Source organism: Stegodyphus dumicola, chromosome X1 (genome assembly GCF_044657685.1).
Source record: "Stegodyphus dumicola isolate Sdum_Otavi_A_Nest chromosome X1, ASM4465768v1".
Lineage (NCBI taxonomy): Eukaryota > Metazoa > Arthropoda > Arachnida > Araneae > Eresidae > Stegodyphus > Stegodyphus dumicola.
In genome coordinates, this window is record NC_140780.1 from 180,381,811 (window position 1) to 180,666,012 (window position 284,202).

Here is a 284,202-nt window from a genome sequence, read left to right on the forward strand (position 1 = left end):
TACTACATTTTCAAATTTAACAAAAATTTACCAATAATATAAAGGTCGTCTTTCCTGGTATGAAATTGACAGACTAGTAATACCTTAAACAATTGCTGTGGAAAAATGAAACAGATCATGTATGAATATTTATGGAGAAAAGTTGTAACCATAGATATGTATGGAAAAAAGCTTTAAAAGGTTTATAGTTTTGATAATTAGTTTAAATCTTATCAATTCTTATTAAAGCAATTTTTTGAAAAATATTGCATTAACAAATAACACATGTCAAATGCATATATAAATAACGCAGAATCTTCACATTCAAACCTTTAATTTTGTGTAAAAAAGTTTAAAAATGATTAATCAAGTTATATTATGTAAAATTATGTATTATATGTATTGAGTTTTAAGATGTAATCAAGCAAAAACGTGCATTTACATACTTTTAAAGCAGTTTGTACAATTAATAAACTAAAATAAAAATAAAATACGCATGTTTTGAAATGTGTACAAAAAGAATTTTTATATATTTGCAAAAATGCTGCTACGAAATTATCATTTTCCTACAGTTCATAATAACATACTACTGCATCTTGGATTCTAATCTTTATAAAGGGTGTCCCAAAATTAACGCAAGATTTGAATTCAATATAAAAGAGAGTTTTTAATCTTTAGATATTTATTTTTAAGTGAATCATAAAGTACATAGGATGGGGTTATTTATGGAATAACACATCGGGCAAATGACCTCCACAGCTTTGCTGGCACATACGCACCCTTTCGTCGAAATTTTTCGTGACCTTTCTGCATAATTGTGGCTGAATTTTGTTGGTGCAGCGTTTAATTTCCTTTTGTAATGCACGTGTGGTTGTGGGATTGTTGACATAGACCCTTGACTTCAAATAACTCCATAGGAAGAAATCTAATGGTGTTAAATCACATGATCTAGGGGGCCAATTCTGATCCCTGAAACGAGAGATTACACGATCAGGAAATGTCTCATGCAGTAATTGAAATGTTGCATTGGCTGTATGGCATGTGATATCGTCTTGTTGAAACCACATATTGGCCACATCAATATCATCCAATTTCGGCAGAAAGAACTGTGTTATCATGTCGCGATATCGAGCACCATTAACAGTTGCTGCTTGACCAGCCTCATTCTCAAAAATGTATGGTCCGATGATGCCTCCTGCCCAAAATCCGCACCAAACAGTGACACGTTGTGGGTGCATTTGTTTTTCGCTAATCACACGTGGGTTCTCCGAAACCCCAAACACGGCAATTTTGGCGATTAACAAAGCCATCGAGTTTAAAATGTGCTTCATCGCTTAGGATTATTTTGCTCAAAAAACCAGCATCCACTTTTTAATGATTAATAATCCATTCCACGAACTCTCTTCGCTGTTCATGGTCATTAGGCTTTAGTTGCTGTGTTAATTGAATTTTGTAATTTGTAAGCATGAAGACACAGATCTTTTGTGAGTATACGCTATAGAGAGCTTCTTGAAATATTTGCAATTCTTGTCCACGACCCGAATTGATGTTTCTGGGTTTTCACCAATACTCTCACGCACTGTTTCAATATTGACATTTGAACGGCTTGTTTTTGGACGACCGTTGTGTTTAGCGTCTCCAATTGATCCAGTCTCCATGAATTTTTCAGTTAATCTTCTCATAGTTGACGAAGTTAAAAAAATATTTTGTATGAAATTTTCAAACTGCGGCCGCCAAACTTTCATTATTTTTAAAATATTGTTCAATAATGAAGACACGTTCTTGTATCGTATAACGCTCTATTTTCACTAACCCTAAACTCTCGGCTTTCAAACTGTTCTTTTTTCAGGGTTGCCAACAACTTAATGAAAAAAATGGCACCAAATTCAAATCTAGCGTTAATTTTGGGACACCCTTTATAATAACCTTAACATTGAATTGTAAACATAAATTGAAATCCTGTTGACAAATACGTTATGAAACTATTTAAGCAAGAATTGTTCGTACTGGAAAGCAATCTGTTAAAAGGCATTGTAAAAGCAATTTCTATGAGATGCGTACTTAAGAAAGTAATAAAGAAGAGTTTTGGAATATGTATTGTTGAAATTAAGGGTAAAAAAATCCAATAAGTATAATTAAAAGAATTATTTCCCATACATTTTATAATAACTCAGTAACAAGTTTTTAATAATAATTAAAAGATAATTCTTGTTCTATTCCCTTTCAGAAATATTCAGAGAAAGTTAAATACTATTTAAAGTATTTCCCTATTAAAATAAAAGATGCTCTAATTTGAAATGGACCGAATAGAGCATAAATTATAAATTGACTTATATTTTTCGATTTAAAAGATGCGTCAGAAGCTAAAAAATCATGTCATATTTGAGAAAGTATTTTAGGAAGAAGCTCTATAAATAGAAAAGAAATAATGCATAATTTTTTAAATATTACTAATACAATAAACTTTGACCTTAATTTTTGTAATCCTTAACGGAATAAAATCGAAGTACCTTAATTTTTTTTCTAATGTAATTAATGAAAACTTGTAAAAATATTTCATTCAAATTAAACCATTCTGAGCAAACTGTTCTGTGAAAAGTATAGCATTTAATTCCGTTCAGAATGAAATGCTGTTTAAAAATGTATTCTTTTCATATATTGGTTCAGTCCATAAATTCGTGCGCATTTTTTCGTAAATTTTTAAATAATATAAAAAAACACAATTTAACATTTTAATCAATTATATATTTTCCTCCATTATCTACAATGTCTCGCCATCTTACAGGCAGCTTTTTTATGCCATTGCTGTAAAAAGACTCTGGTTTTGATGCAAAAAAACTTGAAAGTTCATTGTGTACATCCTATTTAGAATTTTATTTTTTTCCTATTAAAAATTTTTTGTAAGGCACGAAATAAGTGAAAATCACTTGGGGCAATATCTGGGGAGTGAGCAGGATGTAGCAATTAAATTCACTAATTTTTTGCAGCGTTGTTCGAGCCGTATGCGGTCTAGCGTTATCATGATGAAACAACACTTTCTTGATATTCACCAATCGTTAACGTTTTTTGATCAATTCTGAGTTTAGACGGCAAAGTTAAGCTTCTGAATTAATCGTTTAATTTGGTTCTAATAGTTCAAAACGTCCTGAACGGGGTTCATCATCAATGCTGCTTTTTTCAACTTTAAACTTTTTAAACCATTTCTGGGCAGTCCTTACATTAATAGTGTGTTCAACATGTACACTGTTAATTTTTATCACTGCAAACCTGGCAAATTCACCACACGAAAATAAAAAATGTAGCACAGCACGTTTGTATTGATTATCTATATTCATCTTCTATGGATACTAAAATGCGTTCGATATTTACGAAAGTTGGTGATGAACTGAATAATATGTTAGTCAAACGATGACAAGTTTCAACAGGTTCAAAATTGTATTGTTTTAATAAATGCGTCATAGTGAATTCCACGCATACTCTTAATGCGCACGAACTTATGGACTGACTCGTAATTAGGACTCTGAAGTATTGTAGAAAAAGAAAATATATACATTTATATGCATATTTACGACGTAATTACAAAATATTTACATCCAATCGTGTCAAAACCCATTGAACTTAACGGTAAATTACCCAATGTTTTCGTCACCACGAACCTACACCTAAACCTCTTATTCGCTGCTGGTGTCAATTACTTTGAATTTTAACCAATGCACTCAGTATTTGCCTTGCAAGGCCATTCGCGGTAGTGAGTTAATTAAGGTGTAAGAACACCTCGCCCGAAGGCGTAAAACAATAGTTCATAAAAGTGCAATCTGTCTAAAATGTTAACGGTCGATGGCAAAGTCAGAAAGCGTCGCAGCAGAAATACAGCATAGTGTCCTAACATTATATAAGTTCAAAAGTATGTCTAAGTTCGTTCACAATAATAAGATACAGTGCAATCTATACGGTAACGAGTCACTGAAAGAATTGAGAACACGTGAAGCGGTGAGGGAATAGGATTTGTACCACTGAGGTGGGCGTGGTGAATTCATTTGCACATAATAATGCCACAAATATGAGAGTCCTGCTAAGTCCATTTCTTAGTAAAGGCACGTAAGAAAATAATAAACACTGAACACACAGCACTAAACACATCATAAAACTTGACTAATCTTGGTTAAATAAGAAAGTAAGGAAATATGTACACTATTTACAGTATATACGGTCACCACTTAACGTTGTGATGAATAGACCGAGGTCTTTACACAACACTGTCCACCGTAGGGTCATAGTTGGCAATATCACGTAAGGTACTTATCGGGGAGTTTTCTATCTTTTCAAAGAAATTATGTACAATCATAAGAATTAGCTCCGAGTTAGGATTAATTTTTAGGTCAACGTGAATGATCGAGTTCCTAACGAGCCAACGCGCATTGGTCATGCATCTCAGGATTTTGTTCTGCAAAAAGTCTAGTTTTTTTCCTTTCTGTTTTGTTCGCAATCGCCCGCGACGGAGCAGCATAAAGCATAATAGGTCTGATTAGCATAAGGTACAGCGTGCGTTTGATTTCTATGCTTAGTTTTGACTTCCTTCCAGTTAGTCCATAAAAACTCCATTTGCTTTATTGACTTGTTCATTTATATACCCTTTGAAAGTCAATCTGTCGTCCAAGATGATCCCTAAATATTTTGCAGAAGAACATACTGGGATAATCTCGTCTCCTATCTTGATGTCGGTATTTGCGACTACATTCCTGCGGTAACGGCGAAACTGTACAATTTTTTGCGGAGTTGATTTTGATTTTCCATAGCTGGCACCAGGCGGCGAGAACGTTGACATGGTTAAGTTATTTAATGCAATTTGCGGGTGCCGAGATCTTGCAAAAATGACTGTTTCATCAGCGTATTTTAACAGCTTCGAATTGTGAGGATTTGGCTCGTCATTTATAAAAATATTGAATAATTTCAGTGCAATGACAGATCCTTGCGAGACCCCACTAGTAATAATTTTCCTGCTTGAGAGAGCGTCTCCTACTCGAACTTGAAAAGTCCTCCTTCTTAGGTACATCATGAGCTTGACAAAGCTGACTGACACACCAGACCACAGATCTCTGACCCAGGTCCATATTCTAAAGGACCCATACGGAGTTGAGATATCCATAGTCCGTGGAACCCCATCCTCGCGGGAGCAACCCCTGCAGTCCCTGCCCGGCTTTTACAAAGCACTGCGCAGAACTAAAACGTTGCTATGTTAAGAACTCTGTCACCTTGGCTCCGGGCACCACTCCATCGGCAAAATTTTCCTTGTTTGTAGGTGCTCTGTCCACTCTGTCAGTCCCCGCTACGAGAACTGAATGGTGGCAAACCCCCGGGGACATGGTCGACGATCTCCGATATAGCTCCACCACAGCAGAAGGAACAGACACGACAGTACCAGTACGGTCCCCGCCAAGCCTGAACCAACCTGAATACAATACTCGGGTTCTATTCCTGTGAAGTCAAATTATATACCCCCGTGGTTGAGACTGCCTATGACAAAGCTGACTGGAAATAAGAAATTATTAAGCTTGTAAATTAGGCCCTCGTGCCAAACTTTGTCAAAGGCCTTCTCTAAATCGACAAAACATGCCGCAACTCCTGTTTTATAAAAGAAAGCCTCCGCAATTTATTCGACAAGGTTAAGCACCTGATGGGTGGTACTATGATGCTTTCTGAATTCAAATTGGGCAGAGTCAATTAAATCCAATCTTTCAAGATGATGGGTGATTCTTGTGTTCAGCGCTCTTTCGAAGATTTTCCCAGTGGCCGGTAGAAGACTAATTGGTCGATAGCTGTCAGCATCAGATGGATTTTTCGCAGGTTTAAGGAGGGCGATAATGACTGAGAGTTTCCATTGGGATGGATAATAGCAGGTTGTTATGCAGGCGTTGAAGATGTTGGTAAGCAGGGCAATGCATCTGGGCGGGAGGGCTTACAGAACTCGATTATTCACGCCGTCATATACACTGGCTTTCTTGACGTTAAGATGTTTAATTATATCTTGCACTTCTCTAGGAAAGATGAAATTGACAAAGCCTTGATTTTCTCTATTTTTGAGCATATTTATTGTATTCTTTACTTCCTCTTCATGTTCAGAGTCGATAGTGGGGATTGGCCTAAACTTATCTTCAAGCTTATTGGCGAAAACGTTAGCAATCTCCTCCTCCGAGTAGTGGGTTACTCCCATATGATTGTGTGTGTATTTAATTATGGCAAAGCACACTAGGGCTATCTGCCTAAGGGGAGGGATGCCTTCGTGGAGGACTTTCTAAGGGAAACTGGCTCGTATACACGTTACACATGGGGAAAACGCCCATGCAGTCAGCCCGTTCGCGGGATTCGAACCTCGGACCGAACTACTAGTGTTCAGCGACTTTACCGCTCGGCCGCTGGTGGGCTCCATATGATTGATAAGAGCAATTTCATAGGTCCTTCCTTTTCTCATAGCGTTCGCGACTTTCCAAACGGAACTTGTGTCATCATTAATATTCTCGAGCAGATTATCCCTTGTATTTGAGCGATTTTCGTTGAGGTCTTCTTTAATTCTTCTATTTAAGTAGTTGACCAGTCTTTTAAGAGAGGGGTCTTGGGCAGCATAAAATCTTTTCCTAACTCTATTTCTCTCTTTGATTGTGCTGAGAATTTCATCGGGCACTCTGTTCTTATTAGAATGACGATAGGCGTAGGAAGAATTTTTAATCCCTTGCTGAATCTTAGTGGTGAAAGAATAGATAGTACTTTCGATATCACCGCAGTCTCTCAGAGGTGGATTTCAGGGGGTATTCCTTAAGCTCTCCATAAAACTGGTCCAATTAATCTTGGTATTTTCTTTAGGTGGGTTGGTGTAGATCCCACACAGATCAAACATGATTGGATAGTGATCCGAGGAGAGTTCTTTCCTGACTGCCAAGTATGGCGTCTGTGTGACGTTTTTGAACAGAGCAATGCCTAGGATGTCATCGTTGGTCTTGTAGTACGTGTAAGTGCTCGGAGCAACAGTCTTAATATTATTGCTGTAGGCATAATTCCTGAGAAGCCTATCATTCCTATTATTTCTTCTAGCTCCCCAGGAGCTATCCTTAGCATTGAAATCCCCGGTCACTATAGTGGGGAAATTAGTAGACATGACGATATCAATGTCTTGGATGTTGATATCATGGGGCGGGTTATAAGCAGAGATAATTAGATAATTTTCCTTTGTCAAACTTCTAGCGAGGATAGAAGTATACTCTAGACGAGTGGTTCTAGGCAGCTTAATGGTGCTGAACTTGATATAGTGCTTTATGGCGATAGCGGTGCCTCCGCCGCTGTATCTTGTTGTATCTGTACGGATAACGTTATAACCCGGAATCTTAAATTTGTCGCTCGGCCGCAAGTGTGTCTCGTTCAGTAGCATAATATCTATATTATGAGTTGACAAAAAGTTCATTAACTCAAGTTTGTCTGTTTGCATTGAAAAAGGAGATTCTGCGGTAGGAATGCGTCAGTGCTTCAAAACATGGTATGAGGGAAACCAGTTAGGGCCATTCCATCTAGCAAGGATCAAGGATCAAGGAAGTTAATTTACGGAGTGCGCTTGGCTAGGCCTTTAACTCCACATCATCAGAGATAGAATAATTACATCAAAAGAGGGGTTCATCTAATAAGGGAAGATTTTGAAGCCTAATTATAAAAATAAAAGCTTTTCAGATAATGCCTTCCGCATGAGAAAAAAAGGAAAACTCTTAGAAAGTCTTTAAATTAAATTTTGTGTTTAAAAAGGGCCAGGAATAAATTTTGAGAGAGGAGTCAACATTCAAAAAGTTTTGAAAAGAATAAAAAGGTGCAATACATTTCCTTGATTCTTGATATCAACAGCAAAATAAAATCCTTAGGACAAACAATCCGGAGAGTTGGGCAAAAAGGGCTGGGGGCGAAACCCGTTGGGCGGGTTCTAGTAGCAGTTCAGTGTGATACACTGAAGGAGGAGAAGAAAATTATTGGTCGCTATTTAGTGCGACGTTAAAAGGTCCCCTTAGGGGGTCGAAAGCAACCCGTTTAGCGGGTGGAAAAGAAGCTTTTAAGAAGCTATTGAGAAATTAAGTGCAGTCGCGTGCGGCTGCGGAGATAGGTTGTCCCTTGTTAAAGAAACGTTAGAAGGCTCTTTACCAGCAATTCGGATTTTGACAGGTGTTTACTAAATTTGGAGTCCATTCTCAAAGAAGCGAGAGCTGCGGCTTCAAAACCAATTTTCTATCCGGGTGTCAGACTCCCACCTGAGACTAAATCCAAAATTAAGCAGCGGAACTTTTTGCGAAAACTTTGGCAAAGGTCGCGTGATCCCAATATCCGCGCCCAATTTCGCAAAATACAGAACGAGATAAGGACTGAAACCCGTCTCTTCAAACAGACGGAGTGGAAACACTACATTGAGTCCCTAACGACTGAAGACAATTCGATTTGGCGGGCTGCCGCTCGAATACGCAAACAATCCAGACACATTCCGCCGCTCCAAACGGCCGATGACGCACGGATGGCTTACACAGACACTGAAAAGGCAGAAGTCTTAGCCGACAGCCTTGCTACTCAATTCGCTCCTAATAACGACGCCTACTGTAACCGCCCGGTTACTCAAGGGCGCATACATTCACGTGTTGAAGAGTTTTTAACACAACCTTTCACGCCTGAACTTAGGCCCACTGATCCTAAAGAGGTGATGGAATACATAATAGACTGAAACCCAACAAGGCTCCAGGCATGGATTCTATCTCTAATCGCATGATTAAAAATTTCCCTGTAATGTTTATTGTTTGGATTACGGTCCTTATTAATTTTATGCTAAGGAGAAGCTACTTCCCCGACCGCTGGAAAATTGCAACGGTCGTCCCCATTCCAAAACCGGGGCAAAATCTAAACTTACCCGTCAAATACAGACCAATTAGTCTGCTTTCCTCACTCTCAAAAGTATATGAACATGTCTTACTTAATCGCCTGAATGAATTCTGTCGAGATCAAAACTTAATCATCCCGGAACAATTCGGCTTCCGACCTAAACACTCCACGGTACACCAGTTACTACGTGTAGTGGAATTCATTCATGAAGGCTTTCGTAAGCGAGAGAATACTGGAATTGTCTATCTTGACATAGCTAAAGTCTTTGACAGGGTTTGGCATGACGGACTTATTTACAAGCTCATGCGACTTGGATTTCCGGCTCACATCATTAAAATTATTAGCTCGTACTTAGCCGGACGAAGCTTCCGCGTACGAGTTAACCACGAACTCTCCTCTCCCCGCCCGATCCATGCTGGATGTCCTCAGGGCAGTCTTGTCTCACCTCTGCTCTTCAATATCTATATCAACGACGTGCCTAAGGCACCTAGTATCGATTTAGCTTTATATGCAGACGATACGGCCATCCTAACTCAACATACCAACATCACCACAGTAATCTCTACATTACAGAGTTACCTTTCAGCCTTAGAACTCTGGCTCGGACTGTATAAAATCAAAATTAATGTCGCTAAATGTGCTGCCACTTTATTCATCCGAAGAAACATCCCTCGTTTAGATAATCTAATTTTCTTCGGTGAACATATTCCCTGGGTTACTACTTACAAATAATACCTTGGTGTTCTACTAGACTCAAAATTAACTTGTCAACTTCACATTCAAAAAATTATTGCGAATGCGGAAGCTGTCAAATCCAACCTGCGCCCCTTTTTCGCTAAAAATAGCGACCTGTCACTTGATAACAAGATCTTGCTTTATAAATCTATCATAAGGCCTATTCTCACTTACGCGAGTCCCATCTGGGGCTCAGCTGCTCTGACTAACCGTAAACACGTCCAAATTTTTCAATCAAAATTTTTACGGCAGATATTAAACGCTCCATGGTTCATAAGGAACGATGACATTCATAACGACCTCAAAATTATGCCCATTAATCGCTTTATACAGCGACTTTCGGAAAGATTTTTCAAAAACATCCATCTTGTTGGAAATCCAGTATTACTTACCCTGCCGGTATATTCCATCTAGCTTCCTACCTCCATGGTGTTGACCAATGGAAAGCTAACCACACCCCCAAGGACAACCTTCGATATCTGGCCCTGTAACATCCCCAGAACCAAGGGGCAGACAAGTACGGCAGTACCATATGGTGCCTGCCACAAGCGTCTAGCCCCTCAGATGCTAGTTTCCTCCCTGAACATCTGCGCATGTCGTCATTTCCCAGAAGGCGCTCCGTTTTACTGTCTTTACACTGCGTGTGATTGCTGATACAGTTCTCTTTCTTATTAATGAAATAAAAAATATTGCATCAAAAATAGCAGCAAAAATTTCTCTGGATAATATTTCAGATGAAATTAGAAATTCTCTATCAGATGCTGGGCTTGAGAGGGTTCATTTACTTACAAAAAAAGATTTACATAACATCGAAAAATCTTTCAATTTGTCTTCTAATTCTGTTAAACATGAAAATGATTGGGTTTGTGTAGATACGTAGGTATTTGAAATGCAAACTTCTGAATATCCTTGCATTTCATTTTATAAAACCCAGGGATCAACATAGCATGTACAATATTCATTTCCACAAGGAAATGATTTTGTTTTGATAATGATGACAGAAGCACAAGAAGAGATACTGAAAAAATTTAGTTCTAACTTTATATGTATTGATAGTACACATGGAGTGAATGCATACGGATTTGAACTCATAACTTTACTTACAATAGATGATTTGCGCCGAAGATTCCCGTGTGCATTTTTAATTTCTAATCGATGTGATCAGCCAGTGCTATGATTTTTTTTCATGTATTAAAGAAAACGTTGGGCAAATACAACCACAAATATTTATGTCTGATATGGCTGAATCTTTTTTTAATGCTTAGAAGTCTGAAATGGGTTTACTACAGAAACGACTTTTTTGTGCATGGCATATTGATTGAGCCTGGAGAAACAATTAAAAAAAAAAAAAAAAAAAATCAATGGTGTTGAGAAACAGGTAAAAACATATAAAATTATTAGATTTCTTTTAGAAGAACAAGACATTCATACACTGACAGAAGCAGCAAAATTACTTAAAGAAGATCCTGACACTACTGAATTTGCAAATTACTTTGAAACATATTATTTACAAAATACATCTAGCTGGGCATACTGTTATAGACTTCACAGTTGTGTTAACACAAACATGCACATCCAACGAATGCATCGAACATTAAAATATATTTATCTTCATGGAAAAACTGTTAAGAGATTGGATAAGGCTATAGATAGTATTATGAGATTTGTAAAAGATAAAATGATTAATCGCTTAATTACAGCAAATAAAGATAAATTAACAAGTAAGACTTGGTATTTAAGAATAACACATAAAACAAATGAAACACTATCTTTATAAGTAATACAGAATGAGAATGGGTGGTCTGTTTCATCAACACATAATACAGAAATATACACTACACATGAAAGTAACAAAACTTGTATATGTAACATACAGTGCACAGAGTGTAATATACGCATTCATTGATATATATGCAGCTGTATTGATTTATCAGTTTGTAGAGACATTAGGTATTTTTTTGGAAGCAGGCAAGATGAAAAATATGCAACGCCTTCGCCGGGAATCGAGCAGCGGACGTCTGGATACGCATCACACCACGAAGGCATGCCAAGAAGGTGGGAGAAATACTTTATATACTCCCCCTTTTAAAGGGCGACTGGGGTTTATAGAGGACCCAATCGCCAAATCCTGGGTGTGGAGAACAATCATCTAACACCCTTTTAGTTCGGGCGCTACTGTAGAGACATTAGAATTTTACATTGGAAGCAATAGAGATTGAAAATTAGCAATGCCTTCGCCGGGAATCGAACCGCGAACCTCTGGAATATGCGCCCAGCGTGCAGACCACCACGCTAAGAAGGCGGGAGGAGTATGTGCAAACATACACATTACTTACATCAGCACACTAGAAATACTGCTACTTATAGTAAAACTACAATACATAATGAATCTCCACTTATTATAGATGATAAAAATGAATTAAGTAGCCAAAAAAAAAAAAAAAATTACAGACCCTCTCACTGGAACACAGAAAGAATGAATCAAAACAAACATGTTTAGAATTAGTAGATTCATTAAAATCTGACAAACAATGTGATGTGTTAAACAGGACTCTAAAATCAGCACCACTACAACTAGAAGCTGTTGATATGTTAAATGCACAAGAAATATATTTCCCAACTGCTAATAAAGATATTCCATCTAATAAAATTATAATACCCAAAAGATTCTCAAATACAAAACGAAAAGGAAACTGACAAAAACTTCTACAGTAAATTCACAGAATGAAGACAATAATACAATTCTAAAAATTATTCTGGATCACAAAAATTTTACATATAATTCCACTGAAGAAGAACTTAAACACATCTAGAGCTTAACACATCTAGTGAAAAATGTATATTTTAACAGTCATTAGTACCTATTCACAATTCCTTTTGTCCATTTTTATCATCTAAAACATCTTCTTTCAACTGCCTGTTCGTGTTTTATTATGCGTCAGATGATATTTTTTTCTTATTTATATAATACTCTCACTCTCATTCTTCAGAACTTATTTTTAATAATAAGATAATTCAAACTCTGATCCTTAAAATGATCAGGAACAGATGCAGGCCAGAACAGGGTCTTGATCCTTTATCACAGGTGCTCGTGATAGGCCGATGTATTCTGTGATTAATGAGTGTCTATTTTTGTTCATCCTCCTGGCATTACTGTCTTCCTTCCCCCCTCAAGTCCAACAATATCAGATATTGTCCATACAATCAATTATTCATTGACTTTTATACTGTTCAGTCAATAAATAGATTATTACCAATAGTTTTAATGTAGATAAATATATTTTGTTAATCCCAAATTTGAACAGCAAGCAATATTTTCTACTATTTAATATTTGTCAAGTTTTTTATTTTCTAATTATTCAACCCATGTACATTCATCACATGTTGTGCACTGGCCATTATGAGTAGAATTGTTTAAAACTAACTGGATATTGTAACAATCTCATCACAGTTTTGTGAATTGCCACATGCTGCTATATTTTTATTTTGTGGTTTTAATTGTTAGTAACATTAAATAATAGAAACCTTGTTTTTTTATATACTAACTAGCTTTGCATACCTGGTGTGTACCTTTAATAAGGCTTACTTGTACATTATGTAAACTTGTATTTTATGCCAATCAATCCCCCCTCCACACACACGTTGATGTCAGCATTTATTTGTGTTCCTTACATTTTACAGCAATAATTCATAAATTTGTCTTATGGATATCAGGTATGAAGGAATATGTGAAAAGCTTCCCCTCCTTCGGGGCCAAATTTTGAAAACGTTTGAAATTGGTTTTTAGGTATTCACATTCCATACCTTTTAAAGCAAGAATCTTGTACATCTGTTTCTTCCTTATATGAAAAAAATAAATAAATAAATAAATAAAAACACGTTTTGCCCGCCAAATCTTAAAAAATCCGCTTCTTAAATGACACCTTCAGTACAAAAGGAATAAGCTAAGTTTTGATATCTGCATCTCTAATAGCTTTGGGCAATGATCTGTAGATGAATAAATCAGGAATTCTTCCTTTATGTATAGATTTATAATAAAACATCTGAACAAATAAATATGTATCCCAATTAAAAAGAAAACTATTGCAGAAAAACTAATAAAAGAAATGAATTTACACTCAGTAATGCACACCAAGTTCGTAATGTAATAGCGTGGCGTTCTAAAAAAAATCGGCTTTGAGCACGCCAAGCTCCCTGGAGTAAACACGCTGTGTGTGAATCTGCGCAAATGATCAGGGAGGAATCACGAGGAAACTAGCATCTGAGGGGCTATGACGCTTGTGTGCCTGCCAAGCCTGAACCCACTACCGAAATAAACAATGGTTTAAGTCACTGTGAAGACTTTTCTCCCAGAAGTCGAAGAGAAGTCTGCATTATATTGACACAGCCAGAACAACGGGATAGTTCCCAAGTTGTTACTTTTACTGAAAGGACATAAAAAATTGTCTCCCACTTTCCCTATATTCCGTTGTACAATGCGCACCTATAATTTCATGATTTAGGGGTATATTTGGTGTATAACACGCACCCTTTTCTTTACGAAGTTAACCTTAAACATACAAGTGTGATGCTCTTATCTTTTTAAGATTTTCCCCAAGCTTACATTGAATTGACAAGTATTAAGGGGAACAATATGTGTGTGTGTGTGTGTGTGTGTGTGTGTGTGTGTGTGTGTGGAGAGGGAGACTGGGAGTAAATGCGCACATGTTATTCTAGGGATTCGAGAGAAAGGGACAAAATTTGAGGTAAGGATGCATTTCCAATCCGAATGAATTCGCGGCATCAGAAGTCAGATGTTTTCTTTTCTGCAATCATTCAAAGCCGTGATTTTGAAGTGAACATCGAATGCTTTAGTAAATCACATTTGCCATTAGTTGAATACAGTTGATGTAGTACTTGTTCCTTTAACAGAAAAATTGGCTCCTACCAAACGAAATGAGCCCAGTGCTGGTTTCAAATGCACAGGCATTCAGTTTGGGGAAAAAAATGGAAATCACGGTCCAATAAGGATGTCAAGTGTTGGTGAAAGCTCCATATGCGAGTGGAAGAAAATGAAGTCACAATAACATGTCAGAGAATAAATAGGCTTTGGATAAAGGAGTAAAGAAATGCCCTATCCTAGAAGAAAATGTAATCTAGGTCCTAGAAAATCGCCAAAATGGATTAATTCCAACAAGAAACACAGTGCATTTTATTTGCCGCAAGTGGGCAAAAAAAGAATGCAAACTTCGAGTTGATGTAGTCGATTTATGGCACAGAATAATTTAGTTCTATGGGGGGGGGAGTTTCCCAGAGGCTTTCAAATTTGGGACATCAAACTGAAGTTTCCAGAAGTATGTTATTGACATACGAAGGGGGAGGGGGATTACTGTCACATACTGGAAATACGGATGAAACTCTAGTAAGGTTTGATCTGATAGCAATTGATGTGAAAGTGACAAAAACAACAGGTCACGAAAATACTCATCTCACAGTAGAGCTTTCCTACTTAGCAGGCAGTACAAAATAAAAAACCCATGGTTATTTTTAAAACAAACACGATACCAAAATGTTATTTCCAACATGTTCACAAGAAAAGATGGATGGACGAAAACGGTATGAAACTGGATAAGAAATGTTTGGCTAAAGTGTCCTGTTGCCTGAAAGAATCTACAGACTTTTAATTTATGACATGTTCAGATCCACTAACAAATAATACAGAGATATTCTTGAAAGTGTGTAATAAAGGCATAGCAGTTACTCCTGGAGTGTATTATGAAAAGAAATGAAAAATCTTATTTTTCTTATATATATATATATATTTTATTAACAAAATACTGCCTGTTCAATTACACAATTGAAAATAACAACATTTTTGCCAATGCAGGAAGAGTTCAATTCTTAAAATTGCATCTGATGATTTTATTTACAATTAAGCGCTGATAAAAATTTCCAAGATTTATAATGTACACATTTTGTTTTATAATCCACACAAAACAGCAAATTCAAAACTTATTTGCTGCCTAACTTTTCTTAAATCTGGTAATATACCAGATTTGCCAATTCTAATATTATTTACAAATTTAACAGCTAAAGATTTTCTAACAAGACAATTTCCGGCAATGAATTAAAAATGTAACAATACAATTAGTGCATATAACAAAAAAGATATTAACAATTTCAGATAGGTATGAAGCAACACAAACTTTATGAAATTCAATGTATTATATGTATGAAATGTTTATTGCAAGAACGATCACCTGTTATGCTAAGACATTAGTAGGCAGCAAAATGTATAGCATACAGGTATCATTTGTTTCAGTGTTTTTAATGGAAGAAGTAAATAGAACAAAAGAAAAAATAAATTCATTTACATATGAAATATGGTGAAAATCATAACAATGTTAAAACACAAAATTTGAACTAAATATATGAAATATGCACATCATCTATTTTTAAATACACAAAATATTAAAACTTCCACTTAAAAAAAAAAAAAAGACTAGAATTCTTGCACTATGGAAAATAGATGACAAAGTACATTAAAACCAAGCAAATAAACAAATACTTAACGAAGATATAAATTTATTACAAGCAAACAGAATCCCACTTAGAAAATTTTTTTAATTTCAATTATTCCAATATTTTGCACTTCATACCACATGAATATATTATTCTCGTTTGCAAAATTCAAAATTATTACAAATCAATTGCATAACTGATGGCATAATTTAAAATTTTAACCCTTACCCACAAACAATATAACATGGAAATCCACACACACAAAACTTATCAGCAAAAGTATCAGAATTATACTGAACCTACATGCTGACAGTTACTGCCATAAAGGTATTAGGCACAATGTGTGTGTAAAGCTGAAATAAAAATTCAGCATTTCCCTCTCTTATATATGCACACCTATATTACATCAAATCTCGGATGTGTAATGATACACACTTTTGAAAGTACGTATCATATTTTCCAAATGTAATGTTTACATTACACTTGTAATATAAACATTACATTCCAAATGCGAAATTCTATTTCCAAATGAGATTCTGAAAAATTAATCATTTATTTACGATTAGTCCATAATTGCTAACCAAATATAATTATACAAATGGAAATATTTTTAGTTGCATCAATACTAATTTGAAAGCAAAAATAACAAAGTGTGGAAACCTTAACATATCTAAACATAATAATATCCATAAAAAATTAATACAAACCTATTACAAATATATATAAAACATAAAAATTAGTTGTGTTTTTTTTTTTTTTTTTTCAGTTATTAAGGGCTTCTTAAAAATTCTTAACTAAGAATACTCAGATTGATAATTTAAACATATTGCTAAAAAACTTATTTCAATGATATCATAAACTCGCACATACACAAAGGGGGAAAAAATACGTTGAGCAACATAAAATATAGATCTTTCCCAGGAACTCAATTATCTACTATGCACACAATACAAATTAAGAGCAAGCAAAAAGTGTTATTTTAAAAAGAATAAACCTTGAACAATATTACTACGTTTTACGATAATTTCCACAATGACACAGTATATTTTTGGTTTAGCAACTATAAATGATATTGCTTTGGAGCTACAGTTAGAGCAATATATTTATGACTTACAATAAAGTTTTTAAAAAATTGCAAACTTTTTACACTTATTCATTTTATAATCAAGAACCAAAAATTGAGAATATTTGCTTTGAATAAACATGAAAATCAGTTCATGTCTTTCCATTCTTTAAAACTAATCTACATGCTAATGAAATGATAGAAAATAGAATATAAATTCATTTAAACAAATCAGCTTTACTGAAATTACAGCTACTTTCAACTACTGCATTATTAATATTCATTTTTATTTTTACAAAAATATTCATACCTTGTTAGGATTAAATTTAACTGTTTCATTAACAAAGGTGATAAGTGTAACAAAGGTTAATTAGTGATTTCACCATCACTAATGATTAACAGACATTTACCAAGTAAAGCTTTAATAATGTTTTTAAACAACAAGCTACTAAAATGATGTAATGTCTGAATTACTTTATGTTCCAAAACATAAAATGATAGTTTCAGGAATGATTTATCCACAGCAGTTAAAATAAAATGAGTTTGAGTATTCAATTAAGTTATAGATCTGTTATGATTAGCAAATACTATTAATCCCATTTTTAACCCTTAATTATAATTTCTTTCCATAAAAATACATTTTCTTTGCAAGTTCCTTCATGAACATGCGCTTCAACACAAGGCAAGTATCACCAGAAAATTAAATATTATTACTAGCAATTATTGTACAGACATTTAGATAAATAAATGAAATCTATAATGACTATATAGTTATGTCTTTAAAACATGCATGAAAATATTTACAAGGGTAGAAATAAAATTAAAATATTTGTCCTCTTAAAATAATTTAAGGCAATGATCACTACTACATCGATTAATGTTACCATAAACTATACAATAAGCATTGGTTGAGCTCGATCAAATAAAACCTATTTAAAACCATACAACTGTCATCAAAATATACAAAAATATTTACAGAAATGATGGCAGGAAAGAGTTTATTTCTAAATATAACTTGGATGCACAAAACCTGTACATAATTTATTAAGTGAATAAATTATTTTTAAATTCTATAAACCCAAAACGCACAAATATTCCGACACATATATAATATCTGAAATTTAAAAAGTACTGCAATTGCTTTGATGCCAATTATATTTGCCTATATATGCCTTTGAAAACTTCCTCATACAGTCTTTACTTAAGCATTCAAACCTACAGTTACACAAAAAAGCTTTTTCTAACAAATGGAAAGCTACAGTCTATTCATCAATGATTAATACAAGCTACTGAAAAAATACAAAAAATAATCATTCCTCATATTTTACCCAATGTTACAATAAATATTTAGCTGTAATACATCTTAAAAACACAGAAAATGAAAGAATGAGACATTTCTTATTTTATCACATTCAACTGCACCAAACATTCTTGCATTTTAAGAGGGTCACTTTGAAATTTTCGGGATACACAGAGATTTTTAAAGTTATACTTTTGAAATTTTAGTAGTGTTCAAAGTAGTCTCCTCCACCATCAATGCACTTCTGTAGAGAATTTTCCAAAGATTAAATGCCTCAAGGCATTCATTTTCTGGAATTAATGAAAAAAGTCCATTAACAGCCTCATCAATCTCATCTTCAGAATGAAAATGACGTCCATGCAAGTTTCCTTTTACATTAAAAAATATCCAAAAGTCACACATAGCTAGATCGGTGAACAGGGTGGCTATTCTGTCATTTTGATGTGTTTTTGCTAAAAAAACTCAACTGTCAATCTTGCTGAAGTAGAAGATGTATCTTCATGGTGGAGCATGGGTCCTCTAGCATTCACTTCTTGGAAGAATTTCTGGAAGACACTTTGGTGTACCAGTTAAATGTGACTGTCTTTTGTCCTTCCAGCTTGATGAGGCCTGTACTTTGGAAGAAAATGGCATACATTACTTTTTTCACAGCACATTGCCTTTTCACCATTATGGGCGTGGGATCATCTTCAAAGACCCATACTTTACTTTAACATGTTGGAACTTCAAAAAATCGTATGTATATTTTATCACTAGTTAAAATTTTAGAAATAATGTGATGGCAACCACCTTTAAGTAATTAATGCTTTTTTTTTTTTTTTTAATTGGTTGTGCCATGCTCCTCTTTTTGGTGCTTATGGGAAACCAATGGTAAACTAGCTTTTTCACCTTCAGGTCTTCATGAATAATTTTATAAATGGTGGCAGATCTAATGTTAAGTTCCTTCTGGTTGGTGCAGCAATGATCATGAATAAACAGTTTCCGTGTGGCAGACACATTATTTGGGATTACTGCTGACAATGGCCTTCCTGTAAGTTCTTTATCCTGAAGAGAGTTGTGACCTCTGTGAAATTCTCTAAACATCTTAATACAGTAGAACAAGATGGACATTCATTTCCAAATGCTGCAGTTGAACACATTTTCCCCGATTTAATCCCAATTTAAAAACATAGAAAATCATAGCACGATAATGTTCCTGCAGCAACTCTTTTTTTTTTTTTTTTTTTTTATTTCCACCTAAAATTTATTCTATGCTTAGCTACTTGCAGGTGGCCAATAAAAGAATCCATCTGCTAGATTAAAATAGTTCATATTTTCAAATCTAATGGTTAATTTTTTTTCTCTCACTTATTGTCTATGCATATCTAAAAAATTTCAGAGTGACCTACATAGTAAAAATTATTAACCCTTTGGCTTCCATTAATAAGTTGTTACTTTACCAACTTGACAAATGAACAGCTATGCACTGCAAGAGTATTTTAATCCTTGACAGATAGGAATAAAAGGTATGCAGTGTTATATAACTATTGGAAAGCTGAAAATGCAAAAATGGTAACTGCTAAAACGCAGCAATGGTAAATTTGTGATATTTAGGCTTAGATTATTAAACCAAAATGATTAATGTAATATTTATTAATTCAAATACAAACATTTTGCAATAGACGAGTTCTCAACGTTTTATCATTAGTGCCATTACAGGAAGCGTAGTTAAAATTATCATCAGGCTAAAACAAATACAAATAAACTGACAAAGGCTGAAATTTAATTTAAAAAAAAATGGAGAATACGAAGGTTAGAAGGAAAGATTAAGTGCCCAATTTGCATCACTTTATACACTGACTAGCAATGAGTTAATTATTGCTCCATAATCTGTGTAACTGCGACTGCAGTGTTTGAGCACAGCAGCTATCAATAATAACTGAATTTATCCGACGACAACTTTTATTACTTAATATCTGATATAGGGAAAAAACTTATTTCATTTCTACTTGCAGAACTGCATGTTATTTAAAAAAATTCATACTACTATATCAACTTTTGAAGACCTGCACAATTCTTTTTTTCTCCATATGAACTCAAATGAAAATTTTTAGAACAGTTATGACCTGAATGAATTCTATTAACTTTATAGATGTACAACTAAACACTTACATATATATGAAGTTTTTATAATGTACTACTTTTTGTTTGATATGCAACTGACCACTTGAGTATCTTTTAACGATTTCAAATGCACTTTTGATGCATATAAAATTTGGACATATCTTCAACTATTATTTTTCCATTTTTATCATATTTTCATACCTAAGAAAAAGAATTTCTAAAGCATTGTTATGAACAGCTTCCCTGACAGAAAGAATACTTTTCAGATTATATGTTCTCATGGTTATTTCAGACTAGTATGTAACACATTTTGTATTTGATTTATTCCAGCCAAATGTGATGTATCACAAGTATATATGAAATCAATTTGGAAAGACATGTTATTTTGGTTTTATAATTTTTTCACAGAACTGGTTAACAAACGCAAAAATTCCGTTCGCGTGAATGTATTTATAAATGGTTAAAACTTTAAAAATTGCAAGAAACCTTTGCACTTTCGTAAGGAAAATCACAAAATAGTGGAATTCTTTTTTAACTGTGTTTTACCACAGCCAAATAATTAAACATAGAAATTTTTTTTTTTTTAATATTTACACATTCAGTATTAATACAAAGTTTTGAATCTTTTCCGATCAAATTACTTCAACTTCTCTTTATGTTTTTAGTTCCACCCCCCCCACTTTGTTATGAAATTTTATAAAGACTCATGCAGAGATTTGGGCAACCTAGCTTTAACCTTAGTGATGAGAATTGGGCTTAAGTCAAAATCAAGTGAAATAATTCAAAATATTCTTATACAAAACCAAAATTACACACTTAACAAATCATTCAGAGCTTAATGTGCAATACAGATATAAAACAGAATATGGGCCCTTTAATGGCTACACATACAAATGGGGGAGAGCAGGGATTCAGAAAATCTTGCTACACACCATTTGTTTTTATCTGAATTTACAAAAAAAAAAAAAAAAAAAAAAAAAAAAAAAAAAAAAAAGCATAAATTTAATGAGTTTTTCTCCTTTTTACATTGACAAAACAAAAGAAGCTTTTTAATAACATAAAAATATATAATAATCAGAAACCCAAGTTTCTATGTTGAGCTATTTCTTACAGACAGGTAACTTGATAGCATCTTCATGTAATTGTACAAATCTTCAGGGCATTTACCCGTAACACATTCAGATCAACTGCTAATTATCAAACTGCGAGTTGGTGGCAAAGCTTAACGTATGTTATTAAAAAGGCATAACAATACCCATTTTATATAAAATGACAATTCAGACATCACACAAAAACACAGTATAATAAAAATACTTTCAGATTTTACACATACTAGTTCAGTTCTTGAATTATATGTAAACTTGAACACATGCACAACAAATAATTTCATGAAAACAAAATTAGATGAAAAATGTTTTCAACTGTTTTGCATTTTTAGTTGGTAAAAATTGCTACAGCTGATATTATTTATTGCAATCTAAATTTGTACTGCATCTTCACACCTCAATATATGATTGCCCCCCAATTTTTCAGTACTTGTAACTATGTCATAAAATGCATTAAAAAATCAGATTACTTTACACATGATTATTTACACCTTTAGCAATTTCTTCATGAAATAACTAAAAAAGCAAACAGTTAATACCTAGATTAATGGTATTCAAGTTCAATGTACATATAACAGTACAATTAAGCAAAGACACAATAGCCAAATTTTACACATGCATAATTACATAATGAACCTTCATTATATTCCCCGAGATTTATTTTCTGAATAAAAGAACTGCAGAAATACATTTTGCAATTACATGCATCTACATCACTATTTGCTTAACTGGATCTTAAATGAGAAATGTATCATTTTGTAATATTTTTCTAAAACATTGCTTCAGCATTCAGCTGCAATTTAGTGATTTGAATGATAACAAGGTAAAAAAGGATTGGTTTAATAACTCTTAACTTAAATATTTACTGTTAAATAATGAAGACACTGCAAGTACATACACACTGTGCTAAAACAGTGGCACACACAACTATACACATTATCTGAACATAGGTACCTTGAAGCCCAAATTTCATAGAAGTTTGATTAACAAGCTTAAAGATTCAAAAGCGTGCTGGTACTGAAGTAAAGCGCAAGATAGAGTTGACTTTTTCATCAACAAATCTAGTGGTTTAAGGTAGTAAATTATCTTCCATGTGTCAGTGGGTGCCATTCAGCAAAGTATAATTAACTTTCCTCTAAAATTTAATCCAAACTTATGTGATTCAAATGCGATAAACACTATTAGTCTATATTATTACAAATTATGACACATTCCTGTTAACAGGGTATCACTTCGTGGGAAATATATAACCTAACACAAAAACCCTCACTACACAATTATAACCATAATGATATATAAAGCTTCATGAAAAAAAATTTACTCATAATTAAATAAACATATCACACAGTACAAAATCTGAGATCAGGTCCCATCACAGCTTTGGCGATTCTGAATTTTAGATCATCAGTTTAAATCCAGTTAGGTGGCATATAGAATTTATTGAATTAAATATATGAACTAGTTGTTTACGGAATAACAATAAAGTATTTACGACTCCAAATTTACCAAAAGCTTAGCTTAGAATGCTATGACAAACGTCCCACAGGTAACTGGTCCAATCTATTACTGTTTTGTCAGCAATCTGCTACTGACACACACCTTTTTTTGATCGTTAAGATCCATAACTTTGAAAATAAACCACTGCTTTCTGTTCTGGAGAAGGCAGATTCCAAATTTTAATCTTTTGTTCTCCAAAATTGACGAAAAATACTGCAATAACAGCTAATTTATATTCTTATTAATATAAACAAAATGTGGCTTATCAAGAATCAGTCAGCTTTACAGCAAACCATAAGTGTGCTGTTACCTTGCACTTATCCATTAACTGTCACTAATTATGCTGCTTGGTGAAAGTATCACAGTCAATGGGATAAAATAAAAGTACCAGAAATAAAAAAGCTTAATACTTATAAGTTTGCTTAATTAAAAATTTCTTTCAATGCAAGTTATTTCGTTTTTGCGCTAATACTTTCTTTTTAATTTTATAAACATAATTTTTTACTCCAGTTACAAAGATCCATCGTTCAAGGCTTGCAACTTCTGTGTTGAGAATTTCCACTTAATTTAAAATAATCATTTTTTCCTTCTCAACAACCCCTGCCACTTTCTTCACTATACATTTTGATAAATTTCTGGATTTAGAACCATACTACAGATTTCACCATCTGTTAAATGATTGATTATTGGAGCACTGCATCACAATGGAATACTTATGTTATATTATATTATATTATATTCACTGATTATGATTTTTCCACATTTTATCACAAGATTATGTAAATCGGAAGATTCCACTTTTCATTTGCAACAGCTGCAAACCTTCCAAATTTGCAGATAACATCATAAAGCTTAGATAGCATCATCTATACACTAATGGTCATGAGATAAACGAGTAAATACATATCACTCCATTGTCTTGCTTCTATCATGCACTGAGGAAGTTAAGCCTGATTTATACAGTACAGTCTGTAATTTGGACGTCCATTATCCAGAATGATCTATAATCCGGACCTCAAAGCCACAAACTTTTTTTTTTTTTTGTATGCGTTTAATGCACACTTCCGATAGTGAAAAAAGTGACAGAGAGGTTATTGAAAATGAAAAAATTTCGATTGACAAGTTAGTCAGTATTCTTGACACAGCAATTACAGGACTTGAACAGTGGAACTTTGTAACCAAACAAGAAATTATGTCTGTTTATAGAATTAAAGTATTTGCACACACACACACAAAAAAAAAAAAAAAAAAAAAAAAAAAAAAACTTGCATTAAAAGAAATGTTTAATAAAGTAAACAAATAAATATTAAGCTTTTTTTTTTGTAAATTTTGATACCACTTAGATCATAATTGCTCATTATTTCATATTTTTAATTGCATAATTTCTGCATGCCATCTTACCAAATTTAAATTGATGATCTAAAATCTGGAAAAAACCCTAATTCGGAATCGCCGAAATCCCGACAAGTCCGGATTACGGACTTTGTACTGTATTAGTTTAGGTATTTATGTCCATTTTTTGCGTATTACTAATATTTAAAAAATAAAAGTTTTAGACATCGTGTAAGGAGTTGATAGTAAAGTGGTGAGGAAAGCAAAAATAACGATTTGCCAGGTTGGCATCAGGACCGTAAGTTATTAAGGTGATGAACTTCAGCATAAAGTTTTGGTCTGAGATGTAGGCCAGGCAAATTTATTGATCATACAGATTTATGCTAATATGCGACAGTATTTTTTACCAAGGAGGTATTTTATTTAGTGCTGATGTGAAATCAAGGACCCTCCACAATTTTTCGTTATGAAAAAATTTCTACTGTGCATGCATGAAACAAAGCAAGATGCCATTCTCAGAGTCCAATTCTTTCTTTTTTGGGGGAAAAAACTGCTGGTGATCCAGAGGTCTGAATATTCAATCATTCCATATATATTAGACTTTCTACTGTTTATATCATATATACTCGCATATTCTCTCCTCACCATTTATTTACCCCTTTCTCAAGGTGTTAAAAAGGTGAGCTTCCCAAATTTTCAAATGGATTTGTCTACATAATGGTTGCCTTCGTGTCACTAATTGATTTGCTTTTGCATTTTGGGTGAGCTACAGTGAGGAGAGCTTAGAGAATAAAGGGTTATTATCTCTAATGCTTTTGATGGTTCTGAAAGCCATAGCATAAGGGCAAGACACACTGAATGCTGACGAAGATGACACAGACAACAGTTTGTGCATCAATATACGATCTGAGGCCCAGAGAGTAGCAGGTGAGATTCAGGATACAGAGAGGAAAATTTAAGATATTTTAATACATATTATAATCCTAATATTACAATTTATTCTTAATGGAATGTAGCTTTCTTTTAAATAAATAAAATTGCGATCATTACTGGTAGTTTATCTTTAAATACATTTCATTTGTTAAGTTCTTACTGGATTCACATCATTCAGAAATTAAATCATTCACATAATTTTCCTTTCTTGATTTTCATGTTATAAATTAGTATTGGGTGTGGGGGGGAAACAAGTAAGCATAGTATATACGATGATAAATAAGCATAATGCCAAAGTTCTCCCAATGTACACATCTGTTTTTACTTTCAAAACATCAGACTTTCACAAATTTGGCATCACGCACATTAAAATTGTAGTTATTCATTATGCAATATAAACAGGCTACCACATTTCATGATATGCATATGGTTAACAGAAAAATACTTTAATTACTTTCTGGACCCATCAAATGACACTACCTGGGCTCATTAAAATTATTGTACATTTTTCTTTTTCATAATAACTGCTTAGGTAGGTGACTACAAGAGTGGCTTGTTTAATAATAGAAATATATTTTACACTGTGTAAAACAGTTTCACTTTATGTGCAAGACACAGTTTTCTAAAAGTTGGTAGATATGTTTAATATCAGGGATACTACACAATCATTTTTTCTTTCTTAATCACATACCTTAAATTTAATCCAAATGAACTTTAATCAATCAAAAGGTACTTATATTTTTTAATATACACCTAAATATTAATATAGTGCTGGACCTTATTTCTGATGTGGAAAATGAAAGGAATCTAAAATTTTTATTCAATTATACAGTAAAATATTTAGCATGAATCAGAAAAATATATGCTTGTAACTGCAAAATACAGATACTGAATTATGCATGTAAATGCACTTTATTGCATTTCCAAATACTTGACATTCACAGTTAACTAAAAACCAGCTTCACAGCAAATACACCAACATAAAAATTACGGGATCTTAAGCATTGAATAAATACCATAAAATAATTACTCAAAGTTAATATAGATACTCATGATGGTGGCATATCATCCAAAATAAGAATCAGAATGGCAATACAAAAATATTTCCAATTAAAAACATATGTACATAAATGAAGCTACATGCATTTGAATTTGAGCTCAATCTCTCAGACTGCATATCCATAATAAGTTACAGATAACATGGCTGCACACTGAAAATGTCAATTACGTAAACTCTCCCTAATGCAATGCAATTTTCTTATTTCCAAAATATTTAGTAAGAAATTAATTTGTAAGCTTATAAAAATGAAAACAATGTTGAATTTGTATAACTATATATTCAAAAATAGAAAATCAACTATTATTATCTATTATTGATAAAAATACAAATACCATGACAAAGTTGAGGTGCAGCAACTTGCTAAAGGAACAGAGATTATTTCCAATTCACACAAGAATCTTACTGTGGAATGAGTTGGAATCACTTATATTATACAGACAAACCACAATGAGAACGTCCATGTTTACGTGCTCTAAACAAGTCATTATACAAACAACAGTCCTTTTATCCTACTCATTTTAACTATCCTGTGACAAAAGCATTTCATTTAAAATATACAAGTGAATACTAAAGTAGCATATCCGAGCACGTCCATGATTATGTGCTTTAAACAAGTTATTATGCAAACAAAAGTATTTTTATCCTACTCGTTTTAACTATCTCATGACAAAAGCACTTCATTTGAAATATGCAAGTGAATACTAAAGTAGCATATCAGAAAGCAATAATACTTGCGGAGGAACACTTGTAATTTATAAGTTCGTCCAAATTAACAGCAGTTACTACATTAGCTGTCCTGAGAATGTAAGAGAGGAAATAATGGATTGTAATTTAATTGTTAGTTGCAGTAAAAATTAAGATGTTATTGTGTTTTTTAATGATTACACTTTGATATTTAAAAAGAAAATGTAACACCAGTGAAATGGTACTATTTTATCTTCACTAAACTAATGCTAATCGCTTTGAATTGTCTGGTTCAAGTCCAGATGAAATGAACTGGCTGTATGATTAGTTTCCATGAACTTCTCCAAACGTACCATGAAATACAATCCAGTTTTCCTTAGAAAGTAATGTATTAAAAACATTACTATTCATTAGGCAGACAGCCCTCATATACTTTGCAATACTCAAATAATCCAATAGCCTCTGTTTATTTTTTGTTTTTAATAAAAATGCTTTACACTTTTTCGACATTAACTGCAAATATAATACAAAGAAATCCTAAAAACAATGAAGTTATTTTTTGGCATCTTCCCTACCTGCAACTATGGGAATTTAGCATTAAATAACATCATTAAATTAATTTTAAAAGTCTCCCAACACAAAGTACCACACTAGTTTTCTCTTGGAAGCCCCCCACCCAAAAAAAAATGTGTAAAAGGACACATACCCCAATATTTAAATAATTATTATCTCAAAGCTGTGAAATCAGCTTAAAAACATTCATTTCAAATTTTTAAATTAGCGTTCAGCATGCTTTGAAACAAGATAAAAATACAGACATCTGTCAATTTTTGATTCATTGTTGCAAATGTAGAGTATGTGAATGCTTTGCATAGAAATTAATTTGCTATACAACTAGAGCTAAGGGAGAAACAAAGAATCATCACACGGTGGGTCAAATTATTAACAAAATAATACCTCAATTAAAAAAATTCAAAAGCAAAAATGCTTCAAACACATGCACTATTATATTGCTAACTGGAAGTATTGCATTATTTGGCCAAGCTCAAAATATAATGCATATTATGCTGCTTTAATTGCATAGACAAATTAGTAATAAAACATGAATATGATAAGACAGGTGGATCTTCCTCCAAAAATGAATGCCAATAAATATTATGATGATAGAAACAAGTACTTTTTCCAATGTATCCAACCTAGCCATCAGGAAAATTTAGTTATTGCTCAAAAGCACATTCCTTTTACATTCTGGTTGGTAAATAACAAAATACTTCTAATAAACTTAACTTTTTTCTTTAAACAGATTTAATTTTAAATTGAGGAATTCAGTTGTGCTTGAGTGCATGATAATGAATACATGAAAGTACAGAAAACTAAAATAACTATCATATAATGCATAGAAAATTCTAACATATACTAAAACAGCAACGCCTTCCTGCTTCCACATACTGATCTAAAAATTTATCTTCGACAACAACGAATATGACAAATGTATTAATGATATGATAATCAATTTAATTTCATACAAAATGAGATTATATACTTCAGTTATACAGAGATGTGCAAAAGAAATTGCATGACACTGCATAAATGCACATTTAACTTCACTATAACTGGATGATTAAGTATCAGAAGAACTAAAACTTTATTTCAATACTAATGTATTGCATTTTGTTACCTGCAATATTACTAATGACTGCATTATCCTTCAGCAGGCAGGAACACCAACAATGAAATGGTAAAAATCACTGAACTGATAATTCAATCTGGATTTAAATCTTGGAGAAATGGTTTGTTGTATAGAAGTTTCCATAGCCTTCTTTATGTGTAACACAGATGCACTCACATGCTTTTCCTTAATCCAAATAAAGTAATTCTTCATGGTTAGGACTCTACGAAAAATGCATGAGAGGAATTTGGAAAACGTTGCTGAATCATTGGCATTGGTCACTGAAAACAATCTGCACCACCTAAGGATCAAAAGCAGCATTTATTCATGGGATGTAAGCAAAAATAATATATGAAGCTTTATTTTAAAATCGGAGCTCACGGTCTGAGGAAGCCACTGCCCAAGCAAAAAGCCATTGCTCACTGCACAAGTGAGATTCTAGCACCTAGACTGCTAAAGAAAATATGAAAATCACCCGGCTGATGCAAAATAGAAACTTTCTTGAGAGCGCCAAAATTTTAACCTGAGCCCAGATGGTAACGACATAGGTGTTAAAGAAAAATTTAGCCATGGTTGCTTCAGGTCTACAGCAAGCCTACAGATATTCTGCAAGAGCTTTTTATGCACAGAACTAGCTGATTCCAATTTATCAGTTAACACCCTAACCTACAGACATTCTACGATGTTAAATCAATGCTTTCGATACAAGGGCGATTTAAATGTTTCGCACATAGAAAATGCAGCGCGAAACAAATCAGTATGTAAAAGACACACCATCTCTTTACACTCATAAAAATGGATAAGTGCTCTTTGATTCTTATGCCTTCTTACCATCACCAAGGTAAAAATAATGGCTAGAGGACAATAGCTTCCGCATGTTGATATGACCTGGGTCCAGTCTGATTAAGTCCTATAAAATGTCTTTGTGTTAAGATGGTTCATTAAGGTCTTTAAGAAACACTTGGCAGCTAGGACTTATTCAACTTAGTTCCATAAACTACTCCTTAAACATATCAAAATTTTCATTTTATCCAAGAGATGACTCTGTGTAGTTGTCATCAAAACTCGATCAAATATTAATGCCATCAGATGCTACTGCAGTTCACATTTCCTTTTTCACCTGCATCAATGATTCCACCACTCCAGTTGTTGAGAATGCTGAATGATGGGAGTTTAAATTAGGTTCAACCCTATTCAAACGGACTGGCTGTATGATTGGTTTTACGGTTTTTTCCCCATGTGTAACATGAATATGAGCCAGTTTCCCTAAGAAAGGTCTGCCACGAAAAAAAAAAAAAAAAAAAAAAAAAACACACTTCCCTTAGGTAAATAGCATTCGTGTGCTTTACCATATTCAAATAACCACCCTTGTTGAAGACATTTTTCAAGAAATACAACTGCTATCATGTTCCTCTCTCTCCTTTTTTTACCTGGTAACAGTAGTTTTTAATAATTACTGCAATTAAAAAGTATAATTGAAAGATCAAGTGTTACACCCTTATTTTTCTCAACTGTTTAGAGAATGGCACAGTAATTTTACAAAACTTAATTTTATTTTTTGCAACATCGATTGGATGCAGTGTGTGCAGGTTTTTTTTTTAACCACATCACTGTACTGTAGTGTTGTTGAGTGAAATTATAAACACAGTACAAAGTCCGAGATCCAGACTCGCCGACTGCAGATTTGGGATTTTTTTCCAGATATTGGATCATCAGTTTAAAACTTGTAAGATGGCATGTAGAAATTATAAAATTAAGAATATGAAATTGTGATTTATGAAATATTGAAGTATTTACGATCGAAAAGGTATCAAAAGTTTAAAAAAAAAGCTCCACATTATTTGTTTTATTACACATTTCTTTCAATGCAAGTTGTTTACGTTGCTTTATTGCGATAATATTTTAGCTTTTATTCTCTAGACAGACATAATTTCTTATTCAGTTACAAAGTTCCATTGTTCAAGTCCTGTGTCAAGAATTTGACTAAATTGTCAGTCAAAAATTTTTTCCATTTCCAATAATCTCTCAGTCCTTTTCTTCACTATCGGTAGCATTTTTTATGGATCTAGAACCATACTACAGATTTTGTCGTCTGTTAATTGATTGATAATTGGGCCATCGTCATCACAATGAAAAACTTTTTATATCTTCATTTATTCCCACTTCTCCAAATTTCTCTAAAAAATCCATTAATTGGAAAACTTAACCTTTGGTTTGCGATATCCAAAAACCTTCAGATTTGTGGCTATCGTATTCATCATCCACACCATAAACTATGCTAGCTGGGCATAAATTATGCCAAGCGTTTTTTAAAGTATCTATCTGGAGACGTATCCTCCCACAATCTTGCAATGCTCCCCACAGCAGAATTTTTACTAACCTATTTAAAAAACATTAGTGAATAATCTTGACATTATTCCATAAATTTAACATGAATTTTAAAAATTCTACTTTATATTTGCATTTTAGCAGGGCACTATCCCAATATCCATAGGCTGAATGCTGAACGTACATTTTGGAAGAAAGAATAATATGGGTACACTATCTTTCACTAAAACTTTATGTGAGATACGAGCTGAACAGTTGTCTAAAATCAGGACTATTTTTTCATCACCAGGTAAACCAACCGAATTTTTCCGAGCCTCGGGTATGAAATGATTTTCAAACTAAGCATTCATTGTGTCATCTGTGTTCTTTTATTTGCACGGTATATAACGGGAAACTCTTTACTTCTTTGAATGCTCGAGGTCGATTATTTTTTCCGATAACAAAAAGGTTACACTTGCGCATGTTAATCTGGCTTTGAAATCTTTGACACGAGTTGGAGCCTTTTCTATAGAGGTTGCCATGGTATTTTGCGGTACATATTGCCATAACAGACCAGCACTGTAATGTTGTTCAGGAGATAACTTTAAACTATTAATGAGTTCAATGAATACATTTGCACATACTTCAGCAGCTTCAGTATCAGCTGAAGCTTTTTCACCTAATTCCTAATTGCCTTATACCACGGCGATTTTTTAATTTGGTTAACCAACATGTCGAGTATGTGCACTCAGTTTTTAAGTTAATTTCTTAATGAAATATTTTAGCTTAAGCAATTACCATTGGACCCGTCAATGGCACACCCTCTCTGTGACACTGTCAGACTCATTCAATCATCACTTTGTCATGATGTTCACTTTGAGTTTAAAGAATAATTTTTCTGCTATTCATTGCAAGACAGATGTTGGAATCCACGAAAACAAAACAAAACAAAACAAAACAAAAAAAAAAAGTTCCCTTTTCTGTTTTGTTCTGTCATATACAGTTGATTTTCCAATGCCATACTCCTCACGTAATTTTGAGATGGATATACCTTTATCCATTTCTTGCAGCAATTCCACTTTTGTTTAATGGACAAGATCTTGATGTAGCTCCAGAATTAGAAACGCCTTTCAACATAATCGAAAGCTGAAATTTTAATTTTCGTAAATTGCTGTAAAAAAGACAGCAAGGAATAGCGCAATTTGCTATATTGACTGAAATTCCTTGATATGAGTAGAGTATAATTTTAGCTTAGCCTAATGGCATCCACTACACATTATTGGCTATGTAGGTGACGAAAGACAAGTTGTTCTGCTAAATTTTGTCTTGCTTCTATCGCCCACTGAGACAATTAAGCCCGACTGTATTAGTTTAGTTATTTATTATACTTACGTTTATTTCTTGCACATGCTTAAGGCTTATCGAGGGCCTACGCTAGGTATCTTACCGCCTGATAACAGTCTCTGCGGATCCTAAGTTATGCTACCAAGCACCTAAGTTTTAAATTTTTGTCACCCCTAAATTTTGGATCCCAGTGCTTTCCCTAAATTCTAAAAATATTTCCATTCCTTAATTTTGTTGCTCGGTGTTTTCTAAATTCTAAAAACCTTCTCTTCCATAAATTCTGCAGCCCCGTGCGGCCATATGATCTCTGGCATCGGTTCTGGGTTTATGTGAAAAAAAATCAGTTATTCTTAAGTCAAATAGTACTAAACGTAGTCTTTTGGCCTATGAGTATCATTAACAAAGCTATTTCTAGCATATGAGAAACACTTTTTGGTTAATTTCTCATCAATATTTCTTAGCGCATTTAACTTAAATCCATAATCATCACCAAGCATAATGCCACTATAAAAGGCACCATTTGTTATTAAATTACTAATATAAAAAAATTGTATGGGCATTGCTGTATGAGTCATTACTCAAGTTGTCATGTGTTGATAAACATGCGGTGATAAAAGCAAAATATAACAAATGATTCGCCAAGTTTCATCAGGGATACAAAATATTAGCAGATGTAAAATCAATGATGTTTCTATCTAGAGTGTTTCAGTTTGAGATGTATGCCAAGCAGATATGCAACTACGAAGCCAAATTACGGATCACACAAATTTATGCTAAATTATTGATTCTTCAATAAGGTATTTAGTGCCGAAGGGAAATTAAGAATCGGGACTCTCCACATGTTTTATCTATAAGGGGAATATCAAATATGCATGTGTAAAGCATTGGGGGGAGGGTGAAAAAAAAGCTGTTGACGGTTTTGAGGTCCAGATTTTAGATCATTCCGGTTATTGGACGTATGGATTTCGGACTTTGTGCTGCATTTCCATAACAAAGACACAAAAGAGATAGAGAGATTAATAGATTAAAGATTTAGATTAAGATATTAACATATATTTAATTAGATAAAGATTGATAAAGGAATCAAATTATAAAATGACTGAATATCTAAAGAAATTAGCATTTAAACCAGTGTTGCCAGAAATTTTTACATTTACGAAGCAGAAGATTTGAAAAGTCACAAAATGTAACACATGACATCAGAGATCACAAGATTTTAGTGCCATCACAGTTAGGTATATTCAGATGACATATCACAAATTTAGTCTCCATTGATTCTGTAAGTTTTGGATTGTAATTTGATTCTTAGTCATCATCATAACGTATCTTAGTTTTGATGAAAATTTTAAAACTATATTGTTAATTATTCAATGTTTAAACATCAGTTTTCCCTTTAATTAATTCTCAGTTAATTTAGGTTTTTATTTTTTAAATTAATTAATTCACATCCATTAAACACCATTATTAAAATTTGAATAATTAGTGCTTTCATACTAATTTTTTTGAGTTGGTAGTTCCTACTTCTCTTTCATTATTTTTAGCCTAAAAGGCTTAGCTATTAGTCTCGAAACATGACTTAACATTGTTTCAACTGTTTTACTTCAGTTTTTTACTTTTCATACTAGTCTGTAACCATTCAGAAAAACAAAGATATTATTCTTTCATATTTAAACTGTCTGTTATTAATTAGCAAAATAAACTATTTAAAAACAATAGATGCAGTTCTTAATAATTTCTTTTTTACTTTATAATCATACTGACTCAAATAAAAATGAGTTTATCATGATATATATAATTAAAAACAAATACAGTCAAAAGTCGTTAATTCGGACTCCCATAATCCGGAATGATCTATAATCCGGACCTCAAAGCTAAAAACTTTCTGTGCATGCGCCACATTGACACATGCGCATAGGCGTTTACGTGTGTGCGTAAGACCTTTTACAACTGCGCATATGCGTGTGCGCAAGCGCAGAATACGTTTTCGTGTGCGCGTTTTACGTATAACGGATGGTATAAGCTAAAATTATCTATTTCAGTTAATGTTGATGATTGCGTTGTTCCTTAATCTTCGAATTGGATGTGGCTCATTATTTTTTGCAGACTGTAAGAGCAATATTATAAACTTGAACTTTCGATTATGTCAAATAGAATTTCCGATTCAGGAGCTCCCAAACGATCGTACAAAACGAAAGTATGTTTCGATGTCCATCAAACAAAAAGTGGAATTGCTGCAAAAAATGGATAAGGACATGAAGAATGTGACAGAGAGGTTAGTGAAAACGAAAAAATTTTGATTGACAAGTTAGTCGGTATTCTCGGCACAGCAATTACGGGACTTTAACAGCGGAACTTCGTAACTGAACAAGAAATTATGTCTGTTTATAAAATTAAAGAGAAAGTATTATCACATAAAATGAAGTAACTTAAACAACTTACATTGAAAGAAATGTTTAATAAAGCAAACAAATAAATATTAAGCTTTTTTTTTTTTTTGTAAATTTTGATACCCTTTAGATCATAATTGTTCTTTATTTCATAAATTATGGTTTCATATTTTTAATTTTAGAATTTCTGCATGCCATCTTACGAGATTTAAACTGATGATCTATAATCCGGAAAAATCGATAATCCGGAATCACCGAAGTCCTGACGAGTCCGGATTAATGACTTTTGACTGTATTTTAATAGAATTACATATTTTTTCACTTTTCAAATACACAGTATATAACATTCCCATGTTAAGTCTAAACAAATATTCATCCAATATTTTATTAAATGTTTCACTATTCCACCTGGACCAGATCTCTGTGGATAACCCCTACTGATAAATCCTATCAAACTTCAAAAGACTTTTGTGCAATCGTTAAAAACTTTCGGATTGTTTTCATTTGCTTTATTTATTATTGCTTTTCCGTAAATTTTCCATTCTACATTTTTGACTTTATCAGTTTCCGATTATGGTCCTGCCAGCGGCCAAGACGCTGCACAACAGGAAGTAGTTTGGTCTGGGCTCAAATCCTGGCAAACAGGCTGACTATATGTGCAATTTTCATGGTTTCACCGCGTGTAATGTGTATATGAGCCAGTTTCCCTTAGGAAGTTCTCCATGACGGCATCCCTAACCTTACACAAATAGCCCTCGTCTGCTTTGCAGCAATAAAATAAATCAAACCAAATCAAAGCAGACCAGACCAAATCCTGGTTACTAATAAAACTGCCGTTCTTTCATTGCTAAATCTGTTGTAATCTAGAAAATTGATTTTGTCGTGATTTTTGGGTCATCCCGATTGTTTAGTCATTAGCAATATTACAATCAGGGGAATAAATTTAATTTCTTCATCCGAGTGGCATTCAGGCTACAAACTACTTCAGTATCATCAATGAATTGGGGAAAACAACTGACTAAAAACAAATTTGTAAAGCAATAAAATCATCAATATTAGAATTGAGGTGCATAATTGTTTTACATTCTTTTGCAGTATCTTCTCATTTATTGCTACAGTTTTTATAATTTGACTATAAATCAGACAATATAAACTTTGCTTCAAGAATTCCAAGAGATTTTTAAACTCCCCTTCACATAAAAGGGAAAAAACCCGAGTAAAGATTTTTTTTTAACTGTATTTTTAGTACTAATTTTACCTAAACAGAATTTTTAACATGGAGAAGAGAAAAAAACTAATACTAATGCTTAAATTAATAAAATAAAAGTTGTTACTTGCACTTAATACTGAATTTTTTACAAAATTTTAATAAGGGAAAAAGTAATGAAATAATTGTTACAATTATGAACAGACATTCATGTCAACTCTGTTTTGATTTGGCAGTATGCATCAATTCTAAAAATATTTTATTTTAAAATTAATCTTTGAAACAAAATACAGAACAAAGACTGAATACTCTCCAAGACTCATGATTCCAGATAATTTTGTTTATCTGTTGAGGTAACCACTTTATAGAAGTAGAGTTAATTTATATTCTTATAAATATAGAATACTTTCAGAAGTGGTTGCCATGAAGGAATCTAGGCAAATTCCACTGTACTGTGAAGACTTGTTTCATATTGAATTATTCCATTTGTTTGATTTTTAAAATTAATTCTAACAAAATTTTCCTTCATTTTAAAATATACTGACTAGTCCGTAACTTAAATATATATTACAGACCATATTATTATAACTTACTTTAATAATACGTTTTAAAAGGGAAAAAAATCATACAAATTTCCATTTTCAATTTTACAGTTATTTAAAAGAAATTTGAATTTAATAGTTCATTTTCTTGGTCTCATTTCTTTCTTTTTATAAATATCTCAGCTATATGTATGCATTGGGTGGTGAAGGTAAAATACAGCGCATTTCTTTTCCTTCCAATGACACCTTCAATCTAAGTATGGAAGGTAGGCGTTCCAAACACATTTTCTCTCAACATTTGGTTTTGGTAGAAGCGACTCTTGAAAATACGCTTTCTACAGTTGCATTGCTTATTGGCAAACTTTACAGATTAAACATGGTGGTTAATCAAACATGCCAGAACACCAGCGACTAGTACTGAAAACTGTACCTATTTTATGATATCTCAGGATTGCCAGATGCCAGCCTTTATTTAAGCCTAAATAAATAGCTTTTTTAAAATTACAAATTTTAGTAAATACATTTGAACATATAAGCATTTTGAAACATAAAAAAAATTTAAAGGCATATAAAGTAGCATAAGACAATGACCAAGCAGCAAGATTTTGCAAAATTGCATATACATAAATTTTAGTGACAGGTTTCTCAAAATAAGCAAACCTGCAAAACATTACACGATCTGGTAACACTGCTTTAAGACACGCAACAAAAATAGATATACCTTCTTTGAGGACTTTTCATGGAAATTACACATCACAAATATTTAACTGCAGACCTTCTGTAACTGGGGGGGGGCCTAGTTTTCTAAGTGGTGTTCCAAGAAAATAATTAGATAAACAAACATCTAGGCACAAAGCAATGATAATTCAATGGATAAATTATCTTGAAACTGTAATTCTGTTTCATAATTCCCCTTACAGATGTGTTCAGTACTATCCATTCATTCTTTCAATAAAGAATTGCAGAAAGCACCATCAAAGTCAATACATTAAAGGAAAACACATAAAACTCAATTATAAACATTCATTTTAAAACGCCTACAAATATTTCTCATTGCAAAAGAATATACAGAAAAAATTAAAGAAACATAATTTGGAGAAAAAAGAATGATTTCTTAGCTTGATAAACAATATTATTTTGCTTGTTATTCATTTTGTAAGTGAATTCTTTTGAAATAATAATTTACCTCTCTTGGAATATTTAGAATCCAACAGCTGGCACCTCCATAACACTCGCATAAATGGAAAGCTAAATCGAGCACATGCATTTTGTTCATTTTAGCAACAAGCCTTGCCAATCTGACAAATCTTTTATCTTCATATCTTAAACAGCACTCACAAAACCTCACTATTAAGGCCATTAAATTTCCTTATTGAAACTGAATCAGCTACTTTCTTGGCAAAAATATAAAAAAAATTACAAATGACAAAACCACATCATTCATTATGATACAGAATTCCAGTTTCTTCACTGGAGCTAAAAACTAACAACAGTTCACTCACAAACTCTTGATTTTCATTAATAAAATTTATTCAAAAATTCTGAAAATAATTTAAAATTTGCAGCACTTTTTATTTTATTTCACTGCAACCATTCATAATGTGCTGCAATTTATAAATAAAAATGACAAAAAGAACCAAAGTTGAAAGGTATGTTTTACACATGATGGAAATACTTTCCAAAATAAATCATATACTATACAAATAAAATGGTATTTTAAATGGTCATTACCTGAAACTAGTTACACAATTATAATCTGCAATATTATTAACTTGTTTTAATACAGTAGTACTCTAATCTATACAATAAATTAAAAATTCACCTGTACAATTACATCACATGTATGGATGGAAAACAAGATTTAAAAATTTTTACATGGCCTTTTTACATGCAAATTAACAAGACCTTCAAAATAAAGCAGGCAGATCAGTCATAACATTTCAAACCAAAGCTAAAAAACCTCTCACTGAAAGCCATTTCAAGTATAAATAGCCAAGCTTGCTTGCTTAATATAAATTCCAGCAGTCAAAATCTGTCAAAATTTTAAACAGCTTCATATATACATCTTCATTATAAAAATATATTTAATTTATTAAACTTCTATACACAAAAATTGCAGTGACAAAAAAAGCCATCTGTACAAGATGTTATATCTTAGGCAATGAAACCAGCTTACCATATTCTGATACAAAATAGCTATGCACTTTCATATAAGTTGAAAATTCTTAAGAAATTCAATAATTTAGAATTTCACAAAAAAAAAAAAAAAAAAAAAAAAAACTGTACTAAACTCACTAAATTTAACACAAATGGAAATGAAAAACTATCCTTTCAATGAATTTTTCAGATGACAACAATTTCAATATTAAAATTACATGGCACCTTTCATAAAAGAGTGAAAAATGCTCCAAATACATGAAATTTAACATAGCATTTTGTATCACATTTGGTCCCTAAAATTTTGAGTAGCTAGCATCATTGCATTCCCTTTTTTCACTTATTTCATGCTTTTTTTAAACCTCATCATGGGAATTCCCTTCCCGGCTCTCTCCCCACAGTATTCAGTTTATCAGTTACCATTATATACAGCACTGAATTTAGGACCCCTGGTAATAATCAAGTCCCCATAAGATGATTCTTGCTCTAGCTCTACAGCCTGCTGTTTCTTCAAAACCAAAAAAGTGTAGAACTTTTGAGCCACCTGTAACACATACACAAATAGATATATATATATCATTTGATGTAATAATTATATACATATCTCTATTAAAAATTTCACAGAAAATATGTTAGAACTTACTTGTTTTCTTTTATTATTCCGTATGAGATCAGCAAAGCTTACACTTCGATCATTATCTAACCTTGTATGTATGATGTGCAACATGTGCGTAGTCCTTTTTGTCAATATCCTTTCTTCAAACTGTTCGTATGTTTCATCTGCCATCTGCTCTTCAGGAAGAGCCTAGAAATGCAAGTTGCAAAACTATAGCGAGTTTATTTTTTAGCTTCAAGTAAAATATTTAATCCTCATTCACATATTACTTCAAAACTAAAAATGCATCACTTTAAGTCATGCTGCAGGCTTATACATAAATTATGCTAATTTATTTGTTTGAAGGAAAAATGTAACAATTTTTTAAGGGACATGAAACTGATATTTATTACATTTCCAAGCTTCATAATTTAAAAAAAATCTTCTGTTAACAGTTATTTATTCTCAAGGAAATATGAAAATAAAAAGCAACATTTTACACTGTATTAAAGATAAAACTACACAGTGGGAAAAAAAAAAAAAATGCTGCTTAACCCGTTAGCCGCTCGTTTTGCGTTGACACAACGGTCAAAATAAATGCGTATATAAATATAATTATTTAAGATATTTTACACCAGCAGATGATTTTGTGTAGGGGATATTATGAAGATTATTTCTGTAAAAACATATTTGCCTTCAACAATCATTTTGTTTATAATAATTAATCTCGTACTTTTAAGTAAAATTTAAGCAAAATTTTCGACAGGATATTTTTGCTGAAAATATTTAATGAAAGAATCACTGTCTTTATGAGTGATCTATTTTAGTCAAGGTCACCATTTATCAGAACATTACATCAGTCAGATGTTTATATTTGTGTTGGGAAGGAAGAGAAAACAGGTGCGCTGATGTAACGTCAGCAGGAAACGGGTAGTCAATCTCCTTTTTCACTCATTCCTTTCGATATTTTGGTTGTATAAAAATGCCTAGAATGAGGTTTCTTACATTAGAAGAAACCCTTCAAAGATTTTTTGACAAAGAAACAGATGATGATAATGTTAATAATGACCAGAATGAAACTGATATTGTTATTTCCCCAGAAATTGCAGAAGCTAGTGACGAAGAAGAAAAGAATGGCAATGTTTTAAATAATGATATTTTACCAAATGATACTTACTGCTGGGGAAGTTGAAATTCAAGTAAGACGTAAGTTTTAGCCTTCTAAAAGCAGTTATAGTCATACTAAAAAGTTTAAAAGGCAGAAGACTGAAATCTTGAAGTGGATTAAAAAAAAAACTTTTAGTTATGTCTCAGGAAAAACATGAAGAAAGAGATAGAAGAGAAATTATAAAAGACAAAATACAAGGTATAACTAGTGCACAGATTTTCGATTTTCTTTTTGGTTTAGACATTTACTCTCTTCTCGTTGAACAGACAAATATATACGCTCAGCACACACACACAAAAAAAAGGCACAGAATTTATTGCATCTGAAGCCTATATGAGAAGATTTATTGGAATATTATTGCTTACAGGATATTCTTTACCTCAAGAAAAAATGTATTGGTTTTTTGATAAGGACATTTTTGTTCCTGTTGTATGAGAATCGATATCACGTTTGCAGTACAGGAATATGAAGCAGAATTTGCATTTGACAATACTGATAAATTATGAGATGAGACCGTATCTAAACTTACTAAATATCGCCGCTTTTTTACTACTTTTTTACTTATGTATGTACAGCACAAAACAAAAATATTACATATTTTAATTTTACGCAACTTTAGTTTAATAAATTTCTTTATTGTCATTGCTCAGTACAATCAATAGAGAACAATTTTTTGGTAAAATAAGATCGCTTTCACTTTCAGAATTTCTTTCTTAATTTAAAGTTCTGGCATTTTCTTCCATCTTTAAAAAAATCTGTAACTTTACTTTGCTTACTAGTTCTTAATGGGTCATTTTGAATTTCTCAATACAGAGCTAGGCAGTTTTGCAGCTCTCTTTCAAATTTTTGGCTTATTTCAGTGGAAGGATCTGCACTCAAGAAAAATAACTTGAGATTTTCAGCTAAGCATAGGCCTTCTTTAAATTTTTTTAATGTTAAATTGTAGAGACATTAGGCTATTTTGAGGCCGCGGAGATAAAACATTAGTAACGCCTTCACCGGGAATCGAACCACAGACCTCTGAAATACCGGCTCAGTGTGCTGACCACTACACCATGCTAGGAAGGCGGGAGAAATACCTTACATACTCCCCCTTTTAAAGGGCGACTGGGGATTTTAGGATACCCAATCGCCAAATCCTGGGTGTGGAGAGTCACCATACACAACCCTTTTAGTTCGGGCGCCACTGTAGACACCAGGTATTTTTTGGAAGCAGGCACAATGAAAAATTAGCAAACGTCTTTGCCGGGAATCGAACCACGGAACTCTGGAATACCAGCCCAGCGTGCGTATGAAAAGATTGTAGATATATAGCATGAATTTAAATTAAATTATTAAAAGTATAGCGTAGTTAGTGCTCGTTTTCTGGGTTATTCAGAAAATATTTCAACCCCTAAATGGCTACTAAAAACGTAAAGTTGATTCAAAGTGCCATGCTTTTAATGATGAATGGACCTGGAAATATTTTTTTATGGTTGTAAAAGATAAACCAGTGTGTCTCATCTGCAATGAAGCTGTAGCAGTCTTCAAAAAATATAACATTTCCTGTCATTTCACAACTAAGCATAAGAATTCCAGTTACGAAGCAATAGCAATGTCCAAATATGAAAGAAAACAAAATGCAGAAAGTCTGTAAAAAATTATCTGGCCGATTTCTTAAAGGTTTAAAGGACAAAAATTTTTTAAAGAAGGTAAACAGTATTCAAGACGCAGCTACACATGCAAGTTATATTGCAACATACAATCTTGCCAAAAATAATAAATCTCTCACTGATGGGTTCGTTAAACAATGCATGCTTCAAGTTTGTGATATTTTATGTCCGGGAATTTTTTTTTTTTTTTTTTGAGACTGTAAGCTTATCTTGAAAAATGGTAACTTCTAGAATCGAAGACATCAATAAATACTTGACATTACAATTAGAGTCAAAGGTTGGATAGATTAAATTTTGCTCCATAGCTTTAGATGAAAGCATTGATATAAATGATACTGCTTAATTAGTATTATTTATAAGAGGTATTAATGAGAACTCTGAAATTACCGAGGAACTGGCGTGCATGGGTTCTTTAAAGGGAACTTCAATGGGATGTGATATTTTTCGAGAATTTCAGGAAGGGCTTTTAACTTTGAAAGTGCCTATAACAGATATATGTAATATTACAACCGATGGAGCACCAAATACGACAGGAAAAAAATCTGGATTTCTTGGACTCTTTAATCAAAACTATCCTAGGAAATAAATGCTCTTTATTTTTATTGTGTTATACATCATGATGCTCAGTGTAAATCCACATTGAATATGAAACCCGTGCTTGATGCAGTCGTGAAGCTTGTACACACTATTTGATGTCGTGGTAATTTCATAGGTAATTTCGAGATTTTCTTCAGTCCGAATCTGAATACTCTGATGTACTGTATTACACAAAAGCAAGGTAGCTTAATGTAGGATGTGTTTTCAAGCGAGTTTGGCAGCTGAAAGATGACATTGTGTCATTCTTCCATGAGAAACACTCTTCTGCACAGTGTGAAATGTTAGAAGATACAGAATGGCTTTCAGACTTTTTTTCACAGATCTTCTTTGTAATATGAGCATCTTGAATATCAAGATGCAAGGGAAAAATCAATTTATCAACGATATCTGGGCTCATCTAAAAAGCTTTTAAACTAAAACTCGGTCTGTTTGCTGAGCAGCTGGCTAAGAACGACTTGTCTATTTTCCGAAGTTAAATTCAATACCCTCAGTAAATGAAGAGGAGCTTAAGAATTACGAAGTTGGCTTGAAAAAACTGTATTTTGAGTATGATTCAGTTTGAGTATTCTTCAAGATTTCAGTGCCATTCAAACAGAATTGGAGATATTCATCATGCCTTTCAATGTAAATTTTGAAGCAGTGATGTCAGATTTGCAGTTTGAATTAATTGAGTTGCAATCTAACAATCATCTCAAGCAATTGTTTCTAAATATGCCAAAGTTAAGAGTTTTACAAATCATTATCGAAAGTAAGTTTCCCAAATTTAACATCTCACGCCCAGAAAATCAGTGCTACGTTTGCTTTATCTTAAATATGTGAACAAGTGTTTTCAACTACGAACCTTAGAAAGAATTTCAGAAGTAAATTGACAGATGAGCATTTAGCCTTGTTCCTTAGAAACAGTACATCTCACTTCGAACATCAATATAAGGAACTTTTAAAAATGAAAACGAAATTTCATTTATTTCATTAACATACTTAAATTGTAATACTTGCATACAGTTTTTAAAAATTTTGGAAAATTTATTATGGCCAAACTTTTTTTTTTCCAATTTTTGGCCCGCAACCGAAAAGGTGTGCTCATCCCTGCTTTAGATCATAAATGCTTCATTATTTCATAAACCATGATTTCATATTCTTAATTTTTTAACTTCTACATGCCATCTTACTAGATTTAAACTGGTAGTCTAATATCCAGAAAAATTTCTAATCCAGAATCGTAGAAGTTCCAATGAGTCCGGATCTCTGAGTTAATCAGATGGATGGGCCAGCCACATTACCTGACTTTAATCCTATAAAAATATCTATCTAGAAAGATCTTGAATTCACTTCCAGTTCAAGATCTGAAAAAGTTTTTCTGCAGGAATAACATCAGCTGCCACGGGGGGTTCTTTAACTACCTCATTTTCATCACGAAATCATGCAAGTATGTGGGTATCATACATCCTACTGACCGTTTTTGTTCGATCTTGCAACGTCTGTTTTAGATCTTGCCTTGCACAGATCATACACGTATACTATGACTGGAGTACGGTGTGCTTTAAACCTCATTTCATTCTAACCAATTACTTTTACTTTAAGAAACTTTCCCTTCTGACTTCAATTCCTGCCAGAATGCAAATTTAAATAACATATGTGCAAATCTAATTGAGTTAGGAAATAGTATTTAAGTAGAAGATTTTAAGAGTTCGTGGTAGAAGAGTTAGTTCTGAATTTATGCTGAGTGTTTCGAAGTAGCTCCATAACTGAATATTTGGTGCTAGCCACTTTAAATTATATTGATGTTCTAGGCTTGGCTTTGCTAAGTGCAGCCGATTAAGTGGTTTAGATTGAATAGGAGATAGAAGTGTAGCTAAAATTTAATCCATTTTGAATGTACATAGTATTTTGTGTTCAAGTTACTTAGCTACAAATGGAGGTTCATTTGTGAGCACCAAGTGAGTGCACATTCTGTTCAGTTTAGTAAAATAAAAAGGTTGTTATAACCTTCGTCTGCAGTCCTGTGTTTTCTTTCAAGGTATAGCAAAAATTTGCTTATTCATCTTTGAACAAGACTCTACAGTGAGTGAGTGTGTGTGTGTGTATAGCATATCACAACATATGTCCATACCAACTTTTATTAAAATTTGCCCCTTAGTTCTGGAAATAATCTATCAAATATGAAACTTCTCTTAACACACTGCATGTGGGAAATGTGCTTTCACATTTTTTGAAGTCTGTCACTTAAGCGTGGGTCTTGTAAAAATATGAATTTAGTACATTTGCAATCCAGCAGTTATAAGGCAATTGGCATTCTAAATGTATCTGGTGTTTGTGTGTATAGATTTACTGAATGACTAAACTCCCAAAAGTCACTAAGAAACACACGGTACATGCTTAAGTCTATGGTGAAATATGTTGGATATGCAAATAGTGATGGACTGTCACCATCAGCGCAATAAACAGTGTAAACTGAAAATCCTGCAAAGGAGTTAATTGTGCGACTCACATTTTCTTTCTCCTTCAGGAAAGGACAGCGATACGACACTCTATTATATAACTCTTTTTCGATATGTATTTGGAATGTTAACGAATCTTAATCTATTTTCACGCATAAATAAAATGTATTTGTGACCTTTCAATTTCCATCTACAAACTCTTTTTTTGGATTAATTTAACTGAATATGATCTTGCTGATGCTGCACTGGATACAAGGCAAAAGGAATTATTTTGCTCTCTACTTTTGTTAATTTTGTTGTGAAATAGCAAGGCTACAAAAATGTTTTACAACAAAATATACCTGCAAGCAACGTGTAAATTTTGAACACCAACATAAACACTCTTAGACATGCAAGATTTGAGGTACATTATCAACCCACCTTAATGCCAATTCACGTCATTTTTAAGATAATATACATAGTAGCAGTATGCTAAAGAAGGTAACACACAGGGAATGAAATCTGAACTCCCACTGCTTACTTCATAAAATTAATTAGAATAAAAACAAATCCATGTGAAGATGAAAACCGATAAGCACTACAGGAAAAATACTTTGATAAGGATCTAAAATATGTATTTTCTCGAGGCATTCGAATTTCCCTGCAAGTACTTTGCAATACATTTCCCCAGCATTGTGAAAAATTAAGCGTTATAATTCAAATTACTTGCAAACATGAGTCACATGTATGTATTAAAAATTTAATGCACAAGCCATCATAAGAGGATTCAATATGCAACAAAAGCATGCCATGAATTTAAGATTTTCTTTGGCAACCCTAAAAAGTTCATAACTTAGCTGACATGCACTGCACTGTCACCACATACTTTGGACGTTATTTAATAGAAGAACGCCTTCATAATTTGCAGTGCAATAGCTTCAAGCACTTCACACCGAAGTGGGTCCATACAAGAAATTTCATTCTGCAAGCATGTGATGATATCAAAAATACAACAGCAATATCTGGGTCTGTGGAGCAAAATTTGAAGCAGCAATTCTAAATGATATAAGTAAGGTCTGTTTCGCTAAATATCATCCAAACAGTAGAATGATAATACAGAACTATCTATTGGCTAAGTTATGAATTAACTTTTTTGAGACGGGATTTAAAAAGCTGCATTCCCAATGAATTTTGGCAAAACTATATACCCTTATGATAAATAATTTTTTACTAATTTCAAAACATTCTAGTGACTTAAACACCCTGATTCCTGCATACCTCCCTCCCAAATGGTAGAATACTTGCTCACAAAGGCATCTATCTCATCACTGAGAATTGCTACGGCATACCACATGCAGCAACTGATTCTACACATGCAGAAGGAGCAAAGCATGTAAAGCAAACAGACACTTTGTTTACAATCGAGATTATATCTCTGCTAACCACTCTATAATCTAAAGAAGCTTTTAAAATACTTACTGGACCAACACTTGATGGTGCACCGTAATCATCCTCATCATCAGATAGGGGGAACTCGTGATTTTTCTGTTGTAACACATTCTCATTAATTTGGTTTTCATCAATGTGAGGCTCGATCTCCCCATTATTTAAGGAATCAAACAAAAGATTTGATTCAGATTGTTGTTCAGACTGCTGGTTGACCTCTTCATTTGGTAAACAGTTCGGCACAGAAGGTTGGTTTATCTGCTCATTAACACAAGCTGTATTTGAATGATCATTGTGAGGCAGGACAGCAGGCATTGTGGAAGTTAATGAATTTGCATCTCCCTCAACATGTGGTTCTGTATAATGTTCACCTAAACATGGTTGTGTAACATCATCATCTACTGAAGTTTGCAACATTTGACTGTCAATATGAGGCTGCATTAACTGCTGCCCATCAGGACAAGGATGCAAATCATTTTCCACACATGGAAGGTGATCAACTGGAGTCTGTGACAACTGATCTTGAAGAGCCTGTTGATTTATTTGATCATCCAATGATGAATGGCTGGGCAGCTGTTTATCGATGGATGGCTGCATATGTTCTTGCAAAGAAGGTATACTATCTGGCAACAGATGCTGCGAGACTGGTTCAATAACTGAATGATGGACACCTTGATTATATGCTTCTGAGACAACAGGAGAAGGAACATTGTGTATACTTGGAGTTATAGAATGAAGTGGTGGCCCTTGATCAACCTATTAAACAAACACAAAATCAAAAATAGTATGTACAGGCAGAAAATACATATAAATCAACAGTTGTGTTTAGAACATAAAAATTTTATTAAAATGCTATGATTACAACACAAAAATGTTATTAGTTTACTATTATACTTTATGATCATAAAAAGAAAAATGGTATGATACAAAGGAAAACTCAGATCTTTAATCTCATGCATCAAGCACGTCAATCCAATCATTTATGTAAAGTATCATTTTTGCCACTAAAAGATTAAACTCATTAGACAATCAGGTTTTTATAACCAGAAAAAAGTCACACAATTTAGAATTCACCACTAAAGCATGATATATCAAATTGCTATGATTTTGATACTGTGGGTTTATTTTTCTTCCAAAGTTCTAAGAATACAATTTAACTTTACTAAACAAATTTCTTCAATGAGAGAAATATTCAATTGACATTTCACTGACGTGTGAGTAAGACTCTTTTTGCAACAAATAAAATAACTTTTTACTATAATACATTTATGTATGATTATGCTTTCCTTGATGACAACTTCATAAAAATCAGTTTTTATGGAAATCTATAACCAAATTATATCTCTCGACAGAAAACCCACTAACTTATAACTAATATTTTGAGGCTAGAATTACTCATAACTATAACCTGTCATTTCAATATTGAGACAGTAAAACTCCACTAATGTGCACTGCTTGATTACTTTTCTAAAGTTACTAAAATTAATCTTACCATACTGCCTAAACTTCTATAGAAATATTTTAATCATAGTTTTAAGCTCCTATAACTGAAAGGATTTAACAGCTACTTGCACAACTTTGCTTTTTATACGAATTTTACCACATGAAAACTATACCATAGACAAAGGCAAGGACATTTTTATCAAATCCATTAATTTTGTTGTTTTCCATGAAAAGTGTTATTATTTCTTTCTCTTTTCCCATTAATTTTCCCGTTCTGCTTCTCCTGACTGTCGGTGAATTTTCCGTCATATATATTGGACAGCCATTAAATATGCATGGATATGCATTGTCTTTTAACATTGGACGTTTTCTCGGAACTCTTAAAATCACCCCATTTTTATCTAAGAATACATGCACAATCATATTCTTAGCAAAAATTGTACTTTTTGCAGTGTATGTGGTAAAATGGTTCATATTGTCACCATATTAATTCAAATAAATTTGTCCTTACTTCAAAAATAATAAATAAATTCATATTTCAGTAGTGAAGTAATTGATAACATATGATTTGTACTGATTTCGGAAGCATGGTTTTTTAAAATATATAAAATAACTTAATAACTTACTTTATAGATTATTTAAATATTTTGCTATAATATTTATAAAAAATATCTTAAATATTAATTATTTTAACAAAATTTTAAACAATTTAGCACTTATTTTTAGTACTAATTAAATTTAATAATTTAAAAGTAAGTACCGTATTTGACGGCATATAAGACGCACTCACGTTCTTACGTTTCGTAAAAGCCAAATAAACAATTATTGAATGCAATTACCTTCACGTATAAGATTGTGTCCTTCACATATAAGACGCAGGTAACTTTTTTGAGGCCAAACTTAGGGAAAAAATTGCGTCTTATATGCCGTCAAATACAGTATACTAAATTTATATTTTATTAGATGAATCTACCTTAGATTAATATATTTAGATGAAATAAAGTAATGAAACATTGCAAAGTAAAACTTATGCAGACTTCAGATTCTTGAAAGGGCGGATTTAGTCTCTTTTCATCCTAAAAATAATGCTGATGAATTATGAAAAAATTGCTAAAACGACCACGTCATATCATGACAATTTCAGCGACGTCGTCAAATTCCCTAGATGCAACAGCAAATATTTTGCGTTGTTGCAGCGCTGTAAAGACATCAAAGTTACCACAACCACTTTGCAAACCCCTCGGCCCAATTTGGAACGACGTGTGCTACTTGGGTGTCCGCTCTGCTTCTACTCGCATGCCTATGGGAGGGTAATACGATTACGCTATCAAGGAAATAGTGATTTCTCAATTTATTTCAATCAAAAAGCAGTCACAAGTCAAAAAGTCAACACACAAGTGAAACAATAATAGATTTTGTTGTTGTCAACTTCTGAAGCCTATGGGAACAAATTAAAATAAAAGATGACAATATAAGTTTCAGTCAAATTTTGTTTTTGATAAAGTTTTAGGTAATTTACAATCTGCAATTCTGAATATAACAAATATTTTTGTTTAAAACAAAACTCCCGTGTTTTGCAATTCCAAACTAAGTTACACCTACATCCATAATCCCTTTAAAAGGCAGACAATTATTCAAATATCTAAAACTTACCATCGATGAGTGCATCATCTGCGGTAAATGTGACAACTGGTTTACATCTGACTGCAACATTTGCTGTATCATGTGGGCAGGTGGAGGATGTGGCATGACAGAAGACATAACATTAGACATCAGTTGTTGTTGTGACTGATCTGACATTTGCTGGGCAGATATGGGAGGAAACATATGATGCTGTGGCTGCAAGAAATTTGAAACTTCAAGGGAAGGATGAGATAATCCATGATCATTTTGATATGATGGCCTTGAACTATCCAAATGCAACGAATCGAGATGAGACAGATCTTGTGACAATACTGGTTCCATCTCCCGTCTCCGTTTACGAGCTATTAAAAACATTTTCATTTGTAAATATGTAAAATAAAAGACAAAACAATTGAAATACAGTATAATTTTATGCTTTGATAAATTACGAATTATGCAGGATGCTCATTAAAATTTAACTTTAATAATGATGTGCATAAAATTTCCACGATGGGTTAGAAATTAAGTATGAGTAAATGAAAAATTTTACACATTTACAATGAAATAAAACATTAATAGAGAATATAACAAAAATTTATTTTGCTTATCACTGTGAAACAAAAATATGAATTCTTTGATATGAATTTGTTTTTCAGTTTTACAAGGTTAGCTTTAAGAATGAAAATGCACTATACAGTCTCTGATAACACGAATATGCGTATAATTTGAATGCTGCATTTGTTTGCTTTCAACCACACTGGGACACTTTCCACCGCACTAATGTTCACTAAAATCATCTACAGTTTGTTAATTAAATTCTATTGAATTGTCTTGACTATTTGAAACCATAGAAGTGCAGCTATGAAATTCCCTGAACATGCAACTGTGATAACCATGTGACTGAAAATAAATAAATAAATAAAGGTTTTTATAAAATAAGCTTTTACTCAATGCTCATAAAGTCTTTAGCAAAGCAAAGGCCCCCAAAAAAATATTAGCATATAGTTTAATGGGAACTAAAGATTAATTAAACCTCTTTTCAAAATGCATTTACAATTTTATATCATGTACAACAAAAGCATAAACACTTGAAATCAAATATGAATGGCATGAAATCAAATAGTCGAATTGCACTGTCAACAGTAAATGACTTTAACATTTATCAAGGAGGTCTCACATTTTTATTACTCATGATACATCTCTAGATGAATTTTATAAAGAGAATTATTTAATGTCTTATTCCCATTATATTACTGTATGATAAATTACTTCTTGCGTTTCATCATGAAATAAAAGCTTCTTTTATAAAAACTTAATTTTCTTATTCTTTAAACTGTTCCAAAACAGAAATTTTAGTTCTCTTTCTCTGTACATTCACTTTCTAATTGGCAACTAATTTCTTGTTTTGTCAGAATCAGTGTAAGGCCCTTATCGTAAAACATCAAGAAGAATTTCTTCCCACACTTACTAACTGTCATTACACATTGTCCTCAGAGTTGCATGAACGCTTGCCCCTTATGCATTTTGGGATGAAAGCCAAAAATCCGATTTGGGCATTCATGGTCTTTTCATTCTAACAAAATAACAGGCAGGCCTATATTTGAGGGTATATTAAAAATAATTTTCCATAACCCATTAAGCAGCCCGCATAAAAGAGGAATTCAATTTGGGACAAACCACTTAAAAGTTAAAAATGTCATGTAGTTGAACATCTTCACCCTCTCATAACATTTTCAATTCAAACAACAGCTCTCAATATACACAAAGTCCTAAAAGCACTTACGGAAACTATTTTCAGAACCATAGATCATAGACATACGTATAAAGAAATTCTTTAAATAGGGAAAATAGTCATGTTATTGCATTTTTATACATAAAAAGTTGATTCTGTAAAACTAGAAAACTACTATCTTTTTATACAATCCAAGGCCCCTACAGTCATATTTAACAAAAGTTTATATGCAACCTCCCCCCCCCCAAAAAAAAACTCTTGTACTTGACAGAAACTTGCCAAGAATTTTAAAGTCCGAGATCATGTTTCTTGAAAATTCAGGTCATATCGAAAAAAGAAAACTTTGAATTTCTGTACAAAAAGGAAGCATCAGTTCAGAAAGTTTTAAGACTAACAAATTAAGTGACAAACACTACTAAGCAAGCTGTTTTGAACAGTAACGACCAATATAATTTTTGTCTCTAAATAAGACACCTTATTTACAGAATCTTGTACAGTGTAAAGTTCAAAATTCCAATAACTGGAATGATCCATTATTTGGACTACCCAAGAAAAAGCAAGAGTGCCATAAATCAATTCTCCCAACTGGTTAAGATTTCTTTTGCTGAGAAACAATATTATATACAAAAGTTTTGAATCACACCTGCATTTTCCACCTTTAACACCTGCATGCAATAAGTGAAAATATTAGGTTCAGCACAATTAGAAAAATATTAGCCTGATATTTGGTTGGAGTGGAATTTTACGGTTTTAAAATTTGGTTTACTAATCTGACGAATATGTGCACTTAATTTTAACCTCATGAAATGTTTTGGCTTGACCCATTAGCATTGGACCTGTCAACGGCACACTCTCGCTGCGTCTCTGTCTGACCATTTGGTCATCACTTTTAGCATGGGGGAAAATTTTCTGTTATTCATTACAAGTGGGGTGTCAGAATCCACAAAAAATTCATAAAGTTCCTTTTTCTGTTATGTCATATACAGTTAACTTTCCAATGCCATAACGCTTCACACAATTTTGAGAAGGATATACCTATATCCATTTTTTACAGCAATTCCACTTTTTAATGGACATCAAAACATGCTTTTGCTTTGTAGATCCTGTTGCAGCTCCAGAACTAGAGTTGAAAGGTCAAACTTTAGTTTTAATAAAACTGCTGTAATCATAATAGCAGGCAAAAAGTAAGCTAGATTAAATCAGAAAGTTAAAGAATAGTGCAATCTGATATTAACTAAACCTGTTTGGCATCAGTAAAGCATAATTTTACTCTTGCTTAAGAGTGTCTGCTATAATACATTTTTGGCTATGCAGCATGAGACTGGTAACAAAAACCAAAATGTCCTGTTAAATTTTGTCTTGCTTCTATCAAGCACTGAAACAGTTTAGCCTGAATTATATTAATTTAGTTATTTTTTATAATTAAATACCCACATAGGCTTACTGAGGGCCGGCGCTAGATATTTTATCGCCTGATGCAGTCTCTGTGGGTTAAATTTTGCTACCAAGCACCTTCCTAAGCTGTAAATTTCTGCTCCCCTTAATTTTGGGTCCCATTGCTTTCCAAAAATTCTAAAAATTTTACCATCTCTTAATTTTGTTCCTTGGTGCTTTTCTAAATGACAGAAATTTTGTTTTCTCAAAATTATGCCACTTAGTGGGACCATACGAGCTCTGGCACCATTTCTGGGTTTATGTGATTGATTTGATTTGATTTTATTGGATTACAGCAAAGCACTCGAGGGCTATCTGCCTTAAGGGAGGGATGTCTTCGTGGAGAACTTTCTAAGGAAAACTGGCTCGTATACATGTTACACAAGGGAAAACCACAAAAATGCCCATGCAGCCAGCCCGTTCGCGGGATTTGGACCGAACTCCCAGTGTCAGCGATGTTACCACTCGCCCGATTGTGAATTAAAAAATCGGTTATTATTAATTCAAATAACACAAAATGTAATCTTTTGGCTTATAAGTATAATTAACAAAATGTATTTTTAGCATATATCGAAAGAAATTTTTGTTAAATTTTTCCTTGTCAACATTTAATGCATTTAAGTTAAATCTGTAGTCATTGCCAAGCATAATGTCAACATAAAAGGTTTCCATAGTCTTTGCTATTCAATTACTAATATAAAAAAATTTCTTCAGGCATTGCTGCATAAGTCATTACTCAAGTTACCATGTGTTGATAAACACGCGGTGATGGAAGTAAAATATAATAAATAATGATTCGCCAGGTTGGCATCAGGGATATAAAATATTAGTTGGTGTAAAATCAACATGTTTCTATGCAGAATGTTTTGGTTTGAGATTTATGCCAAGCAGATATGCAGCCAAATTAGTGATCACACAAATTGATGCTAAAATGACTGTTTCTTCAATAATAAGGTATTTTATTTGATACTGAAGTTAAATTAAGAATATGGATTCTATACATGTTTTCTTACAGGTGGAAAAATCAAATGTGCATGCGTAAAGCATAAAAAAATCCTAAAAAGAATTCTCGTTCGTGGCTTTAAGGTCCGGATTTTAGATCATTCCGGATATTGGATCTCCGGATCTCTGACTTTGTACTGTATTCACATAATCTTTAGTTCATGGAATTTCCTTTTTTTCTAATTTGGGGAATGGCAATGGAACTTTTCTTTTTACAGACAAAATGGCATTATGCATTGAAAACGCAATACCATCATCAGGTTATGGGGAAAAAAAATCTCCAAAAACAGTTCAAATGTGATTCTGACATGAATTTAATGAACCACAATGAATGGAACAATCACTTAAAAGGATAGTTAAAACAGTTTTCACAGACCAGACATGCTTTACGTAAAGAAGGTGCAGGTAGACTAAGCATTAGTGATAAAAATGTTTCCACCATTTAGGATGTGTTTCTGCACACTCCCAATAAATCCATTTGTTATTCCCAGCTAGCAACAAACAGGAAATCCCAAGTTTATTGTACATAAAACGTTTCTTGAATGGTTAAAACTGACAGTGCATGAACTGCAGACCTGTCAACAAATCGAACGTAATGATAGTCATTCATAAGGAATTTCCTGTAAATTTTCCTGACCACATCAGCATTGCTTTCTAAAAATCATATTAAGTGATGAAGCAATATATGTTTTAGGAGAGGTTACTCGACATAACCGCACGATTTGGGGATCAGGAAACCTGCACTGTGTAAGAGAAATTGAGTGAGGTATCCCTAAAATCAATGTCTGTGCGCACTAACTCATTATATAAAGTGATTGGTCTCTTCTTTTTTTCAGTCATCAATTCAAATATTTACTTCAATATGCTCGGATTGTTTGTGGTATTGCAATTAGAAGAAATGCCGCCTAACTTATTTTTCGCAGTAGGATGAATCCCTGTCACTGGGCTACACGTGCACTATTTCCTTGATGAAATATTTCCAGATTGTTGGATTCATAGAGGTGGACTAATTTCATGGCCATCCTGTTCCTTGGAAATCACACAACTTGACCTTTTGCTGGGGATACCTGAAAAACATGTTCATGTTGCAGAGATATTTACAGCACAAAAGAATTCAAAAATCAAATCACCACAGAAACAGCTATTGAAACTCTGCACATGCTCAATAATGTATGGAAAGAAATTGAGAACAAAGCAACTTTTCTCCTTTCAACTAATTGTACCCATGTTGAAGTTATTTAACATAAAATTCTTTGAAGTGCGAAATAAAATTCAGTCAGTCTTTTTTCCCTATCCCTTATTCTGTATCATTTAAAATATATCTCTAACTAGTGAATAAATTCTGAACACCCTGCATATCTACTGATCAACAATCTAAATCTTGCTCTCAGTTGCAAATTTTTACTTAATTAGATACAACATACAATTTCAAAAAAACTTTACAGATGCAATTCCATTGTAAACAAACAATAGAAATTCAAATACCATTTATGCTGGCAAGATTTCTAGCACCTCCAGATAAGTTTTCATATATATGTGACTTGTGCTCATTGTATAGTTACAGTCACTTGCATAAAATATGGAACACTCGACCATTAAATAAACATGAAACAGTATGGCTAAAGCATGCACTTCAACAATGCAAAGTAAATAAATAAGAGTTTCTAACCAATGACATCACTTTCATCTCTTCCTTGTTCCAGAATGTCTGCATCTAAATCAATACGATCTTCTTCAACTCCAAAATCTTCATTATCAACTGAACGAGTAGTTAGATGTCTCTGGTAGGCCTGGAGAAGGGGAAAAACGTTTAACTATCTTCTGCATAACACATAAGAAAGTTACAGCAAAAAAGATTGAAACTATGATTACAGAAAGGAACTGTTACAGGAGAACCCAAATAATACATATATGAAAACAATTTAATTGCAGCTTTATCAATGGTAAAAAATATTCTTTCAATCTGTCAACTAAATATAATGCCTCTATTGTAGAATACAGTAACAAAGCTAACTGCCGGTACATATAGTAGAGGCGACAACTAAAATTTCACCAATGGTCGAAGTACAATCGTAATCATCTAACTATACAGCTCAGCAATAATTTTTGTGGACAGCATCCTGGGAATGGACCTAATGGTCACCCCTCTTCTATCACTAAATTACTCATGAGTACTTTACACTCACCAGTACAGTGCCTTTTTCTAAATACAATACATCCACTAAAAAGGTATTTAAAAGCATGAATAGCAGTTTCTTTTTCTGTGTCTAATATTTATAAAATGACATGAGGAACCTACAATGAATAATTCTTTCTCCGTGCTTTTCAGTAGTTATTATACTTTTTTTTTATTACAAGTCAAAGTAGGTCATATCTGATAGCATTTGTTCATAAAGTATAATTTTAAGTTTAAATATTTTGGCAACATTGATATATTGTAAAAAGAATGAGTTAAAAAATGTATCTGGCATCTAGAGAGTTTGTTATGGTTTTGCAGAATGCGGTAAGGTTTCTTATGACTAATTTTCTTTTATAAAGTTTTTTTTATATATTACTATAATGTGTTTTTATTAGAAGTAGATAATTCTTTGGATAATATCATTTATATGCTAATCACAAACCAACATTTGGTAGCAGAGCGTGGTTGTCCCCTCTGTTGATAAACTTTCATTTAGAACATTGATGTTCTTTTGGCTTAACAACGTTGCTAATTTCTCTAAGTGATAAATTAGACTTATAATATTATAACTAGTGAATATAAATTAGAAAATATGGCATATAATATGATAAATTTGAGTCACACAAAAAAATTAAGTGACGAAAACACACAAATTTTTAGGTATAGACATCCGGCAAGAATCTGGGGATTGGGATTATTCCATTATGGCAAAGCACACAAGGGCTACCTGCCTAAAGAAAGGGATGCCTTCGTGGAGGACTTTCTAAGGGAAACTGGCTCGTATACATGTTACACATTGGGAAAACCACGAAAACGCCCATGCAGCCAGCGCGTTCGCGGGATTCGAACCTCGGACCGAACTACCAGTGTTCAGCATCTTTACCGCTCGGGGGCGGGCAAGAATCTGGAAAAACTTAAAATCAGTCAAGAAAACTACATAACTAAAATCTTAAAAACTTTGAAATGGATGAATGTAAACTTGTCAAGATTCCAGGAATATTGGGTGAAAATCTTGATGACATAGCATCTTCACCACCTGTGTCGAAAACAAAATATCAAGAAGCATTAGATCATTGATGTACTTAGCAACAATCACAAGGCCAGACTTAGCTTTTGCAATAACAGGGTTCATACACATTTCTGCACATGGAAATGAAGTACTTTTATGGACTATTAATGAAAAAAATTAAGGACCCATCAAAAAATGAGAACTGAATAAATTCAATTAAAGATATTAGCTATGCCTGAACTTCACTTATGTGATACCACCCTAAGAATAAAATAGATCCACGAGTAGAATGCATTATTATTAAACGTAATTTAATAAATGTAAATAACACAAAATTGTGAATAAAATCATTATAAAAATTTATCAGGTAGCATTAAATATTTTACCCTTATAATAGTTGGACATATTTGAAATAAGATTAGTGACATTTTATTTACGTATTACTAATTTAGCTTTATGTTGATATTTTTCTTATTTGTCATGTACTTGCTCAGTTAAGATGTTTTTTTTATGTCAAACGACACAGGTTAAAATGAGAAGCAAAATTATAATCAGCATGAGTGGTTACAGAAGATTGACTGTTCTCACCACTACTGCTTGTCTAGACAGAGGCCTGCCACCAGAACAAACCTGAAATTATGTAAGCCCGCTTGGCAAGTTTTCAAGTTAGTTGTGCTCTGGCTTCTCTGATGCAATTTGTGTCATAACTTTGAGTTCCTGGGGTTGTAACCCAGTTAATCCTTTGGCCTATAACCACGAGTCCGACTTATGGTAAAAAATTTATGCCATAAACAAAAGCCACTAGTCTGACTCACGGTAAAGAATTTGTGTCATAAACAAAAGACATGAGTCTGACTCGTGGTAAAGAATTTGTGTCATAAACAAAAGCCACGAGTCTGCCTCATTGTGAAGAATTTGCACATAAAATGCTGCATATTATTATTCTTAGAACAAGCGGTTGGAATAGTTCTACATTGAATAATTTTCCTTTGATTTTAATGTCAATATTTTGCTTTTTTCAGTTGTTCCTGACAAAACTTTATGATCTTTTACTTTAGCTTCCCATAAAGCCTCGTTATGTTCACACATTTCAAATATAATTTCTTATAAAGAATTAAAAATATCTTAATCCATCATGCCAAACTCTTATACCCATCACAACCATCATGCAATTATTTTTGTCAACTGATCAATTGATTATGATTGCACCCTAAATGTCTTAAAATTACTTTTGTTCCTAAACATTGTTTATTTCTTCACAATTCCTTTCATTACACTGAAATATATATGTCATGAAAAAGTATACATTTTGCTCCAGTTTGTGTAAATGGCTGAACAGAATTGAATGGCACGGCGCGCGACCAACTTTGTTTACTATAGCTCGTGCAATTGGCAGATATCGTGTAGGCCAAGGGCTTGATATACTTTAAGGTTCCAATAAACCACCAGAGGTGATAAGCTGTTTTGTATTAATTTAAGTCTCACTAGATGTAAAGAAATAAGTTTCACTTAATTTTTACATTTTTGTGCTGTATCTTGTGACCACGGTAAAGATTAATGAAAGGCAATAATATGCACAGATAACTTTTAGGGGGGACCAGTTATGTTACAAATAATTGAATTAGCTAGTTAAGATAAGCTTACTTAATCATTTTAGATTTATATGGTTACTATTAAATTTGTTTTTTAAAATATTTGTTAAAAAGGCACTATTAAAATCACAATCGATTAACATGTCACAGTTTAAAATACATGTTATTTATGACATTGATTCTTAAAGAAACGTTTTGTAGCAAAAGTACTCAGAAAAATATTTGTGCATCTTTTTAATTTGAAGCTTTTCCAGGCATTCTGGATATTATATCAATTTCCTTCTCTTTAAGCATCTTTCCTAACTATAAGAAATTTGTTTCAATATGCAAACCAATATTCCCATTAGTTTCTGCGTGTTTTATCTCCTAACTTGGCAATCTCTCGATAAAGTACCTATGAGGTTTTACTTCATCTGGTAAACGCGTTAAATTGTTAATAAAAATGACACGGGAACAACTCTAACCATGAAAAATTACAATGAAGGCAGTTTTAATTCATTACATAGCTATTTTGCTTTTGCTAAGAATTGTTTCATAAATTGTGCTAAATCGGAAAGCAGTTATTACCTTGTTTATTTTTCATTTTCAAAATATTGTATAAGTTGTCAAAATCGAAAATAATGTTACTTTATATGATAGCGAAAAATAAAATTGTTTAATTTTAATGTTGTTTCTTAAATAAAATTTCAATATATTAACATTATTTTAATAAAATTGATCAATGTTATATTATTTTTAAAAAAAGATCGTCGAAAAATTACCAGATTTCCGAACTGAAAGTTTTTTATAGAAGCTGATCTTAAAATTGCCAAAATGTTGATAAATCCCCAAATTTGGAATTGTTTAAGAGCTCTTCATTAGAAAAAAATGAAATAATTTCGAAATGCTTATGCTTCACTTCTTGCTCAGAAACTCGAGTATCCCACCGTTTATATTAGATATGGGAACAAATAAGCCATGAAACTATTCACCCATTTAAAAAATAACTATATTTGTCAATGAATTGCAAAAAATATTTGTCCGAAATGCTAATTCACATTCAAAATGGCAGTCGTAAAAACAGACAGAAATTTCAGATGATTAAAATTAAGGACCTCCTGCTGAATTTTATCGAAATTAAGGACTTTTAAGGGCAAAAAATCGATCCAAAAAAATTCAGGACTTTTAAGGACCGTACGAACCCTGAATAAGTAATTTGCCAAGATATAATCAAGATCCTAGAGAGAATCGCTGGAAAGCCGAGAAGAGGATATTTAGATATATTAAAGAAACACAAAATGCTTGTTTAGTATATACTTCAGACAATGGGAAATTAAATGCTACATCAGCTGTAAGTTGGTGCACCACTGAAGATGGAAAATCATTTGGAAGTTATTTCATTAAATTAGGTAAAATTTCATAAATTGGAAGTGCAACAAACAAAGAATAGTTGCACTATCTACAATGGAAGCTAAACTTTTAGCATTCTGTGAATGTGCATGTGAAGTAAAATGGTAAATCTTTTTACTTGAAGAATTGGGACAAGATGATCTAATTGACAAACCAATAGAAATTAGAACAGACAGTCGAGCATTAATAGATGGGATAAAAATACCAAAACAAAGTAGTAGTTCACGGCACATTAATATAGAAAATATTTCTTTGTAAAAGATGAATATGAAATGAATCAAATCATTCCTCAGTTTGTGTGTTCACAAAATCAAGAATAATATTTTAACAAAATATCTACCTAGGGTGAAATTGAAAGATGAACTATTAATGTATGGATATGACTGATTAAAATTATATCTTTAAACACAAATAAGAGGGAAATTGATAGTATTTGTTTATAAAGCATAATTTTAAGTTTTAATACTTTGGCAACATTGATATATTCTAAAATTGCAAAAAGAATGAGTTTAAAAATGTATCTGGCATCTAGAGAGTTTGTTATGGTTTTGTAGAATGCGGTAAAGTTTCTTATGACTAATTTTCTTTAATAAAGTTTTCTTTTTATATATTACTATAACGTGTTTTTATTAGATAATTCTTTAGAGAATATCATTTATATGCTAATCACAAACCAACACTATCTATACAAAAAATATTTTTAAAAATCTGACCCAGGAATATTTAACTAATAGAATTCATTAATAATCATAATTGAAACATTGTGATGGTATTACAATAATAATAATAATAATAATAAAACCAGCATTTTTGATTTTATCTTTTATACTCCATTAAAGTAAGATGCAGCAACTGGATACAAATTGCAACCAAATTCATTACTTCCATCAACAGACCAGGTAGCAGGTCTCTGCAAGATATTAATGTTCTTTTGGTGAAGCTTCGCCATTTCTCTATGAATGGAACCTTTTGGTCTCATACGACTATTTCTTTGCAATGTCTGAATCAGGCTTCTTCTATAGAGAAGAGCCACATTGTCTGTCGTATTCCAGGCAAAATTGCATTCCATCAACAACTATGTAAACGAACATGCGGTTTGAAAAACATTTTCAAAATCAGTTTCTTAAAAAAACTGACAACCTTATGATTTTTATCCAAATTAATTTTTTTTTATATATTTTAATTATTTGAGATATTTCACAATAACACTTCCACATTCAAATATAAAATCATGTTCACACGTTGCAGTATGTTAAGTACAGAAGGTTTATAAATGGTGCAGTGGATCTCCACCGTGACAGTCTGCATTGCATGCTTTATCAAACCACAAAATTTTGTAAGGGACAAAGGCACAAGCAGTATATAAATTCGGCCTTTAACAAACCCTGAGAAAAATCTCGTGTTAAATCTGGCAGATGGGGCAGCCACGGAAGAATGTTTTTGTCTGCTGTTGCAGCATGCCCAATCCAGTGTTGGTGAAGAACGATGAAAAAGCCCAGTAAAACCGGAGTGAAGCTCAAGCCAGTGGTGAAATGTAATCATCATAACAATTATTCAGTTAGGGTAACAACCAGGTTTCCAGCTTGTCTAGAAATAAGTCACCGATAAGTTTCTTTGATGGAAAATGGGCCACACACTTTCTAGCAGGAACCTGCACAAAACTCATTCTGCACTAAAACTACAGATCTGGACACCTCAAAACTGAGCCCACAGAAAGCCTTTTCCTCTTGTGGCACCATCTTGGAAATTAATGATGCGGCTGCGAAGTAAGCATGACAAGCAATGAGTATGCAGAACATGAGCAACTTGGACAGTGCCAATGCTTACAGTATACATTTTATACAGGTAAGGTCATACATTATCATTTATTTTTAAAACCGCACCATTCATTTATACACAACATGTGTTTCCCTTGTGTGATTCTTTAATAAACTCATTGTAACCAGGTTAAAATAAGAGTAATATTGTTTCTTACCAGATATTAATGTGAATTCTGTCAAATTATGCCAGTAACATCTGACATTACTTAATAAATTTTGTAATTACCATTTCAGCTCAGGTTCACAGGTCGGCTTGACAAAATTTTGTCAAACAGTTTTAAAAAATTTTGACATGGATATTAGTTAATATAAAACAAAAAATTTTTAAAAATGCTTTATTTCAATGTAATTTTATATCATCACAACTTTCATGACATCACATTGGAGGGGGAAAATGAAGCAATTTGCAAATTATCAATTGAAATGTTACCAAGCTAAACTTTTTTTTAAAAGTTGGCAAAACTGTGATTAATCATTAAACCTAATGATGCACACAGTAAGAGTACAGGAATAATGGAATCTTCCAACATTTCTATCCTCTTCCTGAAAAAAAAAAAAAAAAAAAAAAAAAAAAAAAAAAAAAAAAAAAGGATTTGTCATAATGGCAAACGTAAGGTTGAAGACTGTGTTTTATCATTTTTTTTTCCTGCTTAATTTGATCATATAACTCCAAAGTCGACACTAAATATAGCTTTGGTGACATGTCAGGATAATGGAAAGACTTTTTAACATCTTAATAAAAATAAGTAAAAACTGTGAAAAAAGGGGGGAAGAGAGGGGCACACATAAAATCTTAAATATCAGTTTTCATAAAAATTACAAAAAATTCGTAAAAGTTGGTCCCCATGTGATGTAAAACAAAATCAAATATAAATAGTAGCAGATTAAATACTGGTTCAATGCAAAAAACTTCAACTGATGGACTCAAATCACAAGGTGACTACATATGATTTATTTATAAAGGATAGCTGAAATGATTTTATACCTGCTATTTATAAAGGATTGCTGAAATGATTTTATATCTGCTATTTATGCTTAAAATTTTTATTCAGCAAACTTAGGATCTCAAAACACGTTTCTGCCAAATTTATATGCTGCCCTAAGACCAAATGAAGGAAAATAGAATATTTAGCACTGACTAGAGCTGCATGCAAACAACTATTTCTACAGACTCATTACTGGAAGTTATATTCTAAGAAACATGATTGAAAGCATAGTATTTGAGACAACAAGAGCCAAAGTAAACATAAATACATGAAATACTAATTAGTTAATGAAATTATGTGAATTAAGCAAATCTATATTAAAGCATAAATAAGAAAATCCGAGTTTTGAAGATCTTTGAACATCTATGAAAAATACCTGAAAAACCATATTATAGTCAGCAACAACAGCCAATGAATACAGAACCAAAATTTTAATAAAAAAATGGCATTTATTATTAAATTTTACTATTATGTTTTTATCCAATGTATTTAGTATTAGGGTATTTATTCAATATTGTTTTAGCATTATTTCTTTATAACATTTAGTATCATTTGGAAGAATTTAAGGAAGAACTTAACCTTTAGGAATAAGCTTATTATGGTTAGCATTTCCTTCACCAGAGCTTTTATGTGAAGCTCCTATGAAAAAAATTAAAACGCCTATGTTAATTAACCTGCTTTCCAACTTTTAATTTACAAGAATAAATACTTACTCTTGAAAGAGTTTTTGACAAAATCGGATGACCGGGAAGAGCAAACAATTTTTCAACTCCACCAGTTTCCTTCCAATGCATTAGACGTTTTGTTGGCGGGGCTAAATCAAGCGTAGTTACTATATCAGTAGTATCAGATAGCTGGGATTTCATTTCTTCCCCAGATATATTTTTCACTTCATCAACAATCAATTTCCTTTTTCGTTTTGCTTTAACAGTTCTTTCTGATCCTAGGTTTTCAAAAACAAAAATTTAAATTAGTGAAGTTGCAACTCAAAATAATTATGAAATTTTCTCAATCAGGCATTCAAATTTTTTAAAAAATAATACATTATTAGACAATCATTTAAAATTCCAGAAGCCACTCAAGTTTGTATATAGTCCACTACATCTGATATTGTTTAAAAGACTGCATAGCATTAACAAAATATAAAAATTTTGTTAAAAATGCACACCTTTACAATTGTGCACCTAGGACCAAAAAAATCTTAAAAGTTATGTTTATATACTTTAGAAATAATCGGCCAATCAAATAAAACATAACACAGCAACACAGTGGATTCAGAAAGTAAGTTTAAACTGTTGCCAAAAGCATCATCAAATTGTGCTGTAAGTTTGGTATGCACAGAACAGAATTAATGGTCCTTTCTCACTATGCAGACAATTTTATTATAGTATGAAGACAAAATGCCACATTAACTGCAGACTCAACTTCAACTCAATGTTTAAGTTAGGAATTTTGCTGGCAAAATGTCACAGACGTACCTAGATTTGTTTCGGATTACAGTAGAGAAGGTACTAAACACAAAATGTAGTCCAGCTTTTATCAAACGATGCCAGCAGTTAAAATGCAGTTCCTTTTACTAATGATAATTGACACTGCCATCATTATCCATTACAGAACACTGTACTGCAGTTTGCTAAAATGATACATACTCAGCAACTGTAATGTGAACTGTCATGTGAAACCTGACCATCCAATCTAATACTTAAAAACACACTTAATTTACTGTATGAGTTACCACCCTTAACAACCAGCTAACTGTCAACACGAACACGACTTAAAAATCCCATGAACCACCAGATGAAGTGGTTATAGCCATTCCCCCCTTTCACTATGAAGAAATTGTTTATAAAAAATTTACACAAATGGGCATAGCCATTATAGACATTTAAGACATTTAACTTTAAACATTTAAGAACATTTAAAAATCTATAATCATCACAGGTTTCCATACTCTTGTTATTCAAATAATAATATATATAAAAAAATATTGACATCACTGCATGAGTTATTACTGAAGCTGTCATGTATTGATAAACATGCGGTGATGAAAGCAAAATATAATAATTAGTGGCTCGCCAGGTCAGCGTCAGGGATATAAATAAAATAGGTGAATGTTTCAGTTTGAGATGTATGCCAAGCAGATACTCAGCTATGAAGCCAAATTAATAATCTCACAAATTTATCCTCAATTGATTCAATAACGAGGTATTGGATCAATTGAGGATCAACTCAATTAAAAATCAATTAGTGCCTAAGTAAAATTAAAAATCGAAATTTTTAATGAAATACGCATGCATAAAGATATATATATATAAAGTTTCTGGCTTTGAGGTCTAGATTTTAGATCATTCCGGATAATGGACGTCCGGATTTTGGACTTTGTACTGTATACCTTTTCAATAATAATAATAATAAAAAAAAAGTGCTGCTCAATTTAACCATTTGCATTCAAAATTCTATTCTTAACACAATGAAAAAAAGACATTCAATGGATACGGCGAGTTGCCCCAAGAGTGGAAAAACTGACAAATTCAGAATAATCATACTTGTAACACACAATAAATACATGCAAAATATAATAACACTTTCAACCAAATCTGATAGGTAACAGCACATCCGCATATCAATAAACATATTCATGTATTACATTATTTCATATAGCACTATTCTAAGCAAAATTACCTTGAACAATAGTTGCATCTAAAGGTGCAAGAGCAAAGCTTTCTTCTTCATTATTTATTAAAGTCGTATGATCCAAAGATGAGAGAGAGGGTACTGGAGGTGGAGGCATGTCGTTAATTCCCAGATCTGGATCAGATCCAGAAGGAAGACCCCTAATGTTTAATCCATTAGCAGCAGTACCGTGTCCAAGACGATCCGATTCAGAAATACCACCTGTATTCAAACGTAAACCAGGAGAATCTGGAGATGATGGCGGAGATGGTGCACCCATAGAACCAGGTCCCATGTCTAAAGATACAATTTAAAAAACTATAGATAATTTTTACTTTAAAAAAAACTGTTCATTAGGTTTACTTTTCACATTAACTTTGGGAGTAAATATCACATAGCATCACATTGGTAGTCTTTAACCCTTTCTAGACAGGTGTCCCATTTACACATTCCCTAAGAATGCCTTTAATAGCTGGGTGTCCCACACATGCATCACTCAATGCATGCAAGGGATGGGTGATGCACATATGCATTTTAATCTGACACAATTTTCAAACACTACTAGATGACATTCTGCATCCATTACTTTTGAACTTAATAGTTTTAGGATCCTGACCTTCAATTTGATCACATTCTGCATAATGTTGGTGTGAGCTGTTGTGGGGAAGGGAGGGGAGGCATAATGTAAACAAACAGAGCTCGAGCTCTTAAACTTGCAAGTCATAAACTTTCACACTTTTTATATCCCTTCAAATCCATTTTTATTCTTTTTTTGCTACTATACTATACTTTTTGGAGGGCTCTATTACACTTTGCATTGCTTTCATCACTTGTATTTCACGTACTCTGCTTTTTATTTTGGAAAGAATCAAATTCAGTTTATTATGGAAGCCAAGCATTACCAAAGGAAAGATATATTTGCATGGTAAATGAGCCAATCAGTGACATGGATGGGAGTGATGATTCATTTTCTAGAGACTGACTCATTGAGTGTCTGTCTGAACTAACAGTGAGGCTTCCACTTCCCATGAAAGGTTTTGTTACTTCTTGTAAATTGTCTTTCTTGACTTTTTTATTAATTTTAAGGTTTACTTATATATTTTGTCAATTGAAATTTCGGAATAATTTGAATAGTGCTTCTGAAAATTATTCCTCAAGGACAGAAATTTATTTTATATTCTTTCATGTAAAAAAGATTATTTTAAATTTTAATTTAAACATATATGACAGCTTAAGTAAAAATCTAAAATAGTACCAAAAATTATGACGTCAGGAATTAAAACTTTTTGTGATTTTTTTAACCCTAAAGTCAGGCTTAGCGACACAAAAACCACATCTTGTGGGACAAACCCTTGATTCCCATCAGTCCTGAGGGAATGTCTTAAAGGCATTCCATCTCAAAAGGGTTAAGGCAGTAACAAAGTAGACAACAACAAAACTCGTATTACAGATTTTCAAACACAGTCAAAGAATGCTATAGTGAACCAAACATATAATGAGCCCTGGACATAATACATGTTTTGAGTTTTGTCCAATATCCAGCAGATTTGATGTTGCTTTACACGGTAATGGTGAACTTCCAAATGTATTAAAATTGGATATAAAAAAACTTTCTGGGTATCTTAGACTAAAATTATTTTGAATTTTTCAACTGTTTTTCCCAGAATTTCTTTTTAAGTGAAAAATTACTAATTATTAAACTCATCCTGTTTAGGGTATTAAAATAACAAAAACACCTTTAGGTTACTGTTCTTTAATCTTACTCAAAACTTTCTGTTCTAATAAAAAAAAAAGTTAATCAAGGGCAGGAAAACCAGGCCACATAATAAACATACCTTAGGAGATCCTACTGTGTCATGCATTGAGACGAAGAGCTTGAATCTATTCTGATTTAGCTCCTAAACTGAGCTGTCAGACAGCACTCTGTTCTAGACTGCTGTTTATACATAATGGTAAACATGCATTTCAGATAGAGTTGTGTAACTAGAATGACAGAGCTCAACGATAAAATTATTTATTTACGGTAACACTGAAAAGCAATGAAAAAGTGTAGAATTGCACATAATAATAATCATAAATTTTAACTTTTTTTTAATTACAGATATTATTAACTGCTTCAGAAAGATGTGACAATGCTATTCCATCAATTTTTACACTATTTTGCCAGTTCATTGCTTTTTTTCTTATTAGATCAGGTAATGAAATACTTTTGCAGTCCCTTGAAGTTCATTTCAGTAGTTTTTGACTGTATGTTTAAATTAACCTACTAAAACATACAGTGATGCTTAAAAAACTATTATCTGATTGCAGATAGCACAATCAGGAGCAAAGATATGCATGGATGACTTGGTCAGACTTAACAAACAAGATGGATAAATGCAATAAGTGCAGTAAGGGTACTTTTTTAAACTACATTTTCCTAAGGCATTCATAATACCAGACATAAGATAGCTATAATTACATATATATTCATAGCTGGAAAAAAAGCAGCAAAAGCTGTCAAAAGCTGATTCTAACATTTTGTATGTTCCTAGGTATATTTCAGGCATATTTTTGTAGCTGACATGCCTCTAAGAAGGGTTAAAAAATAAACTTCAGCTTCATTTTCATCATCTGCATTTGGAAAAATTTTCCTAAATTATATGTCAGGGCTAAATTTTACCCCACAATTTACGGAATTTTTATGCTGCTAGTTATGAAAAACTATGAACATGATAACTATTGTTGATTATGAAATATTCAGACCCAGAAGGGTCTATGAGGACACATAAATTCTGACCACATGGAATTATACCCAGACTATTTTAAGTTAAACAAGCTCCATCACTAGATACCTTGCTTCACTTCCATTTTAAATGCATAGTTGAAACTACTATAGAATTATTTTTAAAATGCAATGTCCAGTGCAGATGACAACATGCTGTGGGTAAATGCTGATGAGGAGAAACATTAACTTAATGATTGGAATCCTTCAAATAAAATGGTAAACAACAAGGACGTGATTTAAATGTCAGAGAAAGATAATCAAATTTTAAGCTAATATTCTCCTGTTCCGAAATTCGCAACTATAAGAAAGCATAAGCAACTGTTAATCTATTTGTCTATGCTCTTATTCTTCCGGTGTATATACTAACCTATACGTGAATGTTTACAATAAACATTTTAAAAGATGAAGACTGGTTTAGCTGTATATTGCTGAAATAATTTTCATTTTAATATCTGAATATCTACGAAATCTTGTGATTTAGTTGCAATGAACTACTGATGGTGTGTGGGTAATTTGTTAATATATATTATTCAAATTACATTCTAACATAGGTCAACTGTTCCAATATGTTACTTACTTTACAAGAGTCAAATGCCTATTCCATCATAAATTATTTGGCATGGCACTTCTCTCAATCTGGATGGTACTAACTGAAGCAGGGCTTGGTTTCATGAGATGCAAAGGAATTTCAAACAATTTATTAACTTCATTTAAAATTTGATTTATTGAAATTTAACCCAGTTTAAAAAGGTATTTTCTTGTCAAATAATGCACTTCAATGCGCAATCTGAGATTTTCACAATGAGACAGACTTGCATGTTATTACAAGAACATTATACATCTGTGCTTGTTAAAAATAATCTGCACTATGAGAAATTTTTGTTACTACCAGATCTAGACCTAGGGATTAATACCAGAAAGGGGAGGGGGCTCTTTTTTGAGAAATTTTTTTGACTAAGTCTAGGAATGATGAATAAGCTACTTAACAAAAAGGAAAGTATGCTCTGTAAAATAAGACATTTCTCCCAACAGATTCCTGTATTTCACTTTAAAACATCTGCTGGCTAGGTTGGATTTTTTAAAATAAAACCACAGTGTTATCAAAAGCATTCAGCAGTTTGTGCTCACATTTTAATAATGAGCAGGGCTATATTCAAACCTGTAAAGACCTGTTCCAGAGTGGGGACACAAAGTAAACTGCACTCAAATTTTGAGAGACAACTTAATTCAGTTCAAATCCAAAAGTAACAACTGGATTCAGTTCAACATCGACATTATAGCATTCCAATTACAGAAAGGTAAAAAAGGAATTATTTTAATGCAGTCGACAACTGTGCATGGGTGTTCATACCCATTTATATAATAGTTGCACTCATTTTTATCCTTGTTCACTGCGCCATAAAAGGGGGGGACAGTCCTATGTCTCCCATTCTACTGGGTCGATTGATGAAACTCGCGTTTTTCATCTCTCAAAACCACGACTTAGGATGTGTATTAGATATAGCATTGTTCTAATATAGGTATTTTGACACAAAATAGTACTTTTTCTGAAATAACACACTTCCCCCCCCTTCATATTTAAATTCTACAACTCAAATTACGCCAAACTACCAAGTTTTGTAAAAGTTGCACCAGTAGTTTTTAAAAAATCAGTTCTCGAAATTTTAGCTCCTCAGAACTAATTGCAATTGGTATACATATATTAATTTCTCTTTTTTTTTTTTATTAAACTTATTTGATTCTTCCTTTCACATTTCAAAATTCAGGTTCTTTACAAATAAAATTCACCCATTTTTTATGATTTACCTTTACATTTTTTATTTTTAAATAATTTTTATGAATTTTTCAAAAACATTTTGAATTATAATCTATAAAATTTTTACCATTATCTTAAAGTAGACTTATTTGTAAGCACACCTGCAAAAAATTGAGTTTTTTTTATTCAAAATTTCCGAAGATGTACATGAATTTATATATTGGCGTGTTTTGAAATTTGACATATTTGTTAAAAGTGATAAAACATCAAATGTGGTTCTAAAACTAAAAATTTGCTAAAATTTTTTGAAAAGTAGGAGCGCTGTCATTTTTTCTCCGCTCATGCACAATGTAAAAAAGGTAGGAACAAGGTGCCTTTTTTTCCTGCTCCGGCATAATGGAAGGAAAAGAAAAATTGGTTGCCATGTAGAATTATTATTGGCACAAACTGGAAAAATTGCGGCAAGATAAATTTTTGAATTTTTCCATAAATTTTGCACCAAATTTCACAAAATTGAATATCTGGGCATAATTTGAGTTGCAGAATTGAAATATGGAAAAAAATGCTTATGTTATTTCGAAAAAAGTCTGATTTTGTGTCAAAATACCTATGTTAGAACAATGCTATATATATAAATCTAATATATATCTTAAGTCGTGCTTTTGAGATGTGAAAAATGCAATTTGAATTTTGTTAATCCGCCCATTAGAACAGGAGATATAGAGCTGTTCCCCTCTTTTTTGGTGCAGTGTGCATAAGTATTTCTTAATGATTTCATTAATGGAAAACATTTAAAATAAAATCGCAGCTTCATCACAGGCATACAGCGGCAGGTTTTGCTTCAGTAACGCACAAAATAAAACATTCTATATTAATAATTTCTGGTCCTTTGTATCTTGCAGAAAAATTTATTATTTTTATTTTTAATGCAACTAACATATATATGCAAGTTTCAGCAAATCATTCCTTCCACCAAGCAAAGTTTAAAAATTACAATGACAAACAGTACATATCACAAATATATAATATTTTGTTAATGAAAGAATGCAAAGAATGTCATCTGCATACTTTCCTTGAAACGTACATGAATATTTTTTTCAAGTCATAACTCATATAAAAGATTACACATCCCTTAAACTTTTTTAACAAGTACATGAAATTCACAACAGCTTTAGTTACACTAGAAATGCCAACAACTGCTCTGATATTGCCTTGTGCTTGACTAGCAGATGTGTGTAGGATGAACTGCAGATGGCTGCACTTAATGATCATTGGAAAACTAGATCCTGATGCTTTTGGATGCATTTATTCTTGCACAGAGTGGCAGATGAAATTTCCATTTTTAAAAAACAGGTGATCAAAAGAAAAAGCAGAAAATCTCAGAATTCATCCAAAACCAGAAACTGTTTTCCAATGAAAATAAAGAAATATTAAAACAAACTAATGACAACTAGGAAAAACATTAGAAATTAGTGAGGAGAAATGTATTATAATTCATGCTGGCAGGACTGCAGAATGAAAACAGGACTGTCAGCACTTCTATAACATGGTATATATAACAATAAATCTCCTGAATGGATAAGTGGCTAATGCTATTCAAATGGCTCAGAGTTCTTAGCAATTCTTCTTACAGATTGAATTTGAAGTTTAAATCTTATATATACCTTGCTTTGTGGCATTTCTCTACACTAAAAGTATTTAATTTTATCAAATAACATGAAGATACTATACATACCATACATATCATCATCACTATCATCATCCCGATGATGCTCTCCTGTCTTTTCAATACCATGGCCATCAACATGGTCTGCCGCACTATTTTCTAAAGCAACATGTCCGAGAGGTGCATCATCAAATAACCCAGCTGGTTCGAATAGACCACCAGTCTCCCCATCTACAAAGAAAAACATAAGCATAAAAATACACTTTATTTAAAATTAAAAGATTAGTATATGTTATGGTTAAAATACAGTTTCATAGGCAACACATTCTGTAAACCCTTACTCAAATTATTATCATTTGCTTAAGTGAAACTTCAAAAAAGGCTGCAATATTTATTATAAGCAAACATGAATATATGCATGTATGGATTTGCACAGTATTTCATAAAAGAAACATCACGGAGCATTATTTACTTTAAAAAGTATGAAAATTATCAAAAAGAACATAAAAGCAAACTGAAATAAAATTTAAAAAAAGGGGGGGGCTTCATGACAGGCAATGTGGATCTGAGGTGAGAAAGTTGACAAGATAGAAGCTGTGAAGAAAAATGCTCTTTTTCAGCAACTTCCTCCCCCTTTCAGTGTTGAAGATGCAACCCTGGTGATGAGACACGTTAGAACATTCGTCAACCACTTGTTCAGACGCCATCCTTCTCTTGTTTACATAAAGACCAAACCTTCTGGATAATCAGAAAACTTAATGGCATATGCTTCTGCATCAGATCTTTAATCGAGTGAGACATCCCTAAAATTTCTCCATCTATAAAACTGTATCCAGGATTTTCTCAGTAATGTTCCTGCCCTTCAACATTAGTGCATCTTTTACGTTTTAAAAAATGTGAACTTTATCTTTTACAATTCAGTGTCAAAATAGGTTGATTTACAGCCTAAGCTACTGTTATATATATTTTCCCTTTACATATAAATTACAAATAAATACATTATTATTATTTACATATAAATTATGTTTTCAATTTCTAATGTAATTGCTTAAAAAAGCACACTGATTTTGCATTTCAGATCCATTTCAATGCTAAATAAACTATACATACATTAAGGGGTATCAGAAACCCCTATACTGACAATGTTAAATTGGACATTTTCGATGTACCCTTTCTCAAAATCTACTGTAGATACAAGCTTGAAATTTTTTTCTGTAATTAAAGTATACCTATCTGATTATACTGAAATGAGCTTTTGAAGCATTTTGAATTTTAGAGTAAATTACAGAATATTTTGTTAGGCATAGTAAAATTTAGCACTTTTCTCACACAAAAAAAATTAAAAAATTTTTTCTAAGTTTATTACAAAAAGCTCATTTCAGTAAATATTAAGAGAACCTAATAAATAAGCAATAAAAAGTTTAGATACCTGTGAGCAGTAGTTCCTGAGAAAAGGTACACGGAGTATAAAAAAATCACGTTTGAGAAAAGCACATTTTTATCTAAAAATCCTCATTGATTCAAAGCAGTAGATGACAAATTAAAACTAGATTTTTTTACAGTTCTAATTTTCATAGAGATTAAAGAATGGTATCTTTGGAAAGATAAAAGTATAGAGAATTTGAAAATGTAAAAATCCGAAATCACAATTTTTTGAAGATTTTGATGTTCCAACACCCCTTAATGGTAGTAAAAAAGTGACTAATCAAAGGAATATTGTTTGACTGCAAGAAATACTGCAGTTCAGGAAATGGAGGAATTGTTTTACTGAGTTCTTGCTTTCCACTGGCAGATTTTTTAATTTGAATGTTATAGCTATTCAGTCCTTGTGTAACTGCAAATTTAAGTAAACAGCATGTTACTCAAGTCAGAGGATCACTATGCACATTCTGGAATTAAAAAGTCATGCTTTACTCTAACTAGGAATATTCAAATAAATAAACCTTTAAAATGAAGTGTTTTATCTGAAGACTAACCTTTTATCAAACATTAACTATAAAATTTACAGTATTTAGATTACTGGTACAAGTAAGAAGGATACCAGAATTTTTGTCACCGGTTGTACAAAAGGTCCCACCAAAACTTGCCACACTGAAGAACACCCTGGGTGGGGGGGCAGTCTGAGTCTTTTCCCTCTTTCTCAAATACCAAGCTCTTGAAAGGACTGTTGCTTACCATGTATTTTACATGCCCTCTTGCCACAGAGACACTATTACATTCAGCTGGACCCATAGGTATGGCAATCAGCAACATGAACCACTATCCTGGCAGGGCAGCTATTTATGTTACAGAGAAATGTCAACTTTATTTGAACCTGTAAGTACTACTCTAATTTCAATAACTGCACAAACAACATGAAATATGTTTTGACTGGCTTTCACACATTCCAAATACATATTTTTTAAATTTTACACAGGTTCAATTTCATTAATATTACACAAAATCATTCTTTAAACATAATTCTCATTAGCACAATACCTAATACTCTTTTCCGCAAATATATTTAACATGAGGAAGTAACACCTGTAGAGAGCTGATGCATATCCACATAGAATGTGAATGAATGTTATGAAGAAAAATTGCAAATGTTCATAATATCCACTTGCATTTTTTCATTTCTTGAACCTCAAAAACTTATTTTTGATCAGAACCAAGAACAGATAGAAATCTTTGAATTTAATTGAAAACACCCCCTTTCACAGCTGCAGTGTTAACTTCCAATCTGGTAAGAGAGTTGGCATTTCCTATGCTATTCTTTAATGTTCTATTTCTTGCTGCCCTCTTTCATGCTGTCTGTCCTAAAACAGCATATCACAAATCAAGGATCCATCAGATTGAAAGTTCCAATTTATTTGATTAAGGTAAAGCATCAAAGGCTACCTGGCTAAGAGAGGAGGAATGCCTTTCTGGAAGACTTTTTAAGGGAAACTAGCTTGTATATACATTACAAATAAGAAATACCATATCAGACTGAAAGATGACTAATGAATGTAACTGCAGTATTAGCAAAATCTGTGGTCACCACAAAATTTGCTTGTCTGGCCTATTAAATTATACACTCTTTTTGCTGCACTTCATTTAAACTTTGTTTCTTTGAATTATTCTAATATTCCTTTGCATTCCATGAAGAATAACTTCTGCAATACTTCAGCAAGTTAAGAATTTATGAGAGATTTCTTTTCTGAAATTAACTCTTATGTACTCTTCAAAATGATTTCCAATAAAAAAATTTTATTTTCTAGTTTCTTAAGCTATTAATTTTTTTTTTTTTTTTTTTTTTTTTTTTTTTTGTGCTCCTTCCTTTCTTTAACATTTTACATACCTTATAAGGTACTTTTATAGCTTTCATTATACCTATATATTTTTTGAAGTGCATTATAGAGAAAGGTTTTATCTTGAAGAGCCCTATCAAGTTTTCACTGAACATTATATGCTCTTCAAACACTAAGCAAAGCTTTTGTTATGCATTGTTCAAGCCAATTATGTCGCTGATATTCAGCATAAAGTAACCTCAGCAACAGAAAATAAACGTAAAATCCAAATTTACTATTCCCCTACCTAGTAGACAATTCCACCCTCAGTTCGACAAGCTGTAAATGCTACTTCAATTGAACAGGTGAAGTCTGGAAGAACTGATTTTTAAAACTAGCGGATTTTAATGAAAGTTTCCCGCCAACATAAATATCATCTGCACAAACAGTTCACATTAGCGTATTTAACATGTTGACTGCCGTGGGGGTCACCGGTAGCCGGCACTCCACTTGGCTACAGTGCTGTGTGGGGCCAATGGTGACGCGACCAACAGTAAAAATATACAATTCGAGTAATAATCTATACAGATAAATTTTTAAATAATAGCCATTGTTACTTCAATGTTTTGAAACATAATAGATCACAAAAAAATTTAATAATAAATCGCAAAAATAGTCTGGAACGGCTCGGGGGTGAGTGGTGATCCCTACCGGGAAAACACATTAAACACGATTATATAACTCACCTTATCTTCTGTAGATAATATTTCAACATAGTATGCACCGAATGTTCATGAAAAATTTATGCTGATGCCATGGGCAAACTACATAAAATGCATGCAGCATTCAACGTGTTAATCATACTTTGTCAAACAACATTTTGGTATTTGAAAGAAAGAGATTTGCCTTAGAACACTGTGCTGTGAAATCTGTAAAAGCACATTGTTATCATTAAGTACAAGGAGTCTGAATGAGATGGAATTACCACACTACCAGATTAGAACCATCATTTACTTCCAGCTCTGTTGCAAAATGTCACCAAATCATGTCTATAGTTTTAGGCACTAATGTTGTACCATATGACTAAACTGTGATGGATTGGTACCAAAAAAAAAAAAAAAAAAAAAGGGGACTATAACATTCAAGAAGCAGCGTGCTCTAGTCGGCCTACTGATGTTGATGAGGGCTGCCTGCGAGAACTTGCTGAAGATCAGTATGCAACTCAAGAGCTTGTTCAGGAGTTAGACGTTAGTGCCATGTCCATTAGTCACACTATGCATTGCATAAACTTGGCGTACTTTTTGACTAACAAAATGATCATGGTTTGTATCTGATGGGATTGTCATGGTATTATCCACAAAGAGTATCTGGAAAAAGGGTAAAACATTCGACATTAAGGTGTAGATAGATGCTAGTCCGTTTTGACACTACCATCAAGGGAAAATGTTGAGCTGAGTTTCGGCGCAAAAGGTAATGTTCCATCAAGATAATGCAAGACTACATGGGTCAGCAGCATTCACCAGCTGGGCTCTGTATGGAGTCTACTGGGATTTTTTGCCACACCCATCATATAGCCCCAATATCGCTCCTTCGGACTTCTACCTTTTTTAACATCTGCAATTACATCTTGCTGGTACTATCTTCCATTCTGCACAGGACATCTGAAATGAGGTTAAACTGTTTTTGGACTCGTGGCCACAAAGTTTCTGGGCCAAAGGCTTTGAAAAACTACCAATACATTGGCAGAAAATCATAGATTTGTGCGGTGATTACTAGCTGCACTAAAGGTACTCTTTTCATCCCCCCTGATATTTTTAAGAATGTTTTTGGCGGAAAACTTTCGTTACAACCAGATAGACCGAATAAGACTAGAGCCTGAAAACAAGGATGCAGTCTACAGAATGTTACGCTTTCAAATTATCAAAGTAAACAGATTCATTAAAAAAAGTTACTTTGTTTTATGACATTACACACATTTCAGGACTTACTTATTCACATGTCATACGATTTTCCAAATTCAGGTTTTTCTCGTACTTTTAATAGTAACACACTTTCGAAGCAATATTTGACACACTTTTAGAGTAAAAATAAGCTTATGGTTATAAATGAAAAAAGATTATCACTAAATTGCTTTAAAATTTCTCAGTGTAATGTGCCACATACTGCAGTAAGAACGGTAAACAAAAGCTCATAGACACCATAAAAACACATAAAATTATTATTAGAAATTAAGAGATTAGGTTCTCTTTAGTTAATTTTTAATATTCCTTGTGCATTTCTTCCGAGCCATCTTGTACACTTGCTATCTAAAGCATTTTTAGAGTATACTGCCCTCTTTTTTAAATTTATTATTTTTTTTTCTAATGGCAGATTGTGAACAGTTACAGTGAAACACAGTCCATTAATCTATGCAAGGCCACATGTGGTGGTCTCTTTATTATGGAGGCACCTAATAGGTGGGCCACCATCGCCTCTTATGAAGGGGACGGACAGTTACAACCATGCCTTCTCCGGGATTTGAACCCAAGCCCTTTGGTATCGCAATCAGGCTACCCTAACCATTATACTGTCTGGGCGGCTCTTTTTTGTTACTGCATATATATTACATTCCTTTCTGTATTTGCTTTTCATATTAACGATTAAAAAGAATTCCACACTGCACACACAGATTTAATTTAAATGAAAATTTTTGCTCTAATCTGTTGCTTTTCAGTTAGTCTGAAATTATAGTAATAATAATGCAGAAGTTTCTATAGCAAGATAGATAACTGCATTTAATTAGACAACAATGCTACAATGCTTTCAATGTTCTAGAATTTTGGAAATCAAATACTTAGCTAATTTTTAAATAATCTAAAATATTGTATGTTTCCTGGTACTATGGCACTGGTTCTGTGTCCATACTCATATTTAGCATTTCTACAGGGGAAAAAATGCACCCAAGAACTATGAATAAATACTGATGTATTCAAATATCATCTAAGAAATTATATCAAAAAGAATAAATTTGATCATAGGTGAATTTTTTATACCTGAAAAATATAAAACTATTTTTAGCGCATAAACTAATTCAATGGCGAGAAAGATGTTTTCTCAGCACTTTAGGAATTCTATATAATGATGCTGAGATATATTTAGCATTTCTAGGTTATTAGTTTATTTTTTGTACACATTTTTAAATAATTAAATAGTTCAATTTAAAATATGAACTCTAAAATCTCTAGCTGATTCTTCAATGAAAGCTAATAATTGTACATTTAGCTCTAGTCTCTTACACCAGTAGTCTCAAACTGGCAGCCCCTTCCCCGAGACAATTCTATGTGCCCCCAAATATATTTCCCATAAATTAATTACTATTATTATGACATTAATTATGGCAAGAATTTTAAGACAGGTTTAAAATTTTAAAGGTTCTCAGTCTAGTTTTACATTACTTTATTCATTAACAATGATGTGTGTAACGCAATTGCAACACTCTAGAAGTATGAAAATACCCGAGAAAAATCGACAAATAGGGCTAATTAATTTACACTGAGATATAAATCTTATTCAAACATTTTAAGATGTAGATTTGATTACCCTTTATTCGTACTTGTCTAAAGATAAATACCATCAGTTAAAATTTCTGCAATAAGAATAATTTCTTCATTTGGGAATACACTACATATAAATAGCTTTCTTCCCCCCCCCAATAGTTGTAAATTAAAAAAAAAAAAGAAAAAGAAAAAAAAGAAAGAAACAAAGAAAAGAACCAGACTGACATGTGAATATTTGCAATTCGTGATAAAGATGTTTCTAGTACTTTTCCTATTAAGGCTAAGCACTTTATCAAAATGCCATGAAATGTTACAGCTAAAAGCTATTAAAGCTTATAAAATATTTACATACAAAAATATTTTCTGTATGCACTGAAGAAAAAACTAATATATAAACAACAAATAAGTTGTATATCCTGAAGTTTCATTCCACTTGAAGAGTTAATGTTACTTGTTTACTTTTAGTTTAAGTATGTTACTTAGTGATTGATTCACACATTAGAATTATTTGAAATAAATATTAGTCTGAAAATTTAACAGTTAGCTATCACTACCTTTAAATTACAAAATGTAACCATCAGAAATTTCTTGCAGGTCTCAACCTTTAAACTTCTGTGAGAAAATATAAACTTGAATGTTTTCCTTTGCTTCTTTATTATAATTGCTTATGTATGTCTTGATAAATATTTAATAAATAAAGTTCAAAATTTAGCTTAAAAAATTTGTCAAGCTGTAAAATGTAACATATTACAAGAAATTAATTTTAACATGCATTTTTGTTCCCATCTCTGACTGCAATGAAATGAACTAATTTTAAAAAAACTAACAACTGGCAACAAACCACTGAGAATATTTTTTTTTAAAACTAAAACAACAATTTTAAATACCTGAAGAGAAAAAAAATAATTATCTAAACTATAAAATTAATGTTTTTCATTCCATTAATAAGTTTCCTTTAATTCCTTTATTAATATTCCTTTAATGATTCCATTAATAAAGGAAATCTCTCACCATCAGTAGAGAGCAATCCATATTTCACCCATTCATTGTTTTGTTTGTTGACACAACTACTAAGTCATAATACAAAAGAATTAAATTTATCTCCTACATTATTCAATCACATTACATAAAGAGAAATTCTACCTAATTCCTATTCTGTGTACTAATCAAAATTCTGTAACCTGATATACAAATTTATCATATATCAGAAGTACAATAAATGAGATTCCTAAGAATCTACAAATGGTAACCAAAATCCAGGCAAAATATTTTATACCACATACCTAAAAGTCCTTCTCCAACAGCACCTCCAAAGCCATCATCTTTAAGTGGTGCACCTAAAGATACATTTGCTTTATTGACTATATTTGTATTACTAGTGCTCTGAACAGTTTCTTCTGGCCTTTCCTTTGACTGATCTTCACACAGAAGAAGACTTGCATGCTCAAAACTTTCATCCATATTTGTTGCATCACGAGCAGCCTCGGGTTCATCAAATCCCATTTCTTCTAAAAGAGAGGAAAAAAACTGGTGAACAAACAGTTTTCATAATGGTAGACTTATTCTTTAAATAAGTATGTGTTGTAATATTATTTAAGTAGGTAGGGAGCTCAGAACATCAAAAGGAATTTACTTTAACAAAGTTTAATCTAAAATAACATTAAATTTACAACAAATATTTTATTTCATATTTCTCCTTCCACAATTTTCCCTTGTCATTTGATTCAGAATCTGATTTATGGCAGCATACAATTTATGCAGATAGAAAAGTACATTTAAAAATCATACTGAAATTAATAATTTTTACAGATTTCTTTGAAATCCAGAAGTGCATTTATTCATACATCCTTTTTAATATTCAATAATTTTCATTTTCTTCTCAAAAATAGTATGCACATTAACCTTTTGGTGATTTTTTAAGAAGTAAAATTTGTAAAAGAGCAGACTCTGAAAGTAAATATAACAGGGGTGGCCAAGCTCCTTTATAGTCCGAGCCATTTTTCAAAATTTGAAATTTTTTGCGAGCCAATATTAAATACATATTGAAAAGGTATGCAAAAAAGGTATTAAAAATTTTTTTACAGAAATTATATTTATTGAAAACATATAAATAAAAGTACAAAATAAGTGTATTGAACTTAAATATTAAAAATTAAACACATTTATTTTACTTCTCTTGATAATTCTTTAAAATTTGGTGAATAATTGGTGACAGCACTTCTCAGTAATTCTTTGAGATGCTGGTTAGTTAATACTGATCGGTGTTTGGATTTCACGAATTTCAAAGTAGAATAAAATGATTCACATAAGTATGTTGTTCCGAATATTGAAATAATTCAACAAGCAGCCTTTTTTTAATTCAGGATACTTCTATTCTGGCACAAATTTCCAAAATTCAGTAATTTGGTGCTGAATTAATTATATATTAATTGTAGAGCTTGATCTTCTTGCATCTCTATTAATTTTAATTCTCCAGATGCCTTTTTGGGTCATAATTATATTGGAAATGGAAAACTAACCTTAAATTATGTTAATTTCAAATGGAGTCAGAAAAAAATCAAGAGACTATGGACGGAAATGAAATTTGTTACAACGTTGCATTTAGTCTTTCATATTTAACGTCTGTAATTTAAAAGACATTTTGAAACACATACCAAACGACAACAATTTTTTAAAATATAATACCACAAAAATGAAAAGGGAACTGGTGTCGAGCCACAAGTATCGAGAGTCACAAGTAATCTTTCCCAGAGCCGCATGTGGCTCACGAGCCGCAGGTTGGCCACCCCTGAAATATAGCATACTCTTCTATAATAGAAGAATGAAAATATAATGCACGATATAATATGTAGCACTTTCTATAAGATGACATACATTATTAAAATGCATGGTATGCTGCAAAAAATAATTGAATACTCAAGAGAAAATAATTAAATCAAAAGTAACTATGAAAGGGAATAAAACACAACAGATATAAAATATGTAATTATAAAAATTCCTTAAAAATGTCAAAGAATTTTGAACAATTATATACTATTTTGTGAATTTTATTAATTTTGTTGAATTGTTTTTGTTCCTGTTTCAAACTGTTTTTGTCTTTGATTTCAATCTGAATGTTTCCTGTTGGAGAACGGCCAACAGCGGCCGAGCGCTAAAATTGCTGAACACTTGTAGTTCAGTCCGAGGTTCAAATCCCGCTAACGGGCTGGCTACATGTAAGTTTTCTTGGATTTCCCCCATGTGTAACGTGTATACGAGCCAGTTTCCCTTAGAAAGTCCTCCACGAAGGCATCCCTCCCCTTAGGCAGATAGCACTCGAGGCTTTGCCATAATTAAATAACCTAACCTGTTGGAGAACTGCCCCTCCCATGATTTAATTTTTATTTAAATATTTTCTCTTGATTATTCAATTAATTTTTACAATGTACCTTACTGACTGTAATAACATATATCATCTTATAAAAGATAATGATGCTAGATATTTAAGAATACAATTTGTTTTTAATTCATCATATTATTTACGAGTCAAGAAATGAAACTCGCACTTAAAGACACATAAAAATTTAAACACAGAGATTAAACAAAACCCTTACGCATTAGTTAGCAATTTTCACTGTAAGTCAGTTAAGTTAAGTGGTCAGTTAAGCACAATTTATTTTTTTATCTTTTATCTATCATGTGTTAAATTGGTAGGTAAAAATGGTGAGCACTACTAACAATCAAAAAGCATGAATTACTTATGGTGCTGGAGATATCCCAGCTAACTACTGAAGGGCTTAAACAAATAAATTCATCAATTGTTTTTAAATTCAATGCTAGTTTAAATATTGAATTATATTTTAGGTCCTTTTTCTAATAAAAAGTTAAGGGACTTCCAAAAATATAGCATATTTAGTTTGCTTAATGAAATGCCCACATATTTACAACACAACTTTGCCACATGTAAGAATTCTTATTCTTCTGATTGATGAAGACCTGACAGTGCACAATACGATTTCAAAAGAAATGCAAACTGAAAATTTTTACTTAAAATCCCCCTGCACTGCAAGTTTTGAATCATTAAACTGGCTATCGCATGATTTTTAATATTAAATATATCAATGCAATACTTATTCTAAATTTTAAATTTAAATATTTTTTGATAACTTTATTCATTTTGTACTTTTTAAATTTCATACTCATGAAATCCTGAGAAAAAGAATAACAGCTTTTATTTGTTAATATATATTATTTTTAAAGAAAACCTAATGATTATTTTGCATATAATTTAGGATAAAGTTAGCAAAGTACCAATTAAAGCAAAATCAAAAGCAGACAAGTCTTCATCCTTAAGTCTACAACCTGCTAAAAATAGCTCTTGCCCATACAAATCAACAGAAAAAGGGTACAGGGCATTGGCAGGAAAACACTAAGACTGCACCCACAGGAAAACACTGACCTGCACAAATACCAGTCAGCCAAATTCCAGGTAAAAGCTAACAGCACTTATGTCCAGGAAACACATGGGCACCTAAGCCCAAATCTCTAAAACCCAGCAGACCAAAATCAAAAGACCTGTACAGTATCTTTAAGCTAAATCCTTGATTAAAAAAGCAGATGATACAAACAAAATTATGGACCTCTAGAAGCCAAATAAATCCCCACAAAAACTAATACATGAGAAATGAACAAAATCATATGGGTAAGAACAATCCCCATAAAGCAGAATGGAACTTGCAAAACTGTATTAGTGTAAAACGGAAACATAAAGAACAATTTTCAGCAAAAGTACATTTAAATAGAAATGATAAAATTTTAAACACTTAGAAAGCCTAGAGGCCTACAGAATTCTCTGTGCAAGTTATGTAAAATTACACTTGAGGCTCTGTATAAATTCACAAATGAAATTTTTCTTATATACAAATCCTTTATTCTATAAATCCTATTTATGGATAAAAACAGTTCAGATGAAATAAAAAATTAAGCTAAAAATTGTCAGATAGCAATAGGATTCGCATGGTTTAATTTTCATTTTGAGATCATTCTCGTTGTTTATACATTTTTAAAGAATTTTTCATTAGAACTCTTGAGAACATTAATTTCCTTTTCAGGCCAAGATGGAGATGAAAGTTTTCTACAGCTGCATGGCCTAAATTCAGGTGATTTTAAAAACAGAAGATACAGTGAAAAATTTAAAGTCTCCTGGTTTCCAACTCTGCAACAGGAACATAGAAGCAGCACTAACAGCAATCAACATTGAGGTTCAAAACTGCATTTCAGAACATTCCAAAGATAAACAAATTCAAAATTACTTAATGATGAAAATTTTTCAAATTTGAAAAATTGTATTTTAATTAAGATTATTAAGTATATATTACATTAATTTATCAAAGTATATTTTAAAACTAAATGGAAATTATAAACTGATGCTTAATCGGTAGTAAATAGCCCTCACATATTTTTTCCATGAAAATAATATTTAATATGATTTTCCTTTGGTCAATTTATAAATTTTTCAAGCATTTTTTTCCTGGTCCCAGTAACAATGTTTCACTATACATATATATATATTTATGGGAAAAAAATTACCAAAACCATCATCAGCCATCAGACTCAGTGTACCATAGTCTTCCTTCAAAGTGATGTCTTCAGCTCTGCTTTGATTTAAAGTCACTTGAGCATCCATGTCTATACTGGTGGGGAGAAATTTTAATTAATGCTACAGTAACAGAAAATTTTAATTTCAAATCTAAGATAACCTTTGGTAACTTTCCATTATGTTCAAAATAAAATCTATTTTAACAAAACATAAAATGTATAATATTAAAAGTACATGTACTTCATTTTTTTCATTACTTACTAGTTACCCTGAAATTTAAACTAGGAATGAAAAGACATTAAACTTAAACCTGATGTTTTATTTGATCTCTTTACCGCTGCTTCATTTTCAATAAAAAAAAAAAAAATTAGTTTTTTTTTTCCTTTAAAAATTTTAAGCTATTTAAAGGTAATTCAATTTCTCTATCAAATTTGTGATTAAAAATCACATACAAACTAGATCTGCCATTTAGTTTTCTTAACAAGATGCAGAATACTAATTTTTAGGACTGAATAAGAGCATACAAAATTTTGCACTATTCATTGTTTAATTTCAAAATTTCTAGCTGGCAATATCACGGGCACAAGAAATAATAATAAAAAAAAATCAGCTAATCATTATGACAAACAGCAACAGCTTGATCAAATACTATTAGATGAAAGACAAAACACCATTTCTGCATGCTAAGAATACAAGAACAGAAATATGTAAATTAAACGACTAGGCAAAACGTATCCTTAAAATATTCAAAATTCGATGTTTTGTAACAATTTACAAGCAAATTCTTTATATCAGAAAAACATTTAGATAGAGCAAAGCCTGTACCATGAAATTAAATAGAACAAAACCTGTACCTAATTTCCTGATCTTAAAAAAAAAAAAAAAAAAAAAAAAAAAACTGAAGTGTACACCACATGACTTCCTTGTACGGAATATTAAATTATACGCATTTTTTCTTGCATTTCATTTAAACTTACTCGATTGAATTAAATCTACTTCGCCAACAGCGCAAAAACCACAATAGAATCAATGCATTCTTTAAAATTCACTCTAGTATTTGTTTACAATAGCGACACTCTGGCGCTAGATTCACTTAACAGTATTACATTTCGTTCATATTATAACTCATAATGCACAAAATTTATATCATTTAAAGAACAGAATTATCTAATCGTTGCCACATTTTCTATTCAAATACTATAATAAAGCTAGAAGGATGTATAAAATAAATTAAGTAAACAAAAGAAAAAAGAAAGTTTTTCACAGACGATTGAGTATTTCTCATTCAATTAATTCAGTTCTCAATTCACGAGAAGGCAAAATACATAAAAACTCAAAATATCTATATTAAAAATTACGAAGTAAATCTTAAACACTTTATTTCCTCGAAAAAATTCCAGAAAGTATTAAGCATGATTTAATTGGCAATAATAAATCAAGCCGTTATCTTTGCTATTGCAAAGCTATGTTTCTCTAGATTGGCAAGAAATCCACTAGTCTGCTGTTTCAAATGTAAACAAACAATGGCTGCCATCAAGAAAAGGATTAGTCTTAGTGGCACTTAAACAACTTTAAAATTGTTGATAATTCTAAAAATATTGCATAGAGATTTACTAAAGGCATAAAAACCTTAACCGGAAAATAAAAAATAATAAAAAAAAAAAAAACATAATTAAATCATTTTTAAAGCAAAAAATTTACAATTTACAAACATATAAGAGTAAAGAAACTGAGATTACTGAGACGGGTAACAGAGTGAATATATATATAAATATATTTATATACGTTTGGAGTGGCCGATTGCAACCAAAATACGAGGTGCACATCTACATGTTATAGCAGTCCTATATACAAAATTTCAACGTTCTGAGGCTACTCGTTTTTGAGTTATGCGAGATACGTACGTACATACGTTCGTACAGACGCCATGAAAAATTATCTTCAGAATTCATTTTAAAGCAGTTTTATAATTTTTTTGGAGGAAAAGAGTCTTTTATTCTGTCCTTACGTACAGATATCACGCAAAAACATCGTTAAATTGCATTCGATAGTGGTCAAAATGGATATTTTCGTTGAAATATGCTGCCTGAAACTTTTCGCGATTACAATACTTCCTTTTTACTTCGTACAAGGAAGTAAAAAGGGACACTTCTATATCTCCCGTTCTACCGGGCCGATTGACGAAATTCAAATTGTGTTTTTCATGTATCGAAAGCGGGACTTAGGATATATATTAGATTTATATATATAGCATTGTTCTAATATAGGTATTTGGACACAAAATCGGACTTTTTTCTGAAATGGCATGCCGATTTGTTTCCATATTTCGATTCCACGACTCCAATTATGCCTAAATATTGAATTTTGTAAAATTTGGAGCGAAATTTATGCAGAAACTCAAAATTTTATCTTGGAAAATTTTTCTCAGTTTGCGCCAAGAAATAATTAACTTGGCAAACTTCTTAATTTACAGCAACTTATTTTCCTTTCCTTTTTTTCGCGATTACAATACTTCCTTTTTATTTTGTACAAGGAAGTTAAAAACTTGATTACTTTTGACTTCTTCATTCTCTTTTTCTCTCTTTTCTTACATTTTACTTAGCCTTAATTTCATTATGTCCCTTAAATTTCAATAAATAATGTGTTATGTTTTAAGTGATTTATTTAACTTACATTCCAAATGTGACAGTGCAAATTCTGTCATTTCATCCATAGCAAATTATATATCGCTGCAAATGCATGCACATGGTTTATTTCTCTGCCTGCAGCCTTTCAACAAATCAAACAATAAGGCAGTCAAATCGGCATTTGAACATAGCAGTTATGCCAAAGAATGAATGTATTCTACATGAGGAATGTAATAATACAATTCCATATTTATAGTTCAAACTTTAATAATAATGTTAGACAAATAGGTGATGTAAGAAAAAAGACAAAAATATTAAATGGTTCGAATTATTCAACCAGTCAAATTATATTACCAACTGTTTGTATAACAAATATCAGTGTTGTGTCAATCATGCAAGACAATGACCTTAAATTACCAAAAGTTGTGCCATACAAAGAAATAAAGAAAAAAGTTTAGTAAAATGGCAGTGTCTTGCAACAGTGCAGCAGAGCAATAACAGTAAAATACAGAGCCTTTCGTTTGCAAAAGGATTTAAACCTATACATTAAATCCAATGAAAATTCAATATAGTATGTACTCATGTGTACGAATTACACATAAGTAAATGAATGGACTGAATAGATGAAAACCTGTGTCAATAAGTGTAGCAAATTCTGGACCAAGACAAGAAAACAACATGCAACGATGGAGAACATGAAGTGAAGAAAACAGCACATCAAAATCAAGTATCATCATTTTCAGCTCGCTGTTGATAATACATGCAAAATGTGTACAGCAAATACATGACACTAGACATGCTTATGACATTACTAGGTAAAAGCTATTGCACTGATATCATACTGATAGTTAGGCATATCACTGGCAATGGGAGCTAGGTATACTTCCGAGAACTATATTCCAAAATGACAAGGTTTGATCAGTGATGCAAAAGCAGCTACAAACCCATTAGAAAGAATTTATTTCCTGTGATATCTACACACTTCTCAGGTCAGATAAGGTTAATAAAATGAAGCAAAAGCACTTTAGGTTACGTTACGTTATTTGAATATACAAGGGGTGATCAAACGATGTAAAAACATAACAGTTAAATATTTGCATATTCCGCCACGGGATAACGTAGCGAGATACCTTGGGATCCGATTGGAGTCTCTGGCTGGGATCGGAGCATGCGCGGGCGATCACATGCGCAGGAGAGAGCAGAGGCTCTTATCGAAAGTGGCATCCAAATGATGCGGCAGTCCGTATGAGGACAGGATGGCGTTCGCTTTGCAAAATTCGACGACTGAGGAGCAGCGAGATGTTATCCTATTTCTGACAGCGGAAAGTGAGAAACCGGCAGCTATTCATCGCTGGATGGTGACAGTTTACGGGAAGAAATGCGTCTCTGACAAGTCTGTCAGAAAATGGAGTGACCGTTTTCAGGCAGGCCGTGAGAGTGTGGGTGATGACCCGAGACCAGGCCAGGCAAACACTGTCATCACGAGTGATTTCATCGACAAGGTGGACAACCTAGTGAAAAGTGATCGGGGTGTCACATTGCGAATGTTGGCGGTGAAGGTGGATGTCAGCTATGGAACTGTATGGACAATTGTTAATGACAGGTTGCGATATCGGAAGGTGGGTGCCGCTTGGGTTCCGAAGCAGCTCACCGACCAGCAAAAGGAACTGCGTATGGGGCTAGCACTGCAACATCTGTTTCGGTATCAGGGAGACCCCGCTTTCATGGAGCGGATCGTCACAGGTGATGAGACCTGGTGCCATCACTACGAGCCAGACAAAGCGGGACAGCATGCAGTGGAAGCATGCGTCGTCACCTTCCCTTAAAAAGTTCAAAGCTGTGCCGTCAGCAGGAAAGGTGTTGCTCAACGTTATTTTTTATGTTCAAGGTCCGCTACTTGTGGAATTCCTTGAGCACAGAAAAAGCATTGACTCCGATGTGTATTGTGAGACACTCCGACGTATACGCAGGTCCATCAAGAACAAAAGACTGGGGCTGCTCACGGAGGGCGTGGTTCTGCTCCATGATAACGCGCATCCACGTCTCCTGAGTCACACACATGGAACTGGCCAAGTTCAAGTGAGAGACGTTGGACCATCCGCCCTACAGTCTGGACATGTCGCCCTGCGATTTCCATGTGTTTGGTCCACTGAAGAAACACCTGAAAGGGAAGCGCTTCAACTCGGATGATGTACTCAAGGACGCTGTGAAGGACTGGGTCTCGTCACGGCCACAGGAATTCTGGAAACAAGGAATCCTGCGGCTTGTTCATCAGTAAGATAATTGTGCTCAGGCCTATGGTGTATATTTTGAATAAAGTCTACATTTGCACCCACCATGTCGTTTCGTACCTTTTCATTTGATGGCCCCTTGTATTAACACATATGAAGACTTTCTCCCTAACAGGAGGGATGCCTTCGTGGAGGATCTTATAATTTGACTGCCTTGAATTCATGTTACACATGGCAAAGACTATGAAAATGAACCACACACCTAGCCCATTTTTTTGCATCTAAAACCCGTGTTCCCACTATTTAGCAATCTTGCTGCTTAAGAAGTACTTGCAAAGTGCTGCAATTTAAACTTAACTACATGGGTATTATGCTGAAAAGCCCTACTGCAATTACTTCAGCATTTGCTAAATTTGTAAAACTAAAAAATCCCAGCTTTTCATTGCAAGCAGAAACGAAAATGAAAAGTGCTTATATGAAGCACTTTTATGAAAAGTGCTTCATATAAAATAAAATAAATCTCTAATCTTTAAGAATAGACATTAGAGTATATTTTTACAATAGTAAGAGTAGTGGGGAAAAACGGTTAAATTAACAGCAGTGTCGTAGGCTATATTATAACTTTTTGTAAGAATCATTGGGGCTAGAATTTGCACTAATTCCACAAACATTTTGTTACCAAGATTTAATGCCAAAAGAGTATATTTTCATTTTACAATTCATAATTTATCTTTTTTTTATCTACTTGTTCATGCTGACAGATAATGCATGAGAACTTCAGCAACTTGGGAAAATGACTTTTTCATATTCTAGAATCTATATTTCATATTTTACACTCACTTTGTAAGGACAAAATATGTGTTTCGGATGAATCAAACTTTTAATCAGGACGAAAGCAGTATTAAAATTATTTAACAAAAAGTGATCACAATTAAAAACCAACTTGACAAAAAAAATATTTCTCAGATCATGGAAAAATGTTATCAAAGGAGAATTATTAATAGAAGCAAAAAAAAAATACCATTATTTTCACAACCTTTTAATAAAATTTCATTACTTCTATATTTCACGCTGATAATGTTAAACTCGTTTAAATGAAATACTGACACAAAATTAAGAGATTTAACATAAAAAATGTACAGTTCTCATCATAAAAGAATCTTGATGATTATTACGAGAGCTACATACATTTCAGATAAAAATTCTTGTTTGTATAATCGCTATAAAATATAAGTGTAATTTTTTTTTGGAGGGGCACATTATCCATATACCTCAATATCCTCAAGGACGCTGGACTCAAGGTAAGTATAATATCAAATGCAATAAATTCAAAATTTCAAAACTGAAACTTCCAGTCTTTCAGAAACTATAAAAACCTAAAAGAAAATGTTTACCTATGTTCAAACTGTTACAGATTTAACATATGCAAAATCTCTTTGGTACCTGAACCAGATGACAAATTTCACCATGTACTTACAACTAGTCTTGCTCTAACAATCAAGATTAAGGTATTTGAAGCCTTAAGAAATAAGCAAATAATAATCAACAATTAACTTAATTATTTAAAAAATGTTAACTCACGTAATGTCAGGTATTGCACTATCAAAATCGTGAAACACTTCAGGTAATGTGATAGTTGCAACAGCAGCTTCTCTGTTTCCTTCAGGTAAATCGACAACACCTGGCCTGAATGCCATTTTTATCTTTATGAATGCTTCATTACAATCAGCCAAAAGGTACTTGGCTTTACGGGAATAAATCCGCACAATTCCCAACAATAAGTGGCCTGATGTCCGAAGAGCCATTTTGACCTAGAAAAAAATTAAAATATCCATACATATTTATGTCAAAAATTTATATGATAAAGCTTTTTTTTACAATTGATAAATCACTTCAATCAGAGTTCCCAAATTATGTTAAATTACTGCATGAACAGATACACTTCAGATCTCCAATCATAAATAAAAGAATTCGCTATCTATCTTACATTAAAATTCAGTGGCATAAGCCAAACTGAACAAAATGGACATTTTATAAACTACACTTTTCAGTTAAAATATTTATTATAGCAGTATCTGCTGTCTAATGAAAAGGAATGCTTTCTTTGCCAGAGATTCTGAATATAAAGAAGATACAACATATCACATAATGATACTGGAAATATATTAATTGGTAAACTTGCTACATAAAGCGGTTTACTGAAGGGTGGGACAGACATCCGAGTCTGCATATACATATAAAGAAAATATACATTTCCCCACACATTTTCGATTAACTGAATACAATATCTCTTATTGCAAATGAGTTATGTAAAACTTGTAAATGTTTGACAACATTTTGAAATCTGTAATATTTTTAGAGATGGGACTAATACTAATTTTTTTTAAATCTGAATTCTAAAAGAGTCTCAAATCTCTTCAACATCTTGATACATCACATTAGAAAGAGTACAAAAAAAAAAAAAAACTTTAAAATTTTGAAAGTATAATATCAAATCTATATAAATTCAACATACAGCTTTTAAAATATCAAGATCATAAAATTTAAAAAGTACAAAGTCTTGAATTCGAACATCATCATCTCAATGTAACTGCCACAATATATTTGAGTAACAGTTCACATAATTTATATTTTTCAAAAATCTTTTAAGTTACATCAAGTGCAAAATCAGAATAATTAACACTAAGCATGGGATGCTGCTATACTCTTTCCAGAAAACAGAAAGACAATTTCTTTGAAATTACAATAACTGCAGTTCCCCCTCCATGAAAGTTTCATTTTGGAAATGAATAAAACTAATTGTTTCGAGTTAAAACATGTAACAGGTTTCCGATTTTTGATCTGAAAGATTAGTTTCCAAATCTTTTTCTTGTTTTGATACATTCAATGATTCAAAAGTCTTTTTAGCTGAATTGTGTATTTTACGGCAGTAAATGATAAAAATAGATAACTGATTTTTATATAATCCTTATCCAAGACATTAGTGTTTTTATAGTTATGAAGCTATCCAGGTTTTTCCAATCTGCAGCAAATGTTCAAAATTTATTCAAATACTTGTTGAAAATAATGCGTAAACATGCAATTTACATCATGTTTTCAAGCGGAAATTGTATGTACTTTAATTAATTAGAAAGTTTTTAAAGTGAATTAAAATTAATAAAAATTGTTATTAAAATATAAAAACACTTAAATCTGAAAAACATCAAGATTTATTATTTCAATGGTCATGGTTGATTTCAGAGTTTTTCACAGTTCATCGAAATTAAAAATGATCGCTTATTTTACATATCAACAATGATAAAATTTTTTCATGGATGTAAAAAAGCAAATATGTATGGTAGTCAAAGAACAAATTATGATATATCTAATAGTAATAAAGCCATGATGCTTAATTTTTTCTGCCTTAAATAACGTTCAACGTCTGGCACAAAACGAATTAAAAACTAGTCTTTAAATAAATTTCCAGTTACCCAAGCTCTTGGATTTACTTTCAAATATACCAGTAAAATATATATACCAGTTCAAATATACCAGTAAAAGATATAAAGATCTATAAACTAACAAAAGTTTTGTCTTCCTTAGTATATGTTAGATGACTATGTGGGTGGCTTATATAATTTTCTTATCGTGCTAGAGCGAAACCGTGTTGCAAGAGGGTTCTCGCAATTTATGAATCGTGCTATATAGTAAACTGTGTTACAGGATACTGTGTTGTAAAAGGGCTACCTGTGTACAAAATTTTTTAACTCGTACTTAGCTTTCCTCGCACACCCAAGTTAAGCATAAAAGATTCAATGCAGATTATTTAAGAAATGTACATGCCATTAACTGCAAGTAATAATGCTTTTATTTAGCATCAATAATAGCTACGACGCTTTTTTTTTTTTTTTTAAATTTTATAATTTTTCTAGGTATGATAAAGTTTAAAACAAGGTAGACCCACAGTCACATTACAATCATGTCAACAATACCTGGTTTCTCTCCTAATTTGTTTTCCACTTGCATTCTTCTTATGCCTCACGACAATCTAACCTGAGAAACAAACCAAGCTATAACGACCTTTTCATCCTGTTCATCAAGTTATCCATATATAACGAACTGCCTGCGGATGTTAAATTCCTTCAATTCTCTGCACGTTTAGCAACTTCTTGTTCACCTAATTTTTTTAACTACCTCTTTATGTAATGAAGCTGCAGTTAGAAGCAGCCTGACAGTAAATTCTAGGGTAAATAACCGGCATTTTTTCACTTTCTTACTTTATATGGAATTTTTCATTATTACTAAAATCTTACACACACAAATTTGGTAACATTTAAGAACCAAATTATCACTTAAGCTTGAAATGGAAGAGCTAACAATGTATTCTTTGCATTTTCAGTTAATGTTCCATTCACCCTCCCCTTCCAAACCATTAAAGCCCGGTTCCCAAGAGCAGATTCGACCAGTAGCGAAAACCAGTTCTTCCAACATGTCCCAATCACATGGCGAACAAGCATTAACTGCCTCGTGGAACTGGAGGTAGAACTTGGTTGAATGTTCCTACCTCTCTAGAGCAGGGCAAATGAGCATACTGCACAGCACGATTGCTTAATTTTAACAAACGGCATGGCTGACGTGCAACTGACTGCTCGCTGGACTGTCACCGAAACAATTGCGTTGCTCTGGAGCATGGCAAATGGGGAGATTTCCGATACTGCACAGCATGATTGCGGCGTTCACTTAATTTTAGCAAATGACATGGCTGACTTACAACTGACTGCTTACTGGACTGTCAGCGAAACAATCGCATTGACAGATATCTGGGGATGCGATCTACATTTTTAATATTATTAAATGGTTTTGTAAGACAAGATGATATGAAGCTGAAAGAAAAATTTCAGTCTAAAGAGACAATTTGCCCTGAAGGACTATTAATTTAGTTTTGGCATTTTGCATTGAAAACTATAAACGGCGAACCACTTTTCAAATTGTTGCCACCAAATATTGCCACCTTGTATTATGTTTAAATAAATTAAATAATGAAGAATATGCATAAATGTATATATGTTTCTCGCATTGTGATAAAACAACAGTACCTAGAGCCATCCAATTTTTAATATCATATTCACTCCACTCGAACATGGGCACTTGGAAGACCGAATTTGGTATTTGTTTTACTGTTCTCTTTCATAGTTTATAAAACTTTAACAAATGGGGGGGGCTTCGTTATCTCCAACGCATGAGACTGTATCAGAAATTCTAAGGATTAAGGATTTTTTTTAATTATTTTGCGATATTGTTGTTGAACTGGATTTTATAGTTAATTGCAAAGAACATGATATTTAATAAATAAAGATAACACACAAAACATTTAAAAAAAAACACTCCTTTGGGAGTAATGTAAAATCTGAAAGCCTTCAGATATTTTTTTTTAGTCTAAAGTGGGCAATTTCCCCAGAAGGACTATTAATTTCGTTTTGGCATTTTGGGTTGGTTCACCATAAATGTCAGTTCACTTTTAAAATTGTTGCCACTAAATTTTAAAGCCCTGTAGTACGGTAGAATCTGCATGAATGTATGTATGATTTTCTCAGTGTGATAAAACAACAGTACCTAGAGCTATCAAATTTGAATAACGTAATCTTCCTTAGAGAATGGGCATGTGGAATCCCTAATTTGAATTTGAAATTTGTTTTTTTATCAATTTCATTTTTGTAACACTTCAACGAATTTGTAATTAAAAAAACTATATGATTTCAAAGCAAGCAATGGGGGGAAAAAAAAAAAAAAAAAAAAAACATTTTACCTCCAGCACGTGACACTCTGTATAGCAAACTAATGATATGCTCACTTTATGATATGCTCACTTTTTATTTTGCGATACTGCTGTTGAACTTAATTTCATAGTTTGAGTACATAGTGCATGATATTTAATAAATAAAGGTAACACACAAAACGTTAAAAACATGCCCCTTTAGACGTAATTTAAAATCTGAAACCCTTCAGATTCTTTTTAATACTTTTTTTGGCCAGTAATTTCTTTTTAATTTAAGTTTTTTGAAGAAAAGTTTAACAATTAAAATGTCATTCTTCTCCCACAGTTTTTCTTATTGTATTCATTAGAGTTCTTAATAACTTTAATGATTGATTTTTGCAATCAATGAATTAGTTTCTGAGAAAAAATAAAAAAAAAAAAATTTATGTAAAAACTTTGAAACAATCTCATTCACACTTTCACTTCAAATAAATTTTCTTTTCAGTATTTTGCAAAAACCCATCCTTTTTTCTATAAAGCTATAATTTTAAATAAGTGGTAAAAATATTAAATAATTTAGGCCATATCTATAGAAGTTTTAGGACATTAAATAAGAGGATTTATTAAAAAAATGCAAACTGAGAAACGCACTTTAAAGAGCATAAACTGTCTAAATTGTCATTAAACCATTTCAGATTTCTTTAAAATGTTTCTGAATTTCAATATACAAGGTGTGTTCGAAAAGTTCGGTGATTGGTATCATAATTAAAAAAGCGCGCCGGTTAGGATCTTGCACTCACGCAGAGGCAGTGAGAGAAATGTCATCTAGAGCCATCTAACAGCCATTTTACGACAGATAAGAGGAAGCGCACGCCATGAGCAGTTTAACATGGTCAGTGTGAGAAAGACTGTCAGTGTGACATGGAGCAACGCATGAACATAAAGTTTTGTTTCAAGTTAGGCAAAACGACGATGGAGACAAATGACATGTTAGTGAAAGTTTACGGTTAGGAAGCAGTGAGTAAAGTGTGTTTATGAGTGGTTTAAATGCTTTACAAACGGAAACCAGGTTCCAGTTTTGGATGACCCTCCATATTTTCCAGATCTGGCTCCCGCGGACTGCTTCCTGTTTCCCCGCCTCAAAGGAGTTCTGAAAAGCCATCACTTTTCCGACATTACTGAGATCCAACAACGTGTGACAACGGTGCTTCGAGCCATACGAAAGAAGCGTTTGCAGACAGTATCCAACAATTGTACACCCGATGTCAAAAGGGTATTGTTGCTAATGGCGAATACTTTGAAGGCCAGTAAAGCTATTTTGCTTGTTTCTCTTGTTTCCTTTTTTTTTTTTAATGGTAAAATTCACCGAACTTTTCGAACACACCTTGTATATATATATATATATATATATATATATATATATAATAAAACCTAGTGCTATTCAATTGGTTAATATAAACATAAATCACAAGCTTTTATTTAAAATCTTCGTAAAACTGGTTCAAAACAATTTTAATGCACGAATTATTATATTTTCTTAACTGTTTATAATGAATATTAAAGCGTTTATAATTAATGTAAATAATATTAATTTGTTATCTTATTCATTTTTTCAAAAAGCAAAGTTTGAAATTTTAACAGCCAGAAAACATTTTATTTAAAACTGTTTAGCAATATATGTACGATTTCTTTTCTTCTTTTAACCATTTGGTCACGTTTATAAATTGCATTTTAAATTAATTTAGGTGTATTAAGAGTTAAACTCCAATGGCTTTAGATAGCAATACAGTCAAAAGTCGTTAATTCGGTCACCCATAATTCGGAATGATCTATAATCCGGACCTCAAAACTAAAAACTTTCTGCGCATGCACCGCGCTTACGCGTGCGCGTAAGACCTTTTACGACTGCGCATATGAGTGTGCGCAAGTGCAGAATACGTTTTCGCGTGCGCGTTTTATGTATAATGGACGTATAAGCTAAAATTATCTAATTATCTATTTCAGTTAATGTTGATGATTGCGTTGTTCCTTAATTTTCGAATTGGATCCGGCTTATTATTTTTTGCAGACTGTAAGAGCAATTTTATAAAAGTAAGCTTAAACTTTCGATTATATCAAATAGAATTTCCGATATATATTTGTTAATATGTAAAGGATCTAAAGCGAAAGTATGTTTTGAAATCCGAAATCTGTTTATCAATTTCACGCTGCTCGGCGGGGGGAACGCCGCAACGGGCGCGTAATGAATTGGAAGTTGATCTGTCAGCACTATCCTTATCTTCAGGGCAGATGTTTTTATTTTATTTGGCTTATAATTCCTTACCAAATTAGTATTTCATCTCGATGTGCTCCGTCTTTGATATGATTTAAAACAAGTTCCTCGTCATTATAATTCGCTTCCGATATCGAAGAAAAGTGACAGAGGTTAGTGAAAACAAAAAAATTTCGATTGACAAATTAGTCGGTGTTCTCGACACAGCAATTATAGGACTTGAACAGCGGAACTTTGTAACTGAACAAGAAATTATATCTGTTTAATAGAATTAAAGAGAAAATATTATCACATGAAACGAAGCAAAACTTAAACAACTTACATTGAAAGAAATGTTTAATAAAGTAAAAAAATAAATATTAAGCTTTTTCTTTTTGCAAATTTTGATACCCTTTAGATCATAATTGTTCTTTATTTCATAAATTACGGATTCATATTTTTAATTTTAGAATTTCTGCATGCCATCTTACGAGATTTAAACTGATGATCTATAATCCGGAAAAATCGATAATCCGGAATCGCCGAAGTCCCTACGAGTCCGGATTAACGACTTTTGACTGTAATAAACAAAGCCAAAAAAAGATGTGAGCAAACATTAGAAATCCGCCAATCTGCGTTTGTGAGTTCATTCATTGCTCGCGGTGGCCTTACGGGTTAAGGGATAGAAGACGATGTGCATCTGAGACGGTCTTGAAGGCGAAACTGCTTCATATTCCCGTTTCGCCTTAATACAAATGGTGGCTGCATGAAAGAGTGTTGCATGTGAACTTAGCTAAAACATAAATTTAGTACATTTGTAAAGTTATTTTCTCTTAATCTGTAAGAATTTAACCAGTTTTCTGCTTCGAAAACAGTGAACCAGGGCAAAAGTTTTAATTTTTATTTTCTGAAGATGTTAATTGGATTTTAACTTGTCTAAAAAAACTCAAACTATATTTGATAGTAGACATTATAAAAATAATATTCAGTGTTAATTTTGTCCTAAGCCATGTACCCTTCCAAACAAGCCCAGACAATCAACCTTTCACAGTATGTCTTATCTTCTTAATTACTGTTTTAAACTAAGAATAAATAAAATACTGCAAACTGAGAACTTCAGATTGCAGCCTAATAACACAGAGATGAATTTACCATTAAAAATTTCAAAATATTGGAAAAATAATAAAAACTTTAAAATTGTAAAACAGATTACAAAACAAATTATCCTGTCCAAACTAAATGCCATTAGAAATATAGAAATGTCTTTTGTTAATTACAACAAAGCACAAATGTTCATAAGAACTGTCAGTTAAATTTATTGTAAGTTAAATACATTTTGTATCAATTAGACACATGATTAACAACTAAATAAAGATTTAAATTCTTAAGACGTGTATAGAGCTCTTAAAATTGCAGATATTGACTAAACTCATTTAAACTGCACAAAGTTTGTTTTTAAATCATAAATATAATTATGAAGTGCATTTATTGCCTTTCAATCATTCAACATATCAATTAATGACTGGCTGTTTGTATTAAAAAAAATAAATGAAAGTTCTTATGCTTTGCCAAACAAAGGACTCTGAGAAAACAGCTAGGCGCGATGCACAAAAAGGGCAAACATTGCTTTTATATCTCTCAATTTATGGAGACTAGACAGCATACTTATCAACCTATAACAATAAAAAATTAAGAAATTTTTTTAAGAAATCGGAATTTTTTTTTACAACAAAAAGATGTTTTAAGTAATAAGATATATAGCAAGAAAAAACCGAAAGCTTTCGGATTTTATATTACGGCCAAAGGTGCATTTTCTTAACATTTTGTGTGTTACATTTATTTATTAAATATCACGTTCTTCGGACTTAAACCATAAAATTCAATCCAACAGCAATATGGTAAAATATTTAAAAGAGCATATCTTTACAATTTCCGATACAGTCTCTCATGCTGGAGATAAAAACACGTACAGTGTTACCATTGCTGGCTTATAAATCATCGAGTTTCTTAATTAAAAACTCATAAATGCTTTACAAAATATGAAATAGTAAAACAATTTCTAAATTTGGGCTTCTAGATGCCCCTATTTGGGTGGAGACTTACGTTATTCAAAAATTGATGACTCTAGCTATCGTCGTTTTATCACAATGCGAGAAACATACGAACATTTATGCAGATTCTTCTTTATTTAATTTCTTTAAATATAATACAGGGAGATAACATTTGGTGGCAACAATTTCAAAAGTGATTTACCATTCATGGCGAATCAACGCAAAATGCCAAAATGAAATAAATATCCGTTCTGAGCTTGAAAAGAGTAATGCTCCTTTTCGTGATAAAAATGCATTAACCCAGAAGGGCTATCAATATCGTTTTGGCATTTTGCATCGATTTGCGATTTCGTTTTAGTCGTCTCTCTGCATTCTGCGGCCAAGATTTACTTTTCAAACTGTTGCCACCAAATATTACAGCTCTGTATTATATTTAAAGAAATTAAATAAAGAAAAATCTGCATAAATGTATGTATGTTTCTGGCATTGTGATAAAACAACAGTACCTAGAGGCATCAAATTTTAAATAACGTAATCTTCCACCCGACTATGGGCATCTAGTAGGCTAAACTCAACAATTTCAAAGCGAGGAATGGCAACACTGTATGGGGGGGGATTTTTTATCTCCAGCACGCGAGACTCTGTATCGGAAATTCTACAGATATGCTCATTCTAAAATTATTTTGCTTATTACTGTTTAACTGAATTTTATGGTTTAAGTGCGAAAAACAAGATATTTAATAAATAAAAGTAACGCATAAAACGTCCAAAAAAGCCCCCCTTTGCGCGTAAATCTGAAAGATTTCAGATTTTATTAGTTTCGATTGTATTTTTATGCTTTATATATATATATATATATATATTTTCAATTAGTAACCAAATAGTAACTAATTAATATCTCTAAATTCAGTTACTAATTCTTATATGAAAATAGTACAAAAATAATTGTGTGTAAAAAACATCCTTATTATTTGCATCTTTTAATAGAAAAATTATATTTTAATCAGTTTTGCTACAAACACAAAGAACAGCAGCAGATTTTGCTTTCATTTAGAAAGAAACTTAGTAATTTTGTTCATAGCAATTACCACATCGGCCTGATTTTGCTAATAAAGGATTTTCTAATGTGTCATTACTAATACTGGATCCATATTTAGTCCTTATTATAGAAACAAGACTGAAAATCCTCTCACATAAACTCTTGGAGACCTAAAATTTGCCTATGTCTACTTAGATGATATTTTGATATTTAGTGATACAGAAGGCGATCATATAAATCTCACTTACATACTGTTTTTGAAAGACTAACGGTATTTGGATTGACAATCAACGCTTCGAAATATGTTTTTGCCGTCCCCTTTTCTTAGGACATTTAATCAATAAAGACAGTAAGTACCAAAGTCTCTGATGAAAAAAGTAGAACCGATACTTTCCAAAACATACCGATACATACCCACTTTCCAAAACGGTAACAGAGTTGCAGAGATTTTTAGGATGTTTAAAATTTTTACCATTGATTTTTACCAAACGTAGCCCAGAACCAAGTACATTTAACTTCATATTTAAAAGAAGCTAAGAAAAATTATTAGACAACCCTGAATTTGTTTGAGGAAGTGCGGAACGAACTTCAAAAGTGTAAACAGTTAATCACGATTACAGTTCTTTTAGCGCACCTGAAGAAAGATGCCTAGTTGGTTTTACATGTCGATGTGTCATGCTTCGCGATCGGCGGAGTGCTATCACAAATAGTTGATGGAAATTTACGGCCTCTCACATTTTTCTTGTGAAAAAGAACTACAGCACTTACGATCAGGAGCTATTGGCAGCTAACACTGCTATTAGTCATTTTAAGCATATGTTGGATGCACGGAATTTTTTTTTAATCACCGATCACAAGCCGCTCACATGTGGATTTCGACAGCGTTTGGATAAGTGTTCACCCCGTCAGGGTAGGCAATTAGACTTTATCTCACAATTCACCACATAAAAGGTTCGACGAACATCGCCACGGACACACTTTCGCGCAAAGAAGCGATAAGCATGCCTAACCCTATTGACTATGAGGATATTGCTAAAATGCAACAAATTGATCCAAAATTACAAACTTTAATTAAAGATTCAAAAGTTCTACAACTAAAAAAAGTTACCGAATTGTAGCTTACCAATATATATTGCGATTTCTCAACAGATGCTTCCGCTCTTACATCCCCCCCCCCCCGCATTTCATGAGATAGTTTTTGCAATGTTGCACAATTTGTCTCACCCCGGCACTCCTGCATCAACATAGTTAATATGTTCTCAGTTTGTTTGGTCTTCCACCCATAAAGACTGCGCAAACTGGGCACAGCAGTGCATTCTGATGCATAAAACAAAGTTTAAAGTTGTAAAATTAAACTTTTAGCAAAAGTAGCAATAGAAGCTCCCTAAGGTTATGTACTGTGCAGACATTGAAGACAAAAGTTTTAAACTTAACCAATTTATTAACAATATATAAAAATAAAAACACAATCAATAAATTTAATCAATATCAGAAACTAAAACATAATCTAACTAGAATAAATAGAAGAGTATAACATAATCATTATAAAAAAAAAAATTACACTTAGTTGATAATCCATTAACCCCAAGGGTTTTTTCTTTAAGAGAATGTTACACTATTAAAGAATATTGTACCTGATCTCCAAATACTGGCATTCAATACGTGAAAAACATATCACTAAACAGAAACTACGTGGTTTTAATGAAATTTGCTACACTATCAATAAGTCCATGCTTCGTGGTCAAGAAGGCACCTGGAAAATTAAATCCTTGAGAGCACTTAAATCGGCAAAACGCTGCTCACTGTAGTTACACATGAGAAATCACAGCTTGGGAAATCATCGCCACTAATTCAGGAAAAACACTTGTGCTGAAGATGCCGCCTTCATAAAGACAGGATGCCTGCCAAGGTAGTCGCTCACATCGTAGCCTCTTTTGAGAATCCAGGAAAAGTCATCTTGTAGACTGGAACCAAGGCACTAGTCGCTGGCTGGCACGCATCGCAACATCGTCTTCCAATGGGGGCTGGAATGGCACACCAAGGAGCAAAGAAACAGGAACCAGAAGGAATGAGCCAGAGCGACGCGAGATACTTATACCTGAAGTAGACATGACGTCATCTCACAGCAATCAATCAGCTATCGGCACCACGCAGCTTTTCAGATGATGTAACATCAAAGTTTCGTTTTTGCATCTTAATTAGGCTGGAACAGTCCGTTCTTAATACCAACAGTGGCAGTGAAAAGCGAAGTAGAAGTAACTACTATATCCCTTTAAAATAAGAACTAAACCTTATCTAAAAGTTAGAATTATTTCAAGGAGGAGAGATGATGCAGAAAAAGGGTTACAATAAGTCACATTTTCCAACACATTCAGTTCCAAAAAGCAAAAGTAAGAAGGCATACTAGAGCCCAGTTAATGAAGTTTCCAGACCAATCACAGAGATTTGAACACGTCCACCTTGACCTCATTGGTCCGCTCCTCAGAATAATTATTACTCTCTATGATAGTACTACATCACAGATCACCAACGGGTGGTTTGTGATAACGTTTTGCTGGTCTGCAGAAAAATTGGGGCATTATTTATATTTTTATGAAGATTCAGTTTAAAAAATGACAAGTAACAAAATCTAATATGGATTATACTTTTTTTTAATTTTAGTTACTACTTTTAGCAAAATTCCTTTTGAATTTAGCAACTTTTCAGCTATTTTTGTGGGTGTATCTAGCAACATTTCAAAGTGAGAGTTGGCATCCATGGATATACTGCTATTATCAATATTAGCGCAAACTGGAATTCTCTTTCCTTTTGAATTACAAACATATGCTATTGTAGTCGTTAGTAATACAGTTTTTCTCTGTGTCAATAGGCAACTTGACGGATTTTTATGGATGGAACTTGATGGAATTATAAACAAGAATGAAGATGGTTCATCCGCATTCTTGTTTATAATTACATCACTGGAAGTTTCCATTTTTCTTTCGTCTAACTGTTGATCGATGGCGCTATTGCTGAGTAAGCGATGATTATATGTTTGCAATAACTAAAAATTTGGTGGCAAAACACTATCACTTTATTGATATTGCTTTTCGTGAAGTTTCTTTTCAGCGATATGGAAATGTAAAGCTTTCTGTACAAGAAGGTAAGATTTTTGTACTTTTCATGTAATTTTTCAACGTGAATGAAATATGTAAGTTGTTTGCTGATTATTATTGTATAAATGTATTTACCTTTTTTTTTATTTTTTTATTTTTTTATTTTTTTTTTGTAATTCATATTAGTGGCACACCAAATATAAAATTATTTATGTAGTGGTATGTGAAGTTCTAAGGATTGACGACTGCTGTACTAGATGGCCCGAAGCAGTACCCATACGAGACATAACTGCATTCACAGCACAAGCTTTCTAAGACCACTAAATTACTCGATTTGGTTGTCCGGGTGTTATTACTACTGACCAAGGGCAACAGTTTGAAAGTGGCTTATTTCGAGCTCTTTCCCAACTGTTGGGAATTAAGAGGATCAGGACGTCTCCGTACCACCCACAGGCGAATGGAACTGTGTGTGTCTGACACTTTTGTCTGTGTTACCCTTCAGTCTTGTGCTTCACCGGAATAAGTAAACTTCAACATCTGTACTGGAACAGTGTTCTTTCTAAGACATTATAATGTATCTAACTATGTTACTTTTCCGTATTATAATCCATTATTAATTATATATGCCTATCTCAAATACAAATGCTGTTTTTCTAGGTAATGTTATCAATACTTTTGTAGGCATGTGTAACTTGCACGTACCTCAAGTTCCAACCACATCTGTTTGATAAACCAAAAAGGATATCACATAATTCTGAAAAAGTATAGTAATTATTTAAAGTGATTCAGTAGTTTTGTTTCGATAATGGCATCAATCAAAGTCATAATAACTTGTGAAGGTACCAATAGAGATCGAAACTTAGAATGAAACATTATATATAATAAATGACTATTCTTAACATATATAAATATATAACCATTCCGAGTATATATAATAAATGAACACATACAACCAATGTTAGATTCACTTAGCACACATGTTTTGAAACCAAATTTTGCTTTTTTTCAAGGCTAGATATTTGCGCCAGAATGAACGTCCTTTGTACAACATCAAAGTTTCATCTAACACTCACAGGCCAAATTTTATAGAGTTTCAGATTAGGATGATCACATAATTCTGAAAAAGTATAGTAATTATTTAAAGTGATGCAGTAGTTTTTGTTTCGATAATGGCTTCAATCAAAGCCATAATAACTTGTGAAGGTACCAATAGAGATCGAAACTTAGAATGAAACAGTATATATAATAAATTACCATTCTTAACATATATAAATATATAACCTTTCTGAGTATGTATAATAAATGAACAAATACAACCAGTGTTAGATTCACTTACATATGTTTTGAAACCAAATTTTACTTTTTTTTCCAAGGCTAGATATTTGCACCAGAATGAACATCCTTTGTACAACATCAAAGTTTCATCTAACACTCATAGGCCAAATTTTATAGAGTTTTACGTTAGGATGCTTTTCTGGATCATGGAAATCAATGCTCAGAAAATGAAGGTATTTTTTTTTTTATTTCATAGTATGATTATATGACTTAATAATCTTAGGGGGGAAAGGATTTTCTACTGATCTATTTCTTAGTCTAATACATGCCTTCTTCAGGTTTTTTTTAACGATACCTTATAAAACTGCAAGGAACAAATTAATTTAATATAGCGATGCTTGAAATGAAATATTAAATTCAGGCAATAATTTGGACTGAAAAGGTGGAGGACAATATCTGGGACATCTGGTATAATTTCGTTTCATTGACACCCAGGTAGAAGTTGCACGAGATCATCACTATTGTCACTATCTTTAAATTCCAGTACTTCAGAATCAAAAGCATCTGAAAAAAGCTGCCTTCTGAATCACTTCTCAATCTTTCAAAACTTAAATCCTCTTGTCCCCATCAGCTACTCCTTTTTAAAAATATTAAATGGAAAAAAAAAAAAAAAAAAAAAAAAGGGCACTAAATTCTAATCCTTTCAAAACATGTTCTAACAGAAATAATATTCTAAATCTACATAGTATTGTTGCAGTACTATGCTGCCATCTGTGACACAGTTGTTAAATACAACTCATACAGGCAGGATAAAAATTGGAATTCACATGATTTTTTATTGCAAAAGCACAGACCATGTTAGATATGGCATGACAAAATTTACAAATTGGCTGTCCATACGAGATGGGCACGACAACTAAAAGGTTTAATAATATCTTAATTTTCAAAAAAATTGCTTCATCACATTGTATTGTCGTCCACAAACAGTACATACACAAAAATTGTATTTGATAGATCAGGAAAGAGTTTAAAAATCAGGAAGGAGGATATCAGGAATGAGTTTAAAAATGCATGACAAATTTTAACTACAAAGGTGTGAACAATAAAAATTTGGCAAAGAAGGTCTTATTTTGAAGAAAATGCAGTAATTACCTCTGAATGGTCAATATTCATTAATTAGTTCAGCACATTTCATGATTTTATGTCACAGAACATTTACTTTTACAAAAATGTGTACAGAGAACCCAATGTAGAATCATGATGACCTAATGCATACACAAAAATATCCGATATAAATACTTTAATTAAATAACTTGAACTTACTTTAGGCTGAAGAATACCTTCAACACTACTCTCTATGTTTGTCTCAAAAACATGAGCTTTTGTAAGCTTTTTATCCCAGTGGGCTGCCAACCAAATTCGTGCCAGCGGCCCCTTCTTGGCCAACACAAAATGGGCATAGAACATTTTTTATACCTACAAGGTTAAAAACATATTTAACGTTAATCAAATACATAAAATTGCAAATAAAATAATTATAAAAAATCAGTCACACGTATGAAATCTACATAAATAAATAAGGCAAAATATACTAAAATGGCATAGTCTATATTTTAGGGTACCCCCTGGATTATCACCAAGCTGTTGTTTCATTTATGGGAAATTGAGTACCTTATGTTCACACATACCATGTGAAGTTTTTTTTTTTTTTTTTTTTTTAATAATTTTCATCGGAAAAACTGAGGTTCGCAGCTTACACGAAAAACGCAAGTTGGCCAGCATAAATTATTTCTTTTCGAAGCTACGGTATCCCCAGAGAATATACCATTCTATCGTGCTACCGCACCCTCTCAAACAATAAGTCCTGGCCAGGTATCTGTAGAGGATATACTCGTACTTTTACCAAACTGTTATTCTCTGAATGGTTTTTGCCAACCATTGGTTTTGGCTTCTAGTGATAACATTGGCAACAGCACAGGAAAAAAAAAATTTACACAGAATGGATGGCTGCTGGAAATCACGTACTGACTGGTTCCATCAAGAAGCCCCAAATAACTTGAAACTGTGGATGGATCACAGCCACCTGGAATGAAATTTCACAAGAACTTGTAATTACGAGCTTCAAAAAGTGCGGAATATCAAATAGCATGGACGGAAGCGAGATTAAGCAGTTCTGATGATAAGATGGAGGGGAACACTAGCAGTTCGGAAATGATGGAAGATAAGAAGAGGACACTGGCAGTTCGGAAAGCATCAGCGATGACAGCACTGCAGAAGACAAGGAAGATTAACAATCTACATTGTAAAAAAGTGAGAAGTGCCATGGTGTGATAAATTATCTGCCTTTGTTAGATTATATGTAGATTTTAAAGCATTACTCGGGACTTTTAAATCCACATTGAGTGCAATGATTGCTGCCAAATGAAGGTATTGTTTAACGAATAAAATTTTATATAATATACTTAGATTAGCAGTTTTTTTCTTTCTGCTGTAGAATTAAATTCTGCTAATGATTTATTCCTTCCCATTAAAATGTTGCTGGGCATGTGCTGCTATGTACTTAGGCAGAAGCTGCAGGTGGTAGCTTCGATTTCTTTCCCCATAACAGTCAATTAGTATAGTTCTTTGTTTCTTAATGCTGGTAATCCAGAATAAAGATTTTTTTCTGTAAATTAAGCTTTCAGTAGGCTTGATGAAAATATATGCACCGTACTCGCAGACATTTTTTTATTTTTTGTTGCATCGAAAAAAATCTGGTGCACGTGGTATTCGTGAGTATACGGTATTTTACGGTGAACGTTTTGGAAACACTATCATGACGCAATTGGTTGCAACACGTGATTAGGCTGATTTTGGATTTGGGTGAATATTTCTCAGGGCTTACTTTTGCAGTGGATGTCAGCTAGGAAGTAAATTATTTTAAGCTTTACACCATAAAATGGGTATCGTTGATAAGATAACCTGAAGCTTCTGTACGATTTGGAACAAATTGGAAAGAAGGTATTGAATGACTGGTGTGTAAATTAAGGTTTAAATGGCTTCGTTCATCTATCAGAAAATCACGCAGTGACAATTAAGAAACCAGAGCTCATATTAACACAATTGAAGGTACGTGGGATATAAAAAGGGATTTTTGAAATTAACGCCACCAACAGTCTGGCACTACGGAGGCTACTTTTAACTGTTTGAGTCCCAAGCAGCGTGATAGTGCTGTTAAGATTATATGTCGAGAAAACCCAGTACATTTCAAATCTTGTGGACAACTGACGGTGCACTTGATGTTGATAATTACTTGATGATTAATTTATTTTACGTCGATGTAAACTAAACAAAGCACTATCATGTCACTTGGCATTTCTCAACATAAAACAAAACATCGCGCTACTTGGGATTCTTCAATGATGTTTTTTCAATACCCCCTGGAACTCAAATGGTTAATTGTTAAATTTGTGAATTCATGTTGCAACAGCAGTATATAGGTTCTAGTTCAAATCATTTTAAACAGTTTTTGGATGCTGTTAAGGAATTCTGTGTGCCGCACATAGGAAGGCACAGAAATTTCTAAATAAGTGAATATTTCTTTTTTGTACTGCGCAGATTGGATAACATGTATTTCCATTTTTATGTTATTTCCTAGTTTTATTTTGATTTAAAATGCAGTTCAAGAAATTATTATTTTTTTTCTTTAATTATGTTTTATTTCATTTTATGCTTCAATGCCATTTTACTCGGGAGGATGTTGCACATAAACAGGAATGGTTCAAAAAATCACCAAGGAGTACCCTGCGATACATTTCCCCCTTAAATGTACATTTTGAGATAACTAACATTGCATACTGAATTATATTAGTATAGCCAAAGCTATAATCAAAACTCACTACATTTTTTAGAAATTTAAAAAAAAAAAATAATAATCTGTTCTCCTAAAACGATATGACTGCACCAAAATTCGTGACATTTTATATTTTTCCAAGCAAAAGAATCTAATTTTCCCTGTGATAGTACTATGCGATAAGAATCACAAGCAAGCAAATAAGATTTGCTTTAAAAGAAGATGTTTACTAGAAATATTTTGTATTGGTTTATATTCACAGAACTTGCTGAAAGCGGAATTTGTTCAAAAGGCATTATTGGTAAAACTGTTCAACTTCAGCATAGAATTGGTTTTTACAAGTTTAGTACAGATATACACTGCTCTCCAAAAGTTAAGGAACAGCATGTTTTCTCAAAGCTCATCATAACAAAAATGTCAGTAACATTTAAATTCACGTTTATATGCATGATAGTAAGGAAGCTTAAGAAAATAGATGCAAAAACAACAGCTACCACTTTTATTTTACAGAAATGAATATTTATATTAGAAATAGAGAAAAAATGCAAAAATTGTATGTTTCGTTCCCGAGTGTTCATCTTCAGTTTTTCAGGCATGAAAGTGCAAGTTGGCAAAAAAAGCTGAACAATGCACGGACACAAAATTACACAAAAACCATATGCGCACGTTCGACCTAAAAAAAACGCATTTGAATAAAATATAAACCTTTTAATATAAAAAGTATTATATAATTAAACTAACATATAAATATAATTAAACTATAATAATACTTGTACTTACTATTTTGCTATCGATTTTATCTTCCACTTGTTAAAAAAAAATCAGTAAATCATCAAGAAATTGTAATGAATTAACCTTCTTTAAGACGCTCTTTATGTAACTTAACAGTTGATACATGAATACTGTACACAACATTACAACACACTAATATACATATTTATGTTATATATTACTGCCCATTTTCAGGCAATGACACAAGTTTTAGAGATAAATATATATATATATATAACTGTTACTACAGCTTTCAATTATCTTCACTTTCAGTTCAATAAACAGTATTTTATATAACACCAGAAAAAGTAGTCATATAAGATAATATAGTTACAAAATACCATATAGTTAAAGGAGGAATACAAAAAGTAACTATTTTGTCCCAGTCTCACTCGATCCTGATTAAAAATTTTTAGGTAAAAAGCTTTTTCTTTTTTGCTACTTTTGCAGCCAACTTTTCTAATTTCCATTTGCAAGCTAGTCTCAATTTCTTTTCAGCAGCTTTTATACAATTCATTGATACTTTTTTATTTTCTGCAATGTTTAATTGCCTTTTTTTAGATTCTCGCTTCTTTGTGCTCATGATTCAGATTTAAGATATTCATACTGAAAAACTTACAGCAACAAACAAAAAAGAAATAACATAACGATTTACGCTCCGAATTACAGTATGCCACTTTACACACGCTAAAACTCGCACGTGCTCTGGATAACATCAGTAGGTATCCGTATGTCGGACAGATGGCGCCAGCACCGATTGAAATGATATAAGTCAGCTCTCGTTTGACGGTTGCTTGCTCTTCTTTGATTCGATATTCGTACGCATCTAGTTCCGCTTTTCCAGAGAGAGAGCATGTTCTCCGTTTACCCCCCCCCAATTTGCCGGTCACGATTTCTCAACGGTTCTGCATCGATCTCAGAAACAGCCCAGATGATATTCAAAAATGCAGAAAACTTTCATGCCTGGTTTTTATTAGCAGTTACATTGACAATATTCAGAAGAGTCTGTCAATGTCCAGAAGTCATTTGTCCGATTCATTGAGGAGGTGGACAATTGGAAAGATGGAAATGGGGATGTCACAAGCTGATGCTACTAGACATCTCAATGTCTCTCGTAGTGTGGTCCACCAACTATGGAATCAGTTTGAATCCAAGGATTGTCTCTAGAAGACATGTTCCAGATAGACCAAGAGTTACAACACCTGCAGGAGAGCCTTATTTAGCTCTTTCGGCACAAAGGAGGAGCAACATTACTCTGCCTCAGCTCAGGGAAGATCCACTTAGTGGCAACATGAACAAAGACTGCCAGCTACTACAGTGTGCAGACGCCTGTACAATATAGGTCTGTATGCAGGACAATCAGTTGTTTGTGTTCCCTTGACCAGAGGACACTCAGGTGCCTATTTAACTTGGGCTAGAGAACATGTTTCCTGCACCAGTCAACAATAAGCTTCTGTTCTCATAGACGAGTCAAGGTTCACACTGGAGAGTGTCAAGTTCGTCAACTGACCTCGAGAGGAAAATGCACCAGATACAACCAATCTCACACTGTGGAAAAACACAGTTACAGAGGTGTTGGAATAATGGTTTGGGCTCAGATTTCTCTACGTAGTCACACTGACCTGTATGTGTTCCATTGAAGAACTTTGACCAGTGTGAAATATTGAGATGAGCTCCTTGATCAATATGTTCGTCAATATCCCATTACTGGTCCTGGATTTCTTCTGATGGACAATAATGTGTGGCTGCATTGAGCTCAGTTTGCTTGAGGGTCACAGTATGGAGCAGATGAAATGGCCAGCTTAATCCCTAGTCCTGAATCCGATAGAGCATCTTTGGGACTACCTTGGGAGACAGGTTGCTGCTTTAAGTTCTCCTCCAAGGTCATCAGATAAGCTTGAACAAGGATTACTCTGCTGTCCGGCCATTACTTCTCATTTCACTGACCGATAACTTAATTGATAGTACAGAACATCGCTCCTGGCAATGTATTGCAACTAGGGGTGGACACATTCCTTGTTACAACACATTTCCGTATTGTTACAACATTTTTCCTCAAAAACCTGTGATGTACTGTTTCTGCAACACTGGATTTCTCTGCCGAAAGAGCAATTTTTGGTTGCAATTCATGTTTCTGTCGAACTTTAGAAACATTCTATATTGCATTAATTAAAGAACTGTTTAGTGAACATGTGTCCTCTAAATTTCTTGTTTCTGTGTTGCTTCATTCTCAAATTAAACCCAAAAACCATGTTGTTCCTTAAATTTTGGAGGGCAGCGTAGATCAAATATGCCAAGGCCCAATGACAATAACAATGTTAAAAAATCTTGTGTAACATTTTAAGGAAACTAATAGTTTGGACAATCAAGTTCACAATGCAAACCATTACTGGCTAAATCCCAAACATAGTACAGTACAAACTCTGAAATCCGGAATGATCTAAAATCCAAACCTCAAAGCCACAAACATTTTTTAATTAATGTTTACGCATGCGCATTTGATTTCTTTCTTCCATAATAACACATGTGGAGATTTTCACTTAAAAATTCTGATTCTTAATTTCACTTAGGCAATAAATAAAATACTTCGTTATGGAAAAACAATCATGTAAGCATAAATTTGCGAGATTAATAAATTGGCTTCGTAGCTGAGTATCTACTTGGCATACATCTCAAAACAAAACATTCACCTATTTTATATCCCTGGCGTGGACCTGGCGAGTCATTATTTATTATATTTTGCTTTCATCACTGCATGTTTATCAATGCATGGCAGCTTCGGTAATAACTCATGCTGTGATATCTAAACTTTTTTTATATTGGTAATTGAATAAACAAGAGTATAGCAACCTTTTATGCTAACATTACGCTTGGCGATGATTATAGATTTTTAAATGCTCTAAGAAATGTTGACGAGGAAAAATTCAACAAAAATTTCTTTTCATATGCTAAAAATAGATTTTGTTAATGAAACTCATAGGCCAAAAGATTACATTTAGTATTATTTTAATTAGGAATAACTGATATATTATTCACCATAAACCCAGAAGCGGCAGCAGAATATGTCGGCATGAGACGGCAGAATTTAGGGAAGACGAAATTTTTGGAATTTGGGGAAGCACCGAACGGCAAAATTAAGGGATGAGAAGTATTTATGATTTAGGGAAAGCACTGCGATCCAAAGTTTAGTAACGATGAAAATTTAGAACTCAGGGAAGCGCTTTGTAGGAGAATTTAGGACCCATAGAGACTGCACTAGGCAGTATCGAGTGCCGACCCTAGATAAAGCCTTAGGTATATGTGGGAGTTTATTTATTCAGGACTCGGATTAGTTTGAAGCATGTGCAAGAAATAAACGTAGGTATGGTAAATAACTAAACTAATACAATTCAGGCTTAATTTAGCGAAACAACTTGGCTTTCATCGCCAATCTTGTGATACACACCCAATAATGTACAACGGATGCTATTAAGTTAGGCTAAAATTATTTTTGCCGATTCTAAGGCATTTCAATTAATGTAGCAGACTGCAATGCTTCCTGATCTTCTAATTTGATCCAGCTCATTATTTTTTACAGACTTATTATTACGGCATTTTTATAAAAACTAAGCTTGAACTTTCGATTATGTCGAAAAGAGTTTCCAATTCTGGAGTTGCCAAAGGATCTATAAAGCGAAACATTGTTTTGATGTCATTGAACAAAAAGTGGAATTGCTGCAAAAAATAGATAAAGGCATATTCATCTCAAAATTATGCAGAGTATGGCATTGGAAAGTCCACTGTATATGGCACACGAAGAAAGAAAAAGGAACTTTTTGAATTTTTTGTGGAAGCAACTTAACAACTTGCATTGAAAGAAATGTTCAATAAAATAAACAAATAAATATTAAGCTTTCTTTTGTAAATTTTGATACCCTTTAGATTATAATTGTTCTTAATTTCATAAATTACAATTTCATATTTTTAATTGTATAATTTCCGCATGCCATCTTACCAGATTTAAATTGATGATCTATTATCCGGAAAAATTGCAAATCCGGAATCGCCGAAGTCTCGACCAGTCCAGATTTCAGACTTTGTACTGTATGTGGCAATAGAGAAACAATATTAGCAACAAGTATTAACATAGCTCATGACATTACAAGAATAACAAGTTTATCAATCTTGCAGATCTTGTAATGATATTGTTATGGATTTTGTATTTAGTTTGCTATTTTCAGTAGAATTATACTTAAAATTGTTTTATACCCCGTGCAATGCAGCAAGAGACTTATTTTAAGAGAAAACTATGCTGGAAAATTAAAAATACAGGAACATGCATATTTAACATTTAATAAATAGATATCGCATAATTCAACTCATTTCCTTTCCAGAAAACTCTAGTAAACAGAAATTAACAGAACCTTCTTGTGACCGATTAAAAAGCTTTAAAAAGCCGGAGAGAAACATCTCGGTTCAGTTGTTTAGATAGCTGCTGTTGTTGATGATTTTAGCGAATTCACAGTGAGATCAGATTAGCTATCTCTGCACTTTGGATTGCGTTCTATTTAATGTTTTAGTAGTTTAAAATATAGCTACTGATAATATTGCGATATTGTATGACTATCTTTGAGGAAAAATCAAGCATTTCGTTATATTTCTTGCGATAAGTTAATAAATTTTATTAACTTTTTATCGGAATTGTGCATTCTATCTATTATAAACCCATACACACGCAACAATACATGGCTATTGTAGCCATTACAGTCACTGAGCCAACTGTAACAAAAATATTATCTACCTGTAAGTGCAAGGGCTTTCCCATACACATGCTGGACAAAAGTTGATGATCCACAACATCTTTCGGACAGATGAAATACATTTTTTGTCATACTGAAGATATAAAATACCCATAAATGCTTAAGTGTGATTGGTATATCATTGGTCCATTCCTTTTTCAAAGGCTGAAGGCAATTCACACCAACACAATCGTGCATTTGGGTGGAAAGCATCAATTATTTGGAAGAGCTTAGACAAGGTATTTTCTAGATGGCTGAAGACCCCACGAGTTGACTCAACTTCAACTTTTAGCCTCTTGTCACATTAATTCAGCTATCTTATTTCAAACGTCCCGTTTATCACAATTTTTAAATGAATATACTTTCAAAAATTCTTCTTAAGGAAAATATAAAGTCAAATAGACTAACAGTGATAAAAATGTCAGATGGTAATTAAAAATGCATAAGTTAATAGAGTATCTTAATAAATTCTTTAAAGGAAAGATCTGAGATTTACTAAGAGAAATAAACCTTAATTATCAACCATGAATGACATATGGTTGATAATCTTTACACAATAATCTAAAGCAATAGATTGTTGCGAGAAAATAATGAATTTTGAATTTTACTTAATCTACATCAATTTAAGGTTGCTCAGGTTGCCTAATGGATAAGGGTTTTGCCTTCTGGAAATGTGGATTTAAATGTCAGCGAACAGATTTGGTATTTTTTAAAAAATATTAACAGAAAAATTTATTGCTAGTTTCAGTGGTGGTGGTGGTAGTTGTAGAGTAAATGGCACATAACCAGAAAGGTTATAAGCACCAAGCACATGGTAAGTTATACCAGCTAAGCTTTTATACCAACAAAGTTGATATCAAACACAAATTTTAAAACAACAACAAACAAAAAAAAAAAGTTATAAAATCCATATGAAGTAATGAAATGGTGAACACTAAAACTAATGATATGCACTAAATGATGAAATACATTAAAAATATACTATAATAAAAGCCAAATCAAATTGAATGATAAAAACCTGTTTCTTTCAGGTATAGAAACAAATTATTATTGACCTCTTTCCCGATTAACCCTTTGACACGTGGTGGTCGCGCCCTGAAACCACCTTTTCCGAATTTTTTTTCTCCTCTTTTTTCCGAAATTTTTGGATGAAAATGAATTGATTACTGATCTTTTACATCTAAATAATACAAAATGACTGTAGAATCATATATGTTTTAGGTATTAATACTTCAGATCGGATGCCTTTTAAAATTCGTTTTCGTAAAATTCGTTGTATGGCATTTGCTATGTAGTTTCAGGACGCGACCACTTTGCCACTAGAGCATTGTGTCACAATGCTTACAATCCTCTAGAGGCTCGGTGGTCGCGCCTTGAAATCACCGGCGTTTGCTTCTCAATGGCATTCGCTTGCTTTTCAAATAGGAATGTTTATTTTTACCTGGATATAGATAAAGGGCTTTGAAACCACAGAGTTATTTTATTACTAAACAATACATGCTCCTGCCCAGTAAAAAGGTCTTTCTTTTCCAAATACCTTTCTCTGACATCAACACACTTGCTCCCCAAGTTAGTATTGTGATTTTATAAATTATTTCTCGTGGTTTAAATTTAATGTAAATATACTTTGCTATAATTAAAAATAGAAATTGCGTAAAAGTTTTATTTAAATTAAAAGTATTTTCTGAATATTTTGAGACAAAATACGAATAAAATAAGTATGAATGGGAAACGAACGATCCGTACAAAGCCAAAAAGACCTAGCCCCCCCCCCCATTAACATAAAAAAACCACAAATTTCATGTGCCAGATGAAAAGAAACTAAATAACGCTGGACATATGCCAGTGAAATTTAAATCCAGGCAGTGTACATTTTGTAGCACAAGGAAGAAACCTCATAGAATAAGATGTATGTGCGAAACGTGCAGCGTGGGTCTATGCATGTGCCAAAAAGACAAAACATGCTTTGAACAGTGTCACAAAAAAAAATTGTTCTTTGAAATTAAAAAAAAAAACATTGAGTTCTTTTTTTATCCTTATTTTATTGAGTTTTTAATCCATTTATCCAAATGTCCTTATTATGTAGGTACTTATATTTTCACTGCTATAGAAAAATTACATAAATGTTTATTTTTTAATTTTTTCTGACGATTTACTTTGTAAAATAATGTAAAAATATTATATATAATTCAATTCTTACATACATTTTTTTTTAAATCCGTAAATTTTGTCATTTATTGGAAAAACACGTGGAAAATGGTAAAGTTTTTTCCCCCTACTTCATCAGTAAGTTTCTTTTAGTTAAAAAAATTATAAAAATAATATTGCGCATGTCAAAGGGTTAAACGGTCAAGAGGAAAGTAACACTCATTAAAATGCTTTAGTCCATTACAATGCTCGACACTCTATTAAAAAATGACGCACAGATATAATGCTATCACAGTAACGACAAATTGGCTCACTCTCAGCGTTGAGATAACTGTGAGTGATTCGGGAATGGCCGATTTGAATAGGAGTTAACAGGACTTCTTTTCGGTTTCGAATACTTTCCCAAAATTGCACTCCAGGCTTCAGGCTTCTTATTTAATTGTGCATCCCAGATTTCTTGCAATTTATTTAAAACTTTCTACTTGATGGTCTTGCTACTATTTCTGAGAGGAACAAGTTGACTAGATTCTTCAACAGCAGCTTTGGCTGTGATATCTGCTAACTCGTTACCTTTTATTACCTCGTACGTATTCTTTATGGATAATTCACTATGCGTCAAAAAAGGTAATCAACATTGTCTTAATCCTTGATTTTTCGAAACGAAACTTTCTCGATTTCGGCGATGAGGGACTGCGCCACTCCATGCTTTGGCATTTCGTTTGTGGATCACATGTGAAACACCACGGTTCATCTCCTGTGACGACTGACTGTAAAAAAGCATCCTCTTTATCTGTTGCATTGATGAAGTCGCCACAGAAGTCCAATCGCTGCTGATTTTGTTCATTGCTTAAGTAATGAGGGACAAACATCACACAAAGTTTCTAAATCCTGTGTCGTCAATATTGTTCGAACAGTTTCACAAGAAAGATTCAATCCGTCCGTCATTATTTGGATGGACAAACGGCGATCTTGCAGCAATAACTTCCTAACTCTTTTAACAATTGCCCTCGTTCTGCTCGTCAATGGTCTTCCACTGCGATGCTCATCCACCACACTTTCACGGAAAAATTTGAACCACTGAAATACTGTCTTGCAAGATAAATTTCCTTTGCCATACACACTTCAAAGCATTTACAAGGTTTTCGTAGCAGTTTTACCCATTTTAAAACAGAATTTGAAATTAGTTTTCTGCTTCATTATGCAATGCACTAACACCTTTCACGTTAAAGCGACTGCATGAACAAACACGAAACAAGAAACTTTGCAAATGACCCTGAACTTCAACGTTGCATACCGAAGATTGTAATGTGTAAGTATCGGGTTGTCGGCTGTTCTCATTTTCGAAAAAAAGGGGCTAGTCACCTTACTTTTTGGTATCACTCTGTAGTTTTATGGTACACATTAGTGTAATTTTAAGGTATTAGCATAAAGTTGGTAATATTTTAAAATTACACCAAATGGGCTCCAACTTAACCCCTTAACTGCCGCAGGCGTATATATACGCCTTGCTCAGCCGATGCATTAACTGCTCCCCAGATGCGCAGCCGATGCGTTAACTTTGTGAATAATTTTAGGTGTAGCAGCGCAAAGCAAATGATAGCAGTTTGGAAGGACGTATATATACGCCTGGGGCAGTTAACGCATCGGCTGAGCAAGGCGTATATATACGCCCGCGGCAGTTAAGGGGTTAAAAAACTTAGCAAGTTCTTAGTTTTAAATGACTGGTGACGAGTAAATCACTTGGAAAACTATTACTTTACAAAAAAGAAACTTGCCAGTATGCGACATTTAATTTTAAACCAAATTCAGAGTCAGATAGCACTGATTTTATTAAGGTGACCAAGCGTTCCAGTTTTCCGGGATTATCCCGGTCTTAGGTGCTCTGTTCTGGCATTCCAAAAACGGTTTTGGGACGGTCTATCTATTATCTCGGTTTTACATATTTTAAAAAAATCGTATTCGAAAAAATACTGCTATTCCTGAGCAAGTAGCTCACTCATTTTACAAAACAGATGTAAATGGTTGTAAGCTTAAGCACACTAACATACTTATTTACATTTTCCTTGCGGTGCTGGGCATACAGTAGTGGAGGTAATGAACCTGTGTTTTGTATGTTTTTTCACTTTGCTGATCGCTTTCATACAGATAACAGCGCTTTGGTTCAAGCTTTGCATGTTTTGAGCGTGCACTGTTTGCTCAAGACTCGAAACAGTTCTTTGACTCCTAGTGTAATAAGATATGTTTTTCCTTTTTTAAATATTTTTTCCAATTTAATCCAATTTTTAAAAATCTAGTTTGTTCAATCCACATTAAAATTATATGTTCCCTATTTTGTAATTTGATAATTGGTTGGCATATTAAATAAGTTAGGGAATTAATATAAAATTAAATTTCATTAATTAATATTTTAATTTTAGATCCCTTGAAATGCTGAAGCATAAATGTACATGTAAAGAAGATTACTTTAAAGAATGGAAGTTCATAAGAAAAGGTAGTTGGTTTGGTTTGGTTTGGTTTATTAGATTACGGCAAAGCACTCGAGGGCTATCTGCCTTAAAGGAGGGATGCATTCGTGGAGGACTTTTTAAGGGAAACTGGCTCGTATACACGTTACACATGAGGAAAACCACGAAAACACCCATGCAGCCAGCCCGTTCGCGGAAGACTAAAAGAATTTTGCGATTTTGTAGGAGTCCAATATCAAAACGTGTTGTCCCATTCAGACACACGTTGGCTCTCATTGCTTCCTGCATTATAAAGGATACTAAAATTTTTTTACGAAATAAAGTTTTTTTTCTTTCTGAAGAAAGAGCTCTGAAAACCTTATTGGTATTTTTCAATAATACCTTGAGAGAAGCCTATCTATGGTTTATTCTTAGTCAACAAGAAGGTAACCAGAAATGCTGCATCGAAGTTTATTCAATATTGGAAGAAACATTAACAATCATTAAAGAAAGGTCCGATGAACGTTTTCTTACAATCAGTGTAAAAAATATCTTACAAGAGAAAAAAGATGAAATATCGCAATCAATGTTGTTAATTACAAGCATGAAGTTGACGACTTTTACAAAACAGTGTTTGAATACCTTTTTATGTGGAAGGAAACAAATGCTAGTGTATCCGTATTTTATTGGATGTTACTTTTAGAAATATCCATTGAGAAGAAAGTCGAGACCACCTGTTTGTATCTCAAAGAAAGGAGTTAAATTATTCACTACTCTTTAATCAAGTGAGTAGCGTAAAGAAAATAATGATTGAAAAATCCGCAGAATGGAAGGAGGAGAAAATGCTTTGTTATGAAAATTGGGTGGATTTTTTTAAATGTATTGAGGAATATTCAGAAATTTTGAAAATATGTCAGTAATGTTTTCAACTCCACCTCATAACGCTAATATTGAATGGATATTTTCTTTAATGAATGCCCAGTGAACAGACGAGTGGAATCGATTGGACATTTCAACTGTAGAGTCCATTCTTCAAGTGCTGACAAATTATGATTTGAACTGCCAAGTATTTCATGAATACATTATCTCCAAACCAGAAATACTAAAGCACGTTGGGTCAACCAAAAAATGTACATAAGCGACACATTATTTTATAATTGACAATTTATAATTTATTTCGTTTTGCATAAACCATTAGAACATGATATTCTAACTAGTTATGTACTTATTATATACAAAGACATGTGCACGTATTTCTGAGATTTAGATTTAATTGTACTCATTCAAATTGTTTTGTGAAAATGAATGAGAACGAGACTGTTTTTTTTTTTTTTTTTTTTTTGATTGGTGTCCCAGTTTGGTGTTTTCGAAATATGGTCACCCTAGATTTTATGGAATTCTTCTAGCATAGTTATATTTGATAATATATACTAAAACAAATTAAAAATTATAAGGAAATTTAACAATGAAAAAAGACTGAGATGAAGACTTGTTAACATTTAAAATTGTCTATGAAATAATCAAATAGTTGAAATAATTTTATGACATAACATTAACCCATTAACAAGTCCGCCCCTCGGAATGAAATGCTTTGAAAATGGCTGTGTTGTCAGTCAACAAACCCCTCCCCCCAAAAAAAAAAAAAAATCGCTTTCATTTTTTGAAATCTCTCTAAGATGACCCAGCCATGGAGGTAGGAAAGGGAGGAGAGGCCAACCCGTGCTAAAAGTGAAGCACTGCTTTGAAGCTTGGGTCACCAGATGGGGTGTCTTTTGTTTACATTCAGAAGCTCGCTTGACAAGATTCTGATAGTATTTCGATACAGACAGTTCCATAGAAATCGAAAAAGGGACACTTTCGCATGAAAGAAACATTCATAGTGTGATGGATAATAGCAATTCGTATAGTTTAGTGACATTTACGCAAAAATCACATCTTGGTTATTTTTTGATAACTAACAAACAGCGATTTTGATTATGAATTTGTTTTCTAAAATTATAAGCTATTGCATTACAAAAATATAGATTTTAAGAAAAATGTTATGCTTAAAGAATGAAAAATACCTTACGGTACATTTAAAATTGTATATGTCTTTCGATACCCTTGACAGAGTATTCGCTACTTTTATTTTATTTTCCAAACGTCAAAATGGTTTAAATAAAACGAATTTTTTTCACATCCATATATTATCGTAACATGTACTTTTTAAAATTTTTTAGAGGAGAGGCTTTACTGCTGCTCATTTTAAACCCATCGTTTTAATTTTATATATCTGAAAAATAATCACTTTGGGCTTACACGTTTTATAAATATAAAATTATGTATGTTAAAATATTTGTAATTAGGCACATAGGTCAGATTAAGTTTTTATTAAATAGAGTAACGCATGCAAGGGCTATCTGCCTAAAGAGAGAGATGCCATCGTGGGGGAATTTTGAAGAAAACCTGACCTTTGAGTGGGTATTAAAAATAATACTTATAATTTTCATTCAAATTATATTCATATATATTTTTTATGTAAAACTTTCGGGTGTATGCTAAATTAGTGTAAATTACTTTACATGAAAAATATAGTGAATGCACAGAAATTAAAGAATTGCACATGCTGGCAATGAAAAATAGGAAATATGTATGGGTATTTATGAATGTGCTTGCAAAAAGCATGCGTCTGCCTTTGACAAAATACTTAAATATTCATTAAATTATTTATAAATGCATTTGAAATGAAGAATTTATTCACTTATAAACAACTGTGAAAGTACTGTGAAGAAATCTAATTATTAAATGTATCTAATTTATAATGATTATAAATGTTATCTAAATTATAATAACCTTAATATTGAATTGTAAACATAAATTGAAATCCTGTTGACAAATACGTTATAAAACTATTTAAGCAAAAATTGTTCGTATTGGAAAGCAATCTGTTAAAAAGTATTGTAAAGCAAATGCTATGAGATGCGCACTTAAGAACGTAATAAAGAGTTTTGGAATATGTATTGTTGAAATGAAGGGTAAAAAAAAATCTGATAAGTATAATTAAAAGAATTATTCCCCTTACATTTTATTATAACTCAGTTACAAGTTTTAAATAATACTTTAAAAAAAAAAAAAAAAAACTTATTTTTTATGTAAAACCCTTTCAGAAATGTTCAGAGAAAGTCAAGTACTATTTAAAGTATTTCGCTAATTGGGGGGTAATGTTACCCGCGTCCGTGATTATCCTTAAGTCACACGTGCCCCCTGGGTGGTGCTAAATGGGTAACTGTCACAAAGTCCTGTGGCATACTGGGGTTTAGTGGGATGAGGTTCGGTCCGATGATGAGTAATCTTATGAAGACCCAACAGACCGCTCTTCCCTGGGAAAACTGGTGATTGTGGGGAGGATTTGAAATTCCGAGGACCTTTGATCTGGAGAGGAGGGGTCTTGGAGGAAGCAGCCATGTAGAGGATACAGGAAAAAAGCTGAGTTTTGCGTCTCAGGCCGCCAGATAGTACAGGAGCCCGGGGCAGCCTAACCAGCATGTCCTGGCTGCTCTATCAGCTGGTGTATAATCTCGCCTGCCTTGTAGTTCCAGGTGGTGCCTGGGTGGGGTCCTGCATGGCAGAGCGGGGGGCTCTTCCGAGGTCACTACTGGCTGCTGAAATCTGGGGCTAGCCCCTCCAAACTGGCTCTTAGAAAATCGGTAGGAATTTTTCTCCCCCTTCTTTCAATCTTATACCAAAATGGATGCTTGTAATACAAAATTAGATAAAAACGCATCTTCTGAAATCCCCACTATAACCACTGTAATTCCTTCTGAGGGAGTGAATGTGCCCTCGGGTGCGGACGCTCTTCTCTTCAGGAATACAGAAACCAGAACCGCTGGTGAAAGGGTGAATGTGCCTTCGGACATGGACGCCTTGAACCCAGTGGGGATGGATACTGACTCCTCTGTCAGAAGTACTGTGCCAAATGCGCAAGCGGATGAACAGTCACCAATGATAGAGGTTGTAAATAAAAGAAGAGAAAAAAGGCAACGCCAGAAAGAGCGGAAACGACTGGAGAGGGCCATGGAAGGGATCTCGATCTCTGGGGAGAAGGGAGCGAAAGAGAAAACAGATAAAGCTGGGACCTCTGGAGCAACCTCCAAACCGATGAGGAAAAACCATCCAAGCAATGAAGAGTCTCGTAAGAGAGAACGCATTGCTGGTGACACCCCGGAAATGGCCCTCAAGAAACGACGGCTATATAGTCAAGCTGCAAGAAAGGCAATCACTCTGCGAATCGTCTGCAAGGATGATTCCAGAGACATAACATCGGTGGATTCAGATTTCATCACCTCAATAATTGATGACCGAATTATCGATGGTTCTATCACCACCTGCAGGGTCCACAAGACAGTCCTGCAGCCGAATGGCCTCAACATTGCATGTGAGGACCAGGAGACTGTGGACGTCCTAAAGACTTTAATTAATGATCTACCCGGCCCTGAAGAAAACCATCCAGGTTATCATGCCATGGCTCCCGGAGACAGACCCCCCATGAAGAGGTTTTTCGCTTGGTTTCCTGGTAACACGTCACCAAAAGATAACATCAAGCTCCTTGATGCCTGTAACAAGGGCCTTGATGTTAAGAAGATCGCCATCAAGGCAGTTATCCCTAGAGACGGAGGTAATACCTTGGTGCTGGGAGTAGAACATGAACTTATGGATTATCTGGAGGCCCAGAATTTCAAATTTTTTTTTGTGGTGCCCGTGGCTGTGTACAGTTGAAGGAACCAAGGCAACAGGAGAAATCAATTCCTTCGCCCAAGGATCCTCCAAAGAAACAGTTGACGGAAGAAAGGGAGACCGAAAAGGAGTCGGAACCAGAGCTTTCTTTGGAGGCTCTGGAGAAGACATCTGAATAGGTCTCCCTTGTCACTACTTCCTTTGAAGTAGTATGCTAAGGATGCGGCTTTTAACTAAGTCTCTCCTAAAATCCTTAAGGGTAAGTTCTTTTCTTTCATTTAACCTGTTTCAATGGTTAAGGTTAGTCAGTTAAACCTGCAACATAGCAGAGCCGCTTCATACAATTTAGCTGCTCAATTAGGTAAGCAAGGCACTTTTGTTGCCTTAATTCAAGAACCTTGGGTGTACAAGGGTAAAATCCTTGGTAGGCCCATTAACGCGCACTTCTTTTCGACAGAGGGACCTGATAAAAGACCTAGAACTAGCATTTACATTTCTAAAAATATAAAGGCTATGAAATTATCCCAATTTACATCAGAGGACTTAACTGCTATTTTAATTAAGGACATGAACAGTTCACTGAGAGGAAACATTTGTTTTTGCTCGGTTTACATGGCTTATGACCTTAACATTCCGCAAGAATTTATAGATCTTGTGAGTTTCTGTGAATTAAACAATATTCCTATGGTTATTGGGGGTGATGTTAACACTCACCACCTGTCATGGGGCAGTTCTGATACTAATCCTAGAGGAGAAAAACTCATGGAACTTATAATGAATACCAACCTAACTTGGGTAAATAGGGGAAATCGCCCCACCTTTGTTAACAGAAGAAGAGAAGAAGTCATTGACCTCACATTAACTTCTTCTGATATTTATAACTTTATTGAGAATTGGCATGTAAGTGACAATCCCTCACTTTCTGACCATCGCCTTATACAATTTTGTATTAGAGATGAAATTCCAACTGAATATTTCAGAAACATTAAAAACACAAATTGGGACCTTTGTAAGGATTTCCTGGTTTCTAATGTCATTAACCTTCAGGTTTTAGACAATAATTGTACAGCCGAGGAGCTTGATACTCAAGCAAACAATTTGACAAATATCATTATTGAATCTTATCATGCATCATGCCCTCTCAAACGAAGGAAGTACTCTCCTAGCAAGAGAGTTTGGTGGACCAAGGAGCTTGAAAGCCTCCGCCTAGAGGTTCGGAGAGCTCACAGGAAAGCAGTCAGAAATAAATCTGAAGTTAACTGGTATAACTTCAAAATTCTACAAAGGAAATTTAAAAGTGAAATCAGGAAAACTAAATACAACTCATGGAGATCGTTCTGCACAGATATTCTGTCCTGCCATGAAACTGCCAGAGTATATAAGATTCTTAAAAGATCTCAGGAGTCTCAACTCTCATCGGTTATGCGACCTGATGGCAGTTATACTATAAACCCTTTGGATACACTTTCGACCATGTTGAATTTTCATCTGGGGGACAGAAGTGTCACCTCTGACCCCCAGGAAAATCCATTGGATAGTTCCTTCATAATCCATTAGATCTGGATTTTGCTAAGACAATTGTGAATTTTGAAAAGGCTAAAGCGGCCCTTGATGTATTTCTTCCCTTTAAATCTCCAGGGAACTATGGCATTTACCCAATTCTGCTTCAGAAAGGCTGGGATATTTTTGGTCACATTCTCGTGGACATATTCAGGTCCAGTTTGATTTTAGGATATGTTCCTAAGGTTTGGAGAACTTCACGAGGTGTGTTTCTTCCTAAACCAGGAAAAGATACATATGAGAAACCAAACTCTTTTAGAATGATCACGCTAACATCCTTCCAGCTTAAGCTGTTGGAGCGATTGATTTTCTGGCACCTCCAGTCAGATAATAATCTGAAACATACCTTTGGCTTAGATCAACACGGTTTTAGGCCTGGCTTCTCCACTGAGTCGGCCTTACACCAACTCGTGTGGAGAATAGAAAAAACAATTATAGACGAACACTTTGCCATTGGGATTCTACTGGATATTGTAGGAGCCTTTGATAACATCGGTTTCGAGAAAATACATAAGGCCCTTACTGGAAGTCATATTCACCCTATGATAACTAGATGGGTCATCTTCATGATTAAAAACAGGAATATCTGTGTTAGACTCGCTGACTATGAAGTAAAGAGAGATATTACTAAAGGGTGTCCGCAGGGTGGTATTCTTTCTCCGTTCCTGTGGAACCTGGTTTTCGACTCTCTCTTAGTACTTCTACGGAAGGAACCTGGCATGTCACAGGCTTATGCAGATGACCTTATTGTGTTATTACAGGGTTTCGATATCGGAACCCTACATAATCAAGCTCAGCAGATCTTAAATAAAGTTTCACACTGGGGTGATACAAATGGCCTTTCTTTCTCTGCTGAAAAATCTGAGGTCATAGTTTTCACGTGGAGAAGGAAATGGAAACTGGCAGATTTATATCTGGGTTACCAGATTATTAGGTGTAAGGAATGCGTTAAATACCTAGGATGTTACCTGGATAGTAAACTTACATGGATCACCCATATAAAAGAAAAGGCACAAACGGCCACAAATAATCTAGTACTTTGTAGGCGAATCATTGGTAAACAATGGGGCCTTAACCCAAAATCTACTCTATGGATTTATACTGCCATTGTCCGGCCAATGCTTTCTTACAGATGCATGGTCTGGATTAATGTTATTAACAAAAGCACGTATTTAAACATTTTACAAAAGGTGCAAAGACTTGCTTGCCTAAGCATTAGTGGGGCTTTAAATAGTACCCCTACTGCTGCATTAGAATTTTTACTGCAAATTCCACCCTTGAAATTATTCTTGAGCGGAGAAGCAATTAAAGCCATGTATAGATTGAATAAAAATGGCACATGGTGCCAAAGGACAGGTTTTGGTCATAAAAGCCACCTGAAAAGCCACATTGACATATGTCTGGACTTGGGCAATGAGATCCCTATAATCTATATGCCCAAAGATGCAATTACTAAAACAATAGTTCCAGATAAACTATTCTCAACTCATATACCAAAAAGGAATGAGATAGAATCTCTAATTGACCTAATTCCAACAGGATCAATTGAATGTTACACAGATGGATCAAAATCCAACTTCACTGGAGCTGGAGCTATTATAAGAACCAAGGGATCTGAAGAAGATTTCATTAGATTTCATCTATACCTTGGTAAATTAACAACTGTTTTCCAAGCCGAGGTTCTGGCGATCAATATGGTCGCCAGGGAGCTCTTAGCTAAAAATACAGTTGATAAGCATATATATATTCTCTCTGACAGCCAATCAGCCATCCTTGCCCTGGCTAATCGTATCAAGTTACAAAACTGTGTTTTGAACTGTACTCCAGATCTCAATTCTCTGGCTCAGGCCCATAATACCATTAGTTTAGTCTGGGTACCAGGTCATTGTGATTTTGCTGGAAATGAACTAGCTGATAAAGTAGCTAAAGATGCTTCGCAACTACCCATGTCTGGTCCAGAACCATTTTACCCAGTTTCATATCAAACGGTTAAAAAAGAAGTAAGAAGCTGGATAAAGAACAAACATGATGATATATGGTCTAAACTTCCAGACTGTGCTCATTCTAAATTGGTGCTCAGTACACTTAACTTTTGAGGTAAACTCATACATCTCAGTAGAACTAACTTACGCCAGGTAATTCAAATTGTTACTGGACATGCTTATCTAGCTAAGCATCTCCACAAATGTGGTCTTGTCGAATCTCCTCTCTGCCCAGCTTGTGGAGAAGAAGAGGAAACACCTTTTCACTTTCTGGGACGATGTCCGGTGTTCTCTGTCCCTAGAAACAAATTCCTTGGGTTTCCCTATATTACCTTTGATCAAGCCCTTTTATACAAAGGGCTCTCTGGCATAATAGGGTTTCTGATGTATACTAAACACCTACAGGTAAGGTGAATATGGAACCACAAGAAACAAGCATTGAAACGCCCTATGAGTTTTTTTTTTTTTTTTTTTGAAAAGAAACTATGCAGGCATTTCCCTCTCATAGCTGTGTTTTGGAATATAATGATACCAAATCTTTATACACTACCTGGCCGTTTGGCTTGAGAATGCACCTCTGCCCTCCTTATTTATTTATTTATTTGACTCTCCATCGCACTCTTGTTTGGTCAAGAATTTGCGTTTGGTGGTTTGGGAGGGATTGAATTGGTTTTCCATCCAATAGGGAAGTTTTCACGATCCAGCCGACACCTTGAACTTAGAGATGGGATCTTTTGCTGATACTATAGATTTGGTGTCAGTTTGAGATCTTATCTATTTATTACTTACCTTTTACGGGAGTTACCATTTAAATCCCTTGATTTAAATGATCAAATGGCGGAAGAGTAATGGGCAATTTTGCCTAAACTCTTTTCCTTCTTTTCATAAGAAGGAAGCGCCCCTATTGTTGTTATGTTATTTTGCTAATTTCTAATAATTCTCTAATTTAAAATGAACCAAATAGAGCATTAATTATAAATTTTTCGGTTTAAAAGATGCCTCAGAAGCCAAAAAATCATGTCATATTTAAGAAAGTATTTTAGGAAGAAGCTCTATAAATAGAAAAGAAATAATGCATAATTTTAATATTAATAATACAATAAACCTTGATCTTAATTTTTGTACCTTAACCGAATAAAATCGAATTACCTTAATTTTTTTTTCTAATGTAATTAAGGAAAACTTGTGAAAATATTTCCAGGGTTCATAGCCACATTTTAGTTAAAAAAATAAGCACCTATAAGCACTTTTCAAGCACATTTTAAGAAAAAAATAAGCACCTGCCTAATTACATCATACACAACTGCATAACCTTAAAAATTAGACTTGTAATTTAAAATATGAGAAATGAAGTACTTATTAAGAGAGAATAAGCATTACCTCAACCATGGAAAATAATTACTTTTTTTTTTTTTTTTTTTAATTTTTAAATAATAGTTCAATTTACAGAACTAGTTTACAATGAGAGAAAAAAAAAACTACGAAGAACTAAACTATATTACAAGATTTAATGATGAAATTTCAGTTCAAAATAGAGAAAATAAATAATTATAAGGCATATTTATTGTATTTGCTTGGAACCTAATAATAAATACAATTTATTTTTCCACTCATATTGATATTTAAATAATTTAAATCTAAATTCTGAACATTTTCTAAATTTTCATTGTATATCAGTTTTCTCTTAACAGATATTGCACGCAAAGTAATTTAAGTAAAAAAGAGGAACATTTCTGTAATCACAAGACAGAAATTTGCTTCACGAAGTCATCTTTAACAGTAAAAGCTTAACTAACCCGCATACTTGGAAATTGGCGAATATTCGGACAGTTGAGTGTAACTTGAAGGAGCGGAGTCGGGAGGGGGGTAGACTGTAGCCGCTCTTTAAATTTTTCCGCTAAATAAAAGCTTTTGACATTTCAATATGTGCATCATATAAAAATAAACCAACGGAACTAAAACATATTCCGCTTAGCAAGCACAGTAAAACTCTTTTAAGTGCTCATAAACAAATCTCGGACTGAACATCAAAATTAATTATCTCTGAAAAATATCGCAAACATTATTGCGCAACACATGCGCCGTAATTCTTCCCTACGTGATATTACGCAATCGGTCATCTTTAACAGTAAAAGCTTAACTAACCCGCATACTGGGAAATTGGCGAATATTCGGACAGTCGAGCGTAACTTGAAGGAGCGGAGTCGGGAGAGGGGGTAGACTGTAGCCGCTCTTTAGATTTTTCCGCTAAATAAAAGCTTTTGACATTTCAATATGTGCATCATATAAAAATAAACCAACGGAACTAAAACATATTCCGCTTAGCAAGCACAGTAAAACTCTTTTAAGTGCTCATAAACAAATCTCGGACTGAACATCAAAATTAATTATCTCTGCAAAATATCGCAAACATTATTGCGCAATACATGCGCCGTAATTCTTCCCTACGTGATATTACGCTATCGGAATCAACAACTGCCAGTATTGGAAGAAAAAAGAACTAAATAACTGGGGTGTTTTTCCATTCTAATTTTCAACAGACGGCGTTAAATTTCTGGAATAGAATCATTCTTCGCTTGGGTTGATAGACCACAGAACTTTTAGTCCTATTCAATCCAGATTGAAAAGTGATCCCCCCCCCCCGAAAAAAAAGGTCCGTTGCTTATTTTGCAGCGAACTGTAACAGTTCCAATATTCAAGATTTTGCGGAGAAAGGGGAGACCTCCCAACATTCGTACTGTATAATGTATTGGCCAAAAAAATTAAATTATTTTGACTGTTCGATTACTTTCCCTTTATTTAAGCCATTCCCAATATTATTCCTTAGAAAGCTAATCTGTGTTAAAACACAACAATTTTTGGAAGTTTACTATACTTCAGCAGTTACTGCAACTAATTTATTATAAACATTCATACATATGCTCATAATATAAGCATAACGATCACAATAAACATGAATATGAACTGACCAAGCAGAACGAGAATGCAAATTTTTAAGATATTGATAGAAATTCAAATGTGTGTAGTATTTGAGTGGGAGGAAAAGAATGCCGAATGTAGCGGAATTTTCTACTGCTTTTGCAATTCTTTTACCAATAGAATGACGGGCACCTGTCTGTACTCTTCGTGCACACCAAAGGTTAAAAAAAAAAAAAAAAAGCAAAAAAAAAAAAAAGCACTAAAAGCAAAAAAATAAGCACTAAAAACAAAAAATAAGGGCTTTAAAGAAAAAGTAAGCACCTATAAGGGCCTTTATATTTTATTTTCAAATATAAGGACTTATAAGCACTTACAAGGACCGCTACGAACCCTGATTTCATTCAAATTAAACCATTCTGAGAAAACTGTCCTGTGAAAAGTATAGCATTTAATTCCGTTCAGAATGAAATGTTGTTTAAAAATATGTTGTTTTCACATACTTAGGACTCTGAAGTGTTGTAGAAAAAGAAAATATATACATTTATATGTATATTTACGACGTAATTACAAAATATTTACATCCGAACGTGTCAAATCCTATAAAACTCAATGGTAAATGACCCAATGTTTTGGTCACCACGTAGGGATCGCCGGTGCTTCAGAGCAGGGTACGGGAGAAACTTGTTTAGGGCGACTCCATCTGACTTCCTACCTCCATGGGCCCAGCCTAGGGCAGTACGTTTGCTTCCCCTTAGTGTGATGGATAAGCCATAAAATTGCCTCCCCGCTATTGAATGGCAAGAAGTACTTGTTGCGTTTAGTTTCATGTCTCCTCTTTCTTTGTACTTGTAGTTTGTAGACTTGTTTCTTTTAATATGCGACGTCCGAATTTTCCGAAATCTTTTTAGAATTTTAGCTTCCAAGCTTGTAAATTTTCAATTATTCGACATGTTTTATTGGGCAGTATTTTAAGAAAGATCATTATTTTGTTACACAATTTTTTTACTATTTACTTACCTGTTTTATTTAGTTTTAGTAGGCCAATTTATTTTGGAAAATTAAATTTTAATCCATTCTTTTACCGACTCAGTTTTCATAACATTATAAGTCCATATATATTTACAATGAGAGTACAATATTTATCAGTAATTTTTGGAAAATTCGGCATATGTATTTATATTTTAGGGCTGAATTTTTTCAAAGTTGTTCATTAACAGTCGAGCTCATCCTCGTAAACGCTTGGTCTTTTCAGCATGGAATTGGCAAGCAATTATCTTCCTAATAATTTTCAGGATTTTATAGCAATTTCTAGAATTTTGGCGGTTTTCTACAAATATTTTGGTAAGTTTAGCTATTATACAGTTGCTACTAATGTGAAATTTAAAACCAAAAATGTATTCCTTTGTTGATTTGAGAGAGAGCATTTCGAATTTAAACGGTAGTTTAAATGAATTTGATACAATCTTACCACAGACTAGAAAGAATTATTTCTCTGTGTTGGACGGATTTTCTCACTTTTCTGCATTTTATACATTAAATGCATAAAGCAGACACGCACAAAAATCTTTTTTGATTCTTACGGTTTCAGTTAAATGAATCGTAAAATATATATATTTTTTAACTTTCAAAAATGGTATTTGCTCGTTTACACATAAATTTAAAATCGTGGGGCTTCCACTTACAAATTATATGACTAAATTACAGTATTTAAGCTAATAACTGAAATTATAGTACTGAAATGACATAGAACAATAAGGATAATTATAGTCAATTTAAATAAACTTCTATTCTATAGTAGTCTATTTAAAAAAATTTCTACTTTCATTTAAAATTTGCCATTATTAGCACCTCCCGCAGTTTTATGCAAACCCCAAAATTCCTTTTTCCCAAAACTGCGTAAAATGTTTTGATTAAATATGAACTGAATGAATTTTCCAATTCTGTTTTGAGTGATATAAATTAGGATATAAGTATTATTAAATCAGGATATAAATATTAGGATATAAATTATTATTAGTAATAATTTTTAGATTATAACTTAGCAGAATATCGTTTACCATTAAAAATTATATCTAAAAGAATTAAATTTTGTAAAAGAATAAAAAATATAATTAATATTTTGTCCTTTATGCATCTATTTATATAAAAATGGAATCTGGCTAGGGAATTTACGAATTGTATATGAACTAAAAATTGGTATCTTGACAAAACTTGTCAGAGCATAAAAAGCATATATTCTGTAATATTAGTGTATTAATCATACTTCTGTATACAGTTTATAATTACCAGCATAAGTATCATAATGGATTTTATTAAAACGACGAAAACTGAATGCACGATCCTAGCATTATCAAACTACGGCTCTTTATCCCGCTAAGTATTGCTTGGGTCGTAACCAACACGAATTTTATTTTTGAAATATTATTCCAAATAAAATAGGAAGCATTAAATGATATGTATTTTAAACAGTTTTACTTTTTTACATGCATAGAAATGTTAAGTAGCTTTAAATTGTACTTCATTTCTGAAACTTCTGCGGTACTATTTTTAGAACAGATCAAGGACTTTAAAGAACAAGTACATTTTAGTAATATGCAAAGTTAATGATATAGTTCAAATGTCATTGAACAGCTGTACGGTTTGTAACTGGCACTGGAAGAAGCAAAATTTATCTGATGATCCAATCTTCATTCAATGAATAATAGAGAATGATACAGGGTGAGCTGCTAGTCAGCATGTTAGTTACATACGAAAGCTAAACTACTTTCACAGGGTTCATAGCCACATTTTAGTTAAAAAAATAAGCACCTATAAGCACTTTTCAAGCACATTTTAAGAAAAAAAATAAGCACCTGTCTAATTACATTATACACAACTGCATAACCTTAAAAATTAGACTTGTAATTTAAAATATGAGAAATGCAGTATTTATTAAGAGAGAATAAGCATTACCTTAACCATGGAAAATATTTTTTTTTTTAAATTTTAAATAACAGTTCAATTTACAGAACTAGTATTCAATGACAGGAAAAAAAAACTTTGCAGAACTAAACTATATTACAAGATTTAATGATGAAATTTCAGTTCAAAATAGAGAAAATAAATAATAATAAGGCATATTTATTGTATTCGCTTGGAACCTAATAACAAATACAATTTATGTTTCCACTCATATTGATATTTAAATAATTTAAATCTAAATTCTGAACATTTTCTAAATTTTGATTGTATATCAGTTTTCCCTTAACAGATATAGCAAGCAAAGTAATTTAAGTAAAAAAGAGGAACATTTCTGAAATCAGAAGACAGAAATTTGCTTCAGGCAGTCATCCTTTAACAGTAAAAGCTTAATTAACCTGCATCCTTGAAATTGGCGAATATTCGGACAGTCGAGCGTAACTTGAAAAAGAGGAGCGGGGAGGGGGGGCTAAATAAATGCTTTTGACATTTCGATATGCTCATCATATAAAAATAAACCAATGGAACTGAAAAATATCTTGCTTAGCAAGCACAGTAAAACTTTTAAGTGTTCATAAACAAATCTCGGACAGAACATCAAAATTAATTATCTCTGCAAAATATCGCAAACGTTATTGCACAATACGTGCACCATAATTCTTCCCTACGTGATATTACGCAATCGGAATCAACAGCTACCTGTATTGGGAGAATAAAGAACTAAATAACTGGGGTGTTTTTCATTCTAATTTTCAACAGACGGCGTTAAATTTCCGGAATAGAATCATTCTTCGCTTGGCTTGATAGACCGCAGAACTTTTAGTCCTACTCAATCCAGATTGGAAAGTGACAAATAATAATAATAAAAAAAAGGTCTCTTGCTTGTTTTGCAGCGAACTATAATAGTTTCAATGTTCGAGATTTTGCGGAGAAAGGGGAGAACCTCCCAGTCTTCGTACTGTATAATGTTTTGGCCAAAAAAACAAAATTATTTTGACTATTCGATTACTTTCCCTTTTTTAAGCCATTCCGAATACTATTCCTTAGAAAGCTAATCTGTGTTAAAACACAACAATTTTTGAAAGTTTACTATACTTCAGCAGTTACTGCAACTATGTTATTATAAACATTCATACATATAAGGCTTATAATATAAGCATAACGATCATAATAAACACGAATATGAACTGACCAAGCAGAACGAGAATGCAAATTATTAAGGTCTTGATAGAAATTCAAACGTGTGTAGTATTTGGGTGGGAGGAAAAGAATGCCGAATGTACCTGAATTTTCTACTGCTTTCGCATTTCATTGATCAACAGAACGACAGGCACCTGTCTGTACTCTTTGTGCATACCAAAGGTTATGTTAATGCAGAGAAAGGGGAAAAGCTATTTCCAGGAGTATGATTCACCATCTGACATTCCATATTAGGAAGAAAAGTTGTTTATTTAGTTTCGGCTTTGGTACGGGGGAAAATAGCGCGTTCATTAAAAAAAAAAAAGCACTAAAAGCAAACAATAAGCACTAAAAACAAAAAAATAAGGGCTTTAAAGAAAAAGTAAGCACTTATAAGGGCCTTTATATTTTCTTTTCAAATATAAGGACTTATAAGCACTTATAAGGACCGTTATGAACCCTGTGCTAGTCAGCATGTTAGTTACACACAAAAGTTAAACTACTTTTTTTCCCACTGGCAGTGAGGCAACCGATCCTCTGGGGCAGTCAGCATAGCTAAACTACTATTTGCTTGTACAAAAACCATACTTAAAGCTTACAGCTTATTTTAAATAAATTTCGTATACTGAATACAGATACCCCGAAAAGCGCCGTTTTCTATCTTATTTGTTTTAGATTTAAGATTAAAGGAAAATAATCAGCTCTGTTTTTCAGAGACGGGATTCTTGCCTGTTTGTTTTTCGTGGTTTTCTACATGTGTAACCCAGTTTCCCACTGAAAGGGCTCCATGAAGGCCCATAGCTCTCGTATGCTTCGTTATATTTAAATAACCCTAACCCTCATACTACAACAACTATCACACTAAATTAGAGTAGAAGATTTCGAAACAAGATTTTAAATAAGACTCCGTATCCCCACTGGCAGAGCATCTAAAATCGCTAAGCACAGCTAGCTCGACACGGGTTCAAATCCTGGCCAACGAGCTGGTTGCATGGAAGTTCTCTTGGCTTTTTTTACAAGTGGAATGAGAATATAAGTCAGATCCTTTTAGAAAGTTTCCTTCCTCTTGGGCAGATAAACAATTGTGTGCTTTGCCGTAATCCAAATACATTAAACCCTTCTGTATTGACAGCTATCATTCTATCTTTGTAAAGAAATATTAAGGTAAAAAAATGTAAATATAAAAGTTGCTTTAGACTGCAAATATTTTTAAGCAATTGACATTTTAAGCAGCAGAGCTTTTTAATGTACTCATGAACAACTGAAAATTGCAGCCCAGCTGGTATAGTGGTAAGCATCGCTGACTGCTGTATCGAAGGGTCCGGTTCGAATCCCGGAGAAGGATGAATGTAAATGTATAGTGTCCGTGCAGCATCAGGGCACTGTAAATATTCAGCGAGCCAAAAGTCCTCTCGAGAGGTTGATGGTAGGGCAACAACAACTGAAAATTCAGAAAAAAGAACCTAAAACGAGTATAAAACTCTACTGAATACTAAAGCAATCTAGCAAAACCTTTCCATCGGGCAATAAATTCTACTCATATAAGAACAGTTGTATTTTTATAGTATTTATCAAGTTAAATTTATGAGAACCTACTCAAAGTTTAGTTTTTCAGAGCCTTCGAGATCCATCAGAATGGTGATAAGATCATTAAGTGCGGAAAACGCAAAAAAATGTTTTAAATGAAACAACTGCTGCAAAATGCACAAAGTAGTTGTATAAATAATTTTAAATATGCGAAATTTCTTCTGATGACCTCTTTCAAACAGCATAATATTTCTGCAAAGATGTAGCACATATTTAGTTCACTCATGGTATTTGGGGCTATGAACAGAAGATTTTTGTACTACTTCCTGATAAGCTATCGAGTTCAAGTTTTGTAAACATATTGACTGCGTATGATATTACAATATGGTAAAACAAATTTTATAAAATTATATTACATTTTTTTTAAATTTAATGTTGACACGGTTTTTGCACATATTTTCATTTGCAAGACAAACTACAAATGTCAAAACTTTAACGTTTGCACTGACGTAAAATATTCTTTTAATTGAAATTTTTATGATATTTTTAACATAACTTCCGATTTCTGAACGAAAAGTCAGAAAATGTTTTCGATTATTATATTAGTTATTAAGATTAAGAAGATAAAAATTTAAAAAGTTTTATAACATAAGCTTTTATTCAAAACTTATAAAATTCTTAATAAGCCAAAGGCAAAAATAATTTATGGCATATTTTAATAGAAACAAGAGATTAATTAAACTTCTTTACAATATTCAATTTATATCAAGGATTATAAAAGCGCAGACACTTAAATAACGAAATCAAACAGTCGATTTCCAATGTCAAAAAAATATATAGGGTGCGACTTTTTTATTATTCATGATATAAATTTGTAAATGAATTTTGTAAAGAATATTATTTAATATCCTATTCCTATTAATCTATATAAATAAATTACGGTATTCTTCTGTTATCGGGATCAGTTAAAAAAATGTATGTATGCATGCATGTATATACATACGGATGTATGTGTTCATGTATGCGCCTATATATACATACGAACGTATACATGTGTTTATACAAATACACAAACACATGCACATGACGTGCATACATACATTCCTGAATCCCTTCCGATAGCAGAACAATAGCTAAATTACTTTTCTTTTTTTAATTTATTAATCATTTGAGTTATAAATAAAAGCTTATTCCATAAAAACCTCCTTTTTGTATTTTTTTTATTTATTTATTTATTTATTAAACTGCGTTTAAAATAGAAATTCTTATTTCCTCTTCCATTAACTTTCTAAATGGTAAGAAATTTCTTATTACTTTAGAACCAGTGTAAGGTCGCCGTTATCATAAAACATCAAGAAGAGTTCTTGATCATAAAACTTCCCACGCTATTGAAGGTGATTTATTAACTACTGTCATCAGGGTTGGAGGGATGCTTCTCCTCTTAGGTACTTGGGGGTGAAAGTGAGACAAAAATATGGGCTATCCGTTTTTGATGTTCCTTTTAAGTCTAACAAAAAGACGGGTCAAGAAGATATTTAAAATGACAATATTAAGGGAGAAACCGTTAAGGAGCTTGCATAAAAGAACGATAAAATCTGGGTGAAACCGTTAAAGGGTTAATAAAGTTATGATAGGAATAATTATTGTAAGCACTTACTAAAGACACATATTTGCATATTAAAGTACATTACAAAATTAATTTTTGTAAAAACGAAAGCAATATATGCAATATGAAATTTTCCCTCAATGATGAAAAGCATCTTGATGTCCGGTCACTAATCTCTACATTTCCCCTTTTTCTTGTGACATAAATGCACCCCTCTGAGAATCCATTAACCCTCTGAGCACCCAGGGTTTTCGCTAAGAAAGCACAAATTTTCTAAAACTACTATGAGAACAAATAATTTTTTGATTTTAATGTAAAAACTCTCCTGGTATTTCCTATCTGGATTTGTTTTCTTTTGATATATTGCCTTAAATTCTTTCACATATTTTAATATGTACGTATATATACGTTGTTAAAGATATCACAAAATATTTTCTAGATGCTTTTAATGGTTAAACTACACACAAGGATCTTTGTTGAAAATAGGTATTTCTTTGGTTCAAGATAACCGTCCTTTCAAGGCTTTTACAACTGCCTAAGCCCCAGCCTCAAAATGTTAATCTTGATGATTATTTTTCATTAATTGCGCAATTCAATTTTTAAAACGGAAAAAGAAATACTACATAAAACGTAGTTACTTCAACAAGTTTTAGACAAAAGGGACTTAAAATAAAATTTCAGACAGTAGCTTTTCATTAATATATGAATTGCTAATTGAAGTAGTTACATTTATGATGAATATGTATACAAGGCAAAAAAATATGTTTTAAAACACTTTTTTTCAATTTCTTCTTTATTAACTTTAAGTAACTTTCTTTTTACCAATTATGATATTTATTTAGTAACCCTACATACATTAAAATGCAAAATAATCATTGAAAAAAATCGCAAATCTAGCAACCATGTAAATTACCTTAATTAAAACCAATTATATTAAGTGTAGTTCACACATCATGTAAAAAACATGGTGTTCTACACCAGGAAAAATTCATTCTCTAATATCAAAATATACAACTAAGAATTTTTAATTATCATTCATCAAAATTCATAAACAGGGTTTGTAAACATTTCTGCACACAGAAATTAACCTTCTAAAACCGGACCGAAATTCTCATAATATAGCCTTCAGACCGGTGCGATCAGAAACAGTTTTGCCCCCTCTTTGACAATTTCCTAATGAGAAAAGTCGTTAGTCCCCCTCCAGGGATGCAGTAAAATTTACATGGTTGCTAGATTTGCGATTTTTTCGATGATTATTTTGCTTTCATAAATGAAGTTCTAAATAAATAGTGCATAAATAAATATGCAGTACTGGATGCATATCCAGTGCACTATTTATTTAGAACAAAATGCATGCAATGTTTATATTTCACTCACTATTTCTGATCAATTTCGTAAATAATTTGTGAATTTTTTAACTTTGTTTTTACTCTTCATTTATATTCGCGTATTTTCGTATTAGAAATTAGAAAACGAGAAGAAAATTTTACAAAATATAATAAATACGAACTAGCTTTGTAAGTCTGCAGGCTGGAATGCGATTGTTAATAACATATTTTCATTAACAAAATAATGATAATGACTAATTTAATGAAATAATAATATTTATTACCATTAGATGATTAGAATGCGATACAATACAATTAGATTTTGAGATGAACATACAGCAATAATAAAGCTTTACATAACAATAACAGAGCTTTAAATCTGCTTTTGTTGATAATTTTATTATAATATAAAAAAGAAAATCCGAGATACATTGGTTGCGTTTCATCATTTAACTTTAACAAATATTACATTGGACTATCAGGCAAATGAAGTATATCTTTAACGAGAATTTTTCTTTGTAAAATTGGCTTTTGTTTATGTTAGCAGAGAAAAAAAAATCTGTGACCTATACATGCAATCATCAAAAGTATTTTTCAGAACAGTTTTAAATGTTCATGAAGAATTAATTATATGTCAATTTCTTTTCATAGGCAGAAATTTCGTCTAAAACTATCGTTATATCCAAAGGTTGAAGTTTATTTCATTTTAAACAAATATTCTATTTGCACATAATATATTTTCTAATTTATTTTAGAAAGAGTAATCTTTCACGTTTTCAAAAGAATAAGGGCATACTGGGTGTAGACACTTACAATGTAGTAAATCTGTTTTTCATATTTCTTCCAGTAATGAAAACGATTACCCTAGAATATTTTCAAAGCAAAATTAAGAAAAACATTTACGCCAAATTTTGCATAAAGTATCTTCTCGTGTATTTTTTTATTTAAAGTGTGAAATTTTCTCTTTAAAAATATAAAAAATCATGAACGAAGCAAAATTAATTCATGAGAAATAACTTTGAAATGCAATAATTCCATCGTAATATGAAATAGTGGAGAAAAGTGCAATACTGTTTATTTATTCACAAATAATTCCCTCATATGCGTAATTTATGTACTGTCAATTGAGAAATATAGGTTAGTAAATTAAACCTGTTATTTCAATACTTATCTTTATCAATTTTTTACGGGCCCTTCAGTAGAGCGGTAAAGGTGGCTGAACACTTGTAGCTCGCTCGGGTTTGAATCCAGGCTAAAGGGTTGGATTCATGGTTTTTGTGTAAAGTAAATGCAAGCCAGCTTCCCTTAGAAAGTCCTCCGCGAAGGCATCCCTCCCCTTATACAGGTAATTGTTATGTGCTTTGATGTAATTCAGTAAGCGAACAAAATTAATCCAATCAAACCCGAAGAACGGGTTGATTACGTGTGGAGTTTTCCACCAGGAACGTAAATGCGAGCAATTTTCTCTTAAAAAAGGTTTACACGAAAGCATTCATCCCCTTAAGCAGATAGTGTTTGCGTGCTTTTCCGTAATCCAATCCTAATTCTCATGCATTTAATAGTAAGTTGACAAACACCTTGTTACAGACAAAATAGCATTCCTTTTCTAAAGATACTTTTTTTATTAACTTGTCTGAATTCCCTTTATCTCTTGAGGAGTATAAGAATTTCAGCAAATAAAACTAGCCGAAATTTTATGCAAAGTAACTGATGTTTTGATTCAATTTAGAAGTTACGCGAGCTTTAATGATATTTAAATACTTTTCGGCAGATCTCATCCTAAAAGAGAGTCTAAAGATAAATTGATTTTATTTAATTTACAATCAATGAAAATCACAAAAACTATTATGCATACAATTGTCTCTTATTTATCTCCTGATAAATCAGACAAAATTGCCTACATAATAGAAGCACTCGCGCTTCATGTGCAGGAACAAGTGATAGTCGGACGGCGCCAAGTCCGGGCTGTACGGCGGGTGATCGAACTGCTCCGAATGAAACTGTCGAATTAACGATTCAGTGAGACCAGCAGTATGGGGCCGAGCATTGTCATGGAGCAACACAATTCCTTTACTGAGCATTTCTCTTCGTTTGTTTTGAATGGCACGCCTTAGTTTTGTTAAAGTCTCACAATATCGTGCCGCATTAATGGTTTCACCTCTGGGAAGAAATTCAGTAAGCAAAACGCCTTTCCTATCCCAGAAGACAGTGCACATGATATTTTGTCATGACATTGTCACTTTGAACTTTTGTTTTTTCGGAGAACGAGTGTGTCTCCACTCCATCGATTGTTGTTTCGATTCTGGTGTGAAATGACACACCTAAGTTTCATCACCTGTCACAATTTGGTTTAAAAAGTTTTCTCCCTCAGCACTGTACCGCATGAGAAATGTCAGGGCACTACCAAGTCGCTTTGTTTTGTGAACATCAGTGAGCATTTTTGGAACCCATCGGGAACACAGTTTGCGATAATTCAAGCGGTCAGACACAATTTCGAACAAAACAGTACGTGAAATTTGTGGAAATGCCTCTGAAAGAGTTGTCATTGTGAAGCATCTGTTCTCATGAATTGCTTCATCAACTTTCCTTACCAAATCATCGGTGACAACAGAAGGCCGACCACTCCGAGCCTCGGCGTGGACATTCGTTCGACCTGCATTAAACATTCTTACCCACTTTCTCACCATTTCATCACTTATCGCGTATTCACCGTTAACTTCTGACACTTGACGATAAATTTCGGCCGGTTTAACATTCCTCACGTTCAAAAATTTAATCACTGCACGAATCTCACAGTCAGCGGGAGAACTAATTGTCAAACATTTTGAATGCGCACAGCAAACTGAAAACACAACATAGAGCAACCAAAATGGCGACAATTGAGAGTCAGTGAACAAGAAAGAATAGTGCGCATGCGCGGGACGCCTACCACAGCGCTGCGATGGCACTAGAATGAAACGGTACTTAGTTTCCGAATACGCTACGTATCTTTGAATAGGCAACGCGGTTGTCTGAAAGCAACAGTCACAAAACTGGAACACTCTCTGCGTGACTTCGTCGAAAATGAAGAAAGTGAATCCTTTTTAGAAGTGAAATTGTAATCACTATCAGGAATAAAGCGATCCTTGGATGAATTAAAACAGCGGTACTTCAATCTACCAGCAGAGGTCACCATAGAGAAATCTTGTGAAATTATTGAAGAACTGGAATACGATCTGGAAAAAATGGAGGTAAGTCTCAAATACCTCCTTTCAAAATTAAAATCAAAAATTAATGCATCACCATTACTTAATAGTACTGTTGAAAATATTAATGTTAAATTGCCTGAAATACCATTACCTCAGTTCTCTGGAAAATATGAAGAATTTCATGATTTTAAATGCCAATTCATATCCTTAATTGCTGAAAATAAGAAGCTAATTGCAACACAAAAACTTTATTATTTAAAGGCTGCTCTTAAAGGAGAAGCAAAAAATATCGAGAATTGCAAAGATACATATCAGTCACTGTTTCAAGCTTTAGAATTAAGATATGAAAATAAACGAGCGATAGTGGATAGTCATATTCAAAATATTTTAAATCAAGAAAAAATTCAGCAGAAATCACCTAAGGAATTCGCCGATTATTAGATCATACCAAACGCAATCTACGCGCCTTAAAAATGTTAGAGTACAATCTTGATATCTAACACAATTTTAATAAACATTCTCCTTCAGAAAATTGACAAGGAAACCCTGAAGCAATTTGAGCTTACCTTAAAATCTAAAGATGTTCCTTTACTCGATGAATTTTTAAATTTTCTTGAAAACCGAACTTTGGTACTAGAAAGCATTCATAAAAATATGCCTATCAAATTTCCTCCTAAACCCAGTATCGGTGCAAAACCAAAAGGTTTTGTTATAAATTCAATTCATTCCAACTCAAAAAAATGTATCCATTGTAAAGGAAACCATGCCCTCTTTAAATGTAGTGCGTTCAAACAAATGAATGTTGAAAATAGGCACATCATCGTCAAAAATAAAAAATTATGTGTGAATTGTCTAAAAACACATTCCAGAGAATGCAATTCAAACTTTTCGTGCAGCCACTGTTTCCGAAAACATCATTCCCTTCTCCATATGGACAATGACCCTCAGGGTCCAACGGAAACTCCCTGCTTTCCTCCAAACCAGGGGTAAACAAACCCCTCCGAAGAAACTTCGGGTGACAATATACAGCAAGCAGTACATAGTCTTGCATCCATTTCCGGTGCGGGAAATTCTGTTTTACTGAGTACGGTGGTTATTTATGTGACGAATGTGTTCGGGCAGCACTGCAGAATAAGAGCCTTGATGGACTGCGGTTCGCAAATGAGCCCCATCACCAAAGAATGCGCAGAATTTTTGGGTTTGAAAACTAAACCCATCCGAACGAAAATTTCGGGAATAAGTGGTTCAATCAAAGCGAAGATTTTAGCCCATATTTCGAACGAAACAGAGACCTTTTCTCACAATTTAGAATTATATATTATTCCAAAAATAACAGATGTAATTCCTTTGACAAAACTGGATATTTCCAATCTAACGATACCGCATAACATTAAATTAGCAGATCCTAACTTCTATACACCTGATAAAATCAATATATTGATAAGAAATGAACTGTTCTTTAACATCTTGAGGGAAGGTAGAGTTCAAGCGCTGAATGGAAACATAATATTGCAAAACACAGAATTTGGTTATTTAATAACACGGGTCCTACCTACTGTTAATAATCAATCCTATTGTTATTTGATAAAGGAATCAAGTCTCGATAATGCAATTAAGAAGTTTTTCGAATTAGAATCCTTCCCGGGAGATGGTAAGGAAGTCGTAAAGAATGAAGAAGAAATATTTTGCGAAAGGCATTTTAATGAAACATACTCGCGTGATAAAACAGGTAGATACATAGTAAAATTACCTATGAAGGATGATGCTACTTCTATGCTGGATTCATCTAAAGAAATTGCTATTAAGAGACTGAATACAATTTGGAATCGTCTTGATGCTAATAAGACTATGGCTAATTTGTATAAGGAATTTATGAACGATATTTAAGCTTAAATCACATGGAACCGTTATGCCCGTGGATAACTGACACTTGTTACTACATTCCCCATCACGCAGTTTATCGCCCGGAGAAAACTTCAACTCAATTAAGAGTTGTTTTCGATGCATCGTGTAAATCATCCAGTGGCTATTCGCTAAATTCAATTCTATTGAACGGAGGCACAATTCAAGAAGATATTTTTTCTATAGTTTCCAGGTTCAGAAAACATCGCTTTGCCTTTAGTGCCGATATTAAGCAGATGTATCGACAAATATTCATACATCCATCGCAAAGAAATTTACAGAGAATTGTTTGTAAGCCAAGCCACGAGGCCCTAGTTCAAGTGTATTACGTATTTCCAGCGTCACTCTGACTAGAGGGTGCGTTCGTCCTAATAGTCAGTGGCAGGCAGGATACTAAAGATGTAAGACATGGAAGGCAAAGATGCCTAATAATATATCTCTAATTGATTGAAATTTTCGTATATTTTCTTGTAAATAAATGTTGTTATTGTTAACAAAACCTCTTATTATCTCTTGGATGTACCTTTAGTCTCACAGAACCATTAGATGCAAAATTGGTGCATCTTGTCCGCGAATGTGGAATACCGGAAGTAATTAGTCATCATTACTGGATTATAGTTCTGAGAAGTTTGGATACTGTACGTACGCTTTTGGATATGTAACATTGCATACTGGACTGTGGAGGTAAGATCTTTTGAACTCACAAATTCGGAGTTAATATGGATAAGCTTTCGAAAATAACTGGAAAAAGAAGTAACGTTCACGCTAGTGTTACTAAACTAGTTAAAAGAGTGCAGAAGCTTGATGAAGCCGTCGAAGACGTAAGTTCATTATCAGAACTACTGGAACTATTAGAAACGAAAGAGCAGATCTTGAAAAGCCATGATTTAGACGTGGAAGCCAAGATTTAGAGGTAGACGATCCGGAAAAATTTAAAGGTGAAATAAAAGCTTCGGAGGAATACGATGACAAAATATTGTTAGCTAAGATTAAACTAAAAAGCAAAATTAAAGAATTAGCAGCAGAAAATGTTCAGCGGACTTCTTCAGTTCTTAACACATCTAGTGTTTCGGAAAACACAGTTACGGCTTTAAAATTACCAAAGTTAGAAATTTTGCGATTCTATGGTGATTCTGGCAAATTTATGGAATTCTTAAACTGTTTTGATAGCGCAATCGGTTCAAACAATTCACTTAAGAAAATTGAAAAATTCCAATATTTAAAATCTCTTCTTTCTGGTCCTGCATATAACGTAGTTGCGGGTTTTGAATTGAATGAGAAAAACTATGACTCATGTCTTGAGCTTTTAAAACAAAGATATGGTAGAACTGATTCTATTATAAATTCTTACATGACTAAATTATTAAGCTTAGAACCCGTGAGAAGTTCATCTAATGTTAAGGGTTTGCGTAAATTATACGATGAAATAGAAGTTAATATAAGAAATTTGCATTCATTAAATGTAACAGAGGATTCATATGGGCATTTATTGAATCCAATATTATTGAAGTTGCTACCACAAGATTTGGTGTTAGATTTTCACCGAAAACGAAACAGGGAAGTGAATTGCGAGGTTTCGGAAATTATTACGTTTTTGAGGAATGAAGTCGAATCTAGGGAAATTGCCGAAACTGTGATTAGTCCCCTAAAAAGTTACGAAACAAAACGATCCTTTTCCCAAAATTATCAAAGTGGTCAAACTTATCAGAAAAACTATTCAAAGCCTAAAAATATATCAACCGCTTCAGCGTTAAATACGCAAATAAAAAATGTTTGTTTATTCTGTGACGGTCATCACGATTACGTAAGTTGTAAAAAATTGGATGTAGAACAAAAAATAAATAAGCTTAGGACTGAAGCTAGATGCTGGTGTTGTTTTCAAAAATATCACATTTCTCGCGTATGCAGAGCAAAAATATCGTGTAAAAATTGTTTAAGCAATTTTCATCATGAGTATGTGTGTAGAAAAAATAAACCCGTTAATGTTAAGACGAGAGGTTGTGAGAAGCAATTGGAAAGCGAAACTGTTTTGAATGACTCACAATCTAAATCTAATAAAAACGCTGAGAATATTTCTGTGTCTCATAGTAATATATGTACCAAAAATAAGCCCTTTTTACAAACATGTACAGTTTTAGCCTGTTCGGATAAAAATTCAGTCTTAACTAATGTTATTTTAGACAATGGTAGTCATCGAAGTTTTATTTCATCTCGATTAGTTAAAGAATTAAAATTAAAGCCAATACGCTACGAAAGAATAGCTATTTTTGCTTTCGGAGACAAAATAGGACGTGAGAAGGAATACGGTATCGTTTCATTGACGTTGCGCAATAGGGATCAAAGTTCGAAATCGTACGAGTTAGAAGCTGTCATAACAGATTATATATCTAATTTGTCCTTGAAAATTCCTGATGTATCTATTCGCAATGCGTTGAAGGAAAAAGGTTTACCTTTGGCTGATTCATTTTCTGGCGACTGTCAGACGGAAATACTTATCGGATGCAATTCATTTTGGGATATTGTTTATGACGAGAGAGTAAAGTTAAATGAAAACATTACTGCGATAAATTCTTGTTTCGGTTGGTTACTAGCGGGAGTGGAAAAAAGTAATAAATTGACTAATAATTATGAAAATGTATGTTTAGTCATGGACTCTTCTTCCATTTTGTGCAATTTGAAAAAATTTTGGGAAATAGAAGAATTTCAGTCAGACAAACAGAACTTTTCTGAATGGGACAATCAGTTGATTGAAAAATTTGAAAATTCTCTGGAATTTAATGGGGAAAGGTACGTTTGTAAATTGATGTGGAAGGAAAACTTGGGACCTGCAGTTGGGTTGAATTCTAATTATGAGGTTGCGAAAAAGCGTTTTGATTCGTTAAAGCACAAACTAAATAAAAATCAAGAAATTTATGACCAGTATAAACAAATTATATCGGATCAGTTAGAATGTCAGATTGTGGGAAAATGTGTTAATGAAGATAAAAATTCAGGATATTATATGCCCCACAGAGCGGTAATTAGGGATGTCAAGGAAACAACTCGAGTTAGAATTGTTTATGACTGTAGCAGTAAGGCTAATGAAAATAATAAATCTCTTAATGAGTCTCTAGAATCAGGAGTAAATCTTTATGCAAATTTATTGGACATAATTCTTAAATTTCAAGAATATCAAGTTGCATTTTGCGGAGATTTAGAGAAAGCTTTTCTTATGATAGAGATTGCGGAGGAAGATAGAAAATACCTTAAATTTTTGTGGTTTCCCGAAGATCCCGATCCTCCATTTAAATCGTCTCCCATTCGGTTTAACTACTTCGCCATTTTCCTTGGCTTGCGTTTTGAAATTTCACATTAAGAAATTTAAGGAACATCATCCAAAATGTTATGACATGTTAAATTCTTTTCTTTATGTTGATGATCTCTGCTATGGAGCCAATACCGTTCAAGATGCTTATCATTTGACGTCTACGGCAATAGAGATATTAAAAGCAGCGGGATTTCATTTGAGGAAATTAAAAACTAATTGTCCGGAATTGTATAAACTTTGGATTGAAAACCGATATGAGGAAAATACTGACTTCGGGCAAGGAACAGGTTTCTTGGGATTGAAGTGGGATCCAGTTGAGGATAAAATTAAATTAGATTTAAGAGATGTTATGGATTCCATTGATGCTAGAATCACCAAGCGTCACGTTTTGAGAGTTATTTCAAAGTTATTTGATCCATGTGGACTGATTAGTCCCTTTGTAATCACTGAAAATTCTTCTGCAAGAGATGTGGGAACATGGTCTACAATGGGATGAAGATTTGCCAAGTGACCTACAAAATAAATGGAGAACCTGGTGTTCTTAACTTTGTGAACTTGAATCAGTATCTATTAAAAGAAGGTTTTTTGAAAGCGTAGAAATAAGTGAAGTTTCTCTTCATGTGTTTTGTGACGCCAGTCCCAAGGCATATGGGGCTGTTGCGTTCCTAAGGTTCGTGAATTACAATGGCCAAATCAAAGTGAGCTTTATAATGTCAAAAAGTAAAGTTGCTCCTTTAAAAACTTTGACTCTTGCAAGATTAGAGTTAATGGCAGCTCTCTTCGCTGAACGTTTAGGAAATTATTTACAAGGTCTATTTCCTAATTTCGCGAAACAAATTTTCTTTTGGAGCGACTCTCAAATCGTCCTTCATTGGTTGAAAGGATCTTCTAAACAATGGAAACCATTTGTAGCTCAAGTGCAGTCGCTGACTCTACCAGAGTGTTGGAATTACTGCAGTGGCTCCGACAATCCCGCAGACCTTACTACTAGAGGAGAATCGGCTAGGAGATTTCTTACAAGTTCTCTGTGATGGTCAGGCCCTGTTTGGTTGTCTAAACCACTTTACTCGTGGCCTCTTCAAGAATCGCTACAACATTTTAATGACATCTGTGATGAACACGTTATAGTGAAAGAGCGACGGACTGCACTGGTTAATTCCATGGTAACCAGTTCAGCTAATGGAAACTTACCTTATGTCGCCGTTACTGGACGTTAATGACTTCAGCGAATTAAGTAGATTACTGCGTGTTACTGCTTGGATTATAAGGTTTGTGCACAATTCTAAACCTAATTCTACAAAATTAAATGGACCTGTATGTGCTCCAGAACTCGAGCAAGCTTTGCGTTTTTGGATCAAAGCTACTCAATTCAAACATTATAGTACAGAAGTTACCCAACTTCTTTCTAAAGGAACTATCAATAAGAGTTCACGCATATTTAATTTGAATCCTGAACTTGATGATAATAACTTACTTTGTTTAAAGGGACGTTTACAGTTTTCATGTAATGATATGCGAGCTAAACATCCTTGGCTTCTTCCATCTAATGATAAATTTGTGGAACTACTTATCTGTGATTCTCATACTAAAATGTGCCATTTAGGTGTTGATGCAACTTTAACACATTTACGAGAACAATTCTGGATTGTTAAAGGTCGTCAATTTGTGAAAAAAGTGTTAAATAACTGTCCGATTTGTAGACGATTCAAAGTGAAATCTGGAATACAGGTGGTTGCCCCTTTACCGCCTGATAGAATTCAAGAGCATCCATCATTTGATGTATGTGGTGTGGATTTTGCCGGACCATTTTTTGTTCGTGATTTTAATTCAAAGTGTTATTTACTTACATTCAGCTGTGCAGTGACAAGAGCTATCCACTTAGAAGTAGTTCTTAACATAAGTGCTGATTCCTTTTTGTTAAGATTCCGACGGTTTGTTTCTCGTCGAGGATTATGTTCCACTATATATTCTGATAATGCCAAAGCTTTTAAAAAAGGAAATAGTGAATTGAAAAAATGGCGGAATCAGATAGATAATGATCAAGTTAAAAATTTATTTGCTTCTAAAAGTATAGTTTGGAATTTTATAGTTGAAAAAAGTCCATGGTGGGGAGGTTTCTGGGAGAGACAGATACGAACGGTTAAAACCTGCTTAAAGAAAATTGTTGGATGATCCTCTCTCTCTTTGAAGGAATTGGAAACTGTTTTTTCGGAAATTGAAGCTCTGGTTAATTCCAGGCCTATCACGTATCTGTACAACGAACCCTCAGAACCCTCTCCACTCACCCCATCTCATTTTCTTATTGGTAAAAGATTAGTGTCTTTACCTGTAATAAAACATAAAAATGAAAATTTAAATGTTAATAGGAATTCTTTGGTAAAGAAATATAAATATCAGCAAACACTTTTGAATCACTTCTGGAACAGGTGGAGAAAGGAATATTTACTTAATCTAAGATCAGCTTATATTTCTCCACAACCAGGTAAAATAGTTTCATTTAAAGTGAATGATATTGTTTTGATTAATGATGAGCGTTATCCCAGAAATATGTGGATGATGGGAAAAATTTTAGAGCTATATCCAGGAAGAGATGGAAAAGTTCGTTCTCTTATTCAGACTCCTAAAGGACAAATAAAACGCTCAGTACAACTTCTGTATAATTTGGAAATTAATCCTTAATTGTGTTAGTTTAATTGAGTTGCAACCTGTTAATGCTCTATCTGTGTATTAATGATAGTTTAATTGTGCTTATATTTTAATGCTTGATATTTGAACAATTTTCTTTGGAAGTTAAAAGTGTAGTTGGTTTTTGTATGTTAAGTCACTGAATAATTTTGAAGCTTTGTATTTGATATAATATGCTATTTATATTTTTATTCTTGTAATTTTAAATGGTTCCTGAATGTAAATTTAGTTAAAATTCAATGGTAAGTGAACTCAAGTGAGTTCAGGTGAGTTCAGGTGGGGAATATTACGTATTTCCAGCGTCATTCTGACTAGAGGGCGCTGCGTTCATCCTAATAGTCAGTGGCAGGCAGGATACTAAAGGTGTAAGACGTGGAAGGCAGAGATGGAAATAATAATATATCTCTAATTGATTGAAATTTTCGTATATTTTCTTGTAAATAAATGTTGTTATTGTTAACAAAACCTCTTATTATCTCTTGGATGTATCTTTAGTCTCACAGAACCATTAGATGCAAAAAAGTGTATAGGTTATGTACGGTTACGTACGGCACTACTAGCGCGCCGTTCTTAGCCATGAGAGCCTTAAAGGCATTGGCAGCTGACGAACAGGACTATTTTCCCAGGGCGGCTGCGGTCACATCTACGGATTTTTATATGGATGATATCCTGACAGGAGGAAATACTTTAGAAGAAGCAAAGGAGCTTCAGTCTGAATTAGTACAAATGCTTCGTCGTGGAGGTATGGAGCTACATAAATGGGTGTCCAATCATCCTGAACTGCTGCATGATATTTCAACACAGGGAATATTCCTTTGAATCTCAAGAAAGTGTAGTGAAGACGCTAGGAATGCTCTGGAAACCGAAGGATGATCGCTTGACTTTCAAAACGGCTGTGAACAATCAAGATAGCTTTACTAAACGTCAGGTGTTATCTGAAATAGCTAAGCTTTTTGATCCATTGGGTCTCATCGGACCCGTAGTAACGAGGGCAAAAATATTCATGCAGAGACTATGGCTGCTGAAACTGGACTGGAGCGAGAAATTACCTCCCAAGGATTTGTGTGAATGGAAAAAATTCCTTTCCCAGTTTCAGTTAATCGATCAATTGAATGTTCCCAGATATGTTTTAACTGAATATTCCGTTAGAACTGAGATCCATGGCTTCTCGGACGCTTCGGAAAAGGCTTATGGTGCAGCTATTTACATCCGTTGTATTACCACTAATGGAATGAATTATTCCAATCTCCTTTGTAGCAAATCCAGAGTTTCTCCTATAAAGCCTGTTACAATTCCACGTCTTGAATTGTGTGGAGCATTACTTCTGCGTAGGCTTGTGTCAAAGGTGATAACAGCTCTGCAGCTAAGTATCAATGATGTTTATTTGTGGTGTGATTCTAGCATGTTCTATTGTTCTAGCATGGATAAACATGCCTGCGTACAAGCTCAAAACTTTTATGAGCAATCGAATTGCTGAAATTCAAAACTTGAGTCACCAATTCAAATGGGGTCATGTTGCCTCAAATTAAAATCCAGCGGATATAATATCCAGAGGAGCAGACACTAGCGAACTTTTGGCTAATTCCTTGTGGTGGTCAGGTCCTGAGTTCCTCAATCAGCAACTTCCATTTCCGGAATGCATTTCTTATTAGTCGGACGAGGAGTATGAGAAAGAACTGAAACAATCATCTAATCCAGTTCTGACTTTGACAATGAATGAACATTTTATAGACTCTTTTTTGAAACTTTCCAATAATTTTCCTAAGCTAATCAGAATTCTGTTTTATTTTCAGGTTTATCTTAAATTGTAAATCCCAGTATAAGATGCAGGGATATTTAACTCTAGATGAGATGAAAAAGGCTGGAGTTTCTTATACGGCATGCCCAATTAATTGCCTTTAATTCGGAAATTACAGCTCTTCAACGAGGTAAACCTATTCCTGCACAAAGTAAGTTAAAAGGTCTTGACCCTTTTCTAGATGAGAATTCTCTTTTAAGAGTTGGAGGAAGATTAAAATACTCAAATTTATTATTTGATTGTAAACACCAGTTAATTTTGCCTCCTACTCATAGAGTTACTGTTAAAAACAAACCAATTGCAGCAAGTCAGGTCACGGGTAATCTTCCCACTGAGCGTATAACTCCAACTTCACCCCTTCTTAATTGCGGCGTTGACTTTTGCGGACCATTTCATGTACAATTCAAGGGTCAACGCAAGGGCATTTTTCCTAAAATATATGTTGCTGTATTTATATGTTTGTCCACAAAGGCAATCCATTTGGAGGTAGTGACAGACTTGACGTCTGAAGCCTTTATAGCAGCTCTTAAGCGATTTTGTGCGAGAAGAGGGAAACTCTCTTCCATCATTACAGATAATGCCACAAATTTTAAGGGGGCTCATACAGAGTTAAAGCGTTTACAGAAATTGATTAGAAAACCAGATGAGGCATTATCCAGCTATTTCGCCTCAGAATCTATAGTCTGGAAATTAATTCCCCCTAGATCACCGAATTTTGGTGGACTGTGGGAAGTGGGAGTTAAATCCTTTAAGTACCATCTTAGAAGGACTATGGGAAGTACTAAGGTTACTATGGAAGAATTTCTTACAATCATTACTCAGACTGAAGGAATTTTAAATTCACGCCCGTTAACCCCTATGTCTAATGATATTAATGAATTTGAAGTTTTAATGCCAGGACATTTTTTAGTCGGCCGTCCAATAACGTCTATACCAGAGCCTGAACTTATTGAAATCACTGATAATAGGTTATCAAGATGGCAGCGGACAACAAAATTTGTTCAATTAATATGGAAGCGTTGGCAAACAGATTACCTCAATCACTTGCAACAGCGCAATAAATGGCAGTTTCAGAAATCCAATGTAGAAACAGGTGCAATGGTTTTACTTAAGGATGAGAATTTGCCGCCTTGCCATTGGGCCTTAGGTAGAATTTTAGAGACAATCCCTAGTACAGATGGTAAGGTACGTGTAGCTAAAGTTAAAACTGCTTCAGGAATCTGCAGTAGATCTATATCAAAGATCTGTTTATTGCCAATGTAATATTCAAATTTCTACTGACTTTATATATATCTGTGGAATTCAGTTTATACATTACAAGAATTTAATAATGATTATATGTTTAAAGGATTTGTATGGCTTACTTTGAAATGTATGTGTATTGTAACACTTTTTATGTCAACTTAGTATATATTGTTTGCATAATTACTATTTTCAATATTTAAGGTTCTTAAACTCCATAATTCAGTTTAGATCTGTAGTAATCTGACAATTATTTATGTGATTATCAGTTTTGAAATATTGTGATTTGTCACTAATTAATTAATTGAAATTTTTGTATCAAATTTCAATGCCAGGCGGAATGTTCCGTCTCGGTTAGAATATTTATGTCTATTTGTACTGGCTTAATGCTTGCAGCGCCACGTAATCAGGGTTGCCACTCAAACAGGAGAATGAAATTCCCTGACTTTTCCGGGTTTTCCAGGTGTGTTTCAAGAAAATTCCAGTCTATCCGCGTAATGTACATTGGCTGTGCTAAGAGGTAAATTAATTATGGTATTACTTGCATTATGTAGCAAATTCACTTAATTATTCAACAGGGTTCATAGCCACATTAGTTAAAAAAATAAGCACCTATAAGCACTTTTCAAGCACATTTTAAGAAAAATAAGCACCTGTCTAATTACATCATACACAACTGCATAACTTTAAGTACTTATTAAGAGAGAATAAGCATTACCTCAACCATGGAAAATAATTACTTTTTTTTTTGTTGTTTTTAATTTTAAATAATAGTTCAATTTACAGAACTAGTTTACAATGAGAGAAAAAAAAAACTACGAAGAACTAAACTATATTACAAGATTTAATGATGACATTTCAGTTCAAAATAGAGAAAATAAATAATTATAAGGCATATTTATTGTATTTGCTTGGAACCTAATAATAAATACAATTTATTTTTCCACCCATATTGATATTTAAATAATTTAAATCTAAATTCTGAACACTTTCTAAATTTTCATTGTATATCAGTTTTCTCTTAACAGATATTGCAAGCAAAGTAATTTAAGTAAAAAAGAGGAACATTTCTGTAATCAGAAGACAGAAATTTGCTTCACGAAGTCATCTTTAACAGTAAAAGCTTAACTAACCCGCATACTTGGAAATTGGCGAATATTCGGACAGTCGAGTGTAACTTGAAGGAGCGGAGTCGGGAGGGGGGTAGACTGTAGCCGCTCTTTAGATTTTTCCGCTAAATAAAAGCTTTTGACATTTCAATATGTGCATCATATAAAAATAAACCAACGGAACTAAAACATATTCTGCTTAGCAAGCACAGTAAAACTCTTAAGTGTTCATAAACAAATCTCGGACTGAACATCAAAATATCGCAATACGTGCGTCGTAATTCTTCCCTACTTGATATTACGCAATCGGAATCAACAACTGCCGGTATTGGGAGAATAAAGAACTAAATAACTGGGGTGTTTTTCATTCTAATTTTCAACAGACGGCGTTAAATTTCCGGAATAGAGTCATTCCTCGCTTGGGTTGGTAGACCGCAGAACTTTTAGTCTTATTCAATCCAGATTGGAAAGTGACGCCCCCCTCAAAAAAAAGAAGGTCCGTTGCTTGTTTTGCACCAAACTGTAACAGTTTCAATATTTAAGATTTTGCGGAGAAATGGGAGACCTCCCAACCTTCGTACTGTATAATGTATTAGACAAAAAAATTAAATTATTTTGAATGCCGAATGTAGAATGCCGCACACCAAAGGTTATGTTAATGCAGAGAAAGGGGGAAAAGCTATTTACGGGAGTATGACTCACCATCTGACATTCCATATTAGGAAGAAAAGTTGCTTATTTAGTTTCGGCTTTGGTACGGGGAAAAACAGCGCGCTCATTAAAAAAAAAAAAAAAAAAAAAAAAAAAAAAAAACACTAAAAGCAAAAAATAAGCACTAAAAACAAAAAAATAAGGGCTTTAAAGAAAAAGTAAGCACCTATAAGGGCCTTTATATTTTATTTTCAAATATAAGGACTTATAAGCACTTATAAGGACCACTATGAACCCTGATTCAATAAATCCCAGAGGACATTTATTCTTAATTATTCTTGGTATACTTTGATAATTTTGTTTAGTTTTCCACTTAAGAAACTTAATAAAATTTAAGATATATATATTGGATAACAAATGTATGTTTTATTTAATTATTACTCATGATCATCACCAGTTCAACACGAGGCTAATCCGGTCCTTATAAATCACAACACAATGCTAAATAGTTAGGTTAGATTTTAGGTAAATTTACGTGAGGTATGTTCTTAAAAGGCACCTTAACACTTGAAAGCACAAATATAATTATAATAGTTGTTGTTTTCTCCACTGAAGATTGAGATTAGAATCTTCCCAATCTGGAATAAAATAAAGCTTTTTTTGCAGACATTCTGCAGCTAAACAAAAGAAAGAAATATATTTTAATAAATTGAGGTATTTTATATTTATTTCGCAGCATACATAAGGAAAAAATATGTGCATTAAATTTCGTGATGGTATATCATCATACTGCTAGAATTAATTTCAGGATTATGCCAGAGAAAATTTCCTGAAATTTGGAAATATTATTTACTAATAAAAAATAAATGTAGAGGGAAGAAGAAACATAAAATTATATAAATAACATAAAGATAATTACTTAAAAATTGAATTAGAATAATCAACGATATTTTAGCGAATATAGTTATATTACATGGCTAGCCTAGATGACTGATTACTATTTTTTTATTTTACTGCAAAATGGCAAGGTATTTATTAAAAAGAAAAAAAAAAGGTTTAAAAAGATTTTGAGGTAAAATTCTAGTATACTTTAAGGCTTTGGCACGATTTTGAAAATTGTCGCCAAGACCAAAATGACCCGTTTACTGCGCATCATGATGTCGCCAAATCCCATTATTATTCTAACCAAAGAAAGTCTATGTAAAGAAGAAAAGGTTCCATACAAGTAAAATGCTATTACGCCGCTAGAATGCGAGGGAAAATTTGCCAAGGGATTTGGCGAAGAAACCTGGCGGCCAGAATTTCCCGCCCCGCGATGTGTACAGGAAATTGAGAAACACGTGTTAAGAAGAAACGCTCTTTGACAAAAAGAAAACTACGAAAATCCGTTTTTAAATTATTGCGAAAAATCCAAGAAGAAACGTTTTATCAAAGGACGTTTCTTCTTGGATTTTTCGCAATAATTTTAAAAACGGATTTTCGGTTTTTTTTTTTTCCCCTTGAAAATAACTAATCTATGAATTAATTTACTTGCGCCAAAAAATATTTTCTTTTCCTTTAGAGTTTAACCACTTGCGCTAAGACTAAACTTCACGGTTGCGGTGCCGTGCGCTACAATATAACAAGCGGTAAGGTGTCTCATTTATGCCGCTCCGCATCTGCGAGTGCAATCCAGAGCTGTAACTCGAGAAATAAACAATCTCGTTGTTAGGCGACGTGTGCACCGCGTTATTTTCATTTTTGCGATAAATGCTTATCGACGTGGTGTTCACGTCGCTCGTGGTTTCAGACAAAAGCATCTCGACGTGCGTGGCACGTCTTTTTAGCGCAAGTGGTTACAGAAATTTTAAACGATATTCATTTTATGAACTCTTGATAACATGACCTTCGAACTTCCACACCGGTTTCGAGCTTTGGCGACAGAGACATCAGACATGCACAGCTGTTTCCCTCTATGATGGAACGGAGCCACGTCTGTTGCAGAGAGGTTTTCCTTCTTTACAATACATATTCTTTGATTCTAACCTTCATGGTACCATATGCTAGGATTAAACCCATTTTGTTTTATACGAGAACAGGTACTTTCTTTAGTTCATGCACTGCACATGCGATTCTCGAGAATACTGGAAACCAAAAGTTGCGGGAAAGTTGCTTTGCCTTTCTAAAAGATGATCAAATTGGAGCTGTGAAAATTGGCTCTATACCAGCTACCCAAATGACACTCACGTGATACATAATTTGCCAAAAAAGTTATCTCTTCCGACGTCGGCGCAAAAATCGCTTTTTTTTGGCGGGATCGTTGTATGAACTTCCCTGACTTTTCCAGATTTTGACAAAAATACTTAAATTCCTGACTTTTCCCTGAATATTTTGGTCAATTTTCGAATTCCCTGACTTTTCCCGGTTCTCCAGGTAGCGTGGCAACCCTGGTAATGTTAGTGGCAAGAGCCCAATACTAATCAGTAAGCGATAGGGATGCACTCTGTCCACATCAAGTCTCCGTTCCTCTGCCCGAACAAAGCGGCAGTCAATTAACTATTCCTTACTCACTCTTTGCCCTTTTAAGCGGCATTATTGTTATTGAAAGAAAATAAATGTTGTTAAGTTTCTCAACTTGACTTTCATAAATACAGTCCACAACTACCAATTGCTATCAACAATCAGCATGATTCATAACAAAAGACTGAATGTTGTCCCTCTGCTGCTTGTCTATAGAGAGATCTGCTGATTGGAACAAAACCTGAAAGGCCTGATGTAGGCCCGGTTGGCAAGTGTTGAAAGTTAGTCAAGCTCTGCTTAACCTTCCAGCGGGCGCGCGTATGTGTGAGATACACTAGATATTTTTTTCGCATTTGTTTTGTAGGCCAGAGGGCGCTATGACCGCGTGACCTTGGCTATTCTCTCCTTTTCATTCGCCCTTCTTTCAGTCGTCTGCTGGTTTTCGAGGGGTTAATGCGAGTCTGTAAATTTACTATTTGTATTCCAGAAATACGCATGACCGTTGAAGTAAGCTTTTGTTATATCTAATTTCCTTTTTTATTATAGAAAATCTTTATTCTTTTGCATCTAAATCTTATGATTTTATATAATTTGTGTGCATAATTACTTTTAATGATAAAATAGAAGCACTGTATGCATCACATACGCGCGACCATGTATATTTTTGTTGTTTTCTTTTCAGTTATGGCGAATAAAAGTAAAATACTCGACATGAATAATCCGAACGATCTTGAGATTATAAGAAATATGCTTTTATGTGACAGTGAGGACGATGAGGACATTATTTTAGATGAAGGCATTACAGATGAAGAAGAGCGAATTTCAGAAAGAGAAGGTGACTCAGAATCGGAGACAAGTGCAGAGAGCAATTCTGAAGAGGAAAATAATGATGATAATTCTTCCGAAGTGTATATAGCTCATCAAATGAAAAACAGAAAAGTCACTGATTCTTGGACATGGCATAAAGAACCGTTTAAGAAAACTAAACGGGCGCCTCGTAACATATATGTTCATATTCCTGGAGTCATCGGTGAAGCTTAAATATCTAGCAGACATTTTGGATATATGGAAATGCCGCTTTACTGATAGTATGATAGAAATCATCGCTGAAGATACGAATAAGTTTATTTCTTCTGAGGTCTAATTATTCTCGTATAAGGGACAGCAGAAACACGGATGGAGCAGAAATAAAAGCTCTTTTGATCTTACTTTACTTAGCTGGTATTTATCATGGTAACGGAGTTAATCTTGAGGAACTGTGGAGAATGGATGATTTTAAAGTAGTAATGAACTTGAGATTTGTTTTTATTACGAGCTTTACGGTTTGATGACATAAACACAAGAGTAGAACGAAGAGGAGTCAACCACTTGGCTCCAATAAGAAACATTTTTGAAAAGTTTGTCTCTAATTGCCAGAAGTGCTATTCACTTGGAGAGAATGTCACAATCGATGAGAAATTGGAAGGATTTCGAGGAAGATGTGGTTTCGTTCAATACATTCCTAAAAAACCGAATAAATATGGCATAAAAATTTATGCCATGGTAGACACTCGTATGTTTTGCACATACAATATGAAAATTTATGCTGGAGTGCAGCCAGATGGTGCTTTTTGCATAAGCAAGAAACCACAAGATGTAAAAAGGTTGACAAAGCCTATTCATAACACTGGAAGAAATGTAACCACAGACAACTGGCTTTTCAAGTTTTGAGTTAGTAAGAGATCTAGATGAAAAGAAATTGTCGTTTGTAGGTACTTTGAAAAAAAAAAATAAACCTCAAATTCCGGATCAGTTCAAGCTGACGAAAACTTGGGAACCCAATACGAGTCTTTTTGGATTTAAAAAAAAATATGACACTTCTCTCCTACGTACCAAAACATTATAGAAACGTTATATTGATTTCAAGTCTTCATGATGACGTAGCAATAGATAAAGACACCCAGGAGCAAAAAAAGCCTGAGATTATCACATTTTACAATCGTACCAAAGGAGGTGTGGATACAGCGGACAAACTCTGTGCTTCGTACAATGTTGCCAGGAACACCAGGCGTTGGCCTCTTGTAGTTTTCTTCTCTATGCTGAATATAGCAGCAATCAACAGCTACATAATTCATTCAACGAATAATAGTGAAAAATTACTTAGAAGGCAATATCTGCGAAAGCTAGCAAATGCTCTTATGAAGGAAAACTTTGAAAGAAGAAGCCCTACCCCTCTTCAAAGTGAGCTGAAATTAAAATTGTTGAAACGAAAATCAAAATTAGGTGTTGTTGAAATGACTTCAGGGAATAAAAGATGCAAACCCTGCCAAAATGACAAGCGCACTAGAATTATGAGGTTCAGCTGCGAGATTTGTTTGAAATTCATTCCTCTAGAGCACTGTAAACATATTTTTTCAGACTGCAGCGATGCAACGAAGTGATTATGAAATTGAATTTTTATGTAATATTTAATGTTCTTTTCCACTTACTGATTAAAAATATAAAAGTTCAGTTGAAATATTAGCAATTTAATTTTGTTTTACTTTCAAGTTAATTTGGTAAGTCTTTAGTCCTTTTTATACTGTTTTAAAGTTTTATACTTATTTTATTTTCCTTAATTTAAAGTTAATATTGTTTACCTCAATTGTACTTATTAACATTTAACCATTTACAAAATAATTTCAATATTTTTGCTCTGGAAAATTTATTTTTTATAATAGCATATCGAGGAAATACGCGCGACCTTTCTTGTTGGTGCAGAAGGCACGCCCGCTGGAAGGTTAATGCAGTTAATATCATAGCTTTGTGTAGAGTTCCAGGGGTTGTAACCCAGTTAATATACTTTAAGGTTCCAATAAGCCATTAAAGTGCCAGAGGTGATAAGTTGTTTTATATACAAGTCTCAGTAGATGCAAAGAATAAGTTTTACTTGATGGTGTTGATGCTTACTTGATGGGTGTTGGATGATGGTTCTCCACACAAAGGATTTGGCAATTGGATTCCCTAAAAACCCCGGTCACCCTTTAAAAGGGGGCGTATATAAGGTATTTCTCCCACCTTCTTGGCGACCCTTCGTGGTGTAGTGGTTTGCACACTGGTAGTGGTATTCCAGAGGTCCGCAGTTCGATTCCCGGCGAAGGCGTTGTTAATTTTTAATCTTTCTCGCTTTCAAAAATACCCAATGTCTCTACAAGCCTTCCCAAACATTTTGGCTCGTTTATATTGATTTCCTTCTCTTTAATTATCGATCTTTTCTGACAATAATTAGAAATTTGTCTCAATAAGCAAACCAAAGTTCTCGCTAGTTTCTGTGTGCTTTATCTCCTAACTTGTCAACCTCTCCACAATGTACCTATGAGGGTTTACTTGATCTGGTAAAAGTTAAATGGCCCGCCCCGATAGACGTGAAGCAAATTATCACTGTATCTGAAAGTATATAATATCAGACAAAGAACTTAGAACATAAAGGCATGTTCTGATGCTAACAAAGTCAATTACAGCTCCCGGTGACGTAATTAAACAAGAACAGTCAAATTCAAACTAAAAATGTGGACTAGTGGTCAAAGATAATACAATTTAATTTTAATTTAATCTGGCTCAATAATTCTATCATATGAGGAAACAGAAATGGGTAGTAAAGGCTCAAATGATAAACAATTGGGTAATTTACATAATAACTGCACATATCTTTAAAGAATAATTTTCTTTACGTATTCAGTTTCTTTCTTCAACGTGTTTCCTTTTAATTTTAGAATTTTTGGATTTAATTAAAGATTTCTATTATTCTAAAAAACACTAAATGCATTTAGAATGTACAAAAAAAGTGGCTAATTTTATTTCTTTAGTAATACGAACATTCAGAAGAAATATGAAATATATATGGTAAAGGCCGGTTACAGAGCAGGTGTGCCAGAATTTTTAGAATTTAGTGACACACAGAACAACAAAATCTAGAAATGGCAAAACTTTTAGAATTTAGAGCAGGCATTGGAAGCAGAATTTAGATAGGCACTAGGCAGCAGAATTTAGGATACACAGAGATTGCATCAGGTGGGAAAATGCATAGCACCAGCTCTGTGTACGATGCATTTAGACAAATTAGATGAATCTTTTAAATTGTAAGTTTTCAATTTCTTTATTAATAAAAAAATCTCATTCTATAATGCCTGCTCAAGTGATAAGATTAGAAGCAGTTTTGATACTTTCCATGCTTTTGTCTAGTGAAAAGTAGAGAAAATAAAGGGAAGATAAACATGTTAAGAAAAAAGATTCTAGTATCAGAAGTAAAACATTCAAATATTATGTTTCCATTGTTCTTCCAGACGTTCTCCAAAAAGTAATAAATTCATCGTAAACTTTCTGTAAAATGCATCCATTATGTGTTGATATGTTGATACCATAGACACATTTTTCATTTTGTCACATATTTCTCGAATCTTCTAGAATCGTGGGTCTATAAATCTTGCCTTCAAATCTTTCTAAACTTTCCATGCTGCAATATCAAAAATACTAAAGAAAAATTATCCCAACCAATTCTGTAACAGCAAAAAGGCAGAAATATTTTGAAAAAAAAAGGGGGGAAGGAAAAAGTGTAAAATTAATTTTATAGAGAAAACTGATGCAAATTCTGAAAATTTTGAATAATCTGAAACAATTACATGGGAACGCTTACTATGAAAAAATTAAAAAGAAGACATTTTAATTTTAATTAATTACATAGCTAATTTTGCTTTTACTAAGAGCTGTTTCGTAAATTATGCTTTATAAATATATACCTTGTTTATTTTTTCGATTTAAAATATTGTACAAGTTGCCAAAATGAAACTTTATAATATGACAACGAAAAATAAAAATGTTTTATTTTAATGTCATCTTTTAAATATAATTCTAATATATTACCATTATTTTAATGAAATTTATCAATGTTATGATGTTTAAAAAAAAAAAAAAAATCGCTGAAAAATTCTCAGATCTCGGAATTAAAAATTTTCTATAGAAACTGATCTTAAAATCGCCAAAATGTTAACAAGTTGTAAAATTTAGAACCATTTAATAAAAGAATTCACAACTCCAAAAGCGAAGTTGTTTAAGAGCTCTTTATCAGAAAAAATTAATTTCGAAATGCTTATGTTTCACTTCTTGCTTAGAAACTCGAGTATCCCATCATTTATTTACATTAGAAATAGAAACAAATTATAACCCGTGAACCCATTCAAAAGATAACCATATACATCAGTGAATTGCCAAAAATATTCCTCCAAAATGCTAATTCACACTCAAAAGGACAGTCGTAAAAACAGAGAGAAATTTCAGAAGATTAAAATTAAGGACCTTCTACTGATTTTGGACAAAATTAAGGAATTTTAAGGACCAAAAACCGATTTCAAGAAATTTAAGGACTTTTAAGAACTTTTAAGGACCGTACGAACCCTGATAAATTATATATACAACAACCCATTTTCTGGCATGTCCTATTCCTATCTTTTTTTGCAATATTCTGACAAAAATTAATGTTCTGCTTTTGGATTAAATGATTTAAAAAGGACTATAAATTCATCAAATTGATGAGACATCAACAAAAGTAATTAAAAGAAATTTCAACGTTGTTCAAGTGCATTTCTGCATCTCCTTGCTGCAGTCATCTCTCTTACATTAACATATATATCACTGCTTTTTGATTTTTTTTTTTACATAAAGCAAGAAGCAAAGTAAGTTTTAATCTAACAGAAATTGGATCAATTAAAAAATCTAATTGCAAAAACCCAAAATACCACACAAAAATTCACGTTTTCACCCAAGTTTCTGATAAGATGAGCCATCTAATGTACGCATGGAACTTTTAAAGCAAAAGTGGCTGATCTTTGGAATATGGTAACAGGTAGTTTGGCGACATTTTGGAGGCGATAAAGGTTACTACCTAGGACTTTGGGAATAATGGTTTGGTTTGGTTTATTAGATTACGGCAAAGCACTCGAGGGCTATCTGCCTTAAGGGAGGATGCCTTCGTGGAGGACTTTTTAAGGGAAACTCTCTCGTATACACGTTACACATGGGGAAAACCATGAAAACATCCATGCAGCCAGCCCGTACTGAGGATTCGAATCAGCGTTCAACCGAACTACCAGTGTTCAAGGACGTTACCGCTCGGCCGCTGGTGGGCTTTGGGAATAATGTGAGAAGTACCGAGTTTTGATTACGCATTATTTTGTGCGAGGGAAATGAGAGATCATGAGATATGTCATGTGACATTAATGGACAAATCACTGTTCTTTAATCGGAAAAGGGTGTAAATTTTTAAAAATATCTGCTGTACAGCATTAGTTTCATTCTATGTTCTGTGAAACAGTGTTGTTTAATATTTGGATCCCATGGCCCTATATAAAGTAAATCCGAAATTTTTATTCCGTTTATGTGTAATTGAAAAGAATTGCTTAATTGCGGATAAGTATGAATGTCCAACATGTGGGTATGAAATGAGATTGTGTGAAAGGAAGGATATTACAGATAGTTTGAATGGCGTTAGATAAGTTTGAATGGCGGTGCAAGAAATCTGGTGAAAATGGCCATTTTGTGATCCGCCATGCACTCAAGATTCTGTAGAAGATTAGGTAAGTTAGTATTTTTAATTATTTGAGGATATTATTTTTATGCTTTGTTCTAAATGTAAGGAGTAAATAAATTAATTTGGTATTATTGGAAAATTGTTATTAGCAATGATTTAGTTTAAAGTAATTAGGATTGTAAGCTAATTTTTATTAATTTAATGTACGTGCTTATTTAAAGTAGTGTTTTTTAATTTAATTATATTTTAATTTAATGATCGTGATTTTGAGAGTTATATGTTTGTAGTATTTTGGAATACGTTTGAGTAGAAGTAAATGTGCATGGAAAGAATTTAAATATTTGACACTAAGTATTTGGAACCATTTTTAATGTTTGCGTTAGAAATTGGTGAGGTTTATAATAGATAATTTAGAGGGAAAAGTTTTTGGATATTTTATTTTATACGTGCAAATGTTCATCCTTGGAAAGGGTATATACTTTTCCGCGATCAGGTAATTTCATATATGTGCTTTTTACCGAGTTTAAAGATTCACAAAATTTTCATGCATTTTCGTGAAATTTTTTGAATTTATGAGAAAAAAGCAGTGTACATGGATATAGTGAAGAGTGTGCGCAATGCCATTTTTGTGCAATTCTGGGATGTTTTTTTAAATAAAAATAAGTCGACGTGTGCATGGTTTAATTATATTTTAATTATATGTTTGTAGCAATTTGGTAAACATGTCAGTGGAAGTAAACGTGCATGGAAATAATTTAAATATTTGAGACTAAGTATTTGTAACCATTTTTAATGTTTTGTTATAGATTCGTTGGTGACGTTTACAATACATAATTTAGAGGTAAAAGTTTTTGGATATTTTATTTATTTTATACGTGCAAATGTTTGTCTTTGGAAAGGATATATACTTTTTCGCGATCAGGTAATTTCATGTGTCCTTTTTACCGAATGTAAAGATTCACAAAGTTTTCATGCATTTTCGTTAAATATTTCTAATTTATGAGAAAAAAGCAGTGTACATGGATATAGTGAAGAGTGTGCTCAATGCCATTTTTGTGCAATTCTGGGATTTTTTTTAAGTAAAAATAAGTCGACGTGTACATGGTTTAATTATATTTTAATTAAATGATTGTTATTTTGTGAATTATATGTTTGTAGCAATTTGGTATACGTTTGAGTGGAAGTAAACGTGCATGGAAATAATTTAAGTATTTGTAACCATTTTTAATGTTTTGTTATGCATTCGTTGGTGAAGTTTATAATAGATAATTTAGAGGTAAAAGTTTTTGGATATTTTATTTATATTATACGTGGAAATATTCGTCCTTGGATAGGGTATATAATTTTTCGCAATCAGGTAATTTCATATATGTGCTTTTTACTGAGTTTAAAGATTCACAAAATTTTCCTGCATTTTCGTGCAAATTTTTGTAATTTATGAGAAAATAGCAGTTTAGATGGATAAAGTCAAGAGTGTGCGCAATGCCATTTTTGTGCAATTCTGGGATGATTTTTTTTAAGTAAAAATAAGTCGACATGTACATGGTTACTGTGTATGTGCGATTTTGAAAAACACGGCAAGGAGTTTGCGATTCTGCACTTTTTCCCAATTTTGCAGTTAATATTTGTCATGATTAAGCAGTTTTGTTCCATAAAATTTCTAGCATAAGTGTAATTCGGCTAGTAGATTGTTGGAAAAAGTGTTCAGTAAATAAAAAGAAAAGAAACATGTCTTTACTTGGCGGTGAAAAAAAAACAGAGGGTTCCTGTAGCAGAGTTGGTCGCCAAATTTTCGCCAAGTTATCATAATCCAAAGATCAACCGCAAAAGTTTCCGACCTGGTGTGAATTGACGTAAGTAGAAAATTTTCTTTTGCATTTCCACTTTTCATGCTAATATACCACCATGGACACAGTTTCAGTGCAACAATCAACTGGAAAACTTTCTAAATCTTGTACCATGTTTGAGGGAATAAAATCTTACAGAAATGTTACATTTTTAGAAGAGTGAACCCCCTAACACAGTATCTGCTGTACAGTAGTTCCTATGATGCAGTTTGGTGTAAAAGCATTTGTTCCCAAGCAATTAATTAGTCACTAATGTCCTGATTCTCCAAGCTGCTAATCCGACGTCCGTGGTTATGAAGCTATTTGTTCCGAGTATACACAAGCAACTTACCTCTCGCACAATTTAAAAATGCTATCTGCTACAAAAGTTACTTGTACAGACCCTTATACTGATCAATGTAAATGCATTAAAAAGTGGTACGATCATATGAATGCCAAAATGTGATCTGTGAGGAGAGAAACACATAATATTGAGAGTTAATACACGGTGAGTAATGAAACCATTTTACAGTTTTAAGGAAATTTCCTTTCATTACTCCGTTGATTGCTATGAGCGCATGCATATACATGTCCAGCAAAAACAATCAGTGCGGCCTATGGGCGCATATGCGTATCTAGCGCAAATCATGGGTGTAGACTATGGATACAAATGCACATCCAGTGAAGGTTTCATCTGTTTACTGTTGTCTTGTCTGTATGTTTGGAAATTCACAGAAATCTCGCACCTTGTTCATTGCTTAATGCTTAAAAACAAGAAAAATTAAATTTTGTTTATTTGGTCAGTCAATCTTCAGCCGCATACCGCTTACCAGAAGTACTTCAACTTACAGCAGTTAGCAGTCAAAGCATTAAATATCATTCAAAGCACAGTAGAGTAGCATAATGCTGTGCACTGGTAATATTTTGAAATAAATTTTTTTTTGCATCCTCTTCCCACCCTCTCAAAAAAATTGTGTAAAACTTTTGGCGCAAACTACATTATCTTACGAAACATACAATTTTTTAATACATTTACAAGAAGTCTAGTGGCCTTTTTTATGTATCCTGTATTAATAAGAATTTTGAATATGTAACATACTGTGTGTATGTACAAATGCATAGCATCTCCTTTACACGATTTTAATTTGTTAAAAAGTTTAACATGGAAATTTTGAGTTTATTTTATCCTAAATACATTCAAAAATAACTTTAACATGAAAAACAATGCACCTAAAAATCAGCCACTAGCCTTTTGTTAGATTATTAATGGTTTCAATAAACTTAGCCTCATTCATGTTCACATGTACAGTTTTGATAAAGAGGATGCAAAATGGTATCTGCAACAATATTCAAAACTTTTAATTTTATATTTTTATCTGAAGTACTTCAAAATCAATGATTTTTAAGTAAATTTTTAAACTGACCACTAAATTATCAGTGTCAGGAAATATTTCACCTCAGACAAGAACCTCCAACAGGAATTAAATGATTAAGTTGAAAGTTTATTAAGAAACTTTGCCTTGTTTAGCTTGCAAGAGCGTCTGCACACTAATTATATAAAGAAAATCACTTCCAATTTAATATATGCACAAATGCTATTAACTTCCATTCTCCTTCTACAGTTTTTGCTTATGCCTTCAATTTAAGCAACAAAAGTAAAAATTGCACTCAAAACCTTAGTCTTCACATATTATTTATGACATTTATATCAATATTACTCAAAAGATTTATAATAATAACCAATAATTAATAACAATATAACCAATAATTTCATCATGTACAATGAAAAGCATTTTAGCAGGTACAAAATTTTTTCACATTTTAATGTCATTTAGAAAACTCGAAACATTTTTTTTAGTTATACTAAATGCACGCAAAGAGAATAAGAAACCACATATAAGTAAAGCTGCAAAAACATCAGATTTCTCAAATTAATAAAATAAAACATAGCTTTAATTCCAGATATCTAAAGCTGTTAATTTCTAATTTTATTTATTCTATTTAGTGAAATATATAACGGCTAGATTATTAGACATTCGAGGACACTTTTCAGCTTCCATAAGATTTCCGAATTATGAATGCTTAACTTGGATAATATAGTAAGTCATTATCATGAAACATTTATTTCAGATATTGCAGCTTATGAGTTAAATTTTTATGATCGAAAGAAAAATTTTAAAAAAACGCCGATGTATCCTATATGCCTGCGTTTTCGGATGGAACTGAAAAAATTCGTAAATTTGAAACGGCAATAAAAATCATTTTTAAAAGCACAGCGTATGAAAATTAAACTAAAAGCAAGGGCGAAAAATTTCACTAAGAAATTTATATTTTAACCAATCAGGGCATTGATTACACACATTAAGGAAAATATACCGATGAATCGCCAAATCATTTTATTTCACACCCGCCGGTGAAAGGTAGAACTGGCAAAACAAATTTAGTTTATTATTTACAATGTCATTAATCCTCTCCAAAAATTTCAATTAACAATCGTTACATCAAACTAAAAATTAAGGATTATTTTATAATGCAGTAAAACCATATCATGTATAAAATAACAGCATTAAAAATATTAAGCCTACTACCTTTTCATATTAAATCACATTATATTAATTATAAACAAGAAAAAAAATTGAGCAGAAAAATATTTCGAGCCATTTCCCAATAAAATAGTTAGCATATACTGCCAGTGAATATTAAGATAAACGTTATTTCAAAAATATAAGCTAAAACGGATCAATTGAACTTCTAGTGTCCGGATCAGACTACAGATGTCATGAGTAGCACATACACTGCTCCTTTTTGAAAATAGCATAATGTACTACCACAAGTGATCAAGTCAGCTTCATAGAACTAAGGTATGCAGGATACGTACCTGTACGTGCAACTTCGATTCCAAACACACTTTGATATAGTAAAACTATACTGATATATTCTATTTATTTAAATATTATCCTCCTGCGTATCATGACGCACGCCATAGCTCAAAATGGCGGCGAAAACGTTTCGCGCCGAACCAGTGATTCAAAACGTAGTCTTTTGCGCAGTTTTTCCTCCGCGCTGGATATAGTTCGTGTATATATAAATATAAACCATGCATTTACGAAAAAACGCATATTTAACTAACGACAAAGCGATAAAAGTGAGTTCCGTATTTCTTTACATAACATATAAAAGTAATTTTGCATTTTTTTCGTTTATCTTATAAATTGCTCGGTAGAACACAACCCGAACGTCTGATATCCTATCCGAAACGTCTGCATTTGTTATGTTCGTGTATCATGTGACCACACTGGCAAGAGGCCAACTAGGCGTTTTCCGGAATGCTTTTATATAGTCGCTGATATTGGTGTACTGAAAACGTAAATCATTTTCGCGTACGGTTTTCAAAGTACTATGTGGAAAATCAAATGTTTAAGTTACATTGCAATATGCAACTCACAGCTGCTACGTGTTACAGCTCTTCATATGTGTGTGTGTGTGTTTTTTTTTTTTCCTTCAGGGCAATAATGATATTATTTAACTCATAATTCTTAAAAGGCTTAGTTAGTATATTTACATATAAATTATTGTATTCCTTCTAGTGTAACTTCCTAAGCACCTTAAATGAATTCTAGTTTCTAAATAATTATATTTCTTTTGCAAAGAAAATGCAGAAACACAAAATTCTCAATGTATGTACAGTACACTCAAAACTTCCTATAATTTGATTATAGATCGCAGTATATCCTAATTCCCCCCCCTATTTTATAAAGAACACAGACAAACGCTAAGATACTTAGTTTCTTATAACTGTTAGAATGAGACAGTAACACAAAAAATCTAGTTAAAATTACTGCAAAGTTTCCAAAAGCAAATACATAGCTACAAGAATTAGCTATAACGATTGCAATATATGTTTTATTTTTATCATCATCAATTTTGTAAATGACAGATTCGAAGAATATTTATGCTTTCGAAGTATTAGCACCAAGGATTTAAGATTTGTTTTCAGCATGTTGATGGCATTTTCAGTTAATAGAGCATATTTTAGTATCTCTGCGCAAATTAAATAATCCATGTTTAAAAATCAAGCAACTTTCTGCCAAACAGATCGCTTGTAATTTACGACACGGTCCAGAAAGCAAATGCGCAGATGAGAGAAAGTTATTTTACATTCTACTCATTTCATCAACATGGTCTATTTTTTATAAACCTTACCATTTTATTTTTATTTTATATTTTGCAATATAATATACTCTTCCTAAATATTATCGATTGCTTGTATACCGGTTTGATCCGTTTTCAGATGCAAAACTTTTATCAGGGCCTGATTACCGTATATTTTATTTGGGGTATATAGGTATCTGGTATATTTTTCTAGGCCAAGACCTAGGTCCCAAAATAACTGTATAAATTCCCATAGTTCCTTTTTTCTTCACCCATGAAAACAAGCGTGCATTGGGGCAGCATGAAAGAAAGCTATTCCCGATTGTCGAATAGACCAGAGCTTAAACTGCCGGTATTTCCTAGTTTTGGGAATAAATCCTGATTTTAGCCGGAGTGCACCGGAGCCCTAAATAAGAAGGCTCCGTCACTTCTATGTAACTAAACAACAGTTTCAGTAGAAATCTAATCTCGAATATTTTATTTTTAGCAATAAAATTATATTAAAAATCGCTTATTAAACTTTAATTTATCTCTGTACATTTTATTTAATTTTAATTATTGAATTATTTTTAAAGAATAATAATGAATTATTAGTTAACTGAACAATAATTGTTAAATAACAATAAAATATTAATTACCAATATTAATTTTATAATTATTAATTGAATAAAAATGAAAATATTAATTATCAATTAATCTGGTAATATTTAATTTTTAAATTATTAATGATTTTAATGGCCATTTTTATTTATTTATTTACTCTTTTTCCTCTTTCCTGACGGTCTTGATTAGAGGTCCGTCCCTTATAATTTTATTTAGAAATTAAGCCATGGAATAGACCAAGATCTAACCAGCGTCAAGTAATAAAGTTGCTAAGCACCGGCAGTTTGACTCGGGCTGGAATCCCGACAGAGGGGCTCGCCTCATGGGCGCACCTGTGGCTTCCTATCCTTATGTGCAATGTGGATATGAGCCAGTTTCCCTTAGAAAGTTTTCTACGAAGGCATCCCACCCCTTACACAGATAGTTCTCATGTGCTTTGCCATAATCAAATCAATCTAATGGACTAGTTTTTATATATCAGGAAACAATTCATAAATGATTATGTAAACAATAAAGTATAAATTTTGCGAGTGCTTAGTATTCTCTGGCCGGATTAGCTTCGATCACTTCATAATTATATTTCTAACTTAGTTTAAATTATTCTAAAATAAATCACAGAATTCTAAAGAGTATAGCGATGGCGTCGAATGATTTGTCATAACAAATTATCCAATTCTCTTTGCTTGCTTAAGTAACATTCTTTGATTTTTTTTTTTTTTTTTTTTTTTTTTTTCTTCCAGCATGAATATGAGCTAGTTTTCTTCGGGCAGTTTTTCAAGAAGGCATGCCTCCTGCGTTATTAAGCGCTGATGCCCAATGGAATGCCATCAGAAATATGAATAAAAGTAAATAATTAAAATTAAATAAAAAATAAAGAGCTAAATAAAAATAACAAATCAAATTAAATCAATGACAACTAATGAAATAAGTTAAAACTCGCTGGATTGGATTATTTCATTACAACACAGTACACTAGAGCTACAAGCCTAAAGAAAGGGATGCTTTCGTTGAGGACTTTCTCAAGATTTACTGAGATTACGGCAAAGCCTCAAGGACTATTTGTCTAACAGGATGGGTGCCTTTGTGGAAAACTTTCGAAGGAAAACTGTCTCCTATATACGTTACACACTGGGAAAACACCCATGCAGCCAGCCCATTCGCGGAATTCGAACCCTGGACCGAACTACCAGTTTTCAGCGACTTTACCACTCGATCGCTGGTGGGCTTAAGGAAATTGAATCGTGTTCACGTTACACATGGGGAAAATCACGAATGCTGACAACCGTTCACCGGATTTTGAGCCTGAGCTGAAATACCAGTGATCCGTGATCTTGACGCTCGACCGCTAGTGGTCGACTTTATAAAGGAAACTGTTCGTATTTAGGTTATATTTGGAGATTTACGTGGGAAGAAAAGGCAATAAAGTAATATAAGAATTGATGACTAAAAGAATTGAAGAATTCGACTTTTTAAAGGGAAAATGAAGCATATTTACGTTAGTTAAAAGGAAAACATCGCACAACCAGCCTGTTCCATCGTTACAATAGAACCCGAGACGATATACCAGTATTTCATGTCTTTAGCCACTGGGTCCCTAGTTTGCCTAAAAAGAAATAACCAAAAAACTATATGCTTCACTACTATTTTGAACATAAAGTCTCTAGTCTCGAAAGAAAAATCGACTTCTCAAAGAACAATCACATTATTTTTATATATTTCTGTATTAATAATAAACCCAGATTTATCCCTTTAAAAAGATAAATAGGTACGTCACTAAACGCAGAATATGCTGAGGAGAACTTTATAAATTTTTTTTATCCAGAAAAAAAATAGAATATTTTGTGATTTTTGATTAAGCTGGGTTTATTTAAATTGCTGTAATAAAAAAGAATGTTTTTACCGTCATAAAATAGGAATAAATTGGTAGCGAAAAATTCACAAAATTAAAAAGTTTTACTGAAAGACTCATGACTATTGGAGGTGGTTGAGAGGATAAGGCCACTAAATATTGGCCGTTCAACTCAAATTCATTTTCGTGGTTTTTACCCGTATGCAACGTAAATACGAGCGAATTTCTCTTAAAAAGTCTTCTACGAACGATGCCTCCCTTAAAAAATAGCCTTCATGTGTTTTGCCTTAATCAGTTAGCCAAGCATATCTTAATTTAACTTTACAATTGTTGTTGGTTTCTCGTACAAGAAATTAAAGGTAAGCAAGTCCAAACAATTTTAAAATCAACTCTTTGTACTATCAAAATAATGTTTAACCCCTTTTTTATTCACAGAGATCTCAATAAAAACAATGTCAAAACTAAGAATAACTATTTTGAGAAACCGACAAAAAACACAGGTATTAAAATCTACACTTTTGCTCATACTCCTTCCAATTCTTCTGATGTTTCGCCAACAAACTATTAAGATTTTAGAGAGAGAGATAAAGCGTTTCGTAAACGCTGGTCTAAAACATTGCATGAACTATGAAAAGCAGTGGAAAAGTGGGGGAGCAGTTATAATTTCACTCACATCTCTTATCCAGATGAGCTGTAGAATCTTTTTCAGCTCATCTGGATGAGCTGTAGAAGCAATACGTGAACAATAACATCATACTGAGTTGGATTGGATTACTTGAATTAAGGCAAATCCTACAAAGGCTATCTGTCTAAGTAGAAGGATGCCTTCGTAAAGGCCTTTTTTACCTTTCGAGTGGCTGGTGGTAGGAAAAGAGGGGTGGGAGATTTTCTCGGGCCGAAAATTCCTCCGATTCCTCCCGGGGCGTTCCGAAAATTAGGAAAATTAGGAATGTCCTCAAAATTAGGAAAGAAGCTTAATAATTCATGACAGCCAGTACACGCTCGTTCTGTTTGCTTCTATCTCCGATATGGAGTGCGACCGTGCACCAGCGGGTGATAATGCTTTTCCGCCGCAACCTACCCAGGTTTCCTGGGCTGATCGGACTTATGACGATGATGAGGATATAAACTGTGAAATAAGGAATAACGACTTGGACTCTCGACAGGATTTTACTAGTCTTTTGGACTTTGATTACAATGCCGCTTTAGAGGAAATTTCTTCCCTGAAGGTGAAACGTAATGTTTTAAAACAAACGTTATTAGAAGGTCTTGCTCAAGGTGACAGCGCTAAACCGGATACTCTTACATCTAGATTCTTGCCTGGAATACAACTAGTCTCTCAACAAATCAAGGACTTGGAAGGTAAGTGCGAATTTTACTTAGCAAGTACTTGCAAATTGGCCGATTTTAATAAATGTGTTATTAACGATACGGATAATGAGTCTGTTAAGCCTAATTCTGTTGCACGTGGTGCAGGCAATAGCAAACGTAAAATGGAACATACTGACTCTGCACTCTGACCTAATTGATAACGATGCAGGTTTTAAGAAACCGGTTAAAACCGTTAAGCCAAAAGTAATTAAAAACAAGAAATTGCCAACTTCTAATAAGTTTGATGTTTTGTCTAAGGTTACTAATGTAAATAATACTGATAATTGTGATAGTGACATGAATGTTAATCCGAACAACAACGATCCGGACTCTAATTCTCAGGCATCTACTAGCTCACAACAAGTTATTCCACGTGCGGTGAATATCAGTATTCCCCAAATTACGGTGAGACCTAAAGAAAATGAAAACTTTGGTGACTTTGCCAAAAAAAAAAAAAATCGCTGAAAGCCTACTAATATTAAGTTTTTGTGTCGACTTAGTGGTGAATTTATTAGAATTCTCCCAAATACTGAAGATGATCACCGAATTGTCAGCAAATTTTTTAAAGAAAATGCTGTTGACTATTTTTGTAGTGAACTTTAGGCGTGAAAAGCCTGTTAAGATCCTACTCCGGGGTCTCCCATCTACTACGGGCCCACCAGCGGCCGAGCGTTAAAGTCGTTGAACACTGGTAGTTCGGTCTGAGGTTCGAATCCCGCGAACGGGCTGGCTGCATGGGCGTTTTCGTGGTTTTCCCCATGTGTAACGTGTATACGAGCCAGTTTCCCTTAGAAAGTCCTCCACGAAGGCATCCCTCCCCATAGGCAGATAGCCCTAGTGTGCTTTGCCATAATTAAATACACCAACACCAACACCCATCTACTACGGATGTTAGCGAAATCAAAAATGCGCTAGAAGAAAAGGAATATAATATTTATAAGGTTGTGTGCAGTTAACAAAAAATCGTACTAAAGCTCCTATGTGTCTATTTCAAACACAGTTGCTTCAAAATGATACACTTGAGAAAATCTGGAAGCTCTCTAATCTTCTCTGTTTTGAAACTAGTGTTGAGAAATGTGTATCTAAATTTCAGATACCCCAATGCTTTAACTGCCAAAAGTGGCATCATTCGTCTGAAACCTGCCGCATGGCACCTAGGCGTGTCAAATGCGCTGGTTTTCACAAAAGCTCTGACTGTGAAATTAAAGGAAAAACTGATACGCCTAAGTGTGTAAACTGTGGATTAGTAGGTCATCCAGCTTCCTATAGAGGATGCAGTAAATTTCCGGAAGCCAAAAATTCAGGTAAATCTTCGATCAGATGACCTACCGTCAATTACGCACAAGCCCTTAACCCTGAAAGGAAACATGTGCAAACACAGAAACCCGTTCAGACACATGTAGACACCAATACTGATCACCAATACTTTTTTACTCAGCAAATGCGGATTGGTGACTTTGCTTTAGTTAAAAAACTTTTAATATAAAATGAAATTTTTTATTTTCCCTCTCGTTTATTATTATTATGAGGCACCACCACCGGCTGAGTGGTTATCACAGCTGAATACTGACAGTTTGACATGGTTTGGGTTCGATCCCAGGCGAACGGGCTGGGTGCATGGTTGATTTTTCCCATGTCTAACGTGAATACGATCCAGCTTCCCTTAAAAGTCCTCCAAGACAGGTCCTCCCCATAGGCAGGTAGCCTTCGTGGCTTTGCTATATTCTAATACCCATATTCTTATTATTATTCTAATATGAAGGATTTGAAAGATGAGAGAAACTTTCAGGATTCGGAAGTCTAAATAAGTTGCATTTAAATATTCCAACAGCATTTTACTTTTACAGGAAATAAAACATACACAATATTGTTAAACATACTCACATAGTTTTAATCAAAATCATAATTAATCATCTGAGAGTGTTCCTTTGCCTTGCTTCCCGCCTCCAAAATTAAATTCTATACACGCCCTGCCATTAAGGTAAGAAATGTTTTCCTATCTTGGAAATCAAATTAGTAGATTAATAATCCAACGAAATAGCATTCAAAATGTATAAGAATTAAGTACACATTTAAGCAATTTTAAAACAATTATTTAGAAGAAAATGTATAAACCGTAGCATGTGCAAATACTATTTCCTTTTGCACTATAAACTGATATATTATCAAAATTTTATAAAATTTAATTAATGAATTATTACTAAATATGTAATAATAGAGTAATATGAAAGTTGCACTTGAGATAACTGTTGTTAGAAAAGAAATTCCTTGGTGAAAAGGTACAAATTACAAATCGCTGAACTCGTGCTAGTTCCCATCGGGATATCGTTGATTTGCTTAAAAAAAAAACATTATTAAATGCAATAGTTGTTAAAAAGAATACCTTTTAAATATTGCTGCCATTCTTCTTTGGAAGTAACCGTAATAATTTGTGGAAATAAATCTGGTAGAATTAGAAGACTGTTAAAGACTTCAATAACGGAAGAGCCGTGTATAAATTCTCAAAGTCGTAAAAGAAAATATTTTTCATCTTCGCGAATAATTTCGACTTTCACTTTTCAGAAGTGCGAAGCGCTTCTGGTATCGAATCGTTATAACTTATTATCCAGTTGAAATTGTGGTCTTGCATCTGTGCATCTTTAATAAAGTAGAGAACTATTTCAAGGATTTTTAGCAAAACGGTAGTCTATTTCTTTCATGCAGTTTCCCGTTAGTTATGAATCGAAATTTGACTGGCGTTTTATGAAATAGGCAATGCATAAAGGTTGGAAAACCTGTCGTAAAATAAATTCGTAGTTATCTTAAGTCTTCCATGAATTGCAATAAGACGTCTTTGCAGCATATTCGCCGTAGTTTTAACTTTATGATATGTAACTGCGCTATGGAGTTCTTTTTTAGCCAGATTATAGTAGAAAGCCTTTCAAATGATACTAAAGTTGTTACTTGCTTTGTCTATTTTCGTAATGGTGAATAGATCTTTAATGTTTTAACTTTCTTGCCTAAATCTTGCTTATTATGTGTGCCATTTAGTACGTGTTCTTTGATACGTTTTTTGAAGTCGCTGAGCATTTCTTCTTTCAATTCTAGGTAAGTCGTAGTGGCTAAGTTAGTTTTATAGCCGGAGTTTCTAGATCTTTTTGGAATTATTGGATGCAGAAATTTTTGCTAACTTTGAAAGTGAGTCGAAATTTGGTGCCGAGATTCATACGTTTTACATTTGTTAATCGCAAACTATCACTCGAGTCACTACGTAATTAAATGAGAAGTATTCTGTGAGCTAAATTGTCAGCTAAGAAATTTGCAGTTGATTTATTTTTAGTATATCTGAAATGGGTACTTTTCCGTTTCTCCGGCGCAAATCTCGCCAAGCAGACTTTATTGGCGACAACATACAGTATACTCATAAAAAATATTTAAAAAATGTTAGTTTTAAGAATTCTTTTTTTGAAGGCATAAACATTTTAATATCGCTTAAAATTTATAAAAAGCCAATAAATAAAGACAATAAATTTGTAAAAAAAACATTAATTTAAGAATTTACTATGCTTTCATGGTTCACCATCCTGATTCGCCGGTTCATATCACGTGACCCCAAGCGATCTCATCTCACGTAAACTACTCTACAAAATTCTAATGCTCTCAGTAATTATCTACATTAATTTCAAGTTAAATCTTAATTTGGAACACAAGTTTATATGCAAGAACTATTTCAATTCGTACGAATAGCTTACTCAGAAATTATGTAAAACTGCAGTGCTTTACTTCGCTAATGCATTCTCATTAGAATTGAATTTAATCCTTGACTTTACCTTTTCTATATTTTCGGCTTCAGGTAAGCACTGTGATTGCATTCTAATTAACTTAATTACCGAAAATGGCCTTAGACATAAAGCTGAACTATCTGATAAAAATTCTATGCAATTATATGCCAGTATTGAAAAAAACAATCAATCTGATAAGAAAAAGCTGCGACTTGTTTTGAAAATGAGGCGTAAAAGGTTACCAGCGAGAATATTCCGTTTGGCATCGGTTGTACCATTATTGGCAACTTTATCGCTTGCGCCGGCAAAACGGAAAAGTACCCTGAAATGAATTTTGTTAGTTTAAGAGGAATGAGCTCTTTTATGCATAATGCTGGATTAAAGATTAACATTTTTACAGAGAAACTTTAACAAAAATTTTTAATTCGGAATAAATTATTTCATAACTTTTAAACGGTTCAAACCTAAAGCAAAATGTCGTTAAATTAAATGTTAGATCGTATTTGAATCTCAAAATTATTAGAATAGAATGTCTACAGTAGACAACTAGAAGTAATATACAAACCAAAAGAAAGAGAGAGAGAAATGAGACAAGTCATAGTGAAAATATTCCCGATGAATTGGAATGGAAAGAGTTTAAAAATACAATAATTCAACAGCCCGGTTTTATTTATCCATATCAAGAAGAAATTTCTCATACAAAGATTTCTCATTACGTCATAAATAATTAAGTAAAAGCATAAGGTACCATTTTTTTACTATCTGAACACTTTTAAAGATCTGAATGATGAGTTTATATCAGTCAAATAATTTATTAGCTGATTATCTTTGTCTGTCTATATTTATACATGTATTGTCGAACAGTGAGTGCCCGTGTTCAGAGCCACTATTCCACTAAAAGAAAAAAACTTTTATTTAAGAAACTTCATAATGAGTCCACCAAGGAAATAAAAAATATGCTTTACATATAAAATCATCCTGCACATTTTTATAAAGCGTTTTCATTTTTAATTTTGCATTTATTTTTTATTGTGTCTTGAATTTTATTCAATCAAACGTTTCTCAAATCATTCCAACTTGTAAATATACTGTTTCTTATGAGCATGAGACCCACCAGTGGTCGGGTGGATAAGAACATTTAATCACTGATAAGAACACTGAGATTTTGATCGGGGTTCGATCGAATTGGTGTTCTGCACCTGTAACTTGTATACAAGCCTTTCCCCTTAGGCTTTCTTCCCTTCAGGTAGACAGCTCTCATGTGTCGTATTCTAGTCTAGCCTGTAAACATAAAGCTATATGATATCAGATTATAATGATTTTGGAAATGATATACATGTTTAACTTGTACATTGAAAATGTACACATAACTAATTTACTAGGTTAGGCATTGTATTTGCAAGAAATTTTAATTTTTAGAGCAGACTTTTGGAAATAATTTAAATACTTGCATCATAAGAACAAGACAGTAATGATAAAGTGGGGGAAAAAACACGTTTAAAATAACAATTTATAAATAGTTTTTATTCACAACATTGGCCACTGAAATACGAAAAATTATATTTGAAACTTTTCATTCAGTGAAAACAAAAGTCATGTAAAATATATGCAGTTTTTATCCTTTTAATCTATCTCTCCTAAGTTTTTTATTAATTTTTATTTTTAATAAAAAAATTACTGAGACAAATAGAAGCCCCAAACTTAATACTTAAAACTTCCAGGGATAAAAGTCAAAATTAAGTCTCACTCAGAAATATTAATTCAATTTCGTTATCGATTTCAGGTAAGATAGTGCATAAATTAAGGTATTTTGAAAACTCGGAAATCCCACGCAAAAAGCATAATCTTAAATAAAAGAATCTCCCAGTATATTTTTTTTTCTAATTATTAATGTGTACCAGTTTGTCCAAAATGTCCTCATTGAAACCACATTTCCTAAGCGACAATTCCTCAGCAGTTTGGCATAAGTCATGATAAAATACCTCCCTATCAACATATGACACATCTTTCACAGTAATCCAATTGTTGGTCACTTCCAGAGGACGTCGCTACGAGATGAATCACTACGTGTTAAGAAAGGAGAAGAGATAGTTGAAAATGTTTGATATAAAAACTGAAAATTAAATACTTACTAAAGGAACTACAAATTACATAAATGGGAAAGCTAGAGGCAGCGAACCTCCTCTAAGGCGACCATTTACGGTTCTAAATGATTTACACTACGGTGAAGCTGGTCATCTTAAAAAGATGACACTTAATCTTAATTCTAAAACTTCACAACTATACTCGCCAACTTTCGAAGTGGTTTTCTAAGGAAGATGGTTCATTGTATGCTATAAAAGTTCAAGCAATAACTAAAAAAAATTCAAATAAAATGCATCTGAAAATATTTAATAATATTTTTAATTATTTATAAAAATGTCTAAATATTAAAAAAAATCTTCTTTAAAGCGACCATTGACGATGCCATATCTTTTAGTCTTCCGTGGACGTGGTCATTTTAAAGAGGTATTGTTAAATACCCATATTTATTTATGTTCTCAGAAACACTGATCGTCTTAGAAAAGAGATTCATTGTAACTATATATTCTTTTTGAAATAATCTGCGTTTATATTTTCTAGGTATAATTTTAAATTTGAGTTTTCTCAACGAATGATGTAAAAATGAATCACTTTCCGTTAATATTCCTTTTCTGAAATGGCCCTAGTGGCCGAGGCATGAAGTCGCTGAACACTGGTAATTTGAACCAGCGAACGAACTTGCTGCTAGAGAGTTTTGTGGTTTTCCTAATATACTACTATAATGTGGGCACGGACAGTTTCTGAAAAAGTCCTCCACAAAAGCTTCCCTATCCTTAGGGAAACAGCCCTAATGTGCTTTGCAATAATCCAATAAATCCAAATCCCCTACTGAAATATTATGTAGCTTCCTCCTGACCTGTTCCGGCATATCTAACGAATCAGTATCCAAAAGAGGCTGCACATAAAAATGTTAATGACACTTTTATGAAAACTAATGAACTGAAATAAAAGAAGACTTAATTTTTACTAAAAGAATATCAGATTAACTAAGGTAAAAGAAAATAATTTTAGTGTCTGATAATTACTAAAAGAATTTTAATATAGATAACCTCATGCAATTACTCATGTTCATCTTTCTAATTTTTTAGACTATATTTTTCATGAAAAATTACCAATACAACTTTATATAAAAGAGATTAATTAAATAATTAATTAAATAATGATTTTTAAGTACATAAATTTAAAATTCTGTTAACTGCGTAGCATTAATTACATACTCGTACGTAGTTACGTAGTATTAATACACACGTACTCGTAGGCAGCGCCAATGTGCCAATGTTCTACTCATTTTCAACTTTTGAATGCTAAGTATCCTTTTTGCATTTTTAGTAAAAAAGAAAAATTTTTAAGTAATCCAAAATTATGAAATATAGAGGAAATAATTTTTCTCATCCTTACTTGCACTTACAAATTATGTGAATTGCATTATGTGAATATGCATTTGCAACTTGTAAAACCTGAAAAAGACATGCCTGTGATGGTATCATCGTGCGGTGCTTTATTTTATACCACGGCATTTTTTTACGACGATGTTTTAGAACTGCCGTGTTTTTTCCTTGCTTTCTTTTTTCGCACAATGTTTGGCACGATTACGTTTTCGCGCTTCGCTGTTTTATCCGCGATGTTTTTTCGTGATGTTTTCGCCTTGTTGAACTATTGTCCAATGTTTCGGGCTCCTGGGTCATAGTCTATCGCAATATAGCAGCATAATCTTTTTCCGAATATTGTAGGCACATCGTAGAGATGGCATAGGACAGAGTTTAAATTGAGCCGGAGCCCACCGGAGCCCAGCTCCGGTACTTCTTAGTTTTCGGGATAAATCATAATTCTAGCCGGAGCGCACCGGAGCCCTAAATCGGAAGGCTCCGGCGCTTCTTTTATGTAACTGAACAATAACTTCATGAGAAATTTTATCTCGAAAATTTTATTTTTTGCAATAAAATTATTTTACAAATCGCTTATTAAATTTTAATTTATCTCTTTGAATTTTATTTGATTTTAATTATTTAATTATTTTAATTTTTAATTATTTAACTATTTTAACAATAATAATTAATTAATTTTATTTAATTAAATAATACTCAGTAATTAAATAATAACAGACTAATATTATTTATAAAAATTAATTAAATAATATTTAATTTCGCAATAATTAGCTATTTGATTAAAAAAATTTAATGAATTTAATAGTCATTTTATTTATTTCTTTACTTTTGTTCCTCTTTGCTGACGGTCTTCCAAAGGGCTCCGGCACTTCTAATTTTAGAAATTAAGCCCTGGCATAAGATGAAGAAGAAAGTAGATAGCAACTGAATGGTGACGTCGGAAGAATGGCAATTGTGGGGTCTAGAGTATGTAGCATGGCATATCTATGTGAAATATTCTAGAGCAATTATACTGAAGTCCATGGCAGCAGATGGGAAGAAATTTGCAGTGCGAGACGAGTAAGATTTGATATAACTTTCGAAGCGTAGCAGTACATCCGGCAGAGATGAGAGTACGAAGCTGAATGAAGGAGCAAAGTCGGCAGCCAGGTAGATGTCAGGAGTAGTAGCGTCTCCGTTCTGCGAGGCTTACGCTTCACGGATGCGCAATACATATTTTTTCAACACGGCAACCTTCGTCGATTGGCGACGAATGTAGACTTCAGGCACGCATTGTCAATTGCTGCGAATTGTATGTGTGTGTTCTTTTTTCCATATACAAAAAAATAAATGTTTAGAAGTATTCAGAATCCAAAAGTATCCATAAGTATTCAGCACTGTTTGCATTAAGAATTACTGATTTGTTATTCAGATAAACCCAGAAATGCGGAATTTATTTACTCGGGACTTACTCGGAAACAGACGTTGTTTTTTCTTCAAAATAGATGTTGTTCTTTGTTGACGTGTTGAAGTTAATATTGTAGATACAGTGTTGATGTTAATACTGATGAATTAATACTGTAGGTTTCTGTAACGGTTAATAATCAATTTACTAAACCTTATTTCCTAATGTAGTTTTGTTTGATATTCCATCCTATATTTACTGTTATAAAATTTGTTATAAAATTTATTTGAATTCATATTTTCCACAAAGGCATCTCTCATCAAAATAATTGTTGAGTGCTTTGCCATAATCAATTAATTTAAACTCATTTTACAATTTTTTTCGAATGCAGTTTTTATATCTATCTATTATTTTCTTATATATCATATATCTATATCTTATATATATATATTATATTATGTACATCTTTCTATAATATATGTGTATACTTTCTTGTTACCGATTACATTATCTTACCTATTAGTAATCCAAAAGACATACACTTTATTCGTAATCGATCCTCTAATGACGAGGCTTACCATATTGTTTATGCTCAAACCGGAAGAATTTCGAGAAAATACTCGCACAGAAAATAAAACCTGAAAAAGCAACTACTAAGAAAAAAGGAAAATAAAAAAAGATTGAAAAGGTTAACTAAAGAAGTTATTAACAAAAAACAACGAGTTAAAATAAATTTTTCGCAACTCAATATATTATTTATTAGTATTTATTATTGATGTCTAGTGTTTACACTAGTGTTTTTACCACTAATGTGAACTTTGCTTGAAAATTCTTTGCTATTTTTAACAGTATCGAAAAATAGCTCAGTATAATAAAGATATCAATCAAAAAGGTTGTAAATCCTTGTAGGGCTATATTGATATTAGTAGTTCTATTATTTTCTAATATAAAACTTATTTTTTCAGGTGCGTCATTTTTACCATGTTCTGCGCGTTCAAGTGCACGAAGCAGGTTTTGTTTTGAAAAAAATTTCCCACAATCATCACATGTAAATTTACGAGCAGTTCTTAATGTGGGAGCTGATTCCTGTAATTTCGAAGGATGGCACTTGATAATATGTGCTTGCAGATTTCGTCGGAATGAACAGGACTTCGAACATTCCAAACATAAAAATATTTCTTCCATAATAATCACACTAAATATAAGACTCAAGTAAACTAGTAAGTCAGGGTTAACTTCGCAGTGTAACAATATTTAGCGGAACAACATGTCTTTAATCGCCAATGGTATGATACATCGCCAATAGTGTATAGCAGATGCTAGTCTATTACGCTAGCGAAGCATATCACTGCGCATGTGTGAAGCGTAAGCCCCGCAGAACGGAGACCTTACTTGTCAGGAGTAAGCAGGAATCTGATTGGTGTGGAGGAGGAGTTTACTGGGTAAGTGGGCCAATAGGGGGGAGAAGCAAGGCTCTTTTCAGTTCCATAAAATTTTAGGAGGGCGATCGAATGATTGGGGGTGGGGGTGGGGGAAAGTTAATTAGCCTGCTTAGAGTTAATTAAAACAATTTTTGACTTTAATAGTGAGTATCATCTTAAGGTAAATATTAAGACAATTATTTTGGTATATCATAGTGCCTAGTAGGCTGAATATTAGGATAGTTTATTTTTTATTTAAATAGTATTTATGAGTAAAAACTTTGCATTTAGAAATTAATTTTAAGCATCGAAGAGAGAAGTCTTTTAAAGTATTAACCTGAGAATGGCTTTGGGCCTCTTCCTGTTTATTGCAGAATTCGTATCATAGTCCAGAATTGGAATAGAGTATTGCTAGGCTTTGCCAAATTTGAGTAGAATTTTTTGGCAAGTGTGATCCTAATTTCTGAAATTTGTGGAATTTTGCACTCTTTGTGTATTGTCTCTGTGCGTGCATACCAAGGGCAGTAAGTAATCGGCCTTAAAGTGGTGTTTTGAAGTGTATGTATTTATTCTACGGAGAGAGCTTTTGCATACGTAGCCCCAGACTGGTCGCAGGATAGCCTTATTAAATAAGTAATTTATGGTCTATTGCTAAAACGCTGTTTCGAGAAATTAGGGGGTTGAGTCCAGTTTTACTATTTCGAAACTTAGAAATTATATGTTTGATGTGGTGGTTCCATGTTAAGTGGTGATCTAACATTATACCTAGGTATTCTACTTCCTTGGCCCAGGAAATGGGAGTATCTTAGAAAGTCAGGTTCTCTTGAATAATTAGTTTCCTCGTAAACATGACTACTTTGGTCTTGTCAACATATTTTTATCTTCCATTTAAGTAGCCAGAACTCTAGCGAGTGGATGTGAGTTTGTAATTGTTGAATGGCTGAGCTAATAGATGCATTTTGTGACAGAACCGCCGTATCATCAGCATACATAGCAATTGTTGTGTTCTGTGTGTGTTGTTCGTTCGTTTTGGACGAGTATCGCCGCGATATCACGCCGAAGCGTGACGTTTCCGACTCGATAAATTTATTGCAAAACAGCACATAACGTTCCTTGTTCCACTTGTATGCCGCGATTATCGTGCGAAAAAACACGACGTGTTCCGGCTCTCTGATGTAATGTCAATGCGACACATGGCGATGGAAGCTTCCCTTAGTAGATGGAAGCAGTGCGTTTAGCCGAAATTTATCTTCTCGATATCGAGTTCTTTGCATCATTTTTCTGGCGTCGTTTCTTTTTTTAATCAGATCTTTGAGCTGCTTGTTTCGCTTTAATTTATCCTCTCGAAATGGCATGATAGGCTGAGCAGAGGTCGTTCGTGAAATTTTCTACTAAAACGTCTAACTCATCAGTCGTGTGTATGGTTGTGTTTGTGTGGTGAGTGTGGTTTAGAGCTTTGGCATAATTAGACCAATTTGTAATAACGGCTCTTTTGTCTGATATGCTATGGCGACTGATCTCCAGTTCAATGACTACCGAATTATGATCCGAAGATAGTTCATCTAAGGATGTTATGCTAGATGGGTTATGAATATTTTTCAAAATGAGAAAATCCAGCTAAAATGCTAATTGCTTATGCTTATATTAGCCCAGTTAGGCTTTAATAAGCTATATTGATCTAATCCTCTAAGGACAATCAGAGTGTCAACTATCAGCTAGTTCCCAGCTGGGAAATCGGAGCAAGTAAGGAAAAGAGGGCCCATCGGCCATAGTAAGAAAAAGTCCGATCATCAAAGTAACTTAACTCTCACCCCTGAGACAAGAGTAATAATCACGTGTATGGAGCTATGAAGATGCAAAAGAAATGAAAATACATGAAATGTGCATAGGATACAGTGTTAAACATGTAATAAACAAATGAAAGTGAAGTAATGTACACATGAAAATGTGTTATTTACATATTTAAAAAAGAGTGGGCTAAGTGACAAAATTGTGATCCCTCATTTTGTGAGCCTTAAAAGGCCTGAAATTGTAGTCCTCAGGAATGCAAACATATTTCAGTACAGCATTAAAGTTTCCTTTACTGTAATTGAAACCTTTGTCAAAGAACTTCCTGTTAAGTTTTTGCAGATAGTTCTCAATATATTCAACTTCTAAATCATCGTGCAGGAGTTTGTTACGGATGTAAAAATGCGCTCCTGTAATGGTGCGTAAGATTGTGTTTCGAGTCACCTGCAATTTGTTGATATCTGAGCTCGTAGTAGTCGCCCAGACAGGGGACGCATAACACATAATTGGTCGTAAAATAGAAATATAAATCTGCGTTTTCCTTCTCAGATCTAACTGCGAACTGCGCCCTAGCAGTACTTGTAATGTTGAGCAACTCCTCTGGTCTTGTTTGCAATGTAATTGACATGAGTACTCCAAGTGAGTCTTTGATTCAGGTAAACACCATTGTTTACCATTGGGACACGTTGGTCGAATAGGTGAAGTGGCTGAACTGAGACCAGTATTTTCTTCCTTCTAACAAGAAGTAGCTGTGATTTAGTTGCATTGATGGAAGTCTTTCACTTGGAGCACCACTCCTCAATGTCCATAATAATATCCTGCATAACAGAAATTGCCCTGTTAAGCTGAATAGATCTGACCGCTACAGCGGTGTCATCCGCGTAGCAGGCCAGCAATGTATTTCTGTTGAGTTTATCCCGCGAAAAATCAGCCGCATAGAAAAGATAGAGTACTGGGCCAAGACAAGACCCTTGGGGGACGCCTGCAGCGATAGTTTTGTATCCAGAATGACTCTGCTTGCAGCTAACTGTAAAGTAACGATTTGCAATATAAGATCGGATAAATAAGATCAGTTCTCTAGGCAAATTCATTATTATCAATTTATATATTAAGCCCTCATGCCAGACGCGATCAAATGCTTTGGCCATGTCCAGCATGAGCACTGCAGTACAACTCTTATGATGCAGAGCAGAGCCGATAAATTCCACAAGCCTAATCAGTTGTTTAGATGTGCTAAGTTCGGTCCTAAATCCGTACTGATTTTCCGGAAGTAACTGTAAATAAGGCTGGAATTTCCTTAAAATTATTCGTTCAAAGATCTTGCCTGTATTAGAGAGCAAGCTTATGGGCCTGTGATTCTCCGCCTTAGTGATGTCCTTTGCAGGCTTCGGTAGTAGGAAAACTTTTGCGTACTTCCAGCAGTCCGGGAAGTAGCATAACTTAACGCAAATATTAAAAACGCTGGTGAGTCTCGTGATCCCACCGCGCGGGAGGTTCCTGATCATTAAGTTCGTAACTCCGTCAATACCCGGGGCTTTCTTGTGGTTCAATTTGGAGATAATATCCGTAACTTCTCTTAGATTAGTTAAACGATCGGCATTTAGAACCGTGGGAGCACCTAGTCATTCTTCTACTTTCATTCTGACTTGGGTCTCAAAATGAACATTACAAGGTGTCCGATTGGGAGAAAACTGCTTTTCAAGATGTGAAGCGAAAATCTGACATTTGTCAGTATCTGAATAAGCAGTCATGCCGTTGGCAATAATTGGCCTATCACACTGATGCGTCCTCTTTAACATTTTTGTAAACTGCCAGCGGGCGTCACTGTCTAAATTTAACTCCTCCGTTTTATCATTCCAAGACTCACATTTTAATTTTTCCATTTCAAGCTTAATATGCTTACTGGTTCTGTTTAACTCCGTTTTAATAATTGGGTCCCAAGTGATATTATACCTCCTTCGCAGCCTGTTTCTTTCGGCTATGAAAGCTTTCGCCTTGGAATCTTAGCGATTTTACTAGACCTTTGGGTAATCTTGGTGGCCTCATAGTGAGAGTCATTAAGACATGTAGTAAACTTATCAATCTCCTTGTCAATATCAGAAGGGCTTTTCATAACACCTAATTTAGGGAACCTCACTTTCACAACATTGTGGTACATTCTCCAGTCGGTATGAGTCTTAACATTAGTACAACTAATACTGGTGACCCCTAGTGTAGCAATAACAGGAGTATGATCAGAGCTTAAGTTGTCTCGAACCTTCAGCCCCATATTAATTCCTGTATTACACAAAATGATATCCAAAATATCAGGCGTGTATCTGATGTTGCTGGGCCACAGCGTCGGCACGTCAGACGCAAAAATACCAACTGAATGGTTACTGATATACACTCTCAGTATTTTACCATTGTGGTTGGTGCTGCGGTAGCCCCAATCTTTATGCTTACTATTGAGATCGCCACCAACAATCATTATTGAGGAATCCGGAATAATATTTGGTAACATTTCCTGAGTTAGCCTATTAGTTGGGGGGTTGTATATAGCCGCAAATAAGGTATCTCCAGTCTTAGGCAAGTTAATAGAGGCAACCACAATTTCATAGCCCTTGTCTCTTTCAGTCGAAATTAAACATGATGAATATTTACAATGAACGTGCTCCACCTCCTCTGTGATGTAACCTTTCACATCGGTAAGTTCTATAATTTTTTATGCTAACTCTATCTCCTGGGGTGATGTGCGTCTCGGAGATCAGGCAAATATCAATGTCGTTCTCATATATAAAGTCCTCCAACTCAACTTTCTTTCCTCTCATGTTGTTAGCGTTCCACACTAACATCTTGATTGGTCTAAAATTACTGTCTTCCCTATCCATGATTGGGTTCATTATTGTCCGCGTTGAAACTACTAGCATTTGCGCTAGGAGCTAAATTTACTTGTAGAATGTCGGAGGCCTTAATAGCCTCAACAAGGTTTTTAAGCCCTTCAAAATACTTCTAGCTTCATCTAGAGTATTCGTGGTTTGCCCGCTAACAGCGTCGGCATAAGATTTATCGATAAATACTCTATCACTGAATTTCTTCAAAGGCGGATTTTGAGTATTTATTTTGGGAAAATTCGGGCAACCCCTGTAATTGCTTGTATGATCTAATTGGCAAGTTTACACTTAGATTTCTCTTCTCTTGGCTTGGAGCAGTCTTTTAAATAATGATCGCCAGCACATTTCATGCATTTCGGGTCATGCATACATCCTGCCTGGGCATCATGAAATGCCTGACACCGAAAGCATTGTACCGGCCCTTTCCTTCCTTTGTAAGCTTCTACTTTAACATTCAGCAAACACAATTTAGTTATATTATGTATCCCTCTCGCTTTTTCATTCCTGTTCAAAATAACCAGAAATAGGGGCAGATTAAATTTTTCTCCATTTCTGCGTCTTACTAATTGCGAGATTCGTTCAACTGGGAAACCTCTATCTACCAGTTCATCAGCTATCTCTGAGGTTGGCGTGTCGATCGGTAAGCTGCGTATAACAACTTTAACCTTCTCGTTTTCGGGTAAAATAAATGAGTGATACTTCACTCCTTTGGCATTAAGTAATGCTGTTAATCCTGTATAATAATCGGGGAAACCCGAGTTTCTATACTGTCAACTTTTAGCTCATAGTGGTCTTGAGCTTTCATTATACCTGATTTTAGCTTAATTCCTGCATCTTTAAACATTTCCTTATATTTTGACCAGGAGTATTTACCATCTTGTATAATAATCGGGGGAGCTTTATTGCTCACTTTATTTGGATATATGAATTTATCCGCATCCTGCTTATTATTTTCGGCAGAATTGGTGCCAGCTTCATAATCATGAACATGCTTTCCGTCTGAGACGTACTCGCAGCGAGAATTCTGAGGCGCAAACGAGAATACATCCTTAGTAATTATAGCGAATTTCTTCTTTTTGGCTTTTGCAGCGGTTCCTTGTATATTTGATTTAAATCCAGCGTGGAGGCGGAGGTAGAGCCATAGCATATTGGGGTGGATGGAACTGCAATAAAGAGATTGGCTGAAGTTGCAAAATTAAGTACATGTCCTCCACTAGTATTAGTTGAACTGCAGTTCCATGAGCGATGTCTAGCGTTAAAGCCTCCACCTACAATGACTCTATTGGTGAGTTGAAATATCGTTTTTAAGTCTGAAACGATACTATTCATATATGGTATGTTATGAACATAGATGGAGACTAAAGTGATGGGTGGTTCAGTGGGTGGAATGATGGTAATAGCTACTGCCTCTGTGACTAAAAGCTGTGGTAGTGTGAGTCAATAGTGAGTGATTAAACATTTTATTAGAAGAATAACACCTCCAGCGGTTCTGCCGGTAGTAGGCCTATCATACCTATGTAGATCATAATTTGCAGTATGAAATTTGACGTTTGGGCCAAGGATGTGTTCTTGTAGGAATAAAACATCGGAACTATACTCATTTATAAACTCCATGAGTTCTTGTAACTTTTGGGAGATGCCACCTGCGTTCCAGATAATGATGTTCATCGTGTGGGTGTAATTATTCATGTTGGGTGTTGTTGAGCTCTTCAAAAATTAGTAATATTATGCACATTTTTCCATTAAGGTTTCTGCGTTTTTGAGTTGGGTTAAATTTTTATTAATTAGTGATGTTAATTTTGAAAGGTTTCTAATTCTTTAATGGTTTTGAAAAGTTCCATAAATCCGGTATAACTAATATTGTTTGAGTTTTCGGTGTTTTCAAATAATGGAGTAGCTTGTGGGTTTAGAGTTTGAGTAAGTGTATTATGATTGGGTTACTGGGATTGTGTGGCTGCATTCTGATTGGCTGTGACTGCTGGAAGTACAGTTTTCTGTAAAGTTTGATTTTTGTTGGAAAGAATTTCTGAGTATTATTTTCTGGAGCTTTGTGAAATGTTATTTCTAGGTTTGGGGAACTTCTCGCAACCCCTGTAGGACCGCGGGATGGGATTTTTGTCAGTTTACACAAGTGGGATTTTCTATGTAACTTTTTTGTAGACATGTAGCTGTAGTGTGTTCCTCGGAGCATTTAACACAACGGGGAGCGAGGGAACAGTTTTCTGAAGAGTGATGCCATTTCTGGCAGTTGTGGCATTGTGGAATGAGATTCTTGTTGACGTATCTTTCAACTTGTACAATGAAAAGTGACATGTGTGTTATGCTGAATATTTCTTCTACGTTGTGTGAGGGTAAAATTTGGATCTGGAAGAGATGCATGAATTGTCGTGTTCTATTATGGGTCATTTGTGTACTGTAAAGCCCTCTTCTATTAAAATGTCTCTGACTTCCTCAATTTCCATGTCAAAGGGAAATCCTCGAATTACGGCTTTGATTGGGCGTTGGTGTCTAGCATTAATAATGTAATGTTCTACTTGATTATCTTTGAGGTATTGAGTGAGTGTTCGGTGGTCGTCTGGTGTGTTAGGTAACATTTTAGGGAATTCGCCACTGATTTTGCCGAAAAATTTGGTTTTGGTTTTGTCTGCTAACAGTTTGAAGTATGGGTTGAATCTGAAATTAACAGGGGGCTTGACCGTAATCGGTGGAACTGATTTTGGTTGTGGTGGTGCAGTGAAGGGTCTGTCTAAATTTTGACTTGACGTGGAGGGTTGGTTTGTGGTGGTGGCCGCAGTCTGGGTGTTGGTAAGAGCATTATTTGTCGAGTCCAGTGGACTAAATTTATTTTTAGTATCAATTACAGTGGGTGGGTCTCGGAAGCTATTGTTTTTTAAATCTGTTTAGCATATATAGTAGACTTGACAAAGCCATCCTCGTGTTTAGAATTATCATCCGAGTTGTCAGAAATTTCATGTTGCTTTCGTTTAGCGTTAAGGTTTAAATTAGCATTAAAATTGTTGGCAAGGCTATCTAAAGGGTCCCTAGCACACTGTGAGGCATAAAAGGCACACTTACCCTTCAGGTGTTCCATTTGCTTTATTATTTCTTGAATATTTTTCGCCAGATTCTTTCTGTTGATATTCTTTTATGTTGGTCCGGGTCCGAGTCGGCTCGCAGTGCATCCATTTATAGTTTAACTTGTCGGTTCTCCTCGATTTTCGCTTCTAACAGGCGGATTTTGAATTTAGCTTCTATAGCGGCTTTTTCGCAGTCAAAGTCCGATGTATCCGTTTTTCCGTTCTCCGTTGTAGAAATATCCATATTCGTAGCAGTATCAGCAGTATTATTAGGCTCACTCCAGTCATTAGTTGGAAGTTTATCAGGCGGAATAGCTGTGCCCGAAGGCAAAGGATCATGATCATTCTCCATCTAGGAGAGAGACAAAGAGAGAGAAAGAAAAAAAAAAAAAAAAGGAGCAACCTTCACCCACTAAGGCTGAAGGCAGATTCCTAATGTTTTCGCCTGTAGGCGACTCTCGATCGCCTATCTCCTTGACGCGATAATTCGAGCGGTAAAGATACTTATTTAGGTTTGGTCTGGACATTGTCGCTTCATGTGTGTATTCAACGATACATGCACATAAAACAACTGCCAATCTTTAGTCTTAAATATTTTTTAGATTTATTATCACATATGCGTTTTCGACGTTAGTTCGAACTCGACAGTCGTGACAACAGAAATATTATTTTCAAAGTTACGGAGCCCAATAAGCATGGAATATGACGATGGAATCAACTCGAATGAAGATGAGTTATATGGATATTTGATGAAGAACGAAATTACGTCTATGCATAGACTACTTGACGATAGAAAGGAAGACTGCAATGATGAAGACAGCGATGAACAAAGGGGTGTAATTAGGCGAAAAATCGGAGCCCAATAAGCATGGAATATGATGATGGAATCAACTCAGATGGAGTTCTAGGCATCTTTGATGAAGAACGAAATTACTTCTTTGCATAGATTACTTGATGATAGAAAAGAGGAATGCAATGACGAAGACAACGATGAAATAAGAGGTGTAATAAGGCGAAAAATCAGGGTAACAGGTAGTGGATGTAAACGCGACAGTGATTCCGCAGAAGAGATAGAAAATTAAGATATGATAACATACACAGAATCCGAAGAAATATCGCAGAGAATACCGTCTGTATTCGACGAAAGAGTCGCAAGACTGCGGATATGTTCAAACATAAAAGACAAAAAAAAAAAAAAGATTTCTGCGAAACCATTTTTAATTAGCTGTAAGAAATTCACCAGATATGCGAAAAGCGTCTCGAGTTGCTGGTTCGCTCTCGAGTGAAAAAGGCCACGGGTGCAAAGGGTTAATTTGCTTCAATTTTATTAATATAATATACACAAATCTAAATTAATTTTATCTACACATGTATCTCCCTGATATTTAGGTAACAGTGAACAATACTCGTTCAGTTGCACTAACATATTGTGTTGATTATTTAAAAATTGTTAAGGGATTCAAGAAAATATCACTTCTGGTTAGGTTCCGATTTTACTCAAAACTTAATTCTTTATATGAATGCAGAAAGCTTAAATATTGATAACAGAAATTTTTGAAAGTTTGATATAAGAGTTATAGCGGAAGAAAAAATCGTCGCACACACATATAGACAAATACACAGAGAGACAGATTATTACAAAAACAATAAAAACGTGCTCTAGGGACCCTAATTCGTGCTCAGAGCGGGCGCTACGGTGTTCGGAACCCGCCTGCAAATTAAAAAAAGCGTCCTTCAATATCATCTTTATTTTCATTTTCTATCAATAATAAAACAGGATTTAGAAAAGGAAGAAAACCAACAGAACCATATTTTAAAATATTAAATTGAAATTTAATTAAAAATATGCAATTTAAAAATTAATCAAACATTTATGCCTCAAAACTTAAGTAATTAATAAATTAACTTTTTTTTTACAAATGAATTTTTACTTTTCTACATTTTAGCTGCATGAAAGTAAAATTTCTTTCTTTTATATCTAATTCGACACATAAATAATTTTCAACTGCTATTAATGTAAGTTTCAGAAATCTTTCTTTTGACATACTCGTACGTAAATAAGTCTTAATTAATACTAGTTCAGAAAATGATCTTTCACCGCTTGCAGCACCAGCAGGTAAAGTCAATAATATTCTTAATGAAATAAGCAAGTTAGAAAAGATAAACCGCTAGATGTAATTAACTTCAGAATACCAAAACGATTTTGAGATTTATATTTATTTTAGAAAACATCTTTAAAAGCATACATCTTTAGATTTTCTTTTTTAATCCGAACTGTTTACACTTTTTCCGTAGATCTTCTTTATCATTAAGTGACTACACAATTTATTCATTCCTGATTAATTTTATAGGAAAGTGCAATTATCATAATGCAGTTTTAGTAGTTAAAAACAGTAATCTAAGGATGTCCATACAACATCTGAAAACATGAAATACATAATTCTGAATTTATCTTCAAGATTTACAGTGATTCATCTTGATGTTCATATTGAAACTGACGTATCTTTTGCTTTCGTTGGATTTTAATGGCAAATTTAAATTCAGGGCGATTTTAAGTATATTCCTGTGATAAAATATTGTTACAAAATGTACAGACACGGTAAGATGGCCTCCTCGCAAAGCAGGTTTAGGGTTGCCATAAAATGGCAAAGGAAGGCAGGGTTGCCACATTTGGCGACAAAATTGGCGCTATACCACGGACGGATGGGGAATCTTCTGGAACAAATTCTTACCGGTTTAGCCCAGAATGTTCTCGAACATAAGCCGACAGGTGCAAGGAGAGCTTACAGAAGAAACTACAGCCATAAAAGACGATGTGGAAATGAGAGAAGTGGCATCTGAAGAATCGAACGATGAAGAAATGAATGAAGTAGCTAATGAACTGCCTGAGAAAGATCAAGAAATGATGGATGAAACATCTAACGGGATTAAAGGAAAACAACGAAAACACGAAGAAATAAAAGACGGGCAAGAAGCTTTTGATTCACAAGTACCTGAAGTGGAAGAAAGTGAAAATGCGACTGTTAAGTTCTTCGAAACTAGTGAAGTTATGAAACCGCAGTTAGCAAGTGTTGAACCATCTGAAAGTTCATGTGATGCTGAGATTGAAGAAGCTGGTGTACAGCTGAATCAGTGTGCTCCAGTATTGCAAGAAAATTCACCCACTTTGCAAACTATGTGTGCGTCTCATAGTGCAGGTTTTGCAGACATGGACTTGATTTTGATTTTAGACTAGGATACTTGCGTTTGTAAAGTATCGGGTTCCGTTCATGACTCTGATGCAGAATTTGGAACTGGTTCTCAGGAAACGGAGGAAAATGTGCATGTACCAGCTGCTGAAAATGCAGAGGTGAACTGTACACACGATACGAACAAACTTCAGAGTGGTGAAAAAATTGTTTCAGATCTTTCTGTGGATGAAAAGTCTCAAAGGACTGAATCTTCATACCGTGACCTGAAAAACAGAAATGCATCTGAGGACTGCAGTGGAAAAGTATTTGACCCGGGTATAAATAATGAAAAGACTGGGACTGAAATTCATTCAGAAATTTTAATTTGTATAATTTAAAATTGTGATGTGTTTAATTTGCGTATATAACTTGTATATAGTGTAAATATTTGTTTCCTTAGTTATGTTATTTGTTTGTTCTATTGCCTTTTGTTTGTATCAAATTATGCTTCTGACCAAGGATTGTACTGCCCGGGACGTGCAGTCCTTGAGAGGGGGCAGTGTTACGAAATGTACAGGCGCGGTAAGATGGCTTCCTCGCAAAGCAGGTTTAGGGTTGCCATAAAATGGCAAAGGAAGGCAGGGTTGCCACATTTGGCGACAAAATTGGCGCTATACCACGGACGGATGGGGAATCTTCTGGAACGAATTCTTACCGGTTTAGCCCAGAATGTTCTCGAACATAAGCCGACAGGTGCAAGGAGAGCTTACAGAAGAAACTACAGCCATAAAAGACGATGTGGAAATGAGAGAAGTGGCATCTGAAGAATCGAACGATGAAGAAATGAAGGAAGTAGCTAATGAACTGCCTGAGAAAGATCAAGAAATGATGGATGAAACATCTAACGGGATTAAAGGAAAACAACGAAAACACGAAGAAATAAAAGACGGGCAAGAAGCTTTTGATTCACAAGTACCTGAAGTGGAAGAAAGTGAAAATGCGACTGTTAAGTTCTTCGAAACTAGTGAAGTTATGAAACCGCAGTTAGCAAGTGTTGAACCATCTGAAAGTTCATGTGATGCTGAGATTGAAGAAGCTGGTGTACAGCTGAATCAGTGTGCTCCAGTATTGCAAGAAAATTCACCCACTTTGCAAACTATGTGTGCGTCTCATAGTGCAGGTTTTGCAGACATGGACTTGATTTTGATTTTAGACTAGGATACTTGCGTTTGTAAAGTATCGGGTTCCGTTCATGACTCTGATGCAGAATTTGGAACTGGTTCTCAGGAAACGGAGGAAAATGTGCATGTACCAGCTGCTGAAAATGCAGAGGTGAACTGTACACACGATACGAACAAACTTCAGAGTGGTGAAAAAATTGTTTCAGATCTTTCTGTGGATGAAAAGTCTCAAAGGACTGAATCTTCATACCGTGACCTGAAAAACAGAAATGCATCTGAGGACTGCAGTGGAAAAGTATTTGACCCGGGTATAAATAATGAAAAGACTGGGACTGAAATTCATTCAGAAATTTTAATTTGTATAATTTAAAATTGTGATGTGTTTAATTTGCGTATATAACTTGTATATAGTGTAAATATTTGTTTCCTTAGTTATGTTATTTGTTTGTTCTATTGCCTTTTGTTTGTATCAAATTATGCTTCTGACCAAGGATTGTACTGCCCGGGACGTGCAGTCCTTGAGAGGGGGCAGTGTTACGAAATGTACAGGCGCGGTAAGATGGCTTCCTCGCAAAGCAGGTTTAGGGTTGCCATAAAATGGCAAAGGAAGGCAGGGTTGCCACATTTGGCGACAAAATTTGCGCTATACCACGGACGGATGGGGAACCTTCTGGAACGAATTCTTACCGGTTTAGCCCAGAATGTTCTCGAACACAAGCCGAAAGCTATATAAACCCTGCTGTTCCGCAGTCAGAGAGTAAGTGCCTCGCTGAGAGAGCGAGTGTGTGTGCCTCGTCTAGCGAGCTGATGGTCAGTCATTGAGCGAGTGTCTCGAAGTCTAGCGCCGAGTTGGTCGTCGAGTGCATCGAGAGAGTTTTTTAGTGCATTGTCGAGTTTTGTCTTAGACTGTGCTGAGTCGAGAGTTGTACTCTTGTGTATCGTCGAGTGCATCGCGTGGAGAGTCTCGAGAGTACGTGGAGTTCCGAGAACGACCCAGCAGAGTTGGAAGCTGTACTCGGGTGCTTTGCAGTGAAGCTGTCTCCACCGTTATTGCCTGACAGTGTAAAGGCTGTGTCGCTGAACGTGTCAGCGTGTTTATAACAGTTCGAGGACTGTAAAAGTGATTTTGAAGCTATCTGATTAATATTGGTAAATAAAGTGTGTTTCGATACTTCATCAAGTAGTATTGTCATTATTCACTCCAAATCCATATGAACCCCGTACGAACGCGAAGAAAGAAAATAGCGTAACAATATGATGTGTATCCTAATAGAAATGTTTTTGCTTCCCTTCAATGGATTCTAAAGCAAGTTTAATATTCATAGATTTATCTTGAAGCTATTTGTTGGTAGGATTTATTTTGTTAAGAATACTGTGGCAAATTATTATAGAATAAATAAATTACATAATCTTTGATTTTAAAGCACAAATTTTCTATTTCATGGTTTAATTTCTCGCAGCTGATATCTTCGAATTTCTGCTTCGAATTCTGATACCTGCTGCTACATATTGGATATTAATATTGGATTCAAAGAATTTCTCAACTCTTTAATAAAGAAGAGAAGAATGACTATTTGGTTAAAATATGAATGATAAGTTATTTCGTACTTGAAACAGCAGACATAAATAAAATGACAGTTTTGCAAAATTAGGGAAGGGGATGAAACCCAGTACACTTAGATATAAGTAAAATTAGTGAATTTTTTAATGAATTTGGAGAACAGCAGTGTATTTAACGGTGGTGTTAATTTTATAGGTCAGAAGCTGAACAATCTATGAGGGTAGAGAATGAGTCCTCTTACGAATCTCGCACCCATCAATGCAAGTACTTTTGTTTATTGTTAGCATTTAGATCACAGTAAATTTCACACGAGTACGTTTTCAGTTTTAGATTAGGATTGGAATGGAATTTTTTATTGATTGATTTCTAATTGAAGTTAACATCAATAGCATTAACAGTATTCCCACGTATACGGTTTTACACCACGACAGATTTTCCGAATAGTCCGCCAACTGCTGGTTTGATAGAGTGATTGTCCGGTTTCTCAAAGATTTCGGTCAGAAATTCAATCACATAGCCTTATGTTAAAATTGACTATTAGGTTTTAGATTACTGTATATAATATTAAGAAATATTTTCATAACTAATTTGAATCTTTATCACTCAGTGTATTCAGATAGTTACTCACCATACGTCAGAAATTACAATAAAACCCTGCTTAATCGACATCCATCTTAACAGGAATGGTGGTAGGGGAACAGAACTGACATTCATGTTCAATATTTTTTTATACACGGAAACCTTCCCTCTATATGTAAACAAAAAGTTGTCTAAATATTTTGAATTTGTTCTGTTTCCGCGATTCTTGTTTTCGCGTTTTTCAAAATTTTCCCTGTTCCCGCAAAATCGGAAAGTACAGTGTCCCTCCCAAAGCTCCTCAGGAGATGTTATAAGGTATTTCTCCCTCTTCCCTAGCGTGCCTTCGTGGTGTAACGGTAGTACGCTGGGCTGGTATTCTAGAGGTCCGTGGTTCGTTTCCCGGCGAAGGCGGTTGCTAATTTTTCATCTCTCCGGCCTCCAACAAAATCCTAATGCCTCTACGTTGTCGTTAAGAAGAGCTGAGCAGTTTCTTTGCGAATAAGTTAGTCTTCGTTAGATGAAGACGTAACTTAGTTTAGGCTCCTCTTGATATCTTACGTTTCATTCCATTTGTAAATCTGCTACAATATTAGTTGTTATTTTCACATCTTATCAGTGTGAATCATCTTATCAATATGAATGTTTTAGACATTATTGGAACTAAAAGGAAAAAAAAAAAAAGAAAAACCTTTAGCCCTTTATAAGGTTATCAGTATCGAATTCAGAATAAAAATAAGGAAAATGTAGTTTATTGGATTTGCATAAATGAAAGAATTAAAAGCTGCAAAAGCCCAATTAAGACCAAAGAAGTCGTCGCTTTAGTAGAAAGAACGCCGTTTTAGAACGAATATTTATTCTGAAAGATTTTATTATAACTCATCTTATGTAGAATTTTGGAAGAACATTATTTTTTACTTTAGGAAACAATCTTTTAGTTCATTGCCAAAATCATCGCAGAGTTTGAACATCTCTCTCTCTCTCCTTTTAAATACAGTATTATTATCTTCATTCATGCAGAAATCGTAAATATTTTTCAATTATTTCTTTTAAAATTCTTCTTTTAAATTATTTTTTTATTTATTTATTTATTTATTTATTTATTTATTTTCTTTCCTACCTTTCGGGAGAGGCCAAGGTCCACTCGGTCCCCCCCTATGTAACCCCTGTGGGAAGGGGCGTAATGAAGATTGATGATTTCGCGGAAACAGGAATGATTTTGACAACCGCGGAAAAAAGGAAGACACCAAATATTTTCAAGAAATATTTTTAAATGTCTTTGATATACAACAGCTACGACTAAATCAGAAACATCAAAGGTTCTATCATATTCAAAAATATTCTATTCGACATCTTAAGTGGATTGTATTATATAAGGAAATTTTTCAGTGGTGAATAACGGAAATGGAATACTAAATTCCCGATTATATGTATGAATGAATTGTCTCTTGCGATCTATCCGTGCGTAGTCGTACGGAAATTTTTCTAGCTTGTCATAGGAAAAAATAATGAAATACATTTGACTTTTTTTGGGGGGGGGAACTCGCAGTTACAGTGAATCTCATTGCTAAGCATGCTATGAACTGAGTTTAATGCAGAGCTATCATAAAATAAGAATGGCCTGCTGATACCGAGGTAAAAATATCGAGCCTCTGAAGTTACTTCTGGTGTTCAGGTGTTTGAATATATAAATGATGGAAACAAGAAATGCAGATGAAAATAAATAACTAAGAACGATAAAGGCTGTAGGATTTTATAAAATCAAAACAATCTAGCCGCAAAGACTCAATAGAAACCCACAGAAGAAATAAAGATGAAAGTGGAGTAAAGATAAAATAACAAGGATAACCATGGTGAGGCTCTAAAATTTGTGTATTTCTTAGACTACACGGATGAATAAACTGAGCTTGAATTTAATAAGACCATAGCATCGCACAGAGCTGTTGTATTGATTCAATAATATGATTCTAAAGAAAGGAATTTACAAAAAAAAATATTAAAAACGTACGTAAGGCCAGCGCTACGCTTTCTGCCACCCGGTTGCCATAGCAAGGGTTCTGGCCTCTGCCCTAATATACATAAATTTTAATATTTAATTTCATTCTAAAGAAATTTTACATCATATATTTGTATTAAAAGCAATTTCTATCGTTACATATTTTGCTATTTTAATTATTTTACGAATATTTGTTGATAAACACATAATTATTAATAAAAATTTATGTGATTGATTACTGTCGTAGAAGAGACTGGTGACGTCCCTTTCTGGGCGCACCAGCCTGCGGTGCAGGCCTTGCAGGTTCGCTTCCGCCGGACCTGTTCGTGCTTATTCACTGAACACTCACTATCGAATTTTGAGGTCGAAAACATTATATTCCTTACCAATGTATACAGATTGGCGGGAGGTTAAAAGAAAAAGACTCATAAAACTTACATTTTTGCTCTTAGATCTGATTGTACAAAACGGAAAAGTACAAAACTATTCTATGCAGTTATTACCCGAACAAGTGACTACCGGCTGCATTTGTCACAAAAGAAGAGAGCAGTTTCTGAAAACGTTTGAAAACAGAACTCCCAAAGCGAATTAATTACAGAGGATGAGGTCAAGAGCACATTCCCGGATTGTAGAAAAGAATATTCGATACAACAGTTGATAAGCTCCGAAACGTCACTGGAGACGCCGAAAACATGATAGCTTAAAAGTCGCCGAACCGGGATAACACAAAACAGTGTATTTCTCTTTTCTAGACCCTTGGATATGACCGGTATTTACTGATTATCTTTTCGCTTGTTAAGATACTAGTCAGCATAGAACTAATACAATTGATCTCTTTTTTGAGATTTCATTTGAAATTCAAAAGTCTAATCAAATCAAACAAAGAATGAATTTACCAGTTCTGAAATGTCTTTAATATTGTTTTGTATACAGCGAAAACTGCAGAGCTACCAACTTTGAAATCTAAAAAAGCGAGAGATTTTTGCAAGAAATCCGGTAAAAACCGGTAGATTTTCATGTTGAACGGCGATAACATTTCAGAGGAGCTCCAAAATCACTTAAATTCAATTTATGATGCATAATTCAGGTAACTGAACTATTTTTAATATAATTTCGATGTAAATATATTAGGTTTTTAATAGATATTCTAAATTTTATACTCTTTAGTTAATTTTATTTTGAAAATTTATAACACTTTTATACTGAGAAAACCCTGAACCGGGAAGAAAAACATTTGTTTATCGAAGTACTTTTAAAAAGATGAAAATTTAATTAATAATTACTATACATAATACTTATCTTGATAAACTTAGTAATGTACATATAATGAAGTAAAATAAATACAAATATTAACAATGGTTAAACATTGGTTGAATGTTGATATAAAAATCTACAAATGTCTTCAGCAGATTAAAACAATTCAGATAAAATGAAACAGAATTAAAAAAAAAAGGTCAATGAAATGTAATAAGAAAGAAATACAATTCAGATGAAATAAAATTTAACAAGAAAAATTATTCTGAAAATCACTGGGGGTGGAAAAGTAGAATATGCACAATTTAAGTTTCATTCATTCAATACATTTCATTTCTTACTTGAAAACACCTTCTATAATAATAAAAGCAAGTGTAATGTGTCTGTCTGTCTGTCTGACCGAGCTCTCCAGCCAAATCTATCGCACGCAGGGACCTGGAATTTTTTATACGGAAGCACAAAGGGGCTGGCCACCAGACCTCGAAGCCCGATTTTCGATTTTTGAATTAGAAAAATTTTAAAAAAATTATTTATAATTAATTAATCACGGTTTTTTTGACTCACTGATATTATTATTTGTTTTCAAATAACGTTCGATTGTAACAATTGATTTCTTTATTCTAGCGTTAGTTTGCTGTTTTGACGATACATTAAATCGATTAATTACAATTCATTTCTTTTTTGTAGCTTGTGGGGGGGGGGAAGAGAGAGAGACAGTCTACATGTCCTACACTACTATTCCTGCGCTATTCACTTATCTGCATTTTCTAAATGCACGGGCAACGCCGGGCGGGTACACCTAGTCTTTAATAAAGGATAAAACTTAAAAACCGGGAGATGTGATGAAAAGCCCGATAAAACCAGGAGAGTCAGCAGCTATGAAACTATTATTCGATAACGTTTCACTGATATTTCTATCTTCCAAAAATACTATATTCGATAACGTTTCACTGATATTTCTATCTTCCAAAAATACTATATTCGACAATGTTTCACTGATCTTACTTCACTATCTTATTTCTCTCCCTTTATAACCATAAATATTACCTACAGTGCAGCATATTTTAAGTAAAAAAAAAAACTCACAAAACAGTATCATGTTATTGGTAGAATTGTGACATTTAACAACTGAAGCCAAAAAGGTTTTTTAGAAATGCTGTAAGGATTATGTTAATTTTATTAACAGTTAAATTTTAATTTAAAGTTCCTTTCCTGTCAAATTCTTAACTTCAACTTACTACTGCCGGCCAGAACGTAGTTTTGGAATTTGCTGAATATTTAATGAGAAGGAGCGGTATTTAAACTACGAAGTTACCGAGACGGGGAGAGAAACAGAGTTTCTGAACTACGCGCGTCTGCCTTTTTGGCCGCTCTCTCTCTCAAAGCTGTTATACGCTCGGTCGTACTCAGGCCCTTGCTAAGCTTCGTAGTAAAATAGGTTAAGGGGCCAACTCTCATTGTACCTTGATAGCTTTGGCTATACTTAGTTAGTTAATCTTAGTTTTAGTTTAATTCTTAGTCTTTTAAGTTCAAGTCCAAAGTGCGGACTTTATTTGTTCACTTCCAGGCGGAGTTTTGTGAAATCTTATAGAAATAATAAAGGGTTATTTACCCTTCTCTCTTGTTGTTTCCTGTCTTCGAACTCTAGCGATTATTCGCTTATCAGTTCCTAGGTTCCTCACTTCCAACATTAACTTAGAATTTCAAGTGAGGGACCTTACAATGCATAAAAAGAGCACATATCTTGCATCCGAAAATTTTATCCCTCATTTGTTTACATGAGTAACTACGTTTATTTTATGCAAATAGTTTTAGTTTGGGTTTTGAGAGTTATCTCCTTCGGAAGGAATCATTTTTAATTGACTTATTTAGGTATTTTCAAGCATCGTTTCTGTGTATGTTTTAAAAACTATACGAAAAGGAACTTGGGTCAGATTTCAAGAGCGATAATGGTAATGATTGATAAATGCCAATATATATTATAAGAAGGAGAATTTATAAATTATTCAGAAAAAGATTAGAAGAAACAAAATACTAAATGAATATTAATTCAATTAAATATATTTCGAGTTCATACGTTATTCAATATTTCACGTGAATTTAAATTATTATTAAAAACTTAAGTGTATCGTGTATGTTACAAAAATACTGACAAAATATAGAACGTAAAAATGTAAAACTATTAAAAATTGAAAATGCAGGCACAGAAGATTAAAGACATTAATAATAATCATAGTTTAAAAAGGAACCATTCCAGACAATATCATATAATAGTTTAATTGAGGGTTAATATAAAACAAACCAATCCTAAAAAAATTGCTATAACACACCAGATATTAAAAAGATTCTATTAGATTTGATTAGCATATACATAACACCACACGGAGAAAATATACTACACGTCGTTCATGGGGCTGCAGTACTGGCGCAACTCGGAAAATAAAGTTTTGGAATAAACGTGTTTAAGATTCTCTTGATTTTGAAATGCAGGGATCACACGCTTAACTGGTGGGTTAAAGAGTACATTACTAAAAGACTTCATAAGTTTTCTGTTAATAATAAAATGTTGCAAAGCTAACATTTAATAATAAATTTTATCAAACTGTGTTATTTTCCTTTTTTTTACATTACTTTGAACTATAATGTAAGTTCATGACTCATAATACAGAACAAAAAATACAGACAAAGAATTAAAGATTAATAATTATATTACCACATTGTGACATGTATTATAAAATGGCATTCCAAATGTTTTAAGTGTTACACCGTTAAATCAAAATACAAAAGAAATTTTAAAATTTCCTAAGAATATTATATTTATGCAAGTTTCAAAAAAGATTTTTTTTTTTTTTTTTGATTCAAGTTTTAAATTGCTGCTGTCGGGTTTACGTCTTCTGCGCTATGCGAATTTACGCCGGTGGAAAAAAAATGGTGGCAACTACGTCGTGAGCGTATTCACGTGAACGCGCCGCGCTTTGCTGTGATTGGTTCCATACCTCTGTTATTTACATACGTACGCTTATACCAGTTTTTTTTTTTGGAAGGGGAGGGGGAGGTGGCTCTTCAGAGTATAAAACACAGCAAGCTGAATATAATACTGCATGAGACTTCGATCAGTAGCTAAGCATTTCAGAAAATTCATTTAATCAGAAAAAAAAAAAAAAAAAAAAATTTCATCACATAAAAATAAATTGGGTAATTTTAAACTGCAATGCAGGATTGTTTAATTTAGTCCGTTTTAAGAGCAGAAATATTATAAAGTATACTCAAAATATATGTAACCATAAGAACAAGTAAATATCATTATAAATTTGGAAATATGTCTTACCTTTCTTTTCCCTCATTTTTTAATGCTTCTGGATCTTCGGGTGCACAGAAATAGAAATCCTAGAATACAGAATTTTCATCAGAAATAAAAATATATTAAAATTAAATTTTTGTATTTATCCATCCATGAAAACAAATCTCATTTCATTTGTTTCCACGTATGGATAAATATTATATATATAAAATGTTACGAATTTTGCATCCATGCAAATAATTTTAGCGAAATTATACTTAAAATTGTGGTATATCTTGTTAATGTAACATAAAATGCTTGTTAATGTAACATATCTTGTTAATGTAACATAAAATAAGATTATGGAAGCAAGTCCATTTGAGGTAAATGGCGAGATAAAATGGCTTTGCCAGCTAATTTTTGTCGCAAAAATTTGGCAAGAAATAGCCAAAACTCCCAAAATTGGCGACCATAATTAAAAGATAGGAACATACATAAATTAAAAGATAGGAACAGTATCGTGGTATACTGTATAAGGTAAGCTTTCAAACGGCATTTAACTCATTAGTTAGTAACAATTATAAAAGTTAATTAATGAAAACCTACACGACAAACTAAGTCAGAAGCAGCAGAAGTGCATCCAAAAATCATATATATGCCAAAGACATTCACTTCTCCATCTCAGAAAGCTCTAATATATATGTATACGTACGTATGCGTATATATTTACACTGAAACCGAAATAATTTCAGCTAAATTTGCAATTACATCATACTAAATGGAGGGGGGGAACGGCCACCTTTTATTCCTGAACTGTCATTTTTAATCGCTGTAACTTTTTTTTTTTTTTTTTTCGTTTTTTAATCGAAAGTATAAAACGTTTTCCCATTTCGAATGAAATGCCTGCGGCTACATCTTAAATTTAATTTATGCTTTTATGAAATAATGTCTTTTGCTAATTACAGTTTAACAGTTACTGCGGAAAAATTAGATTTTTTTCCTTTCAAATATGCGAAAAAGAAAAATCTCTGCATAATGATCTCTGAATTGACTTTTAGAAGCGAACTGCAGAATTCTACAACGTTAATCGTTTTTGTGCGATATATGCTAACTTGCCTTTGTATTTTCAGAATATCTTCCGCAGATTTTGCAAGACATGCATCGCTGACATTTAATATTCGTAATGTCTGCACACTTCTTAATAATGTCAATACCTTGCTACTGAGATAATTTCATGAAATGTAAAAGCTTTCTCATAAATTTGTCTCCAGACCTGTAGTTCTCAACCTTTTCTATAAATGGTCACTTCTGATTCATAAGTTATCTTATTTTACTACTCAGTTCTTTTATAAGCAAAACTTTTCTTAAATTTTAAAAATTTAAAACTCATTTTTTGCTACTCAAATTTTGCTACTTAGTCATTTTGTGCAAGTAATATTTATCCATTCTAAGTTTAAATTATTCTTGATTTAAAAAAAAGGATTTAGATATCACTGACCTAATAATTCGACCCGAGCTGGAATCCCACCGTATCGATTGAATGATGCTTTATTGATATCTCCAACGCAGAGGCCTACTGGTGGCCGAGAGCCAAGTAATTAGGCCTGAATTCAAATTTCGCGAACGAGTTGGCTACATGGGAACTTTCGTGGATTTCCCCATGTTCAATGTGAATACTGTGGAGTCGGAGTCATGGAGACGGAATCGGAGTCGGCAGATTTTCGGGTAAAAGGAGTCGGAGCTGGAGTCGCTAAAAGAGTCGGAGCTGGAGTTCGACTCCGACTCCAGTTTTTGTTGGACAGTTTGAATTTGAAATTCAAATGGATTTTTCAATTGGACATTCAATTGGACAGTTTGAATTTGAAATTTGAATTTGAAAATTAAAATGAATTGAAAAAAATAATGACAATTTATGGACTATATACATTAATAAATAGTTATTTTATTGACATATTAATAAATAAATATAAGGGGGAGGATAGATGTGATATTTGCCATTAATGATTAAACTGATTCGTTTAGTTACAAATCTCGCTGGTAAATTTAGGTAAACAGGAATAGCAGCAAGAACTCCCAAAATTGATGCCATTCTTAGGAAGTGAGCAGGAAAAGGAGCAATTATTGATCAAGCAACGCGATAAGGAAGCACATATTTGATGATAAAGAGGTTGTTAGAATTAAGAACTTTTTTAGATGTAGATAACCCTAATGTTTCACTAACAGAGAGACTGTGGAATGATCTTGCAGAATTGGAAACTCTTCTTTCTACACCATATATAGCCACAAAAAAAAAAAAAAAAAAAAAGCTGCAGTCTGAAGAACTGACAGGAGGTGAGAAGGGAAGACTAGACTGTGATGTTTGTTTTTTTCTGAGATGGAGGGTTTATTGCAGAAGGAGATCTTGCTGGGTTCAATATATGTAGATCCGAAACATCGAATTTTCTTGGATAACGAACAAATTAAAAAGGCAAAGAAAGCCATCTATGAGCTTTCATTAAGAATGAAATTATTCTCAGAGCAGTTGGGGAATTCAAATCCGGACAGTCAAACTGCAGACATTGCAATTGAGTGTCTATCATCCTCTTCCAGTGATGAATTAGATTTTGAGAAATATCTTTGGATAATATTGAAAAGGTTAAGGCAAAAGCGAATGAAAATAAAGAACCAAGAGCCTTTATGAAATAAAGTCCTTTATAAAAATGAAAAAATACAAACAAAATTTCTACTCGGCCTTCGAAGAAATAAGAGAAATATGATTGCGCTTTTAAAACTTATAAAAATCTATCCTGAAAAGTTAAAAGAAGTAGCCCTAACAGTAAAAGCTCTTCTTCCTACTCAAGTTAGTGTGGAAAGACTCTTCTCAGCTCTGAAGTTTATCAAATCGAATCTATGGCTCTTCAACAAAGACGATCTTGCCGAAGCGATACTGTTTCTCAGAAATAACTAATGCCAGTTTTTCCATTTCATAATAAATGCTAATTAATATAAATAATTTGCTATGCCATCAATTTTTTCCTGTAGCTTCTATTACTTCTTTTATATTAAAAAAATAATAAGCTGTAACCCATGTGTATATATTTACAGACATTCATATATGAGGGAGTCGGAGTGTTTAAAATTCCAGGAGTCGAAGTCAGAATCGGTCATTTTCCCTACCGACTCTACAGCCCTGTGAATACTCGCCAGTTTTCCTAAGAAAGACCTCTACGAGGCATCCCTTCCTTTAAGCAGATAGCCTTTGCGTGCTTTGCCCTAATCCAGATAATCAATTTTCCCCATGCGTAAATACTAGCCAATTCCCCTTATAAAGTTCTCCTCGACTGATTAGCTGATTAAGTTATTTGAATATGGCAAAGCATACGAGGGCTGTCTGCTTAAGGGAAAGGATGCTTGGGTGGAAAACTTTCTAAGAAAAACTGCTTCGTTTGCTCATGAGAAAACCCCAAAACTATGCAGCCAGTCCGTTCGTCTGGATATAACCCGAGTCGAACCCTCAGACTTCATTGGTCTTAACCAGCCGGCTATTAATGGGGCACCGAAGGTATTCTTCCCCTTAAGCAGGTAGCCCTAGTGAGCTTTTCTGTTTTGAAATAAAGAAATATTGCAATATATATTTACGGATTCAGGGCCCTTTTCAATGTAACAAAAAATATTGAAATGTTTCTAGCAGTGTAACAATTGTTGGAAAAGTAGCTGCAGAGAGGACACAAAATACAGCCGAAGTGAACTGCTGTCGAATAAACTTTAAACGTGTTCAGTCGAAATCAGTTGATTCAGTATCGAAAACCTTGGTATAAATAGTGGCAATTCTGGAAATATAAGCTTTAGCAAGCGTTGAACTGTAGCAAATATTTGCGGGTCAAATACATGATTCATAACTACGATCGTCAAAGGCCGACATCACACACGCATTTGTTTCACACGAATAACTGTCTGGAACAATTTTTCTGCCTGGTTTACTATTGAAAGAAAGACGCACGATTTTTTCCTTTCTTTCGAAAAATATTGCAAGTTGTTCGTTTTCAACCAATCAGCTATCAGCTTGTTTGTAATGGAGAACCAGTTTTCCCTGTATTAACTCCAAAGTGATCTGTGGTGACTGGCTGTTCTGATAACGCAGAAAATTTTTTTCCAAGCAGTTGTTCTTCCGAAACAGACGGGTGTGTGATAGCAGCCTTATATTTCAAAATCAGAATAGATATATATATAGAGATATGCAATAAAACAATTACTCGTTGCTAACAAAACGTTAACAGGCCAATAACCGGCCTGAATAATAGTATTTTTGGAAATAACACCACATTGAATCAAAGAAGCGTACTTACGTATTATCCTGTCGACCGGCCAAGTAGCACGATTTAGCGCCATTAAGCAATTCCTCAGTAACGACTGGCGACCACTGTCCAAATTTCTGCCAACGGTCGACGGGATAATAGCGTAAGTATCCAAAAAAGTATTTGGACCCACATTTCATCAACATTTGAGCGTAATTTAAAGTATTTATAAAAAGGAACAAACTTTAATTTTTTATCGATTTGTCCCATTCAGTATTCATTTAGTTAAAGAAGATATATAAATAATTGTACATATCTGTGGTATATATACATTTTTCTGCATTTAACAATTTTGTTTGGCACTGAATGGAGTAACAAAATTTCAGCGGGTTTATACTGTTAAACAAACACACAAAATCTCTTCCCTCTCGAACCAGAAGCCTTCCGTTTTTAAGATCTTGCCATTTCTTGAATAAATATTTCTCATTCAATTTATGTAATGAATCTATTTTGGGTACACACACATAAGAAACTACAGCTAATGAAAGACAATCTATGAAAAGGAGAACTTCCGTTCTGGTGAGAATTTTCGACTAAAACTCAACTAACGAAGATTTTACGATCGATTTCTTCTGAGACCGCTACTCGCTTTCCAAACACCCACGTCCTGACAACACAACGTGTTAAGTTACAATTCATGCAGCTATTTAAGGATATCTGCAAAGTCGCTGAACATTATTAAATATGTTCAGATCGAAGGTAAGTAAAAAGGAGCTCAATTCTTTCTAGAGGAAGCATGGGAAGTCTAATAAATGGATACACTTTTACACTCTTATCGATACTAAAACTGGACTGCATGAAATATAAGGAAATATATCTATTTATTAGTTGATAATTTAATTATAATAAATTATTGAGTTTTATAATTATAATAAATTATTAAATTATTGATAATTTAATTTAATTACAATAAATTACCGAGTAAATTTGATTGCACTATTTTTTCTGTTTTTCCTCTCTCTCTCTCTCTCTTTTTTTTTTTTTTTAGTTTGTGTGTGTTTTGTTTTTTTCCCTTCTTTGATTATACACTGGTGTCAAAAACATAAGTAAATTAAAATATTTTTCTGAAGGTTAGAACGCAAATCCGATCAAATAGTTCGAGGCAGTTTTTACTTGTGTAAATATTCAGTAGAAAATTGGAACATGTGCAAATTTTCGAATCATGAACACGGCAGAGGTATCTAGGAACTTTAACGTATAAAAAACAAGAGGCTAGGCTAGGTTAATTGAACATAGAAAAGTACATGAGGGCTATCTTCCTCGAAAGAAAGGATGCCTTCGTGAAGGACTTCCTAACGGAAACTGGCTCGTATACGCATTACACATAGAAAGAAAACCACGAAAACGCCCATGCGGCCGGCTGGTTCGCCGGTATTCGAACGAGAGTCGATCTCCCAGTATTCAGTGGTCTTAACAACTTGGCCACTGGAGGCTAAAAAACAAGAGTGCAGCAAGCGATTTGTATTTAAAGGAAAATTGCGATGTGAAGACATAATCAGAGAGAAAAAATTGTGTGGTATTTCAGAGTCATAATTTAAATTATTTCAGAGAGCGGAAAAGTATTTACGATACTTACTTATTATGGGAACCATCTTAGTAAAAAGTGACGAACTGTGTCAACTACGCTGATAACAGTCATTTAGTCACGCAACATCGCCATTTTCATATGCGGTTTATATATATATATATATATTCCAAGTTTCAACGGTTTTTATAGACAGATCGCGATATTTTTTTATCTTAAAACAAAATTTTAAAATACACGCAAGTCGTGAAAACCGCCAGTTTGCACCCGATAAGAAATTTTTACCTCTTCATCGTTTCTTCGTTTAAAATCATGTTTTTAAACGAAGAATCAAACAACGAAATATCCCGTAAGTTTCATGGAGTTTCATAGAATCTGTTCAAAATGATCTCACTAGATCTATAACCCACTAAATCCATTCTAAACTCCCACTCCAATAACACAGTCGGACGTCAGAACCAATCTGATAACAAGTATGATAAATCCTTTCTTAATGTATTGTAGACGAATGTCAAGTGATGCTTGCTGTGGGCTTGGGGCTTGGTTAGAGAATCATTCAACACTCCCTCAGTGACCTATCCAGTGCCCTGGAAAAGAGGGGTTAACCGCAGCTACCGAGACGCATCTTTTAATAGTCGCGGATTAATCTCTCTCATGTAAGTTATGGAGCATCCTGCATACTGTCTTATTACAACTGTGATAAGCTGTAGGGGAGAAAAGGCAACATTTCAAAAGACGCAAAAGCAAAACCCGCAACGGGGATACTTAAGTATGCTCACTTCCTATTCCCCTGCCTCATAGGGCTTTTGTAAGAAGTTAGCTATTGTTATTTTCTGGTGATCAAAACCTCATTTTCAGAAATGGACGTTTTCTGATATATGATCTGCAACAGGAATAATAAAGACATGCATTTTTATTTCGTAATAAACTTAGACACGCACAAAGACATAAATTTAATACCCATTTGTTGCAGTTGAAGTTCGAATTCAATGAAAGCTATATTGTTCTTTAACATAATATGAAAATTACTTAATGAAAGCGAAACTTGCACTTCATTGTTGCAGCAACAGGCTAAAAAGACTTTATAGAGCTAATTTAGAACATATAGAAATCAAGGATTTCTGGACATTTTCTGAGAGACATAAAAAGCTGTTAGGGTGAACAACAGTAGCAATTTTATTTGAAGAAATTATTATTATTATTATTATTATTACAGATGGCGAGCACTTGCCTATAACGGCATTGGCCACTACTAACGCCAGAAGCGGTAACCATTTTATTGTGGAGGCGCCTAATAGGTGGCCACCGTTACCTCCTATGAAGCTTTGGTATCGTAGTCAGGCTCCTCTAACCACTATACCGTCTGGGCGGCTTGAAGAAATTAATATACCAATCGAGATTGCTACATGATTTTCATTTTAAGGTAAAATTTGTTTATTCTGAATTCTTACCTAATTTATGATTCTAGTTTACGTTTCTAATTGGCAGTTACGTATTATAGCAACTACCTTAGTAGATATCATTAAAGTGTCAGAATGTGGCCATGTCTGACAACAACGCGCATAACGGTTCTTCAGTTTAGCGTCGCGATTTTCATTCGATAACATCGCGTTATGCGTTATTTTATTTGTTACATTCCAGATTCCAACGGTTTTTATAGACAAATCGTGATTTTTTTTTGTTTTGAACATAGTTTTAAACATGTGCTTGTGTGGATTGCCTGCAATGAACCAAAGTGAGGTAAAATATTGAAAAAATACAGTATTTTGCAGCAAAATCGGTAAAGAGAACAATTGCTTTGAATTTCAATTTAAAGCGACCTTCACGAAATTTCCACCAGAACAAACGGAAAGAAGACAGTTTGCTAGTATCTTTATTGATTTGGGGGGGGTGGAGGAGGATAAATACCCAGTTAAAACGTAAAATACGTCTTAATAATATCATATATTTGTAAGATCGCTCAATTTTATTCATTGGACCAAGTTTCAAGTCACGGCGAACGGCTGGTTGCATGAGTAGCGTGAGTACTGTCAGGGCTTTCTCTCAGAGTAATCCCCCTCCCGAACGGAAGGCATTATTTTGTCTTGTCTAAGAGTAATGTGAATACGAATCAATTTCCTTCAGGAAGTCCTTCATGAATCGGCAGATAGATGGAGCTGCTGTCCTTTGTTATAATTAGAACAGCCTAATCCCATCTAATCTTCAATCCATTGCTATCCATCATTAATCTTAAATAATGATTTTAGTCTATAAAACTCTTTATGCTAGCAATGCTTAGGGGAACTAATTATCAGCAGTATATATATATCTATATATACATATATATTTTTAATCCAATGGAGGGCACTTGCTTATTCAGCATTGGCCACTCCAAAGGCCAGAAGTGGCGGCCATTTTATTGTGGAGCCACCTAATAGGCAGCCACCGTTGCCTCCTATGAAGGGGAGGGACGGACAGTTACTACCATGCCTTCTCCGGGATTTGAACCCGGACCCTTCGGTACCGTAGGAGGTTGGCCTAGCGACTATACCGTCTGGGCGGCTGTCAGCAGTATATGAAAGGCTAAATATTTATATTTCAGTTATGTTTTTATTAAGTGTTTTTAACACTTCTTGGAGACTATTTCTCTAAATAATATGAGGACATAATTTTTAATTCTTCGCCTAATTCAACAGCGTCAATGTATAACTGATTTTTATATAACGATATTGTGTCCAACACTTTACAATAATGCTTAAATTTTTTCGAAGTAAAGAATTTAATAAACCAATTGATTGAACTTTGCTAATATTTAGAACGTTATATGAGTGTATTCAAATATACAGTATTTTCAGTATAATCGCGAAATTCTCGTAAACACAAAAATAAATTGTGACTTCCAGTCTACTAAAAGCACCCATTTCAATAATCTTTTTTTCCTTTTCTGTCCCCGCCCCGCATCTTACCGCAAACTCACGATCAATTGTGGCAATACTAAGTAAAACCTGTCGCCCACTCAATCAGTTCATGGGGAAAATATCAAATGATACACAGGTAAGAGGATTATCTTCCTACTCTGTACTAACATCATTACGCTCAACCTTAAAAGACCTAATTACTACACCTACATAAGCAAAAAATCATTAAGGTAAATGAATGAAAAATAAAAATCCCAAGAAAAGGTGCCTGAGCGTGAGTGGAAAATAAACGAAATCATTGAAAGCGTGGAAGATGCGTCTCGAGTTCTTATCGATCGATTCCAAAGAGTTGCGTAACATCCAAGACTATCATTTAGTAACTGTTCTGCGAACAATTGAAATCATTTATTTTTGGTTATTAGATAATGTCCATTTAACGAAATATTATGCCTAGGTTTGCTTGAGCGTTGGCGTCTTCCTTCTCACTCAAATACTGCTTCCTTTACACCCTCTCTCTCTCCCTCTCTATATATCCAGAATTAACAAAACAAAACAAAACAAAACAAATGTAAATCAAGCGCACAAATTTTCAAGCTAGAGATTATGCAGTAAACTCTGATTGATTTTTCGATCTTACAATGATGTACGTGCAGGGTTAGCCACAAGATGCATGTACGAGAACTTTAAAACGTTACTCGAAACAAATGCACAATATTGTACTGGGAAGATTTTTGTAATAATACGAGAAAAGTAGTTTTACAAAATCTTAAACATAAGCTTTGCAAATGAAACAATATACGAGCTTTAACGATCTTAATCTCGAAAAATAAATTACTTTTATTTCCGTTTTTTAAAGTAATGGAAATAAAAAAAGATCAGTTGAGAGATCAACCCACTCATAGCGCAAAAGCGCGCCTTTGGCCTACCCTTTGTAAATTTTGTAAAAGCAAAATAATATGGACCGAAATGCTCTGAAAAGTTAACAAATGAGTCGTTGGACACGTTGCAATAATATAAAACAGCGGTTCTCAAACTTTTGACTAACGCGTACCATCTAAACAAAAGTTGAAAAACCTTTAATACCACCACTACAAAGTACTACTACCACCACCACTCTTGAAAAAAGCTCAGATCGCATAAATTTACGAGTGTTAGACAAAATCTCAATCAGGATGTTGGGGGTTTTAATTATTGAATTTAACAGTTAAAAATATTTTGCTTCTTTGCGTACCACCTATTTTTCTCTTGCGTACCACCAGTGGTACGTGTACCACTGGTTGAGAACCCTGATATAAAAAAAAAAAAAAGTTGTGAAGAGAAGTAATTTTGTCGCTATCCCTCATTGTTTTTCCCATGTAACAAGATTATGATCTAGATTCCCTTAGAAAGTCCTCCACGATGGAATCCCTATTCTCCTCACGCGCTTTGTCATAATCAAATAAACCAAACCAACCTACAGTAAAACCAGTATTTCTCTTCATCTAATCTAAGAAAATGCGGTACACTGGAAAGGTATTTTTAATATGGTTTTGTTTTTCTCTGTTTGTTTGAATCAAATGCTGAAATTAATTTTTGACATCTGTTTGAAAATCCGATTTTCCTGAAATACGCAAATACATATGTGTGAAAAAAATAAAAATTTTTATTTACGATGAACAATGCCATATTGATCAGAATGCTTTTCAAAATTTGAGGTTTAAGTTATTTATTTAGAGTTGAATTTTTCTTGTATATCCTTGTTTGAGTTCAAATTAATCAGCATATGTTTCCGATCTTTGCTCTACGGCTAAATCTAAAATAATATTCTATATGAAAAACTTTCGGAATAGATTCTGAAATAACATATCAAATTTTGGCGGTTTTAAAAAAAGTTCCATTTTTTTAGCTTTTGGTATATTTGTATCTTTGGTATACTTGTATCTTACATTTTTTAGCTACCCTACATTTGAAAACTTTGAAATCTAAATATTTAATGCTTCAGTGTTACGGGCCTGATGATTTTAAATAATAGTAAAATCAGATCTCTAATCCGAGCACATATTTAAACATACTCTGTGGGATAAATAGGCAGCATTTTGAAGGTGGAGAAGATAATACTAATAAAAAAAAAGGCGGCATTTTTCTTTATTATTTTTTCCGCAACGTATTGGTTAAAATTTCTTAAGTAAAATACATAAAAGTTTTAAAAGTTGCATGGTTTTAGTTACATGGACAACTTGTATAAAAGTAATTTTATAGTGATAGTATTCTTGGCTGTAAGTTACAGTTTTTTTATTTTATAATTATTTTTATGTATTTTTATTGGTCACTGATGAATATTAATAACAATGCATTGTTTAATGGTTGAAAAATAGGTAAAAAAATCAGCGTTCATGGTGGTTTAATTCCCAGCTTTCATTACAATTTTATTATTCAATATGCTAGGAAAACAGCCTGAAAAAACAGCATGAAAATTTTTGCATCTGACATTATTGTTCAGCGAAATAAAATAGACGAAAATACCGCGTTCAAATGTCACTCGGATTAATTAGTGCCCAAACATCATTTTCAGTGTTACCAATCACGAAGACGGATTTTTCCTATGTTAGTTGCGCGGAAACGGCTTGCTTAAACACCCCCCCCCCATTTTTAGGTCTGTTTGACACACGTCATATTTTATGAGGAAGTTAAAACATTTTAAAATTACTGAGTACGATATAATTTATGTTTTCATTATCGTAATCCTTTTGTATTAAATAGACGTAATGAATTTTCAAAAATTTATGTAAATTAATATCCGATATTCAACAGAAAAAGAGGGGGATTTGGTTGGTACTGAAGCACATTAGATACCAATTCTTCAAATGATGTAGTCTAAATGACACATTTATCACCTTCAGTACTGTTTTAGAAGATTGTATTAGACACACACGCTTTTATTACGTACGTCTAACACAATCTTCTATTATTAAAAGCGTACTGGAATAAATATGAACCTAAAAAAAAGTTTAATTTTGCATGAAATTAAATAAATAATATTACTTTCCTTGTGAACAACTGATGGCTTGAAAAAGTGAAGTGGCCTAGAAAAGCTATAAACTTAGAGTTTCTGTCTCCACAAACGCATTATGCCCTATTCATTCTTTATAACATATACGAATATAATATAAACGTTCGCTCTTAATTGATAGAGCCAAAATTTAATTTCAAAGTTAATAGCATTTAAATCAACAAGTGATTAAAAATACAGAGAGAAAATAAAGAGAAGTATTTACCAAAAGATATTAAATTCTTACTTTCAATTCTACACGAAACGCAGAATATGTCTGACATGGGGAACGAAAGGATCGATTTCAACTTACTTTGAATCGCTGGAAGGCTTCAAAAACCGCTCTGGTTATGAAAGAAATGGATGCATGGAAGTTCGAAGTGAAACGTCATTTCACACTTCAGAATTCGCTACACCCTGGCATTACGAATTAAATGAGCTCCATGCGAAATATCCGACCATCAAATCAATGTCCTTCAACAATATTATATAAACGTGCCTACTATATAAGTAAAGGGAAACTGATGGCATATGCTTAGTTTATCAGATACTGGAGACTAATGTATTAGACATCGCACAATAAATTTTCAAATTTTCGGTTGATTATCCACATTAGCACTGCGTCAAATCTTAATGGGGATACTATTCACTCAGGTTAGTTTGCAATGACGTTTGAACATTCATTAACGCTACTAACGTTAATGAACTTTCACTAATATTAAATTATCAACGCACTGTGAAAAATCCCTGACGGGTCCCACAGAAACACTGTGAGGTTTATATTACGATAAAATGGAGTAAGTATTCTTACAACAATATTGCATCAGTTTTACTTTTCTTCCCGTTTTAATCACAGCTCATTATTTTGAAATGTCGGCTTACAACTGCATTGACAGTGCTTTATGATATTACAAAAAACTAGCGATATTCATGTCTAGTATAATTTCTGTTACGCTAATCCTTTAGTTTTAGAAATTTCTTTCATATGCTTGAGCAAGAATGAATTCTAAAACTCTTTTTGGAAGGAGGAATTCAGGTTCGCAGTTTGTCTGTTTTCGGTTGAATCTACATCAGCGGCCGAGCGGATAAGATCACTGGACACTGGTAGTTTAACCTGGGTTCAAATACCGGCTTAGGGCTGGCTGCATGGGCGTTTTCATGTTTTTTTCCCATGTGTAACGTGAATACGAGAGTTTCTTAGAAAAGGAATTCAGCGTTAGGTAGTTTAAATATGGAAAAGCACACAACGATTATTTGCCTAGGGGAAGGCATGCCTTCGTGAAGCACTTTCTAAGAAAAACTGGCTCGTATTCACGTTACACATGGGAAAAACACGAAAACCAACTAAGCAACTAGCTCGTTCGCCTATATTCAAACCCGGGTTCAGCATTCAGCGTTCTTAACTAATTGGCCACGTGTAAGGCCTAGGTTCTCAGCGAAGGCACTCCTACCAGTGCCGCCTTTACAGCATTATGGGCCTCGAGCAGACCAGTATGCTCGGGTCCCTACAACAACCATTGACAGGAATGAAATGTAAATGAAATATTAACATGAAGCCCCTATACTAATAGGGTCTTCTGGGCAAATGCCCAACGGGACCACGCATTAAGACGGCCCTGACTCCTACTCGAAGCAAATAGCCCTAATGCCGTAATCTGCATATTTTTACCAATCTCTACGTTAGTAACGTATGTAGTGTTTTTTGTGCCTTGATTTGGTTAGGTTAGGGTACTTGAATATGGCAAAGCAGTCCAGAGCTATCTGCCTATGTGGAGGTCTTTCTAGGGGAAATTGGTTACACATGGGGAAAACCTCGAAAACGCCCATGCAGCCAGCCCGTTCGCTGGGGTTCGAGCCTCGAACCGAATTACCAGAGTTCTGCAAATTTACCGCTTGGCCGCTGGTGGGTGTGCCTTGTTTATTACTCATCTCAAATTATATGCAGCGAAGTCTCAAGCGGTAGTGAAGCGGTAAAGTTTTGCGTAAAACTCGGAAAATCTGGTTCATAAACGTTGTATTTGTAGAGGCAAGTTATAAGGATGTTACTTTTTTTTTGCTCAGCCGAAGTCTTCGGGCGACATTTTTCGTGATCGGAAGAGAATGCTGAAGATGAACAATGTACAAGTCATCTTTGAGTTTCAGGAGGATTAATGGTGATGGAGTGGTTTATGGTAAAGCACGCGAGGGATCTGTCTAAGAGCGATGCCTTCATGAACGACTTTTTAACACTTTCGCGTCGACTGTCACGTATACGTGCCAGCAAGAAACGCACTCATTTCCCGGCCGACATGCTGGCGTGGCAGAGCGTTTTTTCGTTCATCCTCGGCTGTCACACATTTGTGCCAGTGTCCTGGAACGTTTTAAAAACTATAACTTTTGGCACAAGATGACATTGTATGTCCATATGGTTTCAGATACATGTACATTTGACCTTCTACTCAATGAAGCATGACTCACATACACGTGGTTTTTGATTAAATAAACATAGGGGAAAAGGAATATCTCCGAATGTTATGCTTTATGACGGCTCTTTAAGCTATCATATGTGGTAAAATTAGCGTTTAAATATCTTTATCCTTTACTTTATATGAAAATATATTTAAAAAAACTGCTCGCTTTGAGAAAGAATTATCGGAAGCGCTATTCAAGTTATTCCAAAGTGTTAATTGATAAAATACATTAATAAACTTTTAAATTAATAAAAATGTACAAGAAAGTCTGTTTACAAGTAAACTGGAAGATAGACACTCAATCAGCTCAATCTCTGACAAAATGTCCATATGAGAATAACTAGAAATACTGCTTTCTAACCCTTTAGGAAATGAATCATCACTCTCATTCATATCACTAATTGGCTTATTTATCATTCGTATGATAAAACACGCCTGCTCGCAATAATAAAGTGAAGTCGTATAAGGTATATAAGTAAATATATAAGTAAACTGAAGGCTTTCCGAAATAAAAGCAATGCAAAACGTAATAGAACATCACATAGTAAGCCTAAAAGACTCTACATGGTAGCAAAAAAAGAATACGAAAAGGATTCGAAGAGATATAGAAACGCGAATGTTTATATCACGTGTTTATATTACGAGAAAGCCAGCCGAGAAATGAGTGCGTTTCTTGCTTCTTCATGGATTTAGGCTTAATAGCAAAAAAATCCTCCGGCCCTGGACAGACACTTGCGAAAGAGACTGCCGGCCTAGCGATAAGTGGACGTTTGCGCTTCCCGTCGCGGAAGGGTTAAGGGAAACTGGCTCGTATTCACGTTACATAAGAGTAAAACAATGGAAACGTCCATGCAGTCTGCCCGGTCATCCGGATTTGAGCCTAGGTCAAATTATTAATATTTAGCCATGTTACAGCTCGGCTACTTGTAAAGCTCCTCAGCTTCAGGAGCCGTAAACAATCTAATTAATACAACTTCACTTACTTACACAAGATAGTTGGACAATTGGAGAAAAAGAGTTCTGGATGAAAGCGTGAAGTCGTAAACATATGGTTCTTTCGGCCTAATTAATGCCCCAAATTATACGTCGTTCACTGCGTGGGAACTTTTGGCTAAAAATATACGACAGTGCTTCCACCACGAATGATTTTGATCTGTATGATTTCTTGTATTCCAAACGCAAAAACCACTAAATTGCACATAGATAACTTTGTTTAATCAGTTATAACAAAGCATATGATGGCTTTATACTTATGTCTTCGTGGAGAACTTTTTAAAGGGAATTAGCTCATATACATGTTACACCTGGCAAAACCGACAAAACGCTCGCTCGCAGGGATTTAAATCTGGTTTAGCTACCAGGATTCAGATCAGCAACTTGTGGAGTGTTTGTAACGGTTCATTTGAGATAGATATAGGCAGAAACATTGAATAACTTCCGGAAATGCTTGACATCAAATGATTGGATTTATTTATGGAAAATAATGATCTCATTTAGTTTTCGACTCAATTCACATGACTGTATACTGATTCCCGTCACTCTTTCTCGTGACGTCAGATGAGGAAGGGATATGTAAATTACTGCCTACCTAGAGTTACGGGAAGCTGTAGAACAGTCGATTCTGCTCAAATAGATCCAGGCTTCATCTTGGAAGTTTGTAGAATCACTAGGTTTTATTGAATCAGAAGACAAGAAAAATGAGCAATGCCCTCGCCGGGACTCGACGCGTATTCCAGAGGTCCAGGTTCGAGTCCCGGCGCGGGCATTGCATATTTTTCACGTCTCCCGCTTCAAAAATAACCCAATGACTCTACAGTGGCGCCCGAACTAAAAGGTGGTGGATGATGATGCTTCACCACCAGGATTTGGCGATTGAGTCCCCTAATCCTCAGTCGTCCTTTAAAAGAGGGAGCATTTTCTCCCTCCTTCTCGTATGTCTTCGAGGTGTAACGGTAGCACACTCGGTGCGTATTCGAAAGGTCGAGGTTCGAGTCCCGGCGAGGAAATTGCTCCTTTTTCACGTCTCCTGTGGTTTAAAACATCCTAATAGCTCTAAACGTTAAGTGCGTATATTTGTCTTGTGTATAAGCAGAAAGCCCTCGCATGTTTTGCCATAATCGAGTAAACCTAAATCTTTGTCTTGTACAGAAGTCGTAATCCTAAAACTTCCTTGATTGAGCTTCGGAATAACAATTGCATGCTTAGGAAACTGATTCCAAAATTTATAAACAACAGAAGAGCTCACTTTCAACCATCGTACCACACTTAACTGACTTTCGCGTACTAGCGAAAAGTACTCCATCCCTGTAATTTTTGCAAATGGTATACTGAGATCTTAGAAGAAAATGACCTTTTCAAAATTAAAGGCCTTAGAAAGTGACTTTTGTAGAATTTTTTTAGTACATATTTGAAATATGAAATAAGAAGCCCTTTCAAAGTACCTATTTTCTGCAACTTATATAAGAATGTCAACAATGTTTAAATTGCGGCGAGGCCCGACTCAGATACTTCTCAGCTTTTGTGATAATTATTAATTCTATCCGTAGTGCATTGGAGCCTTAGTGCAACGACCCACTAGTGCATTAGAAAAAGAATGATCTTTCTTTCTGTCATGCCTTCAAAGAGTACATTATAGGGTACATTCAGGGCTTGATTTCACCCGAAGCTTTGCGTCGTTATTTCTTAGTTTTTAGGAAATTATAATTTCAGCCGGACCTCCAACTAAAACGAGATACGGTATTTTATTTGGTTATTTAACTTTTATCGTTAATTTAATTAAATTTTTATTCATTTTCTTTACATTTGAATTTGAAATGTAATTGAATTTCAATTTTAGTTCCTTTTATTTAAATTATTTATTATTTTATTAGATTTTTTTATTATTTATTTATTGTTAGTCTCTCATAACTACCTTTTAGAGGCCTCCGGCATTTCTAATTTTAGAAATTAAACCTTAAATGTCAACCTATTTGCACGAGAAGAACGTTGAGCAATGCAATTTTCATATCCTGCTTATAAACGTGACGTTCCTTCGCTGCCTACCAAATATGCAGTAGACCATACTCATTTTAGACAAGTTATTGCGACCGATTTTTATTCATGGAAAAAGACGTGTATCACAAATGTTTAAAAATAAAAAAAGCTACGGTTATCTTAAATTTTCTTTTACAAATAGTTGAGTATTCATGTTTTCGAAAACGCAATCAATCTTTTGAATGAAAAAGGCATAAACCGGTAGAAAGCCATACACAGAGTAGGATATTGCAGGAGACGTGGATGGGGAGTAAATCGTGATGCACAAGCCTTCTGCAGCCAACGTCCACGACCCTTGAAAATAACGAAAGGGGGGGTAGAATCCTCTTCCTCCCGCATTCTGGAAAATAGCTTTTGTCACGGGAATGCGAACTACTTTGTAACAAAGGAACATATTCTAACCATACTGCCCTTTGCGACGAGTTCAGGATCTTCGCAAATTAGTTTTACCAATTATTCATGAAAAACTGCAGTTTTATGATCGCTGCTGTATACAGTATTCGGATTTTTAAGTCTTTGTAAGAATGATACTTTGTGTCGTCATTTTTATTCAAACACCATACTTTTTACATGCACAGGTGAAATTCATGATTTATAATGCGCTTTTTATTAATTTCCAAACAAAATTAAATTATATATATAAAAAATAAAATTATCAATTTAATCGTAACCATTTTAATGGAGCCCATATTTTAAAAATTCCTGCTTGTTTTGTAAACAATATCATTAATAAGATTTTTAACAGAAAAGCTTTAATTTCGTATTTTCGAATGAATGTCTTTTTTCCGTCATTAAATGTTTAATTTTATACGAAGCTTCAAAATACAAACCAATCTTTCCAAAAATTAACTGACAACAGATTGCTTCGGAAGATAAAATGTAGCTTTCTAAACAAATATTATAATTAAATACAATATGATATTTAGCTTATTCCCGCCTTATTCATCCCGCAGACACCCGGATTACTTATATTGATTTCAGTTTTCAAAATTAGATAAAAGTTCTTTTTTAATATTAAATATACTCTCTTTTATCTTCTGCTGAACAGTTACGATGAAACTTTGCTCTACCAGGGTTCACAGACATTTTCGACAAGCTTCTTTCAGGGAGAGGTTCGTCTTCCAAGCTGTAAGTTTTTTGGCGGGGAATTTCTGGAACTACCGTTGACACCGGCTTATGCTTACTGTTTGATCTCTATGCACTGCATTAATATTCCTATTAATAATTATTTAACTGAACTTATAAAGCAAAATATGCCGACTATGTTATTTTGTCACTTCCACTTAGCTTTGAAAACATACCAGTTAAAAATCGAACTACACTCTTCAAAACTTGCACTAAGAATAAGAACAAGATAAAATTACGGCCTGCTTTTATAGCAAGTTGAGGCAGGTAGTTTACCAGCAAAATAAATTGAGAAAGAATGAAAGATTTTTATAAAAGGAGTATTTAATTTCCGTTTTTGTTTTCAGAGACATTTACATACAGATTATAAAAAAGCATTTTTCTGAAAAATTCGCACACATGTATGTAACTAACAGTAATTTACTTAAATATGCTTTTAATAAGACATCTGAAGATGCATATGTGCTTAACACGCAGGAGCAAGCGCCCTTTCTATTTTAAATGGTAAAATCATCTCCTCAACTTAGGGTAAAAATTTTTAGACGTTATCCAACCAGCACTTTAATTGTTAAGATGACTGATTGTAAAAAACGATATATTACTTCACATCTTCCCTGAGATATACTAGTATATTATAGCGGCTCTGAAACAATAAAGACTACAGAAAGTATAGTAATCTCATTTCCCCCCCCATCTCTTGAAAGTCGCGCAACACTGAACTCAAATTTTTGTTTTCGTTAACATTATATCATTTTATTTATTTAAATGAAATAAATAAAACAAATCATATACAGAACATAACCATTTTGCTTGGTCTTCTTCGACAGGAATTATCACGCAAACGGTTAGAAACGAGAATAAATGCTTCATTCGCTGCCAGTGTGATTTAATTCAGCTCGAAGAGTGATTGGATTATTTGATTACGGCAAAGCATACAAGGGCTATCTGCCTAAAGGGGAGAGATGCCTTCGGAGATGGCTTTTAATGGGAAACTGGCTCGTATCTATCACACACACACACACACACACACACAAAAAAAAAAAAAAACCCATAAGAACGTTCATGCTGCCAGCCTGTTCGCCGGGATTCGAACCTTGATCGAAAGATGATACATTTGTTTACGAATGCACGAAGATCACGCTGGAAAAGCGAACTTTCTAAGGCTCCATAGTTAAGATCGACCACCTGCTTAATTAAAAAATGCTTAATTCATTCAAAAGCGATAAAGAGTAGGAATTTAATAACGATGAGTGTCACTGTCAGGTTTTTCATATAAAACAATTAGCATTAATTAGCAATTAAAACAACTAGACAGACAATTAATACAATAAATCAAACAGTCTGTCTTTTCAAGTAGATTTTCAGGCCACCCATTCCCAAATTCACAAGCTGACGACCATTTGAAACAAGAGATTATGAGAGAGTTAATGAAAAGACCCATGCATATTTCATGCACTCCATTGAAAAGTTATGGCTTTCACTACTTAGCTTAGGTATATACTTTCAGAGATAGGTTAATGCAGGAATTTGTTGTTGACGGGTATAAAATACATTTTTGTTCAAGGAGAAACAATTAAAACGGGATTGAATGCTTATAGAATTAAGATTTACAAACAAACAGAGGAACAGAGTAGGGGAAGTTATTTGCAATAAATTTGTTTCTGTTTACTTAGATATTATTGTTGCTCCAAATAACCCGGAAATTTTCCATTTTGAAAAGCCTGTTGAACTTTTGAATGCCTAATTCTTCCTAAATTCAAATAACAATATAAGCAAGTGCAAATTATTTTATTTAATAACATATAATAATAATAATAATTATCATTACAATTTGTCCAGCGTGTTATTTTTAACCTAAATTATGTTGTAACAATTTAGTTGCTATATTAAGAGTTTTTTTTTTTTTTTTTTTATTTGAAGAAATTCGAATGAAAACACTCTCAGAGATATTCACCCGTCCCTTCCTTCTTTTTTTTTAGTCTTCTCAGTTTTTTCCAATCGCTCCCGGATTTTACAGTTTTTGAGATCTAGATATTGCAGGAATTTTCCTTTGGTTTTAAATTATATTTATGTAATGATTTCCATTCTTTTTTACGTTTTATGATTATAATTAACGTATCTTTGCTTTTGTTCTGTCCAGCATCTGAAGGGATACTTAATCAAATAAATTAAGAAACAGAATAAATATATAAAACAAATTGTCTCCTTTCCTATTTTTATGCATAAATCGAAGACCAACAGTGTCTGGAATTTTGATTTATTGCAACACTCTATGCAGATCGACATACTTCATCTCCAGCTACTTTTGACAAAGCTATTATTTAAATTAGATTAATTTAAAAAAGTCAGAAAAGTCCAATTTTATAGGGAAATATTGATATTACCGATTGAGCGGGCTTTATTTTTCTGCTACAGAAATACAACAGAAAACACAACAACAACAACAACAACAACAACAAAAAAACAAAAAAAAAAAAAAAAAAAAAATGTTTTTCATTTAATACCTACCTGCTGTATTAGATAAGATTATGGTGCGGTGCTCAGGGATGAGTCAATATATTTTAAATCTGATTTAATGCATTATTGGCGTAAGGCAAAATTACGAGGGGTTTATAATTGCATAATTTCTTTGCACGTCCCACCAGCAGCCGACTTTAGTCGCTAAAAACTGATAGTTTGGCCAGGGTTCGAATACCAGCGAACGGGCTATCTGCGTAGGAGTTTTCGAGGTTTCCCTATGGTATAACGTGGATATGAGCCAGTTTTCCTTGAAACGTTCTCCACGAAGACATCCCTTCCCATAGGCAGATACGGCATCACCAGTCCTCGAGTGGGTAAGACGACTGAAAGCTGGCTGTTTGATCCCAGGTGAACTGCTGTTTTCCCTCTAAAGTAATGTGAATGCGATCCAGTTTTTTTTAGAAAGCTCTCCACGAAAGCCTCCCTCCCGTCATGCAGAAAGCCGTTGCGTTCTTTACCCATATTCGATTAATCTAACCTAATCTTTGCATATCTTGCTTAATTCGTAAAGGTGTTATTATGTGGCACTATTTTAAACTTGCAGCAAATAAAAATCCAACTTGAACTTTTATTTGTAACACTTGAAATGTTAAAATAAAAGAAAAGTTTGATGTTAATCTTATTCGCACGTCTGAAGTTACCATCAGAGAATTTATAAAATTAAGTAAAACAAATTAAACCGTTGACTGTATGACGCTGCAGTTAAAATGGTAATAATAATAACTGCATCAATTTCAGCTTGCTGACTAATAGCCGCAAGTGCACTCTTTAGATTTGCATTTCTAAATGTTGCCATGGAGATTGTTACGAAAACTGTTGCACTATTAATTTAATTATAACGACACTAACGTTAAAGAAACATGCGTATGTCTTGAATCACATTCGTAAAATTTTGGACCCAACTCTCAGTATGCAACACGTTGAAAAAGGCAAGTTGCATGTTTTAATAAACGCTTTTGAAGAAAGGTATAAATATTTATATACTTTTACACAGATTTCCGTATTATTGTCTAAATACGGTGTTAGATTAGACTATTTTAACAAATAAGCTAGGCTTATCTGACTCAAAATGGTCTTTCTAGAGTTTTTCTAGGGTATCATTTGTATTTAATCTATACGGAAACATAACGCAAAATCGCATTCTCAAAAATTATTTCTGAACGAAGAATGGAACTCATACAGAACTACTATTCAAAAAATTTTATTCACTTAGCCACTAGCTCTGAATCCTTGGAAAGCCTAGACATTTATTTTCAAAAATAACATTAAACTTGAATCCTTTCAACAGCTTCAAAACACTTTTATTATCCTTTTTTTGAAAAAGTACTAAATAATAAAGAACTTGTTTAGATAGTCACACGAATATTTCAAAATATATTGGGGAAAAAATTTAACATTTGTTTGCTCGAAAGTATTTTTTCGGCAGAAATGTAGTAAAAAAAAAAAAAAAAAAAAAAAAAAAAAAAAAAAAAAAAAAACTACCAATGCATAAAAGAATTCCTGAATTTAATTTCTTTTCATATATCAAACATTTTATTTATTCATTCAAAAATTCACACAACACGACTTCTACTTATTTAGCAACAAAATTCTACTTATTTAAATTTTGAAAATGTATGCTCTCCACCAACTCAAATGAATTCGGTTGCGGCAGTAAATATCTGTCACATAGTGGTAACAATGAAACTCAAATGTATTTTTGTTTCCATCTGCCAGTCATTATATCAGGCATAAATGTTAACTAAACACATTCTTCACCGCGATTATTTACTTCTTTACCAAACTGCAATAAATTTTAATATGAAGAAGAATAAGAACTGAGAATAGAAGTTTATACTTATCGAGAACAGTTTACTACATTCTTAAGAGCTCAAAATGATATTATTTACTTAACCCTAACAAAATAATATTCATGCAGTATGATCATATAAATTCAAGTGATGTCCACCCTAGCCGAGTGGTTGAGACCGCTGAATACTCGTAGTTCTATTAAGATTTAAACCTAAGCGAATGGGCTGATTGTATCCCTAGTTTTCTCCTTGTATAACGTGAATATGAGCCATTTTTCCTTAGAAAGTCTTTAACGAAGACATCCCTCCCTTTAGGCAGATAGTTCTTGAGGGCTTTGTCGTATTCAGATAGCCTAATTTAAATTAATAATATAAATAAATAAAATAACCTAATCTAATCATGCCCTGAGTGGCATGACCGGCTTTATCCGTCAGGAGATTTTTTTTTTTTTTTTTGTCACTTAGTATATTATTAGTTTATAATTTAAAATACTTTTCTTTTTTATTTTCTTCAATCCCGTTAATATCATTTTAATGAATGGAAGTTTATGAAAAGAGAGACTAAAATAAGTAATTCTGTGAAATTAGCTAATAAATGCTGTTCAAATACAGCTCTTCATGAGCCTAAGCGAATGTGCCAAAACACCGTGCTAGTCAGAGGGTTAAGTGAACAACCAGTGCTTAGCGTTCGTGGAAAAGGCTTCCGATTGCTGGTAGTTTGCCCAGGGTGGATTCCTATTGAGCAGAGGTTTTACTCATATATGTAACCTGAATACGAATAGTTTCCTTCAGAAAATCCTTCATGAAGGCATCTCACCCCTTGAGCAGATGTCTGTGTAATTTTATGTAATGTTTCTTGATGTTTCCATGCATGTCAGTCCTATAATGCCTATCCGATATAACGGTACTTTTAACGAAAAAATATGAAATGCATCCCACAAAATTCTGCGGAATTATGCTTTTAAAAACGAAGTATATGCAACTTAAACTCGGTAAGTGAATAAGTACCTATTTCTTGAGATAAAACTAATTCAAGATTCGAGTATGTAGATCAAATTGAGATAATTCATAATCATCAAATTGTAAGGCTATCTTTCTTTTATCGTTCAAATTCAGCTAACAGATTGAAGTTTGTCGTTCTAAAAATATTAGTCACTTCACTCGAATGGTCTATTATTTTTTAGGTAACGGTAAAAAATGTATGCTCACATGCCTTTTATTTAGCTAATCTTTCGTAAACCTAAACTCATTAAATAAAATATTTCATCTCGTAAAATCTAAATTGAAATCTGCCCCTCTTTACAAAAATATGTTTTCAAATCAGATATAATAATTATTTTTCACTTAGAGATTATCGTAATGTTTGCACTGCTTTTTAAAACATTTCTAAAATAGAATTATAAATTTTTTTAACATATATTTTTGGAAAATATTATCAGACGCTCTTAGTTTACTTTTTAGCTCTCGCATAAGATTTTTATATCACTATTAAAAACTAAACTAGTTTATTACTGCAAAGCTGAAAAAGAACTATCTGCCTAAAAAAAGCGATGCTTTCTTGGAAAAATTTCTAAAGGAAATGGATCTCATTTATGCTTCACATACACAAAAACCATGAAAGCAACACACAAAAAGCTCGCTCAGTCAACACCGTCTCGAAGAATAAGCACGAGCGGCTGACTGGCCAGTGACGTCACGATAAGAAGACCGACGAGAAACCGAGGAAAGTGTCTCCCACAAGCTCAAACCAATACTCCAACGATGATTCTGTAATTTGCGCCTTTTTACTCTGCTCTCGCTTTCTAAATTCGAATTCTGCCTTGCATTCCAAGACTAATTTTATATAACATTTCCAAAACCTTGTGGGATTAACGCACTCCATAAAAGGCTAAAAATACAACCCCAGAAATATAACAACAGGTTTGCCAATCTCTATGCCTTACCTAAATTTCATAAGTCTCCAATAAAATTCAGGTTCATAGCTAATAGTACCAAAAGTTATCTCAAAGAAATAGATTATCTCTTTGCACAAAAACTTCGTGTGATACGTGACCTAATTAATAACTATGATTTTGAGGATCTGCATTGCAACTGGATGATCTCTAGTAACGAACTAGTTCTTAAAACTGTGAATTCACTTAAAATAGACCATATCCAATGCTACGACTTTGAAAACCTCTATACTTCTCTACCACTTGAAGAAATTTTTACAAGTTTACTAGCTCTTCCAGATTTATTTCCGCAGTTTTCTACCATTCTCAGCAACGAAAAATGGCAACTATTCCTCTCCAGCGTGCTCTTCAATAATTTTATTCAATTTAACAATAGCATCTTTAAACAAGTACAGGGAATCCCAATGGGCGGTAATTTTTCAAGCTCTGTCTGTGAATTATTCCTTTTTACAAAAGAATTGACCTATGTCCGTTCACTCAGTACAGAAGAACGTATATTTTACCAACACATCTATAGATATATTGATGATGTCATTGCATTTAATAACTACAACAAAATAGAAGTAGCTAATATCTACCCTACATGCTTAAAACTAAATAAAACAAATACAGAACAGCATAATGTAGTCTACCTTGATTTACATATTATTGATTACAATTTTATTAAAGTTTATGACAAAAGAAGAGAATTTAATTTTTCCACATTAAAATTAACTAACTGGAATTCAAATATTTCCAAAAGAGTCATACTTAACACAATTTATTCACAGCTACTCAGAATAAAAAGAATCTGCAATACTGCAAAACACTTACAAGAAGAAATACTATACTTCGTAACTATTTTGAAAAGTAACCTAATTCCTCATAAAATAATTAAAAATACCCTAAAAAAAGCTGGCATTAGCCTTACCTATTTTTAGATTTTCTGAATTAGATAATGATATTTTATGCCTAAAGCCCGGTGGATGGCTGATTCAGAGAATTTAATGTAAAAATGTACAGATAATTCTTGTTTATACATTATCTTTCCTCCAAAATTTTGGCACTTTACTTTTAATACTATTGTTTAAATAGTTTTAAATTTCTATAATGGCCAATTTTACTGCTTTTATTAACAAATCGGGCCTTTTCGTTTTTCATAGTAGCTTGATCGCCCGCTAGCTTGAAGAATTACGACTTTTTTTAACAAATGGCTGTTTTTTCCTTTTACTCTTGCTTTTGTGGCCAAGTTTAGTAGTTTTAGCTGAATTAGCCATTTTCACTTTCAGTAACAATTTTTTCTTTCAACTACATGACAGACGCCATTTTGAAATCATTTTCACGTTTTTCCGAGCTTTCCGACCCCCTTCGAAAATTAGAGACGAGTTGCAGCTAACGGACAGTCTTTTCGTATTGGCTGATGCCCACAGAACATCGCTCCCCCCTACTTACGTCACACGACTGAAGTACACAGAAGGGAATTACAACTACTTTTCAACTTAGTTTTAAGAGGGAGAGCTCTGCATCGCCACAAATCAGTTTTTTCTGTTTCTTTTGTTACAACTTTTTTCTTGGTCTTAGCAAGACCTACTTTGTTAGTTTTCATCTTAATTTTCTTTTAATTTAATTACAGATTTCTAAAATATATAAATCTTTAAGCTTGCAGGCCCAGCCCGTATGTTTTTGTATATTTAGGACTAATAGCAGACCGCTATTTATTTTTATTTTTATTTTTATTTTAGTCTTGATTTTAGATGTAATTGGAATAGTTTTTACATATTTTAACACCTTAATGTGTCATTTTGTGCGGACGCGTCGGGAAATTGGAACAGAGAATTGAGACTAATAAATTTTCCAAGACACTTTGTCTAAATTAAAAAAATTGTGTAGCGAAAAAGTTTCAATTGTCTGTTTCGGCGAAACGCGTAATAGGGTTAGCTTGATTCGACGTTCAAACCAGAAATTTCCCTTGAAAAGCCAGTTTGGAAGTCGAGTTCGGCTAATTTACCATTTTCCGCTTACTTTTTTATCTGATTTTGTTTTTTTAATGTTTTACTTGTTACATGGTTTGATTTTCATATGTATTAATTTTTCAAATGGCACATCCATAAGTATTTTACTGTATTTTTTGCCTTTACTAGTTTCCAACGCTGAGTATTTTACTGCTTTTTTTTTTTTTTTTTTTTTCCTTTCTCGTGTAGTATATTTCTCCCCCTTCAATGACATTGTTTCTTAAAACGTGTTGAACTTTTTGGAGCCACAGCTCCTGGTAACTTTTAGGCGAGCTTACTACAATTTCTAATTTACTTATTTTGCAGCATATTGCGCAAAATGTTATCTAGAGCAAATTGGTCATACAGTATTGTAATAACTACCTTGCTTGTTATATATATATGTGTGTGTGTGTGTGTGTGCGTGTATGTGTAATTTAAATAATAATAATTGATAAATACGCCAAAAAATTAACGAAACAAATAAATAGTAAGTGAGATAATTACCAATATTAAAGCCTGATTCTGAGAGAAACTAGAATGAAAGAACAGTAAATACTTTAACACGATTTCATTTCCTTTATGACGTACATTTTTCATTCATATCTTTAGAGAAAATGAATTTGAGTTTTATCTCCAAACTATAAAATCACGCAACTGGACAATCTAGATGGTGTAACTATCTAGGAGGTGTTGGCTCAGTCCCCAGGAATAGAACATATGTGTTGTTTAGATTTTTAAGGTTCTTGAGAATAATACGCAGTAGTGTTAAACGTGGTTCCTTACCAAAGGAGTAAGTACACTTCCTGAAAGTTGAAAACATAAGATTTAATGGCTGCTTTCCTTGAGTTTAGCAAAACGAATGAACATATCATATCAGACTATGACACGTTAGTAAAAACATGATGAATAACAGGTGAATATACTTGACTAGTACAACAAAAGTTGAGTCTACTTGTCAATTCATTCAGTCAGGCACGTACTTAGCGGCTTAGTAAATTATCCGAGATACTGTGCTAGATTACTGTTACAATCTAGTTTTCCATAGCTATATTCTATTGCAGGTTTGCATGCCTTGAAATCACCACACCACGCTCGAATGGTTCACGGCTGTTGGTCACGTCGATAAGGAACATCGGGGCTCGGATTCTACCGCGAGATTATATATTTCATCTTTTTCTGCTCAGCGCAGCCGCAAAAGAGGAATGGAAATTTCCCAACAGTGAGAAAAACTACTAGTGTTTCACAACTTTGCCACTGATGAGATTATAATTAGAAAGGGTGGTTAGTCAACTGATTGTGGCAAAATAAGCAGTAAATTAACTGCCTAAGAAGAGGTATTCCTTCGTGAAAACTTTCTAAAGGAATCCGGCTGGTATTCATATTACACATGTGGAAATATCACTCGAAATATATTTTTAAGGGTGCTTATTTCCCTGCAGTTTCTATTCCAAGCGATTAAAGTAACGAAAGAATCTATTAAAGTTCTGATTCAATAATTTTACACTATGAGCGATAATGTGGAAAATTTTAGGTTCCACCATATACGCTAATGCAATATAAGCACCTTCTGTCCCAAAATTTCAGCGCATATTTCCTGGTGCAAGCATTACATAGGTAATTCCATTGGATAACTCGCAGTTACTCTCCTAGGGATAGCCACTTGATAACCTTTGAAGAAGAAAACATGCGTAAAAGAAAAGACAAACAATAACTGTGATTAAATGCTTTTTACAAAAATTTATGCAACAATTTTTACAGTTAAATGCTTTACACAGCAATTAATTTACGTAACTAAATAAATTCATTATGCAGATACAACTGCTTAGAAAATATAAGTGAATTGTAAACAGTATTTTTTCTCTTATTTGTAATACAAGTTATTATTTTTCTTCGCGTTTCTGTAACTGCTCTTGGATTAACCGTGATTTTGAGTTAACCATTAACATCGTCGAGGCAATACCCCGATTAACTGGGAGTCGACAGTCATTTTTAATGCATTATGTGTAAGAGATTTAACTGTTTACTTCGTAACAAAAGCCTCCACCAGCGGCCTAACGGTAATATCTCTGAACGCTGGTAGTCCGACCCGAGTTCGCATTTCGTCAAAAGGGCTGGCAGCCTGGGAGTTTTCATGGCTTTCCTCATGCGTAAAGTGGATACGACCCAGTTTCTTTTAAAACGTTCTCCACGAAGGCATTCCTTCCCATATGCAGATAACCCCCAAAATGTTTTGTACTAGTTGCTTAGCCATCATAAAAGCACATACATGAGACGAATTTTTCGTAGGAAAAGAAAAATAAAAGTACTTATGCGGAAGATTGTACGGATGTATTCTTTCTTTGTATCCCTTCCTAAAAATCAAGGTGTGAACATTACACGAGAATATACATATCGTGACTACACAGCCTACATGCACAGAAATACAGCACAGGTATAAAAAAAAAAAAAAAAAGAATCATATTGCTGCTAAGCCTATAACCGTCCGGTACAATCTTTGCGGGTTCTAAATTCTACTGTGCAGTGTCTCCCTAAATTCTAAAAAATTTGCCAGCCTCAAATTCTGCTGCGCAGTGCCTCCCTTAAATTTTAAAAATTCTGCCATCCGTAAATTTTGCAGCTTGATGCTTATCTAAATTCTAAAACTTTTGTGCTCGTAAGTTTTGCCATCCCAGTGTGGCCGCAACAGTTGAACGGGCTCTGGCACCGGCCCTCTTTATATCAAATATTGTTACTGGGACATATTTAAGCGTGATGCATCAAATTAAACTATCTAAGTTTCTTGTTACACATTCCAGATACTCTATAGGAAATTTTTTAACCATGTCACAAGTATCTAGTTTAAAGAAGCAAACCACAAAGGTATCTTAACTGGCCGAAACTGCCGGCTTTTTATTCGCGAATTTTTGTTTTAGTCCAAAGGGGCTTTGTCCCTGAAGGACTATTGTTTTCGTTTCGCGATTTGGCATTGAATCATTATAAACGATTATTTATTAAATATCAAGTTCGTCGCACTTAAACCATAAAATTCAGTTCAACAGCAATATCGCAAAATAGTTTAAAATGAGCATATCTTTAGAATTTCCGATTCAGAGACTCACGCGCTGGAGATAAAATGTTTTTTCTGTACAACGTTGCCATGGCTCACTTTGAAATCCTTGAGTTTGTTACGATACATCGCGAAATTTAACGATAATAATCGTTTCACTTTCCAAACTGTTGCCACCAAATGTTAGAGTCGTCCTGCATTATATTTGAAGAAATTAAATAATAAAAATTCTGCATAAATGTATGTATATTTCTCGCATTGTGATAAAACAACGGTGCATAGAACCAACGAATTTTGAATGACGTAATCCTCCTAGGAATATGGGCATATGGAAGACCAACTTTGAAATTTGAAATTTGTTTTATTATCGATTTCATATTTTGTAAAACTTTAACGAATTTTTGATTAACAAACTCAAGGATTTCAAAGCGAGCCATGGCAACGTTGTACAGAAAAAACATTTTATATCCAGCGCGTGAGTCTCTGAATCGGAAATTCTAAAGATATGCTCATTTTAAACTATTTTGCGATATTGCTGTTGAACTGAATTTTATGGTTTAAGTGCGACGAACGTGATATTTAATAAATAAATGTAACACACAAAATGCTAAAAAAAGTCCCTTTGGACGTAATTTAAAATCTAAAACCTTTCAGTTTTTCTTTCTTTCTTTTTTTTTTTTTTTTTTTTTGGTGTGTGTGTGTGTGTGTGTGTGTGTGGAGAATGGTATGCTAAAAGATATTGCTTTCGTGCTACCATTACCATCCGATCTTAAACCAAAAACCTGCATTATATATACTGTCGTGTTAATCAGACGTGATATGCTTTAGCGTGTGTGGATTGGAAATGTTCTATAGACTGGAAATTTAACGCGTGATAAAAGGATCTCCACTCAGCATCTACAAGATATTTATAAATAAATGGTGCGGTTTTAAAAATTAATAATAAATTTATGTATTACTTTATACGGGCAAACCTTGCAGCATAAGTAGAGGCGACTGTCCAAGTTTTTTAATGCATTAATCGCAATCCTTCAGTATGTGCACCCTTGGTCACACGACACACATCTACACAGTAATCAAATTCTTCCCATACTCGGTGTAACATGTCCGCCGTGATGGTCTGCAGTGTATGCTCTATCCGACCCCAAACTTCCTCAAGGAACATGGGCAATTGGAGGTCTATAAAGTCGATATTTAACAAACCCCCAAATAAAGAAATCGCATGGAGTTAATTCCGGAGAACGGGGTGGCCAGAGAAAAAGGTTGCTGTCTGCTGTTGCAGGACGTCCAACCCAGCGTTCGTGAAGAACATGATTAAGAAGCTCTCATATATTCCTGTGAAAATGGGACGGAGCACCGTCCAGTTGTAAAATATAATCATCATTACATTTTGCAACCGCTAGGTTCAGCTAGGAAAACACCCAGGTTTCCAACATGGCTAGAAATAAGCAATCACAATTTCTTGTTCGAAGAAAAATAGGCCATGCACTTTCTCGTAGGACACCGTACAGAAAACAAGCACGAAATTCACACTGCTTTCAAACCACAGATCTGGACGCCTCAAAACGGAGCACAAAGAGAGTCTTTTCCTGTTGCGGCGCCATCTTGAAAACTGACGCTGCGGCTGCGCAGTAAGAATGATAAGCAAACAGCAGGTAGCACATGAGAAAGCTGGACAGTTGCCAATGATTGCGGTGTAGGGTTTGCACGGGGAAGATAATACATCGATTTATTATTAACTTTTAAAACTCCACCATTCATTTATAAACAGCCTGTATAATATGTGACCAGAAATCTTTGTAACATATATAATACGATGTTTCTTTTTGACATTCCCTGCATGTCAGCAGGAACACAGGAATGCTATGTGTACCAGCAAGCTCATGAAATGTCCTATATGTTGATGCTTTTAGGTGCTCTGATATCTAACACAAAAACCGAATTTTCAGCCTGAATATACCGATTTGTTGCAACGAAGACATTACAGCTTTCGAAACGAAGAATCATCAAACCCTTTCTTGGTTTCTTTGGTCGAATACACAAAACACGCAATATACAATTCTGAGATAGTCTCTTACTAACAGTGCGGGGCTACCAGTGGCTGAAAGAGTGACTGTCAAATACTTTAAATTCATCCCGAATGCGATTTGCAGCGAGTAGATTAGCTGCATAGGATTTTCGTGGTTTTAATACGAGTGACGTGAATATGAGACATCTCGAATTCGACGTAAATACAAGTTCATTAAGAAATCCTCCACGAAGACATCGCAGATAGTCCTTCTTTGCTTTGCCATAGTCAATAAACCATCCAAATAATCAACAGTGCACATAGTTAGAACAAATTTTAGTATCAATGAGAAAGGCTTAAAATTAATACGTCTCTTTCCTTATTTATAATTATCTAAGACAACTGCTTTGAAAATGTTACATTAATTAAACAGGGAGTTCTTAATAGAATACATATTATATGTGTATGTACTTTCTACAGTGCTAGCGCAAAAACGCTATGTGATATGAAAATATTACACTATAACATAAATGTAATATTCCAATACAGTCTTTTACAATTCAGAATACTATATGTTAATAACAGCAATATATTCTTAACTTGTATTGAGAAGCTCACAGTTCAACAAGTCGATCATTATTAGGCCGTTCTTACGAATTTAGAAATATAATTAATAGACAATTAATTTGTTTATTATAGCAAACCAGAAAGATAAAATATCAGCCGAAAGCTTTCTGCTTTTTTAAGGCCGAATTAATTTTAATAAATATAATAATTATTAATAAATGCAACATCTCTACTTCAGTTCATTTTTATTTTAGGTTTTTTTTTTTTTTTATAAGCATTTCAGTAAACAGACAATGAACAACCTTTAATACAATGTAACATCCTAAAGTGAACTTCAAAGAGCAACAAAATCTAGTCTTAACTTGGATCGATTGCTAATAAAACAGCTGTATCCCGTCAGATTGTTTTATAAATTCCTAAGAGCCTTTGAATAAAACCCTTAGCTAAAACTAAATTTTGCACATTTTAAAAGTTTTGGAAATTAATAACTGTGTAATACTACCCAGCACTTACAGTTCACTGAAACATGAATTTTGTATATTAGTATAGATTTTTAGAAAACTGTCACTGTGGTACCATATAGAAAGTAGGCCACACATTATATAACTGATGCAACTTTTAGTGTTAAAAATATACTGACTATATAATAAACAGTATGACATAAAAAAAGCAAAGCAAACTAAAAGAGAGACAAAATTTTTGAATTACCTGAAATCTGAGCTTCATGTCGAAAACAAAAGTCATCATCTAAACAAGCGAGCGCGAACTCTCCTCCTCCGTGCACCGCCACTCAGCTGTCTGCGAAAAGTAACGGGTTTTCAGCTTTTCATCTATTCTAACCCACGTGATACCGTAACACCACGCCCTCTGTTGACGTCATGCCGGAAGAAGAGCGGCCAGTAGTAAAACCAGCATAATAGCGCACAAATATGAGCTCTTCTCCACGTGGTTTTTGGAGTAGATTTATTGACATCTAAGGATCAAGGTCCTTTAGTTCGCTTTGTTTGTGATTCCACTGCGCCGATGTTGTAACGGTTTCTGTTTCGTTATTTCTTAACTTTTCGATTTATCGAAACAAACACAAAATAGTTTATCCAAACAGGTACAAAGCAAAATCCGAGAAATTATGAGAAAATTTTTATGTACATTGCAACAGAAATTTGGAAATATTTTTGAATAAACTGTATAAGTTTTGTAAGTATATATATAATATATATATATATATATATATATATATATATATATATATATATATATATATATAATTATATTAATAACTTGTTATGTGCCAATACGCTTTATTTACTTTTTTTTTTTTTTTTTTTTTTTTTTTCTAGTTGCAGAATAATTACCAACATCTATTAATAGCTCTTCGTTAAAAAAGCATTTTAAAACATATTTAATGTGAATTTCAATCTCAAGATTTTTTTTTAAATTTATCAGATGTTCTAGACGTTGTTGAAAGGTATCAAGATATTATTAAGAATCATATTCTTTGTAAACTTTGTTACTCTTAGAGGTAAGTGCAGTTATGACTGAAAGATAAAGATCTTAGCTGCATGGATTGATAAAAACCCTGACAAAAATATCACGATATGCCATATGTGTAGGTAACTAAATTTCATCAGAAACGGAAGGATTTCATAAAGAAAATATTTAAATTTATTTCGTAAATATATTGAATTAAAATTAATTAAAAAAAAACTTACTCGAAATCTTTTTTGTGTGAACGCATATAGAGGGCCAATGCATATATTCATGCTCAAACAATGTTTTTTTTTAAAGGAACGTGAAAAAAATGGCCATCGTTGAGCGACCATTTTTCTTTCATGAGGCATAATTTATCCAGTTAAGTGCATCTGAAAGCTTTTGAAAGTGTACGTTTGCTCCTTTATTATTTCAGTTTATGACCAAAACTATGATAATGATAATAATAAAATAATAAACCAAACTGTTATTTTTGAAACGTCTTTTACTATGTACTTGGGTAAATGTCCTAAAATATCTTTAGTTAAATATATTATAAAATATATCAGTTAAATGCATTATTAACGATAATAGATTGATATAGTAATGAAATAAAATAAAAAAATTAATTATTAAAAAGTACATTTCATAGGTTTAAATCAATCAGTTTGTTAAGCAATTGTAGTAATAATTTGAAAGATAAATTTAATATCTTGTTCTACATTGAATAGCAATACTCTACGAACTGGCTATTTGCCAGATTGCGTAGAAGATAAAAGTAGGAATGTTACTTTTTAACTACTTCTGCCTTGGTTTCTAAAAGGTTATGTTACATAACACTAAGTACTGTTACATAACACTACCTTTATGTTATGTAACAGTAACACCTGCTAAGTTGTTTAGATGATAAATGTCACAAAGGAGTAACAACAGCAGTAAGAGCCGCAAAATTAAAAAAAAGACTTCGATATATGTATTTAACGTAAAAATGAGAGCTTAAAGTGTACACGGTATGCACATAGAACAATAATGCTACAGAACCGAGGCAACATCTAAGACGCGAAGCGGTTTTTGCCTGGCAGGTTTTTTTTCCTTTCTTTTGGATCCCGACGAAGGAATCCGAAGAAATGGTTAGTAGATTAGACACAGATTTTTTTCAAGTTACGACAAATCCATGGTAATATAACGGTACTGTCCCGTTTAAAATACAGCATATGATCAGTTTATGTATGCACCAAAAATCTCCAGAATCCCAGATTAAAAATATTTCTCTTTTTCCAGGTTTAAATTTCAAAGTTGGCCTTCCTTTAAGATTATTTATTTCCTCCGCCTTTATCTATCTAGACAGTGCTGAACTCATAGCCTTGTTTCTTGATTTGTTTAGGAATTTCCAAGAGCAGGTATAAGTACACCAGTTATTAATGAAGTACTCCGCCCATAAGAAGCCATTAAATGCATCTCTCGCCTCGTGCGGGAATGCTTAAAAAAAAAAAAAATAAGAATATTTTTTTTTTTTTTTTTTTTTTTGAAATGTGAAAGAAAATAAAACAGAAGAAATAAAGAACAAGTTCTTATTAGTTAATATTATTAGAAATTTGACATTAAGATTTCAAAAGCTCTTTGAGAAATTTAAAACGCGATACAAATATCATGAATTAAAAAGCAAAACTACAATGTACAATAACCATTAATATTAAAATTAATTAAGAAATAAAATTAAAATTGCATTAAAAATGATCCTAGAGGAAAAATTGAAAAAAAAAAAAAAAAAAAGACTAGAAACAGGAAGACTTTATTGAATGATTAATACAGCTACGAACTCTGAAGTTTTTCAAAATACTCAGAAACTACAAAAACAGATCTCTCATTAAGGGCAACCACTATAAAGTCTGTAAAGTGAACTAAAACAACAAAAGATCGAAGAAACCTCCTTAATTAGCTGGTGCATATTTCGTCGCATTCCGTCGTAGGTTTATGAATAATAGAATCTCTTACTCAATCAAATGCGGTATTTAATATTATCAAAGTTCGCTGGAATTCGAACCCCGAACTAAACTACCAGTGTTCAGCGACTTTACCCCTCGACCGCTTATGCGCCCTAGAGATTCTTGATTCTTTTGTTGAGGAATAACTAACACATGTAATTCCATGTTGTTTTGTTATGTCTATCGGTTAAGCATGTAGGAGGAAAAAAGACAGTTTGCTTTACTTTTAGATCTTCCATAGTATTAAGAGCTCGGCATAAAAAAAAAGTACATGTAATAAGAGACTACTTCCACTCATCACCAAAACAACGAAACAGTGTGACTTTCATTCTTCTTTCTTAAATTCGAACATAGATCCTTGCCCGAAAGCCTTTCGGATATTATTCTGCAATTTAAAGCAAACTGCTGTGAAAAATAAATATATTTTATCATTTAAGAAGTTTTAAAAACACTTGTATAAATAAATACATATGTTAAGCGTCTAATAAAAGCATGAATGAAATCAATGACCAATTGCTCATTCTTTTGAAACGTACCCTTAGACAACATTATTGTACAAATATATAAGGTGAAGTCCAGATTTTAATTTCTGTATTTCCTTTCTTTCCGAAAAAAATATTTTGTTGTTTGTTCCATTTTTAACAATGATAATAATAATTGTATGTTTATCCTTTATTTGAAAAGAAATCATGTATAATGCATTTTAATAAAAATACTTATCAGTCGAGAAGAGCTAAAGATTTTTTAAAATGCAAAGCGGAATGTTCTGTACTTACTCAGTGAAGGATTTTATTATTTTATTGAATGACATTAATAAAAAATAGCTTTATATAAAAATAAGTTATTAAATTTCCTTTTACAGAAATGTAATATTATTTTCTTGTTCAATTTCACAATAGGATAAACAAAGGCAAAATTATATATTTAGTTTTAAGTGCAGTAGTTTTCGTAAATTCCCCTTCTTTGTCTGTTATTCTTCAAGTGCGTCTTCTTTTCGTCATCGCGCGCTTGTAATCAATCCTCTTTTCGCAACCAATCAGAACGATCCGCGCGAAAAATTTATCGCTACGGCTGAAACCGAAACTGTTCCGGTCTGTCAATGGACGGTGTAATCAGCCACTCGTTGCTATAGTTACAACAGTAACAACTTCATTGAACGGAGAAAATCACGCGGTTCGTGGGTTGTCATCTTTGATACTGTAATCGCATTGCCGTCTTTCACTATGAGTAACAAGAGAGCTTTTCTTTTTACTTTCTTACAATAACAGATTGTGTATAAGTGTTAGGTTATGAAAATAGAAATTAAGGCAAGTAAATCCCCTGAAAGTATTTCACTGGTTCTAGCCTAAGCAGGAGCCAGCAGGACTTCCCTTCCTTTTCGGTTTTCTTCTTTTTTTCCCGTCTTTCTTCCCCCCCCCTTTTTTAAATCTCCAAACGATAATCATACAAAGTGCATAAGTTGAAACATCTATATATCACGACAAAATTGTATTGAAAAATGAGTGATATAAAGATGCTTTTATACTGATTTGTATATGAAATTATGCGTATGCAAATTCAAGAGCATCCCATTTCACTCAGTAACTACACAGTCGAAACACATTCGTAATAAATAAATACGAATTTTGATTAATAGATTCGATAAAAATGAAACTATATAATATCTTTAGACTGATTATTATTAATGCGCCATTTTATTTCATTATTCTTTGCAAAAGAAAAGAAAATGGTGAGTTTCTGCTGTTTTTAAAAAAATTCCCTCTGTATGCTTGGATTCGTATTTTGTTCAAATTAAAATATCGAACAAGCTAATGTATTTAATATTATGATATTGCAGTAAACAATGTAAAGCTAATGTAAATACAATTTTTGCAGTTAAATTCATTCATTTATAGCTTTCCTCAACATGGGATTAGGAATATTGAGATGATTGCCGAAAAGAAAGCATCTGTATTCCAATGTGATGGCTTCGTACTTGACAAAGTCCATTCTTCATCGAGCAGTACTCGATGCTCGATGAAGCTCGAGCTCGAACTCGATGCTCGTTCATGCTCGATGAAGAATGGACTGTCAAGTACGAAGCCATCACACTGGAGTACAGATTGCTAACATTGGGTAACATTTATCTTGGGCTCGATTCCTGATCGAGGAATATTACAGGTTTGCTCCCCGGATGCTTCAGCCATGTATAAAGTAAACATAAGAGAGATAATTTTAAACAAGGTTTTTCCAGGAAAACATTCTTTCCAGAAGGTGACAGCTTCAGTGGGTTTTTACTATAATAAACGCTGTATTAGCCTACTTAGTTGATGAGAGTACTTAAATCATAAGCAGAGTAATGGAAATCGCAAAAACAAAATAAAAATCATTGCATAATCTCTTCGTAACAATTAACAATACTGCTTTAAGAACTTTATGAAGATCCTATAAGGTGTTTAATAAAAGATATTTCTTGTTTCTGAATGATGTCAGATTTAGTGAAGAGGAAAAATCTTTAAGTCTTTTAAAGCCTTCAAGTTTTTTAAAGGAAAAGGAGGAAATTAAGGTGCAAAATTTTGACCGTGGTAACGGAAAGCAATGTTTAGACAGGTAATAAACAGTTTAATGTTATTTGCTCAAATTATTAAAATGATTATTAATTATATCTTAATTTCTGTTCATTTCAGATTATTATTTTACAAAACCGGTCTATATGGAAAAATCGTTCATCATGATTTTATTTGATATTTCCATTTTTGTTTTAATGCAAAATATAGGAACTCGAAAATCTCCATCCTTTTAAAAAGAAAATTAAATTTTTGTTTGTATTTAAGCTAAAACATTAAAGTATAATTTCGAGGTAGTTAGAGAACATTCCAGGTTACAGAACATTTTATATTAAAAAGTTCTTCAACTTCCAGAATACGAATATCTAAATCATTTATGCAAATATTTCCAAAACGTTCAGCAAATATTAGACTATTTTTTTGCACCCGCCTATGGGCTTTAGCTTTAATTTCTAAAACTAGTAGTGTTGGAGCCTTATATATATAGCGGCAGCAAAGATGAAGAAAAATGCATAAATAAAACAATGAATAATTAATAATTAAAGTTAAACAAAATGCAAAGAGGTAAATGGAAAGATTAATAAACTAATTTAAATTAATTGATTTCTTAGCGATTCCTTTTATTCTTCAGATTTTTATAGGATTCCCTTCGGCCTTAGCCTTCTATATGTATCTATGTGCAAAGATCGTATTTATTTGAATTTAAATAAAGTATTTAGCATGTACATAACGCACAGAAAAATTCAGAGATAAAAATCTGAAAAAAAAAAAAAAAAACTTAGATGCTATTAAAACATCATTAAAGGTCATAACCATTGAAACGCCATGAAGATCATAGATTTTCTTTCGTGTAACCTAAAACTTGATACTTGTAATTAAATTTAGGAAGGAGGAATAACACTTTAGGAAGAAGTATAATATGCAAAAAATTTAGCATGAGGACCATGGTCAATATTTGTGATTAAAAGTCAGCAGTATAGTGGAATATACTTTTGAACAAAGTTTTCTTTTTAAATTCAGAAATCTGTATCACAACCTCGATGGGTAAAATGTCATACGCATTATAATCCAAAAGAAAAAAATTGTAATATTAGTGCAAGCATAAACAAAATGCAATGTTAGCGGTCGAAACTGCAATAAAAACCGATGTACGCAATTTTGAAGAATAATTATACATAGGAACCAACATATTTGTTTGTTTTAAGAGAGTTTCAAAAAAAAATAAAAGAGAAGCTTTGCTTCTGCTATATAAATTATATTGAATATTCCACATACGTTACAGAACAATTTTACATAAAAGTATCTCTCTTTAAAATAACAATATGCAGTAATTTCTGATAAAATATACCACCAGCCGGCGACAGTAACTCGTCGACTAGTTCCCCGTAAATCAGGAAACTCGGGAACTTCGACTGCCATCTATGAGAGAAAATGCGACATATTCTGAGTTAAAAAAATAAAATATCACAAGTGGCTGTTTTCATATTGTTTCGTAAATTATTACTCTGTTAAAAAACGGCTTGGAATTTTGCATCAGACATAAAAAAATATTTTACATCAGCTTCGGAAAGAGATTAAAGTTGCTGACAATTTAAAAAATATAAGTACATAATTTTAAGAAAAGTGGTCACATATTTATCTAACATATTTATCAAGCAATAATTAAGAATATAATTTTAGCAGTTTTCCAGAGATAAATTTCAGAAAGCAAATGACATGTGTAATGTGTATGTCTAGACTCATTTTTATAAAGTCATTTAGTTAAATACAGTATAAGAGTCTACAGCAGCAGATTAAAAGGGGTTTAATTTTTAGTGTCATTCTAATTAATTTGGATAAATTTATTAGATTTCAGTAACTAAATTCTCTTTTTTTTTTTTTTTTTTTTTTTTTTTTTCCGTCCAGGGAAAAATTTCGGATGTTCTTAGACAGAAATAGGACATTCTATGCACAAACAGAGGCGTAACTAGGGATTTCAGCGCCCGGAGACAACTGAAGGCTTTTCGCCCCTTTCTGTGTGCCAAGAATGGAAAACATTCCATTTTAAAATTTCGTAACATCAATTTTGCGCCCCGTGGATGCTGCGCCCGGGAACAGATTCCCCCCTTGCCCCACCCTAGCTACGCCACTGTGCACTAACGCCGCAACCGTTAAGAAACGGAACAGTTAAATTTATAAATAAAAATTATATAATACGCGTGCAAATTTTAACTAAAAAAATTTTTTTAAAAAAATCTTTGCATGTTTTTTTTTTCCTTTCTGTTTCGCTAAGCATTATTTGAAGTAGACTAATATACACCAAATTTTCTGTTTCTACAAATTTGAACATATTAGAATTATTTCATTATTTATTGTATTCTAAATTACTCTATTCCGATTATGTAGATAAAACTCACACAGGGTGAATTCACACGAAGTTTGTCTTTCGGAGCTGATGACCCCCGGGGGTCGACGTAGAGTACTCTGCGCAGTACTGGCTAGGATCTGTACCTAGGCAGTCTCGGCCACGGGGGTATATAATTTATGAACTTGGCGGTTCCCGATGGTCCATGGGGTAGGTTTATACTTGCTCTTCATGGTCCGGGAGGTGTAAGTCCTTTCCACCAGGGTATTGGTAGCCAAATAGCAAACTGGACCATTGAGAGTCTGGTCACTGCTGTCCTTGGAATTCCATGTAAAGCCTAAGGAGAGGGGCATCCCGTGTAGTGCTGGCAGGTAGCCCAATTTAACGGCCGGTCATCGACCCTAAGTTTCCATCGCCCACCCCACCGTGGTCTCGGTCCGGCCGGGACGGTGGTCTTGACCGGCCCGTGTTTAGCGGTGGTGCTTTTTGGTTGTTGAGCGATCAAAAGAGGGTACCATAAATTTGTTGGTGTCTCGGGGGTGTGGGACTCCGGGCCCAGCAGGAGTGTTCGACGTCATCTATGGGTGACGCTTATCGGGATTTATCCCGTTCCCAGAATGTGATTAAGTTCACGAACTGTGGTATAAATCTTCGTTCGTTCGTTCGTTTCGGAGCTGACGAACGATAATAGATTACATATAGAGGTGACCAATTAATCGGATAAACGATAGATTAATCGGTTAAAATTATATTCGAGTAAATGTTTCAGCAATTGATCGAAATTTTAATTGGTTACAGAAATACACTTCTACCTTTTCAAGGAATATTTTTCAAATATTATGTTTAGTATGGGGATTGAAAAGAAATTCTCAAAAATGCGTCGTTTTAAAGCCTTCTTCATAGATAATTTAAATAAACGTTTCTCAACTTCGTCATTTCATAAATTACACTGACATGTTAAAATATTATGACTATCCCTACAATTTTCAATGAACGCGTCTGAATAAGGTAGAGTGCACACGATTAAGGGAGAATGGTATTTAACCAGTGGCGTAACTAGACCACTAGGGCCCCTATGCAAAAAAAAAAAAAAAAAAAAAAAAATTCTTGCCCTCTCCCCAAGAAATTTACAGTACTAACTGCCCCACGAAAAAAAAAAATTGAGGTTTCCAGAAACCACATTTTGTTAGTAGTTTTTATTAGATCAGGTTGAACAGTTAAAAATCTGATATGGAAACACATGACTTCCTTGTATCGCCTATTAAATTATACTTTTTTGTAGCATTTCATTTAAAGTTATTTCCTCGAATAATTTTAACTTAATTACCCGATCCCTCAAGGTAAGTTCAAAATCACATCAAAAATTGCAAATTATGAATTAAATATCCTGGCTAGTTTTTGTCGTACGGGAGGCAAACTTCTAATTTATTTTTCATAACGACTACAAAACTTTCCCAAGTATAGGAACTGGTAGACCAGATGAAAAGTTAAATTTCGCTATTTGTCGAAAATTACTTTTTTTTAATTTATTTTATTTTATTTTTTATTTGACATAGCCAAAACATTTTTCGCCTTCAAAACACTTCTGTAATGGGAAGATATGACTATTGTGAAAATAATAGTCATATATGGGAAAATAATAATTCACCAACGATTGTGAAAATAAAGGCCGGGTAAGGTGGTCGATATATATGTATATGTACACTGCCAATTGCAATAAAAAAGAGAAGTTCACAAATGGATATTATACGAGCAGCCCCATGTGAAAAATTTCACCTCTCTACGGCTAATCGTTTTTGGGTTATGCGATGCATGTATACATATGTTACATACATGCGAACGTACAAACGTCGAGAAAAAATCCCTTTTGAATCCATTTTACAATCCATTTTGGAAAAAGAGTCCTTTATTGTGTCTGTACGTACAGATGTCACCGCCTCCCCCCCCCAAAAAAAAAACAAAGTCGGTTTGGTTTATGAAATTAACAAAGTCTCGAGGGCTATTTTCCTAGGGAAAGGGAGCCTTCATGGAGGTCTTTCTAAGGGAAACTGGCTCGTATACACGTTACACATGGGGGAAAACTACGAAGGCCCATTTAGCCAAACCGTTCAGGGGATTCGAGCCTCAGACCGAACTACCAGCGTTCAGCGACTTTAGCGCTCGTCCGCTGGTGGGCCCCAGATGGATTCGGGAATGGTCAAAATGGATATTTCCATTGAAATATGATAATTGAAGTTTTTCGCGATTACGATTACTTTGTATGCAATATTCGTACAAAGAAATTTTTAAAAAAATTTAATTTCATTCAAAAGCTTTGTTTTCAAACAAATACTACTTAAACAATCAATTAACTCATTTTATGATGTAGAATTCAAATATTTAACAGCGCTTGAGAGCATTTTTATAATGTTATTCATCACAATGTCATATTCTTCCAATAATAAGACATCAGATAAAAAACTTGCTATGTATGTAACCATTGTTATTTTTGCTAAAGTTATCTAGATTTAATCTCTCTAAAACTAACTGAAATTGATTTCATCTTTTACAGATTTTTCCCATATTTGACCTATACTGTTATTTGCTTACAGCTTGCGATATGATAAGAACTTCTCTCGCGCTTCCCCCCCCCAGTATGGGTAATGTTTACCAGTCCTGTATTCCTGTCGACCACATCTGTCCTTATTTGAAATTAACCAACATAGTTCGCAATAGTGTATGTTGAGTTCAAGTGAATAAGAAAGTAAAATCTGTATTTAAAACGGTGTTATTAATCATTGTATAATGAACAGAAGAAAATGATCTGCTGTCTTTATTTTGGGGAGATTTGGCATCTTTTGATCTACAAAGGCCAAAATTTTATATAAATCCATTCTTATCCTCTGTAAGAACTTCTGGATAATGACCAAAATCGGATGGATATCTTTCATATTTTACATCTCTAAAAGAGGTTGGAATATTTTCTGACCTTTCATCACTGTTTATGACTGTAGCTGAAATATTTTCTGACAGTTCGCCTTCTTCAAAAATTTCAGTCGAAATATTTTCTGGTACATTTTTAATTCTTAAAATTATATTCGAACAGTCTGATGCCCCATTTAAAACCCTCTAAGCGGCTAGAATATTTTTTGTGATATCTATAAGAACATATATATACGTGCATATTAAAATATGTCCAAGACATTAAAGCAATATATCAAAAGAAAACAAATCCAGATATGAAATACCAGGAGAGTTTTTAAAAAAATTGTTCTCATAGTAGTTTTGGGAAATTTGTGCTTTCTTAGCGAAAACCCTGGCCGCTCAGAGGGTTAAATGTTCGCAATTTTCTGATGGCTGTTCCTGTGAGCTCACAGTTGATGCCTGATATTCTTCCTGACTAGAATTTTAAACTCGGAAATACTGATTAGCAGTTTTGATTTTCTTCATTGCCCATTCAAAAAGCATCGCATAATTCTTTTTTCTTCTTTCTTTTTTGGGCCCCATTTAAAGTTTTCTTCTCCATTTTATAAGATTTTTAATGTTCTAGTTTATAAATAAAAAAAGTCATATGAATAGAGTAAATCGTTTAAAAAATTAAGAAGTTTAATAGTATCATTCAGTATTTTATGTCTTCTTTAAAAGAGTTTATTCTGTATCGTTTCTTAAAATTATAAGCAATTTATTTCACATTTTTTCTTTACGTTCATTTCTTATCTAAACATAAGTTTAAATAATTTATTTACTCTTAATATTCCATTACCTATCATCTGAGCGAGCTAAAATTAAGGCAGTCTCATCAATACAGTAAATTCTCACGCAAGTGGCCAAAAGATTGGCCACTGAACAGTAGTAGTTCATCCTAGGTACGAAACCGAGATAATGGTCTAATTGTATAAACATTTGTGTTGTTTCTTTCTTTGTAAGTCAATACGAATTACTTTCTTTCAGAGGCCATTCTTTCCACTAGGCAGACGGCGCTCTCTCCCTTTGATATAATCGACTTATGAACAAACAGTATGTCAACTTCGCGAGCCTATAAGGAAAACAATATCTAGACTAGAAATCGCTCTTTTCATCTTTCACAGGTTTCAAAAATGTAAATAAAAAATTAAACGGAAATTTAGCAAGCCATAAATTAGAAGTGAATTAAATTACACTTCATATTTTTGTTTAAATCAATGCACAAATAATTTTGCTTCGTAAAACAAAATATGATGTTAATGTTCTCCAGAAATGCCTCATTATACTGCAATATTTTGTACTGCAGTTCTTAACTTTTGTTAGAAACATTTTAATCTCTCAGTTATTGGTTTAGAGAAGAAATAATAATATAAATTTAATACATAATTTATATTATTATTTCTTCTCTATAATATAAATTTAATACATAATTTATATTATTATTTCTTCTCTATAATATAAATTTAATACATAATTTATATTATTATTTCTTCTCTATAATATAAATTTAATACATAATTTATATTATTTTTTCTATTTAGGTAAGTCTTAGAGTTCCTTTATGATAATTAACTAGTTATTTTATGATTTAGACCTTAGACCTTTGATGTCATTTTTTTTTTCTTTCCGTTTCTATTCCAGAATGCAAATTAACTCGCATGTGTTTAAGATGAGGTCTTTAGATTATAAGACAGAGTGTACTCTGCCTTACTTAGGTTGTTAGATTAAATAAGATTTGGTGTATTCGGCTTTTCATTGTAATTGCCGATACTGAATCTCCCCGCCGTTTCATTTTTTAATTTTCTTACACTTTGATGCCGAGGAAAGCTTTAATGCATGAAAGTGCTTTAAAATAATAATAAAAAAAATTAGTAATTTATACATAACATTTGTGCGGATAAACTTTACCATATATTGAAGTAAAACAAAAAAATTAAATACAAATATTAAATGTTTAGATATTCGAATACGATTTCATTAGCATAAAATTATGTACACGGACACTAGTATTGAAATTAATGCGCGTCAGATTTATAAACTATTTCAGTCTGACAAACGAGAAAAAGTGAAAAGCTGCGAAAGAAATAGGAAACATGAATAGAAAACAAGGAAGAGAAGATACGATTTTAAACTTTTTTTTAACTTTTATTCGAGATAAACCATCATCATAAGATTTATGTAAATAAATTAATTGCATAACCAAGCTTTAAAACAATCATTGGTGTAGTGCGCAAGAAAAGTATTAATTCTTACCCTCAACCAACTCACTCTTTTTGTATTTACGAGAAAATTTTACATGTGGCTACAATATAAAATAGTTTTCTAAAAGTGAGAATTCTAGTGGACTTCAAGAGTCTTTCATTTTGGCCGTCTTTGTCGCATGCTGGCTTCAAAAAATTAAGGACATGTTCTCACAATAAACCCGAGAAACAGTCTATTCCCATGTATCACTATATCCCATGTATCAGCTCTCCCGCTATTGTTGTTACTTACGCTCAGTTGCCGTAACATCAGCCCAATCCGACGAAATACCTTCTGGCAAGGAACGCTAGTTAACGCCTGTCGTTGGTAACAGGCTTGAGCATCTTACAGGTGACAGTGCGATTTTGCTCAGTTCCGTCCCCAATTTCGATGGAAAGCACCTCGGGGAGACGGGTCAAAGGGTCTTCCACCCCTCTGCCCTTCCCCCAAACCACACAAGAGGACTTTCGGCTTACCGCATATTTAGAATGCCGCCTTGCTGCACCGACACTATAAATTTACAAACATCTATGGCTTGTCATGTCTGGGATTCTTCCCATCTTTGGCACGGCAGTGAGCAACGCTAACCTCTATACCGGTTGGGCGGCGAAAGCTCTCCTCTAGAAGAGATTCAAAATAAAAGCATATAGCTTTTCGCTTTGTACTGAGTTGAAGTTTTGGTGTATGTAACACTGAATTCAGCTTTTTTTATCTGCTTTCAAGAGCCCCTAACTGTGTCATATGAGGCAGAGGGCCCCTGGAAATTTAAAAGAAGACGGATTCTATTATATATATATATATATATAGTATTTATAAAATATTCCATCGTCTTTTAAATTTAAGCATATAAACGGAGTTCAGCAGGACATTCAAGGGCCCTCTAAGCCTTCGGGCCCCTGTGCGACGGCATTCTTTGCATACCCTTATTTACGCCACTGCATTTAACTTCTGCGAGAGAAGGCAAGGAATCACGACTGCAATATCTTGTACTTTCTGTAAATATTGTATATAATTTGTAGTACCTTATATTTGTATTTTGTACTTGTATTGCTATTTACTTGCACTGTTTCATTTGTATGTACTTTCACATGTTAGGATGATTCATTCATCTCGTCCATGATCGCATTTGATTGTTGACCGCACGATGTCTCGGTCCCCCCTTTCTTTCTAACCTCCTCCGTTCCCATTGGGATGCCATGTACGGACTGCCTCACATGTTGTCAACCGCACATTGTGTGGTATTCCGGCCATACAATATCAGTCAGTCAGTAAGGAATCATTCTTGCACTTACCCAGATTGCTGATTTAAACGAATTCGACAGAGTGCGGATTGTAATGGCCCGAAGACTCGGAACGAGTATCTTCGAAACTGTACGAATAGTAGGTTGTTCCCGATCTGCCGTTATTATTAGTATTCATGCAGATTGGATAAATGACGATGAAACCAGCAGTAGACGCTAAGGTGTTGGACGTCCACGTGTCACCAGAGAAAAAAAGGACGTAGGAGACTGATCCGCTTGGTAGAGCAAAATCGGCGCCAGACAGTGGCTCAGCAGACAGCCCATTACAATGCAGATCCAAGTGCAAGTGCTTCGGAACACAGTTCAGTAACACTGTTGGATATGGGACTTCGCAGCAAATGTCTCCCTCATGTGCCTCTGTTTACCAAGCGTCATCGTCATCGTCATCTACGCCTTTAGTGAGCCCGGGAATATCGAGACTGGACGATGAATAAGTGGAAGACAGTTGCCTGGTTGCATGAATCGCTCCTTCATCAAGTCTATGGCCGTATCATGGTACGCCGTTTTCCGGGCGAACAGTTACGCTTCCCCCTATACAGTAGGTCATGCATAGGCTGGTGGTGGCGGTATTATGCTTTCCGGTACGTTCTCATGGACGGCTCTTGGACCTTAGTTGTGGTAGAACAGATCATGAAAGCTAAGGACTATATGAACAGAACTGCGGATCAGTTCCACCCTTACATGGCGTCTGTCTTCCCGAATGGAAATGGAATCTTCCAGCAAGACAACACCCCATGTCACAAGGCCTGAACTGTGTTGGTGTGTTGAATGTGAGGAGTTGAATTCCAATTAATGTCCTGGCCTCCTAACTGGTCGAATGTTAACTCGACAGAGCACATTTGAGATGTCATGGAATGGCATCTCGAGCTGAAACACAACCATGTCGGTATATCCCAACTTTGCGTAATCGCTGCTTAGACATTTTTTACAACTTATCTATTGTCATCTACTAAGACATTGATGCCAATGCGAACTGCAGCTGTTTTGCAGATCAAAGGCTACGCGTTTTTGAGGAGGTGATCATAAAATTTTGGTTCTTCAGTGTACAAGAGGAAACTACAACATTGATTTTATGTAATGAGGTGTGGGTGTCGCAACTTTTAATCTTGAAAGGGCGTTGTTGCACCCTGTTTTATGTTATGTAACAGTTGTTACGCCGTTGTGCTGTTATTGTATTACTGTGATGTATCTTGTTGATGTCTTTAACTAAAATATAAGAAGGACAATGTAGTAACCAAATTTTGTTCATACCAAATCAAGATCAACGTTAATTACCACCGATATCATTTCGTCGAACCCAAGGCAGCTTTTTGAATTAGAAAATAGGAGGAGCCTCTAGAATATATCGGATTTCATTTAGCTGTAGGTTCCCAGTTTGTGCATTCCAACTTTTTGGTTTTGGAGTATATATGCAAAGTCCTTGTTAAAAATGGAAGACATTACTTTTACACTAATTCATTCATCAGTTACCTAAATATCGTTAAAGGCTCACATAAGACTTGGAATTCGATTTCATAGGATCGATGACGTATGAGCGCAGATCGGCTTCAGAGTGATAGGATTCAAGTTTCTATTTCTTTCATTCATGGGAAAGCTCTGGAACACTATCTGGCAAAGAAGATTTACGTCTGTTAGTAATTTTCGAAAGGAGACTGAATGCGTTTTATTAGTTACGAAACCTTGATTCTTCTATCGCACTCATCAGACCCAAAGTTCAAATCCTTGCAATATATTGCTAGGGAAACATAAGTTAACGGAAACGTTTCAAAAAGAAAAATTAATAAATAGCTGTTGTGTGCTGACAGTCAGTAAAGATAACTCCAGATTAACACTTTTCTTGCTCTTCTGAATTGAATTAAATTCTATTCTACCTTTATATTTACAGGTTCTATGCGCAGTAGTTTATGCCATCTGGCAGGAATATTCCAAGAATTAAAATCATTGGTTGTTTACGATCCTTTGCCATCAGCGATGAGACGTTTAGGATGCCGTGAGTTGAAGTGACCTCTCTATCCAAGTTCTTTAATGCAACTGAACTCATTTCATGCGCAGTGCGCATTTTGGCGAAAACCACTGCAGCCGGAAGTGATCAAACATTCTCTTCCCTCGATCAATTACCAGTAGAATAACATACATGGTGGCAAAAATGGAACAGCATACAAAAATCTTCAAAAATTCCAAACTGCATATTACACTTACCATTCTACTAGTCAAATAATTTTAACACTTACCGTATTCTTTAATTAACTACAAGAATTCAACTAAAACAAACAAGTAAAATATTGCCGCCCAACCGGTATAGTGGCTAGCGTTGCTGACTGTCGAATCACGGAGAAGGCATGGATGTATAGTGTCGGTGCGGCATGACGGCACTCTAAATATGCGGCAAGCCGAAAGTCCTCTCGTATGGTTTGGTGGAAGGGAAGAGGGGTGGGACACCCTCCGACTCATGCCCCCCGGGGTGTTCTCCTTAAAAATTGGTGGCGGAACTGAGCTAAATCGCACTGTCACCTGAATGTTGCTCAAGGCTGTTGCCAACGGCAGGCGCAATTTAGCACTTCTTGCCAAGAGGAATATCGTGGCTTGGGCTGACTAGGTCAGACAAGTCAGCATAAGCAACAACAGTAAAATATTAGTATAATAAGCAATAAAGCATTTTAATGTAAAATCTGGCATTTGAAAATTAATGCTCTTCTTCATTAATTACGAGTAAGTTACGTAGTAAAAGAAACAGTTTCGTAATATGACGTTTATGGTCACCGCGTACAGTTTTCAGTCTTACTTTTCGAACGTTATTGTCCCTTCCAAGAAACACTTCTGTCACTCGTCCGAGTTTCCAGCGTAGTTGAAGGTAAGTTATCTTCCTTAACAAGAATTAAGTCATTTACAGAATATTTCTGTTAGGCTGTCTCCATTTGTTGCGCTGCTGTAGTTGGTACAGATATTCTTTAGACCACAGCTTCCAAAAACCCTTGAAACACCTGCTTTGTAAGTTGCATCTATGCATTAGAGTCACTTATATTTCGGTTAAATCTTATTGAGATAGCTAAATGAGTCCCTACGATAAAGTGCCTAGAAATCAGAACTGTCAAGTCTTTGATATCAATTGAGATCGATGTTATCGGACATATCGATCGCAAATACAAACCGAATCTTGTAGAAATTAAAGTTCCCAATAGTTTAAACCTTACCTTTTTTAATGGAGCTAAGCGAGATTTCCACACTTTGAAACTTGTTTTATATTTGCCTTTCTTCTCACATCTAAAGTATGCTACAGCGCGATAAAACTTCGATCTGGCATCTGAAAACACGTTAACTTCTAAAAGCTTCCAACACACATCCCTGAATTATTGAATGGGACTTTTGAAACCTTTATTTTTTCAACTTCTGGATTTAATTCGAAACGTAGAGGGATTCATGATACCTAAGGCACAAATAGTATGCCATATGCAGCTAAAATGATGCATTTAATCTTGAGATTTTATAACTTTTGCACTGTATTGTACAAGAAATATAATTATTTTCATGTAATGGAAAGAAAAAAAAAGTCTCTCACAGACACATATATATGACACGGTGAAATTCATAAATATCATGAAACATAAATGTTCACTGAAAGAAAAAGTGGCTGATCTTTAGAATATGGTAACTGGTAGTTTGGCGACATTTTGGAGGCGATAAAGCTTACTACCTGGGACTTTGGTAATAATGTGAGCAGTACTCAGTTCCGATTACGCATTATTTGGTGTGAGGGAAATGAGAGATCATGGGATATGTCATGTGATATTAATGAACGAATTACGGTTCTTTAATCGGAAAAGGGGGGGAAATCGGGAAAAAATCTGGAAATTTTGTATTTGACTTTATTCTGTGTTGTGTGAAACAGTGTTCGTTAATTTATGGATCCCATGGCCCTAACTAAAGTGAATTCGAAATGGGTATTCAGTGGGATTGAAAGGGGTAGTAATAAGTGTTTCTTTAAGGTTGTGCGAGATAGAAGTAAAGATGTTTTATTAAGTTATTTATTTTACCTGGTACCTTGCTGTGAACTATAAGTATGATTTTAAAGATCCTGAAACAGAAATAAGAAAAGTTTATCGGACACGTAATCAAGATTCTGAAGAAGAATAGGAAAGTTAGTATTTTTAATTATTTGAGGATATTATTTTTATGCATTGTTCTAAATGTAAGGTGAAAGTAAAGTAATTTGCGTAAACGTGCATGGAAATAATTTAAATATTTGACACTAAGTATTTGTAACCATTTGTAATGTTTGTGGTATGAATTAGTTAGTGACGTTTGTAATATAATAGATAATGTAGAGGTAAAAGTTTTTGGATATTTTATTTATTTTATACGGGGAAATGTTCATATTTGGAAAGGGTATATACTTTTTCGCGATCAGGTAATTTCATATATGTTCTTTTTGCCGGGTTTAAAGATTCAGAAAATTGTTATGCATTTTCGTGAAATTTTTCTAATTTATGAGAAAAAAGCAGTGTACATGGATATAGTGAAGAGTGTGCGCAATGCCATTTTTGTGCAATTCTGGGATGTTTTTTTAAGTAAAAATAAGTCGACGTGTACATGGTTTAGTGATATTTTAATTAAATTGTAGGGTTTATATTTATTTTAACTAACATTTATTTTAAGTTTAAACTATCTTTCCTGTCAAGCCTTACTTTCCCCTGGAACTGCCAATGCCAGAATATGTAAATTTGAGTAGAACGCGCAAGGATTCAAATTATCAGCGGAAGTATTCTGATTTAAATAGAAGGAAACAAGTTCGGTGAGAGTGAGATTCTTACTTAGCGAGCGCGGAGGTAGCGAGAATTGAAGAACCCCGCGTTGCGGCCTATGTGCTTGGCGGGAAGTAGTGGCAATTGTTCCAGTGAGCTTCAAGTCTGCTGAATTAGCAGCGGTATTGTAAAACGCGGTGAGTTAGTTATTTTAGAGAGCCTCGTAGTTAGAATCTTGTCTTTACTTTCTTTTCAGGTTATTATTTTTATTTGACTGCCGAGTTGGCACCGTTTGTAAGCGTCAAGAGAACGCAATTGTAATTCATTACGTTGAATAAAAAGGGACTTAAACCCTTTACAAGACTCTGTGGTTTATACAAGCTTTCACAGTCACCCTTGGTTGCGTGCAAGTTGGAGGCGCGCAAAGTTATATTGGCGCCCGAACACTTATCGAACTGAAATGGCCGAAAACTGGATGGAAGCCGCTGGACAACACCAAGAAATGACAACGCAGTTAGAAGGATTTGGATACCTGGTCCAGACTTTGAGAGCATCAATCAAGCCAAACGTCTATTTCGACGGAAAAAATTCGGTGTCCGTATTTTTAGAAGGTATAGAAAACCACTTTCAGCTCTACCCTGTGCCTGAAAGACAAAAAGTTGCCATCGCCACATCAGCACTAAGAGGACAGGCCGCGCTATGGTGGAAGAACATAGGCAAATTTCTATTAGGGGAATTTGGAAGCCCGACATATACATTTGAAAATTTCAAAAAATCGTTAGTAAAGGCCTTCCCCATAGTGAAAGATCGCGCACGGCTGGAAGCCGAGCTATATAGTTTCTATCAACGGGATACAGCAGAATTGACGGACTTTATTTTACGAAAAATCAAGCTAACGGATATGCTGTATGGGAAAAAACCCGATGCGGAGATAATTGAAATAATATTACCAAGATTGTTACCCGCTATCCAAGACTACTTTGAAATTAGAAACCCAAGAACATTGCAGGAACTCTTCGAATTGGCGGTGAAGTTTCAAAATCGCAGAATCGCGGAAAGAGCGAGAAGGGAAACATATTCTCAAAGTACCCGAAGGAAGGAGGAAACCAGAAATGGAAATCGCTCATATGGGGGAAAGAACTATCAAGCTAACGCATCGAAACTCGAAGGTCAAGGCCCAAAAAGAAAATTTGAAAATAAGCATCCGCGTACCCAGAAGACACAGATTGAAAGGAAAGCTTTAAACGACTAGAGGGGCCTGTGAAAGGGAGGGTCCAGACCCCGGAAGTTTTAAAAAAACCCTCAAATAGACATTTAAATACAGTCATCGTAAAAAACTCACAGCTACCAATTATACAAGTCCTGGTTGGCGATGTACCAGTAGAAGCCCTCATCGATACAGGAGCAGAAGGAAATTTCATGAGTGAAAAGTTCTTCGAAAAGAATTTTTATAGGATACGATTCTTTAAAACCAGAAATACGGAAATTATAGCGGAGCAAGGAAAAACATGTCACTGCATCGGGAAAGTATCATTAAACGTACAGGTAAAAGAGGAAAATCTCAAAGTATTAATTTTTGTGGTGAAACACCTGCAACACTCTCTTATTTTAGGTATGGACTTTTTAAGGGCCGCGAGGGCCAAATTGAATTTTCAAGATAGTTCCGTGGTGCTGGAGATGGACCAGAGGGTGGTGGAACCGGTGGAGACACCTGAATTGGACCTTAGCCATTTGAATGACCAGGAAAGTAAAGCAATACAGCAAGTGGTGAGTAATTTTTCTCATTTGTTTTCAGAAAAACCGGAAACTGTCAGATCGTGACTCACAAGATTCAATTAAATGCCGAAAAACCTTGTAGGACTAAACCGTATCGCTATGATAAACAAAAAGACTTAATCATCGAAGAACATATTCAGGAGATGTTAAAGAATAAAATAATAACGCCCATAAATAGTGAGTACGCGAGTCCAGTCGTACTATGTAGGAAAAAGAACGAGTTTCCTCCTTCAGATAAAAGGGCTTGGAGGTTTGCTATCGATTATAGAAAACTAAATAGTATCACTAAATTTCCAGTTTACCCTTTGCCGGTTATAGACGAGATCATTAGACAGATCAAATCGACAAGATATATGTCTACTTTGGACTTAACGTCTGGCTACTATCAAATAGCTATGAGACCCGAAGATATACACAAAACCGCGTTTATAACAAAATCGGGCACTTATGCATTTTTACGCATGCCCTTTGGGTTGTGTGGGGCCCCATCAACTTTCCAGAGAGCTATGGACATTGTTCTAAAGCCTGTCCTAGGAAAATCAACTTTAATTTATCTAGATGATATAATTATAACGAGTAGTACGTTGGAACAACACATTAATGACCTCGAACAAGTTTTTAAATTATTAAAAGAGGCCGGTCTTACAATTAACGCCTCAAAATGCAAGTTCGCAACTAAAGAACTTAAATATCTCGGTTATAAAATTTCGCAAAAGGGTATAGAAACGAAAGATTCAAAAATAAAAGCTATTAAGAATTTCCCACCGCCCAACACCGCCAAGAAACTTTCATCTTTCCTTGGATTATGTTCTTACTATCGATCTTTCATAAAAGATTTCGCGAATATTGTTGAACCACTCTTAGTAATCAAAAGAAAAAAGAGTAAATTTACGTGGACAGCGGAAGCTAACACAGCTTTTGAAATATTAAAAGAAGCGCTTATTAATGCCCTTGTTTTAAAATTCCCTGAGGGGGACGAAAACCTGGAAATTGCGGCAGATGCATCAGACTATGCGGTGGGTGCGGTTCTTATGCAAAATAACCATCCGCTGGCATTTTTTAGTAAAACATTGAATCAGACACAAAGGAATTATACAGCTACAGAAAGAGAAACATTAGCCGTATTAATGGCTGTACACAAATTTCGAGTTTATTTCGGCAAATCGCCAGTAACAGTCTTTTCGGATCATGCGGCTGTTGGTAGACTTTACTCGGGAAAAAACCTAACGCCCAGGTTAATAAGATGGGCTTTAAAACTCCAAGAATATAATATCACAATAAAATATAAACCGGGTAAGGAAAACAATGTAGCTGACGCACTTTCTCGTATAAAACTGGACGACGAAGGAAATGAACTTAAATGCGCTGTGTTGACTTCAAAAATTTTAGATTCTAGAGATACGGTTATTACTGAACTGAAAGCTGATCCTGAATTTGGAAATATCTATGCTTATTTGAAAGACCCCGAAAGCTTTGAGCACACAGATATCGATGCGATAAGAAATAGAGCAAAAAACTATGAAATAATAGATAATTTATTATTCTATACGAAAACAACAAACGAAAATCTTGAGTATAAGCCAGTCATCCCAGCCTCGCTTCGATTAAGCATTTTGAAGGAGTTGCACGAAGCAAAAACAGCCGGCCACCTAGGGGTCAGAAAGACTTTAAAAAGGGTACGCGAGGCGGTATATTTCCTGCAATTATACAAAACAGTAACGGCGTATGTCAGGTCCTGCAATCAATGTCAGTTAATAAATGATATTAATTACAGCCCGGCCGGGTACTTAAATAGCATTCGCGCTACATTTCCGAATGAAATTTTAGGAATAGATCTCCTTGGTCCCTTCCCCCAGAGCGAGTTAAATAAAAATCGTTTTCTTTTAGTAATAGTAGATCATTTTTCAAAATGGATAGAAATTGTTCCACTTAAACGCGCGTCAGCCAAAACAGCCGCAGATGCATTCTTACACAGATACATTTTAAAATACGGTGCACCGATAAAAGTCATTAGCGATAACGGAAAACAGTTCATTAGTAAAATATTTGAAAACATATGCAATGGACTTGGCATACGCCATATCAAAATGGTTCCGTATAGACCACAGGCTAACATAGCAGAAAGAGTTAATAAAAACATTGTAAAAATAATTCGCAGTTACGTTAGCACACATCACAAGCGCTGGGATGGCTACATAAATGAATTAGCTTATGCTTTAAGAACGGCACATCATGATACTACGGGAAAAACTCCTGCAGAATTATTTTTAGGCATTAAGTTAATTACGCCTTTAGATAAATTATTCTTTGTGCAACAAAGAGAGCAGGAGTTTAAACAAAAAGACGTGCAAAAGCTAATTGATCAGGCGCTTAAAACCTCGGATACGGCAAGAAATAGGCAGAAAATTTATTATGATAGAAAACGCCGTGAAGCAGATTTTAAAGTTGGGGATAAAGTATTGAAGCGGAAATTTTCTTTATCAAGTGCCCCAGACAATTTTATGGCAAAGCTAGCTCCAAAGTTTGAAGGCCCCTATGTAATTCAGGAAATCAAAGGGGTAGTATTATATCTTAAGAACGACAGAGGGGAAATCTGTAAAGCAAGTCCCGACCAGGTGAAAAAATACTATAATCCAAATGATTTTGAAATCCTTAAAAGTTTCTTGCAGGACTCAAGTCTAAACGAAATAGAAACGAATAGAACTGCAACAACTATTCCACCACCCAAGAAACGGAGAACTGAAGAGAGACCTAGCACTTCTACAACCCGGACGTCGGTATCAAAAAGAAAAAATGATTTTCAAACTCCGGCGTTTAAGAAAAACAAAAATGCAGATGAACCGGGTAAAGAAACCGTGGGAAAGACGAAAACACCACCTACAAAGGATGGCAGGAGAAATTACACATCAAGGAGAACGCGCACACGGCCACAGAGTCAGGTGCCAGCAAGGCCGCCGTTCCGGAAACTGAAACGCCAGCAGGAGGCACAAAAATACGAGGAACAGAAGATATTCAAGAAGGACTCCAGACCGGAGGACGTCAAGACCAGCCGTCCCAGGCAGAAACGCAAAGGCCAACAACCAGACGATTACTCCGTCAAGAGGCCAGCATGTAGAAGACGCAAAAGAAAAAGCAACGGGGACGACACTCGGAGATCAATAAGGAGAAGATTGACATCCATGAAACCTCTAACGTGGGATCAATTTTGCCAAAAACGGATGACGGAATTTCAAGCATCGAAAACTCAAAGATAAGTTAAAACCTTCTATAAATTTTTCTTTCTGTTTTGTTCCGAAATGTTAGGCATAAGTACGAAGTTCTATGTTTTGACGAAAGTCAATATGTCTCGGTTGAGACTTAGTTTTGTTTTACTTTATTTAGCTAAGGCAAAAGTATTATTTTCTTTAAATGTAAAAGCTAAAAACAAGCATTTTCTGTTGGTCGAAAGACTAATTCTGTTATGTTAAAGCCAAAATTTGGCCGAAGATAAAAATAACTTCGTATTCTTGTATTAATAAGAATTTTAGTTTCAGTGCCGCCAGCTTGGCGAAGAATGAGTAAAGTAAAAATTTATTTTCTCTTATTCATTTTATGGTAAATTGTAAAAAGCATATGTATTAAAATTTTGTAAATGTATGTAAATACTTGAAGGTTATGTAAAAGTAGAATTTATTCTAGAAGCATAAAATTGTAGATGCTAAACGTGAAGCTTAAAAGTAATGAAGTCAAAATTTAAGTATTAAACTGTAAAGTCATGCTTTAGAGCGAAAGCCTGCATGTTTAAAGATGACTGAGGGGGAAGTTAGAATGAATGTGTTTTGTAGGGTTCTCCACCTGCATTTGAATTTTTAAGAATATTAAAGTAGCTCATTGAGTTGTAGAATGTCGAGTAAGGTGTGTCTATTTGGTTGTTGAATTCTAACAAATCATGGTGGTTAGGGGAAGTGTTGTAAGACTAAAACACGAATATTCCCGTTTGACACCACACACGGTGGAGAGCCAGGGTAAAGTTAAATTAATGCTTGAAAAATTGAATGAATGTGAAGTAAGCAATAACTAAGAGAAACGAATCGTTAAAAACAAAAATTTATTGTGTCAAGAAAGTGTAAATTATAATGTATGTAGAAAGATACTGATACTTATTCCTTCCAGATGCTGGAAGGAAAGACCAAGATTGATTGATGAAGTCCAGGAAAAGTTGCTGTAAGAAGAAAGCTTTGTAACGAGTAACAGAATTTTAATATATAATTGTTACATAAGATTTTTTTTTTTTTTTTTTGTGTGTAAACGAGGCTTTCGCCAGTTAGTTCAGAATTATATAAACTTACAACAGGTCGTTTGTAGGACCTGCTTCCAAGTTTTCCAAATTCTGGCAGCGGCAAATGTAGGGTTTATATTTATTTTAACTAACATTTATTTTAAGTTTAAACTATCTTTCCTGTCAAGCCTTACTTTCCCCTGGAACTGCCAATGCCAGAATATGTAAATTTGAGTAGAACGCGCAAGGATTCAAATTATCAGCGGAAGTATTCTGATTTAAATAGAAGGAAACAAGTTCGGTGAGAGTGAGATTCTTACTTAGCGAGCGCGGAGGTAGTTAGCGAGAATTGAAGAACCCCGCGTTGCGGCCTATGTGCTTGGCGGGAAGTAGTGGCAATTGTTCCAGTGAGCTTCAAGTCTGCTGAATTAGCAGCGGTATTGCAAAACGCGGTGAGTTAGTTATTTTAGAGAGCCTCGTAGTTAGAATCTTGTCTTTACTTTCTTTTCAGGTTATTATTTTTATTTGACTGCCGAGTTGGCACCGTTTGTAAGCGTCAAGAGAACGCAATTGTAATTCATTACGTTGAATAAAAAGGGACTTAAACCCTTTACAAGACTCTGTGGTTTATACAAGCTTTCACAGTCACCCTTTGTTGCGTGCAAGTTGGAGGCGCGCAACGTTATAAAATGATAGTTATTTTGTGAATTTTATGTTTGTAGGAATTTGGTATACGTTTAAGTTGAAGTAAACGTGCATGGAAATAATTTAAATATTTGACACTAAGTATTTGTAATGCTTGCGGTATGAATTCGTTGGTGACGTGTATAATATAATAGATGATTTAGAGGTAAAAGGTTTTGGATATTTTATTTATTTTATATGTGGAAATGTTCATATTTGGAAAGGGTATATACTTTTTCGCGATCAGGTAATTTCATATATGTTCTTTTTACCGGGTTTAAAGGTTCAGAAAATTGTCATGTATTTTCGTGAAATTTTTCTAATTTATGAGAAAAAAGCAGTGTACATGGATATAGTGAAGAGTGTGCGCAATGCCATTTTTGTGTAATTCTGGGATGTTTTTTTAAGTAAAAATAAGTCGGCGTGTACATGGTTTATGTGTATGTGTTATTTTGAAAAACGCGTAAGGAGTATGGTATTGTGCACTTGTTCCCAATTTTGCAGTGAATATTTGTCATGATTAAGCAGTTTTGTTAGATAAAATTTCTAGCATAAGTGTAATTCGGCTAGTAGATTGTTGGAAGAAGTGTTCAGTAGATAAAAAGAAAAGAAACATGTCTTTACTTCGTGAAGACAAAATGGCGGCGGGAAAAAAAAACAGAGGGTTGCTGTAGCAGAGTTGGTCGCCAAATTTTCGCCAAAAAAACGGCAAGTTACCATAATGTAAAGATCAACCGAAAAAGTTTTACATCAGCATCAGATTCACAAAGCATTAACAAGTGAAAATTTTAAAAAAATTAAAAATTTATTAACACAGTGTTGTTTATAATTCCGTAAAATATTTTAAAAATTCATTACAAATAAACTCTTAATTGCTACGTAATCGATAAAACTTTTATTATAGAAACAAACTCATAAAATTTGATTTACATATTTTATAAATGTTGCATGTGTTCATTTTGCTCATGCATTAGATAATCATTGTCGTTCACAAATGCGATCATCGTCGATAATCATAATGCGATGCGATAATCATCGCCGTTCACGGAAAAAATATAACTTTTGACCAGAGTCACAGTATCAGTAATATAGTGCCAGAGTTTCAAGATAATTTATAAAAATTTTTCTTTGAATTTGAAAATTCTTTGCTTTGTAGTATTAATTCATCTTTTGGAAGATGACTAGTTCAACTACTGCTTATAGTTTCGCCAAAGAAGCCAAACTGGCAACCCCTGGCGTCTTAGATTATAACGGTTTTTTCATTGTTTCACACTGGTGCTTGTTAAGATGTTCTCGCAAAGTTTTTGTGCTAAGATTTTTTTTTTTTTTTGAAATATCAAGGATTTTTTTTACTATAGAATTTGGAACTACTCTGAGATGCGCCCTCAAGTCGCCAAATTTCTCGCCAAATACTTTTGGCCTAAATTTTTTGTCTACATTTCGAACGTTAAGCCTAAAATGTCTCCAAAAACGCGGTTTTCGCACATGCAAAAACCACGTTTTGAACATACTATTGAAGCTAAAAATCCGAAACAAAAACAAAAAATTTAGATAGCATAAACGTAAAGTTTCTAACCAAAAATATTTGACAAGAATCCATGTACACAGCGATATGCTTTAACTTAATAAAACAGCTACGAATTGCAAAATACAGGTATCGAAGGAAACTACGAACTACGCACACCTTGGTTTAATAAATTAACATAACAACAATAAATTTCAAAGAATACCATGTACACAGCATCCTGTTTAAACTTTTAAAAAACATCTACGAATTGCACAATTTAGACACTACGCATACTACTAATCAACAAAATAAACTAAAATAACTAAAATAAATTTCAAACAATTCAAAAAAACAACAATAACGGCAGAAATTCATACTAAAAAAACAATGAACGTAACATTCTACAAAATAAGAACAAGAATAAAATAAAATGCACTTACCATGAATTAATGCTTTTTGAACAGCAGAAATACCAATTTCATACCGCCACGTAATCACTATTGTATTTATATGACAGCCAGACACAGTATCCAGAAAATTCATACTATGGTTCACAAATAATCACAAATCCCTACTTCTATCATGCACAGCCACTAAAAATAATCTCCCAGACCCTCTTTCCACTCATCCAAACACCCACTGCCCCTCAACAGGATGGCCAGAATGATATATCCTTTTGCCGAACTTCAATTCAGCAACTTCCAACATTTTACCTTCCCCCTCCCCTATCTTCTCAGACACAGACGCGAGCTCCAGGGAAAGATTTTTCAACGTCAACAGGGTTGCCATACAACACGCAATCGCGCCAAAAACCAGCGCAGAACACATATCGCCACATTTGGTGAAATTAGGGCGTATATCAGAGTTGTACCTAGAATTTTAATTTTTTCTACATTTTAAGGGTAAGTTTTCATTTTTATTAAAGATTCTTTTTAGATTAGAAATTCTTTTTTTAAACTGGAAAATGTATTTTTAATGATTCTGTTCTGTATTTTTGCCCTTTTTCTTTGCTTTGAGAAGGATCAGAATTTTAGGGTGAATTATTAAGATTAAGAAATATATTGAAATGATTCATCAGCTAGTTCTGGATGCAGAAAAGCAAGGATTTTGTTTTGGAAGGGGAATTGTAATTGAATTCGACATACCTCCTCCTGACGACGTTATATCGAAGTTGATTGGATTCCTCTTCTTTCTTGTTCTTTTATATTCTTTTTTGGTTTTCATTATGATGGTTTATTTGAATTTTTACATTTTAAAATATTCTTATTCTACATTTATAGGATTTTATGAAGTTCATTTTAATTTCAATTTTCGGTCCTTGTGAAAAATTAGTTCTCAATTTCTTTCTTTATATATATATATATATATAAGCCTTGTAGATCTCAGCAGCACCCTCTGAATCTATGACAAAGTCTAGGAGCTCTTGTCTCTATTCAGTCTATGGTCTGTTACTTTAAAGCACACACTTCAAGGCCGTTGCTAAGCCTCGCTATTTGCGATCCTAAACGCTGTCGTCATCACTGCACAGCACTTATTTTCTCCACCTCATGTGAGACTATAATTCAAATCAGACTTCATTCGCGCGCTTTTTATGAAATGTAACATGCTAAACAGAAATGAAGTGGAAGAAAAAAAATTAAGCGATTCAAATCGTCTGTTGAAGTTGTTCTTCCCATGGCTACGAGGCAAATCAGGCGGTGGAAAATAATCTTGAATATCCTATTTTAAAGTAATAGACTATAGTAAAAGCAGACTTCGCAAGTCACCATGCATAGGAGGAAATCAATGATTCGACATCTCATAGATATCGTCAAGCTATCAGTTCGGACAGGTGTTAATTAGGAACTCGGTTCGCGTATTTTATGCTGCACAGCCGAATCTATACGAGTACAGATCTCAGCCAGTTCAATAAACGACCTCGAGGGGATGCAACATATATATTTGAAGTGTTTAAAAAGAATAGAAGAATTCATAAATGTGATCAAAGTTAAATATACATTTTTATAAATTGTGTTTTTTGGAATTTATTTACATAACATTTGCCAGCATATTTTTGTCAAATTTGATACATATATATATATATATATATAATTTATTTCCTAAACAATATTTATTAATTGATTATATTATCTCCTAAGTTTAATTAAAGTAGAACTATTTTAAAAGAGTGAATCCATACTGGTAAGTTATATTTTGAAGTAACTTGAAAGTAAAAAGTTAATAATGTTTTAACAAGGACTGGAATTAAATCATCATGAGGAACAAAATTTCAATTGAAAAAGGAAAAATTAAATTAAAAACATGTAATCATTGTCATTGATCGGAAATTAGTTGACTTTTCAAGGGGAACAAACCAACTCCCGTTCAATGAACAATAATTAATAAATGAATACGTAAATACGAAGGTGTTTCGTCTTTACTCGAGTTATAAGGTTAAGCCAAACCAGCAATTCTAGTCAGGCCAAATACTTCCGCGAATAGAAGGGTTTATGAACCAATGCTGATACTCAAAGAACTTATTCTTATGAAGCATTTTAGCCAATTCAATTTGGAGTGAAAATTTTATAATATCTGTATTATATATAATATCTGTATTAGTATAATATCTGTATTAGTATACAATTTGATCCTTAGGCAATAAGAAGATTAAAAAAAAATTGGAATCTTACAGAGTATATGCAATAAAACCAAACAAAGTGAACTCGCTCAGTATTCAGATAGCAGCTCAAGAATTTACTTTTTTATTAATTACATTGTTCAAACTACTATAAGAAGTAGAAACCCTACTATCAATTAAATTTCTTTCAGTAGTCCTCTTTGCAAGCGTATCAATCAATTAATTTCTGGTATTACCATTGTGACCTTTTATCCAAGTGTAAACCAATAATCCTGTTCTTGTAATAAAGATCTTGTAAAACTAATTGTATAGTGGAATATACAATATTTGTAAAACATCTTCCGGTTGAATAACAGATTAAATACCTACTATACTAATACAGTTATTAGTACCAAGCCACTCTAATGCCATACGCAGTGCAATAACCTCAGCCTGAAATACAGATCCATTATTACTAAGAATATAGAATAATGTAATACTTAAGTTAATGCCTGAAAGTTTACAAAAAGAACACCCACTTTGTTTATTAGATATAAAAGCATTGATATGTTGCGTTTTTGACTTGCGTATTGTTAAATTTGAAAGAAAACTGAATAGCTAAATCACACTTCATATTATTACAAGGTATCCAAAAACGTTCTTGCCGTTTCTGATATGACATAGAAGGAGTGAACCCCAACATACAAATAGTCACCAAATCTGGCGATGAAGTGGTTAGGATGCGAGTCCGAACATTGAACCAAGAGTATACAAGTGCGTTGCATCGGTACTTTAAACAATTTTTTTTTTTCGGAAATACATCAGAAGACAAAAAGCAAGCAAAACTAAAAATATGCCACTGAAAAACAACACTGAGCACTTATATACGGATGAAGAAAAAGGAAATGCTTTCGCTGACCACTTCACTGAACAATTCAAGCCAAACACAAGCCCTTCTGATCCTACTTTTATAGAACATGTAAATAACACAATCGAAAGATGGCTACTCCAACCTATCGCTCGAAACATCCCAAATTTTACTGTCTTCGCTGAAGTAAACACCATTATTTCAAAATTGCATGATCGCAAAGCACCCGGCAAGGACAATATCTCAAATAGAATTATTAAAAATTTACCGAGTTGCTATATCCCCATATTATGTGGGATTTATAACACCTGCCTTCATTTGAGATACTTCCCGACTGCATGGAAACATGCAATGATTATTCTTATTCCTAAGCCCGAGAAAGATCTTATACGGGTAGAAAGCTACCGTCCAATTAGCTTGTTACCAACACCAGGCAAAATTTTCGAAAGAATTATTTATAAACATCTGGATTCTGTACTAAGCTCACTGCCTGATCAGCAGTTCGGATTTAGAAGAGGACTCTCCACCACCATGCAGCTGGTTAGGATAGTGGAGTTTATTAGTTCTGCAATCCATAAACATCAGACGACGGCGTTTCTTATGCTAGACGTGGCCAAAGCTTTTGACCGCGTCAGGCATAATGGGCTTATTTATAAAATGCTTTCTCTCAGTGTCACCAGGGAAATGATTCTATTAATTTATTCTTTTATCATCAATCGCAAATTTGCAATCAGATACGGTAATTTCTACTCCCCCCTCAGACAAATTCAGGCCGGCGTCGCCCAGGGCTCAAATTTAGGTCCTCTCTTGTACCTGATTTATGCAATTAAATCTCTTGTACAATCTCGTACAATCTCTTGTACCTGATTTCCTGCTTTTTGACAATAATATTAACTGCATCACAGCATGTTATGCTGATGATACAGCCATTCTGTCCTGTTACTTAAATCCCAACTATGCAATTAAACGCATACAGGGGCATATGCGAGAAATTGAGAAATGGTGTCGTACCTGGAGAACCTGTATCAACGCCACCAAATCACAGCTTTTGCTTATCGGACGACATAGATGGAAAAACGTACACACTGAACTCACACTATTTAATGATAAAATTCCGAAAGTTAGCAAAGCAACCTATTTAGGTGTGCGATTTAATACAACACTCACTTGGAACCCCCATATATCAACTGCTGTCGGCAAAGCAACTGGTGTTGCTCGCAAACTGAACCCGATCATCAATATATCCTCAAAACTTGATCTCGCACGGAAAAAGCGTATTTATATATCAATCCTTCGCCCTGTACTCACATATGCTTCACCGGCCTGGTGTACTGCATCTAAGTCTAATTTCCAAAAATTTCAAACATTCCAAAATATCTTCCTTCGAAAAATCACGGGTGCGCCCTGGTTCATCCGTAACGAGGATTTACACAAAGATCTTAAAATCGAAGATATTAAAACGTACATCGGACATATTAACAATAACTTTTTCAACAAAGCGATCAGCAACGACACAGTTAATTTTGCCGATAACTTTATCAGGTTCAATGTTCCGCCTTACTTTCTTTGGGAACATGCAAAGACCCTGACTCGGAACAGGGAGCTTACTAAAGCTATGTTCAATAAATGTGGGAAGTAGACAAGATACACAGGAAGGGTATACGAAACCCTTTATTTTTCACTCTTTACAATAACTTCCGTACTTCGGAATACAGAGACCAACTACTTGTGGTCTGAACGTAAGAATATAAAAATATTTAACTAAACTCTAACTTAACTTTGGAATAATAAACAAGGGCCTACGTGGAAGATTGGCCGTATATTAACAGGAAGCCGCATGTAGTACAGAGAACTGTTAACACTGCAATACGTTTAAAATTGTCACGAGGATTAAACCTCTGGCCTGGAAGGCAACCAGCAACCGAGTAAAACTGCTAAGGTAAGCGGCCTGCATCGACTAACTCCTTCCTCTCTCTCGCTTGGCAAAAAGCCACAACTTAAGTACTTGGCGTTCGCCAGACAAATTTGCATAAATAAGTTAAAGCTTTTAATTCTGGCCGGAAGTAGAAAATAAGAAGTGATAGTAAAGATTTAAAATATAAATAAACGTTAGTAAAACTTAATATCCTTACAACTTTAAGTATGAACTCTTAGAAGATGATTTCAACCCTCCGCCCATATGCCACGCATCTATTTACATTTGATATCTGATTCCTGTCCTTCGCACAGTCACTTTTTATTTCTCATTTTTTTCATATTCACAAAGGCCTTAAAGGACAATGTTGGTTTCACGTAATAATTTCACAAACAAGCATCATAAGTAGGACATATTATGACACCCTCACATCTCCGTGTTCTTGAAACACAATAATTACAAGCAAGGGCCTATATTTTTTCTCCTCCATCTGGTTCACCCATTAGTGGCAATCTAAATAAGGTCTCGTACGCGTGAAATCTCCGTTAAGGGGCACCTGAGATGCTGGTAAGAGCGCGATGAAGTTCGCGCTGAGACCAGCCTAAGTAACAGTATCACAGTATCGCTTCAAACATTTTAGACGTTCTTTGCCAGAACTTCAGATTCTCCTGAGCGACGACAAGTGTAGCCGCGCTGATCATCCCCTCATGATGTAACATCGACACCCCCTTCTTCTCCCGGACTCAAGTTACCATCCCACGAACACAATACCCTTCACGTAGATTACAATCTCAATTGTCGCTCTCACGGCATTATTCAGCTGATAACGTCGCGCTTCGCGCGATAAACCAGCAATAATTTATTATTGGTATTGGTACTTCAAACATTGGGGTGACCATCCTTCCGAACTGTATCTGCTACCCATGGTTCGAAATTCTTGTACATATGTATATAGTTTTCCCTTCTATTTACTTTCTACTGAATTTTATGCACCGACTATTTTCATACCATTTTATATGTTACTGCAATGTATTAACTCCGTACCAGCATGAAGTCTACTGAGCACTTTGAAAGCTTTCTTCAAAATGCGATTCTCCCATGCAGGACTTTGAATTATTACTGTACGATATTATTTAAATTTACTGTGTTTATCCCATCTAAGATTTCTTGTACTTTATTGGACTATTTGCTGATACAAGCATCATGACCCTTTTAGATGCATAGTTTGCTGAAATTTTGAGTTTTTTCTGATCACGTGACCTATACATATTAAGATACCTGTCTATAAATTATCTGTACATAATGCCTTTACTGATGAGACTACTACACCATCTTCAATGTCATGCTTACACAATATTTTTATGATATTACATGTCATTTTGTTAGTATTTTTGCATGTAAAAGTTTATTTTAGATACTTCGTCTTGGATTGCCAACCCGATGCCTTGCTGCGTCACACGTGACTATTGATCACGCTCCTTCCACCTCCTAGTTTGTCCTCCGGACCAACACTGAGCATTCAACTCCCTGCATCGCTCGTAGTAGCACCTTATGTGATGACAGCCGGAACAAAGCGAGCAAATTTGCAAGCTACTCTCGGCTTAACATCAGAACTGGAACTTCAAACATCATAACTCACACAGCGACTGATTGAAATACATGCGTCAAAGGCGCTCTTTCGGAGGTTTTTTGCTGTATGATTTTAAAGTAGGCCTGTCAGCAGCAGAAATATGTCGCCGAATTTGCCAGGTTTTTGGGGATGATGCCGTTAACGAAAGAACCGCTAGGCAATGGTTACAAAAGTTCAGGTCAGGGGATAAGTTTTTTAGTGATGTACCATGCAGCGGTCGGCCACAAGCGCTGGACGATGAAGCCCTGAGGGCAGCCACAGAGAGTGACAGTAGCTAAACATGTGGCGAGCTTGCACACTTTCAGGTATCTGATGAAACGATCAGATTCCATTTGCACCGCATAGAAAAGACATATAAGCTGAGCAAAAAAGGGTACGGCACTCACTGTCCGACGCAAATAAGCAACAGCGTATCGTTGTCAGTTTGCCATTGTTTATTCGGTAACGCAATGCATCCATATTTGATCGAGTACCCACCAGCGATGAAAAGTGGATCCAGTATGACGCACCCAGGCGTTTCAGACGTTGGTTGTCACCACGGGATCCTGTACCTCACTCTGCGAGACCTTCTCTCCACCCACTCAAGTTCATGCTCTGTATCTGCTGGACTAGTCGCCAAGTGGTGCATTATGAGCTCCTGCCAGTGGGCCAAACCAACACGGCAGCCTGTACTCGCAGAAGTTGAAACGTGTGCATCAGGCACTGATGCATAAAGAGCCAGCATTGGTCAATCGTAAGGGTGTACTCCTCCTCCATGACAATGCGAGCATGTGGCACGGGAGGCCAGGAACACTATCCAGCGACTGGGCTGAGAGACACTAACTCCATCCATCATACATTGAAGACCTACCGCAAACAAAATACCACCTTTTCCATTCCCTGAACAACCATCTTCGTGGGAAATCCTTCAGCAACCGGCCAGACCTCGAAAAGACCCTCACGGACTTCTTTGCGTCCAACGCTTCTATGTTTTACCACCATGGTATCGCACAGCTAACCACTTGTTGACAAAAGGCACTGGAGCCCGATGGTCATTACTTTGAGAATTAGCGGTGATTATTATTTGTTTTATGACTTTTTCTTTCTGATTGTTCAAAACGGCAAGAACGATTTTGGCTAACTTGTATATACACTGCTGGCCATTAAAATTGCAACTCCAGGAAGAAATGATCTAAAGAATGAAGAAATGAAGAAATGACCATTACTTCGGCTTCCCTTGACAAAGCAGCATTGAGAGAAACGACGTCTCTGGTGCGCCGAACGTCAAAGCTGGATACAGGAGTGGAAAAACGTAGTTTTTTCAGACGATTCTCGGTTCTTCATGCAATATTCTGATGGCTGTCTATGTTTGGAGGCTCCAAAGAAACCGCTCATCGCCTACTTGCACTGGATATCGGCATAGGGGCAGTGCGCCCGGTGTAACGGTTTGGGCAGCCATTGGGTGTACGACACGCGCATCTCTAGTTCGGATCGACGGTAATTTGAACTAAAATTGGTACATTTATGACATCTTACACCCATTGGTTGTATTCTGCCACGTCTCTGAAGGGGTGACGATCCAGGAAGGAGGTTGGCCCACCATAACTCGGTCTACCAGGCTGAATTACTGGCAATCAACGCAGCACTGAAATACAGTGCGGATGCCCTGCATACTCCCATAGAAATTTACACCGACTCAAGCCTGGTTGGCATAGCTAATGAAAGAACGCGAAGCCCCATAGTCCAAGACATAAGGAGAAAGATTTTCCATCTTCCTTCTTATGTCTTGGACTATGAGGAAAAAGCCCCACGTCTCACCTGGGTGCCAGCACATACTGGCATCTTAAGTAATGAGATGGCAGGCGCGGCGGCAAAGGAGGCAGCCAAATCGGCCGACACAGATGAGGATGCCACGTTAAAGCCGATCACATTTATGAAGCGGCACTCACTAGTGCTGTTAATAACAGAGTGGCAAAGGAGATGGGACCAGGGCACCACGGGTCGTCGAGCTTACAAGATTATACCGAAAGTGAGGATAGAAGCCCATTCTACCTCTTATTATATGACACAATTTCTTACGGGACATGGTCCATTCCTCACATACAAATATCGCTTCGGCTTCGTAGACAATGACACCTGCGAATGGGGTGAAGTTGGCGACCCAGACCACCTCCTATTCTCATGCAGCCTCAGAGAACAGTACAGTGAGGCTTAAGATATATTGGCCAAACAAAAAGAGCGTTGAAGTTTTGTATCAAGGAACATGAATCTTATGTCAGAAAAGGCGAAATTAACAAGTCTTCAATAGCGTATCATAGTTGGACATTTAACCATAATTTTGACTTTGGGTCTGCAAAAATTATCCAAAAGGCTTCTTCCATAGGTGAATTGGGTTTTCTTGAGGCTTTTCATATTCACAAAGATTAGCATGTTTAATTAATGATTTTAAGTCCAATCCAGTCCTTCCTAATGCCTTTAAAATTCTACTATCTTAATTCAGTTATTTTTGCCGATAGATGGCGTTACCTCCTCGCGTTTGGTACTACCAGAGGGTATAAGAATCGGTTCAGTGGTTGCTTTCCATTATTCGAAGTTCAGATTTTGAGCGTGAAGGTGCAGTTGCCCCTCGCTCCCTATTTTTAACTTCGCTAATTTTTCTTGTCCTTTGTGTTACATGTTTGATCAGATAGCCTGGCTCAGTAAAAGTAGGCGGCCAATGTAACTCTGATTTAAAATCCTATTATAACCACGTGCAGTGCTGATAAGGACCACGTGTTTCTGAGACTCCTTCCCCTTTATTTTTCTTCTTTCTAGGTATTTCTTTCTTCTGATGAGGAGGGACCTTTAGCTGCCCTCGAAATCGATTGAGTGTTTCAATATACTTACGCTATATACAAGGTTGTTTTTACGATTTTGATTGTCACATTAGCGTGTTTCTCTTCTAGTGTAGTATTGCAGATTTTACCTTAGTAATCTGAAAGTCAGTTTTCAGTCTACGCAGCATAATTTTTAAGATCATATATATATATATAATTGTTTTGTAATTATGTATATATATATTATGTACCGTTTTAAAAGCTATTTTAATGTTAAATTAAAATCATTTAATAGAAATTAATACAGAACTTTACTTACAGAAGTAGTTTTAAATCACAGTATGCAACTGTACCAGCAGGAATGAAATTCCTAAAAAGCACTGAGAAACCATATTTTGATCTGTGGATATTTCAAGTTCATTTCAGTTTGACGCAGTATTCACAATATCAAACTAATTCTGATGAACCCCCAGTAACCTTTAATTAAAATAAAATTCTATTTACAAAATGTTCGTACCTTTTAGTACAGCTATAATTCTGCTTAGATATTAGTAACATTTTAAATTTGCATATATTTTTCTCTTATTTGTTGCATGGTTTTTCTCTCTGCAAAATAACAGCATTCATAATATTTTAATTAGTATATTTAAGCCTGAATAATTAAAAGAATCTGGGTTAAATGCTATTTCTTCACGCAGGTGAAAAATATAGCTATAATAATATCATGCAATTGAATAATTTTATGGAGAGTTTTAAAATTACTCTCAATAAATTTATGCAATTGTATTTAAATATTGTAAGACAATTTTGATTCCAAACGTATAGAAATACACGCTTTTTCATCTGAACTGAACGTAGTAACTGAAACAAATTTTAAATAATAATTAGTTACCATTTTGCAGTTAATTACCCTTAAATACAAAATATTACATAACTGTTATAGAACTTGTAAATTTAAGTACATATCTTTACTTTACGATATGAAGAATGCTGATGAATGCAGTTCCTTGAAAACAGAAACCGAGATTTATCAGTCGAAGTTTTGCGGAGTATACAACATGTGTTTGTATTTCTTTCAAATTCTTTCAACCAGGTAGCGAAATCTTCACAAATGCTTATATTTGACGTAACTTCAATGACAATTTTCAGAACAAATCGAAGATGCTTTAATTATTTTGTGCAGGAAATTGCATGACAAAATGTTTTCAATCATCTTGCTTAAAGGGCGCCATTCTATCATTGAGAGGATAGAAATACTACTGGAAGCCCATTGGTCCATCCTAGAAGCCACTCCCTCAGTAGATGTGCACTAGTGAAATATGCATCCTGATGTCAAGTCAGTCGAGGCGTTAAAAACCACTCTCAAACGTTACTACTTTTTTTTTTCTTGTAGACCTCAGGCAAATATTAAAGACCATTTATAGACTCAGATCCCTAATCTAGTTCCATATGCTTTAAATCCTTGTATTCTTGCAAGAATTCCAAGTACAGTCGTTGCAAGTTCGAGTCCTGATTCAATTGCTGTGAAACTTAAGTCTCTTCTCTGCTAAATTTCAATACTCAGCCAACAAATTAGAGTCCTTCATGGTTCGATAATGAATATCATTAATTTGTTTTTCGCAATACTTCTCATCGCTACTAAATTACGAATTCGGAAAATTAATATTTTCTACCTCCCAGAATTTTTGCAATATTTCTTCAATTTTTAATTTTGAGTAAACAGACCACAGTATTGTGATTCACGTGGTGAATTATGCACAACACCACTAACTACGAATCTGAAAGTCGTTTACTGAAATAATAAGTCTTTTGACGCTCTGCGAACTTGACCCGATTTTAATAAGTCAAAGAAATATCCTGCACCCAGCAATAAAGCAATTTTCTAGCGCGTATTGAATCTATGGTAACCGGCGGCATGTTGCGCTGATGACTACATGTAACTGACTAAGTTGCTATTTTCTTTACTGCATTAGCTGAGGTATAAACTACTGAATTTTTAACTCAAAATATATTTATTACAAATTTATGAGAAGCTGCTATACAATGTACACCGAAGAGCCATTACATAATGACCACCCTGTTACTAACATGTAGGACCACCTTTTGCCCTGAAAACTGCCAGCACCCGACGTGGCATTAATTCCACAAGATACTGATACGTAGTCTGAGGTATTTGGTACCAAGTGCTCACCAACTAGTCCAGCACATTGTGAGGAGGTAGAGTGGCAGCACGAATTTGGTTTTCCAGGTGGAACTACGAATGCTTTATTGGATTAATGTCAGGTGAATTTGGAGGCTAAGACACGCCTTGAAAGTCACTGGAATGTTCCTCGAACCACTCCCGAACCTTATGACATGGTGCATTATCCTGTTGGTAAGCACCATCCCTTGCCGGAAATACTGCTGTCATGAATGGGTGAACTTGGTCTGCAACGATGTTCACGTAGCGCAAAGACCTCAGGAATTGTTCTATGGGGATTATGGGTCCCAATGTGCTCCGTGAAAACATTGCCCACATCATAATACCCCCACTGGCTTGTTTCCGCCCAACTTTGCATCCGGAAGCGAGGGTTTCGTTTGGAAATTGGCGTATTAGCACACACTGTTTGAGTCGCCACTGTTGTAGGGGGCGGAGATTTCGGCTGTTGTAGGTCTTCGGTCACGGTGAACAATGCGTAGCCGTTTCCGCTCTCCTCTGGAATCAATGAGCCGTTGACGACACACAGCTGGCAGGCCCAACTTGTCGTTTCACCATCCACACCAATTTCGATATGTGCTCACAACAACTGCATGTGAACAGCCCTCTAATCGCGCCGTTTCTGATATTGATGTTTTCAATCGCTAAGCCATAACGATTTGAGCTTTATCGAAGTCTGATAAATCAGCTGCTTTTCCCATTATGTCGCTAATCGCGCTATGTTTGGAAATAATCGAATCGAACCTTTATATTCCGCGAATATCCCGCAAAACGCGATGTGTCCGGATCAATGACACATATTACCATAAAGGCGCATAACATGAATGTAGTCATGATAAGTAGGACCTGGAAGGGAGTAGAAGTGAGTGGAGGCAAAACGGGGGGCAAGAGAATCATAAAATGACCCGACATCGCAAATAAGGAAGGGTTGGAATGGTGTGAAAACGCAAGTCAATAAGTGTCGTAAAATTAACTGGCAGTGGCTTAAAGTAAGAAAATCTCTCCATGGTGTAAAAGAATACAATGCAAAATAAGTATAATAAAAACCAAAAAATTGCAAAAACAATATGGTAGGAAAATGTGAAAAGTGACTAGATGATAGGAAGATTAGTCCTTTTGTGGTGCGCGGCAAATGACCTTAAACCATAGTCTTCTTCAAGTATTTTATAGTTGAAGAGATTATATTAATTTAAGTATTGACATCCAAGTGCTTTATGGAAGAATTTTGTGTTTGTCTTGTTAAGAGAAGTTTCAATGGTGTCAAGTCTGAGAGCTTCATGAAGTGTGACATTTTTGACATAGTAATGTGCATTAGTGATAATGCGAAAGAAACGATTTTGAATGTTCTGTAATTTCAGGAAATCATTTTTTGTAGCAGAGGTCCATGCAGGTGAAGCATAAAAACTAAAACTGGTCTAATAATGGAGGTGCAAACAAGACGTATTTTCCGAAGAGCCATACTTGAATATTTTCCAGCAATGGGAATTAGACTATTGATTATCTAATTTGCTTTGTTTCTAGTCTTATTAATATGATCATTCCATTTTAATTTAAAATTAAAAGTTATACCCAAATACTTGGCAGTCTTGACTAAAGGAACACTTTCTTTGAATAAGGTAAGCTGACGGAGACTTGGGAACTTTTCCTCCAATGATAAGTAATTGAGATTTCATCGTATTAATAGTAATTCTCCATAAGGTGCACCATCTCTGAGGTATTGATCTTCTAATTTTTCAATCGCATGGTTAACATTTGTACATGTAGCCACGAGAGCCATATCATCAGCATAACACGCAAGGAAGTAGTGATGGTCAAGATTTTCTTTGGGGAAATCGGTGACGTAAAACAAATACAGTATAGGGCCAAGGATAGATCCTTGGGGGACCCGGCTCTAATGGGTCTGATATCTGAACAGTCATTTCCTTGCGTTACGATGAATTTCCTCTTGGAGATAAATAGGATGATAATTTCTTGGTCAATATTCACTCGAATAAGTTTATATATGAGCCCCTCATATCAGACACAGTCAAAGGCTTTCGCCACGTCCAGCATGAGTAAGGCAACATTTTGTCTATAATAATGGGTTGGTTGCAATCTGCGATAAATAATTCCTTCGAAAAGTTTACTAAGTCCGCTAAGTAAGCTTATTTGGCGATACCCATCCGACTTAGTTATATCTTCACCAGGTTTAGGTATTAATTTAATTTTTGCACATTTCCACAAATCCGGAAAATAAGAATGAGTCAGCCATGCATTAATTATACTGGTAAGTTTTGCGATCGAGTTTAAGGGTACATTTCTGAGAGCAATATTTGGAATATCATCCTCTCCAGGACGCCTATTCTATGATCACTGGATCTGTCTACAACTTAGCGAACAATATTGACTCAAAGAAACCGGTATGGACAGCTATCAACAACTTATCGGAGAAAGCCATTCTGTGGTCCTCAGTTGGTGGGCGGGTGGGTCCATTTAACTTTACTGAAAGGGGACAAGGCTTCAAGGAGCTTTAGACCAATCGCAGTACAGACGAGTGACGAAATTTATAGCGCGCGCTGGCTGAAGTTCTAGGAATATTCTCCCATTATTTCACTAACTCACACGCTGCATTTGTAGTTCGAAAAAAATTGCACAAAACAGTATTATGACCAACACGCAGCGGAATATGCTGCTGTATTATGTGAAGGAAAATTCCGTTTTTTAAGGGGAAACTTAACTCAGGAATTTAGAGCTAAGAAATAAAGAGTGATATGGGATACCACGAAAGCAATGGTAAATAGATAAAAGTAAATGAATTAAGCTTACTTCAAATCCTTTTAGAAATAAACAATTTTAATCATTTAAATTTATAATATGATTAATTTGCATTACAATCTAATAGCAAACTAAGTTTTTTTTTTCTTTCTTTCTTTCTTTGTTTTCTTTTCTTTTTTTTTTTTCCCATGCTTACATTAAAACTGTTTTCCCGCAATTTATTTTACAGTTACTATTGGAAAAATATTTCTTTACATAATAAATTAGAAAGAAAATATTTCTTTCTTAATATTTCTTCCCTTTTTTTTATTTTCTTTTACTATGAAATTTATTTCTTTCAGGAAAAGAAATAAAATTCATTCGCTATTACAGTATGGCCGATTGCTGCTGCATTCAACTATCACACACGCATCAAAATGCTTTATTTTAAATAATTTATTCTATAATTAACATGAAAGAAAATATTTTTTCAATATAAAATATATAACCAAAATTAAACTAATCTATCCTGTATGTGTGATTAATTCGTTTTGCAATTTTTGTCACACAATTACTAACACTTTTTTTTTTTTTTTTTTAATATTACATTGCTGTTACTTGAATTTTTTATATATATAAGAACTGCTCAGTTTAAATATTCTTCCTTCTCAAAAGATTTTATTCTGTGAAAATAATTAAAATATAGTAATATTTTCACAGTGTAAGTACTAAAGTAAAAATAATCAGTGTAGGTCTCTTGCAGTTGAAGTCCTTGTCAAACAAGCGTTTCGGCACATTTTAAATAGAAAACTAATAATAATCAATATCTCTTTTACAATATAAAAATGAGAATGCTATGAACAGTATTTTAGTCCAAAGGGGCTTTGTCCCTGAAGGACTATTGTTTTCGTTTTGCGATTTTGCGTCGGACTCATAAACGTCGGTTCACTTTTCAAACTGTTGCCACAAAATGTTAGAGTCCTGCATTATATTTGAAGAAATTAAATAATGAAAAATCTGCATAAATGATTGTCTATTTCTCGCATTGTGATAAAACAATGGTACATAGAGCCATCGAATTTTGAATGACGAAATCCTACTGCGAATATGGGCATCTGAAATCCCAAATTTGGAATTTGTTTTATTATAGATTTTATATTTTGTAAAACTTTAACGAATTTTTGATTTACAAACTCAATGCTTTAAAAGCGAGAAATGGCAACGTTATATAGAAAAAAAAATACTTTTATCTCCAGCTCGCGAGACTGTGTATATCGGAAATTCTAAAGATATGCTTAATTTAACATTATTTTGCGATATTGCTCTTGAACTGAATTTTATGGTTTAAGTGCAAAGAACATGATATTTAATAAATAAAGGTAACACTCAAAACGTTAAAAAAACGCCCCTTTGGACGTAATTTAAAATCTGAAACATTTCAGATTTTAATTTTTTTTTTCTTTTTTTGTTGTTAAATTTGCAAAGAAACAATGATTTTTTAATACTATAATAGGTTACAAAAGTACTATTCCATGAATAAACCCTCAGTCTTATATCATTGTTACTTTATAGCATAATACAATAATAATGCAGTATAATTCTACTAACAAGCCCACCAGCTGCAGAGCGGTAGAGTCGCTGAACGCAGGTAGTTTGGTCCGAGGTTTGAATCCCGGGAACGAGCTAGCCGGCGTTTTTGTGGCTTTCCACATGTGTAACTTGTATACGAGCCAGTTTCCCTTAGAAAGTCCTCACTTAGAAACCAGTTTTAAAACGTAATAAAATTACACACAAAATAATAAATAAATAAATAAATAAATCTGAAAGCCTTCAGATTTTATATTACTTCCAAAGGGCCATTATTTAACGTTTTTCGGGTTATCTTTATTTATTAAATATCATGTATTCCGCACTTAAACCATAAAATTAAATTCAACAGCAATATCATATAATTTAAAAAAAGCATATCTTTAGAATTTCCGATACATAATCTCCCGCGCTAGAGATGAAAATGTTTTTTTCTGTACAATGTTGCTATTGCTCGCTTTGAAATCGTTGGGTTTCTTAATCAAAAACTCATAAATGCTTTACAAAATATGAAATAGATAATAAAACAAATTCTCAGTTCCAAATCTGGGCCTCCAGATGCCTATATTAGGATGGAGGATTACGTTATTCAGAATTTCATGGCTCTAGGTAGCGTTGTTTTATCACTGTGCGAGAAACATTCAAACATTCTGCAGATTCCTCATTATTTAATTTCTTTAAATATAATAGAGTGCGATAATACTTGGTGGCAACGATTTGAAAAGTGAAACGCCACAAAATGGCAAAACGAAATTAATAATTAATAGCCCCTCTGAGCTAAAACTTATTTTTGAAAGTATCACATTAGTAGTAGTACAGCTACTGAAAAAGATATTATAAACCTATTTTACAGTTTTATAATTTTTTTTTTTTAATTTTTATTTTACAGTAGTGTGAATTTCGCGTAATAATGAACGACATCCCTTTTTGTGTTCACAGTATTATTGGTAAGGTGTTCAACTGTTAGATTTTAAAGTAAACGTAATTCTTGCTGTACATAAATCGAGTAGAAGCTTATCGGATGTCTATATTTGTGTTAAATAAAGAAAGTTTATGTGCTTGATAAACTTATCTTCTACATTTTTAAAGCATACAATTACAATTTATATCTATAATTTCTGGAATAGTATAACTTTTCTTTCAGTAGAAATTGCGTTCTTGTTTTCTGAATGTGGCTCCAAATACTCTCTCAGTTCATCGCAAATTAAAATAACTATAAATTTTGGCAATCTGAAATACGCAATGAAAACATCTTTTGGCAAAGCAAAAGCATCAATATATTTTCTATAAATTCGCCACCGATTCAGAGATCTACGACCGTATTCTTCGTTTAAATATGAAAAAATCAGCAGCGAAAACACATACAAAGCCATTGTCTACTTAGTACGTCAACTGCACAACCCTGATTGACGGCGCGGCAACACTTTTTCACGCGCTTTCGACAACTTCCGTACTCAGAGAATATAGGATGTCGGGCAGACCTGTTTTTTACTAGCAGCGACATCTGGCGGCCCACAACTTGCTGTCGACTCTCGTAGCGTAGAATAACCGTCCTGGTGCTTTTCTGATTTTAAGTTTCTTAACAATATTTTGAACTTCATATGAAGTAGCGAATGCAGGTAAATTTTTAACTGTGGGGGTATTGAGCCAGTTTCTGATTGTATAACAAACTTCGTAAGTGAAGTTAATATCTCTGGGTTCAGCATTAGGAGTAAACTGACTCTCTAAGTGATCAGCAAAGACCCTAGCGTTGACATCATTAGAGAGGGTTATTTCTTTATTTGTATAGATGCCGATTATAAGAGTACTTTTTTTCGTTCTGTTAATATAAGCAACAAAAGTGCCATCATTGACATCAAGATGAAGAATGTTATTTTTCCAACGTTCCAATTTGAATTTTTTTATGTGTTTTTTTATTTGTCTATTAAGTTTGTTAATTCCTTTCTTCAAGTTAGGGTTCTAGGTAAGATACCATTTCTTTCTTTTTCTGTTTCTTTCTTTAATACAATCTCTAATATGTGAAGGGAGTCGATCAGTATTGCTTTTAGGAATACTTCGACAAGCATTTTGCTTAGTTCTTTTGATGTTACTAGCACGTTTTTTGACTGCAGTATCAATATCTTTCTTAATATGAAGAACACCAAAATCAAAATGATTAGTAGTTAAAAGGTGATTGAAAAGTCTCCAATCAAGATTTTATATTCATCTGGAGCAAGTTTAGCAGTTTCTAAAGTAGTAAGTATAGGAATATGATCCAAAGAAAGCTCGTGTTTTACATCAAGTATCATAGGAATGTTAGTAATTGAGAGAATTAAATTCAAGATATCTTCTTTTTGTAGACAGATTGGTCGATAAGTACATTCAACAGGTACACTGCTAAAAAAAAAAAAAAAAAAAAAAAAGGGGGGGGACAGTTCTATATCTCCCGTTCTACTGGGCCGATTGACGAAATTCAAATTGCGTTCTTCATGTCTCGAAATCGCGACTTAGGATATATATTAGATTTATATATAGCTCAAACATAGTTATTTTGACACGAAATCGGGCCTTTTTCTGAAATAAGATATCAATTTTTTTCCATATTCGCTTCTACGACTCAAATTATGCCTAAATATTAAATTTTGTAAATTTCAGTGCGAAATTTACGGAGAAATTCAACAATTTATGTTGGCGCTTTTTATTCAGTTTGCGTCAAAATACAGACACGGTTAACACGCCTTTCAATGTTCCGTTCAGAAAAGATATATATAAATAAGAGGAGATGTATAACCGACATTTTAACTTAGGATGACTTGCATACACTGCTTTAAAGAGTTTTATCATTGTGACCATTGCTTTACACAATTTTATCCTATATTTGGTTTCTTAAAATGATATTCATATTTTAGTCAAATATTTTATTTTTGAAATCGCAAAAATCAAATATCAAAAGATTAAAAAGTTTTAAATTAAAAAAAAAAAAAAAAAAAAAAAAAAAAAAAAATACAAATACTAAATTTTACGCAAAAATTTATTTTTTCTTCTCTTTTTCTTCAGGCATTCTGCTTCATTCTTGCTCTTTTTCTTTAGGCATTCTGCAAGTATATTAAAAAGCATCCAACTTTCCGAAATATCTTATTTCTGACAATCATTTTAAGTAAAATTATCGCCTTCCGTTTCATAAAGCCCCACAAACGGCCGAGCGGTAAAGTCGCTGAACACTGGTAGTTCACTCCGGGGTTCGAATCCCGGTAAACGGGCTGGTTGCATGGGCATTTTCTCATGTGTATGCCAGCTGGTTTCCTTTAGAAAGTTCTTCACAAAGGCATCCTTCCTTTTAGGCAGATAGCCCTGCTTTGATGTAACTTAATAATCCAATTCAATCCATTTCATCAATATTTGGTCAGAGCCTTTATCTGTCTTTAGAGGCTACACATTTTGAAGGTATGAGATGAAAGGAAAGACTGGTTTCATCAAGAGGTTTTGGTTTATTTAATTATGACAAAGCACACTAGGGCTATCTGCCTAAGGGGAGGGATGCCTTCGTGGAGGACTTTCTAAGGGAAACTGGCTCGCATACACGTTACACATGGGGAAAACCACGAAAATGCCCATGCAGCCAGCCCGTTCGCGGGATTCGGACCTCGGACAGAACTACCAGCGTTCAGCGACTTTACCGCTCGGCCGCTGTTTCATCAGGAGGGAAAAAAAAAAAAAAAAAAAAATCATCTTTAGGTGACATCCACATAAATCACTGGATAAACTTCTGAATTTTCAAATAATTCGAATGAGAAAATCATGGGATTCTCCATTTATGATGCGATATGATGTTCTATAACGTAATTTAAATTTATACAATCATATATTCTAAAACCAGTCGCTCTTCACTTTAATCTGCAGTGATATCGTTTTTGTCTTTTCTGTTAACCACAAGCTCAATTGATGGTATTTTCTGGTGTACACGTTCAAGTGTACTTTGAACACCTAAATTCTTTGAAGTATCCTGAAAGTATATTCAAAAGCGACCAACTTTTTGAAACATCTTGGTATGTCTGACAGCCAAATTTCCTTGTAAATTTTTGCTTACTTTTCTCCCTAATTTTCTTCTTTCCTTATACAGTTATTTTCAGTGCTCACACAAGAAAAATTAAGACGTTTCGATTGCTAGACTTCCACAAATTTTGCATTCTT

The 284,202-nt window shown here is 33.8% G+C and overlaps 1 protein-coding gene across 4 annotated transcripts; it reads right to left on the reverse strand.

The window, feature by feature from the left end:
- Positions 1–16,850: 16,850 nt before the first annotated feature.
- LOC118197180 (uncharacterized) lies at positions 16,851–236,707 on the reverse strand. Of its 4 annotated transcripts, none has more exons than XM_085807493.1 (14): positions 236,629–236,707; positions 203,721–203,779; positions 105,739–105,891; positions 90,552–90,781; positions 84,103–84,206; positions 79,818–80,042; positions 71,817–71,978; positions 65,568–65,855; positions 63,599–63,828; positions 55,580–55,700; positions 49,773–50,104; positions 46,710–47,432; positions 39,445–39,606; positions 16,851–39,345 (listed from the first exon to the last, which is right to left on the reverse strand). In XM_085807493.1, the coding sequence occupies exons 3-14, from the start codon at positions 105,880–105,882 to the stop codon at positions 39,214–39,216; spliced, it is 2,853 nt and encodes a 950-aa protein (XP_085663619.1). In that variant the 5' UTR covers positions 105,883–105,891; positions 203,721–203,779; positions 236,629–236,707; the 3' UTR covers positions 16,851–39,213. The 4 variants fall into 4 exon arrangements, with proteins under 4 accessions (XP_085663619.1, XP_085663620.1, XP_085663621.1 ...); XM_085807494.1 differs by lacking the exons at positions 203,721–203,779; positions 236,629–236,707 and adding exons at positions 113,013–113,099; positions 167,787–167,910; XM_085807495.1 differs by lacking the exons at positions 203,721–203,779; positions 236,629–236,707 and adding an exon at positions 167,787–167,940 and having other exon boundaries at positions 79,818–80,039.
- Positions 236,708–284,202: the final 47,495 nt, after the last annotated feature.

Excerpts from the sequence above, each read along its gene's own strand:
- LOC118197180 (XM_085807493.1), bottom strand. The coding sequence starts at position 105,882 with ATGTTCTATGCCCATTTTGTGTTGGCCAAGAAGGGGCCGCTGGCACGA. Across the intron at positions 84,207-90,551 it reads AGTGCAATACCTGACATTAC|TATAGACATGGATGCTCAAG; the intron begins GTGAGTTAACAT and ends TCTCCCCACCAG. Across the intron at positions 39,346-39,444 it reads GGAATAATAAAAGAAAACAA|GTGGCTCAAAAGTTCTACAC; the intron begins GTAAGTTCTAAC and ends TATGTGTTACAG.